Source organism: Tachypleus tridentatus, unplaced genomic scaffold, assembly GCF_004210375.1.
Source record: "Tachypleus tridentatus isolate NWPU-2018 unplaced genomic scaffold, ASM421037v1 Hic_cluster_2, whole genome shotgun sequence".
Classification (NCBI taxonomy): Eukaryota; Metazoa; Arthropoda; class Merostomata; order Xiphosura; family Limulidae; genus Tachypleus; species Tachypleus tridentatus.
Window position 1 is genome coordinate 51,698,646 of NW_027467782.1, and position 288,358 is coordinate 51,987,003.

At 32.9% G+C, this 288,358-nt stretch overlaps 8 protein-coding genes and 2 long non-coding RNA genes across 26 annotated transcripts in view; 3 read left to right on the forward strand and 7 right to left on the reverse strand.

Annotated features, from left to right (window-relative positions):
* Window positions 1–5,700: 5,700 nt before the first annotated feature.
* Window positions 5,701–109,473, reverse strand: LOC143242887 (dual 3',5'-cyclic-AMP and -GMP phosphodiesterase 11A-like). Of its 4 annotated transcripts, none has more exons than XM_076486490.1 (16): window positions 109,242–109,472; window positions 38,740–39,720; window positions 37,764–37,919; window positions 34,683–34,772; window positions 32,479–32,622; window positions 29,501–29,568; window positions 27,488–27,590; window positions 25,135–25,210; window positions 24,762–24,829; window positions 22,585–22,677; window positions 22,030–22,080; window positions 18,896–19,042; window positions 8,246–8,353; window positions 7,082–7,191; window positions 6,279–6,369; window positions 5,701–5,812 (listed from the first exon to the last, which is right to left on the reverse strand). In XM_076486490.1, the coding sequence occupies exons 2-16, from the start codon at window positions 39,631–39,633 to the stop codon at window positions 5,708–5,710; spliced, it is 2,304 nt and encodes a 767-aa protein (XP_076342605.1). In that variant the 5' UTR covers window positions 39,634–39,720; window positions 109,242–109,472; the 3' UTR covers window positions 5,701–5,707. The 4 variants fall into 4 exon arrangements, with proteins under 4 accessions (XP_076342605.1, XP_076342604.1, XP_076342606.1 ...); XM_076486489.1 differs by having other exon boundaries at window positions 38,740–39,717; window positions 109,242–109,471; XM_076486491.1 differs by lacking the exon at window positions 8,246–8,353 and having other exon boundaries at window positions 109,242–109,473.
* LOC143242320 (chymotrypsinogen B-like) lies at window positions 55,607–76,635 on the forward strand. Its single transcript, XM_076485680.1, has 9 exons — window positions 55,607–55,633; window positions 62,418–62,672; window positions 63,028–63,055; window positions 67,012–67,062; window positions 69,042–69,118; window positions 71,265–71,365; window positions 74,544–74,827; window positions 76,014–76,147; window positions 76,248–76,635. The coding sequence occupies exons 1-9, from the start codon at window positions 55,607–55,609 to the stop codon at window positions 76,482–76,484; spliced, it is 1,194 nt and encodes a 397-aa protein (XP_076341795.1). The 3' UTR covers window positions 76,485–76,635.
* A 7,286-nt stretch (window positions 109,474–116,759) lies between the features above and the next one.
* On the reverse strand, window positions 116,760–120,297 carry LOC143242800 (alpha-(1,3)-fucosyltransferase 7-like). 11 transcript variants are annotated; one of them, XM_076486302.1, is made up of 4 exons: window positions 120,124–120,297; window positions 119,672–119,813; window positions 119,381–119,441; window positions 116,760–118,256 (listed from the first exon to the last, which is right to left on the reverse strand). In XM_076486302.1, exon 4 carries the CDS (start codon window positions 118,244–118,246, stop codon window positions 116,981–116,983), a length of 1,266 nt encoding a protein of 421 aa, XP_076342417.1. In that variant the 5' UTR covers window positions 118,247–118,256; window positions 119,381–119,441; window positions 119,672–119,813; window positions 120,124–120,297; the 3' UTR covers window positions 116,760–116,980. The 11 variants fall into 11 exon arrangements, with proteins under 11 accessions (XP_076342417.1, XP_076342419.1, XP_076342412.1 ...); XM_076486304.1 differs by having other exon boundaries at window positions 119,390–119,441; window positions 120,051–120,297; XM_076486297.1 differs by having other exon boundaries at window positions 120,051–120,297.
* An 18,139-nt stretch (window positions 120,298–138,436) lies between these two features.
* LOC143242469 (coronin-2B-like) lies at window positions 138,437–165,594 on the reverse strand. 2 transcript variants are annotated; one of them, XM_076485890.1, is made up of 14 exons: window positions 165,457–165,541; window positions 164,603–164,696; window positions 152,170–152,219; window positions 149,529–149,726; window positions 149,214–149,330; window positions 148,326–148,478; window positions 147,669–147,833; window positions 147,121–147,240; window positions 146,804–146,908; window positions 145,968–146,177; window positions 143,782–143,895; window positions 141,840–142,021; window positions 140,756–140,954; window positions 138,437–139,486 (listed from the first exon to the last, which is right to left on the reverse strand). In XM_076485890.1, exons 3-14 carry the CDS (start codon window positions 152,191–152,193, stop codon window positions 139,448–139,450), a joined length of 1,626 nt encoding a protein of 541 aa, XP_076342005.1. In that variant the 5' UTR covers window positions 152,194–152,219; window positions 164,603–164,696; window positions 165,457–165,541; the 3' UTR covers window positions 138,437–139,447. The 2 variants fall into 2 exon arrangements, with proteins under 2 accessions (XP_076342005.1, XP_076342004.1); XM_076485889.1 differs by lacking the exon at window positions 152,170–152,219 and having other exon boundaries at window positions 165,457–165,594.
* A 2,788-nt stretch (window positions 165,595–168,382) lies between these two features.
* Window positions 168,383–186,582, forward strand: LOC143242386 (bifunctional purine biosynthesis protein ATIC-like). Its single transcript, XM_076485743.1, is given in 20 exon segments — window positions 168,383–168,515; window positions 169,889–170,015; window positions 172,410–172,486; window positions 173,630–173,696; window positions 173,886–173,974; window positions 174,270–174,348; window positions 174,656–174,725; window positions 178,212–178,368; window positions 178,623–178,748; window positions 179,030–179,137; window positions 180,410–180,495; window positions 181,104–181,193; window positions 181,484–181,612; window positions 182,089–182,181; window positions 182,823–182,896; window positions 183,330–183,357; window positions 183,359–183,439; window positions 184,465–184,524; window positions 184,943–185,038; window positions 186,230–186,582. Coding segments are annotated over 20 exon segments (1,779 nt in total). The 5' UTR covers window positions 168,383–168,493; the 3' UTR covers window positions 186,350–186,582.
* Window positions 186,583–196,523: 9,941 nt separating this feature from the next.
* On the forward strand, window positions 196,524–206,502 carry LOC143242387 (uncharacterized). Its single transcript, XR_013022594.1, has 2 exons — window positions 196,524–196,603; window positions 206,309–206,502. It is a non-coding gene; the product is annotated as an uncharacterized LOC143242387 (long non-coding RNA).
* A 1,820-nt stretch (window positions 206,503–208,322) lies between these two features.
* LOC143242722 (protein HEXIM1-like) lies at window positions 208,323–209,545 on the reverse strand. The gene has a single exon (XM_076486192.1). The coding sequence runs from the start codon at window positions 209,441–209,443 to the stop codon at window positions 208,580–208,582; it is 864 nt and encodes a 287-aa protein (XP_076342307.1). The 5' UTR covers window positions 209,444–209,545; the 3' UTR covers window positions 208,323–208,579.
* A 21,125-nt stretch (window positions 209,546–230,670) lies between these two features.
* Window positions 230,671–231,523, reverse strand: LOC143242391 (uncharacterized). The gene is made up of 2 exons (XR_013022595.1): window positions 231,059–231,523; window positions 230,671–230,937 (listed from the first exon to the last, which is right to left on the reverse strand). It is a non-coding gene; the product is annotated as an uncharacterized LOC143242391 (long non-coding RNA).
* A 262-nt stretch (window positions 231,524–231,785) lies between these two features.
* Window positions 231,786–274,091, reverse strand: LOC143242390 (uncharacterized). 2 transcript variants are annotated; one of them, XM_076485753.1, is made up of 10 exons: window positions 273,816–274,091; window positions 252,364–252,516; window positions 250,700–250,782; window positions 248,329–248,440; window positions 247,588–247,707; window positions 246,262–246,367; window positions 244,108–244,223; window positions 238,242–238,385; window positions 237,772–237,897; window positions 231,786–232,614 (listed from the first exon to the last, which is right to left on the reverse strand). In XM_076485753.1, exons 1-10 carry the CDS (start codon window positions 273,835–273,837, stop codon window positions 231,899–231,901), a joined length of 1,698 nt encoding a protein of 565 aa, XP_076341868.1. In that variant the 5' UTR covers window positions 273,838–274,091; the 3' UTR covers window positions 231,786–231,898. The 2 variants fall into 2 exon arrangements, with proteins under 2 accessions (XP_076341868.1, XP_076341869.1); XM_076485754.1 differs by lacking the exon at window positions 252,364–252,516.
* A 12,606-nt stretch (window positions 274,092–286,697) lies between these two features.
* LOC143242396 (chromobox protein homolog 1-like) overlaps window positions 286,698–288,358 on the reverse strand; it is a 17,880-nt gene continuing 16,219 nt past the window's right edge. For both annotated transcript variants that reach the window (XM_076485760.1, XM_076485759.1), the window contains exon 5: window positions 286,698–286,855. In XM_076485760.1, the coding sequence (XP_076341875.1) occupies window positions 286,714–286,855 (142 nt within the window). In that variant the 3' untranslated portion in view covers window positions 286,698–286,713. The remainder of the gene's footprint in view (window positions 286,856–288,358) is intronic.

A 288,358-nucleotide genomic window follows, 5' to 3' on the forward strand; every position in this document is an offset into this window, starting at 1 on the left:
CCACAAGTAACCTGTGCTATATAGGTGTATATAAGGTAGTACAATATTGTATAGTATTGTTGTTTGACAAGTAACCTGTGTTATATAGGTGTATATAAGGTAGTACAATATTGTATAGTATTGTTGTTCCACAAGTAATGTGTGTTATATAGGTGTATATAAGGTAGTACCATATTGTATAGTATTGTTGTTCTACAAGTAATTTGTGTTATATAGGTGTATATAAGGTAGTACCATATTGTATAGTATTGTTGTTTTACAAGTAATCTGTATTACATAGGTGTATATAAGGTAGTACAATATTGTATAGTATTCTTGTTACACAAGTAATCTGTGTTATATAGGTGTATATAAGGTAGTACCATATTGTGTAGTATTGTTGTTCCACAAGTAACCTGTGTTATATAGGTGTATATAAGGTAGTACCATATTGTATAGTATTGTTGTTCCACAAGTAACCTGTGCTATATAGGTGTATATAAGGTAGTACAATATTGTATAGTATTGTTGTTCCACAAGTAATGTGTGTTATATAGGTGTATATAAGGTAGTACCATATTGTATAGTATTGTTGTTCCACAAGTAATGTGTGTTATATAGGTGTATATAAGGTAGTACAATATTGTACAGTATTGTTGTTCCACAAGTAATGTGTGTTATATAGGTGTATATAAGGTAGTACAATATTGTATAGTATTGTTGTTCCACAAGTAACCTGTGCTATATAGGTGTATCTAAGGTAGTACAATATTGTATAGTATTGTTGTTCCACAAGTAATCTGTGTTATATAGGTGTATATAAGGTAGTACAATATTGTATAGTATTGTTGTTCCACAAGTAATCTGTGTTATATAAGTGTATATAAGGTAGTACAATATTGTATAGTACTGTTGTTACACAAGTAATCTGTGTTATATAGGTGTATTTAAGGTAGTACAATATTGTATAGTATTGTTGTTCCACAAGTAATCTGTGTTATATAGGTGTACATAAGGTAGTACAATATTGTATAGTATTGTTGTTCCACAAGTAACCTGTGCTATATAGGTGTATATAAGGTAGTACAATATTGTATAGTATTGTTGTTCCACAAGTAACCTGTGTTATATAGGTGTATATAAGGTAGTACAATATTGTATAGTATTGTTGTTCCACAAGTAACCTGTGCTATATAGGTGTATATAAGGTAGTACAATATTGTATAGTATTGTTGTTCCACAAGTAACCTGTGTTATATAGGTGTATATAAGGTAGTACAATATTGTATAGTATTGTTGTTCAACAAGTAACCTGTGCTATATAGGTGTATATAAGGTAGTACAATATTGTATAGTATTGTTGTTCCACAAGTAACCTGTGCTATATAGGTGTATATAAGGTAGTACAATATTGTATAGTATTGTTGTTCCACAAGTAATCTGTTATATAGGTGTATATAAGGTAGTACAATATTGTATAGTATTGTTGTTCCACAAGTAATCTGTGTTATATAGGTGTATATAAGGTAGTACAATATTGTATAGTATTGTTGTTCCACAAGTAATCTGTGTTATATAAGTGTATATAAGGTAGTACAATATTGTATAGTATTGTTGTTACACAAGTAATCTGTGTTATATAGGTGTATTTAAGGTAGTACAATATTGTATAGTATTGTTGTTCCACAAGTAACCTGTGCTATATAGGTGTATATAAGGTAGTACAATATTGTATAGTATTGTTGTTCCACAAGTAACCTGTGTTATATAGGTGTATATAAGGTAGTACAATATTGTATAGTATTGTTGTTCCAGAAGTAACCTGTGCTATATAGGTGTATATAAGGTAGTACAATATTGTATAGTATTGTTGTTCCACAAGTAACCTGTGTTATATAGGTGTATATAAGGTAGTACAATATTGTATAGTATTGTTGTTCGACAAGTAATCTGTGTTATATAAGTGTATATAAGGTAGTAACAATATTGTATAGTATTGTTGTTCCACAAGTAACCTGTGCTATATAGGTGTATATAAGGTAGTACAATATTGTATAGTATTGTTGTTTGACAAGTAACCTGTGTTATATAGGTGTATATAAGGTAGTACAATATTGTATAGTATTGTTGTTCCACAAGTAATGTGTGTTATATAGGTGTATATAAGGTAGTACCATATTGTATAGTATTGTTGTTCTACAAGTAATTTGTGTTATATAGGTGTATATAAGGTAGTACCATATTGTATAGTATTGTTGTTTTACAAGTAATCTGTATTACATAGGTGTATATAAGGTAGTACAATATTGTATAGTATTCTTGTTACACAAGTAATCTGTGTTATATAGGTGTATATAAGGTAGTACCATATTGTGTAGTATTGTTGTTCCACAAGTAACCTGTGTTATATAGGTGTATATAAGGTAGTACCATATTGTATAGTATTGTTGTTCCACAAGTAACCTGTGTTATATAGGTGTATATAAGGTAGTACAATATTGTATAGTATTGTTGTTCCACAAGTAACCTGTGTTATATAGGTGTATATAAGGTAGTACAATATTGTATAGTATTGTTGTTCCACAAGTAATGTGTGTTATATAGGTGTATATAAGGTAGTACAATATTGTATAGTATTGTTGTTCCACAAGTAATGTGTGTTATATAGGTGTATATAAGGTAGTACAATATTGTATAGTATTGTTGTTCCACAAGTAACCTGTGCTATATAGGTGTATATAAGGTAGTACAATATTGTATAGTATTGTTGTCCCAAAGTAATCTGTGTTATATAGGTGTATATAAGGTAGTACAATATTGTATAGTATTGTTGTTCCACAAGTAATCTGTGTTATATAAGTGTATATAAGGTAGTACAATATTGTATAGTACTGTTGTTACACAAGTAATCTGTGTTATATAGGTGTATTTAAGGTAGTACAATATTGTATAGTATTGTTGTTCCACAAGTAATCTGTGTTATATAGGTGTATATAAGGTAGTACAATATTGTATAGTATTGTTGTTCCACAAGTAACCTGTGCTATATAGGTGTATATAAGGTAGTACAATATTGTATAGTATTGTTGTTCCACAAGTAACCTGTGTTATATAGGTGTATATAAGGTAGTACAATATTGTATAGTATTGTTGTTCCACAAGTAACCTGTGCTATATAGGTGTATATAAGGTAGTACAATATTGTATAGTATTGTTGTTCCACAAGTAACCTGTGCTATATAGGTGTATATAAGGTAGTACAATATTGTATAGTATTGTTGTTCCACAAGTAACCTGTGTTATATAGGTGTATATAAGGTAGTACAATATTGTATAGTATTGTTGTTCAACAAGTAACCTGTGCTATATAGGTGTATATAAGGTAGTACAATATTGTATAGTATTGTTGTTCGACAAGTAATCTGTGTTATATAAGTGTATATAAGGTAGTACAATATTGTATGGTATTGTTGTTCCACAAGTAACCTGTGCTATATAGGTGTATATAAGGTAGTACAATATTGTATAGTATTGTTGTTTGACAAGTAATCTGTGCTATATAGGTGTATATAAGGTAGTACCATATTGTATAGTATTGTTGTTCCACAAGTAACCTGTGCTATATAGGTGTATATAAGGTAGTACAATATTGTATAGTATTGTTGTTCCACAAGTAATCTGTGTTATATAGGTGTATATAAGCTAGTACAATATTGTATAGTATTGTTGTTCCACAACTAATCTGTGTTATATAGGTGTATATAAGGTAGTACAATATTGTATAGTATTGTTGTTACACAAGTAATCTGTGTTATATATATGTATATAAGTTAGTACAATATTGTATAGTATTGTTGTTCCACAAGTAACCTGTGCTATATAGGTGTATATAAGGTAGTACAATATTGTATATTATTGTTGTTCCACAAGTAACCTGTGCTATATAGGTGTATATAAGGTAGTACAATATTGTATAGTATTGTTGTTCCACAAGTAATCTGTGTTATATAGGTGTATATAAGGTAGTACAATATTGTATAGTATTGTTGTTCCACAAGTAACCTGTGCTATATAGGTGTATATAAGGTAGTACAATATTGTATAGTATTGTTGTTTTACAAGTAATCTGTATTACATAGGTGTATATAAGGTAGTACAATATTGTATAGTATTCTTGTTACACAAGTAATCTGTGTTATATAGGTGTATATAAGGTAGTACCATATTGTATAGTATTGTTGTTCCACAAGTAACCTGTGTTATATAGGTGTATATAAGGTAGTACCATATTGTATAGTATTGTTGTTCCACAAGTAACCTGTGTTATATAGGTGTATATAAGGTAGTACAATATTGTATAGTATTCTTGTTCCACAACTAATCTGTGTTATATAGGTGTATATAAGGTAGTACAATATTGTATAGTATTGTTGTTACACAAGTAATCTGTGTTATATATATGTATATAAGCTAGTACAATATTGTATAGTATTGTTGTTCCACAAGTAACCTGTGTTATATAGGTGTATATAAGGTAGTACCATATTGTATAGTATTGTTGTTGCACAAGTAATCTGAGTTATATAGGTGTATATAAGGTAGTACAATATTGTATAGTATTCTTGTTCCACAACTAATCTGTGTTATATAGGTGTATATAAGGTAGTACAATATTGTATAGTATTGTTGTTACACAAGTAATCTGTGTTATATATATGTATATAAGCTAGTACAATATTGTATAGTATTGTTGTTCCACAAGTAACCTGTGCTATATAGGTGTATATAAGGTAGTACAATATTGTATAGTATTGTTGTTCCACAAGTAACCTGTGCTATATAGGTGTATATAAGGTAGTACAATATTGTATAGTATTGTTGTTCCACAAGTAATCTGTGTTATATAGGTGTATATAAGGTAGTACAATATTGTATAGTATTGTTGTTGCACAAGTAATCTGAGTTATATAGGTGTATATAAGGTAGTACAATATTGTATAGTATTCTTGTTCCACAACTAATCTGTGTTATATAGGTGTATATAAGGTAGTACAATATTGTATAGTATTGTTGTTACACAAGTAATCTGTGTTATATATATGTATATAAGGTAGTACAATATTGTATAGTGTTGTTGTTACACAAGTAACCTGTGCTATATAGGTGTATATAAGGTAGTACAATATTGTATAGTGTTGTTGTTACACAAGTAACCTGTGCTATATAGGTGTATATAAGGTAGTACAATATTGTATAGTGTTGTTGTTTCACCAACATGGTGTGTGATACATATATAAAAATAAGTGTAATATGAATTATTGTATACTGTTGAGAAATTATATTTTTACCCAAATGTGGAATATTTTCTACTTTATATGCATCACTAAATTGTATCTTGTAAGGTTTATGATGATAAGATTCAGGTTTCGATACCTATGATGGCACAGTACAGGTAGCCCACTGTGGGGTTGGCACTCAGCAACAAATACACTGTGTATGAGAGGCAGAGTTTAACTTCTTATAAACTAATTGAACTTTAACCAAAATTGTGAGATATGTGTTCATTGCAATGATGCTCTTATATCCAAGTCTTGTTCTGTCTGAAGATGGTTATACTTGTACTAGTTTCATATCTATTTGCTACATAAATTAAACAGAATCTATTAAGATATATTTATACTAAAAGACAAGGTTTCTAATCCTTTTCTCTATCACACTTGAGATTTTCTTACTGGAAGTAGGTAGAAAGATCTGTAGCCAGTATGGCATTCTTCAGAACATTCATAACTCTGCTGTAGTCATCAGAACTCAGAGATTCAAAGATGTTGTGTCCCTTTCACAAATAAAACACAAGAAGAAATAAGTTCCAATATATCCTTAAGCTTCTGATGCTTTCAGTGTAAACATTTACATGATATTTAACCAAAATATACTGTGTTCGAAAGTTGTCAGGTTGTTCCCAAAATATTCCAATGAAGGGCAGTTCGTAGCATTCGTATGATAAATACAATATAATTGATCATATACTTTTTATAGTTTACAAACAAATCATGCACTGGAAGAGATTATTTTTGTCACAGAACAATAATGTGATATAAAAAGAAAGATTCTATAGCTGTTCTTGAAGTCAGATAACAGGGATACGATATTCTATTATGACAAATATTTACCATAGCAACACTGGTTTGAAAGTAAAATAACATTTCACATAATAAATATATTATAGCAACATTTAATATTTGTTGTGATGACAAATAAGTTTGTTATTATTTGCTATAGTTAAATTAAAAAGTCCTTACTTCACTCGATAAAATCATAACAGCGTGGTTAAAGTGGTGTTGTTCCATTGTTGCTTTATTTCCATACAGGAGAGCCAAAGCTGAGCCACTTCTACATGGTGCAATAAATATAGATGGTGTAGTGAACAATGAATTAAAATATGGATGGCAAAGTGAACAATAAGTTAATATATAGATGACATAGTAAATAATAAATCAATATATAGATGGCATAGTAAACAATAAATTAAAATATATATAGTATAGTAAACAATGAATTAAAATATACACAGTATAGTGAACAATAAATTAAAATATATATAGTATAGTAAACAATGAATTAAAATATACACAGTATAGTGAACAATAAATTAAAATATATATAGTATAGTAAACAATGAATTAAAATATACACAGTATAGTGAACAATAAATTAAAATATACATAGTATAGTAAACAATAAATTAAAATATACACAGTATAGTAAACAATAAATTAAAATATGGATGGCATAGTAAACAATAAAGCAAATTATGAATGGCACAGTAAACAATAAATTAAAATATGCATAGTGTAGTAATCAATGAATTAAAATATGGATGGCATGGTAAACAATAAATTAAAATATGGATGGCATAGTAAACAATAAATTAAAATATGGATGGCAAAGTGAACAATGCATTAAAATATAGATGGTATAGTAAACAATGAATTAAAATATGGATGGCATAGTAAACAATAAATTATAATATACACGGCAAAGTCAACAATAATTTCTATGTGGTTTATTATATTCGTCAAATGAAATCTAATTGAACTCTCACTTTTCTTGGAATGCATTATTTGTTCCTCTGTGGTCCAGATCGTGACACAGACAACCAACCATCATTCCCAGTACTTCCAGTTCTGTCAGGATAGACTTGAGTCCACAGTTCTGAAATATAACATACAGACCCAGTTGAGGTAAAAGTATTGCAATCTAGTTTATACTGGAAATAAAACTATAATATTTTCTGATATTAACTGAGTAATAAATTTATACAAACTAATAGAGAGATTAATAGAAACTAAGTAATTGGTTAGTACAAACTTGTTTGTTTGTTTTGAAATTCGTGCAAAGCTACTCGAGGGCTATCTGCGCTAGCCGTAACTAATTTAGCAGTGTAAGGCTGCTAGTCATCACCACCTACCACCAACTCTTTGAGAGGTTAATAGAAATTAATTAAGTGATTAGTAAAAACTATGTGACAGGTTGATATAAACTAATTAAGTGGTTAGTACAAACTATGTGAGAGGTTAATAGAAACTAATTAAGTGGTTAGTACAAACTATATGAGAGGTTAATAGAAACTAATTAAGTGGTTAGTACAAACTATATGAGAGATTAATAGAAACTAATTAAGTGGTTAGTACAAACTATATGAGAGGTTAATAGAAACTAATTAAGTGGTTGGTACAAACTATGTGAGAGGTTAATAGAAACTAATTAAGTGGTTGGTACAAACTATGTGAGAGGTTAATAGAAACTAATTAAGTGGTTAGTACGAACTATGTGAAAGGTTAATAAAAACTAATTAAGTGGTTAGTACAAACTATATGAGAGGTTACTAGAAACTAATTAAGTGGTTAGTACGAACTATGTGAGAGGTTAAAAGAAATTAGGTAAGTAGTTGATACCAACTATTTACAATGCAATAGAATTCATAACAATGTCTCAATAAACCACACTTGGTATAGTGTAATTATTATTAGATTCCTATTATGACAATGAGTGGTCAGAATATGAAATTAGTCACTTTACTACTTCGTAATTTATTTATTTGTATTACTGTAGAAACGTAAATTAATAATAATATATATTATTTTCTATATATATCAGTTTCTATATAACTAATTACAATTTAAAGAATGCTCTGACTTATAGAGTTGGAGAACTTGCATGGTGTAAATCAGCAACTTTGGGTTTTGTAAATAAAAAAAAAACCTACCACTAAGATTGAGAAGAAAACCTGAGCGACGTTGAAGGCATGACGCCAGTTGTGGTACGGTATATTTCGGTAGTTCTTTCTCACAGTTGTAAGAAACAGACAAAGTGCCTGTAATACAGTGTGAAAACACACATACGTAATGTATCGGAACATGTTTTATCATAATAACATCCAGAGAAGATGTAAAAATAAATGTTGTGACTCAAATATTTTTGTTTACTGTTAAATCGAAATATGGTAAATTTCTCTTCATTAATGGAGGTCAAAACACAAGGTATTAAAAATGTAGAAAACATCCAACTAACACTAAAGTGTCTCCACTAACAGTTATAAACTTACATCCAACTAACATCAGACTGTCTAGTAAGAGTTATAAATTTCCATCCAACTAACATCAGAGTGTCTAGTAACAGTTAATAACTTACATCCAACTAACACCAGAGTGTCTCCAGTAACAGTTATAAACTTATATCCAACTAACACCAGAGTGTCTCCAGTAACAGTTATTAACTTACATACATCTAACATTAGAGTATCCCATACTAACAGTTATTAACTTACATCCAACTGACATTGGAGTGTTTCCTACTAACAGTTATTAACTTACATCTAACAAACATTAGAGTGTCTCCTACCAACAATTGTTAACTTACATCCAACTAACATCAGAGTGTCTAGTAACAGTTATAAACTTACATCCATCTAACATCAGAGTGTCTCCAGTAACAGTTATTAACTTACATCCAACTAATATCAGAGTGTCTTCAGTAACAGTTATAAACTTACATCCAACTAACACCAGTGTCTCCAGTAACAGTTATAAACTTACATCCAACTAACACCAGAGTGTCTCCAGTAACAGTTATAAACTTACATCCAACTAACACCAGAGTGCCTCCAGTAACAGTTATAAATTTACATCCAAATAACACCAGAGTGTCTCCAGTAACAGTTATAAACCTACATCCAACTAACACCAGAGCATCTAGTAACAGTTTATAACTTACATCCAACTAACATCAGAGTGTCTCCTAGTAACAGTTATAAACTTACATCCAACTAACATCAGAGTCTCTAGTAACAGTTATAAACTTACATCTAACTAACATCAGAGTTTCTGGTAACAGTTACAAACTTACATCCAACTAACACCAGAGTGTCTCCAGTCACAGTTATAAACTTACATCCAACTAACACCAGAGTGTCTCCAGTAACAGTTATAAACCTACATCCAACTAACACCAGAGTGTCTTCAGTAACAGTTATAAACTTACATCCAACAAACACCAGAGTATCTCCAGTAACAGTTATAAACTTACATCCAACTAACTTCAGAGTGTCTCCAGTAACAGTTATAAACTTACAACCAACTAACATCAGAGTGTCTAGTAACAGTTAATAACTTACATCCAACTAACATCAGAGTGTCTCCAGTAACAGTTATAAACTTACATCCAACTAACATCAGAGTGTCTAGTAACAGTTATTAACTTACATCCAACTAACACCAGAGTGTCTCCAGTAACAGTTATAAACTTATATCCAACTAACACCAGAGTGTCTCCAGTAACAGTTATTAACTTACATACATCTAACATTAGAGTATCCCATACTAACAGTTATTAACTTACATCCAACTGACATTGGAGTGTTTCCTACTAACAGTTATTAACTTACATCTAACAAACATTAGAGTGTCTCCTACCAACAATTGTTAACTTACATCCAACTAACATCAGAGTGTCTTCAGTAACAGTTATAAACTTACATCCAACTAACATCAGAGTGTCTCCTAGTAACAGTTATAAACTTACATCCAACTAACATCAGAGTCTCTAGTAACAGTTATAAACTTACATCTAACTAACATCAGAGTTTCTGGTAACAGTTACAAACTTACATCCAACTAACACCAGAGTGTCTCCAGTCACAGTTATAAACTTACATCCAACTAACACCAGAGTGTCTCCAGTAACAGTTATAAACCTACATCCAACTAACACCAGAGTGTCTTCAGTAACAGTTATAAACTTACATCCAACAAACACCAGAGTATCTCCAGTAACAGTTATAAACTTACATCCAACTAACTTCAGTGTCTCCAGTAACAGTTATAAACTTACAACCAACTAACATCAGAGTGTCTAGTAACAGTTAATAACTTACATCCAACTAACATCAGAGTGTCTCCAGTAACAGTTATAAACTTACATCCAACTAACATCAGAGTGTCTAGTAACAGTTATTAACTTACATCCAACTAACATCAGAGTGTCTCCAGTAACAGTTATAAACTTGCATCCAACTAACATAAGAGTGTCTCGTAACAGTTAATAACTTACATCCAACTAACATCAGAGTGTCTAGTAACAGTTATTAACTTACATCCAACTAACATCAGAGTGTCTAGTAACAGTTATAAACTTACATCCAACTAACATCAGAGTGTATCCTAGTAACAGTTATAAACTTACATCCAACTAACACCAGAGTGTCTAGTAACAGTTATAAACTTACATCCAACTAACACCAGAGTGTCTCCAGTAACAGTTATAAACTTACATCCAACTAACACCAGAGTGTCTCCAGTAACAGTTGTAAACTTACATTCAACTAACATCAGAGTGTCTCCAGTAACAGTTATAAACTTACATCCAACTAACACCAGAGTGCCTCCAGTAACAGTTATAAATTTACATCCAAATAACACCAGAGTGTCTCCAGTAACAGTTATAAACCTACATCCAACTAACACCAGAGCATCTAGTAACAGTTTATAACTTACATCCAACTAACATCAGAGTGTCTCCTAGTAACAGTTATAAACTTACATCCAACTAACATCAGAGTCTCTAGTAACAGTTATAAACTTACATCTAACTAACATCAGAGTTTCTAGTAACAGTTACAAACTTACATCCAACTAACACCAGAGTGTCTCCAGTCACAGTTATAAACTTACATCCAACTAACACCAGAGTGTCTCCAGTAACAGTTATAAACTTACATCCAACTAACACCAGAGTGTCTTCAGTAAGAGTTATAAACTTACATCCAACAAACACCAGAGTATCTCCAGTAACAGTTATAAACTTACATCCAACTAACTTCAGAGTGTCTCCAGTAACAGTTATAAACTTACATCCAACTAACATCAGAGTGTCTAGTAACAGTTAATAACTTACATCCAACTAACATCAGAGTGTCTCCAGTAACAGTTATAAACTTACATCCAACTAACATCAGAGTGTCTCCAGTAACAGTTATAAACTTACATTTAACTAACATTAGTGTCTCCAGTAACAGTTATAAACTTACATCCAACTAACATAAGAGTGTCTCGTAACAGTTAATAACTTACATCCAACTAACATCAGAGTGTATCCTAGTAACAGTTATAAACTTACATCCAACTAACACCAGAGTGTCTAGTAACAGTTATAAACTTACATCCAACTAGCACCAGAGTGTCTCCAGTAACAGTTATAAACTTACATCCAACTAACACCAGAGTGTCTCCAGTAACACTTGTAAACTTACATTCAACTAACATCAGAGTGTCTCCAGTAACAGTTATAAACTTACATCCAACTAACATCAGTGTCTCCAGTAACAGTTATAAACTTACATCCAACTAACATCAGAGTGTCTAGTAACAGTTTATAACTTACATCCAACTAACATCAGAGTGCCTAGTAACAGTTATAAACTTACATCCATCTAACATCAGAGCGTCTCCAGTAACAGTTATTAACTTACATGCAACTAACATCAGAGTGTCTCCAGTAACAGTTATAAACATACATCCAACTAACATCAGAGTGTCTCCAGTAACAGTTATAAACTTACATCCAACTAACAGCAGAGTGTCTAGTAACAGTTATAAACTTACATCCAACTAACTTCAGTGTCTCTAGTAACAGTTATAAACTTACATCCAACTAACATGAGATTGTCTCGTAACGGTTATAAACTTACATCCAACTAACATCAGAGTGTCTCCAGTAACAGTTATAAACATACATCCAACTAACAGCAGAGTGTCTAGTAACAGTTATAAACTTACATCCAACTAACTTCAGTGTCTCTAGTAACAGTTATAAACTTACATCCAACTAACATAAGAGTGTCTCGTAACAGTTAATAACTTACATCCAACTAACATCAGAGTGTCTAGTAACAGTTACTAACTTACATCCAACTAACATCAGAGTGTCTAGTAACAGTTATAAACTTACATCCAACTAACATCAGAGTGTATTCTAGTAACAGTTATAAACTTACATCCAACTAACACCAGAGTGTCTAGTAACAGTTATAAACTTACATCCAACTAACACCAGAGTGTCTCCAGTAACAGTTATAAATTTACATCCAAATAACACCAGAGTGTCTCCAGTAACAGTTATAAACCTACATCCAACTAACACCAGAGCATCTAGTAACAGTTTATAACTTACATCCAACTAACATCAGAGTGTCTCCTAGTAACAGTTATAAACTTACATCCAACTAACATCAGAGTCTCTAGTAACAGTTATAAACTTACATCTAACTAACATCAGAGTTTCTAGTAACAGTTACAAACTTACATCCAACTAACACCAGAGTGTCTCCAGTCACAGTTATAAACTTACATCCAACTAACACCAGAGTGTCTCCAGTAACAGTTATAAACCTACATCCAACTAACACCAGAGTGTCTTCAGTAACAGTTATAAACTTACATCCAACAAACACCAGAGTATCTCCAGTAACAGTTATAAACTTACATCCAACTAACTTCAGCGTGTCTCCAGTAACAGTTATAAACTTACATCCAACTAACATCAGAGTGTCTAGTAACAGTTATTAACTTACATCCAACTAACATCAGAGTGTCTCCAGTAACAGTTATAAACTTACATTTAACTAACATTAGTGTCTCCAGTAACAGTTATAAACTTACATCCAACTAACATAAGAGTGTCTCGTAACAGTTAATAACTTACATCCAACTAACATCAGAGTGTCTAGTAACAGTTATTAACTTACATCCAACTAACATCAGAGTGTATCCTAGTAACAGTTATAAACTTACATCCAACTAACACCAGAGTGTCTAGTAACAGTTATAAACTTACATCCAACTAACACCAGAGTGTCTCCAGTAACAGTTATAAACTTACATCCAACTAACACCAGAGTGTCTCCAGTAACACTTGTAAACTTACATTCAACTAACATCAGAGTGTCTCCAGTAACAGTTATAAACTTACATCCAACTAACATCAGAGTGTCTAGTAACAGTTTATAACTTACATCCAACTAACAGCAGAGTGTCTCCACTAACAGTTATAAACTTACATGCAACTAACATCAGAGTGTCTAGTAACAGTTATAAACTTACATCCATCTAACATCAGAGCGTCTCCAGTAACAGTTATTAACTTACATGCAACTAACATCAGAGTGTCTCCAGTAACAGTTATAAACTTACATTTAACTAACATTAGTGTCTCCAGTAACAGTTATATACTTACATCCAACTAACATCAGAGAGTCTCCAGTAACAGTTATAAACTTACATCCAACTAACTTCAGTGTCTCCAGTAACAGTTATAAACTTACATCCAACTAACATCAGAGTGTCTAGTAACAGTTTATAACTTACATCCAACTAACATAAGAGTGTCTCGTAACAGTTAATAACTTACATCCAACTAACACCAGAGTGTCTCCAGTCACAGTTATAAACTTACATCCAACTAACACCAGAGTGTCTCCAGTAACAGTTATAAACCTACATCCAACTAACATCAGAGTGTCTCCAGTAACAGTTATAAACTTACATCCAACTAACATCAGAGTGTCTAGTAACAGTTATAAACTTACATCCAACTAACACCAGAGTGTCTTCAGTAACAGTTATAAACTTACATCCAACAAACACCAGAGTATCTCCAGTAACAGTTATAAACTTACATCCAACTAACTTCAGAGTGTCTCCAGTAACAGTTATAAACTTACATCCAACTAACATCAGAGTGTCTCCAGTAACAGTTATAAACTTACATCCATCTAACATCAGAGCGTCTCCAGTAACAGTTATTAACTTACATGCAACTAACATCAGAGTGTCTTCAGTAACAGTTATAAACTTACATTTAACTAACATTAGTGTCTCCAGTAACAGTTATATACTTACATCCAACTAACATCAGAGTGTCTCCAGTAACAGTTATAAACTTACATCCAACTAACTTCAGTGTCTCCAGTAACAGTTATAAACTTACATCCAACTAACATAAGAGTGTCTCGCAACAGTTAATAACTTACATCCAACTAACATCAGAGTGTCTAGTAACAGTTATAAACTTACATCCAACTAACACCAGAGTGTCTCCAGTAACAGTTATAAACTTACATCCAACTAACACCAGAGTGTCTCCAGTAACACTTGTAAACTTACATTCAACTAACATCAGAGTGTCTAGTAACAGTTTATAACTTACATCCAACTAACATCAGAGTGTCTCCAGTAACAGTTATAAACTTACATCCAACTAACATCAGAGTGTCTCCAGTAACAGTTATAAACTTACATCCAACTAACATCAGAGTGTCTAGTAACAGTTTATAACTTACATCCAACTAACAGCAGAGTGTCTAGTAACAGTTATAAACTTACATCCAACTAACTTCAGTGTCTCTAGTAACAGTTATAAACTTACATCCAACTAACATAAGAGTGTCTCGTAACAGTTAATAACTTACATCCAACTAACATCAGAGTGTCTAGTAACAGTTACTAACTTACATCCAACTAACATCAGAGTGTCTAGTAACAGTTATAAACTTACATCCAACTAACATCAGAGTGTATTCTAGTAACAGTTATAAACTTACATCCAACTAACACCAGAGTGTCTAGTAACAGTTATAAACTTACATCCAACTAACACCAGAGTGTCTCCAGTAACAGTTATAAACTTACATCCAACTAACACCAGAGTGTCTCCAGTAACACTTGTAAACTTACATTCAACTAACATCAGAGTGTCTAGTAACAATTATAAACTTACATCCATCTAACATCAGAGCGTCTCCAGTAACAGTTATTAACTTACATGCAACTAACATCAGAGTCTCTCCAGTAACAGTTATAAACTTACATACAACTAACATCAGAGTGTCTCCTAGTAACAGTTGTTAACTTACATACATCTAACATTAGAGTATCCCATAGTAACAGTTATTAACTTACATCCAACTAACATTAAAGTGTCTCCTACTAACAGTTAATAACTTACATCCAACTAACATTAGAGCGTCTCCTACTAACAGTTATTAACTTACATGCAACTAACATCAGAGTGTTTCTAGTAACAGTTATTAACTTACATCCAACTAATATTAGAGTGTCTCCTAGTAACAGTTGTTAACTTACATCCAACTAACATCTGAGTGTCTCCAGTAACAGTTATAATCTTACATCCAACTAACACCAGAGTGTCTAGTAACAGTCATAAACTTACATCCAACTAACATCAGAGTGTTTCTTGTAACAGTTATTAACTTACATCCAACTAATATTAGAGTGTCTCCTAGTAACAGTTGTTAAATTACATTCAACTAACATCTGAGTGTCTCCAGTAACAGTTATAAACTTACATCCAATTAACATTATAGTGTCTCTAATAACATTTATTAACTTACATCCAACTAACAGTAGAGTGTTCCGTACTAACAGTTATTAACTTACATCCAACTAACATTAGAGTGTCTCCTACTAACAGTTATTAACTTACATCCAACTAACATTAGAGTGTCTCCTACTAACAGTTATTAACTTACATCCAACTGACATTGGAGTGTTTCCTACTAACAGTTATTAACTTACATGCATCTAACATTAGAGTGTCTCCTACTAACAGTTATTAACTTACATCCAACTAACATTAGAGTGTCTCCTACTAACAGTTATTAACTTACATCCAACTGACATTGGAGTGTTTCCTACTAACAGTTGTTAACTTACATCCAACTAACATTCGAGTGTCTCCTAGTAACAGTTGTTAACTTACATCCAACTGACATTGGAGTGTTTCCTACTAACAGTTATTAACTTACATCCAACTGACATTGGAGTGTTTCCTACTAACAGTTGTTAACTTACATCCAACTAACAGTGTCTCCTAGTAACAGTTGTTAACTTACATCCAACTAACATTAGTGTCTCCTAGTAACAGTTGTTAACTTACATCCAACTAACAGTGTCTCCTACTAACAGTTATTAGCTTAGATCCAACTAACAGTAGAGTGTCTCCTAGTAACATTTGTTAACTTACGTCAAACTGACATTACAGTGTCTTCTAACAACACTTATTAAATTACACCCAACTGTCAGTATCTTACATTACAATGTTTCTTAATAACAGTTATTAAATTACACCAAACTGTAAGTAACTGACATTACAATGTCTTCTAAGAACAGTTATTAAATTACACCAAACTGTAAGTAACTGACATTACAATGACTTCTAACAACAGTTATTACATTACACCCAACTGTAAGTACTTTACATTACAATGCTTCTTAATAACAGTTATTAAATTACACCAAACTGTAAGTAACTGACATTACAATGACTTCTAACAACAGTTATTACATTACACCCAACTGTAAGTACTTTACATTACAATGTTTCTTAATAACAGTTATTAAATTACACCAAACTGTAAGTAACTGACATTACAATGACTTCTAACAACAGTTATTACATTACACCCAACTGTAAGTATTTTACATTACAATGCTTCTTAATAACAGTTATTAAATTACACCAAACTGTAAGTAACTGACATTACAGTGTCTTCTAACAACAGTTATTACATTACACCCTACTGTCAGTATCTTACATTGCAATGTTTCTTAACAACAGTTATTAAATTACACCAAACTGTCTCTGAAATTACAATGTCTTCTAACAACAGTTATTACATTACACCAAACTGTAAGTACCTTACATCACAATGCTTCTTAATAACAGTTATTAAATTACACCAAACTGTAAGTAACTGACATTACAGTGTCTTCTAACAACAGTTATTACATTACACCCTACTGTCAGTATCTTACATTACAATGTTTCTTAATAACAGTTATTAAATTACACCAAACTGTAAGTAACTGACATTACAATGTATTCTAACAACAGTTATTACATTACACCCTACTGTCAGTATCTTACATTACAATGTTTCTTAATAACAGTTATTAAATTACACCAAACTGTAAGTAACTGACATTACAATGTCTTCTAACAACAGTTATTACATTACACCCTACTGTCAATATCTTACATTACAATGTTTCTTAATAACAGTTATTAAATTACACCAAACTGTAAGTATCTGACATTACAATGACTTCTAACAACAGTTATTACATTACACCCTACTGTCAGTATCTTATATTACAATGTTTCTTAATAACAGTTATTAAATTACAGGAAACTGTAAGTAACTGACATTACAATGTCTTCTAACAACAGTTATTAAATTACACCAAACTGTATCTGAAATTACAATGTATTCTAACAACAGTTATTACATTACACCCTACTGTCAGTATCTTACATTACAATGTTTCTTAATAACAGTTATTAAATTACACCAAACTGTAAGTATTTGACATTACAATGACTTCTAACAACAGTTATTACATTACACCCAACTGTAAGTACTTTACATTACAATGCTTCTTAATAACAGTTATTAAATTACACCAAACTGTAAGTAACTGACATTACAGTGTCTTCTAACAACAGTTATTACATTACACCCTACTGTCAGTATCTTACATTGCAATGTTTCTTAACAACAGTTATTAAATTACACCAAACTGTCTCTGAAATTACAATGTCTTCTAACAACAGTTATTACATTACACCCTACTGTCAGTATCTTATATTACAATGTTTCTTAATAACAGTTATTAAATTACACCAAACTGTACTGACATTACAATGTCTTCTAACAAGAGTTATTACATCAGACCCTACTGTCAATATCTTACATTATAATGTTTCTTAATAACAGTTATTAAATTACACCAAACTGTAAGTAACTGACATTACAGTGTCTTCTAACAACAGTTATTACATTACACCCTACTGTCAGTATCTTACATTGCAATGTTTCTTAATAACAGTTATTAAATTACACCAAACTGTAAGTAACTGACATTACACTGTTCCTTAACAACAGCTTTAAATTACACCCAACTGCACGTATCAGACATTACAATGTTCCTTAACAACAGTTATTAGATTACACACAACTGTAAGTACCTTACATTAGAATATTTCCTTGCAACAGTTATTAAATGACACCCAATTGCAAGTATTTCACTTCACATTTTTCAGAGCAGTTGTTACTAAACCACAACTCCTTTTGTCTTCTTTGCTTTCTAGATTCCACACAACATAAAACTTCATCTTTATCGAGTTTGTGTTTGTGTTTTTCTTATAACAAAGCCACATCGGGCTATCTGCTGAGCCCACTGAGGGGAATCGAACCTCTGATTTTAGCGTTATAATTCCGGAGACATACCACTGTACTAGTGAAGGGCTATCTTTATCGAACTACTAGTGTTCTGATACTCACTGTCTCGTCAATATTGAACTTTGATAAGAGATCCAAGTCCTCGAACATCTGGATAGCTGCTATCACCATCTCATCTGATGTCAAAGAGAAGTCATCAAACTTCGTACTTCTCAGTTGCCAGCTGCTCACCTGCGCCACCTGACGGTCCTGGTTAATTAGAGGCAAAGTGATATTTTCATTAGATAACACAGAACACGTTAGTAGGTTCGGTTAATGCTTAGAATCAATGCAACATTAAAATGAACTGTATATATCTTTATGGTTAACCAGTTAATCTATACCAACTTCGACTATTTTAAGGAATAAACTTAACCAATAAAACATCAGTGTTGAAACTAGATAACATGTGTTAGTGATGAGAGTTTTTACATCCATTGTAATAATACTTTCTTTGTGTTGTCTAATAATAAAACAGAAGTTTACGTTAAAGATAGACAATTATTATAATAAACTATTTTTGTCACGTGACTATCATAAACAAAATTTCAGCTATATTCACGTGGCTATTATACAAAATGATTTTTTTTTTGTTACGTGACTATCACAAACAGTTTCGGTTATATTTCGATTTTTTTATTATGTTAATGTCATAAACAATTTCGGCTTCATTCACGTGACCATTATGAGAAGTGTTTCGGTTTTCGTAACAGTTGTAAAAAATACATTCAGAATATCTGACCATACCAGAGAAAAACACGTGACAAAACGTACTGTCCCAAGTTTTAATTCGTCTGACACTGATCGTCCAAATGTTCCTCACTGGTACGAGGTTGTTTTACAAAATCATTCGCTGTTGCACAATTAGGGCATGTGTCTAAAGCACCCTCTAGTGTGCAAATATGTTATCATACACTCCCACTGTTACGAAACATTTGTTTTAATAAACTCTAAGCTGTTAAGCAGTTGACTGGATTTATAGGCACTTAGATAACTAAATGCTATGAGGCTTAGCAGGTCCTTTGCAATGCCTTAATAATGTTTCTTACGACAAATAATACCTTAATTAGTTTTGTGCTGGAGAGAACAAAGTTTATAAAACATTGGTTGAAAAAAGTTGCTCTTTCCTAAACTAAAAACATAAAATCAAGACTTTCATTCTTGATAGAAGTTAGTAACTTTCATTTTCGGTTAGGCTTAATAATTTTAGGTGTAAATCAGTGGATGGTAAACAAACAAGGCTTAACACAACCGACTCTGTGATTTTGTATTTACTTACTTCTAGGTCGTATTTATCGTTCAGCGACATACAGTTTAACTTTTAGAAAAAAATATTTGTAAACTGGAACCTGGATATTTATAAACATGAATATATAAATGCTGATATAAATAATTATTGAAACACGCAAGTGTTACAATGGTTAAGAGTAACTAGCTAATGGATTTATTAATGTTACAAAACAATATCATGGAGAATAAGTAACTACGTTTCACAACAGTTTTCACGCCACCATACAATGTACGATATTGTTCATCACGTCTTGTAGTACATCTCATATATTGTTCCTCACGCCTTGTAGTACATCTCATATATTGTTTCTCACGCCTTGTAGTACATTTAATATATTGTTTCTCACGCCTTGTAGTACATCTCATATATTGTTCCTCATGCCTTGTAGTACATCTCATATATTGTTCATCACGTCTTGTAGTACATCTCATACGTTGTTCCTTATGCCTTGTAGTACATCTCATATATTGTTCCTCACGCCTTGTAGTACATCTCATATATTGTTCCTCACGCCTTGTAGTACATCTCATATATTGTTCCTCACGCCTTGTAGTACATCTCATATATTGTTTCTCACGCCTCGTATAACATCTCATTTATTGTTTCTCACGCCTTGTAGTACATTTAATATATTGTTCCTCACGCCTTGTAGTACATCTCATATATTGTTCCTCACGCCTTGTAGTACATTTCATGCATTGTCCCTCACGCCTTGTAGTACATCTCATATATTGTTCCTCACGCCTTGTAGTACATCTCATATTTCTACCGGTTGACTTAATTACTTTTCCCACTTTTACATAAATCCGTGTATCCCTAAGAATGTTTATATCAGGGCTTTGTACAGACTAAGATATTGTTTCACCACATTTACTGTATGCTTGAAATCACCTTATTTCTGGAACGTGAATTCTCATCTGATGAACAGTGCTTCTTGAGATTAGAATCTACCTGTACCCATCAGCAGCTAGTGTGCTATCAATTTTGTTAGATCACCGATAATGTCAGACTTGTATTAATTCTCCATCATGTTTCACTATAGATGTTGTACATTGATTACGAGTGGATTAATTTATCCAATGTCCATTTCAACCTTTTGTCTCACTTACCTCTTCTCATCAGGGTTTTTCGAGCAGTTATACACAAAGTGAGACCATTTCATGCTAATAGGTAATTTGTTCTACTCCACATAACATTTACACCAGTATTTACAATGAGGTTGTAGGCAGTATCTAAACTAGACCTTTGTCTATCCTGTAAATAACACATCCTTAGATACTTCAGTTTGCTTTAGAAGAGTTCCAGTATTCCACTTTGACCACTTCTATTAATGGCAGCGCCAGCTTGAAAGTCTTAAAAAAGTTCTTACCAAAGGCACTGCCACAATATTTTCCCATGGAATATCCTTGGCCAGACAAAACTCTGATTTCTACACGCTTGTCATCGAAGATATTTCACTCTTGAGAACCATGACTGAAACAACACTACCACTACTGGGCATAGTATTCCTGCTTGTACTTTACGGTGCGAGATATCAACATGTAACTGTAACTCCGTTGGAATTAACTTTGATACGAATAAGTGATGGCTTTTATGTACCATTTGTCTCTTATACCTCTCTCCTCAGCTTTCCTATAGTTAGTTATAGAACTTTAAACAACAATAATATGGTAATAAAGACGAATTTCACCGTTTATTTGAGTGAAATGTAAAACATTTGTTCTACAACTTTAGTTATTTCTTGACATCTACATTATAACGTCTCATATACACAGAAACAAATATTACTCTCATTTTAAAGTTATTTCATATTCTGTCAATAATATTGTGACACAAGTTTACTTCAGAAACCTCAATGTGCATGTTATTACTGAATGGAAACGTAAAGAAATACGCTTAATCTTACCAAGTATTTCTTGATATCTTTGGGAGTTGCCGTAGCATGATAAGAGATAACCTGTAACAGAATACTCAAGTTAGGCTTAATAACAAACTATCTTGATATTATCGGAGGATAAAGTAGCATGATAAGAGATAACCTGTAACAGAATAATCAAGTTAGGCTTAATAACAGACTATCTTGATATTACCTGGGAATATAGTAGCATGATAAGAGATAACCTGTAACAGAATATTCAAGTTAGGCTTAATAACAAACTATCTTGATATTATCGGAGGATAAAGTAGCATGATAAGAGATAACCTGTAACAGAATAATCAAGTTAGGCTTAATAACAGACTATCTTGATATTACCTGGGAATATAGTAGCATGATAAGAGATAACCTGTAACAGAATAATCACGTTAGGCTTAATGAAAATAATTATCTTGATATCTTTGGGGAATACACCAGCACGATAAGAGATAACTTAAAATAGGTAAGCTAGGTTTTACAGAGGGTAAACGTTTAAATATTTGACAAAAACGAAATATACCACAAATAGAAATCATTAACACTCACCTCAATCGCAACTTTCTGACGAGCCATAGCTTTTTCCAGCTCACTATACATGAGGGTGTTGTTGATCCCAAGTCCACAGAATAACGTAAAAGCCTAGAAACAATGTTTTAGGTGAAATTAATCACAAAGAGAATTTAGCACAAAAATATGTGAAAGGAAACTATTCTGTAACACAATTTTATCATTCCTTGTCAGTAAGTCTCCGTTAATAGTGTCAATTGAAGCCACAGAATGTGTGGAATTAATTAATTAATTAAAATTTAAAAACATAATGTTCGACAAACTCTGAGAGACTAAATCATGGTAATCTTGGTGACAGTCGGTACTTACATGCAGAACTGATAAACTAAATCATGGTAATCTTGGTGACAGTCGGTACTTACATGCAGAACTGATGGACTAAATCATGGTAATCTTGGTGACAGTCGGTACTTACATGCAGAACTAATAAACTGAATCATGGTAATCTTGGTGACAGTCAGTACTTACATGCAGAACTGATAAACTAAATCATGGTAATCTTGGTGACGGTCGGTACTTACATGCAGAACTGATAAACTAAATCATGGTAATCTTGGTGACAGTCGGTAATTACATGCAGAACTGATTCTGAACAATTCTATTCACTAAAGTAAGTTTAAAACATCCAGGTTAATTTATTTCCCTTTTCACCACCTGAACAAGCAGAGCAAAGAAATCACTTTTACAGGGGCTACTCAAAGTTTGGGTCGTACTTGAAATATGGTTTCATCTCCAATAAAACTAATAACGTATAGCAGAGAATTCACTTTTACATGGACCTCTCGAGGTTTGACGTCGTACATAAATATAGTTTGATCTCCACTAAAACTAATAACGTAAAGCAGATAAATAACTTTTACATGGACCTCTCGAGGTTTGACGTCGTACATAAATATAGTTTTATCTTCAATAAAACTAACAACGTATAGCAGATAAATAACTTTTACATGGACCTCTCGAGGTTTGACGTCGTACATAAATATAGTTTTATCTTCAATAAAACTAACAACGTATAGCAGATAAATCACTTTTACTCGATGCGTGTTGTCGCACACGTGTGATGTTCGTTTATACTGGAGAAGAATTCATAGCTTCTAAAGTTCATTCTATGCAATACGTACTTATGGCTTTCTCTAGGACTGACACGACCTATTAACTAGGTGATTACCCTTTATGATCAGCTACTGTCAGATGAAGCCATACGAATGAAAAAATACTTCGTTAACACAAAATCACCAAGCGGCCGATCGCAGAACTAGATGGGATTAAGTTCGAATCGAAGAAGAGAAATATACACTTTTAATTGTTGAACACTAACATTAAAGTACGTTAGCTATCAGTCTATGTGAAAAACATGTAAGTTTGGTGAGATATCGGTTTAATATAGATAACACTATTAATTTTAATTTTTCTACGTCAGCCACCGGTTTAGCCACGAAAAACACAAACCTTTAAACTTCGTACGTAAGCTGTCATCTTAACTAACTTTATAATTTCATTGTATAGAATTCTAATAGAACTCGTGGTCCTTATTTCAACATGATTAAACTTACGTACGAAGATAATTTATAAACAAGAAATACGTGATGATTTTAATACAAAATAGTCCATGACTGCGCAAAACATTCGTGTAAAATAATATTGAAACAGAAACACGTGCGTTCGTTCTTCCTATTTTACGTAGAATCACTTAATGGGAAGTTTTTTTTCTAGTGACACCAAAATAAGCCTTTTTATAGCAGTTAATATATGAAAAATCGTGACTGTTATTAAAAGGCTTTGTAGAAATTCGTACAAATGATCCTGAGGGAAATAATCTTACGCCAAATAAATATCTTTAATACACAAACAGGGAAATAGGAAGATAATCCATGATATTTTAACCAGGTGATATGGTCCATCAATGTGTCAGCCAAAACTGATATAACTTTTAATACCAAATATTTCGTTATAGTCCCTGGTATTCCTCGTAAATTCTAACATACCTTTACACTTGCAAACACTGCTAGCGTGTATCCACTGTAAAACTTTATCCTGATTATTTAACATGATAATTATTATTAACATCTTTACCAATAATACACTTGCAAACACTGCTGGCGTGTATCCGCTGTAAAACTTTATCCGGGTTATTTAAAATGACAATTAATATTAACCTCAAATAGTTGTTCGTCGTTCTCGTCGAAGAGAAGACCGTCTGTTCGATTAATAATGGTGGCGACACCTGGAAAACGAAAATGTTTTTAAAATTTTGCATTTAAAAAATTATCGAATGGATTTCTATTAAACTAAAAAAGATAAAATAAGAACATAACTACAACTTTAAAACTGTCATTTGCATACATTTGATTAAGTATTAATTATTAAACTATAAAGTAATTTCTTAATATTTGAAATACTTCTAAAACTCTAAACACCATAATAGGTGAAACTTTTTAAAATAGCTATTATAATTAATATTATTATTAAGATAAATTATCGAATTAGGTGATGAACAAATTTTTGTGCTGACATTAAAATGACATTTACCAATTATTTTGTAATTTCTTTCTCTGACTGGCATACATAACAGTGACCGGATATGACGACCCGAGTCTTCCGGTATCTGAAATGAGTAAAAACTGTCACTAAAACTGTACATCTGATGACCATAAGAATCATATGCCGAACGTTTATTTATTTGCTACCAGACTTAACAATGAAAATACATTTTTAATCACTGAATATAAAATAAAAATTCAAGGTTACTGCGAAACTGCTAGACATACAATTATTTATTAGCTTTACGTTAAAAACACACACACACACTTGTTAACATTCGTTCTAACACGACTGGTTTAAATATTGTATCTAAAACAAGTCACTGTCAGCGGAAGTTAAACACCAGATGTTGTCGGACGAACATTCTTCCTCGTCGCACCAAACATGCTCGATCTTTCAGGTTATAATGTGACAGTCGATCCCACCACTCGTTGGTAAAAGGGTAGCCCAAATGTTGGCAGTGGGTGGTGATGACATAACCTCAAGTCTTGCAATACTAAATTAGGGACGACTAGGCAGACAGCTCTGGCGTAACTCAATACTAGATTAGGGACGACTAGGCAGATAGCTCTGGCGTGACTCAATACTAAATTAGGGACGACTAGGCAGATAGCTCTCACGTAACTCAATACTAAATTAGGGACGACTAGGCAGATAGCTCTGGCGTGTCTCAATACTAAATTAGGGACGACTAGACAGATTGCTCTCACGTAACTCAATACTAAATTAGGGACGACTAGGCAGATAGCTCTGGCGTGACTCAATACTAAATTAGGGACGACTAGGCAGATAGCTCTCACGTAACTCAATACTAAATTAGGGACGACTAGGCAGATAGCTCTGGCGTAACTCAATACTAAATTATGGACGACTAGGCAGATAGCTCTGGCGTGACTCAATACTAAATTAGGGACGACTAGGCAGATAGCTCTCACGTAACTCAATACTAAATTAGGGACGACTAGACAGATAGCTCTCGCGTAACTTTGAGCGAAATTGCACACTAAACTTTCCAAAAAACAATGAAAGACAAAAATTACGAAAGATGTATTGTGAAACAAAGTACCAAATACCTTTCTAAAACATAGTTTATTAGTATAACTTAATTTTACCGTATTCTAAACAATCAAAATAGCTATTTAGACAACTTGGTAGCCACGTAGCTTTTGTTCTTCGTAATGAAACTGGAAGGTATTTAAGGCTATTAAAAGAAAACAGTATATGTCAAGTTAATAATGTTCTTCTTCCCCATTTGGTTATTAAACAAATAATCAACTGTGTTTTAACATTAAATATATTATTCAAAGTATTATTCTCTGTTTGGATAAAAATGGCGTATTTTTCAAGAGGTAAGGATATTTCTGTTAATAATTTCTCAAACAATAAATACCTTAAAAACACTCCAATCAAATATACAAGTACGTGTATAGAACAGAAGACACTACAGTCGAAGATACAAGTACGTGTATAGAACAGAAGACACTTCAGTCAGAGATACAAGTACGTGTATAGAACAGAAGACACTTCAGTCGGAGATACAAGTACGTGTATAGACCAGAAGACACTTCAGTCAGAGATACAAGTACGTGTATAGACCAGAAGACACTTCAGTCAGAGATACAAGTACGTGTATAGACCAGAAGACACTTCAGTCAGAGATACAAGTACGTGTATAGACCAGAAGACACTTCAGTCGGAGATACAAGTACGTGTATAGAACAGAAGACACTTCAGTCGGAGATACAAGTACGTGTATAGACCAGAAGACACTTCAGTCGGAGATACAAGTACGTGTATAGAACAGAGGACACTTCAGTCGGAGATACAAGTACGTGTATAGAACAGAAGACACTTCAGTCGGAGATACAAGTACGTGTATAGAACAGAAGACACTTCAGTCAGAGATACAAGTACGTGTATAGAACAGAAGACACTTCAGTCAAAGATACAAGTACGTGTATAGACCAGAAGACACTTCAGTCGGAGATACAAGTACGTGTATAGAACAGAAGACACTTCAGTCCGAGATACAAGTACGTGTATAGACCAGAAGACACTTTAGTCCGAGATACAAGTACGTGTATAGAACAGAAGACACTTCAGTCAGAGATACAAGTACGTGTATAGACCAGAAGACACTTCAGTCAGAGATACAAGTACGTGCATAGAACAGACGACACTTCAGTCGGAGATACAAGTACGTGTATAGAACAGACGAAACTTTTTACTGAGTATTACTATACAGTAAATGTAATTACTGTTTTACTGTATTACTATACTCAGTAATACCAGTGGAAGAAACACTTTCAAGGCTAATATTTTAATGTTACCCTGCACTAACCTTGATGGGATCGCTAACATTCAGTACTTCTCCTGTGGAAGCAACTCGTTTAGCAAAACGAAGAAGTTCTGTGGACGTTTCTGACTGTGGTTCTGGAGTGAAACTGAAAATTAAATATTTATATTATAAAAACGAGTTCATGTTAATGTTAAAATATTACAAAAAAAACCGTATTGGTGAAAGCTTGACACTGTAACTAGTTAGTTAGAGAAAATAACGGAAATTTATTTCACCATAATGCTTTTGTCTTCACAAGATAAAAAATTCCCGAAATTACGGAACACTGGAATACACTTTCTTACATGGTACATATTGTAAATGTTTTCAGTGACAACATAATCCACAAAGGTCGTGATTACTTCTTTCCTAAAGTCGTGGAATCTAATATTGAATTTGTTAATAAACATGAGACTTAGAGAAACAGCAATAGGTTTCTTATCAAGTTTGTGACCTAAAGGAACTGAAAATAAATACCATGATTTATGAAATCAAAATAAAGTGAATTTAGTTTCTTATGAACTATGAAACCAGATAAAGTTGAATTTAGTTTTTTATAAACTTATGACAGCATGAGAAAGTGAATTTAGTTTCTTATGGAACTTATGAAACCAAAAAAAAGCGAATTTAGTTTCTTATGAACTATGAAACCAAAATAAAGTGAATTTAGTTTATTATGAAACTTATGAAACAAAAAGAAGTTGAATTTAGTTTCTTATAAACTTATAACACCAAAGAAAGTGAAGTTAGTTTTTTTTAAACTTATGACACCAAAAGAAAGTGAATTTAGTTTCTTATAAACTTATGATACCAAGAGGAATTAAATTTAGTTTCTTATGAACTATGAAACCAAAAGAAACTGAATGTAGTTTGTTTTTGAAACCAATGTAATCTAAAAGTTACACGTATTCTAACTAAATTCTCAGATTTCCCTTTGATTATCTTAAGATATTTATAGAGGTTGAGACATAACTTTGCATCATCTATAATTTATAGAGGTTGAGACACAACTTGGCATCATCTATAATTTAATAGAGGTTGAGACATAACTTGGCATCATCTATAATTTTATAGAGGTTGAGACATAACTTGGCATCATCTATAATTTATAGAGCTTGAGACATAACTTGGCATCATCTATAATTTAATAGAGGTTGAGACACAACTTGGCATCATCTATAATTTAATAGAGGTTGAGACATAACTTTGCATCATCTATAATTTAATAGAGGTTGAGACATAACTTGGCATCATCTATAATTTATAGAGGTTGAGACATAACTTGGCATCATCTATAATTTAATAGAGGTTGAGACACAACTTGGCATCATCTATAATTTAATAGAGGTTGAGACATAACTTGGCATCATCTATAATTTAATAGAGGTTGAGACATAACTTGGCATCATCTATAATTTATAGAGGTTGAGACATAACTTGGCATCATCTATAATTTAATAGAGGTTGAGACATAACTTGGCATCATTTATAATTTAATAGAGGTTGAGACACAACTTGGCATCATCTATAATTTAATAGAGGTTGAGACACAACTTGGCATCATCTATAATTTAATAGAGGTTGAGACATAACTTGGCATCATCTATAATTTAATAGAGGTTGAGACATAACTTGGCATCATCTATAATTTAATAGAGGTTGAGACATAACTTGGCATCATCTATAATTTATAGAGGTTGAGACATAACTTGGCATCATTTATAATTTATAGAGGTTGAGACATAACTTGGCATCATCTATAATTTATAGAGGTTGAGACATAACTTTGCATCATCTATAATTTGATAGAGGTTGAGACATAACTTGGCATCATCTATAATTTATAGAGGTTGAGACATAACTTGGCATCATCTTTACACTAACGAAAAGAAAAGGAAAAAGTTAAAAAATATTTCAAAGTTTTTAGGTCTTGAACATGAATTATGTTTAGTAAATTAAAGTGATGTACTCAGGTTAAAGTTAGAATATAGTGAAGGATACATATCTTTACCTTACCTTGTGTCGGGGGACATTGGAGCGAGGGGTGGAGATGATAGCTCAAATGTCTTTGAAAATTTCACATTCTGTAAAATTTTTCAGTTGTTTTAACTTAAAAAATATTAATAACATGGATGTATTAATCCTAAACAGATAGTCCTATAACAAAGTATATACAAAGTGCTGTTAGTCAAAACTAAGTATCAAATAATATTATTTTTATACACTCTGCTTTAAGAAAAGGTCGTCAGGAGTTATTAAATAAACTTGTAATTCTAGTTTAAAACTGGTTATGAAAGAGTATCTATAAAACATGTTATTCTGGTTTAAAACTGGTGATGAAAGAGTATCTATAAAACACGTTGTTCTGGTTTAAAACTGGTTATGAAAGAGTATCTATAAAACATGTTGTTCTGGTTTAAAACTGGTGATGAAAGAGTATCTATAAAACATGTTGTTCTGGTTTAGAACTGGTTATGAAAGAGTATCTATAAAACATGTTGTTCTGGTTTAAAACTGGTTAAGAAATAGTATATATAAAACATGTTATTCTTGTTATCTTATTGTTAATCGTTTTATAGCAAAGCCACATTGGGCTATCTGCCTTGTCCACCTCCGGGAATCGAATTGTAAATCCATGAACGTAGCGCTGATACATGTGGGGACTTTCTGGTTATTGAAATAAATAAGTTGACAACTGTGTTCGAGCTTCATTAACCAGATAAGAAACGTTTTTTTCTTGCTTTCTAACATTTTGTATTCAAAATGTTGAGTACATTATATTAAAGCGATTTTATATACATGTAAAACGGCTGGTATGAGTTGAGAAATTTTTTAAGTTGAGGAGCAAACAACGTTTAGACCTTCTTTGTTGTTCGCTCCTCTACATAAAATATTTTCTCAGCCCATACCAGCCGTTTCTACATATATATTTTTCTCTACAAGTGGGTTTTCTCGTCATCACGGATTAAATCAATTTTGAATACTTGAATCAACAAATAGCATGGCGATATAATGTTGTGTGGAACAAAATGTACTAGAACAATATTTTGACACTGGGGGCGTTATTAAAGTAAGCAATCGAAAAGTCAGCGTTTTGGGGGACAGTATATAAAATCTTTTTTTAGATTCAAACACTTAGATCATAAACATCTGTTCAGATCTCAAGTTTACAGTTTCCAAGACGTTGATATATCTTGTGCTTAATGGAACTGGAAAACAAATGAATATGGATTAACTTAAGGTGTCAGTTTCATACAGAAAAAGACTTGCAACAAGTCGTACCAAGCCGTAGTAAGCAAAGTGCGGCATCTTGTAAAAAGATTAGGATTTATGGACACAAACATCAGTCAGTGACAAAATCCGTCCATGTGTCTTGGTTAAGAGAATGCAACTTATATAAGAAGAATCTCCTTCCACAAGTTATACCACGATATACCGTCCCATTATCCAAGCAACTAGAAAGTGAAACGTGCTATTAAATAAGAAGACATATCGGTCAAGTCTGTATCCAACTCCTAGGGCGTTTGTTACGATCGAACTGTTAAAACGCCCGCTAGAAAGCCATTCTCCTCGTACACAACATAGATTATGGAAAGTAGCAGATAGAGGAGGGGTGCTTTGGACATGACAGCTTTATGATGGAGCTTTTCTGCGGTATAAAACTAGGCTACAGGGCTATTATTAAGAGTACAGTCATTATAAAGAAGAAGACAAAACGAGGTGACATGGACTGTAACAACTTCGTCAGATTCCAAAATCATTTCAAAATAACGTTATCATATAAGTAAGAAAACATTTTACATAGAGTAGGATATTTTGCTCATTAGATATATACAAAGATTGATTACGTTCGGTTAAAACTACTTACGAAATGATAAACGTTTTGTTTTGTTTTTAAAATTAGAAGTTTCTCACTATAAATACCACCAGTAAGGGATAATTATAATATTATTCAGTACAAATCAAATTATAAATACCCTACGATATAATATATATATATATATAAATAGAAGACAATAGAATCCAATATAAATTGGGTTACAAGTACAATATTCGCACCTAACTTTTATTATTACATTATCATTGTTAATAATCAGTTATGAAACGTGTCTTTCTAGAAGGCGGTTATATCGGTTGTCAAATGACTTGAATATTCAAAACGGTTTTAACAAGATAACGTACTCAGCCCTGTAGTTTTATAACACATTCACTTTCAGTGATTTTGGTTCAAGGACAAGGTTACCAATTGTTGTTTTTTGAAATTCAGAAGACGTTTTCTCCACAATGTAATTCTTCTAAAAACACGTTTCTTGGGAACTAATCCTATGACGTCCCAATAAAGTAAAAATATGCTTTGCTTTCGACAATATTTGATGTCAGAAAATGTGTCTCGGAAAACGACACTATAATGTAGTAACTTAAAATGTGTTTGGAAGAATGTTCTAGTTCTTCTGACGACAATAAAATTAGTTATTCCTTTACATGGTAATAGTGGTTGAATTCTGAAACAAAATAGTTAATTTACATGGTAAGATTCAATATATTCCGAACGAGTTTATTTCAATGTATTGGTTGATTTATCTAAGTATAGGTGTAATGAAAGCAATGGTTTTATATATTTCTAGTCATTACGTTATAATTAATTCAGTCATACAGAAATACAAATTATTTTGAATATCTAATAATTCTTGTTGCCTTTTATGACGTACTTTTGTGTCAGAATTATTTTATAAAAATTGTTCGCACGATTTTTATTATTATTGTGATGAATTATAATTTTTTCAGTATTAATAAAGAAAATCTTAAAGATAAAAATAATAAAGATTCGAAGTTTTCAGTCCTTATGAATGAGGTGAGAATATAATATTTTAAAATACAGTATAAAAGTTGAACACATAAATATAAGTTACTTTTCGATCTCCACACTTTTATCATCAAGCTAAATCAGGAAATAATTACTACTAATACAAATTTACTTCGTAAAAAGGCCTAACCTCGTTGTCAGAGCCCTCGACAAGAAGTAAAACAGCTGCTCGTTCGCACTTCAGCAACCGTTGCGCCCTCTGCATAATTTTAAGGATAACTTTCTCTAGTGACGTTTGTTCTTCGAATAAATCATGGACAACCTCTAGCAGCGACTGTAGATATTTTATAAATAGAAAATTACTTACTACAAACATTAAACCATGTGATAACTTAACATACGATGATGGTGTAGCCTTTCTAGTGAGTTGAGGAACAATATCAGTTATTTCTATTAATACAAATACGAGAATTCACGTTGAAAGTTACTTAATAATGTTCGTTATTCACAACATAATATTCAATTATTACATAACGTAACTTCCCAAATTTTCAAATTTAAACATTTTATGAACATATAATATAAAGCTAAGACCAAGTTTCCGATTCTATAAAAGCGTGACTCGTGAAGTTTTAAAGTTTAAGAAGTATTTCATGAATAATACAGTTTTGGAAGATTTTAGTAGAATAAATATGGAAAGTTTTTAGAATGTTTTCATCACTTGTAATTATAGTGATACTGTATACGAAATAAAGTCAAATATATACTTCGTTGAGTTTAAGAAATATCTATAGACAGAATAAAACCTTGTTTCTTGTCAAGGTTAGCAGAACATATATGTATAACATACGATCTCAGCTTATTTCTTGTTAAAGTTAGCATAACAGAAAACAAACACACCATATAATATACAATCTTACCGTGTTTCTTGTTAGGGTTAGCCTAACAGAAAACAAACACACCATATAATATACAATCTTACCGTGTTTCTTGTTAGGGTTAGCCTAACAGAAAACAAACACACCATATAATACACAATCTTACCGTGCTTCTTGTTAAGGTTAGCATAACAGAAAACAAACACACCATATAATATACAATCTTACCGTGTTTCTTGTTAGGGTTAGCATAACAGAAAACAAACACACCATATAATATACAATCTTACCGTGTTTCTTGTTAAGGTTAGCATAACAGAAAACAAACACACCATATAATATACAATCTTACCGTGTTTCTTATTAGGGTTAGCATAACAGAAAACAAACACACCATATAATATACAATCTTACCGTGCTTCTTGTTAAGGTTAGCATAACAGAAAACAAACACACCATATAATATACAATCTTACCGTGTTTCTTGTTAAGGTTAGCATAACAGAAAACAAACACACCATATAATATACAATCTTACCGTGTTTCTTGTTAAGGTTAGCATAACAGAAAACAAACACACCATATAATATACAATCTTACCGTGTTTTATTAGGGTTAGCATAACAGAAAACAAACACACCATATAATATACAATCTTACCGTGCTTCTTGTTAAGGTTAGCATAACAGAAAACAAACACACCATATAATATACAATCTTACCGTGTTTCTTGTTAGGGTTAGCATAACAGAAAACAAACACACCATATAATATACAATCTTACCGTGTTTCTTGTTAAGGTTAGCATAAAAAAAAACACACACACCATATAATAAACGATCTTACCGTGTTTCTTGTTAAGGTTAGCATAAAAGAAAACAAACACACCATATAATATACAATCTTACCGTGTTTCTTGTTAAGGTTAGCATAACAGAAAACAAACACACCATATAATATACAATCTTACCGTGTTTATTGTTTAGGTTAGCCTAACAGAAAACAAACACACCATATAATATACAATCTTACCGTGTTTCTTATTAGGGTTAGCATAACAGAAAACAAACACACCATATAATATACAATCTTACCGTGCTTCTTGTTAAGGTTAGCATAACAGAAAACAAACACACCATATAATATACAATCTTACCGTGTTTCTTGTTAGGGTTAGCATAACAGAAAACAAACACACCATATAATATACAATCTTACCGTGTTTCTTGTTAAGGTTAGCATAAAAAAAAACACACACCATATAATAAACGATCTTACCGTGTTTCTTGTTAAGGTTAGCATAAAAGAAAACAAACACACCATATAATATACAATCTTACCGTGTTTCTTGTTAAGGTTAGCATAACAGAAAACAAACACACCATATAATATACAATCTTACCGTGTTTCTTGTTAAGGTTAGCATAACAAAAAACAAACACACCATATAATATACAATCTTACCGTGTTTCTTATTAGGGTTAGCATAACAGAAAACAAGCACCCTGTTTCTTACCCTATTTCTTTCGTACTCTTTTTGAGACATTTCGAAAAGCTTGGCGTTTGTTAAAGCAATACCACAGAACTCTAGGTAGGTTTTGGCAAGCTAGAAATATGAAACATGAGACAAGTTAACTACTGTATATCACGGTTAACAAAACTCAACTGTTTTATTTCTAGAATAGTAGAATCAGAAATAGAAATTCACTAAAAAATATTCATAAACCTTTAACAAGAATTTTTACTGTGAAGACATCTAATCAGTGTTATTATTATCTTAAGGCCAGTTCATTTCAGCCAGTAGAGGTTGGTGACCAATGAGAGGATACGCCCTATCCAGGCCACGAGGTGATGAGCACAAAGAGATGTAGTGGTGTTTTAGTGGTCTTACATTTTCTTTGTCTGTTCCATAACTAAAAAAACCCACAATATCTTTATATAGAAATTTCAACCACATGTATTGATAGGCTGATAATTTATTATTGTGAATGAATTATTTAGCCTATAAACTGTATAAAATGTTAAGCACTATCAAATCACTAATTATTAATGTCATATCTAGTGTATCAAGTCCTTTATTAAAGTGGCATCCAGGCTAATAAGTCACTTATTAATATCAAATCTAGTCTATCAAGTCACTTATTAATGTCAAATCTAGTCTATCAAGTCACTTATTAATGTGGTATCCAGTCTAATAAGTGACTTATTAATGTCAAATATAGTCTATCAAGTTACTTATTAATGTGGTATTCAGTCTAATAAGTGACTTATTAATGTCAAACCCAGTGTATCAAGTCATCTATTAATGTGGCATCCAGACTAATAAGTCACTTATTAATGTCAAATCTAGTCTATCAAGTCACTTATTAATGTGGCATTCAGTCTAATAAGTCACTTATTAATGTCAAATCTAGTCTATCAAGTCACTTATTAATGTGGCATCCAGGCTAATAAGTCACTTATTAATATCAAATCTAGTCTATCAAGTCACTTATTAATGTCAAATCTAGTGTATCAAGTCGTTTATTAATGTGGTATCCAGGCTAATAAGTAACTTATTACTGTCAAATATAGTCTATCAAGTCACTTATTAATGTGGCATCCAGGCTAATAAGTCACTTATTAATGTCAAATCTAGTCTATCAAGTCGTTTATTAATGTGGTATCCAGTCTAATAAGTGACTTATTAATGTCACACCCAGTGTATCAAGTCATTCATTAATGTGGTATCCAGGCTAATAAGTCACTTATTAATGTCAAATCTAGTCTATCAAATGGTTCATTAATGTGGCATCCAGGCTAATACGTTACTTATTAATGTCAAATCTAGTCTATCAAGTCACTTATTAATTTGGCATCCAGGCTAATAAGTCACTTATTAATGTCAAATCTAGTCTATCAAATCATTCATTAATGTGGTATCCAGTCTAATAAGTGACTTATTAATGTCAAATCTAGTGTATCAAGTTACTTATTAATGTCAAATCTAGTGTATCAAGTTACTTATTAATGTGGCATCCAGTCTGTCAATTAACTTATTAAAGTGACATTCAGTCTATCAAGTAAGTTTTTGATGTGAAATCTAGTCTATCAAGTCACTTATTAATGTAAAATCCACCCTGTTAAGTCACTAATTAATCTGAGATCCAATCTAACGAGTCAAATATTAACGTGATAACAAGTCTATCAAATCACTCAATACAGTTTTCTCCTACGTATCCACCTTAAATCTGTAGGTGTATCTTATAATGTTGACTTTATATATACCCATAATATATCTGTAAGTATATGTTACTACATTGACTTTATACCCTTAATATATCTGTGGGTGTATCTTATTACGTTGACTTTATATATACCCATGTTGTATCTGTGGGTGTATCTTATTACGTTGTCTTCATACCCTTAATATATCTGTGGGCGTATCTTATTACGTTGACTTCATACCCTTAATATATCTGTAGGTGTATCTTATTACGTTGACTTTATATATACCCATGTTATATCTGTGGGTGTATCTTATTACGTTGACTTTATATATACCCATGTTATATCTGTGGGTGTATCTTACTACGTTGACTTCATACCTTTAATATATCTGTGGATGTTTTTTATTTGACTGTCTTCCAAACTGTAATCCACATGATTAAGTTAAGATCTCCATTCATGTTTCTGAACAATATTGATTCTTGGAATACAAAAGCTAAGGCACCTTTTTTTAAAATGAGAAACAAAACGTGTGTGATGGTTATGTGCAGAAGTTATTATTACATCACTTAATTAGTATTTTAAGTTTCCATAGAGACAGCGAAAAATAAACGTCCAGTGACAAAAGAAATAGTGAAATTGGAAGTTGTAGACGTTTGTACTGCTTGCTAAAGGTTTGTACTGCTTACTAATGAACTTAGCTCTGTCACCTCAACTAACAATGAAATCCTCAACAATGTGCTCAAATGAAACAGAAACTTCTGTACATAAATTGTTCTTCTTTGTATCTGTTTATAATTCTTTATTTTTGTTTAAAACAATTTTACCAAACCAGTTAAAAGTTATTATTTTTCTAAACACAAATTACACTGTTTATAATTCTTTATTTTTGTTTAAAACAATTTTAACAAATCAGTTATAAGTTATTGTTTTTCTAAACACAAATTACACTGTTTATAATTCTTTATTTTTGTTTAAAACAATTTTAACAAATCAGTTATAAGTTATTGTTTTCTAAACACAAATTACACTGTTTATAATTCTTTATTTTTGTTTAAAACAATTTTAACAAATCAGTTATAAGTTATTGTTTTCTAAACACAAATTACACTGTTTATAATTCTTTATTTTGTTTGAAACAATTTTAACAAATCAGTTATAAGTTATTGTTTTTCTAAACACAAATTACACTGTTTATAATTCTTTATTTTTGTTTAAAACAATTTTAACAAATCAGTTATAAGTTATTGTTTTTCTAAACACAAATTACACTGTTTATAATTCTTTATTTTTGTTTAAAACAATTTTAACAAATCAGTTATAAGTTATTGTTTTTCTAAACACAAATTACACAGAAAAGTTAAAACGGGATTTTTTTAATTTAGCCAACCTTTTGATCTTCCGTGGTAAACTGCTGCTTGCCACTTTTGTTTATCGCTTGAGCAACACCTATAATCTCGTCATCAGCATTCCGAACGGGCATACATAGAAACGATGCTGTCTTATGGCCATAAATTCTATCGACTTCATCATTGTACCTTGGGTCCTGTGGATTAACATTAACTTGATTGTATGATAGACACATTTATATCTTAGTAAAATATGAAACCAGTTACATGTCGTCTTCTTTAAATTACTAACGTTAAATTTAATTATATAGGAGTAAATTAAATATATTACAGTATGTTTACTAAATAATAAAGTATTAGTTTATGTTACGTATATTCTTATTACTATATAATAAAGTATTAGTTTTATTAGTATATGTAATGTATATTTACGTTACTAAATAATAAAGTATTAGTTTTATTAGTATATGTAATGTATATTTACGTTACTAAATAATAAAGTATTAGTTTATGTAACGTATATTCTTATTACTTATAATAAAGTATTAGATTTATTAGTTTATGTGATGTATATTTACGTTACTAAATAATAAAGTATTAATTTATGTAACGATTATTCTTATTACTATATAATAAAGTATTAGTTTTATTAGTTTATGTAATGTATGTTTACGTTACTAAATAATAAAGTATTAGTTTATGTCACGTATATTCTTATTACTATATAATAAAGTATTAGTTTTATTAGTTTATGTAATGTATGTTTACGTTACTAAATAATAAAGTATTAGTTTATGTAACGTATATTCTTATTACTTATAATAAAGTATTAGTTTTATTAGTTTATGTAATGTATGTTTACGTTACTAAATAATAAAGTATTAGTTTATGTAACGTATATTCTTATTACTATATAATAAAGTATTAGTTCCATTAGTTTATGTGAAGTATGTTTACATATATTGAAACTGTAAATAGACAGGTATTATATATGCATTACTTAGTTTATTACAGTACCTCATAAGCATCGATTAAGTTCACTGATTCGCCAGTAGTGGCCACGTGACCCGTAATCCCTGCTCCCAAAGGAACTTTGATTTGGTTGTTTTTTCCTGAGTTAATCATAAGACTGCCTATCCCGCTGTCCCTCCTGGAGACGAGCAGTCGCCTGTCCTTTGTCCCTTCGACGAGGAACAGTGAAGCACAGTCTGAGTCCACAAATACAGCCAAATTGGTGGTAATTTTGTGGGTTAAGCTCGTGACATTTAGGTCATGGGCTATCTCCTGAACACTCTCCAGAAAGAACTGTCTTTCGTTTAAGAATCGAAGCTCGCGTTTCGAGTCCAAACCTTTTGAGGGTAATCGCGGTATTCGAACCTTGGATTCAGTGAGGAGATTCAACATGTAAATAGATCGGGAAGGTAGAGAGAGAAACCTCCGTAAGTCCCGTAAACTGCTTCTCCGGACGTGGGTGGGACTGTCGGCGCTCTGACTTATCTTCTCGCACTTATATTGTTTGCCAATCTTCTTTGATCGAGCAAATTTTTGACGTAAATATTTTTTTGAATTTGTCCGCCTGTTGGAGGTTGTGTCTGGCCCGTCGCTGAAGTAGCCTGAAGCTCTTTCGACGGGGGACGGCTCGTCACTATTGGCCAATGTCTCCGAATTTCGCCGAGAACTGACGTATTCCCGGATAGACAAAAATCCGTGGATCATTAGCCAACGGTTTATAAACGTAATATCCATTTTTCGAAGGAAATAGTCCACTGCATTTTCTTGATGGTCATCCAACCACTCTTCCACCTGTGAGAAGGACAGGTTCGTGTCCGTTTTATCCGATATATGTCCGTCATGTAACACCTGGCCATCGTCACACGTGACCTCGACCCGCCACGATGGCATTGAGGTCATTTATTTCGCAAGTTTTTCAGTCAAGACGTACAAATAATTTTCTCAACTACGGTAAAGATGATTTGCTAGGTGGTAATCATGTTACTGCTGTAACGATAATTATAAGATAGAGAAATAAATATGTGAAACATAATACTCACACACATAACTAAAAGCTACCAGAAACGTGTTGAGAAATTCGTAATAAGTTACTCAATTAAACCTAATTAATGGACTTAATTAACAAACAAATACGTGTAAACTCCATTACTAATAAATATGTGCGGATTCCATTACTAATAACAAAGTACAAACTGAGAAGACCAAAAGAGTGCTGCTACGTAGCACAAAACTTAACCCTAATATTCGATCATATGAATAACATATTCTAGTTCGCATGGAAAAAGTGTTATGTAATTGTACGAACGTACTTAGAATCGCTAAACTCATTTTATGAATCAGTAATTACTCCAGAGGTCTAGAACTTCATTGGACATAAGAAAGTTTCTTACGTGACATGTTAAGAGCGTGCCTGAACTATGTCATTTGAGCACGTGTTTTAGTGCTTAGTTAACAGAAGTTTGTTCATAAATGTGTGTGTCATGGTTTGATATAAGAACAAACCTTCGATGGAAGATGGAAGCACATTACCATGGAAGTAAATATAACTAAACAAAAATGTTAATCTTTCAACAGTGATAATAAGTAATTTACAAAGTACAGTTAGGACAAGTTAGGGTTAGCCTTTGTTTAGGTTTCTAGTCTTATATTCATTCAACCACACACACAAATTTACAATGGCAAATAAAAACAAATTTTGGTCTACAGTTTCTTTAGGATATACATAATTTAAGAACATTGATTCACCACCTATATATATATATATGTATGCACTAGACACTTATTGAACCAGATATGTATATACATTGCACACTTGGTGAACTACCTATATGTACACATTACACACTTGGTGAACCAGATATGTTTATACATTGCACACTTGGTGAACTACCTATGTGTATACATTGCACACTTGGTGAACCACCTATATGTATACATTACACACTTGGTGAACCACCTATATGTATACATTACACACTTGGTGAACTACCTATATGTATACATTACACACTTGGTGAACCAGATATGTGTATACATTGCACACTTGGTGTACCAGATATGTTTATACATTGCACACTTGGTGAACTACCTATATGTATACATTACACACTTGGTGAACCAGATATGTGTATACATTACACACTTGGTGAACTACCTATATGTATACATTACACACTTGGTGAACCAGATATGTGTATACATTGCACACTTGGTGTACCAGATATGTTTATACATTACACACTTGGTGAACTACCTATATGTATACATTACACACTTGGTGAACCAGATATGTGTTTACATTACACACTTGGTGAACTACCTATATGTATACATTACACACTTGGTGAACCAGATATGTGTATACATTACACACTTGGTGAACTACCTATATGTATACATTACACACTTGGTGAACCAGATATGTGTATACATTGCACACTTGGTGTACCAGATATGTTTATACATTGCACACTTGGTGAACTACCTATATGTATACATTACACACTTGGTGAACTACCTATATATATACATTGCACACTTGGTGAACCAGATATGTGTATACATTACACACTTGGTGAACTACCTATATATATACATTGCACACTTGGTGAACTACCTATATATATACATTGCACACTTGGTGAACCAGATATGTGTATACATTACACACTTGGTGAACCAGATATGTGTATACATTGCACACTTGGTGTACCAGATATGTTTATACATTGCACACTTGGTGAACTACCTATATATATACATTGCACACTTGGTGAACCAGATATGTGTATACATTACACACTTGGTGAACCAGATATGTGTATACATTGCACACTTGGTGAACTACCTATATATATACATTGCACACTTGGTGAACCAGATATGTGTATACATTGCACACTTGGTGAACCAGATATGTGTATACATTACACACTTGGTGAACCAGGTATGTGTATACATTACACACTTGGTGAACTACCTATATATATACATTGCACACTTGGTGAACTACCTATATGTATATATTACACACTTGGTGAACTACCTATATGTATATATTACACACTTGGTGAACTACCTATATATATACATTGCACACTTGGTGAACTACCTATATGTATACATTACACACTTGGTGAACCAGGTATGTGTATACATTACACACTTGGTGAACTACCTATATATATACATTGCACACTTGGTGAACTACCTATATATATACATTGCACACTTGGTGAACCAGATATGTGTATACATTACACACTTGGTGAACCAGGTATGTGTATACATTACACACTTGGTGAACTACCTATATATATACATTGCACACTTGGTGAACTACCTATATGTATATATTACACACTTGGTGAACTACCTATATGTACACATTACACACTTGGTGAACTACCTATATATATACATTGCACACTTGGTGAACTACCTATATGTATATATTACACACTTGGTGAACTACCTATATGTATATATTACACACTTGGTGAACCAGGTATGTGTATGTAGTAAATCGTATTAGTCATTGAATGAAAGGTTGGGATATTCTCGTGTGTGTTCTAATGAAGCTTATTCTGTTTCTTTGTTTAGCCCCGAGCAACACAGTTGGGCTATCCGTATTGTAAACCTTGCCTCCTAGCCACTAGGACTGTGTACGGGCGATTGGTTTGTGAAAGATAAAAAAAAACAACACAAATTGAAGGTTTCTAAATGTCATCTTGACATTAAAAATAATAGTTCATTCAAGCCCCTACTTTAAAATGTTAATAAAAAGTTTTAAAAAACTTATATATATACAACAGATATATATACAACATTTTAATATTTTAACCAACATTGTCAGAATTAGTACACACACCTGTTTGATATAATAATATTTGGTAGATTATAGAACTACTTGTGATATTCTAGTTCTTGAGTCTGCCGTGTGATAATATATAAATATTATCTCATTATTTTACTGTCATAATATAGTTGTAATACTAAGTATATACATGTACTATAATATTATATATTTAATTATTTTATGAGATATAAAAATAATGATAACTACAACAAGTGTTAAACTGAAGGTAATAATGCCAGGTGTACTAGTGATTGGCAGTTCAGTTATACGTTCCACCAATTGTGTCTGTTAGTGTTTGGATTCTTTTCGTTAATGAGTGAAGCTTCCATACAATTTAACTTTCTAAAAATCTTTGTTTTTTGTAAAATAGAATCTTTAGAAAAGTCTCCTGCGTTTGTACAAAAAGTGTTCTGATTGTCTGTAAGAAACTTTAAAAGGGTTTTCTGTGTTTGGTGTACCATGTTTCTAGAAGATGTTACCTGGTTGTTCGTAAAATAAACACTTTAAAAATGAAGTGTTATAATGGATTGGTTTTGTTTATATAAGGTACTAACAATAACGGTTTTGTTTATATAAGGTACTAACAATAACGGTTTTCTTTATATAAGGTACTAACAATAACGGTTTTGTTTATATTAGGTACTAACAATAATGGTTTTGTTTATAGTAGGTAGTAACGGTTTTGTTTATATAAGGTACTAACAATAACGGTTTTGTTTATATAAGGTACTAACAATAACGGTTTTGTTTATAGTAGGTACCAACAACAACGGTTTTGTTTATATTAGGTACTAACAGTAACGGTTTTGTTTATATAAGGTACTAACAATAACGGTTTTGTTTATATTAGGTACTAACAATAATGGTTTTGTTTATATAAGGTAATAACAATAACGGTTTTGTTTATATTATGTACTAACAATAACGGTTTTGTTTATATAAGGTACTAACAATAACGGTTTTGTTTATATTAGGTACCAACAACAACGGTTTTGTTTATATTAGGTACTAACAGTAACGGTTTTGTTTATATAAGGTACTAACAATAACGGTTTTGTTTATAGTAGGTACCAACAACAACGGTTTTGTTTATATTAGGTACTAACAGTAACGGTTTTGTTTATATAAGGTACTAACAATAACGGTTTTGTTTACATTAGGTACTAACAATAATGGTTTTGTTTATATAAGGTACTAACAATAACGGTTTTGTTTATATTATGTACTAACAATAACGGTTTTGTTTATATAAGGTACTAACAATAACGGTTTTGTTTATATTAGGTACCAACAACAACGGTTTTGTTTATATTAGGTACTAACAGTAACGGTTTTGTTTATATAAGGTACTAACAATAACGGTTTTGTTTATATTAGGTACTAACAATAATGGTTTTGTTTATATAAGGTACTAACAATAACGGTTTTGTTTATATTATGTACTAACAATAACGGTTTTGTTTATATTAGGTACTAACAGTAACGATTGTGTTTATATAAGGTACTAACAATAACGGTTTTGTTTATATTAGGTACTAACAGTAACGGTTTTGTTTATATAAGGTACTAACAGTAATGGTTTTGTTTATATTAGGTACTAACAATAACGGTTTTGTTTATATTAGGTACCAACAACAACGGTTTTGTTTATATTAGGTACTAACAGTAACGGTTTTGTTTATATAAAATATTAACGATATTAGTTTTGTGTATAAAAGATATTAACGGTATTAGTTTTGTGTATATAAGATATTAACGATATTAGTTTTGTGTATATAAGATATTAACGGTATTAGTTTTGTGTATATAAAGTACGAACGATATTAGTTTTGTGTATATAAGATATTAACAGTATTAGTTTTGTGTATGTAAGATATAACGGTATTAGTTTTGTGTACATAAGATATTAACTGTATTAGTTTTGTGTATATAAAGTACGAACGATATTAGTTTTGTGTATATCAGATATTAACGGTATTAGTTTTGTGTATATAAGATATTAACGGTATTAGTTTTGTGTATGTAAGATATTAACGGTATTAGTTTTGTTTATATAAGATATTAACGGTATTAGTTTTGTGTATATAAAGTACAAACGGTATTAGTTTTGTCTATATAAGATATTAACGGTATTAGTTTTGTGTATGTAAGATATAACCGTATTAGTTTTGTGTACATAAGATATTAACTGTATTAGTTTTGTGTATATAAAGTAAGAACGATATTAGTTTTGTGTATATAAGATATCAACGGTATTAGTTTTGTGTATATAAGATATTAACGGTAATAGTTTTGTGTATGTAAGATATTAACGGTATTATTTTTGTTTATATAAGATATTAACGGTACTAGGTTTGTGTATATAAGATATTAACTGTATTAGTTTTGTGTATATAAGATATTAACGGTATTAGTTTTGTGTATATAAGATATTAACGGTATTAGTTTTGTGTATATAAGATATTAACGATATTAGTTTTGTGTATATAAGATATTAACGGTATTAGTTTTGTGTATATAATATATTAACTGTATTAGTTTTGTGTATGTAAGATATAACGGTATTAGTTTTGTGTACATAAGATATTAACTGTATTAGTTTTGTGTATATAAAGAACGAACGATATTAGTTTTGTGTATATAAGATATTAACTGTATTAGTTTTGTTTATATAAGATATTAACGGTATTAGTTTTGTGTATATAAGATATTAACGGTATTAGTTTTGTGTATATAAGATATTAACGGTATTAGTTTTGTGTATATAAGATATTAACGGTATTAGTTTTGTGTATATAAGATATAACGGTATTAGTTTTGTCTATATAAGATATTAACGGTATTAGTTTTGTGTATATAAGATATTAACGGTATTAGTTTTGTGTATATAAGATATAACGGTATTAGTTTTGTCTATATAAGATATTAACGGTATTAGTTTTGTCTATATAAGATATTAACGGTACTAGTTTTGTGTATATAAGATATTAACGGTATTATTTTTGTTTATATAAGATATTAACGGTACTAGTTTTGTGTATATAAGATATTAACGGTATTAGTTTTGTGTATATAAGATATTAACGGTATTAGTTTTGTGTATATAAGATATTAACGGTATTAGTTTTGTGTATATAAGATATTAACTGTATTAGTTTTGTGTACATAAGATATTAACTGTATTAGTTTTGTGTATATAAAGAACGAACGATATTAGTTTTGTGTATATAAGATATTAACTGTATTAGTTTTGTTTATATAAGATATTAACGGTATTAGTTTTGTGTATATAAGATATTAACGGTATTAGTTTTGTGTATATAAGATATAACGGTATTAGTTTTGTCTATATAAGATATTAACGGTATTAGTTTTGTGTATATAAGATATTAACGGTATTAGTTTTGTGTATATAAGATATAACGGTATTAGTTTTGTCTATATAAGATATTAACGGTATTAGTTTTGTGTATATAAGATATTAACGGTATTAGTTTTGTCTATATAAGATATTAACGGTACTAGTTTTGTGTATATAAGATATTAACAATATTAGTTTTGTGTATATAAGATATCAACGGTATTAGTTTTGTGTATATAAGATATTAACGGTAATAGTTTTGTGTATGTAAGATATTAACGGTATTATTTTTGTTTATATAAGATATTAACGGTACTAGTTTTGTGTATATAAGATATTAACTGTATTAGTTTTGTGTATATAAGATATTAACGGTATTAGTTTTGTGTATATAAGATATTAACGGTATTAGTTTTGTGTATATAAGATATTAACGGTATTAGTTTTGTGTATATAAGATATAACGGCATTAGTTTTGTGTACATAAGATATTAACGGTATTAGTTTTGTGTATATAAGATATTAACGGTATTAGTTTTGTGTATATAAGATATTAATGGTATTAGTTTTGTGTATATAAAGTACGAACGATATTAGTTTTGTGTATATAAGATATTAACGGTATTAGTTTTGTGTATGTAAGATATTAACGGTATTAGTTTTGTCTATATAAGATATTAACGGTATTAGTTTTGTGTATATAAGATATTAACTGTATTAGTTTTGTGTATGTAAGATATAACCGTATTAGTTTTGTGTATATAAGATATTAACTGTATTAGTTTTGTGTATGTAAGATATAACCGTATTAGTTTTGTGTACATAAGATATTAACTGTATTAGTTTTGTGTATATAAAGTACGAACGATATTAGTTTTGTGTATATAAGATATCAACGGTATTAGTTTTGTGTATATAAGATATTAACGGTAATAGTTTTGTGTATGTAAGATATTAACGGTATTATTTTTGTTTATATAAGATATTAACGGTACTAGTTTTGTGTATATAAGATATTAACTGTATTAGTTTTGTGTATATAAGATATTAACGGTATTAGTTTTGTGTATATAAGATATTAACGGTATTAGTTTTGTGTATATAAGATATTAACGATATTAGTTTTGTGTATATAAGATATTAACGGTATTAGTTTTGTGTATATAAGATATTAACTGTATTAGTTTTGTGTATGTAAGATATAACGGTATTAGTTTTGTGTACATAAGATATTAACTGTATTAGTTTTGTGTATATAAAGAACGAACGATATTAGTTTTGTGTATATAAGATATTAACTGTATTAGTTTTGTTTATATAAGATATTAACGGTAATAGTTTTGTGTATGTAAGATATTAACGGTATTATTTTTGTTTATATAAGATATTAACGGTACTAGTTTTGTGTATATAAGATATTAACGGTATTAGTTTTGTGTATATAAGATATTAACGGTATTAGTTTTGTGTATATAAGATATTAACGGTATTAGTTTTGTGTATATAAGATATTAACTGTATTAGTTTTGTGTATGTAAGATATAACGGTATTAGTTTTGTGTACATAAGATATTAACTGTATTAGTTTTGTGTATATAAAGAACGAACGATATTAGTTTTGTGTATATAAGATATTAACTGTATTAGTTTTGTTTATATAAGATATTAACGGTATTAGTTTTGTGTATATAAGATATTAACGGTATTAGTTTTGTGTATATAAGATATTAACGGTATTAGTTTTGTGTATATAAGATATAACGGTATTAGTTTTGTCTATATAAGATATTAACGGTATTAGTTTTGTCTATATAAGATATTAACGGTATTAGTTTTGTGTATATAAGATATTAACGGTATTAGTTTTGTGTATATAAGATATAACGGTATTAGTTTTGTCTATATAAGATATTAACGGTACTAGTTTTGTGTATATAAGATATTAACAATATTAGTTTTGTGTATATAAGATATCAACGGTATTAGTTTTGTGTATATAAGATATTAACGGTAATAGTTTTGTGTATGTAAGATATTAACGGTATTATTTTTGTTTATATAAGATATTAACGGTACTAGTTTTGTGTATATAAGATATTAACTGTATTAGTTTTGTGTATATAAGATATTAACGGTATTAGTTTTGTGTATATGAGATATTAACGGTATTAGTTTTGTGTATATAAGATATAACGGCATTAGTTTTGTGTACATAAGATATTAACGGTATTAGTTTTGTGTATATAAGATATTAACGGTATTAGTTTTGTGTATATAAGATATTAATGGTATTAGTTTTGTGTATATAAAGTACGAACGATATTAGTTTTGTGTATATAAGATATTAACGGTATTAGTTTTGTGTATGTAAGATATTAACGGTATTAGTTTTGTCTATATAAGATATTAACGGTATTAGTTTTGTGTATATAAGATATTAACTGTATTAGTTTTGTGTATGTAAGATATAACCGTATTAGTTTTGTGTACATAAGATATTAACTGTATTAGTTTTGTGTATATAAAGTACGAACGATATTAGTTTTGTGTATATAAAATATTAACAATATTAGTTTTGTGTATATAAGATATTAACGGTATTAGTTTTGTGTATATAAGATATTAACGGTATTAGTTTTGTGTATGTAAGATATTAACGGTATTAGTTTTGTTTATATAAGATATTAACGGTACTTGTTTTGTGTATATAAGATATTAACGGTATTAGTTTTGTGTATATAAGATATTAACGGTACTAGTTTTGTGTATATAAGATATTAACGGTATTAGTTTTGTGTATATAAGATATTAACTGTATTAGTTTTGTTTATATAAGATATTAACGGTATTAGTTTTGTGTATATAAGATATTAACGGTATTAGTTTTGTGTATATAAGATATTAACGGTATTAGTTTTGTGTATATAAGATATTAACGGTATTAGTTTTGTGTATATAAGATATAACGGTATTAGTTTTGTCTATATAAGATATTAACGGTATTAGTTTTGCCTATATAAGATATTAACGGTATTAGTTTTGTGTATATAAGATATTAACGGTATTAGTTTTGTGTATATAAGATATAACGGTATTAGTTTTGTCTATATAAGATATTAACGGTATTAATTTTGTGTATATAAGATATTAACGGTATTAGTTTTGTCTATATAAGATATTAACGGTATTAGTTTTGTGTATATAAGATATTAACGGTATTAGTTTTGTGTATATAAGATATTAACGGTATTAGTTTTGTGTATGTAAGATATTAACGGTATTAGTTTTGTTTATATAAGATATTAACGGTATTAGTTTTGTGTATATAAAGTACAAACGGTATTAGTTTTGTCTATATAAGATATTAACGGTATTAGTTTTGTGTATATAAAGTACAAACGGTATTAGTTTTGTCTATATAAGATATTAACGGTATTAGTTTTGTGTATATAAGATATTAACTGTATTAACAAGATTCTATTAGAAGAACCTGTCATAAGAATATGTAACAAGAATCTATTAGAAGAACCTGATATAAAAATTTGTTATAAGAATCTGTTATAAGAATATGTAACAAGAATCTATTAGAAGAACCTGTTATAAAAATTTGTTATAAGAATATGTTATAAGAATATGTAACAAGAATCTATTAGAAAAACCTGTTATAAAAATTTGTTATAAGAATATGTAACAAGAATCTGTTATAAGAATATGTAGCAAGAATCTGTTAGAAGAACCTGTTATAAAAATTTGTTATAAGAGTCTGTTATAAGAATATGTAACAAGAATCTGTTATAAGAATATGTAACAATAATCTGTTAGAAGAACCTGTTATAAAAATTTGTTATAAGAATCTGTTATAAGAATATGTAACAATAATCTGTCAGAAGAACCTGTTATAAAAATTTGTTATAAGAATCTGTTATAAGAATATGTAACAAGAACCTATTAGAAGAACCTGTTATAAGAATATGCAACAAGAATCTATTAGAAGAACCTGTTACAAAAATTTGTTATAAGAATCTGTTATAAGAATATATAACAAGAATGTTAGAAGAACCTGTTATAAAAATTTGTTATAAGAATCTGTTATAAGAATATGTAGCAAGAACCTATTAGAAGAACCTGTTATAAGAATATGCAACAAGAATCTATTAGAAGAACCTGTTACAAAAATTTGTTATAAGAATCTCTTATAAGAATATGTAACAAGAACCTGTTATACGAATATGTAACAAGAATCTATTAGAAGAACCTGTTATAAAAATTTGTTATAAGAATATGTAACAAGAATCTTTTATAAGAATATGTAACAATAATCTGTTAAAAGAATATGTAGCAAGAATCTGTTAGAAGAACCTGTTATAAAAATTTGTTATAAGAATCTGTTTTAAAATATATAACAAGAATCTGGTATAAGAATATGTAACAAGAATCTGTTATAAGAATATGTAGCAAGAATCTGTTAGAAGAACCTGTTACAAAAATTTGTTATAAGAATATGTAACAAGAACCTGTTATATGAATATGTAACAAGAATCTATTAGAAAAACCTGTTATAAAAATTTGTTATAAGAATATGTAACAAGAATCTGTTATAAGAATATGTAGCAAGAATCTGTTAGAAGAACCTGTTATAAAAATTTGTTATAAGAGTCTGTTATAAGAATATGTAACAAGAATCTGTTATAAGAATATGTAACAATAATCTGTTAGAAGAACCTGTTATAAAAATTTGTTATAAGAATCTGTTATAAGAATATGTAACAATAATCTGTCAGAAGAACCTGTTATAAAAATTTGTTATAATAATCTGTTATAAGAATATGTAACAAGAACCTATTAGAAGAACCTGTTATAAGAATATGCAACAAGAATCTATTAGAAGAACCTGTTACAAAAATTTGTTATAAGAATCTCTTATAAGAATATGTAACAAGAACCTGTTATACGAATATGTAACAAGAATCTATTAGAAGAACCTGTTATAAAAATTTGTTATAAGAATATGTAACAAGAATCTTTTATAAGAATATGTAACAATAATCTGTTAAAAGAATATGTAGCAAGAATCTGTTAGAAGAACCTGTTATAAAAATTTGTTATAAGAATCTGTTATAAAAATATATAACAAGAATCTGGTATAAGAATATGTAACAAGAATCTGTTATAAGAATATGTAGCAAGAATCTGTTAGAAGAACCTGTTACAAAAATTTGTTATAAGAATATGTAACAAGAACCTGTTATATGAATATGTAACAAGAACCTATTAGAAAAACCTGTTATAAAAATTTGTTATAAGAATATGTAACAAGAATCTGTTATAAGAATATGTAGCAAGAATCTGTTAGAAGAACCTGTTATAAAAATTTGTTATAAGAATATGTAACAAGAACCTGTTATATGAATATGTAACAAGAATCTATTAGAAAAACCTGTTATAAAAATTTGTTATAAGAATATGTAACAAGAATCTGTTATAAGAATATGTAGCAAGAATCTGTTAGAAGAACCTGTTACAAAAATTTGTTATAAGAATCTCTTATAAGAATATGTAACAAGAACCTGTTATACGAATATGTAACAAGAATCTATTAGAAGAACCTGTTATAAAAATTTGTTATAAGAATATGTAACAAGAATCTTTTATAAGAATATGTAACAATAATCTGTTAAAAGAATATGTAGCAAGAATCTGTTAGAAGAACCTGTTATAAAAATTTGTTATAAGAATCTGTTATAAAAATATATAACAAGAATCTGGTATAAGAATATGTAACAAGAATCTGTTATAAGAATATGTAGCAAGAATCTGTTAGAAGAACCTGTTACAAAAATTTGTTATAAGAATATGTAACAAGAACCTGTTATATGAATATGTAACAAGAACCTATTAGAAAAACCTGTTATAAAAATTTGTTATAAGAATATGTAACAAGAATCTGTTATAAGAATATGTAGCAAGAATCTGTTAGAAGAACCTGTTATAAAAATTTGTTATAAGAATATGTAACAAGAACCTGTTATATGAATATGTAACAAGAATCTATTAGAAAAACCTGTTATAAAAATTTGTTATAAGAATATGTAACAAGAATCTGTTATAAGAATATGTAGCAAGAATCTGTTATAAGAATATGTAGCAAGAATCTGTTAGAAGAACCTGTTACAAAAATTTGTTATAAGAATATGTAACAAGAACCTGTTATATGAATATGTAACAAGAACCTATTAGAAAAACCTGTTATAAAAATTTGTTATAAGAATATGTAACAAGAATCTGTTATAAGAATATGTAGCAAGAATCTGTTAGAAGAACCTGTTATAAAAATTTGTTATAAGAATATGTAACAAGAACCTGTTATATGAATATGTAACAAGAATCTATTAGAAAAACCTGTTATAAAAATTTGTTATAAGAATATGTAACAAGAATCTGTTATAAGAATATGTAGCAAGAATCTGTTAGAAGAACCTGTTATAAAAATTTGTTATAAGAGTCTGTTATAAGAATATGTAACAAGAATCTGTTATAAGAATATGTAACAATAATCTGTTAGAAGAACCTGTTATAAAAATTTGTTATAAGAATCTGTTATAAGAATATGTAACAATAATCTGTCAGAAGAACCTGTTATAAAAATTTGTTATAAGAATCTGTTATAAGAATATGTAACAATAATCTGTCAGAAGAACCTGTTATAAAAATTTGTTATAAGAATATGTAACAAGAATCTAATAGAAGAACCTGTTATAAAAATTTGTTATAAGAATCTGTTATAAGAATATGTAACAATAATCTGTTAGAAGAACCTGTTATAAAAATTTGTTATAAGAATTTGTTAAAAGAAACTGTTGTAGGACTAAAAAGAAACATAAAAGTACTCATGACAAATCAGAACACAGTAAGATATCGTTTCTTAACTTCCTGTTATGTGCTAACCGTTCCTAATTTTGAAGTGATAGAGTACAGGAAAACAACTTGTCATCTTCAAATCACGAGCTACTTTTCGCAAATTAAAAAAGGATAGACCGGCACATCATAACATTGTTACAGCTGAGAGAGCGAATGTTTTCGAACACGCAACGAGAATATGTGAAGCCCATGAGTCAGAACAAATAAAAAGAAAGTCCTCCTAGCAATGTCAGAAAAGTGAACAGATTATTTCAGGAACTGACGTTAATGAAGCCAAAAGAAGACATGAAATATTGCCTAGTGAGATGAATTTGAATGATTTTGACAATATACGAAGTAAAGAAATCTCGAGAGAAAATTGTGCTCTAGACTGAAACTGATACGTCGAGCAACAAAACCAAAACTGTGAGAACTAGTAATTTATGTCTTTTATGGTTGGAGATCAATACGTGTCACGTGTACAAAGAAACGTAAAGATTCATCTAATAGGAGTTGTCTTTTGAATATCTAACCTATACAAGTTGTAAGTGTTGCGAGTGTTGGTATAAAATAAAGACGTAGTGTGTGATGACCTAGCTTTGAACCAAGTGTAAACAATTTAACATGAAGGTAAAAATATCGATTCAATTTTAAAGTTAAGTCGTTTCTGGATTAAGTTATGTTGTAACCAAAGTTATGTTATAACCAATGTTATAAATAAAAAACAAAAAACAAATCTCTTTTAATCGATGGACACGTTAAATAAACAAAACAACAAATACTGTTCCAGTTTTGTTGTCTATGTATTTCATTCTAAACTTTCAGTACATAAACTAACAACAATATTACGTCACACTTTTGTTGATCAGGCTGGATTTCACAAAATTTCAGTTAGCTATGAAATATGAAGTTAGAGCATACTGTTGGGTCGGAGGTTATGGTACTTATCCTGTCATCTTTGACTGGCTATACGATAGTTACTATCAAAAATTGAGTAAAAGTAAAGTCGAACGTATAATAATATGTAAACCTCACTGTATGTGTTATATCCAGTGCGGGTGAGGCCTTTCTCCTAATACTGGAACTATTAAACCGGCAGCATAGTATAGTTTAAGGCGCTGTTTATATCAGCGAATCAACTGAACAACAACAACTACGGACTGTACCATGTTCAGTCTACCTGGTTACTCGTCTCATCGTTGAATATATCGCCGTCTATAATCTAAACTACAAACAATTCTGTTTCATGTGCTCCATCATGTCTCAGTGGTTAAGAACACTCGACTCTGTGTCGCGGGTTCGAATCCCAACACGCTCGTTCTTTCAACCGTGAAGAGAAATTACACTATTTGTTGGTTTAAAGTAAAAGTAGTTGGCAGTGGGTGGTGTTGAATACTGTATCTCTCTGTTAAATTAGGGACAACTAGCGCTGATAGACCACGAGTAAGTGTTGAATACTGTATCTCTCTGTTAAATTAGGGACAACTAGCGCTGATAGACCACGAGTAAGTGTTGAATACTGTATCTCTCTGTTAAATTAGGGACAACTAGCGCTGATAGACCACGAGTAACTTTGCTCGAAATTAAAAACAATAAACCAACGCACCTTCATAACTTGTAACACCGTTCAAGTCAAGTACGACAAACACACCTTCATAACTTGTAACACCATTGAAGCCTAAACAGATAGTAACGGAAAAACACATTAACACAGGACATTCATATCTATGAGCGTCAAACTACAAGGAGATTGTCCATCACGGCTAAGAAAAAAAAACATTTATATCAAACTCGAACAAGGTTTATATCAGTCAAAAAAACACTCTGAGTAATGATGCAATATTTCAATAAACAGTTATTAACTTTGTATGTTTGGTATGTAGATGTCTTATCTGTGATCTCTGCACGAATCGCTAAATCATTAAACAAGCATGTGTTTTTATTTGTTGTTTTATACTTAAACAAATCAAATGTTATCAAACTACAGAGATTTATCAACGAGATATCTTCATGCAGACCTGATTTCTGCGGATTTGCAACTCAAGAAACTGTGTTTCCATACCTATAGTGGGCAGAGCACAGATAGCCCATTATGCACTTTTGTCCTTAATAATGAAGAAACATGCATATGGTCGTGACTTTTAAGGCTTACCATACAAATTATATAGAACCTTGTTTATCTTAGATAATAATATTAAATAACAAATGATATAATAATAAATAACAAATGATATAATAATAAATAACAAATGATATAATAATAAATAACAAATGATATAATAATATTAAACAACAAATGATATAATAATATTAAATAACAAATGATATAATAATAATAAATAACAAATGATATAATAATATTAAATACCAAATGATATAATAATATTAAATAACAAATGATATAATAATAAATAACAAATGATATAATAATATTAAACAACAAATGATATAATAATATTAAACAACAAATGATATAATAATATTAAACAACAAATGATATAATAATAAATAACAAATGATATAATAATATTAAATAACAAATGATATAATAATAAATAACAAATGATATAATAATATTAAATAACAAATGATATAATAATAATAAATAACAAATGATTTTGATAATATTTATATAACTAAGTTCACATTTCTAATTAAAACCTAAATTTATTAAAGATCGAACCAAACGTTTTATCACAAACATTTGAATTCTAGATACAATAAAACTGCTTTATGTCTTTCAAAATACAGGCTCCATGTCACTTCCAACTCTCAAGCCAAAGGTATGGACAACAATTCTACAAGAAATTAATAACCAGTTGAACTAGCCACTCCGTCTGCTACAAGATGGACTGTGTTCATCTAAAAGTAACCAACACTATCTTCTTGTGTTTAGTACTCCATGAACTGGTATTTTGTCATTCACTTGGTAACATTAAACAACACGCGTTTTGTAATCCATGAACTGGTATTTTGTCATTCACTTGGTAACATTAAACAACACGCGTTTTGTAATCCATGAAGTGGTATTTTGTCATTCACTTGGTAACATTAAACAACACGTGTTTTGTAATCCATGAACTGGTATTTTATCATTCATATGGTAACATTAAACAACACGTGTTTTGTAATCCATTAACTGGTATTTTCTCCATCACTTGATAACATTAAACGACAACACTGTAAATCTGTTGTATTTCATTATTTCTCACAATTCGATTTTTTCCCAGCATAATGTGTTCCTCACAGAAATACTATTGTATATCATATTTCACAACATAATATGTTCCTCACAGAAATACTATTGTATATCATATTTCACAACATAATATGATCCTCACAGAAATACTATTGTATTTCATATTTCACAACATCATATGTTCCTCACAGAAATACTATTGTATATCATATTTCACAACATAATATGATCCTCACAGAAATACTATTGTATATCATATTTCCCAAGATAATGTGTTCCTCACAGAAATACTATTGTATATCATATTTCACAACATAATATGTTCCTCACAGAAATACTATTGTATTTCATATTTCACAACATAATATGTTCCTCACAGAAATACTATTGTATATCATATTTCACAACATAATATGTTCCTCACAGAAATACCATTGTATATCATATTTCCCAAGATAATATGTTCCTCACAGAAATACTATTGTATATCATATTTCACAACATAATATGTTCCTCACAGAAATACTATTGTATATCATATTTCACAACATAATATGTTCCTCACAGAAATACTATTGTATTTCATATTTCACAACATAATATGATCCTCACAGAAATACTATTGTATATCATATTTCACAACATAATATGTTCCTCACAGAAATACTATTGTATTTCATATTTCACAACATAATATGTTCCTCACAGAAATACTATTGTATTTCATATTTCACAACATAATATGATCCTCACAGAAATACTATTGTATATCATATTTCACAACATAATATGTTCCTCACAGAAATACTATTGTATTTCATATTTCACAACATAATATGTTCCTCACAGAAATACTATTGTATATCATATTTCCCAAGATAATATGATCCTCACAGAAATACTATTGTATATCATATTTCACAACATAATATGTTCCTCACAGAAATACTGTTGTATATCATATTTCACAACATAATATGTTCCTCACAGAAATACTATTGTATATCATATTTCACAACATAATATGTTCCTCACAGAAATACTATTGTATTTCATATTTCACAACATAATATGTTCCTCACAGAAATACTATTGTATATCATATTTCACAACATAATATGTTCCTCACAGAAATATCATTGCATATCATATTTCACAACATAATATGTTCCTCACAAGATTACTATTGTATATCATATTTCACAACATAATATGATCCTCACAGAAATACTATTGTATATCATATTTCCCAACATAATATGTTCCTCACAGAAATACTATTGTATATCATATTTCACAACATAATATGATCCTCACAGAAATACTATTGCATATCATATTTCACAACATAATATGATCCTCACAGAAATACTATTGCATATCATATTTCCCAACATAATATGTTCCTCACAGAAATACTATTGTATATCATATTTCACAACATAATATGTTCCTCACAGAAATACTATTGTATTTCATATTTCACAACATAATATGTTCCTCACAGAAATACTATTGTATATCATATTTCCCAAGATAATATGTTCCTCACAGAAATACTATTGTATATCATATTTCACAACATAATATGATCCTCACAGAAATACTATTGTATATCATATTTCACAACATAATATGTTCCTCACAGAAATATCATTGCATATCATATTTCACAACATAATATGTTCCTCACAGAAATACTATTGTATATCATATTTCCCAAGATAATATGATCCTCACAGAAATACTATTGTATATCATATTTCCCAACATAATATGTTCCTCACAGAAATACTATTGTATATCATATTTCACAACATAATATGATCCTCACAGAAATACTATTGCATATCATATTTCACAACATAATATGATCCTCACAGAAATACTATTGCATATCATATTTCCCAACATAATATGTTCCTCACAGAAATACTATTGTATTACATATTTCACAACATAATATGATCCTCACAGAAATACTATTGTATATCATATTTCACAACATAATATGTTCTTCACAGAAATACTATTGTATTTCATATTTCACAACATAATATGTTCCTCACAGAAATACTATTGTATATCATATTTCCCAAGATAATATGTTCCTCACAGAAATACTATTGTATATCATATTTCACAACATAATATGATCCTCACAGAAATACTATTGTATATCATATTTCACAACATAATATGTTCCTCACAGAAATACTATTGTATATCATATTTCACAACATAATATGTTCCTCACAGAAATATCATTGCATATCATATTTCCCAAGATAATATGTTCCTCACAGAAATACTATTGTATATCATATTTCACAACATAATATGATCCTCACAGAAATACTATTGTATATCATATTTCACAACATAATATGTTCCTCACAGAAATATCATTGCATATCATATTTCACAACATAATATGTTCCTCACAGAAATACTATTGTATATCATATTTCCCAAGATAATATGATCCTCACAGAAATACTATTGTATATCATATTTCACAACATAATATGTTCCTCACAGACATACTATTGTATATCATATTTCACAACATAATATGTTCCTCACAGAAATACTATTGCATATCATATTTCACAACATAATATGATCCTCACAGAAATACTATTGTATATCATATTTCCCAACATAATATGTTCCTCACAGAAATACTATTGTATTACATATTTCACAACATAATATGTTCCTCACAGAAATACTATTGTATATCATATTTCCCAAGATAATATGATCCTCACAGAAATACTATTGTATATCATATTTCCCAACATAATATGTTCCTCACAGAAATACTATTGTATATCATATTTCACAACATAATATGATCCTCACAGAAATACTATTGCATATCATATTTCCCAACATAATATGTTCCTCACAGAAATACTATTGTATTACATATTTCACAACATAATATGATCCTCACAGAAATACTATTGTATATCATATTTCACAACATAATATGTTCTTCACAGAAATACTATTGTATTTCATATTTCACAACATAATATGTTCCTCACAGAAATACTATTGTATATCATATTTCCCAAGATAATATGTTCCTCACAGAAATACTATTGTATATCATATTTCACAACATAATATGATCCTCACAGAAATACTATTGTATATCATATTTCACAACATAATATGTTCCTCACAGAAATACTATTGTATATCATATTTCACAACATAATATGTTCCTCACAGAAATATCATTGCATATCATATTTCCCAAGATAATATGTTCCTCACAGAAATACTATTGTATATCATATTTCACAACATAATATGATCCTCACAGAAATACTATTGTATATCATATTTCACAACATAATATGTTCCTCACAGAAATATCATTGCATATCATATTTCACAACATAATATGTTCCTCACAGAAATACTATTGTATATCATATTTCCCAAGATAATATGATCCTCACAGAAATACTATTGTATATCATATTTCACAACATAATATGTTCCTCACAGACATACTATTGTATATCATATTTCACAACATAATATGTTCCTCACAGAAATACTATTGTATTTCATATTTCAGAACATAATATGTTCCTCACAGAAATACTATTGTATATCATATTTCACAACATAATATGTTCCTCACAGAAATATCATTGCATATCATATTTCCCAACATAATATGTTCCTCACAGAAATACTATTGTATATCATATTTCCCAAGATAATATGATCCTCACAGAAATACTATTGTATATCATATTTCCCAACATAATATGTTCCTCACAGAAATACTATTGTATATCATATTTCACAACATAATATGATCCTCACAGAAATACTATTGCATATCATATTTCACAACATAATATGATCCTCACAGAAATACTATTGCATATCATATTTCCCAACATAATATGTTCCTCACAGAAATACTATTGCTTATCATATTTCACAACATAATATGTTCCTCACCGAAATACTATTGTATATCATATTTCCCAACATAATATGTTCCTCACAGAAATACTATTGTATATCATATTTCCCAACATAATATGTTCCTCACAGAAATACTATTGTATATCATATTTCCCAAGATAATATGTTCCTCACAGAAATACTATTGTATATCATATTTCCCAACATAATATGTTCCTCACAGAAATACTATTGTATATCATATTTCACAATATAACATGTTCCTCACAGAAATATCATTGCGTTTCCTCATTCCTTACCAAAATGTTGTCGTTTTTTTCATCCTAAAACGTACCATTTCGTTATATTAGCGTTTCTTAACTTCACATCTGGAGTTCTTTGAACGAGTTTGTCATAAAATAACTTGTTTTAAACCTACATAGCCTTGAGTGATTCCTGCTAGGGGTGACATGTCAGTTTAAACAGGAAGTTGTTCGGTGTTTTCTAACAAGTATAAGCTGCAATGTTTCGAAAGCTATGACCAGTCATTAACCTTTAATACCATTACAACGGTTTGTCATCACATAAGGCAAACAGTACGTGAAATTATATTATCATTAAAATATTGTCAGTATATCCTGCAAAACGTGTTGTGTTTATTGTCTTTAAATTATTGTTAATATATTCTGTACAATATGTCGGGCATATCATTATCAAAGTATAGTCAGTATATTCTAATCATGTGGGGTATATTATTGTTATGGTACTGCCAGTATATTCTAATCATGTGGAATATATTATTGTTATGGTATTGTCAGTATATTCTAATCATGTGGGGTATATTATAGTTATGGTACTGCCAGTATATTCTAATCATGTGGGGTATATTATTGTTTTGTTACTGTAGGTATATTCTAATCATGTGGGGTATATTATTGTTATGGTACTGTCAGTATATTCTAATCATGTGGGGTATATTATTGTTATGGTACTGTCAGTATATTCTTATCATGTGGGGTATATTATTGTTATGGTACTGTCAGTATATTCTGACCATGTGGGGTATATTATTGTTATGGTACTGTCAGTATATTCTAATCATGTGGGGTATATTATTGTTATGGTACTGTCAGTATATTCTAATCATGTGGGTACATTATTGTTATGATACTGTCAGTATATTCTAATCTTGTGGGGTATATTATTGTTATGGTACTGTCAGTATATTCTAATCATGTGGGGTATGTTATTGTTATGGTACTGTCAGTATATTCTGACCATGTGGGGTATATTATTGTTATGGTACTGTCAGTATATTCTAATCATGTGGGGTATATTATCGTTATGGTACTGTCAGTATATTCTAATCATGTGGGGTATATTATTGTTATGGTACTGTCAGTATATTCTAATCATGTGGGGTATATTACTGTTATGGTACTGTCAGTATATTTTAATCATGTGGGGTATATTATTGTTATGGTACTGTTACTGTCAGTATATTCTAATCATGTGGGGTATATTATTGTTATGGTACTGTCATTATGTTTTGAACCTTATTATTAATTTATATTGTCAGCTATTACTGAATCACACAGCACTACTGAACCATAGTTTCAATTGAGTAGAGAACTTGAGTACCACGAACCGAATTAAGTTACAACACTGACCGACCTGTACTTATAGCATGAGAGAACCACCACTAGTCTGTAGTTGTACTTATAGCATGAGAGAACCACCACTAGTCTGTAGTTGTACTTATAGCACAACATGAGAGAACCACCATTAGTTTGTAGTTGTACTTATAGCACAACATGAGAGAACCACCACTAGTCTGTAGTTGTACTTATAGTACAACATGAGAGAACCACCATTAGTTTGTAGTTGTACTTATAGCACAACATGAGAGAACCACCACTAGTCTGTAGTTGTACTTATAGCACAACATGAGAGAACCACCATTAGTCTGTAGTTGTACTTATAGCACAACATGAGAGAACTACCACTAGTCTGTAGTTGTACTTATAGTACAACATGAGAGAACCACCACTAGTCTGTAGTTGTACTTATAGCACAACATGAGAGAACCACCACTAGTCTGTAGTTGTACTTATAGCAAAACATGAGAGAACCACCACTAGTCTGTAGTTGTACTTATAGCACAACATGAGAGAACCACCATTAGTCTGTAGTTGTACTTATAGCACAACATGAGAGAACCACCACTAGTCTGTAGTTGTACTTATAGCACAACATAAGAAAAACATTACTAGTATTATGGTAAGGGCTATAAATTAGAATAGCAACCTAACTTGAACTATTCATCTATTTTAAACAGCACTTTATTTAAACTGTAGACACACCAGTCCATGTGGTTACTGTATCACAAAATATATCTCCTCATATGGTTTGGGTGACGAAATTAGCCACTGGAACAGACGACAGACGAGGATGAAGGTGAGCCAACAGGAGCAGACAACGTCAGACCTGTTGGTTGTGGTACCAGTGGTTCGTGGTGGACTTCAGTCTTTATGAGGAAAGTTTATCTAAAACAAGCTCTTGTGTGGAGCACAACGACTGTGATGCATCGATACATAACGACGTGGTTCATTGGGACCGTCTTTTTGTTCCGACAAAGTTACAGCAGCCAGGGAGAATTGAGTTCTAACCTACAGTTGCAGGTGTGTTTATACATACATATATAATTAGAATTACCAGATATTTATTTTATAAAACAAACCAGAACTACTGACAATAGCGAGCTCTGTAAAACCAATTAATATCCTGAACATTATAACATCAGAATATGTATATTACTAACACATATCTGCTTCACTACGTTTATCGTCAATTGTTTTATTATTACCTATAATTCATTACTAAACAGATCTCTTGATGAATACGTGATTAATATTAAAAGCGATGAACATACAGTTTATATACATACTTGCAAATAGATAAATCAATATAGTACATGAACCACTTTGCTGTTCATATCAGTTAGTTGTTTACAAATTTTGAATAACATTTTTACAGGAAACACCACAAGAAGAAATACAAAATGGTAAGAAATATTCTCTGTACCAGAAACTATTGTCACTTCATCGTTATTTCTCTGTAGCAACATGTAAACTGTTATCGTTTCTCTGTAGCAACATGTAAACTGTTATCGTTTCTCTGTATCAATGTGTAAACTGTTATCGTTTCTTTGTAGCAACATGAAAACTGTTATCGTTTCTCTTTTGCAATGTGTAAATGTTATCGTTTCTTTGTAGCAATATGCAAATTCTTATCGTTTCTTTGTAGCAACATGTAAACTGTTATAGTTTCTCTGTATCAGTGTGTAAACTGTTATCGTTTCTTTGTAGCAACATGTAAACTGTTATCGTTTCTCTGTAGGAACATGTAAACTGTTATCGTTTCTCTGTAGGAACATGTAAACTGTTATCGTTTCTTTGTAGCAACATGTAAACTGTTATCGTTTCTTTGTAACAATGTCTAAACTGCCACTCTTTCTGTTGAGTATATATTAAACTTTATTTGTAGCTAAGTGAAATTTTAAAATACAGTTCTTGAAAGAAGTCTAACATGTTATAAAGAGATTCCACATTACCTGACAACTTTTATAACACAGTAAGAACTGAGCGATAAAATATTAGTAACAAACATTTCGTACTCTCAAAACAATCTACTTAAAAAGCAACCGATTCAGTGATGTCGAGAAACCCACTTGTTGAGAAATTTATATGCAAAAACGGCTCGCTTGGGTTGAGAAAATATTTTACATAGAAGAGCGAACAACGTTTCGACCTTCTTCGGTCATCGTCAGGTTCACAAAGAAAGAGGTAACTGACCGGAAGCTGACCACATATTTGAAAGGGGTTGTGTAACTGAGTGTCGGAATGTAGAGGGCGGTGTTAGATGTTTGAATATATAATTTTATTATATTAATATAGGTATAAAGGTGTTCCATTATATTGGTTTATTTTGGGTTTAAGTTGTTGTATAAGTTGTTTATGTTTGTTTCTTTATTTAGTATTTGAGTGTTTTCTAGGGTTATGTTGTGTTTATTTGATTTGCAGTGTTCGAAAACGTGTGAAGGTGACTTTTTATGTTCTTTAAATCTGGTTTCCATTTTCTACTTGTTTCTCCAATATAGAAGTCGTGGCAGTTATCACATTGTATTTTATAAATAATGTTGGTGTGGTGTTTGTCAGTGTAGTTTTTACATAGTATAGACCTCAGTTTTGTGCCGGGTTTTTGAATAAATTTGGTATTAACTGGAATGTCGTATTTTGTTACTAATTTTTGCCAAATGTTGGTTATTTGTTTGCTGATGTCAGGAATATATGGTATACAGTAGTATATGGTTTTGTGGTTTTTTGATACGTGAGCTGTATTTACTTTAGTTGGTTGATTTTGCTTTCTGTCTAGGTGTATGCGTATAATGTTTTCTACGGTTTGTGGAGGAAACTTATTGATGTTGATGAAGTATTGTTTTATTTTGTCTAATTCATCGTTAATTTTATCTGGTGAGCATAGTTTTATGGCTGTGTTTATTTGGTTTCTTAGTATGTTGAGTTTTTGTTTTGTTTCATGTGCTGAGTCCCAAGGAATGTATAGTCCAGTATGGGTGATTTTCGGTGGATTTCTGTTTTGAATTGTGTGTCGGTTCTTGTAATTTTGAGGTCAAGAAATGATATTTGATTGCTTTCTTCCTGTTCACATGTGAAGTTAATGTTGGGATGTATAGAGTTAATGTGATTGAAAAATTAAGTATGTGTTCTGTAGATTTGAATCCCGCAACCGTGTCATCTACATATCTGTACCAGTATAGTGGTGGATGTAATGCTGTGTTAATTGCTTGTGTTTCACCTTGTGTCATAAAAATATTGGCTAGAACTGGTGATACTGGGTTGCCCATGCTTAGGCCATTTGTTTGTATATAGTTGTGGTTGTTGAACATGAAGTTTGTCTTTATCGTGGTGAATTCTATTAGGGTTGCTAACTGGTTACTGGGAATTTCTATAGTTGGGTTAGGGTCTCGGATATAGAGTTCTAAGGCTATCTTGCAGGCTTTAGTGGTTGGAACTTCTGTAAAGAGGGATATAACATCGAAACTGGCCATTAAGGCTTTATGATTAAGTTGATTTAGATTAGACTTGAAATTAAAAGAGTCTTTGATGAATGAGCTGGCTGATGTTACATATTTGGAGAATGCCCATGCTATGTATTTACCAAGATTGTAATTAAACGATTCATGTGTGGACATTATTGGTCGTAATGGACAATCTGGTTTATGAGGTTTGGGGATGCCGTATATTTGTGGTGTGCGTGAGTCGGTTTTACGTAGGTAGGAATAAAGTGTTTGTGAAATTGTATTGGCTTTTTTCATTTGTAGTAGTATTTTGTTCAGTTGCGTCTCGTGTGTCTTTGTTGGATTTGTGTGCATTGGTTTAAATTTGTTCGTGTCTGATAGGATGTTATTCATTTTTTGGATGTATTCATTCGTGTTCATTATGACTATAGCGTTACCTTTATCTGCTTTTAGAATTCTTATGTGTTTGTCTTGTTTTAGCTTTTTAATGGAATTAATGTCTCTTTTTGTAAGGTAGTTTTATAGTTTTCTGTTTTGTGAAATTATGTTGATGGTTTTGTGAGAAATTACAAATTTATATTTTCCAGAAACACCTAAAAACAACATCTTAAACGATTTTTTCAAAGAATTTTCTATCCAATATTTTTATGACACAAGTTGAAACACAAGCAATTAACACAGCATTACATCCACCACTATACTGGTACAGATATGTAGATGACACGGTTGCGGGATTCAAATCAACAGAACACATACTTAATTTTTTTCAATCACATTAACTCTATACATCCCAACATTAACTTCACATGTGAACAGGAAGAAAGCAATCAAATATAATTTCTTAACCTCAAAATTACAAGGACCGATACACAATTTAAAACAGATATCCACCAAAAAATCACCCATACTGGACTATACATTCCTTGGGACTCAGCACATGAAACAAAACAAAAACTCAACATACTAAGAAACCAAATAAACACAGCCATAAAACTATGCTCACCAGATAAAATTAACGATGAATTATACAAAATGAAAAAATACTTCATCAACATCAATAAGTTTCCTCCACAAACCGTAGAAAACATTATACGCACACACCTAGACAGAAAGCAAACTCAACCAACTAAAGTAAATACAGCTCACGAATCAAAAAACCACGAAACCATATACTGCTGTATACCATATATTCCTGACATCAGCAAACAAATAACCAACATTTGGCAAAAATTAGTAACAAAATATGACATTCCAGTTAATACCAAATTTATTCAAAAACCAGGCACAAAACTGAGGTCTATACTATGTAAAAACTAACTGACAAACACCACACCAACATTATTTATAAAATACAATGTGATAACTGCCACGACTTCTATATTGGAGAAACAAGTAGAAAAATGGAAACCAGATTCAAAGAACATAAAAAGTCACCTTCAGACGTTTTCGAACACTGCAAGTGAAATAAACACAACATAACCATAGAAAACACTCAAATACTAAATAAAGAAACAAACATAAACAAACGCAAAATTAAAGAAGCCTTACTTATACAACAACTTAAACCCAAAATAAACCAATATAAAGGAACGCCTTTATACCTGTATTGATATAATAAAATAAATAAAATTATATATTCAAACATCTAACACCGCCCTCTACATTCCGACACTCAGTTACACAACCCCTTTCAAACATGTGTTCAGCTTCCGGTCAGTTACCTCTTTCTTTGTGAACCTGACGATGACCGAAGAAGTTCGAAACGTTGTTCGCTCTTCTATGTAAAATATGTTCTCAACCCAAACGAGCTGTTTTTGCATATAAAGCAACCGATTCGTTGCATTAAGAGATATTCTTGGTAGCGTCTTAGTTCTCTGAAATATACTTTAGTAATGAATCATTTATTTTTTGTGATTTTCGAGGTTTCCGAAACTTTTCGTCTTCAGACAACATTTTACTGAACCAAGCGTGCGGTAAGTTTTAAGCCTAATGTCTCAGTATGTGACAAGTATTGTTTCGAACCTGCTAATCAATGCAAGAATTGTTCTAGTCTACTAAATGTTATAATTCACTTTGTTACACAATAAAACCAACAGATTAATTGTTAAATGTTGTAAGTCACTTTGTTACACAATAAAACCAGCATATTAATTGTTAAATGTTGTAAGTCACTTTGTCACACAATAAAGGCAACAGATTAATTGTTAAATGTTGTAAGTCACTTTGTTACACAATAAAACCAGCATATTAATTGTTAAATGTTATAAGTCACTTTGTTACACAATAAAGCCAACAGATTAATTGTTAAATGTTGTAATTCGCTTTGTTACACAGTAAGACCAACAGACTAATTGTTAAATGTTGTAATTCGCTTTGTTACACGTTAAAGCCAACAGATTAATTGTTAAATGTTGTAACTCAGTTTGTCACACAATACAACCAACAGATTAATTGTTAAGTGGTGTAATTTGCTTTGTTACACGTTAAAACGAGCATATTAATTGTTAAATGTTGTAAGTCACTTTGTCACACAATAAAGCCAATAGATTAATTGTTAAGTGGTGTAATTTGCTTTGTTACACAATAAAACGAGCATATTAATTGTTAAATGTTGTAATTCGTTTTGTTACACGTTAAAACCAACAGATTAATTGTTAAGTGGTGTAATTTGCTTTGTTACACAATAAAACGAGCATATTAATTGTTAAATGTTGTAATTCGCTTTGTTACACGTTAAAACCAACAGACTAATTGTTAAATGTTGTAAGTCACTTTGTCACACAATAAAGCCAATAGATTAATTGTTAAGTGGTGTAATTCGCTTTGTTACACAATAAAACGAGCATATTAATTGTTAAATGTTGTAATTCGCTTTGTTACACGTTAAAGCCAACAGATTAATTGTTAAGTGGTGTAATTTGCTTTGTTACACAATACAACCAGCATATTAATTGTTAAATGTTGTAATTCGCTTTGTTACACAATAAAGCCAATAGATTAATTGTTAAGTGGTGTAATTCGCTTTGTTACACAATAAAACGAGCATATTAATTGTTAAATGTTGTAATTCGCTTTGTTACACGTTAAAGCCAATAGATTAATTGTTAAGTGGTGTAATTCGCTTTGTTACACAATAAAACGAGCATATTAATTGTTAAATGTTGTAATTCGCTTTGTTACACGTTAAAGCCAACAGATTAATTGTTAAGTGGTGTAATTTGCTTTGTTACACAATAAAACCAGCATATTAATTGTTAAATGTTGTAATTCGCTTTGTTACACGTTAAAACCAACAGACTAATTGTTAAATGTTGTAAGTCACTTTGTCACACAATAAAGCCAATAGATTAATTGTTAAGTGGTGTAATTCGCTTTGTTACACAATAAAACGAGCATATTAATTGTTAAATGTTGTAATTCGCTTTGTTACACGTTAAAGCCAACAGATTAATTGTTAAGTGGTGTAATTTGCTTTGTTACACAATAAAACCAGCATATTAATTGTTAAATGTTGTAATTCGCTTTGTTACACGTTAAAACCAACAGACTAATTGTTAAATGTTGTAAGTCACTTTGTCACACAATAAAGCCAATAGATTAATTGTTAAGTGGTGTAATTCGCTTTGTTACACAATAAAACGAGCATATTAATTGTTAAATGTTGTAATTCGCTTTGTTACACGTTAAAGCCAACAGATTAATTGTTAAGTGGTGTAATTTGCTTTGTTACACAATACAACCAGCATATTAATTGTTAAATGTTGTAATTCGCTTTGTTACACGTTAAAACCAACAGACTAATTGTTAAATGTTGTAAGTCACTTTGTCACACAGTAAAGCCAATAGATTAATTAAGTGGTGTAATTCGCTTTGTTACACAGTAAAACCAACATATTAATTGTTAAATGTTGTAGTTTATGTAATAAAAACCTTTTTTTTTCTCACTTCCCAGCCTGCGGCACGTTACCTGAGCTGTCTTTCAGGATTATAAACGGTGAAGAAACGTCGGTGAACAAATACCCCTGGATGGTGCTCCTTTTTTTCACATTTTCATGAAAACATTTTTTTAAATATTAAATATTAACTTGTATAAAGTGACATACAAATATATCATCGTTAGAACCAAGTAAAGCACAAATTTAGCCAATGTGCATCCAAGTTACACAGCTGTTAAATGATTTTTAATAGACTACAAACCTAGCATGTGAGGACAAACGAGTAAAACGTGATGAATTTAAAGTGTTTAAAATATAAGAGATTATTTTAGAAACGTTACCTGTTTTTTGTTTACATATCCTAGTAAATGAACTTTAATCCTAGCTTCTCACATACATGTTTCTTACTTTCCTATCATACAACAGCAGAATTACGTCATAATATTACAATTTCTGTTTCATGATTAATTCAACTATGAATCATCTGTAAAAATTACTTAAATGCAGCATTCTTTCTTCCATAATTGAAAATTCTGCACTAATCTTAAAACTTCCGTAAACCAAGCCGTACAAGAATAAACATTAGTTCGTGTTTCACATTGTCCTGTTATATGCTTATCTTTAAAAGATGGTATTTTCATCATTAATGACACCTCATACGATACATGTACTAAAGAGGATGGTTAGATACTCGTCATGTTCAGGTATAACTAATCCTAAGTTAGTTTACTAAAAGAGGAAGGTCAGATATGTTCAGGTATAGCTAACCCTAATTTAGTATACTAAAGAGGATGGTGAGATACTCATCATGTTCAGTACAACTAACCCTACCCTACTGCACGAGAGAGGAAGGTCAAATACTTTTTCAGTTTCAGGTACAGCTAACCGTTAGTTAGTTTACTAAAGAGGATGGTTAGATACTCATCATGTTCAGGTATAACTAATCGTAAGTTAGTTTACTAAAAGAGGAAGGTCAGATATGTTCAGGTATAACTAACCCTAATTTGGTATACTGAAGAGAAAAGTCACATACTCATCGTGTTCACGATTGTACGAGAGAGAAAGGTCAAATACTTTTCAGTTTCAGACATAATTAACCCTAATTTAGTGTACTAAAGATGAAGGTCAGATACTCATCATGTTCAGGTACAGTTAATCCTAATTTAGTATACTGAGGAAGAAGGTCAGATACTTTTCAGTTTCAGGTATAGCTAACCCTAATTTAGTGTACTAAAGAGGAATATCAAACACTTTTCAGATTCAGTTATAGCCAACCTTAAGTTAGATCTGATAAGCAGATGAAGGACAATCACTAAGCAACACGTACCGCCTATTCGACTACTCTGAAACGTGTAACATATCGCAGCTCGAACCTAGTGCTCTGTGATGACAATATTTAATGGGCCTGGCATGGCCTAGCGCGTTAAGGCGTACGCTTCGTAATCTGAGGGTCGCGGGTTCGCGCCCGAGTCGCGCCAAACATGCTCGCCCTCCCAGCCGTGGGGGCGTTATAATGTGACGGTCAATCCCACTATTCGTTGGTAAAAGAGTAGCCCAAGAGTTGGCGGTGGGTGGTGATGACTAGCTGCCTTCCCTCTAGTCTTACACTGCTAAATTAGGGACGGCTAGCACAGATAGCCCTCGAGTAGCTTTGTGCGAAATTCCAAAACAAAAACAAACAAACAAGACAATATTTAAGACACTTGTGAAACAAACGATAATTTTATGAATATGTTTAATCGTTGTTAGTTATGGTTTTGACGTGCTGACGTTTCTGAATTTTATACGTGCGTCAGTCACATGTTAAGAAATTTAAACCATGAAAGTTCATGGCTGTAGTCTCGCGGCGGACAGATGGTAGTTAACCTATTGCGTAACTCTACGTGAAAATAAACTGACAAATTTGAAAAATCCTCGAATAATTTAATACTTTCTATTTTTCCATTTCTTACCTTTAATCACACTTTTCGTCCAAAAACAGTAATAAGTAAAAGTGCATTTAACAGTCACGTACCTTCTCTGATCAAAACTTCTGACATTTAACAAAAATCAATCTAATATTAAATTAACTGTAGCCTAAATATGGATAAAACGGATTTTATGTGAAAAAGACAAATAGTAAAGACTAAAATTACACATTAAAATAATTAGAACAAAACAAATACAGTAGTAGAACCAATGATCTGACCTTAAACATTAATAAATATAGAACTGATTCATCACAGTTTGGTTTGTTCTAGGTTCTTTTACGTTACGAAAGAAAAAAACACAGAAGAGGAAGTTGCGGTGGAACACTTATCAGTCCTTCCTATGTACTGACTGCTGCCCACTGTTCAACAAGGTAAGGTTTGTCAGTACTTATCGGTCCTTCCTATGTACTGACTGCTGCCCACTGTTCAACAAAGTAAGGTTTGTCAGTACTTATCAGTCCTTCCTATGTACTGACTGCTGCCCACTGTTCAACAAGGTAAGGTTTGTCAGTACTTACCAGTCCTTCCTATGTACTAACTGTTGCCCACTATTCAACAAGGTAAGGTTTGTCAGTACTTATCAGTCCTTCCTATGTACTAACTGCTGCCCACTGTTCAACAAGGTAAGGTTTGTCAGTACTTATCAGTCCTTCCTATGTACTGACTGCTGCCCACTGTTCAACAAGGTAAGGTTTGTCAGTACTTATCAGTCCTTCCTATGTACTGACTGCTGCCCACTGTTCAACAAGGTAAGGTTTGTTAGTACTTATCAGTCCTTTCTATGTACGGACTGCTGCCCACTGTTCAACAAGGTAAGGTTTGTCAGTACTTATCAGTCCTTCCTATGTACTGACTGCTGCCCACTGTTCAACAAGGTAAGGTTTGTCAGTACTTATCAGTCCTTCCTATGTACTGACTGCTGCCCACTGTTCAACAAGGTAAGGTTTGTCAGTACTTATCAGTCCTTCCTATGTACTGACTGCTGCCCACTGTTCAACAAGGTAAGGTTTGTTAGTACTTATCAGTCCTTTCTATGTACGGACTGCTGCCCACTGTTCAACAAGGTAAGGTTTGTCAGTACTTATCAGTCCTTCCTATGTACTGACTGCTGCCCACTGTTCAACAAAGTAAGATTTGTCAGTACTTATCAGTCCTTCCTATGTACTGACTGCTGCCCACTGTTCAACAAGGTAAGGTTTGTCAGTACTTATCAGTCCTTCCTATGTACTGACTGCTGCCCACTGTTCAACAAAGTAAGATTTGTCAGTACTTATCAGTCCTTCCTATGTACTGACTGCTGCCCACTGTTCAACAAAGTAAGATTTGTCAGTACTTATCAGTCCTTCCTATGTACTGACTGCTGCCCACTGTTCAAAAAGTAAGATTTGTCAGTACTTATCAGTCCTGACGCACTAGTTGATACATCCTGTTTTCTAGTGTGTCTTACTTTAAGTAGTTAAACTGAAGCACTAGTTGATACATCCTGTTTTCTAATGTGTCTTACTTTAAGTTAAATTGAAGCAGCAGTTGATACATCATCAGTGATGTCGAGAAAACCCACTTGGAGGGAAATATATATGTAAAATTGGCTCGTCTGGGTTGAGAAAATATTTTACGTAGAAGAGCGAACAACGTTTCGACCTTCTTCGGTCATCGTCAGATTCACAAAGAAAGAAAGAGAAAGCTGACCACATGTTTGGAAGGGGTTGTGTAACTGAGTGTCGGAATGTAGAGGGCGGTGTTAGATGTTTGAATATATAATTTTATTTTATTATATTTAATATAGGTATAAAGGCGTTTCTTTATATTGGTTTATTTTGGGTTTAAGTTGTTGTATAAGTAAGGCTTCTTTAATTTTGCATTTGTTTATGTTTGTTTCTTTATTTAGTATTTGGGTATTTTCCATGGTTATGTTGTGTTTATTTGATTTGCATTGTTCGAAAACGTGTGAAGGTGACTTTTTATGTTCGTTGAATGTGGTTTCAACTTTTCTACTTGTTTCTCCAATACAGAAGTCGTGGCAGTTATCGCATTGTATTTTATAAATAATGTTGGTGTTGTGTTTGTCAGTATAGTTTTTATATAGTATAAACCTCAGTTTTGTGCCTGGTTTTTGAATAAATTTGGTATTAACTGGAATGTCATATTTTGTTACTAGTTTTTGCCAAATGTTGGTTATTTGTCTGCTGATGTCAGGAATATATGGTATACAGCAGTATATGGTTTCGTGATTTTTTGATTCTGGAGATATATTTACTTTTGTTGGTTGATTTTGCTTTCTGTCTAGGTGTGTGTGTATAATGTTTTCTACGGTTTGTGGAGGAAACTTATTGATGTTGATAAAGTATTTTTTTATTTTGTCTAATTCATCGTTAATTTTATCTGGTGAGCATAGTTTTATGGCTGTGTTTATTTGGTTTCTTAGTATGTTGAGTTTTTGTTTTGTTTCATGTGCTGAGTCCCAAGGAATGTATAGTCCCGTATGGGTGATTTTTTGGTGGATTTTTGTTTTGAATTGTGTGTCGGTTCTTGTAATTTTGAGGTCAAGAAATGATATTTGATTGCTTTCTTCCTGTTCACATGTGAAGTTAATGTTGGGATGTATAGAGTTAATGTGATTGAAAAAATTAAGTGTGTGCTCTGTAGATTTGAATCCCGCAACCGTGTCATCTACATATCTGTACCAATATAGTGGTGGATGTAATGCTGTGTTAATTACTTGTGTTTCAACTTGTGTCATAAAAATATGGGCTAGAACTGGTGATACTGGGTTGCCCATGCTTAGGCCATTTGTTTGTATATAGTTGTGGTTGTTGAACATGAAGTTTGTCTTTACCGTGGTGAATTCTATGAGGGTTGCTAACTGGTTGCTGGGAACGTTTATAGTTGGGTTAGGGTCTCGGATACATCATGTCTTCTAATGTGTGTCTTCTTTTACGTTTTTAAACTGAAGCACTAGTTGATGCATCATGTGTTCTAGTGTGTGTTTCACTTTAAGTTGTTAAACTAAAGCACTAGTTGATGCATCATGTGTTCTAGTGTGTGTCTCACTTTAAGTTGTTAAACTAAAGTACTAGTTGTACTTCATGTCTTCTAGTGTATGTCTTAACTAAGTTGTTAAACTAAAGTACTAGTTGATACATCATGTTTTCTAATGTGTCTTACTTTAAGTTGTTAAACTAAAGCCCTAGTTGATACATCATATCTTCTAGTGTGTCTTACTTTGACTTGTTAAACTAAAGCACTAGTTGATACATTATGTTTTCTAATGTGTCTTACTTTAAGTTATTAAACTAAAGCCCTAGGTGATACATCCCGTCTTCTAATGTGTCTTACTTTAAGTTGTTAAACTAAAGCCCTAGGTGATACATCATATCTTCTAGTGTGTATCACTTTAAGTTGTGAAACTAAAGCACCAGTCGATACATCTTGTCTTCTAGTTAAAAACATGCATGTTGTAATCATGCGTTTCTATATTATTATTTTATTTTCATATGACGCTGCTGTAAGTTTTTAGACCAAGTACTATTAAAAGTCTACTTTCTGTAGAAATAACAGAAGAAAACCCCTTAAGCCAGGTCAAGCTGAAACGATTACTGGCGAGCACGACAAATGGGTCATAGAGACTCAGTCTAAAGTTGTGGACATTGAATACGTAATGATTCATCCTCAGTATCGACCCAAGCCTGTTTTAAATGATATTGCACTGTGGAAGCTGAAACATCCGGTGGAATTATCCGAGTATGTTGATCTAATATGTCTGCCTCCACCAGATGTTAACTTTAGTGGCATGCAGGGGACAATAGTAGGATGGGGTTGGACTAATTCCAATGGTAATGTTATCTTTTCTTCTGTTCTGTATGGTATTATATTCCGGTATGAAAAATGCACTTTTCTGTTCAAGTGGATTTGATGTGTCTAGATAAGTTGATGTTAAACAGTTTGTCAGCGTTTATAAGGAAAATACGTTTCAAATCCATTTAAACTGGTTTTAGTCTCAATTTTCAAAATAAGTACAATACACTATCGTACACGTTACTGGTAGATAACACTTTACGTGTATTATTGTTGCTTGTATTATTGTTACGTATACATAACACTTGTAGAGAAAATTATATATTTTAAAACTGATGGTATGGATAGAGAAGCACTAATAGAGGAGCGAACAACGTTTTGACCTTTTTTGGTCATCGTCAGAAGAAGGTTGAAACGTTGTTCGCTCCTCTATTAGTGCTTTCTCTACCCATACCATCAGTTTCTAAATATATAATGGATAACATTTTATTGGTGTTACGGTTAGACTTAGGTAACACTTTACTGACGTTATTGCTAGATATAGATAACATTTAACTGGTGTTATTGTTAGATATGGATAACACTTAACTGGTGTTATTGTTAGACATATATAGCACTGAACTGGTGTTATTTTTAGATACAGATAACACTTAACTGGTGTTATTGTTAGATATGGATAACACTTAATTGGTGTTATTGTAAGATATAGAAAACACTTAACTGGTGTTATTGTTAGATATAGAAAACACTTAACTGGTGTTATTGTTAGGTATAGATAACACTTAACTGGTGTTATTGTTAGATATGGATAACACTTAACTGGTGTTATTGTTAAATATGGATAACACTTAATTGGTGTTATTGTTAGATATAGAAAACACTTAACTGGTGTTATTGTTAGATATAGAAAACACTTAACTGGTGTTATTGTTAGGTATAGATAACATTTAACTGGTGTTATTGTTAGATATGGATAACACTTAACTGGTGTTATTGTTAAATATGGATAACACTTAATTGGTGTTACTGTTAGATATAGAAAACACTTAACTAGTGTTATTGTTACTTGTAGAGTTAAACATGTTTAAATATTTAATATTTTTAATTGAATACTTTTGAGTTACAAATAATCGATATATTTAGATGAAGTAACCCAATATTTCTAGTTACTTTGAAGACAATATGTAAACACAGTGTTTCCTGTAAAATGAATACTTGGAACAGGTGGTGAGTACAGCCATGTTCTGAAAGAAGCCAAAGTACCTATATGGTCACCATCAGAGTGCCAAAACAAATGGAAAAATGATGTTCACCCAACGAACGTATGTGCCGGCGGCGAAGATAAAGACGTTTGTTGGGTAAGAATGTCCGTCCCAAAAAAACTGTATTCTACCACTGTAATGTCATTTTAGGTGTAAATCTACAAATTATTATTACTATTGTTATTTTTTTACAAAGGGTGACTCAGGTGGACCTCTAGCGGTAGAAGTGGATAATCGATGGATCGTCCTTGGAGTCGTTTCTTTTGGAAGAAGTGAGTGTGCCGAAGAATCTTGGCCTTCAGTGTTTACGCGGGTTTCGTCATATCTCGACTGGATCCAGGAACATGTCAGCGACATCTGTAGTCCATTTCATAAAGTAGGTTTAACCAACAGCAAAGACATGACTGTGGCTGCGAATAGCACAATGAAGTAGACACGAACCTCTGGTTTTGTGAAATAACAAATCTACCCGAATATTGAAGAACGTAACAGACGTCTGTTTGTGTTTGTTTTGAAATGTACGAAACACGAATTGAGTGAAATGTATCAAATTTCAAAAGGAAATAAACAAAGACTATTTAACAGCAACGACTAAGGTAATAGAAAGTGATGTTTCTAACAGCTTACCCTAATCACACATGGCCGTGTTCTTACTGTATATGCTCTTAAAACATGCTCATAATAAACTTATATATCAGACCAACCGAACCTGTGTTCTAAACAAAACAAATTCAAAGGACTGACGGATCTACAACACGTGTTCCAAATAACTGATTACTCTGATATCTGTACCTCTGATGCATCCGACAGAGCTTCAGATAAAATTAGTAGGGGAAGTTTTCATATAAACAGAATGACAGAATGGACATACACTATACCATACATTGTTGACAGAGTTAAAACACACGTATTACCATGGCTACGAATGTCAGGTTACCAATAACAAAACCAAACAGAACCTTAAAACAAATATTCATACATTCTGCATATATTCCACATTAATAACTGATATTCATACATTCTGCATATATTCCACATTAATAACTGCATGAAAAATAAATGCTGAGGAAACAAAAACATAGGGGAAATTTACAGTATAAAATGTCATTTATAAAATAACTTGTATGACATGCAACGAAATTTATATTCTAGAAACATCTTGTGCGATCTGGTTGATCACCTTAACAAAGGTGCCAGTGACGTAGCAGAAACACAGAAGACCGACACCTGGATATCGTTTATAAGTAGATTGCTTCTAGCCATCCCTATTTTAGCAGTGTAAGACCAGAGGGAAGGCAGCTAGTCATCACCAACCACCGTCAACTCTTGGGCTACTCTTTTACCAACAAATAGTGGGATTGACCGTCACTTTATAACTTCCTCACGGCTAAAAGGGCGAGCATGTATGTTGTGAAGGGGATGCCAACCCGCAAATCTCAGATTACGAGTCGAATGCCTTAACCACCTGGTTATGCCGGGCCTTTACAAGTTGAAACAGCTGCGACTAACCTTCTCCATTGAAAATATGTAAAAAAATTGATTTCGAGATTTCATGGACAAATTAATCTCAACACAGAATGGACATTATGGGAGAAATTATTTAACCATCTAATTTATTTTACACTTGTTTATTTCTGTGTTTATGTTAATAGTCATTTGAAATTCAATATAATTTTGATGCTCATCTTCTAGTTTTATTGTTTTCTACTATTTTTATTTTCGTCACTTTGTTTCCTGTTTTCCAGTGTTCTTAAAAACAAACAAACTCACGATGACCAACCGTCAGTTGTTAAATTTGTTTTTTAGAACACTGGAAAACAGGAAACAAAGTAACGAAAATAATAATAGTTCTTATTTCTACAACTTCTTTAGAAACGAAACGTTGAAAATAATATACATATATTGTCGTTTCTTCATCATAAAATACACGTTTCTTTACGTAAAAGATTTGATTATAAAATCGACAACAGTTAATTCAACCCATTCAGTGATGTTGAGAAATTTATATACAAAAACGGCGTTCCTTTATATTGGTTTATACCTATACTAATATAATAAAATAAATAAAATTATATATTGAAACATCTAACACCGCCCTCTACATTCCGACACTCAGTTACACAACCCCTTTCAACCATGTGAACAGCTATCGGTCAGTTATCTCTTTCTTTGTGAACCTGACGATGACCGAAGAAGATCGAAACGTTGTTCGCTCTTCTATGTAACATATTTTCTCAACCCAAACGAGCCGTTTTTGCATATAAAATTCAACCCATTAATATAATCATTATGTTTTAATCCTTGTTTTCATAAGACATAGTCAAACCAATTCGACAAACTTATGACACACAGTGTCGAAGGGAAGTGTTTATAAGTTAAAGCACAATGTGGTCTCGGCACCATAGGCGACATATTTAAAAATCTCTGACTCCCGACTATTACGCACAGCAGTGCTGCCACCTATGTCAGACGATTACAGCATAACTTTTTCTGAGAAATGAAGAGAACGTAGTGTTCGAAGAAAATAGTCTTGGTTTTTGATGACTGAATAAAATCAGCTCGCACGACACCTCACATAGGGCAACAATAATTTGAAACTGTTAAACACTTAACAGTTTCATTGGTCTCACTGGTTTCTTGACGTACAATTCAGCAACGTAAAAATACAAACCGTTTTCCTAAATATATATTGTAATGAAGTAATAACATACAAACCTTTGTATAGGTGAACATGTTATCAATATAACAATACGCATCGTACTAATTCCTACATGTATATTATAACAAAGTAACAGTACTCACCGTACTAATTCCTACATGTATATTATAACAAAGTAACAGTACTCACCGTACTAATTCCTACACGTATATTATAACAAAGTAACAGTACTCACCGTACTAATTCCTACATGTATATTATAACAAAGTAACAGTACTCACGTTACTAATTCCTACATGTATATTATAACAAAGTAACAGTACACACCGTACTAATTCCTACATGTATATTATAACAAAGTAACAGTACACACCGTACTAATTCCTACATGTATATTATAACAAAGTAACAGTACACACCGTACTAATTCCTACATGTATATTATAACAAAGTAACGGTACACACCGTACTAATTCCTACATGTATATTATAACAAAGTAACAGTACACACCGTGCTAATTCCTACATGCATATTATAACAAAGTAACGGTACACACCGTACTAATTCCTACATGTATGTTATAACAAAGTAACGGTGCACATCGTACTAATTCCTACATGTATATTATAACAAAGTAACAGTACACACCGTACTGATTCCTACATGCATATTATAACAAAGTAACAGTACACACCGTACTAATTCCTACATGTATATTATAACAAAGTAACAGTACACACCGTACTAATTCCTACATGTATATTATAACAAAGTAACAGTACTCACCGTACTAATTCCTACATGTATATTATAACAAAGTAACAGTACACACCGTACTAATTCCTACATGTATATTATAACAAAGTAACAGTACTCACCGTACTAATTCCTACATGTATATTATAACAAAGTGACAGTACACACGTTACTGATTCCTACATGTATATTATAACAAAGTAACAGTACACACCGTACTAATTCCTACATGTATATTATAACAAAGTAACAGTACACACCGTACTAATTCCTACATGTATATTATAACAAAGTAACAGTGCACGCGTTACTGATTCCTACATGTATATTATAACAAAGTAACAGTACACACCGTACTGATTCCTACATGTATATTATAACAAAGTAACAGTACACACCGTACTGATTCCTACATGTATATTATAACAAAGTAACAGTACACACCGTACTGATTCCTACATGTATATTATAACAAAGTAACAGTACACACCGTACTGATTCCTACATGTATATTATAACAAAGTGACAGTACACACCGTACTAATTCCTACATGTATTATAACAAAGTAACAGTACACACCGTACTAATTCCTACATGTATATTATAACAAAGTAACAGTACACACCGTACTAATTCCTACATGTATATTATAACAAAGTAACAGTACACACCGTACTGATTCCTACATGTATATTATAACAAGTGACAGTACACACCGTACTAATTCCTACATGTATATTATAACAAAGTAACAGTACACACCGTACTAATTCCTACATGTATATTATAACAAAGTAACAGTACACACCGTACTAATTCCTACATGTATATTATAACAAAGTAACAGTACACACGTTACTGATTCCTACATGTATATTATAACAAAGTAACAGTACACACCGTACTAATTCCTACATGTATATTATAACAAGTAACAGTACTCACCGTACTAATTCCTACATGTATATTATAAAAAAGTAACAGTACACACCGTACTAATTCCTACATGTATATTATAACAAAGTAACAGTACTCACCGTACTAATTCCTACATGTATATTATAACAAAATAACAGTACACTCCGTACTAATTCCTACATGTATATTATAACAAAGTAACAGTACCCACCGTACTAATTCCTACATGTTTATTATAACGAAGTAACAGTACACACCGTACTAATTCCTACATGTATATTATAACAAAGTAACAGTACACACCGTACTAATTCCTACATGTATATTATAACAAAGTAACAGTACACACCGTACTGATTCCTACATGTATATTATAACAAAGTAACAGTACACACGTTACTGATTCCTACATGTATATTATAACAAAGTAACAGTACACACCGTACTAATTCCTACATGTATATTATAGCAAAGTAACAGTACTCACCGTACTAATTCCTACATGTATATTATAACAAAGTAACAGTACACAGCGTACTAATTCCTACATGTATATTATAACAAAGTAACAGTACTCACCGTACTAATTCCTACATGTATATTATAACAAAATAACAGTACACTCCGTACTAATTCCTACATGTATATTATAACAAAGTAACAGTACCCACCGTACTAATTCCTACATGTTTATTATAACGAAGTAACAGTACACACCGTACTAATTCCTACATGTATATTATAACAAAGTAACAGTACACACCGTACTAATTCCTACATGTATATTATAACAAAGTAACAGTACACACGTTACTGATTCCTACATGTATATTATAACAAAGTAACAGTACACACCGTACTAATTCCTACATGTATATTATAACAAAGTAACAGTACACACGTTACTGATTCCTACATGTATATTATAACAAAGTAACAGTACACACCGTACTAATTCCTACATGTATATTATAACAAAGTAACAGTACTCACCGTACTAATTCCTACATGTATATTATAACAAAGTAACAGTGCACACCGTACTAATTCCTACATGTATATTATAACAAAGTAACAGTGCACACCGTACTAATTCCTACATGTATATTATAACGAAGTAACAGTACACACGTTACGGATTCCTACATGTTTATTATAACGAAGTAACAGTACACACGTTACTAATTCCTAAGTGTATATTATCACAACACGCTTGTTAAATAAGACTATGTGTCACACGCATAGCCGTTCTTAAATAAACAAACAAGTAACAATTTTAAACACTACTACATTACTTAATAAAACCTTCAGAATGAAATCATATCACGCCTCAAATGATCTTTGTGAAGAAAAAATATTTATATGTATTAGATCAGTCGAAGTTCATGCGTGGTATTAGAAAGCTGTTAACGACAACAGGGCGGGGCTGAAATCTTGCGATAGTAACGCCCTCTTTTGTTGTAGTAGACCTTAGCTCTTGAGCTATAAGAAAACTGAACTGTTTTAAATATATATTACTACTTTTGACTTTCTATTATCTTAACTCATCGATTGTTACTTTGTTATAATATACATGTAGGAATTAGTACGGTGTGTACTGTTACTTTGTTATAATATACATGTAGGAATTAGTACGGTGTGTACTGTTACTTTGTTATAATATACATGTAGGAATTAGTACGGTGTGTACTGTTACTTTGTTATAATATACATGTAGGAATTAGTACGGTGTGTACTGTTACTTTGTTATAATTCGATTATCAAATCAAGTACATCATTTTGTAACCCCTACGCAGGAGAATTTTTCATACATTTGGTTTTGAAACGTTTTGGTTTTGTTTTTTCTCAATGAATCTCTTAATTTTTAGGTTAATGACAAATATATTATAACGAATGCTATGATTAGTTTAATATTAATATATTATAACCAATGCTACGATTAGTTTAATGATAAATATATTATAACCAACGCTATGATTCGTTTAATATTAATATATTATAACCAATGTTATGATTAGTTTAATATTAATATATTATAACCAATGTTATGATTAGTTTAATATTAATATATTATAACCAATGTTATGATTAGTTTAATATTAATATATTATAGCCAATGTTATGATTAGTTTAATATTAATATATTATAACCAACGCGTTGATTAGTTTAATATTAATATATTATAACCAATGTTATGATTAGTTTAATATTAAAATATTATAGCCAATGCTATGAATTTCGTGTCCACAAAATTTTATTCTTGCAAATTAACTATAGTGCACAATATCTAATGAAAGATATTTGTTTATTAAACGGATTCTGGCTGCCTCATGTCAAAACTTTTCCAAACCAATTCTTCCTCAGTGTGAGAAAGAACTGGTTGTACTTATTGACAATATTTGATATAGTTTGTGATTGGTTGATGGTATTGGAATTTTATTGTTAGATTATCTGGTTCTGGTTTATCATCAGATGATGAGCTAGTAACCATAAACTACTCGTCTCCAAATCTTAAAATCTATAGGACCTCATTGGTAGATTATCTGGTTCTGGTTTATCATCAAATGATGAGCTAGTAACCATGAGCTACTCGTCTCCAAACTGTTGTTTCTGTTTAGTGAAGGCTCGAGACTGGTTATCTAGAAAGCCTCCTCTATTTCTCCCGTTTTCCAGAACTTGTCAGTGAGTCTGTAACTCTACCAGTTGATTATATTTCGTGTTACTAAAACATGTTCGACAATGGCTATGTTTTATATTCATAAGTGTAATTTATTTCTTCTCCTAAATGTCGTAATGTCTGTTTATTGTAAATCTCTTTTATGTTCTTATGCTTGTCGTCTGTCGCATTAAAATAATAATAAATAGAACGTTTCATTTTATACTTATTGACAAGGGTTCACTACCAACTGGAGTATCCGTTTCAATACTTATTGACAAAGGTTCACTACCAACTGGAGTATCCGTTTCAATACTTATTGACAAGGGTTAACTACCAACTGGAGTATCCATTCCAATACTTATTGACAAGGGTTCACTACCAACTGGAGTATCCATTCCGATACTTATTGACAAGGGTTCACTACCAACTGGAGTATCCGTTTCAATACTTATTGACAAGGGTTCACTACCAACTGGAGTATCCGTTTCAATACTTATTGACAAGGGTTCACTACCAACTGGAGTATCCGTTCCAATACTTATTGACAAGGGTTAACTACCAACTGGAGTATCCATTCCAATACTTATTGACAAGGGTTCACTACCAACTGGAGTATCCATTCCAATACTTATTGACAAGAATTAACTACCAACTGGAGTATCCATTTCAATACTTACTGACAATGGCTCACTACCAACTAGAGTATCCGTTCCAATACGTATTGACAAGGGTTCACTACCAACTGGAGTATCCATTCCAATACTTATTGACAAGAATTAACTACCAACTGGAGTATCCGTTCCAATACTTATTGACAATGGCTCACTACCAACTGGAGTATCCGTTCCAATACTTATTGACAAGGGTTCACTACCAACTGGAGTATCCGTTCCAATACTTATTGATAAGGGTTCACTACCAACTGGAGTAACCGTTCCAATACTTATTGACAAGGGTTCACTACCAACTTGAGTATCCATTCCAATACTTATTGAGAAGGGTTCACTACCAACTGGAGTATCTGTTCCAATAGTTATTGACAAGGGTTCACTACCAACTGGAGTATCCATTCCAATACTTATTGACAAGGGTTCACTACCAACTGGAGCTTGGGTGGACATTCACAGCTCTGGTAATATCTGATTGAGATTCGCCTGCTTCCAAACGACTAATGGCGTTGTTGCATTGTGCTTCAGTCAGTCTTGGCGTAACTGTATTGCGTGTCGGTGGCTTAACACTGAGTTTTGGAAACCGAGAACCCGTCACTTTTATAGGGATTTTGCACGTGTTGCACCTGCAGAACATGCAGATCTCTCAAACAAATTTATTGGACACGCATGCGTTTTATGAAAAATCCGATGTTTGCTCCGTTTTCAAAGTGCACACCTTTTATTGTCATTTTGATCTGACAATCAGTGCCTTAACACGTGTAACATCACATACTCTGAGCTTGTAACATTATTACATATATTTCTCTTTAAAATAACAAAAATATCCCTTTTGCATTTCTTGTTTTGAAGAGTATAGATAAAGATCTATATGAACAGACAACAGACAGTACTATCATATTTATATAGATAAGTAACTACATGAACAGACAACAGACAGTACTATCATATTTATATAGATAAGTAGCTACATGGACAAACAACAGACAGTACTATTATATTTATACAGATAAGTAGCTACATGGACAAACAACAGACAGTACTATTATATTTTTACAGATAAGTAGCTACATGGACAAACAACAGACAGTACTATTATATTTATACAGATAAGTAGCTACATGGAGAAACAACAGACAGTACTATTATATTTATACAGATAAGTAGCTACATGGACAAACAACAGACAGTACTATTATATTTATACAGATAAGTAGCTACATGGACAAACAACAGACAGTACTATTATATTTATACAGATAAGTAGCTACATGGACAAACAACAGACAGTACTATCATATTTATACAGATAAGTAGCTACATGGACAGACAACAGACAGTACTATTATATTTATATACACAAAGAACTGCATGGACAGACAACAGACTGTACAATCATATTTATATAGAGTTTCGTCAGTTTGATCGTATAACCTAACTTTATGTTTTTCTTTCATTATTTTGTAATTCAATAGAGATTTTACATCCAGTATATATTTCTGTTCATTATCCTATATTATTTTAAACATGTTGTTGTAAACTACATTTTTAGTGTTTTGATTTTTATATCTGACAGAGGGCGCTTATAATGATTAAGGTGTAGTATATGTGAAACGAAAAACAACATTAGAATTTAGTAACTTCGTGCGATATGTAAAAATAAGGAAATAAAATATTTGTAACTTTACGTACGTTAGTCATTGGTTTCCTTAACAAATATTTATAAACTATATCTGACGTAATTATTGGTGTAATTTTTATATTATACAGATGCTCTAATGAACTGGATACTTTCTTAAATAACATAGTATAATAACCGCTTTTTTCTTTAATAAAATATACATTGTGTGAGACTTCATATAACTTTTCCATTGGTATAATAGTTTACTATTTGTAATATTTAATTATATTTTCTTTGCATCGCACACTGTTTGAGCCGTCAACTTCTCTGTTACTTTCTATACAATCAAGCCAATAATTTGTTTCATTGTTCACATAGAAGTGCAATCTACATTACTCAGTTATCGGTGTCTTATTTCTGAGTTTATGTAACAGACGTGCGTTTCAGTTTTCCATTTGTACATAATCTAAAAAAAATAATTAGTTTTATATTTCATTATATTGTATAATTATTTGTCTTTAATTACGTTCTATATACTATATACACTGGTATCGTTAACTTACGTCTTTGGTTAACTTCACCCAGAACTAATTTTCAGACTACGTAAGAGATAGCACACAACGTGTTAATTACATGTGACCGCTGTTCAAAGTGAATTCATTTCTGTACGCATAACGTCGTCGAATAAACCACAACCCTGTGTTAACGTCTTTACGCAAAAAAGAAACCAATAACTATCCTTCAAGTCTGGTAAGCTCTTGACACAACAGTCACTTTTGGTATAAAACCTAGATTTATTTACGATAACAACGTGATTAATGGTAGATCTGCGCAACAAACAAACGTTTAGTCGAGTTATTATGACAAATAACAGTCGTGATTTGTGGGCTCTACCATTCCTGTCACAACATCTATCACAGAACCTATAGGAATACTTTCTAAAAATTGGGTTCAGATTTGGCTATTATATCGAGACAATTAATAAAACAGGTAACAGTTATACCATTTATAGCAACTGTCCGTTGTCATGCTTACATATTAATAAAAATAGCTCTGTAGCAGCTGTCTGTTGTCATGTTTACCTGACGGTAAATACAGCTCTGTAGCAGCTGTTAGTTGTTATGTTTATATATATCGATAAATACAGCTTTGTAGCAGCAGTTATGTTTACATATATCGATAAATACAGCTCTGTAGCAGCTGTCATATTATTAAGTACACTTTTATAGAAGGTATTAGTTGTTGTGTTTACATGTAAGTATAAATTATTTAGAAATAAATAAATCTGTCTCAACGTTTACGTACAATTTCATGTATAGTAAAACGATAAAGATTTATGTATAAGTTTATTTTTAATCTCGCTCGCAGCTACACAAGGTCTACCCGTCAATTGTGGGACTGACCGTCACATTATAACGCCACAACGACTGAAAGAGCGAACTTGTTTGGCGTGAAGGATATTCGAACCCACTACCCTGCGATTACGAGTTGAGTGCTTTAACCAGCTGGCTCTATCAGGTCTCACGTGTAAGTAAGTTTATTTAATGTCTGTAATTGTGGAAAATATGACTAATAATCAGTATTTGTGTTATTGTTAATGTGTGATAAGAGGCTAATGTAATAAAGTTAATTGTGTATTGGTATTATGTTCGAATATTTATTTAGAATATGATTATCAAGTGTAAATATTTTATTTTCAACAGCATTCAAAGTGTAAAATGGAACGAATCAGAAAACAAAATACGAGTTTACAAGATACCAATTTGTCCCGCAGAAGATAATATGTCTATAGTATGTTTGTTAGTTATAGAACTTCCCCACAACGCTACACATGTTAGTCACCACTTTCAACTGACACACTAATAGACAAATGTAGATGGACTTTCCTAATCTCACCAATTAGCGCATTTATGGCCCCAAAGTGCGAATCACCTTTTTTCATAACGGGTCGTGAACCATGAACTCTCGTGTCCACATTTCGAACATGTCAATCTCTAGGTCATGCCTATAGAATAGAAAGATATAAATATTCCGTTTCATAAGACCTGCTTCTTTCATCTACCTCTCTCCATAACAACCCCTGTCTCTCGGTGGCACAGCGGCAAGTTTACAGACTAATGAAGCTAAAATCCGGAGTTCGATTCCCCCGCTCAGAACATTCAATGTGGCTTATTAAGACAAAAATATAACAACCGTGAGTTTCTTCTCCAATTCTATTAATAAAAACCATGATGTGAACAATGGACATTCTAAACCTATGATAATTCATAACTTGTCTAATCGTAACAACCAAATAAAAACAGATGAATCGGTAAACACTAGTGAAGAAACCATTGTTAAGGTCGTTCTATTTGGCTCAGAACTTTCGTCGTTGTTCACCGACCTAATACTTTTAGCCTGTAGTTTAGAATATGCTACAACATGAACCTTGTATCCTGTTTAACATCAAACCGTTGTTTTACTTTATTGATTCTGTAACATACGTGTTTCCTACATGACACCAGTTCAGGTTGCGAAATAAGGACGGAAAAATGCCACGCAATATTTACTCACAGGTTCACTGCGTCAGTCGCTGAGCCTTCTAAAAAGTTTAGATTAGGCTTAGAAGAGCTCTGCCAGTTATCTCGTGTGTATATTTGTACAAGTTTAAAAAAAAAGCAGATGGCGCTTTTAAAAGCAATTTAACGCAGCTGTTGTTTGGTCCAACTAACCCTGAAGTTTAAAAAAGATTCTCAAAAATTTTCCCTCAACCATACTTGTGTTATTATTTTGCTACAAGTGGTGCATTCATTAGCAGAGACGTCCATTATATATGTAAAAACGGCTCATTTAGGTTGAGAACATTTTTTATCTACGTAGAGGAGTGAACAACGTTTCGACCTTCTTCGGTCGTCGTCAGGTTCAAGTCCGTTAATTGACACAAAAGCACGAACACATTTACTCTCCACGTCTCGCGCGTAGCAGGGAAAGTTTATGACCGTTCTCCTAAAGTCTATCAAGTTGGTTCATTCTTCAATAGAAGATTTCTTTTAATTACAAATAAAGTAAATGAGCTCTTCTTTTTTGGTAAAAATGTAGGATCATGTTCCCATAACTATACGAAATACTAGACCCAGAGGTGTTAATATCCCTCGAGCCAAAAGATTGGAGATTTTAAATGAGCTATACATAATATGTGGCAGCCATTATGTATAGATCCATCCCTTCATACTAAACACTATCGACATTAGTGTTAGTAGGATAACTTAATTACTTACTGAGATAATTTTAGTTTCTAATAACAATGTCTTAACTCACACTAGTCTGCACTAGTTTGTTAAAAACATCACTACATTAGCTACCTAACAACTAAACAATGGTTGGTAGCGATGGTCTAGTGTTTAAACACAGTAACTCACACTAGTCAGTAGTAGTTTGTTAAAAACCATCACTATAGTAGCTACCTAACAACTAAACAATAGTTGGTAGCGACGGTCTAGTGTTTAAACACAGTAACTCACACTAGTCAGTAGTAGTTTGTTAAAACCATCACTATAGTAGCTACCTAACAACTAAACAATGGTTGGTAGCGATGGTCTAGTGTTTAAACACAGTAACTCACACTAGTCAGTAGTAGTTTGTTAAAACCATCACTACAGTAGCTACCTAACAACTAAACAATGGTTGGTAGCGATGGCCTAGTGTTTAAACACAGTAACTCACACTAGTCTGTAGTAGTTTGTTAAAATGATCACTATAGTAGCTACCTAACAACTAAACAATGGTTGGTAGCGATGGTCTAGTGTTTAAACACAGTAACTCACACTAGTCTGTAGTAGTTTGTTAAAATGATCACTATAGTAGCTACCTAAGAACTAAACAATGGTTGGTAGCGACGGTCTAGTGTTTAAACACAGTAACTCACACTAGTCAGTAGTAGTTTGTTAAAAAACATCACTATAGTAGCTACCTAACAACTAAACAATGGTTGGTAGCGATGGTCTAGTGTTTAAACACAGTAACTCACACTAGTCAGTAGTAGTTTGTTAAAACCATCACTACAGTAGCTACCTAACAACTAAACAATGGTTGGTAGCGATGGTCTGGTGTTTAAACACAGTAACTCACACTAGTCAGTGGTAGTTTGTTAAAACCATCACTACAGTAGCTACCTAACAACTAAACAATGGTTGATAGCGATGGTCTGGTGTTTAAACACAGTAACTCACACTAGTCAGTGGTAGTTTGTTAAAACCATCACTACAGTAGCTACCTAACAACTAAACAATGGTTGATAGCGATGGTCTGGTGTTTAAACACTGTAACTCACACTAGTCAGTAGTAGTTTGTTAAAATGATCACTATAGTAGCTACCTAACAACTAAACAATGGTTGGTAGCGACGGTCTAGTGTTTAAACACAGTAACTCACACTAGTCATTAGTAGTTTGTTAAAAAACATCACTACAGTTGCTACCTAACAACGGTTGGTAGCGATGGTCTTGTGTTTAAACACAGTAACTCACACTAGTCAGTAGTAGTTTGTTAAAAACATCACTACAGTAGCTACCTGACAACTAAACAATGGTTTGTAGCGATGGTCTAGTGTTTAAACACAGTAACTCACAACAGTCAATAGTAGTTTGTTAAAACCATCACTACAGTAGCTACCTAACAACTAAACAATGGTTGGTAGCGATGGTCTGGTGTTTAAACACAGTAACTCACACTAGTCAGTAGTAGTTTGTTAAAATGATCACTATAGTAGCTACCTAACAACTAAACAATGGTTGGTAGCGATGGTCTGGTGTTTAAACACAGTAACTCACACTAGTCAGTAGTAGTTTGTTAAAAACCATCACTACAGTAGCTACCTAACAACTAAACAATGGTTGGTAGTGATGGTCTTGTGTTTAAACACAGTAACTCACACTAGTCTGTAGTAGTTTGTTAAAAAACATCACTATAGTAGCTACCTAACAACTAAACAATGGTTGGTAGTGATGGTCTTGTGTTTAAACACAGTAACTCACACTAGTCTGTAGTAGTTTGTTAAAAAACATCACTATAGTAGCTACCTAACAACTAAACAATGGTTGGTAGCGATGGTCTGGTGTTTAAACACAGTAACTCACACTAGTCAGTAGTAGTTTGTTAAAAAACATCACTACAGTTGCTACCTAACAACTAAACAATGGTTGGTAGCGATGGTCTGGTGTTTAAACACAGTAACTCACACTAGTCAGTAGTAGTTTGTTAAAACCATCACTACAGTAGCTACCTAACAACTAAACAATGGTTGGTAGCGATGGTCTGGTGTTTAAACACAGTAACTCACACTAGTCAGTAGTAGTTTGTTAAAACCATCACTACAGTAGCTACCTAACAACTAAACAATGGTTGGTAGCGATGGCCTAGTGTTTAAACACAGTAACTCACACTAGTCTGTAGCAGTTTGTTAAAAACATCACTACAGTAGCTACCTAACAACTAAACAATGGTTGGTAGCGATGGTCTGGTGTTTAAACACAGTAACTCACACTAGTCAGTAGTAGTTTGTTAAAACCATCACGACAGTAGCTACCTGACAACTAAACAATGGTTGGTAGTGATGGTCTTGTGTTTAAACACAGTAACTCACACTAGTCAGTAGTAGTTTGTTAAAACCATCACTACAGTAGCTACCTAACAACTAAACAATGGTTGGTAGCGATGGTCTGGTGTTTAAACACAGTAACTCACACTAGTCAGTGGTAGTTTGTTAAAACCATCACTACAGTAGCTACCTAACAACTAAACAATGGTTGATAGCGATGGTCTGGTGTTTAAACACAGTAACTCACACTAGTCAGTGGTAGTTTGTTAAAACCATCACTACAGTAGCTACCTAACAACTAAACAATGGTTGGTAGCGACGGTCTAGTGTTTAAACACAGTAACTCACACTAGTCAGTAGTAGTTTGTTAAAAAACATCACTACAGTTGCTACCTAACAACGGTTGGTAGCGATGGTCTTGTGTTTAAACACAGTAACTCACACTAGTCAGTAGTAGTTTGTTAAAAACATCACTACAGTAGCTACCTGACAACTAAACAATGGTTTGTAGCGATGGTCTAGTGTTTAAACACAGTAACTCACAACAGTCAATAGTAGTTTGTTAAAACCATCACTACAGTAGCTACCTAACAACTAAACAATGGTTGGTAGTGATGGTCTTGTGTTTAAACACAGTAACTCACACTAGTCTGTAGTAGTTTGTTAAAACCATCACTACAGTAGCTACCTAACAACTAAACAATGGTTGGTAGTGATGGTCTTGTGTTTAAACACAGTAACTCACACTAGTCTGTAGTAGTTTGTTAAAAAACATCACTATAGTAGCTACCTAACAACTAAACAATGGTTGGTAGCGATGGTCTTGTGTTTAAACACAGTAACTCACACTAGTCTGTAGTAGTTTGTTAAAAAACATCACTATAGTAGCTACCTAACAACTAAACAATGGTTGGTAGCGATGGTCTGGTGTTTAAACACAGTAACTCACACTAGTCAGTAGTAGTTTGTTAAAAAACATCACTACAGTTGCTACCTAACAACTAAACAATGGTTGGTAGCGATGGTCTGGTGTTTAAACACAGTAACTCACACTAGTCAGTAGTAGTTTGTTAAAACCATCACAACAGTAGCTACCTGACAACTAAACAATGGTTGGTAGTGATGGTCTTGTGTTTAAACACAGTAACTCACACTAGTCAGTAGTAGTTTGTTAAAACCATCACTACAGTAGCTACCTAACAACTAAACAATGGTTGGTAGCGATGGTCTGGTGTTTAAACACAGTAACTCACACTAGTCAGTGGTAGTTTGTTAAAACCATCACTACAGTAGCTACCTAACAACTAAACAATGGTTGATAGCGATGGTCTGGTGTTTAAACACAGTAACTCACACTAGTCAGTGGTAGTTTGTTAAAACCATCACTACAGTAGCTACCTAACAACTAAACAATGGTTGGTAGCGACGGTCTAGTGTTTAAACACAGTAACTCACACTAGTCAGTAGTAGTTTGTTAAAAAACATCACTACAGTTGCTACCTAACAACGGTTGGTAGCGATGGTCTTGTGTTTAAACACAGTAACTCACACTAGTCAGTAGTAGTTTGTTAAAAACCATCACTACAGTAGCTACCTGACAACTAAACAATGGTTTGTAGCGATGGTCTAGTGTTTAAACACAGTAACTCACAACAGTCAATAGTAGTTTGTTAAAACCATCACTACAGTAGCTACCTAACAACTAAACAATGGTTGGTAGTGATGGTCTTGTGTTTAAACACAGTAACTCACACTAGTCTGTAGTAGTTTGTTAAAACCATCACTACAGTAGCTACCTAACAACTAAACAATGGTTGGTAGTGATGGTCTTGTGTTTAAACACAGTAACTCACACTAGTCTGTAGTAGTTTGTTAAAAAACATCACTATAGTAGCTACCTAACAACTAAACAATGGTTGGTAGCGATGGTCTTGTGTTTAAACACAGTAACTCACACTAGTCTGTAGTAGTTTGTTAAAAACATCACTATAGTAGCTACCTAACAACTAAACAATGGTTGGTAGCGATGGTCTGGTGTTTAAACACAGTAACTCACACTAGTCAGTAGTAGTTTGTTAAAAAACATCACTACAGTTGCTACCTAACAACTAAACAATGGTTGGTAGCGATGGTCTGGTGTTTAAACACAGTAACTCACACTAGTCAGTAGTAGTTTGTTAAAAAACATCACTACAGTTGCTACCTAACAACTAAACAATGGTTGGTAGCGATGGTCTGGTGTTTAAACACAGTAACTCACACTAGTCAGTAGTAGTTTGTTAAAACCATCACTACAGTAGCTACCTAACAACTAAACAATGGTTGGTAGCGATGGTCTGGTGTTTAAACACAGTAACTCACACTAGTCAGTAGTAGTTTGTTAAAACCATCACTACAGTAGCTACCTAACAACTAAACAATGGTTGGTAGCGATGGCCTAGTGTTTAAACACAGTAACTCACACTAGTCTGTAGCAGTTTGTTAAAAACATCACTACAGTAGCTACCTAACAACTAAACAATGGTTGGTAGCGATGGTCTGGTGTTTAAACACAGTAACTCACACTAGTCAGTAGTAGTTTGTTAAAACCATCACAACAGTAGCTACCTGACAACTAAACAATGGTTGGTAGTGATGGTCTTGTGTTTAAACACAGTAACTCACACTAGTCAGTAGTAGTTTGTTAAAACCATTATTACAGTAGCTACCTAACAACTAAACAATGGTTGATAGCGATGGTCTGGTGTTTAAACACAGTAACTCACACTAGTCAGTAGTAGTTTGTTAAAAACATCACTACAGTAGCTACCTAACAACTAAACAATGGTTGGTAGCGATGGTCTTGTGTTTTAAGACAGTAATTAACACTAGTCTGTAGTAGTTTGTTAAAATGATCACTATAGTAGCTACCTAACAACTAAACAACGTATGTATACTTTAAAATATACTGCACTTGAACTTAACTGTTTTTACTGCAAACTGATGTTTTGCGTGATTCTCAGAACAGTTTCGTTAGATGGTAACAGCACATTCAAGATCAGTGAACCACTTCATCAACAAACCTGAATATATCGTACGAACATTGTCAGATCGTGTACATTCTTGACGTATTTGTGGTCAGGTAATTGTAACGAGTTATTCATGAAGCACGTGCTTCATTCTTCTTCACAATTCATATCCTTGTCTGTTTCCTATCGCCAAAGATTGTCTCTAAATTACGTAAGCAAATTGTATCACAATGATACGGAAGGAAGAGGTATGCGTGGTATTTCATAATATTTAACAACTTCCTCTCTCTTCACACTGTTCAACAACTTCCTCTCTCTTCACACTGTTCAACAACTTCCTCTCTCTTCACACTGTTTAACAACTTTCTGTCTATTCACACTGTTTAACAACTTTCTGTCTCTTCACACTGTTCAACAACTTCCTCTCTATTCACACTGTTTAACAACTTTCTGTCTCTTCACACTGTTCAACAACTTCCTCTCTATTCACACTGTTTGACAACTTTCTGTCTCTTCACACTGTTCAACAACTTCCTCTCTATTCACACTGTTTAACAACTTTCTGTCTATTCACACTGTTTAACAACTTTCTATCTCTTCACACTGTTCAACAACTTTTCTGTCTCTTCACACTGTTCAACAATCTTCATCTCTGTTCACACTGTTTAACAACTTTCTTGTCTATTAACACTGTTTAACAATCTTTCTGTCTCTTCACACTGTTCAACAACTTCTCTCTCTTCACACTGTTCAATCGACAATCTTCTTCTATTCACACTGTTCAAACAACTTTCTGTATATTCACACTGTTTAATAACTTTCTATCTCTTCACACTGTTTAACAACTTTCTGTCTTTTCTCACTGTTCAACAATCTTCTTCTAATCACACTGTTTAACAACTTTCTGTCTTTCACACTGTTTAATAACTTTTCTGTCTCTTCACACTGTTTAACAACTCTTTTCTTTCTTGTTCGGCAATAAAATACCTTCTCTCTTTCACACTGTTCAACGCAGCTTTTCTGTCTTATTCACACTGTTTAATAACTTTCTTGTCTATTTCACACTGTTCTGAACAATCTCTCTCTCTATTCACGCTGTTTAACGACTTTTCTTCTTTCACACTGTTCGGCAACTTTCTGTCTCTCTTCACACTGTTTCAACAATCTTCTCTATTCACACTGTTTCGAACAACTTTCTGTCTCTATTCACACTGTTTAACAACTTTTCTGTCTATTCACACTGTTCAACAACTTTCTTGTCTTTTTCACACTGTTCAATAACTTTCTCTCTATTCACACTGTTTAACAACTTTCTGTCTATTCACACTGTTTAATAACTTTTCTTCTCTCTTCACACTGTTCAACAACTTTCTGTCTCTTCACACTGTTCAACAACTTCCTCTCTATTCACACTGTTTAATTACTTTCTGTCTATTCACATTGTTTAACAACTTTCTGTCTATTCACACTGTTCAACAACTTTCTGTCTCTTCACACTGTTCAACAAATTCCTCTCTATTCACACTGTTTAACAACTTTCTGTCTATTCACACTGTTTAACAACTTTCTATCTCTTCACACTGTTCAACAACTTTCTGTCTCTTCACACTGTTCAACAACTTCCTCTCTATTCACACTGTTTAACAACTTTCTGTCTATTCACACTGTTTAACAACTTTCTATCTCTTCACACTGTTCAACAACTTTCTGTCTCTTCACACTGTTCAACAACTTCCTCTCTATTCACACTGTTTAATTACTTTCTGTCTATTCACACTGTTTAACAACTTTCTATTCACATTGTTTAATTTCCACAGTGGCTTGATTGTTTCAAAGTACCAGGGTGCAGATTTTCAAAAGAACAACATGCTGAGCTGAATAAAGTTTATATTATCTAACATCCATCTAGAAATATTACTTTGCACATTCCTTCGTCAACACGTAGTATCATCAACTTTAATGACATCTGTAGGGAAATATAATGATTTTATATGGATATTTACCCAAGGACTATCTGACCTAAGCGTTCATAAATTTGAAGTGATAGAATTTAAAGATAGCTAGTGATCACCACATACGGACAATCCTGTAAAACGCACCTACCAAAGAAAAGAGAGCGATCTATTTATTTCTTCAGTAGTAACTGTACCGAGTTTTCTATTTATTTCTTCAGTAGTAGCTGTACCGAGTTTATTGACTAGCACCCTAACCGCTGAGCACGCTTCTTTGCACAGTAAGAAATTCTTACTGTTAACACCCTACTGACTATCAGTGTTAAACAGATGTATGTTCTAACCCACAAAGGTATGCACAGAAGACGCATTAATGCTGTACACTAATAAAGAATGTATCCAGGAGTACATCAGAAGTATCGTTAAACTAGTTACGTTCTGGTTCACACACATATCTAGATGTACAGCAGAAGTATCGTTAAACTAATAACGTTCTGGTTCACACACATATCTAGATGTACAGCAGAAGTATCGTTAAATTAATAACGTTCTGGTTCACAAACATATCTAGATGTACAGCTGAAGTATCTTTAAACTAGTTACGTTCTGGTTCACAAACATATCAAGATGTACAGCAGAAGTATCGTTAAACTAATAACGTTCTGGTTCACACACATATCTAGATGTACAGCAGAAGTATCGTTAAACTAATAACGTTCTGGTTCACACACATATCTAGATGTACAGCAGAAGTATCGTTAAACTAGTTACGTTCTGGTTCACACACATATCTAGATGTACATCAGAAGTATCGTTAAACTAATATCGTTCTGGTTCACACACATATCTAGGTGTACAGCTGAAGTATCGTTAAACTAGTTACGTTCTGGTTCACACACATATCTAGATGTACATCAGAAGTATCGTTAAACTAATAACGTTCTGGTTCACACACATATCCAGATGTACAGCAGAAGTGTCGTTAAACTAGTTACGTTCTGGTTCACACACATATCTAGATGTACATCAGAAGTATCGTTAAACTAGTTACGTTCTGGTTCACACACATATCTAGATGTACAGCAGAAGTGTCGTTAAACTAGTTACGTTCTGGTTCACACACATATCTAGATGTACATCAGAAGTATCGTTAAACTAGTTACGTTCTGGTTCACACACATATCTAGATGTACATCAGAAGTATCGTTAAACTAATATCGTTCTGGTTCACACACATATCTAGATGTACAGCAGAAGTATCGTTAAACTAGTTACGTTCTGGTTCACACACATATCTAGATGTACAGCAGAAGTATCGTTAAACTAGTTACGTTCTGCTTCACACACATATCCAGATGTACAGCAGAAGTATCGTTAAACTAATAACGTTCTGGTTCACACACATATCTAGATGTACATCAGAAGTATCGTTAAACTAGTTACGTTCTGGTTCACACACATATCTAGATGTACAGCAGAAGTATCGTTAAACTAATAACGTTCTGGTTCACACACATATCTAGATGTACAGCAGAAGTATCGTTAAACTAGTTACGTTCTGGTTCACACACATATCTAGATGTACAGCAGAAGTATCGTTAAACTAGTTACGTTCTGGTTCACAAACATATCTAGATGTACATCAGAAGTATCGTTAAACTAGTTACGTTCTGGTTCACACACATATCTAGATGTACATCAGAAGTACCGTTAAACTAATAACGTTCTGGTTCACACACATATCCAGATGTACAGCAGAAGTATCGTTAAACTAGTTACGTTCTGGTTCACACACATATCTAGATGTACATCAGAAGTATCGTTAAACTAGTTACGTTCTGGTTCACACACATATCTAGATGTACATCAGAAGTATCGTTAAACTAATATCGTTCTGGTTCACACACATATCTAGATGTACAGCAGAAGTATCGTTAAACTAGTTACGTTCTGCTTCACACACATATCTAGATGTACAGCAGAAGTATCGTTAAACTAGTTACGTTCTGCTTCACACACATATCCAGATGTACAGCAGAAGTATCGTTAAACTAATAACGTTCTGGTTCACACACATATCTAGATGTACATCAGAAGTATCGTTAAACTAGTTACGTTCTGGTTCACACACATATCTAGATGTACAGCAGAAGTATCGTTAAACTAATAACGTTCTGGTTCACAAACATATCTAGATGTACAGCAGAAGTATCGTTAAACTAATAATGTTCTGGTTCACACACATATCTAGATGTACAGCTGAAGTATCGTTAAGCTAGTTACGTTCTGGTTCACACACATATCTAGATGTACAGCAGAAGTATCGTTAAACTAATAACGTTCTGGTTCACACACATATCTAGATGTACAGCTGAAGTATCGTTAAACTAGTTACGTTCTGGTTCACACACATATCTAGATGTACAGCAGAAGTACCGTTAAACTAATAACGTTCTGGTTCACACACATATCTAGATGTACATCAGAAGTATCGTTAAACTAATAACGTTCTGGTTCACACACATATCTAGATGTACAGCTGAAGTATCGTTAAACTAATAACGTTCTGGTTCACAAACATATCAAGATGTACAGCAGAAGTGTTGTTAAACTAATAACGTTCTGGTTCACAAACATATCAAGATGTACAGCAGAAGTATCGTTAAACTAATAACGTTCTGGTTCACAAACATATCTAGATGTACATCAGAAGTATCGTTAAACTAGTTACGTTCTGGTTCACACACATATCTAGATGTACAGCAGAAGTATCGTTAAACTAATAACGTTCTGGTTCACACACATATCTAGATGTACATCAGAAGTATCGTTAAACAAGTTACGTTCTGGTTCACACACATATCTAGATGTACAGCAGAAGTATCGTTAAACTAATAACGTTCTGGTTCACAAACATATCTAGATGTACAGCTGAAGTATCTTTAAACTAGTTACGTTCTGGTTCACAAACATATCAAGATGTACAGCAGAAGTATCGTTAAACTAATAACGTTCTGGTTCACACACATATCTAGATGTACATCAGAAGTATCGTTAAACTAATAACGTTCTGGTTTACAAACATATCAAGATGTACAGCAGAAGTATCGTTAAACTAATAACGTTCTGGTTCACACACATATCTAGATGTACAGCAGAAGTATCGTTAAACTAGTTACGTTCTGGTTCACAAACATATCTAGATGTACAGCAGAAGTATCGTTAAACTAATAGCGTTCTGGTTCACACACATATCTAGATGCACAGCAGAAGTATCGTTAAACTAGTTACGTTCTGGTTCACACACATATCTAGATGTACATCAGAAGTATCGTTAAACTAATATCGTTCTGGTTCACACACATATCTAGGTGTACAGCTGAAGTATCGTTAAACTAGTTACGTTCTGGTTCACACACATATCTAGATGTACATCAGAAGTATCGTTAAACTAATAACGTTCTGGTTCACACACATATCCAGATGTACAGCAGAAGTGTCGTTAAACTAGTTACGTTCTGGTTCACACACATATCTAGATGTACATCAGAAGTATCGTTAAACTAGTTACGTTCTGGTTCACACACATATCTAGATGTACAGCAGAAGTGTCGTTAAACTAGTTACGTTCTGGTTCACACACATATCTAGATGTACATCAGAAGTATCGTTAAACTAGTTACGTTCTGGTTCACACACATATCTAGATGTACATCAGAAGTATCGTTAAACTAATATCGTTCTGGTTCACACACATATCTAGATGTACAGCAGAAGTATCGTTAAACTAGTTACGTTCTGGTTCACACACATATCTAGATGTACAGCAGAAGTATCGTTAAACTAGTTACGTTCTGCTTCACACACATATCCAGATGTACAGCAGAAGTATCGTTAAACTAATAACGTTCTGGTTCACACACATATCTAGATGTACATCAGAAGTATCGTTAAACTAGTTACGTTCTGGTTCACACACATATCTAGATGTACAGCAGAAGTATCGTTAAACTAATAACGTTCTGGTTCACACACATATCTAGATGTACAGCAGAAGTATCGTTAAACTAGTTACGTTCTGGTTCACACACATATCTAGATGTACAGCAGAAGTATCGTTAAACTAGTTACGTTCTGGTTCACAAACATATCTAGATGTACATCAGAAGTATCGTTAAACTAGTTACGTTCTGGTTCACACACATATCTAGATGTACAGCAGAAGTACCGTTAAACTAATAACGTTCTGGTTCACACACATATCTAGATGTACAGCTGAAGTATCGTTAAACTAATAACGTTCTGGTTCACAAACATATCAAGATGTACAGCAGAAGTGTTGTTAAACTAATAACGTTCTGGTTCACAAACATATCAAGATGTACAGCAGAAGTATCGTTAAACTAATAACGTTCTGGTTCACAAACATATCTAGATGTACATCAGAAGTATCGTTAAACTAGTTACGTTCTGGTTCACACACATATCTAGATGTACAGCAGAAGTATCGTTAAACTAATAACGTTCTGGTTCACACACATATCTAGATGTACAGCAGAAGTATCGTTAAACTAATAACGTTCTGGTTCACAAACATATCTAGATGTACAGCTGAAGTATCTTTAAACTAGTTACGTTCTGGTTCACAAACATATCAAGATGTACAGCAGAAGTATCGTTAAACTAATAACGTTCTGGTTCACACACATATCTAGATGTACATCAGAAGTATCGTTAAACTAATAACGTTCTGGTTTACAAACATATCAAGATGTACAGCAGAAGTATCGTTAAACTAATAACGTTCTGGTTCACACACATATCTAGATGTACAGCAGAAGTATCGTTAAACTAGTTACGTTCTGGTTCACAAACATATCTAGATGTACAGCAGAAGTATCGTTAAACTAATAGCGTTCTGGTTCACACACATATCTAGATGCACAGCAGAAGTATCGTTAAACTAGTTACGTTCTGGTTCACACACATATCTAGATGTACATCAGAAGTATCGTTAAACTAATATCGTTCTGGTTCACACACATATCTAGGTGTACAGCTGAAGTATCGTTAAACTAGTTACGTTCTGGTTCACACACATATCTAGATGTACATCAGAAGTATCGTTAAACTAATAACGTTCTGGTTCACACACATATCCAGATGTACAGCAGAAGTGTCGTTAAACTAGTTACGTTCTGGTTCACACACATATCTAGATGTACATCAGAAGTATCGTTAAACTAGTTACGTTCTGGTTCACACACATATCTAGATGTACAGCAGAAGTGTCGTTAAACTAGTTACGTTCTGGTTCACACACATATCTAGATGTACATCAGAAGTATCGTTAAACTAGTTACGTTCTGGTTCACACACATATCTAGATGTACATCAGAAGTATCGTTAAACTAATATCGTTCTGGTTCACACACATATCTAGATGTACAGCAGAAGTATCGTTAAACTAGTTACGTTCTGGTTCACACACATATCTAGATGTACAGCAGAAGTATCGTTAAACTAGTTACGTTCTGCTTCACACACATATCCAGATGTACAGCAGAAGTATCGTTAAACTAATAACGTTCTGGTTCACACACATATCTAGATGTACATCAGAAGTATCGTTAAACTAGTTACGTTCTGGTTCACACACATATCTAGATGTACAGCAGAAGTATCGTTAAACTAATAACGTTCTGGTTCACACACATATCTAGATGTACAGCAGAAGTATCGTTAAACTAGTTACGTTCTGGTTCACACACATATCTAGATGTACAGCAGAAGTATCGTTAAACTAGTTACGTTCTGGTTCACAAACATATCTAGATGTACATCAGAAGTATCGTTAAACTAGTTACGTTCTGGTTCACACACATATCTAGATGTACATCAGAAGTACCGTTAAACTAATAACGTTCTGGTTCACACACATATCCAGATGTACAGCAGAAGTATCGTTAAACTAGTTACGTTCTGGTTCACACACATATCTAGATGTACAGCAGAAGTATCGTTAAACTAGTTACGTTCTGGTTCACACACATATCTAGATGTACAGCAGAAGTACCGTTAAACTAATAACGTTCTGGTTCACACACATATCTAGATGTACAGCAGAAGTACCGTTAAACTAATAACGTTCTGGTTCACACACATATCTAGATGTACAGCAGAAGTATCGTTAAAATAGTTACGTTCTGGTTCACACACATATCTAGATGTACAGCAGAAGTACCGTTAAACTAATAACGCTCTGGTTCACACACATATCTAGATGTACAGCAGAAGTATCGTTAAACTAGTTACTTTCTGGTTCACACACATATCTATATGTACAGCAGAAGTACCGTTAAACTAATAACGTTCTGGTTCACACACATATCGAGATGTACATCAGAAGTACCGTTAAACTAATAACGTTCTGGTTCACACACATATCTAGATGTACAGCAGAAGTACCGTTAAACTAATAACGTTCTGGTTCACACACATATCTAGATGTACATCAGAAATCAAAGCACCATCACCTATATAAAATACAAGTCTTTCTAATTGTTACACGAACATACCTACAGTCAGACACACAACTGGTTTACCTAAAACCTTTCGATCGTACATCATTCTTTCACAGTACTGATCAAGTTTCACTTTATACCATCACCAAAAGAAACTACCCGCTTTTTAGAAATTATTACAACGTTGAGAGTTTTACAATAGACCATAAGTTACGGAAAGTAGTGTTGGTTAGTGTAATTAGTACAGAGACTTCAGTTTGACAACAATAAACCATAAGTTAACGTAGTTTTGGTTAGTGTAATTAGTACAGTGACTTCAGTTTGACAACAATAAACCATAAGTAAACGTAGTGTTGGTTAGAGTAATTAGTATAGAGACTTTAGTTTGACAACAATAAACCATAAGTTAACGTAAGTAGTGGTGGTTAGTGTAATTAGTACAGTGACTTTAGTTTGACAACAATAAACCATAAGTTAACGTAGTGTTGGTTAGAGTAATTAGTATAGAGACTTCAGTTTGACAACAATAAACCATAAGTTAACGTATTGTTGGTTAGTGTAATTAGTATAGAGACTTCAGTTTGACAACAATAAACCATAAGTTAACGTAGTGTTCGTTAGAGTAATTAGTATAGAGACTTCAGTTTGACAACAATAAACCATAAGTTAACGTAGTGTTGGTTAGTGTAATTAGTATAGTAACTTTAGTTTGACAACAATAAACCATAAGTTAACGTAGTGTTGGTTAGTGTAATTAGTACAGTGACTTTAGTTTGACAACAATAAACCATAAGTTAACGTAGTGTTGGTTAGAGTAATTAGTATAGAGACTTCAGTTTGACAACAATAAACCATAAGTTAACGTATTGTTGGTTAGTGTAATTAGTATAGAGACTTCAGTTTGACAACAATAAACCATAAGTTAACGTAGTGTTGGTTAGAGTAATTAGTATAGAGACTTCAGTTTGACAACAATAAACCATAAGTTAACGTAGTGTTGGTTAGTGTAATTAGTATAGTAACTTTAGTTTGACAACAATAAACCATAAGTTAACTTAGTGTTGGTTAGTGTAATTAGTATAGAGACTTTAGTTTGACAACAATAAACCATAAGTTAACGTAGTGTTGGTTAGTGTAATTAGTACAGAGACTTGAGTTTGACAACAATAAACCATAAGTTAACGTATTGTTGGTTAGTGTAATTAGTATAATGACTTCAGTTTGACAACAATAAACCATAAGTTAACGTAAGTAGTGGTGGTTAGTGTAATTAGTACAGAGACTTCAGTTTGACAACAATAAACCATAAGTTAACGTAGTGTTGGTTAGTGTAATTAGTACAGAGACTTGAGTTTGACAACAATAAACCATAAGTTAACGTAGTGTTGGTTAGTGTAATCAGTACAGAGACTTTAGTTTGACAACAATAAACCATAAGTTAACGTAGTGTTGGTTAGTGTAATTAGTACAGAGACTTCAGTTTGACAACAATAAACCATAAGTTAACGTAGTGTTGGTTAGTGTAATCAGTACAGAGACTTTAGTTTGACAACAATAAACCATAAGTTAACGTAGTGTTGGTTAGTGTAATTAGTACAGAGACTTCAGTTTGACAACAATAAACCATAAGTTAACGTAGTGTTGGTTAGTGTAATTAGTACAGAGACTTCAGTTTGACAACAATAAACCATAAGTTAACGTATTGTTGGTTAGTGTAATTAGTTGAGAGACTATCAACTTGTTCAATTAATCTTAGAAAATGACGAGTTGATTTGTCACAAACTTATTAATCAGTTTGAGTTATACACTAACGGATCATTTTGTTTGAACTGTTACATAATAATAAATCGGTACGGTTGATTTATTGCACATTAACGTATCAATTTACCTGGTTTGTTACACACTTGTTGGTCAATGTAGCTGGCTTGTTACATACTTGTAGCTCAATGTAGCTGGTTTGTTACACAATAACTCGTCAATTTAGCTAGTTTGTTAGATACTTGTTAAATTCGCTAGTTTGTTAAACACTTTTAGATCAATTTAGCTGGTTTGTTACACATTTATAGATCAATTTAGCTGGTTTGTTACACATTTGTAGATAAATTTAGCTGGTTTGTTACACATTTGTAGATAAATTTAGCTAGTTTGTTACACACTTGTAGATGAACTTAGCTGGTGTGTTACATACTTGTAGGTCAATATAGCTGATTTGATACACAATAACTCGTCAATTTAGCTAGTTTGTTAGATACTTGTTAAATTCGCTAGTTTGTTAAACACTTTTAGATCAATTTAGATGGTTTGTTACACAGTTATAGATAAATTTAGCTGGTTTGTTACACATTTGTAGATAAATTTAGCTAGTTTGTTACACACTTGTAGATGAACTTAGCTGGTGTGTTACACACTTGTAGATCAATATAGCTGATTTGATACACAATAACTCGTCAATTTAGCTAGTTTGTTAGATACTTGTTAAATTCGCTAGTTTGTTAGATACTTGTTAAATTCGCTAGTTTGTTAAACACTTCTAGATCAATTTAGATGGTTTGTTACACAATTATAGATATATTTAGCTGGTTTGTTACACATTTATAGATAAATTTAGCTGGTATGTTACACATTTATAGATAAATTTAGCTGGTTTGTTACACATTTATAGATAAATTTAGCTGGTTTGTTACACATTTGTAGATAAATTTAGCTGGTTTGTTACACATTTATAGATAAATTTAGCTGGTTTGTTACACATTTGTAGATAAATTTAGCTAGTTTGTTACACACTTGTAGATGAACTTAGCTGGTGTGTTACACACTTGTAGGTCAATATAGCTGATTTGATACACAATAACTCGTCAATTTAGCTAGTTTGTTAGATACTTGTTAAATTCGCTAGTTTGTTAAACACTTTTAGATCAATTTAGCTGGTTTGTTACACAGTTATAGATAAATTTAGCTGGTTTGTTACACATTTATAGATAAATTTAGATGGTTTGTTACACATTTGTAGATAAATTTAGCTAGTTTGTTACACATTTATAGATAAATTTAGCTGGTTCGTTACACATTTATAGATAAATTTAGCTGGTTTGTTACACATTTATAGATAAATTTAGCTGGTTTGTTACACATTTGTAGATAAATTTAGCTAGTTTGTTACACACTTGTAGATGAACTTAGCTGGTGTGTTACACACTTGTAGGTCAATATAGCTGATTTGATACACAATAACTCGTCAATTTAGCTAGTTTGTTAGATACTTGTTAAATTCGCTAGTTTGTTAAACACTTTTAAATCAATTTAGATGGTTTGTTACACATTTATAGATAAATTTAGATGGTTTGTTACACACTTGTAGATGAACTTAGCTGGTGTGTTACACACTTGTAGATCAATATAGCTGATTTGATACACAATAACTTCTCAATATAACTGATTTGATACACAATAACTTCTCAAATTAGCTGGTTTGTTACACAATAACTCATCAAATTAGCTGGTTTGCTACACATTTGTAGATCAATTTAGCTGATGTGTTACTCAATAACTTATCAATTTGGCTGGTTTGTTACACAATAACTCATCAAGTTAATTGATTTGTTACATAACAACACATCAATTTAGCTGGTTTGTTACACACTAACGGAACATTTTTACCTCTGATGTTTATAAGTCTTCACTCGATCAAAGAATGCGCTTACGTATTTAAATTTTTTTTCTCTTAAAACGTAAGAACATACGTAGTTACCCACAATCTCTGCATATGCTGTTGACACCTGGTTGTGACACTTGTTTTGCTTGTGTGCCTAACCACGCGTGTGGTATATTGTTAATAAAAACAAATAAGGATAGCTGAGATGAAGAGCTAGAACAGTCCTGAAGTTGACGTCTGAGATCGGTTTTAGGTGATGTCATTCACTACAGGAATACAATAACCAATTGTTACTGTTTACGTCATTGCCTTTACAATATCGTCTGTGCTTTTTTTTCACATTGTTATTTTTGGAATATCGTGAAATATTGGGTTCCATTCCCTTTAAAGTTTCATCGACAAAAACAAAATTGCTTGTCAGAGATGTGGTGTTTTTACCCATATTTATCTAAAATCTGTAGATTATAAACCAAGTATACAAATTTGTAAGGATACTGTTGTTTACTAACACCCGAACACCCAGAATCCTAAAGGATACTGTTGTTTGCTGACACCCGAACACACAGAATCCTCCAGGATACTGTTGTTTGCTGACAACCGAACACCCAGAATCCTCCAGGATACTGTTGTTTACTGACACCCGAACACCCAGAATCCTCCAGGATACTGTTGTTTACTGACACCCGAACACCCAGAATCCTCTAGAATACTGTTGTTTACTGACACCCGCACACACAAAATCCTCTAGAATACTGTTGTTTACTGACACCCGAACACACAGAATCCTCTAACATACTGTTGTTGTCTGACACCCGAACACACAGAATCCTCCAGAATACTGTTGTTTACTGACACCCAAACACACAGAACCCTCTAACATATTGTTGTTTACTGACACCCGCACACACAAAATTCTCTAGAATACTGTTGTTGTCTGACATCCGAACACACAAAATCCTCTAGAATACTGTTGTTTACTGACACCCGCACACACAAAATCCTCTAGAATACTGTTGTTTACTGACACCCGAACACACAGAATCCTCTAACATACTGTTGTTGTCTGACACCCGAACACACAGAATCCTCCAGAATACTGTTGTTTACTGACACCCGAACACACAGAACCCTCTAACATATTGTTGTTTACTGACACCCGCACACACAAAATTCTCTAGAATACTGTTGTTGTCTGACATCCGAACACACAAAATTCTCTAGAATACTGTTGTTGTCTGACACCCGAACACACAGAATCCTCTAGAATACTGTTGTTGTCTGACACCCGAACACACAGAATCCTCCAGAATACTGCTGTTTACTGACACCCGAACACACAGAACCCTCTAACATATTGTTGTTTACTGACACCCGCACACACAAAATTCTCCAGAATACTGTTATTTACTGACACCCGCACACACAGAATCCTCTAGAATACTGTTGTTGTCTGACACCCGAACACACAAAATCCTCTAGAATACTGTTGTTTACTGACACACAAACATACAGAATCCTCAAGAATACTGTTGTTTACTGACACCCGAACACACAGAATCCTCCAGAATACTGTTGTTTACTTACACAAAAACACACAGAATCCTCCAGAATACTGTTGTTTTCTGACACCCGAACACACAGAATCCTCTAGAATACTGTTGTTCACTGACACCCGAACACACAGAATATCCTCCAGGATACTGTTGTTTACTGACACACAAACACACAATATCCTTCAGGATAATTATATAATTATTAATATTCTCAAACTGTAAAAGTCACCAACAATTAATGTTTATTGATTTTTACGATATGCTCCATAAAACAAAGATTTGACTTAAGAAATAAATAGGATATACTTCCAGGCCACAGTGACCAAACATCCACGTAATGGTTCACCAATACCTGCCATAGCTGACATAAGATTAAATTATCATGTTCGGCCTGAAAACAAACAGTACTTTTTACCAAAAGTAATTTATACTAACTGAATGTTACTGTTGGAATAATAAATATATCTGCAGTATGTGTTTGCCCTCAAAGCTTAGGCTAAATTCACGCTTGAAAAACATAAGTTTATTTCTAGTTTACCTTTTTTCATCTTATTAAGTGCAACTGTTATTAATTTCCAAATATTCAGCGGCTTCTAAAAGCCAAAACTATAAAACAAAAATAAAAAAAATTCATCATATTTTAAACGGAAATATCTGGAAGTCCTAAGTTTGAAAAACCCAACAAAAAACATGTAAGACGTTTAAAAGCTACGTTAATAAAAAAGCTGTCAAATATATATACCTACTGAAATTTTAAGAGAAAACACAAGACTTTCAAATGAGATACGTGAATCTTCTGAGTCTCTGAAAAGTCCTTTAAGAGGAAACGTAGAAACACCTATGACTTTAAAAGTGTTTCCTTATAGAAAGTCCTTAAGAGACACGGTTCATATGAGGACGTTTATTAGATGTTAGAATCACATACACACAGTAAAACAATAAGTAACTTCGATCAACGTCATTCATCCTTCTGATTACTGGGTTAGAATACAATGATTCATTTATTTACGTAAATGGCATAAGGTTTAGAATAAGCTGATTCCCAAGTATTACTGTTATATTGTTAATTATCTGTTAATTAGTGAAACGTACAATTACCTGTAGTTTTACTTTGTAATAGGTTGTTATATAAACATACGTTCCTAGTGGTGTTTCAACTAGCTGTATGTTTAACTAGTTAAACGTCCCGAGTCGTATAACAAGATATGGTCTTTCATATCGTTACTTTCGTTAGAGACTTTTTTCCAAAACTAATTTAGCCAGTGACTCGTATCCTTGTTATTTCAATGTACTCGACGTTTACTTCCATTCAAACTTTTACACTCTCTTTTCGTTTAAAGAAAAACTCACCAGAGAGAGCTTCGAAAATAGAATTTGAAACTTTCCGTAAACTAAGAAAAGTACAATTAACTGAGAAACAAAGTAAGATATATATCTTTGTGTGGTGGTTAATGGTAAAGTGAAAATACACATATTACTTTGCCACTAGATTATTTATAGACTTTGTCACTGGATTATTTAGGTTTAATGTAGTACAGAGGATGTCACACAAAGCTGCTATAACTAAACAATAATCATAAATAAACACGAGTCGTAAGGTCCGTCGAGGATACACACTTCACTGACGTGTTCAGAGAACTTACCTTAGATTTCGAAGCTTGAAGAAACAGTCGAAATGGAAACTTAGTTTTCAAACTTTCCGTATGTCAACAAATTGACTTTTACCTCAAAGAGCCAAGAAAAACTGTGTGTTTCTTTGACACCAAGACGACGTCTGGCTCTTCATTTGGTAGAACGACTGAGTTGAGCTGGTTACTTGGGTTCTGTCTGCGCATGTGCTATATGATTGCTGATGTTCACCATGCAGAAAGGTGTGGTTCATACTAAGTAGTTCTGCTGACTGCTAGATAGATACATATTTTATCAGCTTTGAAAATAAGTTAAAACAGACTAGACTTCAAAATTCGATTTATAGTATTTAATTGGTGAGTAAATATAGCAGTATCGAAGTTACATTTATATTAATGAACTGGTAGGTAAAGAAGTCAGGGTTAGAAGTTGGTGAGTAATTAACATCATTTGTCCTACAAATATTGAGTTTTTCGACGGACCAAGTTTGAGATACCACTGAGTTTCAACAGGGATATAAATACTTTATAACATGGCCGTAGTTTAGAGGTTAGCGTGTCTGGCCTTCGGACACCGATCGTAAAAACACGCTTCGCACTTCCGAGCTGTGGATGCGTTAGAAAAGTGACAGTCAAATCCCACTAATAGGTGAGGCAAGACTAGCTCGAGAGCTGATGGTGAATGAAGCACATTAATAAAGATGTTTATGTATTAAACGAATCAAGTTACCTTAGTGACGAGTGTCCAGGAGAGTCAGTGAAGATACAAACAACATATGAAAAATCTTAGTAAAGAATGTTTACACTTATATGTGTAAAAACGGCTGGTTTGGGTTGAGAAAAATTTGTATGCAGAGGAGCGAACAACGTTTCGACCTTCTTCGGTCATCGTCAGGTCGAAACGTTGATCGCTTCTCTACATAAAAATTTTTCTCAACCCAAACCAGCCGTTTTTAAAATATATATATTTTTCTCTAGAAGTGGGTTTTCTCGTCATCACGGATTAATGTTTACACTTCTTTATAACTTTAACAATAACTGAGACTTAATAACAAAAATGTATTACTTTAGTTCAAGAAGTTGTCATGTTTATGTCACAATTAGCAAGTGAGAATTTCACAATAAAGGAGACGAAACGTTAATTCATTTACAGCAATAACTTCTAAGTGGCATCGTTACTTGACAACCAATAAACATGAAGTATGGTTGTAATGTGAGAATGAACAAAACTGGACTATATCACACGTTCTGGACTACATACCAAAAGAACGACATTCCAAAACTTGGTTTTCTCTACGTCAGGGAGAGTCTGTGTTATTTGTATTGAAACCAGATGTATTTCAACTTCAGCTCATAAAACATAATTAATTGTTTAGAAATATTGGTGTTACTTTAAAATGACAATCATTCAGAGAGACAGATAGATACATGAATTCATCTTCTTACTGTAATTTCGTGCCTGGCATGACCAGGTGGTTAAGACGCTCGACCTACAATCTGAGTATTTCGGTTTCGTTTCACTGTCACACCAAACATGCTCGCCCTTTCAGCAATGGGGGCGTTATAATGTGTCAGTCAATCTAACTATTCGTTAATAAAAGAGTAGTCAAGAGTTAGCGGTGGGTGGTGACGACCAACTGCCTTTTTCTAGCCTCACAGCGCTAAATTAAGAACGGACAATGCAAATAGCCCTCGGATAGACTTGCGCGAAATTAAAAACAAACTCTAATTTCAGGAAATAAACTCAGAAACAACTACTATAATGAGAAAGTAATTAGATAAGTTTTTAAACACATAAGTTAGTCGAAAAGATAAACACAGCTGAGAAAATTAATTTAACTTTTTCTTCCAAACTCAGGACGAAGAAAAGACCAGTCAACCAGTCAGGTAGACTAATAGTGGTAAACGTAACATTAACCATGTTGCATCTGTGATAGAGAATAATCAATACAATGACGTAGTTTGGTAGAGTACGAGTGGTAAACGTAACATTAGCCATGTTACATCTGTGATAGAGACTAATCAATACAATGACGTAGTTTGGTAGAGTACGAGTGGTAAACGTAACATTAACCATGTTACATCTGTGATAGAGAATAATTAATACAATGACGTAGTTTGGTAGAATACGAGTGGTAGACGTAACATCAAAAGAGTCCAAAAATAAGTATAAACCTCATTAGTTTTGACATTGTAGTTTTCAAGTTTGGAGAAGTAATATGTATTTATTTCGCACGCACAAACTGTGTGATGATAAAACATTATTGGACGACACTGAAACGTATATATGACGTCATATATAATATTACCATAGCACCACAGCCTTTACTTCAATGTTGGCGGGTCTTTTTCACCTAAATGTGCACGTGAATAAGATTTTTAAATTTGTAAATATTTTATTATTTATTAATTAGAAACATACCTTTCCTGTAACATTTAGAAGCGCTTGAGTTAGCTCCCCACCCTTCCTGTAACACTCGAGATAATTCCCCCACCATTCCTGTAACATTAGTAATACTCAATATTGTCCCCTTACGCTTTTTGTAACAATAGGTTACAAGGGCATCCCCTTCCAAGCCTAACTTAATATTTGAACTACCCCAAATAGTACTACAAGGATAGCCCTAGAACCATGTCCAGACAACAGTGTTTATTATATGTGCATATAAACGTGATTGTGCTGTTTCAAAACTTCGGCCTCAGTTTTAAACCAATCTACATATTTTAACATAATACATACGTATACAGAGTCTTAACTGGGTTTTTAACAAGTTAAAATGAACATAGCGAAGTAAGGAATATTAACATGAAGAAATGTGCTTTAAAAAAGTTTTGTTATTACATTAACTTTTTTTTTTTTACACGCGAATAAAATTTTAGGCCAGACAGCAGTCTCACTGTTCGTCCTTTTCAAGTGTTCTGGCTGTCTAGGTCCCAGTCCTTGGATAAAGAACCTTTTGTACATTGTCTGACCGAAGGCTTTCAGTAACTCGTACGAAGCTCTTCAAACACAAAACATATACACTTATGAAACCTAGAATAGCTCGTAATTATTACATTACTTTTTAAAAGCAACTCATTTACTGGTTTTTATATTTACGTGAAATTCTCAAAATGTTTTAATCTAAGATATCTCCAAGCTAAAAGTCTAGTAATTCGCTGATATAGAAAACTTTAACAAGAAACAAAATAGGAAAATGTGTTAACAAAAACTTTGTAACTAGAAAAGTTCAAAATATGTTAACGTGTTAGCCTCATTAGAATTTAGGCCCGGCATGGTCAGGTGGGTTAATGCGTGCGACTCGTAATCTGAGGGTCGCGGGTTCGAATCCCTGTCGCACCAAACATGATCGCCCTTTCAGCCATGGGGCGTTATAATGTTATAGTCAATCCCATTATTCGTTGGTAAAAGAGTAGCCCAAGAGTTAGCGGTGGGTGGTGATGACTAGCTGCCTTCCTACTAAATTAGGGACGGCTGGCGCAGATAGCCCTCGAGCAGCTTTGCGCGAAATTCAAAAAAACAAACAAACAAAACATTAGAATCTATAACAAATAAGAAACATTAACCTTAGAAAAATTCACAAATATTCACCTTTTGGGAACACAAAAATGTTTATCTTTAAAAAACCCAAATATTTGTCTTTATACAATCTAGAAAAAGAATCGAGAAACATTCGTGTTTTTAGTCATCCAGAAACCCTTAACTTTCCTTGATATACAAAGTATTTTGTATTTATACGAAATGAGCAACTCTCCTATTTATAAGAATCCATAAATGTCCATGCCTATAATGAATTCATAATTTCTTTATAAGAATCTCAAGAATATCCTTCACATATATCACAGTATAAAACTTTCATATTTGTTATTATTCTCAGAATCATTCATCAAACTCAAAATACGTTTTTCCACCATAAGCGTTCATGGCTTTTGTAGGTGCACTGTGACTAGGCCTACTTTACTTATGGCTTTTCTAGGTGCACTGTGGCTAGGCTTACTTTCTTACTGGCTTTTGTAGGTGCACTGTGACTAGGCCTACTTTACTTATGGCTTTTCTAGGTGCACTGTGGCTAGGCCTACTTTCTTACTGGCTTTTGTAGGTGCACTGTGGCTAGGCCTACTTTACTTATGGCTTTTCTAGGTGCACTGTGGCTAGGCTTACTTTCTTACTGGCTTTTGTAGGTGCACTGTGACTAGGCCTACTTTACTTATGGCTTATCTAGGTGCACTGTGGCTAGGCTTACTTTCTTACTGGCTTTTGTGCACTAGGCTTACTTATGGCTTAGGTGCACTGTGGCTTTACTTTCTTACTGGCTTTGTAGGTGCACTGTTACTAGGCCTACTTTACTTATGGCTTTTCCAGGTGCATTGTGGCTAGGCCTACTTTATTTGTTTGGTTCGTTCTTCCAACTAGCTCTGATAAACCGTGAACTTGGCCAAACTAGTCTGTTACAACGGGTGTAGCGAATCCACGAGTGTATCAGGTCTTTTCATTATCTTTTCTTTACTGAAATACGCATTTTAATTTCACAAAAACAATTTACACTCCACAAAACCTGTAGAAAGCGTGTTAAATAACACTAAATAAGACTTTAGTTGTTAATTTAACTTATACTAATTATATTAGAAAAGAAAGACTGTTGGTATTGTTGTGGAAAACAAATTTTACAGTGTTAATAAAAACCAACTTATCAGACTCCAGAAAAAAAAAAAAAAAAATTATACCAGACGTTATAGATCACACTATAATAAGGTTTGCAACGTCACATACAAATACAAACTGACTGGTTGGTTGGTTGTTTTCTTTCAGCAAAGCCACTTGGGGCTATCTGCTGAGCACATCGAGGGGAATTGAACCCCTAATTTTTAGCGTTGTAAATCCGTAGACATACCGCTGTACTAGCAAGGGACACAACCTGATCATTTGTCATGCTGTAAACCTTGACAAAGACGTAAAGCGTAACATGCAGTTTCAATAAAATCATTTCTGGGTGGAGTGAGATTAGTAGTTCATATTATAGTTTGTTCTTTATTCCTTAAATATTGTTTCAATCATCCAACTTTGTAAGGTTATTTGTATCTTTGTCGGTACGTCGCCTGAGGGTATCGTAAACGTTTAATATCGTTAAGTTGTTTGACGCACTATTTTCAAGTTATAATTAAGACTGAATTCACCCCAGAAAGTAACCGTGCGTGTGATTTATATAAGCGTCTCCTTATAAGCTAACGTTATTTTTCTTGGAATCCGATACAGTACTTCTGATCTGAATACGTCTGTAATCCCGCCCTCTTGTGATCAAACGCAGAAATCAATACTGTGACTGTGAACCGCCACCTGATTAACTTGATCGTTCATGAACTGTTTAAACACGTGCTGCTATCGAAAACACCTGAAAATAGTTTAATTTTTTTCTGTGCTTCTTAGACATGCGACGTCAGGCGGATAAAAAAGACACTACTCAAAAAATGGTTAGTGCAAGTTTCTCATAAAATTAAACTTTTTCATGTCAAAATTATACCATAATGTACTGTTATTAACTTCTGAACTAAGAAGTCTTCCATTCATAGTTCTCAAAACTTACCAGAACTTTAAATAACAGTAAAAAATGTAAGCTTTTAAGAACTAATAAAGTACATTTCATAAACAAAATTCTCTTCCATGTAAATAAGTTAAGATTTTTATAATGCGTTATATATTTACAGTATCACTAAACCACGTTCTTACAATACATGTTACATGTACAACACTATTCTGTACCACTAAACTACACACTTACAATACATGTTATATGTAACTTTTCGTTGTATCATTTTACCATCTGTCACTGGTGCTAGTTAAGCCTACTATGTTATATAAAGCTGTATAAATGAATTGTTAAGAGGTAGTGGGTGTTCGTGTTATTTACAAGTCCAGTAATTTCAAACCGAAAGATTTCTTTATTTCAAATCTTTGCTAGAATATAAAATATTTATTTTGTATTTCTTTAAAAAATTCAAAATACAATAATTACTTTTTAAACAATTACATGTTCATGTACTTCAAAATTACTCCATTGTTAAACTTAAATAATTGCTTGACTGTCATTGTAACAGAATATTATTGTTGGTAGTCGTAGTTAGTAAAAACCTTTACCATAACGAAAGCTTTGTTGTCTGGTTTATATTGATTGAAACAGAACTATGAATTTATGCTGAATTAATCAAAATATTTAGAATAAATATAGTTTAGGCAAAGTTAAACTACTACTGGACTACTTACTTCCCTAAAATATGCTTTATGGATTGAATATGCGTGTGTCATGGACATAAATTACGTTTTGTTCCACGGTGAAACAAGGGATAATAAGTTGGGTTTCACACGAACAGACAGGCAGTGTTAATAATAAATAACGTACCACAGATGTACCAGGTTCAGAAACAGATGAAATAAATTGAGTATCACACATTCAGATGGAAAAATTCGAATTAAAAACTTACCAACCACGTGGTTGCACTGTTGGAATTCAATAAACGTCACCCCTTTATTAACCAACGTGAAAGTATTGATTATAACGACGCTAATTTTGGGTTCGAATTTGAATTTCAGTCAAAATTGAAATGTTAAAGTAAACAATAAATTCTTGTATAATACAACAGTAATTCAATCAGAGATTATTAAAACAGGCGAAAGACAAACACGAACTGCAGGACGAGAGATTGATTTGAATTTTGGCTTTACAAACAATTCTTACAGTGAATTTGAAATAAACGAAAGTTAGTAGAAGTTGTGGTGCGCCATCTATTGGTAACTGTAAAATATTTACAAGTCCATTGATAAATAGAACATGATTTTACATGTTCATATCAACGTATGTTCCAGTTAATGATATAAAACTCGAAAACGTTACACTGACATATAACAGTGTAAAAGTATGACAAACACACATATATGATTGAATCTCTTCACAATTTTAAAGTACATACTAGAACAAGTACTTTTACGTCCAAAGAGTTACGCGTGTTTTGAGTGTAACAGTCAATTTCTGCTATTCTTTGATAAACGAATAACCTAAAAGTCAGCGAGGAGTGTTGTTGACTAGTTGACTTTCCATTAGGATATTAGTTGAAATTAAGAACTACTAGCGTACATAGTCCTGTAGTTTTACGCAAAATCTCCGAACAACAAACTAAAAGCACGAGATGTTGAGGCCATAAAACTAAAATATTCGAATGAACGCCTTTATTTGAAAATTTATGGTAATAGAGTTTACCCGATTGTCACCTCATTAATTGGATTAAAATCTAACAATGTAAAGATAGTATTTATCAATTACTTTTTTAAAAATATTGTTTCATTGTTAAGTTTAAATCAACACAGTGGACTACCTGTGCTGCGTCTACCACATGTATCGAAACCCGTTGTTTCGTGTAAGTCTTCAGATTTCTGAACCACTAAAAGGGGGCGTGGAAGTTTTCCTAACCACCTTTTAATGGTGTACATCAAACAAATGGTAAAATTTAATCGAATCTAATATTGTAATAATAACAAACCGGTCAATGATATTACGTTTTTAATAGAACAATGAATAAACTTTGAAGCCTTGGGTTACACTAATGTTTAAACAATGATTTCATTACAACCTTCTCTAACAAAATGGAACCCATTTGATCTTATGGTTTCAATAATGCGAGTTCCTTCTTTGATTAATAAAGTAAAAATGGTATTGTTGTGAAGAGGTAAAATAATTACAATATACGGCTACTATCTATAACCATCAGTTAACATTTTTAGAAATGGACCACTGTGGTCTGAAACAGTCTAACTTAGCACTCCAGAAGTTCTCAAGTCTATCGTACACTTTGTTTTCATTGTTTCTAGGACTATTTAGTGCTTCACAGATTCGACAGATATGTGCAGAATACGACCCAAAATACCCGTGTTCGTTAACCACCTTGTACTTCTCCTTCCAACGGAAAAAGGTGTTGTATATGTCGTCACTTCCGTTCACACGAATTAGATACTCAGCTAACAAAGACGGAGATTCGAAGTCGTCAACGTGTATAATGGAATGTGGTGGACATAGTTCCTCGTAGTCATCGCGAAGGGCACCCATGACCACAGGAACTACTTCTTTTTGAAATGCATTCCACCATAGTTTTTCAGTGATATACTCTCGACAATGACTGTTCTCAAATGCCAAATAAAACTTGTACTGTCGAAGGAGAGGACAGTCCATTCGGAAGTGGCCTGGACAAACAGATTCGCCACATTTCCCAAACGTGTCTAGAGGAATATGTTTCTTTAGCTCCCGTAAATACTGCAACCTCTTATTGTTGCCACCACAGTTACTTATCAAAATGGCGGCAAATTTGGTCTTGTCGGCTGCAAAGTTACGATTTCTGAATCCTTCTTGAGCAAGCTGTTGTTCGTCTTGTGACATGAGAATAGTTCTTCCGTAAGGCACGTAAACATCTGAATCACGTCTGTATGTCATACTCCAGTTAAAGACCCCGTTGTAATCTCTCATCTGGTATTCGTGGGTCAGAAAAAACGTATTTAACGGCGATTCGTCGGTAAAAAAGACCCACCGTTGAAGAGGCGGGTACATTCGAGGCCGCAACGGTAACTTATGGGGGCCTCCTATCCGGTGAAGATGAAAAATTACCGCATCGCTTTCCATCAAACCCCTTTCATTATTAGTTTCTATATAACAGTTCCTGACTGAACATAAAGCAAAGGGGTCAAGGTCGTCTGACCCATAACTACGAAGGAACCTTCTGAGCATTCGCTTACTTTCTTTCCAAAATAAGATGCTGTAATTACGTCTTGTCTGGATGTCCAGGTTTGTCTCACGTTTCTCTTGAAAACTGCTGCGAACTTGTAAGCTTTCACTAAATCTATCTCGAAATTTAATATTATTCGGGCTATTGTGGTTTCTCCATACGTATTTTAAGGCTACATGATACAACAGGAGACACACGGCAAAACATAAGATGTGATGAAGCAGAGTACTTCTGGGTGCTCGCAGCCATCGAGCCATTAGGCCTACTCTGTAAAACAAAACGTCATAGAGACGATTATAAATATTGAAGTCTTTATTAAGTTGAGAGAGAGATTACTTTTCTCACCTAATTACTTTGATAAAATTTAAAACTGTTTTGTGCAAGTAATTTCAACACCTATAACTCTTCATAGTTTGTAGACGACGTTTTAACATTTCATAAAAAACTGTTAAACTTGAAATTCTTTATTATTACAAAATTTTAAACTCACGTATACTGATAAATATGAGCAGTAACTTAATGTCTCAAATTATAAAATAGTTATTAAAAACGTTCAGCATATGTTAATTAATTTACTAACACTAAAATTAATATTATTTTAAAGAAACTTTCTGTGTATGCTCGCTTAACACGGCTAAATAACAGTAATGTTTACAATATATTACTTTAGAGTAGAGCCACATTAAACTAGCTGCTATGTCCCCCGCGCAGAAACGAACTGCGGATTTTAGTGTTGCAAGTCAAACTTACCGTCACCCCACTAATATTACAAGCTGGGTCACCTCCAACTTTGAATATCAATACTTGTCGAATTGGACGGCTTACTTTAATTGGTTGACACGTCATGTAGCTATTACAGTTTTCGTTTAAATGATTTGTTTGTACACCGATCCACTCCTATTATTATAACATCGCAGGGCTATTACAAGTGATAGCAGCTGCTAACAAATACCAGGGCTGCTACAAGTGACAGCAGCTTAACAGCTGTTAACATACATATAGTTTGTAACGTACAGATCAAAGCGGCCTTAACTACACTTGTATGTAACGTACAAATAAAAGCAGCCCTAACTACACTGAATTGGTAACATTTATGGAACCAGTGCGACACTAAGTGTAAGTTTACGTCAAAATACACCATGTAATTACTTTTGGAATGAAACAACTTGCACAACAAACGGTGATTTCTGAAGTATATTGTTGTTTGATATTTTGTATCGTAAAGATAAACTACTACAAGTCTTCAAATCATACATTCATACATAAGCTTAAAGTACCAGGTAGAACACAGATTCAAAACAGTAATATAGCGAGTAATTTTGAATTGGAATAATAAAAAATAAAATACAACTGAACAAAATCCTTCACCGATGTTGAAAATGTTTATTTACCAGACTGACCAGTTTCTTATCAGCTTGAAGTTCGATAGATTCTATTCTAGGGGTTGGGAACCTGTGGGAATGTTAAGAATCATGTTAAAAATTTAATCTTAATATTTGTATTTTTTATTTAGAATACACTCGCCCTGTTAACATTCTAGCTGATTCCTAAACTGCTACTGAAGGCTTAACTAAAAAAATACACGAGAGTAATCAAACCTCTAGACTTTTTTTTTTAGGTTAGACCGTTTGTTTAAACACATCTTTAAAACAGTACTCATTTTTGTTTATATTATACTCTACCTTTAAAGTTCTGTTGCATTTAAAGTAGAAAACCCTACACGTGTAGCAAGCTAACTAGCATGACCAAAACACTTAGTGGCTAGTTGGGTGTTGAAGCACAAAGACCAGTGTGTTAGCTTTGTAGTTAGAACGTTCAATATTTCTGTAAGCAAGGAAATTGAAATTAAGGCTCGCTAACTTTCAAGTAAAAAAACAAATAAATCAGGATACGATGTTGTAACTAAATTTCATTTTTATTCCACTATTTATTCATATAATAATAATGAGTTATAAAATCAATATAAATTTTGTCACAATCTAGTTGTTTTACCCTAAATTAGGTTTAAGTATTTACCGCACTTATTGCCTATGATAGTACTGAAGTAAAAAACAAACTAACCAGATAACTGAAGTTACTATTAGGTAGTAAACTAGTGACGAATTAAATCCAACGCCAGAGGACAAGACAATACCTTAGTTAAACAACGAAACGTTCAACATAATTCACGTAGCGGTACAACCACCGTTCCTAACGAACGCAGCGTCAGCCTTTTATATACTTATTACGTAAAACAGTAATTAAATATAGAATAGTTGATAAAGGAGGAATAATGATGTTTCACTGCTCAATCCAACCGGACCCACTAGTATTGTTAAAATGTATGTATTGTTCAACCTATCTTATCGTGTAACCATGGGAACAGTTTTTCATATACCTGATACCACGTGGCTGGCAGATCTTTATTTTATCATGATAATTCCATTAAAATAATAAAGTTGTGTGGTCAGTTTAAAATTTTAACTCGACTACTGGATGCAAAACATTTATTTTTTACAAATTGTTAAATTTTAAATTAAACGGAGGTATCAGTTTCTCTTTTCTATGTCTTTTTGAGCCTATTAATAACCCATACACAGGTATGTTATGTTTGTTTCGCAAGATGGCAGAAAATAGCTGTTATATGTTCAATCATAACAAACTCTCATTTATCTAAAGGTGACGTTCATGTTTTTTTTTTTACACTTGATTTTAGTACGGCTAGTAAGTACGATAGATTATAATTTAAAAATTACTTCTCCAATCCCTTGATATTATTGGAGAAAATACGAGGCAGGTATATAAATTACATCTATACCCAAATAACGTTAAATTAGCGAAAAATAAATAAGCAGAAACACCTGCATTAGCAGAACAGTCCCATAAATGATGTAATATTTCCATAACGTGTTACAATGTCATTACGTAGAATTCATATCTAGAAGTATGGGGAAACTTTTACTAACGGAATAACACTGGGACAGCTCTAACCTTTAACGATAATGTTGTGACACGTAAGACTCTTCGATTTCATTTCTCATAGGAATTTTCTTATCTTACTTGTATTTTCATGTATAAACTTATGTGACTGAACCAAGTAATGTCGTTTGACAGTACAGTCGATGCTGTGAACAACAAGCTGTTCCACATGTTAAGATTTAATTATATGGTTGATAAAAACTGTCTTGTTTTCAGTCGTTTGATTTTCACTTTAGAAAAACCGTTGGCCTTAAAAAGTTACTTAAGAATTACAGTGGCATGGAAAACTTTAAATTCGTTTTAAAATAATATTTCGGAAAAAAATAATAAAAATTACTCAAATATGATTTATGGTTCTTTAATTTTATAATTGTACCATTAAATAGAAATAAAATTGCATCCCCCCCAATAATCAATATTATTGCCCTCTAGTGGTTATATCTAACTTGTTAGGAACTCAAAAATATGATAACCAAGCGTTTTCTAAAAGTAGATCTTTCTCCCAAGGACAAAATAAGAAGAAATAAAAAGTGAGATACATTTATATGCAAAAACGGCTCGTTTGGGTTGAGAAAATATTTTACGTAGAAGAGCGAACAACATTTCGACCTTCTTCGGTCATCGTCAGGTTCACAAAGAAAGAGGTAACTGACCGGAAGCTGACAACATGTTTGAAAGGGGTTGTGTAACTGAGTGTCGGAATGTAGAGGGCGGTGTTAGATGTTTGAATATATAATTTTATTTATTTTATTATATTAATATAGGTATAAAGGCGTTCCTTTATATTGGTTTATTTTGCGTTTAAGTTGTTGTATAAGTAAGGCTTCTTTAATTTTGCGTTTGTTTATGTTTGTTTCTTTATTTAGTATTTGAGTGTTTTCTATGGCTATGTTGTGTTTATTTGACTTGCAGTGTTCGAAAACGTGTGAAAGTGACTTTTTATGTTCTTTGAATCTGTTTTCCATTTTTCAACTTGTTTCTCCAATATAGAAGTCGTGGCAGTTATCACATTGTATTTTGTAAACAATGTTGGTGTGGTGTTTGTCAGTGTAGTTTTTTACATAGTATAGACCTCAGTTTTGTGCCTGGTTTTTGAATATATTTGGTATTAACTGGAATATCATATTTTGTTACTAATTTTTGCCAAATGTTGGTTATTTGTTTGCTGAGGTCAGGAATATATGGTATACAGCAGTATATGGTTTCGTGATTTTTTGATTCGTGAGATATATTTACTTTAGTTGGTTGATTTTGCTTTCTGTCTAGGTGTGTGCGTATAATGTTTTCTACGGTTTGTGGGGGAACTTATTGATGTTGTTGAAGTATTGTTTTATTTTGTCTAATTCATCGTTAATTTTATCTGGTGAGCATAGTTTTATGGCTGTGTTTATTTGGTTTCTTAGTATGTTGAGTTTTTGTTTTGTTTCATGTGCTGAGTCCCAAGGAATGTATAGTCCAGTATGGGTGATTTTCGGTGGATTTCTGTTTTGAATTGTGTGTCATTTCTTGTAATTTTGAGGTTAAGAAATGATATTTGATTGCTTTCTTCCTGTTCACATGTGAAGTTAATGTTGGGATGTATAGAGTTAATGTGATTGAAAAAATTAAGTATGTGTTCTGTAGATCTGAATCCCGCAACCGTGTCATCTACATATCTGTACCAGTTTAGTGGTGGATGTAATGCTGTGTTAATTGCTTGTGTTTCACCTTGTGTCATAAAAATATTGGCTAGAACTGGTGATACTGGGTTGCCCATGCTTAGGCCATTTGTTTGTATATAGTTTTGGTTGTTGAACATGAAGTTTGTCTTTATCGTGGTGAATTCTATTAGGGTTGCTAACTGGTTACTGGGAATTTCTATAGTTGGGTTAGGGTCTCGGATATAGAGTTCTAAGGCTATCTTGCAGGCTTCAGTGGTTGGAACTTCTGTAAAGAGGGATATAACATCGAAACTGGCCATTAAGGCTTTATGATTAAGATGATTTAGATTAGACTTGAAATTAAAAGAGTCTTTGATGAATGAGCTGGCTGATGTTACATATTTGGAGAATGCCCATGCTATGTATTTACCAAGATTGTAATTAAATGATTCATATGTGGACATTATTGGTCGTAATGGACAATCTGGGTTATGAGGTTTGGGGATGCCGTATATTTGTGGTGTGCGTGAGTCGATTTTACGTAGGTAGGAATAAAGTGTTTGTGAAATTGTGTTGGCTTTTTTCATTTGTACTAGTAATTTGTTCAGTTGCGTCTCGTGTGTCTTTGTTGGATTTGTGTGTATTGGTTTAACACTCCTACGAAAAGACGTTTCTAGTCCTGATTTCTCCAAGCCCGTTCCCCTGGATGTGGTTTCGCTAGATAGTAGATAGGGACAGTGGGAATCTCGTTAATCCATTCATTAATGGATTTAAATGGCAATTTCATTTAAATACAAAATTATTAGCCTAATATTAATAACCTATCAAGTTGCTCTGGGGCCTATTAGGCCCCACTTTTCGTAGGAGTTTACATGTATATGCAAAAACGGCTCGTTTGGATTGAGAAAATATTTTACATAGAAGAGCGAACAACGTTTCGACCTTCTTCGGTCATCGTCAGGTTCACAAAGAAAGAGGTAACTGACCGGAAGCTGACAACATGTTTGAAAGGGGTTGTGTAACTGAGTGTCGGAATGTAGAGGGCGGTGTTAGATGTTTGAATATATAATTTTATTTATTTTATTATATTAATATAGGTATAAAGGCGTTCCTTTATATTGGTTTATTTTGCGTTTAAGTTGTTGTATAAGTAAGGCTTCTTTAATTTTGCGTTTGTTTATGTTTGTTTCTTTATTTAGTATTTGAGTGTTTTCTATGGCTATGTTGTGTTTATTTGACTTGCAGTGTTCGAAAACGTGTGAAAGTGACTTTTTATGTTCTTTGAATCTGTTTTCCATTTTTCAACTTGTTTCTCCAATATAGAAGTCGTGGCAGTTATCACATTGTATTTTGTAAACAATGTTGGTGTGGTGTTTGTCAGTGTAGTTTTTACATAGTATAGACCTCAGTTTTGTGCCTGGTTTTTGAATATATTTGGTATTAACTGGAATATCATATTTTGTTACTAATTTTTGCCAAATGTTGGTTATTTGTTTGCTGAGGTCAGGAATATATGGTATACAGCAGTATATGGTTTCGTGATTTTTTGATTCGTGAGATATATTTACTTTAGTTGGTTGATTTTGCTTTCTGTCTAGGTGTGTGCGTATAATGTTTTCTACGGTTTGTGGGGGAACTTATTGATGTTGTTGAAGTATTGTTTTATTTTGTCTAATTCATCGTTAATTTTATCTGGTGAGCATAGTTTTATGGCTGTGTTTATTTGGTTTCTTAGTATGTTGAGTTTTTTTGTTTTGTTTCATGTGCTGAGTCCCAAGGAATGTATAGTCCAGTATGGGTGATTTTCGGTGGATTTCTGTTTTGAATTGTGTGTCATTTCTTGTAATTTTGAGGTTAAGAAATGATATTTGATTGCTTTCTTCCTGTTCACATGTGAAGTTAATGTTGGGATGTATAGAGTTAATGTGATTGAAAAAATTAAGTATGTGTTCTGTAGATCTGAATCCCGCAACCGTGTCATCTACATATCTGTACCAGTTTAGTGGTGGATGTAATGCTGTGTTAATTGCTTGTGTTTCACCTTGTGTCATAAAAATATTGGCTAGAACTGGTGATACTGGGTTGCCCATGCTTAGGCCATTTGTTTGTATATAGTTTTGGTTGTTGAACATGAAGTTTGTCTTTATCGTGGTGAATTCTATTAGGGTTGCTAACTGGTTACTGGGAATTTCTATAGTTGGGTTAGGGTCTCGGATATAGAGTTCTAAGGCTATCTTGCAGGCTTCAGTGGTTGGAACTTCTGTAAAGAGGGATATAACATCGAAACTGGCCATTAAGGCTTTATGATTAAGATGATTTAGATTAGACTTGAAATTAAAAGAGTCTTTGATGAATGAGCTGGCTGATGTTACATATTTGGAGAATGCCCATGCTATGTATTTACCAAGATTGTAATTAAACGATTCATATGTGGACATTATTGGTCGTAATGGACAATCTGGTTTATGAGGTTTGGGGATGCCGTATATTTGTGGTGTGCGTGAGTCGGTTTTACGTAGGTAGGAATAAAGTGTTTGTGAAATTGTGTTGGCTTTTTTCATTTGTACTAGTAATTTGTTCAGTTGCGTCTCGTGTGTCTTTGTTGGATTTGTGTGTATTGGTTTAACACTCCTACGAAAAGACGTTTCTAGTCCTGATTTCTCCAAGCCCGTTCCCCTGGATGTGGTTTCGCTAGATAGTAGATAGGGACAGTGGGAATCTCGTTAATCCATTCATTAATGGATTTAAATGGCAATTTCATTTAAATACAAAATTATTAGCCTAATATTAATAACCTATCAAGTTGCTCTGGGGCCTATTAGGCCCCACTTTTCGTAGGAGTTTACATGTATATGCAAAAACGGCTCGTTTGGATTGAGAAAATATTTTACATAGAAGAGCGAACAACGTTTCGACCTTCTTCGGTCATCGTCAGGTTCACAAAGAAAGAGGTAACTGACCGGAAGCTGACAACATGTTTGAAAGGGGTTGTGTAACTGAGTGTCGGAATGTAGAGGGCGGTGTTAGATGTTTGAATATATAATTTTATTTATTTTATTATATTAATATAGGTATAAAGGCGTTCCTTTATATTGGTTTATTTTGCGTTTAAGTTGTTGTATAAGTAAGGCTTCTTTAATTTTGCGTTTGTTTATGTTTGTTTCTTTATTTAGTATTTGAGTGTTTTCTATGGCTATGTTGTGTTTATTTGACTTGCAGTGTTCGAAAACGTGTGAAAGTGACTTTTTATGTTCTTTGAATCTGTTTTCCATTTTTCAACTTGTTTCTCCAATATAGAAGTCGTGGCAGTTATCACATTGTATTTTGTAAACAATGTTGGTGTGGTGTTTGTCAGTGTAGTTTTTACATAGTATAGACCTCAGTTTTGTGCCTGGTTTTTGAATATATTTGGTATTAACTGGAATATCATATTTTGTTACTAATTTTTGCCAAATGTTGGTTATTTGTTTGCTGAGGTCAGGAATATATGGTATACAGCAGTATATGGTTTCGTGATTTTTTGATTCGTGAGATATATTTACTTTAGTTGGTTGATTTTGCTTTCTGTCTAGGTGTGTGCGTATAATGTTTTCTACGGTTTGTGGGGGAACTTATTGATGTTGTTGAAGTATTGTTTTATTTTGTCTAATTCATCGTTAATTTTATCTGGTGAGCATAGTTTTATGGCTGTGTTTATTTGGTTTCTTAGTATGTTGAGTTTTTGTTTTGTTTCATGTGCTGAGTCCCAAGGAATGTATAGTCCAGTATGGGTGATTTTCGGTGGATTTCTGTTTTGAATTGTGTGTCATTTCTTGTAATTTTGAGGTTAAGAAATGATATTTGATTGCTTTCTTCCTGTTCACATGTGAAGTTAATGTTGGGATGTATAGAGTTAATGTGATTGAAAAAATTAAGTATGTGTTCTGTAGATCTGAATCCCGCAACCGTGTCATCTACATATCTGTACCAGTTTAGTGGTGGATGTAATGCTGTGTTAATTGCTTGTGTTTCACCTTGTGTCATAAAAATATTGGCTAGAACTGGTGATACTGGGTTGCCCATGCTTAGGCCATTTGTTTGTATATAGTTTTGGTTGTTGAACATGAAGTTTGTCTTTATCGTGGTGAATTCTATTAGGGTTGCTAACTGGTTACTGGGAATTTTTATGGTTGGGTTAGGGTCTCGGATATAGATTTCTTAGGCTATCTTTCAGGCTTCAGTGGTTGGAACTTCTGTAAAGAGGGATATAACATCGAAACTGGCCATTAAGGCTTTATGATTAAGATGATTTAGATTAGACTTGAAATTAAAAGAGTCTTTGATGAATGAGCTGGCTGATGTTACATATTTGGAGAATGCCCATGCTATGTATTTACCAAGATTGTAATTAAATGATTCATATGTGGACATTATTGGTCGTAATGGACAATCTGGGTTATGAGGTTTGGGGATGCCGTATATTTGTGGTGTGCGTGAGTCGATTTTACGTAGGTAGGAATAAAGTGTTTGTGAAATTGTGTTGGCTTTTTTCATTTGTAGTAGTAATTTGTTCAGTTGCGTCTCGTGTGTCTTTGTTGGATTTGTGTGTATTGGTTTAAATTTGTTCGTGTCTGATAAGATGTTATTCATTTTTTGGATGTATTCATTCATGTTCATTATGACTATAGCGTTACCTTTATCTGGTTTTAGAATTTTTATGTTTTGTCTTGTTTTAGGTTTTTAATGGAATTAATGTCTCTTTTGTAAGGTTGTATTTTAGTTTTCTGTTTTGTGATAAATTACAAATTTATATTTTCCAGAAACACCTAAACACAACATCTTAAACGATTTTTTCAAAGAATTTTCTCACAAAACCATCAACATAATTTCACAAAACAGAAAACTATAAAACAACCTTACAAAAAGAGACATTAATTCCATTAAAACCTAAAACAAGACAAAAACATAAAAATTCTAAAAGCAGATAAAGGTAACGCTATAGTCATAATGAACACGAATGAACACATCCAAAAAATGAATAACATCCTATCAGACACGAACAAATTTAACACTCCTACGAAAATAATCAGTGATGTCGAGAAACCCACTTCTTGAGAAATTTATATGCAAAAACGGCTCGTTTGGGTTGAGAAAATATTTTACATAGAAGAGCGAACAACGTTTCGACCTTCTTCGGTCATCGTCAGGTTCACAAAGAAAGAGGTAACTGACCGGAAGCTGACCACATGTTTGAAAGGGATTGTGTAACTGTGTGTCGAAATGTAGAGGGCGGTATTAGATGTTTGAATATATAATTTTATTTATTTTGTTATATTAATATAGGTATAAAGGCATTCCTTTATATTGGTAACCAATATAAAGTTACACAACCCTTTGGAACATGTTGTCAGCTTCCGGTCAGTTACCTCTTTCTTTGTGAACCTGACGATGACCGAAGAAGGTCGAAACGTTGTTCGCTCTTCTATGTAAAATATTTTCTCAATCCAAACGAGCCGTTTTTGCATATACATGTAAACTCCTACGAAAAGTGGGGCCTAATAGGCCCCAGAGCAACTTGATAGGTTATTAATATTAGGCTAATAATTTTGTATTTAAATGAAATTGCCATTTAAATCCATTAATGAATGGATTAACGAGATTCCCACTGTCCCTATCTACTATCTAGCGAAACCACATCCAGGGGAACGGGCTTGGAGAAATCAGGACTAGAAACGTCTTTTCGTAGGAGTGTTAAACCAATACACACAAATCCAACAAAGACACACGAGACGCAACTGAACAAATTACTAGTACAAATGAAAAAAGCCAACACAATTTCACAAACACTTTATTCCTACCTACGTAAAATCGACTCACGCACACCACAAATATACGGCATCCCCAAACCTCATAACCCAGATTGTCCATTACGACCAATAATGTCCACATATGAATCATTTAATTACAATCTTGGTAAATACATAGCATGGGCATTCTCCAAATATGTAACATCAGCCAGCTCATTCATCAAAGACTCTTTTAATTTCAAGTCTAATCTAAATCATCTTAATCATAAAGCCTTAATGGCCAGTTTCGATGTTATATCCCTCTTTACAGAAGTTCCAACCACTGAAGCCTGAAAGATAGCCTAAGAAATCTATATCCGAGACCCTAACCCAACCATAAAAATTCCCAGTAACCAGTTAGCAACCCTAATAGAATTCACCACGATAAAGACAAACTTCATGTTCAACAACCAAAACTATATACAAACAAATGGCCTAAGCATGGGCAACCCAGTATCACCAGTTCTAGCCAATATTTTTATGACACAAGTTGAAACACAAGCAATTAACACAGCATTACATCCACCACTATACTGGTACAGATATGTAGATGACACAGTTGCGGAATTCAGATCTACAGAACACATACTTAATTTTTTCAATCACATTAACTCTATACATCCCAACATTAACTTCACATGTGAACAGGAAGAAAGCAATCAAATATCATTTCTTAACCTAAAAATTACAAGAACCGACACATAATTCAAAACAGAAATCCACCGAAAAATCACCCATACTGGACTATACATTCCTTGGGACTCAGCACATGAAACAAAACAAAAACTCAACACACTAAGAAACCATATAAACACAGCCACAAAACTATGCTCACCAGATAAAATTAACGATGAATTAGACAAAATAAAACAATACTTCATCAACATCAATAAGTTTCCCCCACAAACCGTAGAAAACATTATAAGCACACACTTAGACAGAAAGCAAAATCAACCAACTAAAGTAAATATACCTCACGAATCAAAAAATCACGAAACCATATACTGCTGTATACCATATATTCCTGACATCAGCAAACAAATAACCAACATTTGGCAAAAACTAGTAACAAAATATGACATTCCAGTTAATACCAAATTTATTTAAAAACCAGGCACAAAACTGAGGTCTATACTATGTAAAAACTACACTGACAAACACAACACCAACATTATTTATAAAATACAATGTGATAACTGCCACGACTTCTATATTGGAGAAACAAGTAAAAAATGGAAACCAGATTCAAAGAACATAAAAAGTCACCTTCACACGTTTTCGAACACTGCAAGTCAAATAAACACAACATAACCATAGAAAACACTCAAATACTAAATAAAGAAACAAACATAAACAAACGCAAAATTAAAGAAGCCTTACTTATAGAACAACTTAAACCCAAAATAAACCAATATAAAGGAACGCCTTTATACCTATATTAATATAATAAAATAAATAAAATTATATATTCAAACATCTAACACCGCCCTCTACATTCCGACACTCAGTTACACAACCCCTTTCAAACATGTGGTCAGCTTCTGGTCAGTTACCTCTTTCTTTGTGAACCTGACGATGACCGAAGAAGTTCGAAACGTTGTTCGCTCTTCTATGTAAAATATGTTCTCAACCCAAACGAGCCCATTTTACATATAAATTTCTCAACAAGTGGGTTTCTCGTCATCACAGATTAAAGTGAGATAAAGTAAATCTTATACGACGTTATGCATATTACCATAGAATTCCGGAAGTGTTTTAAGTAGCTTTCAATGTATTGTTAGAAGGGTTTTGTACTTCCGGCGCAATACTACCGGAAAACCGCAAAAGCGAAACGTTAGTTGAAATAAAAATGTATTCTTTTATATTTATCTGGAGTCTAAGGGTTGTCGTTTTTTTCTTAACTTATCAAAATTGTAAGTCCCTTCAACATGCACTACAAATGTTGAAAGAAAAAAAACACAAAAAACTATCACTTAGTTATTTGATTTATCTTTAACGTGCGTGTGAGAACAGATTTAAATTTTTGTGCGTGTTTCATCTAGAAAGGCTTCAGACAAAATGTCGAGTTTTAATTACATTTTTTTTTCTTATTATATTGTTTTATTGTAAGGTTTAAATCTTCAAGTTTGTTGTATAAGGTTTAACAAACTGATATAAATGTAATGGATTTTGCTTCATAAGATAACTTACATTTTTTCTTAGTAATATATTTGATTATACACTAGGTATTGTGTACAAACGGTACTGTTTTATTAGTTGTAATACCACTTGAGTTTTAATATTTTAATTAAATAAATGAAATATCGTGTGGGAGTTTGTTCCCAAAGTTGCAATATGACACACATTTCATGATTCAAGCTATCTTTATTTCTTAGACTGATACAATTAATTATATATATGGTTTAATCTTTGGTGACTATCACTAAAACTGCAACATGCAAACATATACAGTTGACTGACATGTTCCATTGGTGAGATTTCATCTGTCAGCACAATGACAGTATTTGCCTAAATTCTATTCAAACACAGCTGTATATTATCACTGTCTTTCATATTAATTGAATAAAACTCAAAATACACATTTTAGAAAGTATGCAACCTAGGATAAATAAATATAAACAGTATGTAAATAAGAAACCAGTTTTTTAAGACCTCTGAAAACATGAACAAAACATGTCTACAACTGAATGTTGATACGAAGGATAACTTATTGTTAAGCACAAAGCTGTACAATGGCTGTCTGTATACTACAAGTCCTCATGCTAGTATCCACTTCATCTGGATAAACATTTCAGTAATTTATCCCATAATCACTTTAATTTCACTATTTAGCCTAAACAGGGTTGTTCTTTCAATATAAAGAAATAATTTTATCAGTAAGATATCCCACTGATAGCATTATTAATCACAACTGGACATGTTGGTAATAATCTCATATCACAAGTTTGTAATAACATAGTGACAAAAATGAGATATAATTGTTTATTTGATCATTTACATGTTTTAATTTAAAATTAGATGTTTACATTCAGCAGTAAACCACTTATAAAATGTTCAGTCATTTATAGTATCTCAAAGAGAAATCCTCTTTCCCAATACAGGCCTTCTTACTTCTATCAGCCCTGATCTAAACAAGAGTTCCCATCAGACATGACTGTTATTAACAGTCGGATATATATCTCTTATAACTGTTTAAAAAAACCATAGAAAAGACACTACATTCTTTGTATACACAGCCATAATGCCAAGTTTTAACATTCTCATGGCACAGTTTCCATAAATACTTAACTTTCCTTCTCAGGAAATATTAAACCTCCTTAAACAAATATGCATGTTTTAACCAAAAACACCTACATGAAATTATCTAACAGGTAAATATTACAGGTATTATTAAAAGTAGAACATCTTGAAGATACACAAGGTTGGTCCTCATGGTTTAATAACCCAAGAGCCTCTTTCAGTTAAAAATATTTTCATTGACTCCCAAACCTATTGATGTTATTTGTTTCTGGGGGAGGGGAGAATTCTATGTTTACAAAAATTTGTATTCCAAAATTTAATTTTATGAAAAACATTTTTGATTTTGTTAATCATATCTTTCTAAAACTTTTGACATCACTTGCAGACCACACTTCGAGAGCCACTGCTCTAATTAAATTCAGACCACCTACAATACAAAATGAACAACTTTAAAGGCACCCTGTTCTATTACTTTGGCTTACCAAAAGATGCTGTAGGAAAATTACTCCCAAATAGAGTAATTTAGACAAATAATACAATTACTTGCTAAGAGTGATATACAGATTTCTTGACTTTGAAAGACATGTTTCAAGAAACATATTTTATTTCAGAAATAGAACCTGTCCTCTGTTCTTGAGTGCCAGTTCTTTAAGTTCAGTGGTTTCCAATGTCATTGCTTATCTGCAATTGCCGTTTCGATGGCAGAATATCATTGCACTCTGTCTTTAGCCAATGCTAGTGGAATATATTCTACCTTATAATGTTCACAGTTGTTTTCTTTCTTCTCAAATTTATTTGGGACATAAAATTCCCTTCCAATAAGTATGACACAATTACATTCCAACAGGTTAATATTCAAACTCATTACAGCTCCTCTCAACTGTACCTAGTAGAAAGATGTTATTTTAGAGGTCAAAAAACAATCTTCAATTACAATTTCCTAAGACAATTCAAAACGTGTAGAGTTATATAAAGGTGTATAAAATGTGTAAGGTTTACAAAACTCTGGTATTCAAAAGTTCAAAATATTTGGAAGAATAGCTGTTATAGAACAACTTAAAAAATACAGAGTTTGTGGTTTAGTTTCAAGTTAACACCACTAGGTGTTGGTTATTAGATACTTTAATTGCGAGAAACACTGCTAGGTGTTCCTTACAAGATACTTTAATTGCTAGAAACACTGCTAGGTGTTGGTTATTAGATACTTTAATTGTTAGAAACACTGCTAGGTGTTGGTTATCTAGATACTTTAATTGTTAGAAACACTGCTAGGTGTTGGTTATTAGATACTTTAATTGTTAGATACACTGCTAGGTGTTGGTTACTAGATACTTTAATTGTGAGAAACACTGCTAGGTGTTGGTTACTAGATACTTTAATTGTGAGAAACACTGCTAGGTGTCGGTTATTAGATATTTAATTGTGAGAAACTGCTAGGTGTTAATTACTAGATCCTGTAATTGTGAGAAACACTGCTAGGTGTTGGTTATAAGATACTTTAATTGTGAGAAACACTGCTAGGTGTTGGTTATCTAGATACTTTAATTGTTAGAAACACTGCTAGGTGTTGGTTATTAGATACTTTAATTGTTAGAAACACTGCTAGGTGTTGGTTATCTAGATACTTTAATTGTTAGATACACTGCTAGGTGTTGGTTATTTAGATACTTTAATTGTGAGAAACACCGCTAGGTGTTGGTTATCTAGATATTTTAATTGTGAGAAACACTACTAGGTGTTGGTTATCTAGATACTTTAATTGTGAGAAACACTGCTAGGTGTTGGTTACTAGATACTTTAATTGTGAGAAACGCTGCTAGGTGTTGGTTATTAGATACTTTAATTGTGAGAAACACTGCTAGGTGTTGGTTATAAGATACTTTAATTCTGAGAAACACTGCTAGGTGTTGGTTATCTAGATACTTTAATTGTTAGAAACACTGCTAGGTGTTGGTTATTAGATACTTTAATTGTTAGATACACTGCTAGGTGTTGGTTACTAGATACTTTAATTGTGAAAAACACTGCTAGGTGTTGGTTACTAGATACTTTAATTGTGAGAAACACTGCTAGGTGTCGGTTATTAGATATTTAATTGTGAGAAACACTGCTAGGTGTTAATTACTAGATCCTGTAATTGTGAGAAATACTGCTAGGTGTTGGTTATCTAGATACTTTAATTGTTAGAAACACTGCTAGGTGTTGGTTATCTAGATACTTTAATTGTTAGATACACTGCTAGGTGTTGATTATCTAGATACTTTAATTCTGAGAAACACTACTAGGTGTTGGTTATCTAGATACTTTAATTGTGAGAAACACTGCTAGGTTTTGGTTACTAGATACTTTAATTGTGAGAAACACTGCTAGGTGTTGGTTATTAGATACTTTAATTGTGAGAAACACTGCTAGGTGTTGGTTACTAGATACTTTAATTGTGAGAAACACTGCTAGGTGTTGGTTACTAGATACTTTAATTCTGAGAAACACTGCTAGGTGTTGGTTATAAGATACTCTAATTCTGAGAAACACTGCTAGGTGTTGGTTTTCTAGATACTTTAATTGTTAGAAACACTGCTAGGTGTTGGTTATCTAGATACTTTAATTGTTAGAAACACTGCTAGGTGTTGGTTATTAGATACTTTAATTGTGAGAAACACTGCTAGATGTTGGTTATTAGATACTTTAATTGTTAGAAACACTGCTAGGTGTTGGTTACTAGATACTTTAATTGTGAGAAACACTGCTAGGTGTTGGTTATCTAGATACTTTAATTGTGAGAAACACTGCTAGGTATTGGTTACTAGATACTTTAATTGTTAGAAACACTGCTAGATGTTGGTTATTAGATACTTTAATTGTGAGAAACACTGCTAGGTGTTGGTTATTAGATAATTTAATTGTTTGAAACACTGCTAGGTGTTGGTTATTAGATACTTTAATTGTGAGAAACACTGCTAGGTGTTGGTTATTAGATACTTTAATTGTTAGAAACACTGCTAGGTGTTGGTTACTAGATACTTTAATTGTGAGAAACACTGCTAGGTGTTGGTTATTAGATACTTTAATTGTGAGAAACACTGCTAGGTGTTGGTTATTAGATATTTAATTGTGAGAAACACTGCTAGGTGTTAATTACTAGATCCTGTAATTGTGAGAAATACTGCTAGGTGTTGGTTATTTAGATACTTTAATTGTGAGAAACACCGCTAGGTGTTGGTTATCTAGATATTTTAATTGTGAGAAACACTACTAGGTGTTGGTTATCTAGATACTTTAATTGTGAGAAACACTGCTAGGTGTTGGTTACTAGATACTTTAATTGTGAGAAACGCTGCTAGGTGTTGGTTATTAGATACTTTAATTGTGAAAACACTGCTAGGTGTTGGTTATAAGATACTCTAATTCTGAGAAACACTGCTAGGTGTTGGTTTTCTAGATACTTTAATTGTTAGAAACACTGCTAGGTGTTGGTTATCTAGATACTTTAATTGTGAGAAACACTGCTAGGTGTTGGTTATTAGATACTTTAATTGTGAGAAACACTGCTAGGTGTTGGTTATTAGATACTTTAATTGTTAGAAACACTGCTAGGTGTTGGTTACTAGATACTTTAATTGTGAGAAACACTGCTAGGTGTTGGTTATTAGATACTTTAATTGTGAGAAACACTGCTAGGTGTTGGTTATTAGATATTTAATTGTGAGAAACACTGCTAGGTGTTAATTACTAGATCCTGTAATTGTGAGAAATACTGCTAGGTGTTGGTTATTTAGATACTTTAATTGTGAGAAACACCGCTAGGTGTTGGTTATCTAGATATTTTAATTGTGAGGAACACTACTAGGTGTTGGTTATCTAGATACTTTAATTGTGAGAAACACTGCTAGGTGTTGGTTACTAGATACTTTAATTGTGAGAAACGCTGCTAGGTGTTGGTTATTAGATACTTTAATTGTGAGAAACACTGCTAGGTGTTGGTTATAAGATACTCTAATTCTGAGAAACACTGCTAGGTGTTGGTTTTCTAGATACTTTAATTGTTAGAAACACTGCTAGGTGTTGGTTATCTAGATACTTTAATTGTGAGAAACACTGCTAGGTGTTGGTTGTCTAGATACTTTAATTGTGAGAAACACTGCTAGGTGTTGGTTATTAGATACTTTAATTGTGAGAAACACTGCTAGGTGTTGGTTATTAGATACTTTAATTGTGAGAAACACTGCTAGTTGTTGGTTATCTAGATACTTTAATTGTGAGAAACACTGCTAGTTGTTGGTTATTAGATACTTTAATTGTTAGAAACACTGCTAGGTGTTGGTTATCTAGATACTTTAATTGTGAGAAACACTGCTCAGTAAGTAATGATGAGACCTAGTTTGGTACTTAACCTAAGAGAGGTTTCTACAAGAAGTAATTAAAGAAGTGCTTAACTGAATTTAAACATGTATTATAGAAGATACACTGATGACGTTTACAATATTTGTGGAATTTTCTGACCAATTATATCAACATGATAATACTAAATAAAGAAAGAAAATAAATATTTTCTTTTTCACATCTGTATATGGAACAAGATATGTGAAATCATTATACTGTATTATAATAAACCTATATTTATAGCTATATTTGATAGTTTTGTATCTTTGGTTTGGAAAGAAAACTGAGCTAAAAATCTGTGTTAACTGTGTCTGTATGTTGAATAAATTACACAATAACTTTATAAAAATGCCTTACCAGTAACTTGGTGTGTAAAAGTAATGAACAGCACCTTTAAAATAATGAATTGTGTATTTTACTGAAAGAACGTATTGGTGAACAGTTACACTGTATACAAAGTAACACTGACAAGAAAATACTTAGAAATTTGTCATATCTAGAAAGTAATTATATCTTTAAAACAGACTAAGAATTATGCTTCCCTTTAGGAAACATAACTTGATTTTGCAGACATCCTCTGTAGTATGGCTTTACATACATATTGGTTCCACCTCCAGGGGGCTTCAGTAAATATATCGGGAGCATTGGAGGTAAAAACTATATCCAATTAGTATCAGAAAATGGAAGTTGCAGTGCAGAAATATTCACCCATCCAAAGAGCAGTTCAAAACTGTTTACATTTCACCAACTAAAGTGATTTATGTATTTTGGAAACAATCGTCAATTCACTCAGCCAACACTCCACAACAGAGAACACCCTCTACTAAAGAAACTTAAACTTTACCTCACATAGAATTGAACATGTTATCTCACTTTTAAGTCAAAGAAACACAACAATGTGTGTATTATTAAACACACACACATTGGCTCCTCACATTACTAAAAAAATATCCTTGACATGTAGAGAAGGTCATGTGAAAACATATAAAGCATTTATCTCACTTTTATCAAAAGCATGCACTAAGCCAGTAGAATATACTTATCTTTACAACTGTACAACCTAAAAGGGTATTTGATCTGGAATATTACATATGATGAAAGATATATAATGTTATTAAAGTGTAAAGTGTAATGTTATTACAGTGTCAGTTCTGTAATTATACACAACTGTCGTTACTACTACAGTAGATACCTTGTATCAAACTACTTAAAGGATTCAGTGTCAGTTCTGTAATTATACACAACTGTCGTTACTACTACAGTAGATATATTGTATCAAACTACTTAAAGGATTCAGTGTCAGTTCTGTAATTATACACAGCTGTCGTTACTACTACAGTAGATATTTTGTATCAAACTACTTAAAGGATTCAGTGTCAGTTCTGTAATTATACAACAGCTGTCGTTACTACTACAGTAGATATATTGTATCAAACATAAAATACAGATGTAGTTGTGTCACTTGCTGCCTTTAGTGCACTCATAAGAAATTAAACAGTATTCTCTTGTTAATAATACTATTTTAACAAACACTGCTGCCATCTGGTTAATCCTTTTAACTTATCAACAATAAGGTGAAATAATACACTTATCACAGTTCATTCTGCTGTACTAACACTTGGTGAGAAAAGTAGAAAAGACATAAATGTGTTTTTATAACGTGGACTTTCATTGACTGAAATTCTAAGTTAGATACACATTAAATAACCAAGTTATTGTTAAGGGCAGCTTAAACTACAGGTAGTTTTGCAGCAGTGCCCAATCATATGTTTGAACTCTAGGTAGTGTGTTTGTATGTGAATTAAGTTTTACTTTAGATGTTTTGCCATCATGGTATTATCTCATAATATACTAAGAGATAACTTCCAAGAAAGATCACGAATAGAGAATATACTGAAATAAAGAAAGTCCAAGACATGTATCTGAGGATCTGGTAAAAGTGTTAATACCCATACCAGCTGTCCCAAGATAGATCTTTACTTCATGTGGGTTTCACATTATCATGAAAGTCCAACACAGAACCCTGACAGATAGTATACTGAAAGAGACAAAGTCCAACACAGAACACTGACGGACAGTATACTGAAAGAGACAAAGTCCAACACAGAACACTGACGGACAGTATACTGAAAGAGACAAAGTCCAACACAGAACACTGACCAGTATACTGAAAGAGACAAAGTCCAACACTGAACACTGACGGACAGTATACTGAAAGAGACAAAGTCCAACACAAAACACTGACGGACAGTATACTGAAAGAGACCAAGTCCAACACAGAACACTAAGGAATGATTTCTATTACTTTTCATATCAGCTGCTGGTGTAAAGTCAGTTAATCAGTAATTGATTATTTGCTAAATAAGCAGTTTTACTTGTTTCATTGAATGTTCTTTCAAACTCGTTTATAGATTTTAGTTACTCCCTGTGCATTTTCTTTATTATTAGAACCTCTCATTACAAAACTAGATTTATCACCTTATCACCTTCAATAGCATAGACTACTTGCTTTATTATCCAATCACAAATTGTGTTATTATGAGATGTCATATAGTTAAGAATGGGATACACAAAACCAAAACTAACTTTCACCTCAACATAAGGTACACTCAAAAAGTTTTTGGATATTATGTTAATTAATGACCTCTTATAAAATATTAGCAAAGTTACATTCTGTAAGAAATATCTCATAAAACTGATTTGAAAACAAACATTTGTTGGGATGAACTTTGCTATACCAAACCTACTACTGATCATATTTTATTGTAGTAACTTACAGTAAGTTTGTTCTAGTTTTATTACTCATGACATTAAAATGGATTATCGTAAGGACACATAAAACTTACACCAATTCCCAGTGATTAATGGTAATATAGTACTATTGAAACTCTGTAGTTAGGACATCATATTCTTATTAAATCACAAACTGAGTAAAATCAGTTCTTCAAAAGTAGATTGTACAAATTTCTGCTTAACCATAAATACAATCTAAAAGTGTCATACACTTGTTAAAAAAACAGGTAAAATGTACATACAGTTTGTACCTTATACTCTTATAAAAAAACAAGTAGAAATCTATGAATTTCATAAAACAAAACTTAAGAACTGAACACTGTGACAGGGCACTATCACATTATTTTGACTTTTTTTTAAATTCAAAACTGTCAGAAAAATTATAGAATATAAAACTGTACCATATCTTAAGCAGAAATATCAAAGATATGTTTTGAAGTTAAAATGAACTCAGTTTTACTGGCAAAAGTGGAATTAAGTATTGACTGAAGAAGAGATATGGTGGCAGAATGTACTTAACTCATCACCTCACATTTCACCATGATTCATAGCCACCTTCTCCAGCTGGACTTCTAATCTTCGTATCTGGACATCTTTAGCTGCCAGTTCCCTTTTCAAAGACTTAATTTCCTCCGTCGCGATGTTTATATGCCTTCTTTAGCTGTTCCAGATTATCAAACATTAGGTTATCTGTGTGTCTTTCTTTGTAATGTATCCCATAGACAGATTTAAATGTTAAAATATTATAATCTCAACAAATTAAATATTCTACCAGTTACAGAAAAGGTTCAATTCTTCTGACACCATTTATTTATAATTTTACACCATAATGTGTGAAACATTTATAAAACTCTAAATAACATAAAATCCAGTTTAACAGGAGATATTTTCTACTTTATGTTTTGTACTGACTTCTATTTGAAGAGAAAACAGCAGAAGTTATTATGTCCTGTTGTTGTATGCGGTAAGTATGTGTTCATTAGAAAAATACTGTTTACAAACTCATAACATTAAGAGACTATAAAAGAAGCCCATAATTTAACGATATTTTGTTTAGATAGATAAAGTATTAAAAAAATTATGGAAAGAACTGTTATACATGCAGTGAAGGTTATGGAAAGAACTGTTATACATGCAGTGAAGGTACAGATGGATTCCAAAGTGGATCTTAGAATTATAAAAAATAACACCATTAAATAAAAAGTACAATAATTTCTAAATCAGCATCATCCAGGAAACAAGCTAAAGTAAAAACTGTTTTATAAAAACCAAAATGATACAAATAAATTTTGTAATAAATAGAAATAATTGATGGATAGGCCATATATACTAATTTCACCATTTCAATACAGTATTAATATTAAATACATTTTTCCTACTGTAGATCATTTCCACAGTTTTGTTTAAATTAGTACACATCCCGAAACCATTCTTGTTTGTGTAAAACAGTTTTTCACCTCAGTTAACTAATTATTTACTTCAGATTATTTTATGACCTCTACAAGAATTTGACTTTCTTAGCAATAAAATATTATATGTTGCCAATTTTATCTCGTGACTTCTGTACCCCATTTGTTCCCAAACGTTCTTTAATAACAGACCCCATACACAGTTTTCAAATATTTCAGATAATCACCTGGTGGAAAAAAACCAACACACTGGTGGTGGTTAGAGAGTTAACTCCAAGAACAATGAATCAATATTTTGTTACAGTATAATATTTTTGCTTAGATTTAAAACTATTCACAGCTCTAAAGAGATGACCGTTAGGACCCTAGTTTAGGAAGTGCTGGTGTTTCAATTTAAGTTTATGTTCTTTGTAATATATTTCCTCAACCATAATGGTATCACTGTTATAATCAATAGGAATATTTCAAACTTATTAGGAAAATTTAAAATCAATCTCTCATCAGATACGTAACATCCTTACCACTGCTAATGTTTGTGGTCCATTAGGTTCAATCTCAAGGTCACTGTCACTGTCACTGTCATTCAGAGTAACATATGTGGCCACTGGATACTGACCACTGGATACAATATCACACACTGTCACTCCATTATTTGTCTCTTGACCTTCAAGCCATGGTATTTGGTTTTCAGCAGACTCCAACACCTGGTTCTGATTAGTCCTGAAAGATATTAATCATACAAAAGTCAAAAGATCAGATTAATAATGTTACAAAAATTCATGTTTAATAGATTAACCACTAATCATGGCTACTGCTGGTAAAGAAGGTCATGAATAATAGTGACGAAAGGTCATGATTAAGAGTTACAAAAGGTCGTGATTAAGAGTTGTGAAAGGTCACGATTAACAGTTATGAAAGATCATGATTAACAGGTATGAAAGGTCACAATTAACAGGTATGAAAGGTCACAATTAACAGTTATGAAAGGTCACGATTAACAGTTATGAAAGGTCATGATTAACAGTTATGAAAGGTCATGATTAACAGTTATGAAAGGTTGTGATTAATAGTTATGAAAGGTCGTGATTAATAGTTATGAAACGTCATAGCTAAATCTGTTATGCTACTTGTGTATAAGTTAATTTGAATACTTCAACTGATAATATAAGCTTTCTATTTGTCTAATCAATACAAGTATGCATTAGATCTTTAGTGTAAATTGAACATACAGAATTTGTACTGAGACCATATTTTTAGACACCTATTATTACATATGATGAGATAAATGAGGAAAAACACTTAGGTGAAGTTGGAGAAAAGATTATTTGCAGTTACTGAGAAGAGAAAGAAGAAAAGATTTATTACAGCTCTTAAATTTGACAGGATTAATTATTCCAGCAGATAAATTAAAAAACAAAATGTTCAGGTTTTTATTATAACATTACTTTCAAATAGAGTAAACTGATTTTGGATTTCTTCATTTAGAGAAAGACAAACCAATAAACACTGTGTATAAATACAGATTATTTTCATCACAATAACTTTCAAAACACCAGTTATTTAATAATGTGTTCATTATACAATATAATTGTAAAAGCTGCATACATATCCAAAAATGCATTGTTGTTAATAACATTGATGTTCATGTTAGACATTTCTCGATAATCAACACGATTCTCTTTAGAAATGAAACGAAACTTTTTTTCGTTGTTTCGGTCAGCTGTCAACAAATACTGCTTCTCCAGGTTGTACAAGACTGGCTTATTTGTTTGTGCTCCAGCCCCAGTCTATGAAAACACAAAAACATCTGCTTCACACAACAACTTCTTACACACTATGCAAACCTGTTACAACCTTTCTCAGGTTGTACATCTTACATTAACAATGTCAATCTAATATAATGTTTAACAGAATGTACATCTTAGATTAACAATGTCAATCTAGTACAATGTTTAACAGACTGTACATCTTATATTATCAATGTCAATCTAGTACAATGTTTAACAGACTGTACATCTTATATTATCAATGTCAATCTAGTATAATGTTTCACAGACTGTACATCTTACATTATCAATGTCAATCTAGTATAATGTTTAACAGACTGTACATCTTAGATTATCAATGTCAATCTAGTATAATGTTTAACAGACTGTACATCTTAGATTATCAATGTCAATCTAGTATAATGTTTAACAGACTGTACATCATATATTAACAATGTCAATCTAGTATAATGTTTAGCAGACTGTACATCTTATATTAACAATGTCAATCTAGTATAATGTTTAACAGACTGTACATCTTAGATTATCAGTGTCAATCTAGTATAATGTTTAACAGACTGTACATCTTAGATTAACAATGTCAATCTGGTACAATGTTTAACAAACTGTACATCTTAGATTAAGAATGTCAATCTAGTATAATGTTTAACAGAATGTACATCTTATATTAACAATGTCAATCTAGTATAATGTTTAACAGACTGTACATCTTATATTATCAATGTCAATCTAGTATGTTTAACAGACTGTACATCTTATATTAACAATGTCAATCTAGTACAATGTTTAACAGACTGTACATCTTATATTATCAATGTCAATCTAGTACAATGCTTAACAGACTGTACATCTTACATTATCAATGTCAATCTATTACAATGTTTAACAGACTGTACATCTTATATTATCAATGTCAATCTAGTACAATGTTTAACAGACTGTACATCTTATATTAACAATGTCAATCTAGTACAATGTTTAACAGAATGTACATCTTATATTAAGAATAACAACTTATAACAAATACAATTAACCTATTAACTACTAAAAGACTGTGAGATTAACAAACTATATCAGTTAATTACAATGGCTCCCCAATGATTCATTTGTCACAATTTTCTATAAACTAATGAACTTCTAATACAATATATGTAAGGCCTGAAAATGAGTTTCTATTTAACACATGTCAATCTAATTTGTATTTTAATCAGAGTGATTTTTCAATACTATTTTTGTCACTAATACTTTTCTCAAAACAAGAACCTTTATTTTTGCCCAAAAGGTCTTAATTTCCAAATTGTACAAAATACAACTGCTTGCTATTTGAGAAGCTATATTTTGAACTAAGTTGTGAACAGAATCTAATAAAAAACGTTTAAGAAATTACCATATATCATAGATAAAGGAAAAACATTTTTCATATAAATGTTATACAAGGTGTATGAGAAAACAAGTGTTGTGGTCACAAATCTTTAATGTGTGGTATAAAAATATGCAGGTCATTGACCATCGAACTCAGTTTATAGAAAAAATGTATTGGTCAATGACATTCAAAATCAATTTATAGTAATGAAAGGTTACAGTCACTGTCCTAAATCAATCTATAATTCAACAAATGGGCTAGTCATTGACCTTCAGAGTCGATCTATAATAAATTATATGTAACAGTTATGGGCCTTCAGAGTCAATCTATAATGAAATAAATGTAACAGTTACTGACCATCAAAGTCAATGTATAAATACAAAGATGTGCCACTGACCTTTAAAGTCATGAGAATAGGGTTATGATTTTTACCGTCAAGCCATTCTTCTGCTGTTAAGGCCGGAGTGGGTGCTGCCGTGTCAGGGTAGAGATCATCTTGAAATTGTTCAGACTTCCAAGAAATTTTAAATTGAATCAAACAAAGTTAGTAATATTTGTAGAAGTGTAAACTGTATGTTACAATATACATGTAAAATTGGCTCGTTTGGGTTGAGAAAATATTTTACGTACAAGAGCAAACAACATTTTGACCTTCTTCGATCATCGTCAGATTCACAAAGAAAGAAAGAGGTAACTGACCAGAAGCTGACCATATGTTTGGAAGGGGTTGTGTAACTGAGTGTCGGAATTTAGAGGGTGGTGTTAGATGTTTGAATATATAATTTTATATTATTTATTTTATTACATTTAATATAGGTATAAAGGTGTTCCTTTGTAAAACTATGCTCACCAGATAAAATTAACAATGAATTACACAAAATAAAACAATACTTCATCAACACCAATAAGTTTCCTCCACAAACTGTAGAAAACATTATACGCACATACCTAGACAGAAAGCAAAATCAACCAACAAAAGTTTATATATCTCACGAATCAAAAAATCACAAAACCATATACTGCTGCATACCATATATTCCCGACATCAGCAGACAAATAACCAACATTTGCCAAAACTAGTAACAAAATATGAAATTCCAATTAATATCAAATTTATTCAAAAACCAGGCACAAAACTGAGGTCTATACTATGTAAAAACTACACTGACAAACACCACACCAACATTGTTTACAAAATACAATGTGATAACTGCCACGACTTCTATATTGGAGAAACAAGTAGAAAAATGTAAACCAGATTCAAAGAACATATAAAGTCACCTTCACACTTTTTTGAATACTACAAGTCAAATAAACACAACATAACCATAGAAAACACTCAAATACTAAATAAAGAAACAAACATAAACTTATGCAAAATTAAAGAAGCCTTACTTATACAACAACTTAAACCCAAAATAAACTGATACAAAGGAACACCTTTATACCTATATTAATATAATAAAATAAATAATATAAAATTATATATTCAAACATCTAACATTCCAACACTCAGTTACACAACCCCTTCCAAACATGTGGTCAGCTTCTGGTCAGTTACCTCTTTCTTTCTTTGTGAACCTGACAATGACCGAAGAAGGTCGAAATGTTGTTCGCTCTTCTACGTAAAATATTTTCTCAACCCAAACGAGCCAATTTTACATATATATTTCTCTACAAGTGGGTTTTCTTGTATGATATGATGTCAGTAAATACAACATTCACTATTTAATATTAAATTATCATCAACGTCAGTAAATACAACATTCACTATTTAATATTAAATTATCATCAACGTCAGTAAATACAACATTCACTATTTAATATTAAATTATCATCAACGTCAGTAAATACAACATTCACTATTTAATATTAAATAATCACCAATGTCAGTAAATACAACATTCATTATTTAATATTAAATAATCACCAATGTCAGTAAATACAACATTCATTATTTAATATTAAATAATCACCAATGTCAGTAAATACAACATTCATTATTTAATATTAAATAATCACCAATGTCAGTAAATACAACATTCATTATTTAATATTAAATAGTCACCGATGTCAATAAATACAACATTCATTATTTAATATTAAATAGTCACCAATGTCAATAAATACAACATTCACTATTTAATATTAAATAATCACCAATGTCAGTAAATACATCATTCATTATTTGATATTAAATAATCACCAATGTCAGTAAATACAACATTCATTATTTAATATTAAATAATCACCAATGTCAGTAAATACAACATTCACTCTTTAATATTAAATAATCACCAATATCAGTAAATACATCATTCATTATTTAATATTAAAGTAACTACCATAATTTATTACAAAAGTTTGAATATAAAGTAATGTAATTTGGCTTCACTGCATGTCCTTGGATTTCTCAGTTTTAATTTAATAGTGCATTCAGTTGCAAGCCATAGAAAACAAAACACATTGAAAACATATATTTACAAGTTACCTATTGCAAGAGCAGTAACGTAATTGATGATTCAGCTTTATTCTGTTTTCATGAAACTTAAACATAACAACATTAGTTTTTCAAAAACAAACCTTTCTTGGAACAATCATGGAAACTGGTTCACATAATCCTTTTGTTGCATGTAACTTATAAAATCTGAACACTTCACAACGCATCACATCGAGTCCTCTCTTGGGCATGAAGCCAAGGCCTCGCTGAGGAGAACCACTTAGGAATTGATGGAGGTAATGACACCAGGGAGCTTCGTCTACAAGTTCATAATAACGAATATTCCCATCACCCTGCCCATCAAAATAAATGTATCAGTGATGCATGAAAACAGGATTACAGTGTCCACAAGTCACACCTTTCAAACTTCAATGTAAAACATTAATTTCTATATATATCTAACATAAGCTTTATCTTGGCCTTCTAGTATCACTCATACACCATCAGCCAGCTCAGCTTGTACTACAGCAGCACTTTCTAAACATTATCATCCACATTCCGTTCATTAAATATGGTTTCTTGTGTGGCCCTGTCTTCTTTAAAATGATAGAAAACATGAGTTTAGTGACAAGACGTAATATATATGAATACACATTATAACCTTATATGTCTTGTAGTAATTAGTTATCTTTTATGATAAAACTATATTAAAATGTTTTATCTTGTATTATCAACTCTAACCTAGTCACTTGCAAGGTGATATGTATCCCAATTCATGGGGGTTCCCCACACTTTAGGAAAGGCTGTATTACATAATACCAAGTTAAGTACCAAGTACTACTGTAATTATTCAGTTTGTTTGTTTTTCCTCTTCAAACTTTACTACAAACAAATACTTAAAATTTATACGTATTTCGTGCTGCAATGGGAAATGAAATATAAGAAACTAATTTAATTAAAAGTTAATAAACATTCTCACCTTTCCTGCAAGATAAACAATCTTTGTGTCATGATCATAGTAGGGGAACAAGACTCCAGATGAAGAATCGATGTTTTCTATTCTCAACGGACTACTCAAGTTGAACTGGAACGTTTGATTACTTCATTAGTTAATACATAATACTTCTAATTAAAATATTTTTGAAAGCTTTAACATAACCTAAGTATTTTTAAATAATTCATATACCAACAATTTAGTTATCTTTGGTTCACATAGTATTTAAACACCAGTTTTACTTATTTTTCAAAACCTCAAAAAATTACATCAGCATTTCAATGTAAAAAGACAAGTTCCACCTGTGACCACACAGCCCACTGTCGATCACTAAACTTGGAAAATCCACTTGTAAAAACACGTCCAGTATCACCTAAGAACACAGCTTTGAATGCTTTGGACCCCTGGTGGCAAGGACCTTCCTAAAAGAATGACAAAACAAAAACTTTCACTCACTATTAAACAATTAATTATCTCTCTTATAACAACGATAATGTTGATCAGTTTTGTGGGAAAATGAAACATTAAAGGTTAGTTCACTCAATGTTTCCTTTAAGCTGTGAGGGTATCAACTCTGTCTTTACATGTAACATACATCAACTCATAACACCAAAAATATCAACACTGTCTTTACATGGAACATACATCAACTCATAACACCAAAAATATCAACACTGTCTTTACATGTAACATACATCAACTCATAACACCAAAAATATCAACACTGTCTTTACATGTAACATACATCAACTCATAACACCAAAAATATCAACTCTGTCTTTACATGGAACATACATCAAGCCATAATGCCAAAAAACAAACTCTTAATTATGAGCAAGAAGAAACAAACCTTAAGGACAATCCCCTGTCGAGGGTCCACAATTCTCAACCTCTTGTCCTTACATGTGGTTGCCAGCAAGCTGCCATCATGGTTAAAAGACATAGAATATATTGAATCAGGATGGCAATCAATGGTTCTTACGACATCTCCTTTACTTACTTGCCAAACAAGAATCTGTTCAAAACAGAATCACATAGTTTATCTAAATGTTTTTCATCTTCTTTATCCAAAATAAGAAATGACTGGAACTTTTTTCTGTTATTCACACAGCATATGTATGCATGAATCATACACCTGTGTTACAGTTTTAAAGTCCCAAGTTTTGTCACTAAAACTAGAATCTTCTAGTATAATTGTTAGACAAGAGGACTCATTAGTTATACTGTTTAAGACATGTTTATGTGAAATACCCATATTACAAGTCACCAGGTGAAAATGATTTTACTTCTATTAAAACAAACCTTTAATGCACTGTGAGCTCAGAGTAAAAACTTCATTACTACTAGTTAGTCATCAAATGATTTATACCGACCACGTAAAGAATTTATTCATTACTTAACTATAAAAGGAAATGTTTACTTCATAAGATAGTGATATGGCATTTCTAGCTTTTCCGTTTTTCACATCTTTTTTTCTAACTTGTTAAAAAATCTTTATTGTCCTTACCAAATTATCAAATCCAGCACTCAAGAGAATATTTTCAGCCGTTGGATGCCACTCAATATATCCCACCCTCCGACGATGGTGTTGTAGATCCATGATTGGTTTTGTCATGTTTGAACGCATCAGGCCTTCATCGGGAATATACCATAGTTTGAGCTACAAAATTAAGAGATTTCTGTTTTTCATTAGTTTTTACAGCCAACACCAACAATGAGAAGTCTATGAAGTGAACAAAATAAATGGCACTAAAGAGGTAAGTTTTTACATCAACTGTAACATCACTTATACACGCTTGTTTGCATAAACTTTTCTACACTGTTATATTACCATACAGGTGTAATTATTATACAAACTGCAAGAAAAGTGATTCATCTTCAGTGTCTGAAGATGTAGCTCATGATAAACACTGGGAGATATGTTTCAGTTACTTCCACGATGTATCCCAGTTTAACGTGCGTGTGTGTTAAACAGAAAAGGTTTTTAAGTTAACCTAAGAAAAGTACCCGTCCCCAATGACAAGAAAAGTTCAATTAATCTATAAATTTAAATTATTTCATGGACTTTAAAAGGGTGAATTGTGTTGTATTCTTCATTTTACTTGGAGCCAAAGCTTTTAGCTACTTATCCTGCCCACTGCAAAAAGCAATTGTTGAGCAACTAAAGAAGAACATACAGAAAATCTACATTTGTATTCTTAAAGTCATTTGAAATGAACATGATAGTTTGATCACTTCCTGACAATTTAGTATAGAATATTTGTTCCCATTAAAGGTGTATGATGAATTGTACCTGCATGAAAAGTTATTGAAGTGGGAGACAGTTCAATACTCAGACAATACTTCACAATACATATATAAAGAGATACATCTGTAAACTAGACAGAACATTTACCGTGCAGTCATCAGAGCAAGACGCAATCACATTGTCATTAAAAGGATTCCATTTGATGTCTAATACTGGTCCTCTGTGTCCTGTTACCTTCCCAGCATTGACCTCTATACGTCCAGTCTTCAACAATACAAAGATTTTTATGCAAACAGTTAATACATATAATCAGGAAAATTATTTGTTAAACAAAAACGAGTATTTCAGTTTGAAGCTGTAGCTAAATTTCATAAAATCTGTTATTGTTATTATTATTATTAATTGCTTATAAGTTCATTAAATAAAAAGTTTTAAGGAACTGTACGTAGAGAAACTCCACACCTTTCCAATAGGGATAACAAGAAATGAACCACCTCCAGCTGATTCTGTTACTATAGCAACAAATTTAGGGTTGACTGCACAAAAGTGACTGTCATGTGCATTTTTTGTGATCTTAATACACTCATAACAACTGTCCTTTCTCGCTGGACTTCCAAAGACGTGTCGAAACTTGCTGCTACGCACTCCTCGAAATGTCATCTGGAATTTGTCAACAAATAAAAGTAACCACGTTAAGAACTTCAGCTACCTCTAATTTTAGAATCAATAACTGTCAGTACACTGTTATTAACTGTGCACTACAAAACTATACATGTACACTGCATGTTACTTGCCAAACTTCCCACACACTAAGTATCTATCAATTGTATTTGGTAAACCTTTCATACAAAGCTTAGTGGTATTAACCACTTAACTCATCTGGAACATATACATATATATGAAATGTGTTGTAATTTGGTTTTATTAAAGAACAACAAAACAAGCATACCATAATGATCCATACCTGCTACTTGAAATATACTTTAAAATACACATCAAGGGAAAGAGCACAGATGTAATATTATAAGAAGTTTTGATGTGATAATTAGTGGATGATTATATATGGTTATTAGTGGCTGAATATATGGTTATAAGTGACTGACGATATATGGTTATAAGTGACTGACGATATATGGTTATAAGTGACTGATGATATATGGTTATTAGTGGATGAATATATGGTTATAAGTGACTGATGATATATGGTTATAATTAACTGATGATAAATGGTTATAAGTAACTGATGATATATGGTTATAATTAACTGATGATATATGGTTATAAGTAACTGATGATATATGGTTATAATTAACTGATGATATATGGTTATAAGTAACTGATGATATATGGTTATTAATGATATACAGTTATTAGTGGCTAATGATATACAGTTATTAATGATATATGCTAATTAATGGCTGATAATACAATTTTATACATATAGTTTGTTCCAAGTCAAAATATAAAAACACTACTCTAACTCTCCTACTATTCTTTTCCTTTAATATATTTATGTGAGACTGGCATATGAAGGTTATGACTGATAGACAGTGTATCCCCACTACAATGTGGGTCTTCAGTCACCTCCAGAACCTAAGATACATTTTACATTCCACATCATAACTTGTACCCTGGGACCCTTTGAATTAGTGCAGTGTTTTGTTTTAATTTGTTTTTGGTTACAACAAACTAATGTAATTAGTGAGAGATTTCAATTTGCTGTTTTTAATGTAATCCTTCCTTTCGATTTTGTTTCAATTTATTAACTCTTGAATATTAATATTATCTTTAAATATACATATTTATATATCGTGTATTAGTGGCTGGTAACACGTGTAAATATATATATATATGTTACAAGCTGATAATAAAGAACAATTACTACATCATTACTACTTTATTAATGCAACACAACAAAACTAGTAGAACTAGTATTACTATATATACTATATATATATATATATATTTTCTTATATTCAAATCTTATCAACACTAGTTGACGTGACACAAGAAAATGGTATGAAGTTATACATACATCTTGTACGACTGTATGAAGTTATACATACATCTTGTATGACTGTATGAAGTTATACATACATCTTATATGTCTGTATGAAGTTACACACATCTTGTATGACTGTATGAAGTTATACATACATCTTGTATGACTGTATGAAGTTATACATACATCTTGTATGTCTGGTATGAAGTTATGCATACATCTTGTATGTCTGTATGAAGTTACACACATCTTGTATGACTGTATGAAGTTATACATACATCTTGTATGACTGTATGAAGTTATACATACATCTTGTATGTCTGGTATGAAGTTATGCATACATCTTTTATGACTGTATGAAGTTATACATACATCTTGTATGTCTGTATGAAGTTACACAGATCTTGTATGTCTGTATGAAGTTATACACATCTTGTATGTCTGGTATGAAGTTATACACACATCTTGTATGTCTATATGTAGTTACACACATCTTGTATGTCTGTATGAAGTTATACATACATCTTGTATGTCTGGTATGAAGTTATACACACATCTTGTATGTCTATATATAGTTACACACATCTTGTATGTCTGTATGAAGTTATACATACATCTTGTATGTCTGTAGAAGTTATACATACATCTTGTATAAATCTGTGGTGTTCAGTAATAAACTTAAGCCTTCAACACCAAACATGTACATCTTACAAATTGTATGTTTGGTAAGAAATGTAAATCCTCAACATTACAGAACTACTTCAACATTCCTAGTTACAAACCAAAATATTATTTATTCTCTTATATCCAGCAGGTCAAACATTTTGCCTCATTTATACAACTAAGTTAGTGACCTAACTTGTTAATCGGTCCAATGCTGTTAATGCATCCGACAAACCAATGTTCTAATGTTGTTCACAAAATGATCTACTCTTGGTCACATATTCAACGACCTAAACAGAAACTGTCCTTATGTGGTTTTTGTTGACCAACACAGCAAATGTTCTAACACAATTCAAGGTGCAAGAGGTAGCACATTCAGAAAATGTTAGTTTATTTTACAATAAATGTATATTTAGATATATTTTTAAAAATCTCTACCTGAATCCCACTTTTCTCTCCCATCTTCAATTGAAATCAACCAATCAAAGCTGTTAAAACAAAACAAAATAGAAGCATCCATATAAGCAAACAATAAACATGCAGTGGTTTCAGTAGCATGCAGGTATGTTTTAAGTTTTGCTAGCTTACTGTTTAATATTGAAAATATGGTTCACATTCCAGGGCCAAACAGTACATTTAGTAAGATAAAATAAAAACATTCATCAAAAAATTTTAAAGCATAAGATTTCAAAACTGAAACTAACAATGAACAGAACAAACATAGTTTTAAGGATGTTTCTCAGCTTAAACTAAACTCAATTGAAATGGTTACGATAAATTTCACTAGAAAATTATTTCCTTTCTTTCTCCAACATTGAAACTGAATTTAACTTCACCTTATAAAACAAAAACATCTTCTATGCTATATTAGTTAATAGGTCCTTTGTTGAGTAGAAGCTGGACATTTTGTTTTGACAGGTCAAAGAACAGTATTTATAAATTTATTATAAGTGGAAAAAACAGTGAAGTGTGATACTACAAGAACAAGGGGGCCCTGCATGGCTAGGTGGGTTTAGGTGTTCGACTCATAACCTGACGATTGAGGGTTCGAACCCCTGTTACACCAAACATGCTTACCCTTTCAGCTGTGAGGGCATTATAATGTGACAGTAAATTCCACAATTCATTGTTAAAAGAGTAGCCTAAGAGTTGGTGCTGGGTGATGATGACTAGCTGTTTTTCATCTGGTCTTATGCTGCTAAATTAGGGACGGCTAGTGCAGATAGCCCTTGTGTAGCTTTGTGGTCTTATGCTGCTAAATTAGGGACGGCTAGTGCAGATAGCCCTTGTGTAGCTTTGTGTAGGGATGGCTAGTGCAGATAGCCCTTGTGTAGCTTTGTGTAGGGACGGCTAGTGCAGATAGCCCTTGTGTAGCTTTGTGTAGGGATGGCTAGTGCAGATAGCCCTTGTGTAGCTTTGTGTAGGGATGGCTAGTGCAGATAGCCCTTGTGTAGCTTTGTGGTCTTATGCTGCTAAATTAGGGACGGCTAGTGCAGATAGCCCTTGTGTAGCTTTGGGCAAATTATAAAACAAACTAAACCAAACAAGAACAGGGTTTTATTATTTAATTTTGTAATACATATTAGAACGTTAAACAATCTTGTCTCTAGAAATAAATGAAATTGTAGTGTCAAATTTAGTTGTTAACTATTAGTCCAATGTTATCATTCAGTCATTACTATATAATTTACATTACACAAGGAAATGTTAACCATTAGTCCAATATTATCATTCAGTCATTACTATATAATTTACATTACACAAGGAAATGTTAACCATTAGTCCAATGTTATCATTCAGTCATTACTATATAATTTACATTACACAAGGAAATGTTAACCATTAGTCCAATGTTATCATTCAGTCATTACTATATAATTTACATTACACAAGGAAATGTTAACCATTAGTCCAATGTTATCATTCAGTCATTACTATGTAATTTACATTACACAAGGAAATGTTAACCATTAGTCCAATGTTATCATTCAGTCATTACTATATAAATTATGTTACACAATAAAATGTTAACCATTAGTCCAATGTCATCATTCAGTCATTACTATATAATTTATGTTACACAATAAAATGTTAACCATTAGTCCAATGTCATCATTCAGTCATTACTATATAATTTGTTACACAATAAAATGTTAACCATTAGTCCAATGTCATCATTCATTCATTACTATATAATTTACATTATACAAGGAAATGTTAACCATTAGTCCAATGTCATCATTCAGTCATTACTATATAATTTGTTACACAATAAAATGTTAATCATTAGTCCAATGTCATCATTCATTCATTACTATATAATTTACATTACACAAGGAAATGTTAACCATTAGTCCAATGTCATCATTCAGTCATTACTATATAACATACACTACAAATGATATCTCATGACAAATCAGAATTACTTATTAAGAGACTGATATTTCACCCCAAATTACCAACAAAACAAGTAACATAACTCATTTTTTACAAGAACACACTACAGTAATATTGAGAGATATTATTACATCAATAGTCAATAGTGAATTGAAAACAACTTATTTTGATACCTGTTGCTTTAAAGGTTTTATACACTGAATTATCAGACTTAACTTATACATTTAGATTCTTTCTTTCATGAAGTCTTAGCTCTGCAGAAATTCTTTAGATAGGTAATAAATGACTGAAGCTATTGAAAACAAACCTGAGATTATACTAGGTTAGTTAATTAACCTGATACTTGCAACATGAATGCAGTATTGTAGGCTTTAGATAATAAAAGCTTATATGAAACACATAAAACAGTTTACGTTTCCAACTTCTGAATTATATAACAAAAGCAAAAACTAGCCAGGAAACATAAATCTAATAAGACCTTTATTTAAAAAATGTCAGTTATAAAAACAATGAGCATCATAGAAGTGGTTGGTTTTTAAATGCATGTACAATAGTCCAGTTCATTTAAAGGCAAGCTGGTTTAAAACTAACTGGTCTTATATGAGGGAAATAAAACATGTTTCAATATGCCAACAAGTTCATACAATATTCACAACCTATCTCTGTTTCTGATATCCACTGTGGATATCAAGTCCTCAGATTTGCCACTGAACCAACATGGTACAAGGGGCAGAACTTGTATATCCAAATATTACAAATACCAGCTGCTACAGAAACATGTTGATTTATATTAAGTTTTATTAGCTTTGAAAATATGGTTCACACAGGATAATGGAATAAAAATCCAATACTAACCAGTCAATTTTGAGAAATGATTTTAACAGAACTACACCTAGATAAAATATCTAATGTTTTATCACAATTTATAAAAACTGTAGTAATAAATTTACAAGCTGTTCTAACAATGAAGTGATGCTGTAAAAAGCAACATAGTGAGACAAGTTAAGAGAATTTCTAAATGACTACACGTCACTGACATCTCCTTCACTGGCTATCGTCTAATTCTAATTTTAGTTTAATAACAAGTGATAATAACTCTTACATCTTTCACCCACATATCGTACTTTAACCACAGTTCACCAGTCATATGTTTATTGAACATATGTACACTTGACAATATAACAAAATGCACCTGATTGGTTGCTCTACATATATGACGACATGTCACCTTGCCAACCACGACAACAAGGCTAAACATTCGTATTGTTACTGAAACCACTTTGATATTACGCGTATTAAAAGCGCGCATGTCTCCCATGCATTATTTTAACGTCTGCTCTGCAGTTTAAAAATAACCGCTATTTTAAAACCCTATCTACACCAGCTTACTACAACAGTTCTGCCTAAGAACTTAAAAAAAACAAACAACTGAACACCTGGTGGTTCAATAAAAACTTTATATTTCGAGGTGGTGTTAAGCCTATATATTTTCTTGTCCTTGCGTTTAAACGGTATTTAAGACCGTAATTGTTGTGAGTATTTCTTTTCTGCTGGCAGTTGTTTTAGCTTTTTTACATACATCCACTTCTTTAATGGCTCAGTTTCGAGTGCTAGAATCGCAGTTTCCATCTTATTTTACAATATTATTACCATTACAGTAATAATCACGTGATACTTGTTCTCTTGAACAAGACAGTGCATAAACCAAAGTTTCTAATGGAACGATATTGCCAAGACATTTTATAAAGATCGCTTTTCGTTAAACAAAGATAAACACAATGAAGTCAATAAAAACGGGAAATTTAGGAATGATGGAGTTAACTTTCAAAGGCACTTCCAGGATCTCGTGATAAAAAGTCACTAATTTTTCGAAGATTTCCAGTAATGAGAAATGTGTTTAGAAAATTTCATGACTTTCCAGTATTTTTATGGCTTCTGAAGTTATCTTCGTTCACACCAAATCGTTTACTCAAACGACGACCTCGTGGCTCCAGCCAGGCTTTTCTCCTGTCTCGTTGCTATGGGAACACTTTAAAACCATGAGGCACTTCCATGACCTGTTTCAAGAGACTGAAACGTTTAGTTCAAACTACTTACCAAACAACGCTAGGCCTTGTACGTGATACCACTCACATAGGAAGATATAAACATACATGACTTGAACTATCTATAAACACTTCATGACTTCATCTATCTGTAGACACTTACCATGACTTCATCTATCTGTACACTTCACTCATAACTTCATCTATCTATACACTTCACTCATGACTTCATATATTTATGTATTCACCATGACTTCATCTGTCTAAACACTTCACTTCATATGACTTCATCTATCTGTACACTTCACTCATGACTTCATCTCTCTGTATACTTCACCATGACTTCATATATTTATGTACCTCACCATGACTTCATATATTTCTATACTTACCATGACTTCATCTGTCTAAACACTTCACTTCATTTGACTTCATTATTTATAGACACTTCATGACTTCATCTATCTGTGTTACTATATTTTTATTTCTCAAAGTTGGTATAGGTTTGTTTTGTTTTGAATTTCGCACAAAGCTACACGAGGACTATCTGCGCTAGCCGTCCTTAATTTTGCAGTGTAAGACTAGATGGAAGGCAGATAGTCATCACCACCTATCGCCAACTCCTAGGCTACTATTTTATCAACAAATAATGTGACTGACCGTCACATTATAACACCCCCACGACTGAAAGGGCGAGCATGTTTAGTGTGACGGGAATTCGAACCCGTGATCCTCAGATTACGAGTCAAGTGCCTTAATCACCTGGCCATGCCGGGCCAGAACAACATGTTTATATAATTCCAAGTTTATATCAACGAAAACACAACTTACCCGTTTTACAGTTACGTCCTAGATTTATGTAGCAGGCGATTAAGGTGGATAATAAGATGTTTATCTATCGTTCAGGAATTCTTTGTCAATGAAACGGATGTTACTTGCAGGGAGGGATCCCTTAAAATATCGTTGGTTCCCAAAGCTAATCCCACTGATAACTTTGGCCCCACTATATATCTTTTGTTCTCACCCCCAATTAAGATAACCTGTAGCTAGGACTGTATAACACCCAAACTATGACTTAAACCTGACATCAAGTGTAGCCGGGACTGTACATCATCCAAACGATAACTTAAACCTAACATTAAGTACAATCGGGACTGTATAACACCCAAACCATGATTTAACCCTTATATTAAGAAGTGATTTCATTGTCTTCTCAGATTTTAAGTTGATATAAAAACTTACATATAATATTTTACGTATTATATTTTCAACTGAGGGTTCATCATAGGAGAAAGGATTGATTATTCCCATTAAAACAAATACAAGATAATGTAAATTGATAATGGTAAGTATCGGAGTTTCACTTTACCAATATCTGTGTTGAATGTAATAAAATTTACATTACAATGTCACACACATCATTTTCAGCTGGTAAGACAAACTTGTGTTCTGTTTCTTGTATTTCCTTCAGCTCACAAACCACATTTTTAAGTACCAGAATTTAAACCGATCTTTTAGTATCGTACACATTTATAATAAACACAAATATTCTTTAAATATCCATATTTAAACTGGACATTTGTTTATGAAATCATTAGAACTCACTGTTGTAAAGGAAGTATTTTATTAACATATTATGTCATCCAGGGGCTAGGCAAAGACAGCAGTGCAACACATAAAAAATGACTCTACCTGGTGTTGACTTTATCAGTCTGAAAATCTATGAGATACTAGTATGGGTATCACTTGTAAAAAAAATATATATTTTAAAATATTTTTTTTCCCAACTGAGATATTTTATTTTTGTTATTGTCTTCTTCCAAACTGCTGAAACGTATAAAACATGAGATACAAGAAGTCAACGTGTTCTTAAGTGGAAAGATGGATTAATCAACCCTTTCACAAAACTATTTATAAAAGTATGTAGAAGAGACAATGCACCACGACACAGATGATGTTTTAACTGTCGTCACGAGCCAGGAGAAGGAAAAACACAAGATCAACTTCAAACAGAAAACCACAAACTGGTGATATGTAACAATAACTATACGTAGAATTCATTATATTTATTTTGTGTCTAGTTGATATAAACTACAAGAGGAGTGCCACTATCCACTACAATGTACATCACGCTACAGTATCTATGACACTTAAGCTAAAAATGACACAACTTATCAGATGACTTGTCGACTACACAGGTTTTAACAAGCAAGGCCATTTGGAAGGAGAGCCACCATACAGGGGTTAGAGGTTACCAAGTCCGTGTGTAGCTATCGAATTACACTTTATTCCAAAATGAATCTTCTAAAACGTTAAAAATAATGACCAATACATTAAATATGTTATGTATCTTAACTTGTTTTCAGCTTTAAAATAATGTACTTGGAGTTATGTAAAAGTCGCAAATAAAGAGCTCTGTTTTCATACGTGATAAAATACATAAATATATTTATATGCAAAAACGGCTCGTTTGGGTTGAGAAAATATTTTACATAGAAGAGCGAACAACGTTTCGACCTTCTTCGGTCATCGTCATCCATTTGTTTGTTTGTTTGTTTTGGAATTTCGCACAAAGCTACTCGAGGGCTATCTGTGCTAGCCGTCCCTAATTTAGCAGTGTAAGACTAGAGGGAAGGCAGCTAGTCATCACCACCCACCGCCAACTCTTGGGCTACTCTTTTACCAACGAAAAGTGGGATTGACCGTAACATTATAACGCCCCCACGGCTGGGAGGGCGAGCATGTTTGGCACGACTCGGGCGCGAACCCGCGACCCTCAAATTACGAAGCGCACGCCTTAACGCGCTAGGCCATGCCAGGCCCTAAATCGTCATCCAAACAAGCCGTTTTTTGCATATACATTTCTCAACAAGTGGGTTTCTCGACATCACTGACATAAATATATTGTACAGGATTCACGAAGGATGACCATCAGCAGTAAAGGTTTTGTTATATTTTACAGGATCCACGAAAGATGACCATCAGCAGCAGTGGTTTTGTTATATTTTACAGGATTCACGAAGGATGACCATCAGCAGTAAAGGTTTTGTTACATTTTACAGGATTCACGAAAGATGACCATCAGCAGCAGTGGTTTTGTTCACGAGACATTATTGAACGTATAACGCAGTGAGCAACCCAATCACTAAACACACCCTAAACAACCCAATCACTAAACACACCCTGAACAACCCAATCACTAAACACACCCTGAACAACCTACATTAGTAAACTACACTCTGAACAACCCACATGACAAAACACACCCTGAACAACCTACATTAGTAAACTACACTCTGAACAACCCACATGACAAAACACGCCCTCAACAACCCACATTACAAAACACACACTGAACAACCCACAGTACAAAACACGCCATGAACAACCCACATGACAAAACACACACTGAACAACCCACATTACAAAACACGCCCTCAACAACCCACATTACAAAACACACACTGAACAACGCACATTACAAAACACACACTCAACAACCGACATTAGTAAACTACACTCTGAACAACCCACATTACAAAACACACACTCAACAACCTACATTAGTCAACTACACTCTGAACAACCCACATGACAAAACACACACTGAACAACCCACATGACAAAACACACACTGAACAACGCACATTACAAAACACACACTCAACAACCCACATTACAAAACACACACTGAACAACCCACATTACAAAACACTCACTGAACAACCCACATTACAAAACACGCCCTCAACAAACCCACATTACAAAACACACACTAAACAACCCACATTACAAAACACGCCCTCAACAAACCCACATTACAAAACACACACTCAACAACCCACATGACAAAACACACCCTGAACAACCCACATTACAAAACACACACTGAACAACGCACATTACAAAACACACACTCAACAACCGACATTAGTAAACTACACTCTGAACAACCCACATTACAAAACACACACTCAACAACCTACATTAGTCAACTACACTCTGAACAACCCACATGACAAAACACACACTGAACAACCCACATGACAAAACACACACTGAACAACGCACATTACAAAACACACACTGAACAACCTACATTAGTAAACTACACTCTGAACAACCCACATTACAAAACACACCCTGAACAACCCACATTACAAAACACACACTGAACAACCGACATTAGTCAACTACACTCTGAACAACCCACATGACAAAACACGCCCTGAACAACCCACATTACAAAACACACACTGAACAACCCACAGTACAAAACACGCCCTGAACAACCCACATAACAAAACACACACTGAACAACCCACATTACAAAACACGCCCTCAACAACCCACATTACAAAACACACACTCAACAACCCACATTACAAAACACACATTGAACAACCCACATTACAAAACACACACTGAACAACCCACATTACAAAACACGCCCTCAACAAACCCACATTACAAAACACACACTCAACAACCCACATTACAAAACACACACTGAACAACCCACATTAGAAAACACGCCCTCAACAACCCACATTAGTCAACTACGCCCTCAGTAACATTTGACGTTGACAAACACAACATTATGTTCTATTAGAAGAACACATTTAAGTTTCTTATTCCACGTTTAGTTTGATAGTTTTCGATCTTGAGACTTAAAAATACGATAATACATTTTTGTCACAATACAAGGTACAGACATCCGTAAAATATCTATATGTATTTCTAGTGTGTACGGAAAGCACACATTCAGATTACATGAAATGATTACAAAAACAAGTCTCCCCTCTTCTTACAAAAGTAACCTTTGTGCCCCCAATTATAAAAAAGCTTTTTACTACTCCCCGCGACTATAGTATTAGTCCACCTTCCACGATTACAAGTGCAAATAACTGTTGTTTTTTAAACCCCTCGGCTCCTATACAAAATTAACTACGATATCCTGACGTGGTTTGACGCAGTGTTTTACCCGGAAATGTTCATAAAAAGAACAATTGTCAACCGTGAATTATGAAAGGTAACATAAATACTATGTTCTATGTATTCGTCAGGTTCATACACTACTAATGCAGATACATACATGTCTTACCCTTGTCGACAACTTGTTGTAGTGCGACAACAGTATCAACCGCGTCAATATTTGCATTAAACAATAACGTGCCAGTTGAAGTACTGTTTATGTCGTTCACCTCATATTCTTGGCACCAGTAGCTTTTCACGTTCTGATTCATCATGTGTCTCATCATGTTACCAGAATACCGAACAGTACTAACAATCGAAGGAAAACTGGTGTTACAGACGCTACGAATTACACAAAATATGTAAACAAGTTATAGACTTAATAAACGTAAACTACAAACGTAATTAAAAGTAGAAAAGTTAATCCTCGCCTGTATATACAGTGGAAATACATTTCTAAAAGTGCTTATCTGTTTCTAAAGCATAAACAATATACTTTCACGTGCAATACGCAAACCAAGTTGTTGCACAAAATACAGTTCAGCTACCTATTATCTTCAAACAAACAGTCCAGCTACCAATTATCTTCAAACAAACTGTTATATATTCAAGTTAAAGTTCACACCAGTACACTTTATTCAACATACGATTCACACTAGTACAGTTAATTCAAGATAAAATTCACTCTGGTACACTTTATTCAAGATAAAATTCACTCTGGTACACTTTCCTATGACAAACTACATGTGGCTTGTTGAATACATTCAAGAAAACCCGGCATGATATTCTGTGAAAAATTAATATTATTTGCCACGTGTCAAAACACGTAAACGCACGAGATCACACATGTTGAAGTTACGTCCAGTAGTAAGATGTTACTGAAGTTCCTGCTAAAACTGTATAAAGAGCATAACTAAACTGTTTAACTTAATATACGAAAGGTCACGTAAACCCGACCTAACGAAACGTCTTCTAAATGGCTCATTCAGTGTTTCGCATAACACATTTTAAAATGAAAACGCTATAACTGAAAAGTAATCAAACATCGTTAAACTAGATTCGTCCTTTGAAACGTTTCCACTAAGCACAGGTTCAGAGATATAATTATTTTCGACACTTGATAATTAGGTTTGCATCACAGACCAATACTTTTTGCCCAAAGCAAAGACTCAGATCTGACAACGTTTCCACAAATAGTATTTTATATCACAGATTTATACAGTGTGTCAATTACTATCTTTAATCTTGAGTTTTATATGTTTCACTACAAAAACCGAATGCTTCAACCTTATAACTAAAATATCACCTGTACAGTTAGTCTTCGCACACCAGGAAATAAAAACCATGAACCTCAGTCTAAGAGATTTATAATACAATACAATATATGTAAGCTAATGTCAAAACATTTTAGACATCTGTAGCTCTCTAAGAAAGCCTTTTATAAAGTTAACGTCTACAGTAGAAAATAAACCAAACACATTAAATCTCCGTCAGTAACAATAAGTTTAATTATTTATTTAACAGATTTGTTCGACATTAAATAGACTAAAAATTCTCTGCTCTAGTTACCACAGAATTCATCTTAAAATTCATCAGAAAACTGATTAAAAACGTTGTGGGGTTTCTGATCATGAACATTTCTGAAACACCAACTATGTGGTCCTTCTAAAGATTAGTAACAACAAACATTTCCTTTCAGTTCATAGTTACTGTAACGTGTGGCGTCATAAGCGTCCATCTGGCACTTGCTTCACAGAATTGTGTGTTTCTGTATGTGTGTGTGTCACTCATGATGCAGATATATAGAACACGGATGAAATATTTACTAAAATTCACCTTTGTTGACCAACGTTTCATATTAGAGTACCTATTTCAGTAACGTGTACTTCTGAGTGGCCTGGGCTAAGCCTGAAACTCCTGAACGTAGTTTTCTTACCTTTTTATCAAATACACTGTGAAAACTTCGTCTTCTGGTTTATTATTAACAATAATTCATGTTCTGTCCTTAAATTTCTAACACGTCTTACATTTATCATATTATTAATTTTGTTTCTAGTATTTCTCCCAAGTGATAATTTGATGGTAATATTTGATAGTTAATTCAATATTATGTGTTTCAAGCTAATGATCTGTTAGATGTTAAATATTTCATGCCAAAAAGGTTACATTTAGTCAAAAAACAACTATATAAGCAAATTAAAACTAATAACTTTGTCAAAAACAACCAAAACGTTATAAACAAGGTAAAACTTACAACATTCTGATGAATTATTCTAAATAACAAAATGAAACAATGACCTTTGACTTAAACATACATTACCACAACAATATTATTCCTATAAAGATATTAAAGGTCATTGTACACAACTAAAACACTTCAAAGGATAATTATATAAATGTATACACGTGACTACAACATCTTTCCTTAAGGGAAAGAAACTCATTTTAATTACCATCACTATTTCACAACACTCACTAAGTTCAAACAGAAACCACTTATCTTTCACATTTCTTATCCATTCATCTGCATACACCAATGAAATATTATCTTTCACATTTCTTATCCATTCATCTGCATACACCAATGAAATATTATCTTTCACATTTCTTATCCATTCATCTGTATACACCAATGAAATATTATCTTTCACATTTCTTATCCATTCATCTGTATACACCAATGAAATATTATCTTTCACATTTCTTATCCATTCATCTGCATACACCAATGAAATATTATCTTTCACATTTCTTATCCATTCATCTGTATACACCAATGAAATATCACACTGTTACAAATATAAACCACAGTTTATCAGACTGTTACTTTAAACCACAGTTTATCAGACTGTTACGTTTTTAAACCACAGTTTATCAGACTGTTACTTATATAAACAACAGTTTATCAGACTGTTACTTATATAAACCACAGTTTATCAGACTGTTACTTATATAAACCACAGTTTATCAGAATGTTATTTATACAAACTACGGACTGCATAGCATTGATTTCTAATATGAAATTGACTTTCACTTCAGCATGACATTAAGATAAGGTCACAGGATGTTGTGTTCTAATAGTTCATGACACCAAAATATCACATTTATTTTTCTGTTAAAGTGGAATATTATCAGTCTTAAAAACAAATAATTTCATTCACAAACTTTAGTTTAATCCAAACCAAATGATTTTTCTACAGCAAATTATCCTAATTTTGTTTTCCTAAATTTAGTAGTTCCTGACTCAACAGCTGAAATATATTCAAATACAATAATAAGCATATACACTTATAGAATATATTGGTTAAAAGTCCTATTACATGAATTGCAAAGTATATTTCACCAAATAAACTATTCTAGCTTTACCAAAGTCAACACATTTATTCTTCAATTAAACCTTTCTACATAAGACCAAAGAATGAAGCATGTTTCACCTTCAGAGAATTTATACTTACCTTACAGAGAGGTCTGGTAACGGATGTTGTGTCGATCATTTGAGAGGGTAATGTGACGCCAAGACCAAAATGAGTGGCCAATAATGGTGATGGTCTAATGATAATTTTAAATAACCCAGATATGAGAATATAACAGTGTTAATAAAACAATACGCTGGTCAAAAGTAATCTAACAATCTAGTCATAGGAAAAGTACATTTTGAACGTATATATTGTAATCTCGATAGCATGTAAACAATCAAGAATGAAAAACACAAATACTCTAATCGTTATTTTCACTACACATAAAATTATATTCAAATATTACATAAAATCAATAATTATCTCACAAATTTTCAACGAGCTCGTAAGTTTTGTCAGAGTAAAGTATTATTACTATAGCCTAGAGCCTACATTGTATAACGTTATGAATTAAAAAGCTTTGTCACACTTGAATAGTGGGCTATTCTGGTGTTGCACGAAATATGTATATTAACATTCATGTTTCTATCAAACCAAACTTTCTCTAACGTCTCTTGTTACTTACTAATACTACTTAAATTGGAATTAATTTTATATAAGTCATTTTAATTTTAAATTGTTCTACAACGACAAACTACCATGCGATTTAACAATGCTAACATAAACAATGTAACTTTTGTAATATTCGCTATATCATGAATATTTATTTATTATATGTATTACTACTACCACCACCAGAGCGGTATATTTTAGTTTTATACGTTTAGTTTCAAATTTTACTAGCTTTAGTTTTATCAAATTTGGAATAATATTACATTTTCCCGATTTTGAAAACAAATACCCTTCTCTAATAACAGTAATAAATTGTTCACGACATTTATAACGATACTTACAAAACCATGCGTTGGCTTTTTACTTTACTTGTGGAAATTGAAAACACCAGCTACAAAACCTTCGGACTCAGAAGCAATGTGACTAGTGACCAGCGTCAAATTGTAGCTTGTTGGTCCCCTAGCAATCGTTGTGATCAAAACCAATGATGTCATGAGTTTCAACGTCTGCTGACAGAACTCAGTTCGGGTGTGTCTTGATCATTAGTGAAAGCGCCACCTTCTAGGGATTAAGAACAATTAAGAAAGATATTACAAATATTTTAATAATTTGTTGTGCCCATGATAAAGTGAGCTTAATACAGTTGTTAAAATACAAATATTTAGGTTATTTCTATATTTTAGTAATGATATCGTTATTTTGTACATTGATCTGAAAATTATCTTTAGAAATGATCGTACTGAGTCTATCCTGGAAACTCGATAGGATAGTCTTATGATTTCTTTGTGCTATTCTGAAAATAATTGAATACAGGCCAGGCTCAAATACCGTCAGCGATTATTAAGGTCGTCAACACTTTACAGGAGTTTAAAAGATGTATCGACATCATACTGAAAATAAAGGTTAGGTTTAAAATTTTACTTCTGTCAAGAACGAGTGTGCAAGGACAGCTTTGGCCGATTAGACAGCTTCTTGCTGACCATTATGTTACGTTAAATTGTTTCTTAAAAATTAAATGTATGTTGTTTGTTGGCAAGTACAAAATTACATAATGAGATATTTCTGCATTGTCACTGCGGATACCGAAATCAGACAATTAGCGTGATCAGTCCTCAGGCTTAGCGCTGAACCATCGAGTACAAAATTAAAACAACAACTATAATACTATGGGAACTTGACGTTGAGTTGTATTTAAAACGTAATCAGTATACGTTTTACAGTATTTTTAAATATAATAAACTCAATAAAGTATATATTGTGACTGCCTATTGAGAGTTAAAATTTCTTCAAAGTTCTAGCTTTGAAACACGCTACACATCCAGGCCAGTATTTTTGGTAGTTCACGTAGATACATACCCTGTGGTAGACAAAGCACACGTCTCATTATGTATAGCTGCGTTAAAATAAACAAGCATGTATCAATACTAAAGGTTAATCCAACAAATAACATAATTTGATTCTATATATGATTTTTACTAGGAGAATGTAACTTCACAAAACACAAATTGATAATTATTCGAATGTATTGATTTTATTGATTGTCGATTTTATCGGGCGTAATCCCAATAGTACCTCACAAAGTTTGCCTAGCTTAAAAGGTTTAGGTTAGTCTTAATTAAACGCATATATTAAAGTAACAGCACGAAATAATTTTTTTGGTTATGTACATATATAAACATAATAGAAATAACAAAAATACATATTATTATATGTATTACACTTTTAAACCAAAACTGTTAAAGAATATAAAATAAATTTACTTAGAAAACACATAAAAATTAGTTTTACTTCACTATCATCGATAGTAAACGTTGTATAATCTTCCCTATTAATGTATAGTAACTATTGAAAGCCCAATCAACGGCTTTCACAGAGTAGCTTTGATGAACTTAACATCTGAAATAACATATCACGACACTGATTGCTATTTAGCTACTGAGTCGGATGGCAGAATTATACAAAAAGTAAGACAAAATTTAATATTTATGTAAATGATAATACCAGATTAGATTAATAACAAAATCGTGTAATAAATTGCAAAAAATATTGTTGAACGAAATATTTTCAATTCAGTTGTTTGCCAGCGGAAGCCACTAATAATAAGGGTGTAATTATCAAACCTTTGTTGTAAAACTGCATTATCTGACAAAGCGCGCTATCTTGAAACGTCATCCTTCTTTAAATAAATGTCCCACGCTGAAACAGAGGTAAGTCTACGGATTAACAACTCTAAAATCAGGAGTTCGATTCCCCTCGGTAGACTCAGCAAATAGCACAGTGTGCCTTTGCTAAGAGAAAAACAAAGAAACTTTGAACAAAAATATTTGTTAAAAAACTTGGTGATCTCTTCAATCAATTATTTAATTTTAATTATCAGGAAATTTTGTCTAGTATCGAAAGACAATAATATTTTATTTATAAATACAAGTAAGCAGTTACTGTGATGTTCGGTGAGTTTATGAGTTAAGTGTCAGAAATGTTGTTCATAATTCAGTCCTAGAAGTGAAATTTATCGCGTGTATTCAGTTATTCAAACGATTATTGAGAAAATTGTTTTAATAAGTATATTTAAAACAATGTTGATGCACTTCGACCTGTAGCTACAAGTGAAAATAGGCTGTATGAAAGATTAAGGAAGAAACAAATTAATTGGATTGGATTTCGCATTTTTAACACACAATTCAAAAGAACCTATCCAACGGAAAAACGCTTGAAAACAATATTGATACTACAATGAAACTAAGTGCAACAAATAGACAAACTTAACATACTATAAGTCGTGCTTATACACAATTAATTCACTATGAAGGCCACTTACAGTCTTCATACACATGATCAGTTAAAAAAGACGGGATTAATAAATGCAGTTAAACCGAAAAACTAGCCGGAATGTAGTAATGAATGACGTAATATATATCAAAACGTTATCTTGACACCTGAAAAACAACATAACTCAATAAAACACAACTTACAGTATTTAAAATTCCCTACTATTGTAAAGTCTTCTTAAAATGTGGACAACCTTTATTTTTCACATATAAATAATTTTTCTTTAAAGATTGACTCAAGCTTTTTTTTTTGTAATTATGAGCTATTTCTCAATCAGTAACAAGGAGAAAAATCCAACTAATGCCATATCATTTTTTGGAGGTAAAGCTTTGAATTCTTATGTTTCCAGTAAAGAATAACACTTTTTAATGAGTTAGTCTATAATATCATTTAGTTATTGTTGGTTATATATATATATATATAAACATAACTTGTGCTGCCACCTTTCGCTAGAATTTCCCGGGCTTTTGTCAAAGTCTTAAGAGGCATGTGATTTAATCTCGCATGAAGTTTTCTGGGATCGTAGTGGTGAATTTCTGTATTTGAAAAATGGCATTCACTGGTGAGCTGGGTATGTTGTGACTCTTGTTAATTATTTATAATTGTAGTACTTTTAATTGTACTAAGTTTTATTGCATAAAAAAACAACAATGCGCACCTTTAAAACGCACCTAATATTTGAAATTAAATCGACTCGAACTTTTCTCTAATTCAATTTAGGAAAATGACAACAACAGAAAAAGCCATAAATATACAGCATGATTCCCGAATTCCGTTTGCCCTTTCGTGCTATCTAGTCTGTGACAAACTGTTGCTGATTTGTAAGAAGAATGTTATTTATAAATAAGGTTAAGCACACAAACTTTGTTATTATGTTTAAAAAATGGGGTTTGCCTTTGGACATCCATATTTATAACACAAATGCTAGTTCACTGGTTTTAAAATGTTGCAATTTGTGTGTATATTTTTTCGTTTAAAATTTCTCGTTTCTTCTGCACTGTGGACCATAAAGGAAAGGACATTTCTCGAAGTATGACAGTTCAGTTTTGTTCACTACGTGTCTCATAGGTATGCTGCACTACCTTCTGATAGTAATAGTGGGTTGGAAATGTAATTTGATCTTTAATATTTTAGTGTTCGTCATTCATATAAATGAAAGTCGGCAACTGGATCAGAAAGCTACCAAAAATTAAACCTAGTACTTAATAGTCTCAAGTTTAGTAATAATTGCGTAATAACAATAGTGATGTGGGATTTTCTGTAGAGCAGTCACTTGGCTCCTGCTGGCTGAAAGTTAGGAGAATATCACACTGCAGTGTGTGTGTGTGTTTAATAAAGAAACTTAAACAAAACCAATCTTGCAACATTAAAGTAAAACAAGCTTTAAACACAAGAATAAAAAACCCCTAAGTGAAAGAAAGAAGTGTTGTAATATGGCAACCACATTACACCTGAATGTTAAACATAAGCAGAATCTAGAGAGTGAAATCATGAAATGTTAAAATAATCTCTCAAGTCTGCATAACAAAGGTTAAAAACAGTTCTATTTACAACTGTAGACCAGTTTTCCTACAGATTAGTAACTGTACACTTGACCTTTGTACATTGATTTAAGTGTAAGGAAAGAAAGCCTCTGTTCTAGAATGTCATTAGTTTTATTTCCTGCAAGAGAATGAGATAAATAACAAATTAGAGAACCAGTTTCTGGGCACAGACAGATAAAAATCTAGATATTTACTTTATAGAGACTGTATTAAAATTAAACACACTGAAAATACAGAAATTTCAAAAAGTGTATATGTTAAATATAGAAGTCATCTTGTATAAGGTAAACTTTGTAAAACCTGCTTCTTATTGTTTGATATACTAATTTTATAGTTCTATCAAAGATGTAATTTATCAAACTTGTGGAATTCAGCTAATACTAAGTCATTACTCACACAGCTATTCTGAGTGTATATGATAAAACCGGGATTGCAGAACTGAGTAAGAAACTCCATGATATTGGCCTTCAACTAGTGGCATCTGGTGGAACTGGTAAAGCTATACAAGAATCTGGTCTTCCTGTTAAGTATGCATTTATGTTATTACACAGTGTTTGCTATATGTTTGTTTTTGCTTATATAAATAACGGTGTTATGAAGTAGAATGTATATAGTAAAGTAATTGTTTTTGTAATTTCCTGTAATAACTGTCATATTTTATTGGAATTAAACATACTGTTCTGGTACTTGGACTAATTTATGATCCTATCTCCTGCATAGTATATCATATAAGTGTAATATATGACTTCAGTGTTCCAGATTGAATCACTGGCTGATTTTGAGAAGATCCCCTTATAATGAAAGGTGCTACATGTGATAGAGTAGAGAAGATAACGTTATGGTCAGAGGTGTTACACGTGATAGAGTAGAGAAGATAACGTTATGGTCAGAGGTGTTACACGTGATAGAGTAGAGAAGATAACATTATGATGAGAGGTGTTACATGTGATAGAGTAGAGAAGATAACATGTTATGGTGAGAGGTGTAACACGTGATAGAGTATAGAAGGTAACGTTATGGTGAGAGGTGTAACACGTAATAAAGTATAGAAGGTAACGTTGTGGTGAGAGGTGTAACACGTAATAAAGTATAGAAGGTAACGTTATGGTGAGAGGTGTTACACGTGATAGAGTGGAGAAAATAACATATTATGGTGAGAGGGGACTACACGGGATAGAGTGGAGAAGATAATATATTATGATGACTACACGTGATAGAGTGGAGAAGATAACATGTTATGATGACTCCACTCTACACGTGATAGAGTGGAGAAGATAACATGTTATGATGACTTCACTCTACATGTGATAGAGTGGAGAAGATAACATGTTATGACGACTTCACTCTACATGTGATAGAGTGGAGAAGATAACATGTTATGATGACTTCACTCTACATGTGATAGAGTGGAGAAGATAACATGTTATGATGACTTCACTCTACATGTGATAGAGTGGAGAAGATTACATGTTATGATGACTACACTCTACACGTGATTGAGTGAAGAAGATAACATGTTATGATGACTTCACTCTACACGTGATAGAGTGGAGAAGATAACATGTTATGATGACTTCACTCTACATGTGATAGAGTGGAGAAGATTACATGTTATGATGACTACACTCTACACGTGATTGAGTGAAGAAGATAACTTGTTATGATGACTACACTCTACATGTGATAGAGTGGAGAAGATAACATGTTATGATGACTTCACTCTACATGTGATAGAGTGGAGAAGATAACATGTTATGATGACTTCACTCTACATGTGATAGAGTGGAGAAGATAACATGTTATGATGACTTCACTCTACATGTGATAGAGTGGAGAAGATAACATGTTATGATGACTTCACTCTACATGTGATAGAGTGGAGAAGATAACATGTTATGATGACTTCACTCTACATGTGATAGAGTGGAGAAGATAACATGTTATGATGACTTCACTCTACATGTGATAGAGTGGAGAAGATTACATGTTATGATGACTACACTCTACACGTGATTGAGTGAAGAAGATAACATGTTATGATGACTTCACTCTACATGTGATAGAGTGGAGAAGATTACATGTTATGATGACTACACTCTACACGTGATTGAGTGAAGAAGATAACTTCACTCTACACATGATAGAGAAGATATGATGATAAGGGGCAACATGTTGTACAGAAGAGAACATCAAAAATAATAAGCTGATAATAATTAGTGTTTCTCATTTCTACCATATTCTGTTGTTTTGACTATTCCAGTAATCCAAATATTACCATTATGTTTTATTACTGCTGGTTAACTCAGATTAATGAACAAGTTGAAGTTAGTGTTTATGATTATTAATATTGTTGGTAATTTCCAACTGTTCAAGACTAATGATGATAACCAAATGTAACCATTTAATGAGATGAAAGGCTCCCAGGTGTACATTTAATGAAATGAAAGGCTCCCAGGTGCACATTTAATGAGACGAAAGGCTCCCGGGTGCACACTTAATGAGACGAAAGGCTCCCGGGTGCACACTTAATGAGACGAAAGGCTCCCGGGTGCACACTTAATGAGACGAAAGGCTCCCGGGTGCACACTTAGTGAGACGAAAGGCTCCCGGGTGCACCATTTTTTTTTAACATCTTCTGGTGTTGAAAAAGTTTGAAGGCTTGAGGTTCATTTGGTGCTACCATTTTATTTAGGCCTGAATTTCACAGGTAAAAAAATTGTTGCATCTATATCTGCTTCTGGAAGCATTTCAGTGATCAATTAGGGCCAAAGGTATATGAACTTTATGACCTTAGTAAACATAAAGCAGTTATTTAACCAAGTTTGGTCGACTGTAGTTGTAATGAGTCTAACAGGGCTGTGTTAATTAAAACCTGATGATGAACCTCGGACTGCATCACTAATGGATCATCTTTGTTTCAGGGATGTTTCTGAAATGACGGGAGCTCCTGAGATGCTTGGAGGTCGAGTCAAAACACTTCATCCTGCTGTTCATGGTGGTATGAAAAATATAAAATTTCATTATGCCTTTTAGGATGTTTAGAGATGATAATTTTAAAATGTTTACCTCAAAAATAAGTTTGCCTTGAAAGTAAAGTTCTTTGGTTTTAAATTGTAGAAGGTTTAAAGTCTCAAATTTAATTATTATTATGGTACACTTCAGAAGGAAGATGCTTTTCCTTAAGAATTTTGACTATTTTTACATAATTAAATTGTTATAGTTTTTATTATGTTAGACTAGTTGTACACTCGTACAAAATGTGGTTCCTTTCTGTTTTTTGAGAAACTTCAAAACACGAGAATTGTTTCATTAAGTTACATTTTATTCAGATGCTTTCATTAATTAGTCCATGTCATCAGTATTCGTGCTTTATTTCATTAATTAGTTCATGCCATTAATATTCGTGCTTTATTTCATTAATTAGTCCATGCCATCAATATTTGTTTTATTTCATTAATTAGTCCATGCCATCAATATTTGTTTTATTTCATTAATTAGTCCATGCCATCAATATTTGTGCTTTATTTCATTAATTAGTCCATGCCATCAATATTTGTGCTTTATTTCATTAATTAGTCCATGCCATCAATATTTGTGCTTTATTTCATTAATTAGTCCACGTCATCAATATTCGTGCTTTATTTCATTAATTAGTCCATGCCATCAATATTTGTGCTTTATTTCATTAATTAGTCCATGCCATCAATATTTGTGCTTTATTTCATTAATTAGTCCACGTCATCAATATTCGTGCTTTATTTCATTAATTAGTCCATGCCATCAATATTCGTGCTCTATTTCATTAATTAGTCCATGCCATCAATATTCGTGCTCTATTTCATTAATTAGTCCATGCCATCAATATTCGTGCTTCATATTCACTAGCTACAGTTTGAAAGCGTAATTCAGCTAAAGTTAGATTGTTTTGATTCACTAATAAAATGATTTAATAAAGTTATGAACACTTAGAAACCATCATATCTCACTAGATCCAACTAATAAAACAAAGTGTTAACTTATAAGTGTTAAACTTTCTAACATTTATCGTGAAGACAGATTAATATGACACTTGAGTAAGTCTACAACAACTAAAGACAATACTTATTCAGTTTGCATGTATTGAGAGGAATGTTTCTGGCAGGTATTCTAGCCAGGAGAACAGATGACGATAAAGGTGACATGGATCGTCAGAACTATAAATATGTTAGGTAAGCTGCCTCGAAACCTTGTGCTCAGATGGTACCGTGTGTAAAATATTTTAATTATAACCTGTTTTTGTGAAAATGTTATTAGTTCAGATGATTGCTAGAAGATAATTAGATAAGATCATAATAAACAGTTTTTTCATATGTGAATTTCTCGCTGGGAACATAAAACTAAGGTTTGTCTTTTTCTAGTGTTGTAGTTTGTAACCTCTACCCATTTGTCAAGACCATCTCTCAACCAGATGTAACAGTTGCAGAAGCTGTGGAAGATATTGATATTGGTAGTGATGTCAGACATATTTTTAATAATTTATGTCTTTCTTCATGTTTAACAAACTAACACTTCTTAAGTGTTCTCTATGGGTTATCTTTACAAGAAACAGTATTTTGTGTCCCGAGTTCCTTCAGTAAAACATTATTAAATACTCCTACTCTAGAAGCTTAAAAATAAAAAATAAAAATTAGTTGCATGGTGTTATGTAGTTGTTACCTTCCTAAGGGTTGTTACATAACTGATACCTTTCCACAAATATTAATAGTTTGTTAGCTGGGTGTTACTTAGTTGTTTTCTTTTAGGCGGGGTTACTCTGATTCGAGCGGCTGCCAAGAACCACGAAAGAGTTACAGTTCTTTGTGACCCTGAAGATTACAGGCTGTAAGTCAAAGTTGGAGTTATTTAGTTGTATAACAAAATATAAAATGTTGGAGAATACTGACGAATTGTGTATCAATAATAATCCAAGATGTGGCTAATTTGATAAGTGTGGTGCACTATATAATACCAGTTACAATTGTAACATAATTTGGTCTGAAGTATATTGTTTATATTTTATCTGATGAAGTGTGATATCCTATGTGGTACCAGTTAGAATTGTAACATAATTAATTCCAGAGTTTCTAATACTTTCTTTACAATTTCATTCTTTACTGGGCTTCATACTAATAGAACTGTTAATCCACAGATTGACAAAAGAATTGTTATTAGCTGATCACCTGACAGCACTGATGACCAGGCAACAGCTAGCCGTTAAGGTAGGTTCTGTTTATCAGTACTGAATGAAACGTTCAGCAAATCTTCCCAAGTTACCCAAGTTTTGTATTTAGGAAAAATACTAAAGTGTCAGATAAGTATCCTAGAATTAAAACCAAGGGTAGAGTTTAAAGTTATATCTTAGATTTTTGTTGTTGTTTTTTTCTTTTAGTAGGCTTAAGAAAAGTTTTAGTGTACAAGGGGGTCTTAAAAATGTCTGTTTGCTAGTGACATTAAACCTACATGTTTCTCTGACATCATGAATTAAAACTTAGAAACTCAGGTAGCCATTTTTGTTGCCTTGTGGGAAAAATTTTAAAATCTAAAAAATGTTTAGTTTTTTATTTTTGGAATATTGATTGTGCAAATTGTCATTTAATCTACTAAACTTACAGACCAGTTAAGTACATTTTGTAAGAAATACAGAGGATGTTATAACTTCATTTGAAGTTGGTAGATGGTAGCACCTTTAGAAGTGTACTTAAGATGAACAAACTTGGCTGGAAGTTACTGCAGTAAGCTTTAAAATTAAAGGAATAGTTCCAGCCTATATCCAAACATATTGGAGAAGTTGTAAAACTACATTTAAGGTATCTTATTTGCATTAAAAAAATGTTTTAACCTGTTAACATAAAAATAGTAGACAAATACACAATACTATAGTAATTGAAAATGAAGTTTAGATTGACTTATGAAATAAGAAATTCCAATACTTTTCATGCTTTCTTCAACCCAACCTGTGAAAGATTTACAAATAGTTAATCTTATCCTGATGAAAAGCCATCTATTCTTCACAAGGGCCACACCCTCTTCTGTTCCCATTGGTCTGGATCCTTGAACAAGAAGGAATCCATTTGATGCCAGTTAGAAAAACTGTAGGCTCTATACCATGATGAAGTCCTCCAGAGGTTCATCCTCTGTTTTACTTGACCATGGTGAAGTCCTCCAGAGGTTCATCCTCTGTTTGTTTCCAAGTACTTGACCATGGTGAAGTCCTCCAGAGGTTCATCCTCTGTTTGTTTCCAAGTACTTGACCATGGTGAAGTCCTCCAGAGGTTCATCCTCTGTTTGTTTCCAAGTACTTGACCATGGTGAAGTCCTCCAGAGGTTCATCCTCTGTTTGTTTCCAAGTACTTGACCATGGTTAAGTCCTCCAGAGGTTCAACCTCTGTTTGTTTCCAAGTACTTGACCATGGTGAAGTCCTCCAGGGGTTCAACCTCTGTTTGTTTCCAAGTGCTTCACCATGGTGAAGTCCTCCAGGGGTTCAACCTCTGTTTGTTTCCAAGTGCTTCACCATGGTGAAGTCCTCAAGAGGTTCAACCTCTGTTTGTTTCCAAGTGCTTCACCATGGTGAAGTCCTCAAGAGGTTCAACCTCTGTTTGTTTCCAAGTGCTTCACCATGGTGAAGTCCTCCAGAGGTTCAACCTCTGTTTGTTTCCAAGTGCTTCACCATGGTGAAGTCTTCTAGGGGTTCAACCTCTGTTTGTTTCCAAGTACTTGACCATGGTGAAGTCCTCCAGAGGTTCAACCTCTGTTTGTTTCCAAGTGCTTCACCATGGTGAAGTCCTCCAGGGGTTCCTCCTTTGTTTGTTTCCAAGTACTTGACCATGGTGAAGTCCTCCAGGGGTTCAACCTCTGTTTGTTTCCAAGTACTTGACCATGGTGAAGTCCTCCAGAGGTTCATCCTCTGTTTGTTTCCAAGTACTTGACCATGGTGAAGTCCTCCAGAGGTTCATCCTCTGTTTGTTTCCAAGTGCTTCACCATGGTGAAGTCCTCCAGGGGTTCAACCTCTGTTTGTTTCCAAGTGCTTCACCATGGTGAAGTCCTCCAGAGGTTCAACCTCTGTTTGTTTCCAAGTGCTTCACCATGGTGAAGTCCTCCAGAGGTTCAACCTCTGTTTGTTTCCAAGTGCTTCACCATGGTGAAGTCCTCCAGGGGTTCAACCTCTGTTTGTTTCCAAGTACTTGACCATGGTGAAGTCCTCCAGGGGTTCAACCTCTGTTTGTTTCCAAGTGCTTCACCATGGTGAAGTCCTCAAGAGGTTCAACCTCTGTTTGTTTCCAAGTGCTTCACCATGGTGAAGTCCTCAAGAGGTTCAACCTCTGTTTGTTTCCAAGTGCTTCACCATGGTGAAGTCCTCAAGAGGTTCAACCTCTGTTTGTTTCCAAGTGCTTCACCATGGTGAAGTCCTCAAGAGGTTCAACCTCTGTTTGTTTCCAAGTGCTTCACCATGGTGAAGTCCTCCAGGGGTTCAACCTCTGTTTGTTTCCAAGTGCTTCACCATGGTGAAGTCCTCCAGGGGTTCAACCTCTGTTTGTTTCCAAGTACTTGACCATGGTGAAGTCCTCCAGGGGTTCAACCTCTGTTTGTTTCCAAGTACTTGACCATGGTGAAGTCCTCCAGGGGTTCAACCTCTGTTTGTTTCCAAGTGCTTGACCATGGTGAAGTCCTCCAGAGGTTCATCCTTTGTTTGTTTCCAAGTGCTTGACCATGGTAAAGTCCTCCAGAGGTTCAACCTCTGTTTGTTTCCAAGTGCTTGACCATGGTGAAGTCCTCCAGAGGTTCAACCTCTGTTTGTTTCCAAGTGCTTCACCATGGTGAAGTCCTCCAGAGGTTCAACCTCTGTTTGTTTCCAAGTGCTTCACCATGGTGAAGTCCTCCAGGGGTTCAACCTCTGTTTGTTTCCAAGTGCTTCACCATGGTGAAGTCCTCCAGGGGTTCCTTTTGTTTGTTTTCAAGTACTTGACTATTGAAGTCCTCCAGAGGTTCATCCTTTGTTTGTTTCCAAGTACTTGACCATTGTGAGGTCCTTCAGAGTTTCATTCTTTGTTTTTAAGTACTTTTCCAAGTAACTTTTGCTATTGACCTGACACAGTTTATTGTTCCTGGATTGATCAGCTGAACTTCTTGAAGTGACATTCTTCCAAGAAATATTTTTACCAACTTTAAGAGTTCCCTCTTTAATGAAAGCTTTAATTTTGTCATGAATGTCTAAAACAGCAGAAACTGTAGTGTTGTCATTCATCACAGTCTGGAATGTTTCCTTGTCCTGGAATCCCCCACTTCTCCCAAAAGCACTGAAAAACAAGGTAACTAACCCAGTAGATGTCCCCATGCAACTTTGGAAGATGTAATACTTGCAAGAGAAGTATAGCTTGTGAACACTTTTCATTTGTTGCTGTGGACCTCTATTAGGGTAAGCCTGTGAACGTGTTTCTTGTGTCACTGTTAAACTCTTCTTGAGTAAGTTTACGAATACATTTCTTTGGTTGCTGTAAAGCTCTTTTAGGATAAGCTTGTGAACACAGTTCTTGTCACCGTAAACCTTTTTAGTTTTTAGTAAGCTGAACCAGTCAGTTACAGATACCATTTACTCTTGCAAATCGCCACTCTTCGATTAAACGTGGACAAGGATTTCAGTGTATAGTCACCAGCTAACAGTGACAGTTTGGAAATGTATAACAGCATATAATTAATCATTTTCAGGCATTCAACCACACAGCCCAATATGACATGGCCATTTCTGATTATTTCCGTCGAGAGTTTAGTCAAGGACGTTCCCAGTTACCCTTGAGATATGGCATTAACCCGCATCAAACTCCTGCACAGATATTCACCTACAGTGAAAAACTGCCAGTTACTGGTATGAGAAGATTTTATATAATATTGGACACACTATACTTCGTGTTAAGTTTACAGATCGTAACTTGTACACTGTTGTTTAATATTCTTTAACAAATTTGTGTTCTTACTGAGATGGTCTAAGAAAAATGAAAAATGGCTTCATGTTGTTATAAAATAATAATAATAATACCAAATATTTACATTTACACACTGGTATTGTAATGATCAACATCATCTATATTAAAAGGAAATTGGTGTTTGTTTGATTTCTAGTTTTGAATGGGTCTCCTGGATTCATCAACCTTTGTGATGCACTTAATGCCTGGCAGCTTGTGCAAGAACTAGAAGAAGGTCTGAGTCTCCCAGCTGCTGCTTCTTTCAAACATGTGAGCCCAGCAGGTGAGTAATGATGGGTGCCTGGCAGGTGAGTCTATCGGGTATCGACGGGTGCCTGACAGGTGAGTCTACCGGGTGAGCAAAATTTGGTAAAATCTTTTGTGTTGAGCGTCATTTTTCCCCACAAGTGTTTATATTCTGATCAAATATAATGATAAGAGAAAGTTTATTGATATGCTATTGTAATCATTTGTGTGGTTAGTTTTATTCCATTTTTTCTCTTGAAATATTTTGTGTAACTCGGAAGAGTTTGATACATATTTTGAAAACTCAAACTTTTATAGGTGCTGCTGTCGGTGTTCCTCTCTCTCCAGAGCAAGCTAAACTGTGTATGGTAGATGACCTCTTTGATGATTTGACACCACTGGCAACAGCCTATGCTCGAGCAAGAGGTAAGGTATCGCCTTTTATAATAAACAACAGAGACACTCTTAAAGTTTGCCCATCCTAAATTTATTTGTATGAAACTAGTGTACCATCATATCTGGCTAGTTGCAAAGTTACACACATTCAAGTTGCATGCACCAATAAACATGGATGAAAGCTAATGTTCTTGAAAGTAAAAATGTTAAAATGGAGAAGAAAAATTGCAAATATAGGATAGACTCTGACTTGCCCTGTCTTGTTCAGACTTGCCCTGTCTTTGTTCAGACTTGCCCTGTCTTTGTTCAGACTTGCCCTGTCTTTGTTCTGACTTGCCCTGTCTTTGTTCTGACTTGCCCTGTCTTTGTTCAGTCTTGTTCAGACTTGCCCTGTCTTTGTTCAGTCTTGTTCAGACTTGCCCTGTCTTTGTTCTGACTTGTTCAGACTTGCCCTGTCTTGTTCTGTCTTTGTTCTGACTTGCCCTGTCTTGTTCTGTCTTTGTTCTGACTTGCCCTGTCTTGTTCTGACATGCCCTATCTTGTTCTGTCTTTGTTCTGACTTGCCCTATCTTGTTTTGACTTTGTTCAGACTTGTTCTATCTTCTTACCTTCTTCCTTGTGCACCTTTTGTGTTTGATCTGTGTAAAAAAACGTTTAACTGAGAACTTAAAAACTACTCGCTTTACAATGTATTTTAAAGAATTATAATTTGTGACAATACCTTGTCTTAATACTTAAAAACTACCAGCTTTACAATGTATTTTAAAGGATTATAATTTGTGACTATAACTTGTCTTAATACTTAAAAACTACTAGCTTTACAATGTATTTTAAAGGATTATAATTTGTGACTATAACTTGTCTTAATACTTAAAAACTACTAGCTTTACAATGTATTTTAAAGGATTATAATTTGTGACAATAACTTGTCTTAATACTTAAAAACTACTAGCTTTACAATGTATTTTAAAGGATTATAATTTGTGACAATAACTTGTCTTAATACTTAAAAACTACTAGCTTTACAATGTATTTTAAAGGATTATAATTTGTGACAATACCTTGTCTTAATACTGAAAAACTACCAGTTTTACACTGTATTTTAAAGGATTATAATTTGTGACAATACCTTGTCTTAATACTTAAACTACCAGCTTTACAATGTATTTTAAAGAATTATAATTTGTGACAATACCTTGTCTTGATACTGAAAAACTGGTAGCTTTACAATGTATTTTAAAGGATTATAATTTGTGACAATACCTTGTCTTAATATAAACGTTTCAAAGTTATTTTTTACAGGAGCAGACAGAATGTCATCTTTTGGAGATTTCATAGCTCTGTCAGCTACATGTGATGTTGTAACAGCTAAAATCATATCTCGAGAGGTATTGTGAATGTTATAAAAAATTTTAATTGGAAAATAAATCTTTTACCAGCTTTTGGTGTTTTTGTTTTAGGAGAAACATATAGTTGTATAACAGAACTTCACAAAATTAAATTTTGTAAGTTAACAGTTTTAATAAGCTTAAATTAAATCACTGTTAAAATAAAAAACAGATTGAAATGTAATATTTATACTTCTAGCTGAAAAAAATGACCATTTGTAAACAGATTATAAATATGAAAATGCATCAGTAATGGATGATACTTGGTTTCATGTATTGTTTTGTAGTGTCATTACAACTTTCATGCAACACCAACAATGAAATAAACTAAATTCGTTTCTGAATGCTTCACAATGAAGAAAAGTTTCTATTTTGAAACTCCCAGTGTTACATGAAAGAACCTTTTATACAAATATTATAACATTATTATTATTATTATGACACTATTATTATTATAACATTGTTATGTTTTATTTTAATTATAAGATAATGTTTTATTATACACCATTTAATATTCTTTAACAAATTTATGTTCTCACTAAAATGGTCTAAGAAAAATGAAAAGTGCAGACACTTTAACACAAAAATAATATGTTAAATTATTAAAGGTTTCAGATGGAATAATTGCTCCAGACTATGACAAAGCTGCTTTAGAAATTCTGAAGAAAAAAAAAGGTGGAAAATATTGTATTCTAAAGGTACAATGTATATTTATTGTATTCTAAAGGTACAATGTATAATTCTTGTTTTAATGTGAAGCTATTAAGTGAAGCATGTTGGGTAATAATTTATTAAATTTGACAGTGTATGTAGTCAGTCAGTAGATGTAAAATTAAAAACTGGATTAAAATTGAATTTCTTGTGGTTTTTCTCATGAATTGTTGTCCTTTCAACTGTTCAAAAGTAATTAAGATTTATTCAGGTACATTTAAGTTATGAAAGTTAATTACCTTACACAATTTTTAATTAATTAATTTTTCTTTTCTAGATGGATATTAATTACAAGCCATCGCCAAGAGAGCTTCGTGTTCTCTTTGGTTTATACATGGAGCAAAAACGAAATGATGCTGTTATCAACAAGGAACTATTTTCTAATATTGTCTCCACCAACAAAGATGTAAGTTTTCAAGTGATATTAGGATATTGCCTGTGGTGACATCTAGTGTAAAGACTGTCTTGATGTATGAGAAAGTTTTGTTAATTGTAAAATAAATACAAATTACTCCCAAATATTTCAATTTTTTTTATTGTAGATTTTGTTACCACACATGTAGTGTTATGGGTAATTCATAATACAGTTTAAATTCTTTCCACTTTAAGTTTATCTTCAAATGAGTTGACTTGTCTGTTAATAAACTTGTTTTAAAAGGATAAAACGGGAAATTTCATACTAAACTTGCAGGTGTGTGTTGAAACTGAAAGTAACGGAAAAATAGTGTTAGACTTTTTTCTTATATACTGTTTATTACACTTGACTTTATTATGATCAAGGGTTTGGAAAATGGCAGAAGTAATGTTTGATCTAATTCAAATTTTATCTTGTGGATCGTTTTAAGTTTATTACACATTTGTAACTTAGAACTGATCTTTCAGCTTCCAGAATCAGGTCTTCGTGACTTAATGGTAGCCACCATAGCTGTGAAATACACCCAATCTAATTCTGTTTGTTTTGCTAAGGATGGGCAGGTATGAAAAAATATATTTTCTTTATTGTTCAGTAGAAGAGAAAATACCTAATTGTTATAAATATAATTATCTTTGTTTGTATCTGAATTAAATCCTTGAGCTAAAATAGTTCCTTACCTGCTTTTGTCACTTTCGGACAAACGTTACTGTTACAATCTGCTTATCTGTTTAAAGAAAGTTAGTTTTAAATTATTTGACTAATGATAAAACTTGTGGAAACAGATGGGGACCTCTGGATAATAGGCCGGGTGTCATACCTCTTAGTTGCCCAAGTATATGAGCTGTCAGTGTTCACTCCAAACTAGGATCATAACCAGTGCTGCAGTGTCTAGTCGTTTTTCAGAATCTGAATAAATTACGTGTTTGTCAAAGTTTAGATGTTACAAACTTTATAAAGTTTTTGTTTGACCCAACCCACCAATCCCATACAAGAACCTGATACTTATTGTATTTTTCACTTGTTGAAATTTTTCACAAAGAATGTTTTAAAATATTTAAAATAATTACAAAAGTTTTAAGTAATGTGCATATGATTAAAGATTTAATGTGTTAAACGTTCACTTTTTGTTAAGTAATGACATTAAACAAATCTTGGTGGACTTCACCTTTGTTTGTAAACATTTCTTGATTGCTGTTTTCAGGTAATTGGTATTGGAGCAGGACAACAGTCTAGGATTCATTGCACTCGGCTAGCTGGTGAAAAAACAACCAATTGGTGATTGTTTCTATTCAAACTACATGTTAAACTCAAGTTCTTACTTGTTTACTGGCATTCTGTTAGTTGAAATTAATTTCTGTGTGTATATAACATGTTTTAATAAAAATAACATTAAATCAATGATTAATGTACTGTCAGGTTAATGTGTTATAGATTAATGTTACTTACTGAGTAGTATATTTGGTAAATATGAATGTATTATATTTAACAAATGTCACAATCAAGTAATTAAATGTTTGACTTAAAAGATTTAAATAGTAAAGCCATCACTTTGGTTAAAATAATCGTTTCAGAGTTTCTGTTCAATGAAAGGACATTAAAAGATGAGATGTTTGTTAGGCTTAATAATAACCAATAATTTTGATTTATTGTTCCAGTTAAGTCAAGTATACTGATTTTGAAGTGTCTATAAATATGTTTAATCATGTAGGTGGCTACGTCAGCACCCTAAAGTTCTGAGGATGGTTTTTTAAAAGTGGTGTGAAACGTGCCGATATTTCTAACATAATTGATGTATTTGTCAATGGAACTGTTGGGAAGGTAAGTAGTTTTTTATGTTCTGATGTTTTACAAGGAGCTTCTAATATGCATTATTCTTTTGTAGAATGTTGTTTGGTATCAGACTTCATTCTGATGCTTTGTTTTCAACATATGTAGTTCATGCATTTTACACGTCTGAGTTATGTCCACAGATTAAACGTTTATGAAACACCTTAAATCTATTGTGTTACACGATTATTATCCTTTGGATTTGATTTCAACACATCTTTTTTAAAGTAATTAAATGACTTATTATGAGTTTAAACATTTTAGACAACCCTTTCAAAACTTTGTCAACACTTCTTTAATAAATTTTCTTTGAATATATTTAATGTTGTTAGTTTCATTATAGAAACAATATTTAGACATTTATTGTACAATTCAGTTAAATGTTATTTTGTTGAGAAACATTAGTTTTTAGCTGTCTTCTTGGTAATGTACTGCTGACTCTATGCTTAAATCTGTAAAGCACTGTAGTGATCTGTCTTGGATGTCGCATCTCTGTAAAGTTACACTGTCTGTTAGTTTTTGATTGGTTATAAGACTGTTTCAAGTAAGACTGTGGAAAGTTTTGCCTTGTATGTGGTACAATAATGTTACATTATACAATGAAACTTAAATCTTTGACAGAATTTATAACCAACATCTAGTTGTCATGTGTATGTGAGGTACACTCTCTCTCTCTCTCTCTCTCTGTTGTTGTACCTTTAACATAAACTATTCTGCTTTGTTAGCACAATATTATTTGAGACTAATCTAAATTTTCTTAGCTAGCTGAACCTTGTGAGATATTGGTGGAATTGTACCTAAGAGTATAATTAACAACAAGGATATCCAACTGATGAAATAATGCATTTTTATCTTTATATGTAAGAACTTAAAATATATGTATTGTCATTAACTACACTTCTTATCAATGTCGATTTTCAATTTTGCTTTAAGAAGATGATTTGGTCTGATTAGAAGCCACACCATTTATTCCTGTGAGGTTTAACTTTTTATAAAGTGAAAACATTTTCTTTTAGGATATGCCAGAAGATATTTGGCAGAGTTTGTTGGAAAATCCACCCACACTTTTAACCCAAGTAAGTTTTTACTCTAAAATTGGCTTGTTCTAGTTAGAGGGAAGATTTCTTTGTTTTATTTCATGTTTCATGTCTGTACAAAATGGGAAGTTTTAATGTGTTGGAAAGTGCCACATGAAATTTTTGTAATTTTTGTTTTTCTAAACTGTTAAGTTCTGCTGTAAGACAGGTTATATAACAACAACCATCATGAGTGAGACAAGCAGTAACATAAACCTTGTCTACCCTTAAATATGTTCTTCCGTAATACTGGTTTTCTGGCCATTAATGTCATTTGTTGTTTCAATTATATATTAATGTATTTAGAGAACAGTTGTTCTTCAGAATGACTAATCAAGTAGCTGTATGTACCATTATTCTAATAAATACCACAAGATTAAACAGGTTAGAAAAATCTTTGGAATGAAACTTTTTTCAGGCAGAAAGAGATGAGTGGATTGGTCAGTTGTCAGAAGTGGCCTTGAGTTCTGACGCTTTCTTTCCTTTCCGGGACAACATAGATCGTGCTTGGCAGGTGAGTCAATCAATTATTGCAGCATTCAGCTGCTTTCCTTCAATCTTTCATTAAACCATTTGTAGGATTTAAAATATTTGAGTGTTTCTAACATTTTACTACCAACAGTTGTTCTCTTGTGAGACCTGTTCTTAAATAAAACTACAGACTTTCCTACACTTACAATTTCTATTTATGATCACTTTGGGCTACCATACAAGTTAGGTTTGTCACTAGGTTTACATATACTGACAATAACATTTACAACTTCACTCTTAGCTCTAATGTTGGTTAAGCAGCTTCAACATGTGTACTTTTCACACAAGTGGTTAAGTTTGAATCGTTTTCCCATAGTACAGTTGAACTGAATCTAGGGGTCCATGGTTTATACTTTGTAGCTGTAAGTGCATTATATGAGTGACAATCAAATCCCACTAGTTGATTAAATTAGCCCAACAGTTAGCGGTAGGTGATGTTGACTAGCTGCTTTTCCTGTACTCTATCAGTTCAAACCTGGTCAGTTTGTATGATTAACGTTCAAACTTGTGTAAAAATAAAATTTAGGACATAATAACATTGCCTGTTGTTCAACTAATTTAAACTTAGAGAATGACATACTGCTTTTTTATATTGTCTATCAGAATTATGGAAAAATAAAAACATTAAGTGAGAGGAAATAATTACACTGTGGAGAGTTCTCCATGCATAATACAACAGTAAAATCGTTAAGAACATTGAAACATCTTTGTTCGGGAACGTTTTAAAGAAAGTGAGGGATTCTTTGACTTGTAATAATTTGTTGGAACTTAAAGGAGGGGTACTAGGATCGACAAATCGTGCGTGACATTATATCTGATACTGTAAACAGAAACAGTCCATATCACTGAGGAAACCTGATAAGTTTCTTAAAGGAGGGGTACTAGGACGACAAATCGTACGTGACCTTATATCTGATACTGTAAACAGAAACAGTCCATATCACTGAGGAAACCTGATAAGTTTCTTAAAGGAGGGGTACTAGGACGACAAATCGTACGTGACATTATATCTGATACTGTAAACAGAAACAGTCCATATCACTGAGGAAACCTGATAAGTTTCTTTATATTAAAGTTGAATATGTTAGTGTATGTGATATGATTTAGAATACTGCATTCTAGAATTGTTCCATCCATTGGAACTGTATTTATAGAGCTAATTTCTCTGTTTCAGTGTGGAGTCAGGTATGTAGCCAGTCCAAGTGGTTCTACAAATGATGAAGCTGTCATCCGAGCCTGTAATGAATACGGCATCACAATGATCCACACGAAACTTCGACTTTTCCACCATTAAGATACTAAGTCGTTGAAGTGTCAACCATACAAAATGAACCACAATCTCTTGTGAATGAAAGTTACGTTTGGTTCCCAGAAATATAGTATGCTAAATGTTGGGCTGTTCTCACTTACCTTTGTACTCACGTTATTTTAGTAGTAACAAATTATCTAAAAATTACTTTGAATATTTTTGTATACTGGGTAGAAATTTTGAATTTACTATAAATAATAGACATTGTTTTTCTGAAAGTATTGATGAATTGTAAGAAACCTGTTAACACTGCCACATTTATTTATACACATGTTTTAATATTTCTTCATTGTGGTTTGTTATTCCAAATCTCTTATGGTTAATTTTCAAGGTTACAGTGTGTCCATAGCATTACACCATAAGTTACAAGTCTCTGAACCAATACTGATGAACAATCTCATACTGCACCTAAACTGATAATGGAATCTTTTGGGTATATCTGTGGATTTACAGTGCTAGAAAGCAGGTTCTGACACATGACAGGCAGAGAACAGATAGCCCATTGTAAGTAGCTTTGTGCTTAACTTCAAACAGAAACCTTCCATATTTTATAAAGTTCTCAGAATTTGTTTGTATTAACTAAGATGATTTTGTTAAACTTGTTATAATGTTATTTACTTACACAAAAGTAAAGCATATTTTAAAACACAAATATCTGATTAAAGTGTTTTCAACACTGTTAATAGTAACAGTTCTCTTCTGCTTGTTAACTTTACATGGTAAGTGTTTTCACAATATTAATAGTAACAATTCTCTTCTGCTATGAGAAGAATTGACTTGTTGTGAATGAACTGGCCTGACTTGTTAACTTCACATAAGTGTTTGTAACACACATTTAGCCTAGTTCTGTACAATTGTACTTGTTGTGAATGAACTGGCCTGACTTGTTAACTTCACATAAGTGTTTGTAACACACATTTAGCCTAGTTCTGTACAATTGTACTTGTTGTGAATGAACTGGCCTGACTTGTTAACTTCACATAAGTGTTTGTAACACACATTTAGCCTAGTTCTGTACAATTGTACTTGTTGTGAATGAACCGGCCTGACTTGTTAACTTCACATAAGTGTTTGTAACACACATTTGGCCTAGTTCTGTACAATTGTACTTGTTGTGAATGAACCGGCCTGACTTGTTAACTTCACATAAGTATTTGTAACACACATTTGGCCGAGTTCTGTACAATTGTACTTGTTGTGAATGAACCGGCCTGACTTGTTAACTTCACATGGTAAGTATTTGTAATACACATTTGGCCTAGTTCTGTACAATTAGAGTAATGCAAAAAAGATTGGATTATTTCTAAATGTGACAGAAAAAATCATTTCTATCATAATTAATTTAATGTACAACTTTCAATTCTACTTTGAATATTTTTTTGTTTTATTTTATTTCGGTGATTTCTAAAGAATAACTAACATTTAAAAGCACTTTAAACAAGGTCTAATTAGATCAACTAAACTATACATTGTGTTTGTAGTCCTGTAAATACAGAGTAAGAATTAGGACTAAGATCAACTAAACTATACATTGTGTTTGTAGTCCTGTAAATACAGAGTAAGAATTAGGACTAAGATCAACTAAACTGTACATTGTGTTTGTAGTCCTGTAAATACAGAGTAAGAATTAGGACTAAGATCAACTAAACTGTACATTGTGTTTGTAGTCCTGTAAATACAGAGTAAGAATTAGGACTAAGATCAACTAAACTGTACATTGTGTTTTTTTAGTCCTGTAAATACAGAGTAAGAATTAGGACTAAGATCAACTAAACTGTACATTGTGTTTGTAGTCCTGTAAATACAGAGTAAGAATTAGGACTAAGATCAACTAAACTACATTGTGTTTGTAGTCCTGTAAATACAGAGTAAGAATTAGGACTAAGATCAACTAAACTGTACATTGTGTTTGTAGTCCTGTAAATACAGAGTAAGAATTAGGACTAAGATCAACTAAACTGTACATTGTGTTTGTAGTCCTGTAAATACAGAGTAAGAATTAGGACTTAGATCAACTAAACTGTACATTGTGTTTGTAGTCCTGTAAATACAGAGTAAGAATTAGGACTAAGATCAACTAAACTGTACATTTTGTTTGTAGTCCTGTAAATACAGAGTAAGAATTAGGACTTAGATCAACTAAACTGTACATTGTGTTTGTAGTCCTGTAAATACAGAGTAAGAATTAGGACTAAGATCAACTAAACTGTACATTGTGTTTGTAGTCCTGTAAATACAGAGTAAGAATTAGGACTTAGATCAACTAAACTGTACATTGTGTTTGTAGTCCTGTAAATACAGAGTAAGAATTGGGACTAATGTTTGGAAACTTTGATTTCAGGATTTTTTCTAAAAATTAAATTGTATTAGTACTCAGAATCTTTTATTTTCAATTGACAAATTACATCATAGGACAATTTTTATCACCATTTTTACTGACCTTGTAAGAATGGTCAGCAAATGTAGGTCAGATGTTGTGGTTATTTGGATACTTATCTCAGAGCTTTCATCTTTTCGTTCAATCTCACCAACATTTTTCTATAAAAATATTGAATGTAAAACAGTTAATGTGTTTAGTTTTAATACACAATAAATGCTCCTTATGAGATGCCAATTATTTCAAATGACTGAGCATAATGATTGTAGACAGAGCCCGTACAGATATCGTACAACCACTGGATACAGTTTTGAGTTATCCATATCTGTGGATCCATCTGTGGCTAAACTGTTAGTAAGTATGCTTGAAATCATTTTGCCATCTTCACAACCCAACATTTGTATAATGGCTGTAGTTTTAGTTCTAGCACAGCCATATTCTTTTACTATATCAGAGTCTGGGAACATTTTTCTGAATAGATGTCCTGCATGATTGGCTACAGCTAGGGGTAAATTATGAGCAATGACGAATTGCGTGAACATCACTTCTGCATTTATGGTTTCATATTCTGAATTCTTATTCATAAATGTCGTTATCTGCATTGTTTTTGTCTTCGTCTCAGTCTTTTGTTGGTGAGATGCTGATTTTGTATGTCAATCATTTATCCCATCATGCACCACAGAAAAATCGATGTGGCAAACTGTACAAAATGCACGACTGTCACTGACTTTTGATGCAATGACCGGATATTTTGCACTATACTCTTTCCTAAATTTTTGATTCACAGTTGTAGTCCTTTTAGATTTGCCAGAAACAAGACAATCTGGTGAACGAGGCCTCTTTTTTTTCCATCTTGTGAACAATCGCATTGGTGTTTCTATGCTGCTTAGAAAACGAGAAATACCCATCTACATGAGCGCTGATTGGCTGACAAGCACTGATGACGTAACTATGGATTTATCCACGTACCAAGTATGGAGAAGCTCTACACTCAAACTATTGGTAGACATCGGATATACAAATATTTTTTATTATTTCAAGCACAAACATGATTATCGCAAGTAACCATTTGGACTGTCTTTTATTTATTATCAAAATTTATTTGTATCTCACTCAAAATTTTCTTTTCACCCCTCTCAAGCCCTGGGGGAACAATTTATCACTTTATTGTATAAACCTATATAACATATAATAATTTGGGAGTTTCAACAAGTCGTAATATTTGCCTGTATGAGTATATGGTCGTAATGTATACACCAAAATCATAATGGTTGGCATCTCTGCAATGGTGTATTTAATTATGTAAAAAAGTTCTGATAGTATGTGCCTTAAACATCCACTACAAACAGAATGAATGTGTTTTATCATCACCAAATCTACTGATAATTTGTTCTAGTAATTTCATTGTAATACTACTTGACAACCATTAAATATTATTAATTTTCTAAGTATTCACCACTGTAGTTAAAACTGTCCTTAACTCTTGTTGTACCTGATTTCGACAGTCTGGTATCTTCAGAATTTTCCTGCAAACCTCTTGGCCTCGTGCTGTTGCCTGATGTAATGGATTCTTTTCCTTCAGACTGACTTTAATAAAATAATTTCTTGCTTTGACTTCCACTCTCAAAGAAATCGATAAATCTCTACCAATATGCAAATTTAGCATTTCCATTAAACAAACCCATGCCTAATCTGAAAACAACAACTTTATTTTTGCCACAAAGTCTTGGAGTTAAATTATGTGCGAAGTTTATAACCTAAAGTTATAAAGATGGGTTTTCTTTCTAGGTTCAATTTTCATAGATCAAAATGTTTACAGTTTTTCTCTACTGTAACTTGAATTTAGTTTTATCACAGAGATAGCCATAAAAGTAGAATAGAATAAAGGCTTACAAAGATAAACTAACGTACAATTTAAAATTGTAGCTTTGAAGACTTGACAAATGGTGAAACATGAGCTACATGTACAAACTTGAAAAAATTCAAAGATTTCACTAAAAGAAAATTCTGTGACTATATCATCTCAACAACATCCATGATTACAACATTAAAAATTCTGTTTTAACAATTAATTATGTTTCTGATGTGTTATTTTAGATTAACAGAAATATGAATAAAAATGATACCAACTTCAAAGTAACTTACTTTCAGGAATATTCTGTAGAAATAACACCTCGAGGTGTGGAGGTATTCTCTCCACAACTCTAAAATGGAAAACTTCTAAAATTTGGAACTTATAACTGGTTAACAGCTGGGGTGTTTTTAACTAATGACGTCCTGAGCTCTGCTACCAACCATCATCAGTTATCAGATGTAAGAGATACTCAGCTGATTGTAGAAAATGTGAAGTTAGAACCCATTCAAATAATCTACTTACTAAAGCGTCTCAAAAGCAATAAGATATTGTAACAAAGATATAGATGGGAATTAACTGAATGTTATGTAAATATATTGTTCAGAAGGTCCACAACACGTCCAAACATTTGATCTGAATGTTTCTGAAACAAATCATCCTTAACACTGACTTTATATGTTTTGCAGTTACCAACGAATAACAACACCATTCATTTCCTACACTAAAATATTTTGTTTAGCTTGTTTTTTTTTGGAATTTCGCACAAAGCTACTCGAGGGCTATCTGTGCTAGCCGTCCATAATTTAGCAGTGTAAGACTAGAGGGAAGGCAACTAGTCATCACCACCCACCGCCAACTCTTGGGCTACTCTTTTACCAACGAATAGTTGGATTGACCGTCACATTATAACGCCCCCACGGCTGGGAGGGCGAGCATGTTTGGTGCGACTCGGGCGCGAACCCGCGACCCTCAGATTACGAAGCGCACGCCTTAACGCGCTAGGCCATGCCAGGCCCATTTTGTTTAGCCTAAACGAGTCTGACATTCAGATATGTGGCTGAAAATAGTGTCTTGAAGACACTTGGAGTATGTAGCACTTGATGCTTCAGAACTGACAGCAACGTTCTCTGCGCAACACTTAGGATATGCGAGGATCTAATCATGTAAGTGTGACCTGTCAGAATGAAGTTACGTAACCCTGACATGTGCAGACACACAACATAGAAAATTGTAACTGAAGTTTGGATCTAGAAAGACTTGGCACTCTTGACTAAAGGCCTCCGTTACTTGTTGATACATCAGTTGTTTATTTTAAAACTTTTAGGCTATAAAGTAGTAACTTGTGACTTTTAGAAGTTTAAAAGCAGTAAATTATTTTCAACTTTACTGTAAATCCAAGAGCTTCGATGCTTTATCCCTAATAGAACAACTTCTACTCTAGCCTAAATAAAAGAACATTTACGTGCGTCTGTTATAGTAAAGCCACAACGGTGTCATCTGCTGTGTCCACAGAGGGGTATAGAACCCCTGATTTTAGCAGTGTAAATCCATGGACTTATCGCTGTCCCAGAGGTGGACAGTAATTAATATAGTCAACGTAGCAGCAGTAACATTCTGGTTAGTTTTAAAGTTGAATCCAGTTAATTTTTCTTCATAACAGGGTTGTAATTACTGTATAACATTACTATCTACAGAGATACTAGTATACGAAATAATTTATAAATATTCATATATGTATATCTTAAATGATGCTTTTAAACAAGTGTCATGACAAATTTATTTTTATAAAAAATAATTAAATTGTAGTTTTTCTATATTTTTCATTATAACTAGAGACACGTGGAATTGGTAGTTCGTTATTTGTTAGAAGTTTCTGTTATCGGTGTTTTTTTGTTGTTTTGGGGGACTATGACAAATTTACTGTGCTCATTCCCCTAACCCGGGCATTCGGGAAGCTCGGATAATTATGGCTACTTGTCCTACGCTAACACGTCACGTTCTCACGTGAATAAAACACCAGAAACAGGACTGAAGAAGACTTTATGTCGAGTCTGAGGGCAGGACTGATATAAATGTAACGTGAGCTTCGTGAAAGAAAGTAGAACATTCATATAATTGTCTCAAGTGGAAAATCTGAACATGATCGTTTCCATAGCTTAATATCTATAGTGACTTTCAGGCTTACACCAAACGAATATTTATGTCAAAGTTAATTCGATTAAATGGTTTGGAAAAGAAGCCAGCATACGTGTATTTGATAAGAGTAGGTTTAAACAAAATAGTCTCAGAGCAGGGACCTGATTTGTGTGTTTTGTAACAGTAATATTTCTTTATATTTTGCCAGCATATTAAGTCTCTGATTTATTACCGGCGTAATAATTCGACTTGAAATACTTTCGATGTACCGATACACTCTTTTATAAAAGCTAGCCTGAAAGTCTCTGAAAATTTATACATATTTCAATTGTTGTCTATATTCCTGTGACGTCTTTTAAGTTGTTCTTTATACTCCTGTGACGTCTTTTAAGTTGTTCTTTATACTCCTGTGACGTCTTTCAAATTGTTTATACTCCTGTGACGTCTTTCAAATTGTTGTTTATACTCCTGTGACCTCTTTTAAATTGTTGTTTATATTCCTACGACGTCTTTTAAGTTGTTCTTTATACTCCTGTGACGTCTTTTAAATTGTTGTTTATACTCCTGTGACCTCTTTTAAATTGTTGTTTATATTCCTACGACGTCTTTTAAGTTGTTCTTTATACTCCTGTGACGTCTTTCAAATTGTTGTTTATACTCCTGTGACCTCTTTTAAATTGTTGTTTATATTCCTACGACGTCTTTTAAGTTGTTCTTTATACTCCTGTGACCTCTTTTAAATTGTTGTTTATATTCCTACGACGTCTTTTAAGTTGTTCTTTATATTCCTGTGACGTCTTTTAAGTTGTTCTTTATACTCCTGTGACGTCTTTTAAGTTGTTCTTTATACTCCTGTGACGTCTTTCAAATTGTTGTTTATACTCCTGTGACGTCTTTGAAATTGTTGTTTATACTCCTGTGACCTCTTTTAAATTGTTGTTTATATTCCTACGACGTCTTTTAAGTTGTTCTTTATACTCCTGTGACGTCTTTTAAATTGTTGTTTATACTCCTGTGACCTCTTTTAAATTGTTGTTTATATTCCTGTGACGTCTTTTAAGTTGTTGTTTATAGTTCTGTGGCGACTTTCGAATTGCTGTTTATGATCCTGGGACGTCTTTTGAATTGTTTTCATATGTCGTAGATAAAATATTTAAAAGTGCTTTAATATTTCTGTCAACGTTTCGTATAAGAAACACGCACACAAGCGTTTCGTATTGGTGGAGCACATTGGTTCTGTTTTACATTGAACATCTGTTTAATTGTTTTATGTTGTTTTTTAATTTCGCACAAAACTGCACGATGGCTATCTGTTCTAGCCGTACCTAATTTATCAGTGTAAGACTAGAGGGAAGGCAGCTAGTCATCACCACCCACCCCCAACTCTTGGGCTACTCTTTTACCAACGAAAAGTGGGATTGACCGTCACATTATAACGCCTTCACGGCTGAAAGGGCGAGCATGTTGGTTTGACAGGGATTCGAACCCGTGTCCATCGGATTACGAGTCGAGTGTCTTAACCACCTCGCCATGCCGGGGCCCATCTGATTAAACTGCTTGTATTTATAGTTTAGTATATTTTCTAAGGTTTTGTGTTACAGTTAATACAGTCTTTATGATATTTCGTGTTTAGATAGCTTAGAACCCAAAACTCATTTTACCGTCTCTTATCTTAACAATCTTCTTTCAGAATTATTTAAATCATTTAAAATTATTTAATTATGTTCTCATATGGAATAACCATGAATACTCGTTTTTTTGTCCAATTACTCGAGAAATGCAATGGGTGAACGGGAAATCTTATTTTGGTGAGCCTGTATCCAGTTTCCAGATGGAGATCATGTTCGATTATATTGAGTATTTATCTTTGAGGCACGTGAATGGACTTTTGTTACGTGACCTCTGTGACCGTCAATTTTGTAGCAAAGAACCCTCCATTTTATTAACCACGGTTGGAGTACGACTTGTTGCAAGTCTCTTTCTAGATAGTCTTTGTGTCATAAGTTGATCCATATTTCTCTTCTTTACACACAGTTAAATACATGGGATGTCTTCTTGGAAATCTAAATCCTCTATCTGAACACACCTTTATGATCTAGGTGTATAATTACTTTGTATCATAAAGAACTATTACAGAACCTCCAACATTCATCGTGGTTGGCACGTGAATTGCAGATCTTTTACTTGTTTGTTTTATAATTCTGTATCTTGAGAGAATTTTTAAACAAAGAAACTTGTTTCGTGACGTCATTCTTGGAAGTTTTGACGGAGATTTAACTTTTGTTTAGCTTTAAGTAAAGCTAGTTCCTCAAAAATGTCCTAAGTTGTATCATAAAGAAAAATTGAAACAGTTAATAGTGTGCTACTTTTCCACATTAAACAACAAATCATTAACTACTTTTTCTGTCGTTGTATTATTAATAATCTCTTTCCTCTTATTTCAGAGTTAAAAACAACTGCAGCCAGTTTGTATTTCTACACCATCAAGTTTGTTGTATTAAACACAAAGGGCAAGATGGGCTCTGTCCGCTACAGGTATCGAAATCAGGTTTCTAGCGGCATAAGTCCGCATATATACCACTGTGCCACTAGGGGGCACATCAAGTTTGTTTTATCCATGACCGCCTTTCAAATAAATAATACGAAAGTCCTGATTTTTGCAAACTTTGTTCATTCCTCCTTTTCGACTGATTTCTTCATTTCTAGTGTTTTATTTTTTTAAAGAGTTGTAGAACTAACTAAGGTGGGTTTAGATCCGTGCGACATCATAAAATAGTCCCTGTACTGTAAGCTGTAGGTGCGTTATAATCCCTCAAACTTTGAATGCCAAGTGATATGGTGCTGGTTAACGGATATCTGCCCTCTCGTCAGATATCCAGAATTAGGGATGACAGAAGATAGGTTTTGCCATAGATAGAAAAATAAACAATACGAATAAAAACAAATACACTATTATAAGTGCAGTAATATTGCTATGATTAATACGCAGTCTTACGTCATTCCTAACGATTTTCTATCTTTTAAGTATGGTAATTAACATTTAATAGCTAAGACTATAGATAATTCCTACGTTGAGTGTACCGTCACTTGAAACGGAACGGCTATTATTAGTTCCAAGTTAACTTGGTCATCATTACGACCTTCCAACATTCATATGCATAAACTAAGTGATAAACAAGAGAAATTATGTTTTCGTATTTTATTGTTTACAAATATGACAGTTATTAAACATTATAACAAATTGGTTTGTGTTAAAAAACTAAATTAATAATAACATAACCGATTTTTGTACTTCAGAACAGCTCATATAGGTATTAATTAAATAAAGCAGAAAACAACGTTTCGACCTGAAGATGACCTAAGAAGGTGGAAACGTTGTTGTCTGCTTTATTTTGATAAAAGTTTTAATATTCATACCAGCCGTATTGATATACATTTGAAACGACTTTCATTATTCAAACTGTCTTGTGTATAGTATGTCTGTATAATTTTACACTCAAGTCTTATAGTTCGTATGCTCATCAGCAGATGCCGCTATGCAACAGTTAAATTTGGTTTTGTAGCTGTACCGCTACAATAGAGTAACTACATCGCTAGTAGGTGAGAACTCCCCTAGGGGCTGTCAATGCTTCGTAGCGGGAGGTAGGTTCCCCTTGGGGGCGTTTTACTTTGTCATGGAAGATGGATGTTCCCATAAGACGTTTTATAAAATTATTTTCTTACTTAATGTTCACGTGTAAAAACAAAATGAGAAATAAAAGTAAATATGTGTGTATTTTCATATCAGGCTATCTGCTGAGTCTACCGAGGAGAATCGAATCCCTAATGTTAGCGTTGTAAATCCGTATACCGTGTACTAGCGAGGACGAAAGTAGGTGTAAGACCCAGCTTTTCTAAACAATTATTTACTATTTTAAAATTATCTATAGTAATATCCAGAACCGAAGTAAATAAAACAGATTATTCAACATTCAAACGTAAAACAATAAATCTTTAGTAAAATATTAGAAAAATACAAAACTTCTTTAAACTGCCACTTTTAAATATCTTAACAATAGAATATTTCGAGAGTAAAGTATTAAATACACGTAAGAATGTGAAGGTAATGTAAAGGTAAGAATGTGAAGGTAGTAAAGGTATCCCTCATGTGTTTTTGATTTGGAAATTCTATCAAATGTCAACATTGTGATATTCTAAAATTATGGATTTCAAACATGAATAACATACATTTAACTAAACTATGGTGTTTATTTTGTGAAATAAAAAAGTGAAAATTAAAAGTGTTAAACTTTATTTCTAACATAATATCTAAAGCTAAAGTTGTTCACAATTGACAATTAATAACATGCAGAGATAATAAACACGTCTGTCTCATGAACTTCAGTTGTCATGATTACATGCAGCAGTTGTTCTTATGGTTAGTAGCGTGGATAATCAGTGTAGTATGATTATTAATTTGTCAATAATTCCAGTTTGATATATAACTCGTATAATAAAACACAGAGTGAAGTAACCTAAATTAAACATGAAGTTTACATGAAACCCACAGACACTTGTAAATATCTCGACTAACACATAACTTGTATGATACAGAAGTTTACATGCAACCCACAGACACTTGTAAATATCTCGACTAACACATAACTTGTATGATACAGAAGTTTACATGAAACCCACAGACACTTGTAAATATCTCGACTAACACATAACTTGTATGATACAGAAGTTTACATGAAACCCACAGACACTTGTAAATATCTCGACTAACACATAACTTGTATGATACAGAAGTTCACATGAAACACACAGGCACTTGTAAATATCTCGACTAACACATAACTTGTATGATACAGAAGTTTACATGCAACCCACAGACACTTGTAAATATCTCGACTAACACATAACTTGTATGATACAGAAGTTTAGATGCAACCCACAGACACTTGTAAATATCTCGACTAACACATAACTTGTATGATACAGAAGTTTACATGCAACCCACAGACACTTGTAAATATCTCGACTAACACATAACTTGTATGATACAGAAGTTTACATGAAACCCACAGACACTTGTAAATATCTCGACTAACACATAACTTGTATAATACAGAAGTTTACATGAAACCCACAGACACTTGTAAATATCTCGACTAACACATAACTTGTATGATACAGAAGTTTACATGAAACACACAGGCACTTGTAAATATCTCGACTAACACATAACTTGTATGATACAGAAGTTTACATGCAACCCACAGACACTTGTAAATATCTCGACTAACACATAACTTGTATGATACAGAAGCTTAGATGCAACCCACAGACACTTGTAAATATCTCGACTAACACATAACTTGTATGATACAGAAGTTTACATGCAACCCACAGACACTTGTAAATATCTCGACTAACACATAACTTGTATGATACAGAAGTTTAGATGCAACCCACAGACACTTGTAAATATCTCGACTAACACATAACTTGTATGATACAGAAGTTTACATGAAACCCACAGACACTTGTAAATATCTCGACTAACACATAACTTGTATGATACAGAAGTTTACATGAAACCCACAGGCACTTGTAAATATCTCGACTAACACATAACTTGTATAATACAGAAGTTTACATGAAACACACAGGCACTTGTAAATATCTCGACTAACACATAACTTGTATGATACAGAAGTTTACATGCAACCCACAGACACTTGTAAATATCTCGACTAACACATAACTTGTATGATACAGAAGTTTAGATGCAACCCACAGACACTTGTAAATATCTCGACTAACACATAACTTGTATGATACAGAAGTTTACATGAAACCCACAGACACTTGTAAATATCTCGACTAACAGATAACTTGTATGATACAGAAGACAGGCCTAAGAATAAGAAGTATTATAGTCACACAGGTCAATGGTTGTTCTGAAAATGTGCAGACAGCACACATTCTAAACTGTTGTTTGTTATTAAGCACAAAGCTACACAAACAGCTACCTATGATCTGTCCACCATGAGTATGGAAACTCGGGTTCCAGCTTTTTAAAACCACAGACATGCCGCAGTACCAATGGGGGACTTTCCTAATGGTATTCAGAAAACAAAACACAATCAGTACACACCAAATCAAGTAAAGACCCAGTGGAGGAAAGACACCATTTGCAACATTTGTTTGAATTTAGTATAAAGCAACTAGAGAACTGAGCTAATTTTGAAGTGGCATGCTAAATGAACAACAGCTATTCAACACCAACTCTTGAACAGAAATATTTTAGTTTTATCACTATCTTTATACCATACTCACAGTCCCAACGTTCAGAGCAATTTTTTTTTCGTCAACGGGTATCAGCCATGGAACTTCAGAGCCACAGTCTGGGTTCCACGTAATACGTACTACTAACTGGGTACCCTACCTTCACTGAAACACAAAAACACCAAATATGGGTGCCCTACATCCACCTAACACAAAACAACATAACCCAGGTATCCTACATCCACTGAAGCACAAACTAACAAAACTAAGTTACTTTACATCCACCTAACACAAAATAACAAAACTAGGTTACTCTACATCTACTTAACACAAACTATCAAAACTAGGTTACTCTACATCCACCTAACACAAAATAACAAAACTGGGTATCTGGGTATCCTGCATCCACCTAACACAAAACAAAAACGTGGGTATCCTACATCCACCTAACACAAAATAACAAAACCTGGGTATCCTGCATCCACCTAACACAAAATAACAAAACCTGGGTATCCTGCATCCACCTAACACAAAATAACTTAACCCGGATACCTTTCGATAGGTTCTTCAAAACATTACTTTATTTAAGTCCTCCTAGGATATAAGAGCCTTGAAAAGTTGATACCGCACCAGGATGTCTGTCAATAGGACCCACGATCAAATCTCAAACACAATCGGGGCTTGTCACAGCTCTGTTCTTCCACGCAGTGTTGACTGTACTCCTTGAAAGGTTTGAAGGCCTTTGAGAAAAAGATTACTGTAGTAAGATACACGTTTTCCAAGTTGTCCCCGGTCGCAGCAGCACAAGAGGTCAACAAGCCTGGAACTTCGTGGACCGCAAAGGCTGGCCATGACGTCTTTGTTATAGCATCTCCTTCGTGGTCACTCAGCCAAAGCTGATTTCTTTTGCCGGCAGTTCGTTTCTGCTTCACCTGGGGTTAGAAGACCCGTCGGGCAACCTCATCTGGTGTTGTCCGCCCGTCGAAGTGGTTTGCCAAGGTGTGGCAGACGCTATCGCTTGCGAACAACTACTTGGAGCCAATGGCGTTTGCTGGGGACCCGTCATTGGTACTATCCATGACAAAAGCGTATAGCACTTAAATAACGAAGGTGATATACAGTATTAACATCATCATTTTATTAGTAGTATATTACTGAGACAATTAGCTGGATATAAAACGTGGTATCCTTAGTTAGAGAAACAAGCATCTTTATACTGACCATAAACTTCAAATTTTCATTGAAACAATCAACAACACCTGATGACAAGTAGTTATGTTTTCACATATTTCAACCTCAGTTTTAAGAATTTTAAAACAACCATTAGAGCCTGTATATTAGTTTAGTCAATTTCACAAATCTAAATCATTCTGATTTAAAATGATTTGTTTCTAATTTACTCGGAAGGTAGGTCAACGAGTAATTGTATTATTAAATATTTCATCTCCCCACAACATAAATGTTTAGTATTTTATTATTAAATATTTCATCCCCTTCATCTCCCCCACAACATAAATGTTTAGTATTTTATTATTAAATATTTCACCTCCTCACAACATAAATGTTTAGTAATTTATTATTAAATATTTCATCTCCCCAAAACATAAATGTTTAGTAATTATATTATTCAAGTTTTCATCCACTTCACCTCCCCACAACATAAATGTTTAGTAATTATATTATTCAAGTTTTCATCCACTTCACCTCCCCACAACATAAATGTTTAGTAATTATGTCATTAAAGATTTCATCCCCTTTATCTCCCCACAATATAAATGTTTAGTAATTTATTATTAAATATTTCAACCCATTCATCTCCCTCACAACATAAATACGTATTATTTATATTATTGATCATTTTATCCCATTCATCTCACCAACAACGTAACTTTTTTGTAACTATATTATTAAATATTTCATCCCCTTCATCTCGCCACAACATAAATGTTTAGTAATTATATTACTAAATATTTAATCCGCTTCATCTCCTCCACAACATAAATGTTTAGTAATTATATTACTAAATATTTAATCCCCTTCATCTCCCCCACAACATAAATGTTTAGTAATTATATTACTAAATATTTAATCCCCTTCATCTCCTCCACAACATAAATGTTTAGTAATTATATTACTAAATATTTAATCCCCTTCATCTCCTCCACAACATAAATGTTTAGTAATTATATTACTAAATATTTAATCCCCTTCATCTCCTCCACAACATAAATGATTAGTAATTATATTACTAAATATTTAATCCCCTTCATCTCCTCCACAACATAAATGTTTAGTAATTATATTACAAAATATTTAATCCCCTTCATCTCCCCCACAATAAAATGTTGAGTAATTATATTAGTAAAAATTTCATCCCCTTCATCTGCCTCACAACATAAATGTGTATTAATTATATTATTAAATATTTCATCCTCTTCATCTCCCCCACATGATAAATGTTTAGTAATTATATTATTAAACATTTCATCTCCCCCACAAGATAAATGTTTAGTAATTATATTATTCAACATTTCATCCCCTTCATCTCCCTCCGAATGTAAATGTTCAGTACTTCTATAAGATAAATAGATCCAGCAACATCAAGAGACTACCTGTATAGATGTATTATAGATCGCTTGAATTATTGTAATATGAATTGGTGAAAGTATGATTGGAACATAAAACAGTAAATTATAAATGAACACAAGTAGGTTTCACTGAAAACAAAATGTGGAAAAATTTACTGTCAACAAATCTTTTGAATTCCGTGTAACTTGTCTTCAAGGTTTTGTACACTTAATCCCCCTAACATCTAAACTTTGAAACTCACTATATCACTTATTACAACAACTTAGTTCTTAGTTTGAACAGGAAAAACTGGTTAGCTGTGACGTACCTTGAAAACTAAAAGTTCTTTTGAGAAATTCTGAGGTGTTGAAGTTTTATAAAGTTGTTGTTTATACAGTTCTGATGTTTCTACTTCGATATTATATGTTTGAAGTTAATGTTTGGTTACCAAATAACAAATATTCAAACATAATCTAGTGTAACAAGCAAAATTAACATTATGTTAATTAAACATGTTATAAATACTGAAATACATGAATACTTTGTAAATTGTCCAAAACACAACTAGAGAATAATGCAGTTTCATGTCAAAGATACCTTTAACACCTATCGAATAAGTTTGTTAATACGAGATGCAACCTTTGCTTACAAAAACACCTTAAGGTTTCCCATAATAATCTATTAGTAATGGTAGTAACAATTATCACTCAGTGTGATAATGGTAACTCAGTGTAACAAGTCTTTAAAACTGTTATAAAACTGTCCATACATTAACAGTTGTTTATAAAACTAGTTCACTAGTTCTTAAAAGAGTATTCAAATGTTTCCTTATATGATAATATTTGTTACATTTCATCAGGTCAGTATAGTATTCTTACACGTATTGTAACATTGTATCTGATGTTTACATTCGTGTCATGACTTTTAAAACCATTATCATTTGTTGTCAAGTTACACAGAGTTCCTTTGGCAAAAAGCCAGTACAAGCCAACTTTGGTAAGCTCGTGTAGGACAGTGCTGGGTGCCAAAAGACAAGAATTCCCTAAAATAATTATTTTTAGAAACAATATCTCAAGCCCTCATTGTTCAAGATCTAAAATCGTTAAGATATGCGGAATATCTCACATGTATTACCAGTCTAGCCTCGTTCAGTGAAAACACATGAACTAACCCTGCGTTCAGAAGGTTGCCATGACAATACTCCAGACATGTTACTCGAAATATTACTGCATAACTTAAAACAATATCTGGAAACTAGTGAATGTTTTTCACAGTAATGTGATGATAATATAGTCAGTGTTCTAATTTTACAATACTGCAGTATTAAACTCAAAGTAGTGTTTAACGTAAAACCAATTCAGTGTATTGTCTTAAACTGAACGAAGTGTTTAACTTTACAATCAGATCAGTATTGTCTCAAATTGAGCGTAGTTTTAACATTACAACCAGTTCAGTGTATTGTCTTAAAGTGAATGTAGTGTTTAACTTTACAATCAATTCAGTGTATTGTCTTAAACTGAATGTAGTGTTTAACTATACAATCAATTCAGTGTATTGTCTTAAACTGAACGTAGTGTTTAACTTTACAATCAATTCAGTGTATTGTCTCAAACTGAACGTAGTGTTTAACTTTACAATCAATTCAGTGTATTGTCTTAAACTGAACGTAGTGTTTAACTTTACAATCAATTCAGTGTATTGTCTCAAACTGAATGTAGTGTTTAACTATACAATCAATTCAGTGTATTGTCTTAAACTGAACGTAGTGTTTAACTTTACAATCAATTCAGTGTATTGTCTCAAACTGAATGTAGTGTTTAACTATACAATCAATTCAGTGTATTGTCTTAAATTGAATGTAGTGTTTAACTTTACAATCAATTCAGTGTATTGTCTTAAACTGAACGTAGTATTTAACTGTACAATCAATTCAGTGTATTGTCTTAAACTGAACGTAGTGTTTAACTTTACAATCAATTCAGTGTATTGTCTTAAACTGAACGTAGTGTTTAACTTTACAATCAATTCAGTGTATTGTCTCAAACTGAACGTAGTGTTTAACTTTACAATCAATTCAGTGTATTGTCTTACACTGAACTTAGTGTTTAACTTTACAATCAATTCAGTGTATTGTCTTAAACTGAATGTAGTGTTTAACTTTACAATCAATTGAGTGTATTGTCTTAAACTGAACGTAGTGTTTAACTTTACAATCAATTCAGTGCATTGTCTTAAATTGAACGTAGTGTTTAACTGTACAATCACTTTAATGATTGTCTTAAACTGAACGTAGTGTTTAACTTTACAATCAATTCAGTGCATTGTCTTAAATTGAACGTAGTGTTTAACTTTGCAATCAATTCAGTGTATTGTCTTAAACTGAACTTAGTGTTTAACTTTACAATCAATTCAGTGTATTGTCTTACACTGAACTTAGTGTTTAACTGTACAATCAATTCAGTGTATTGTCTCAAACTGAACGTAGTGTTTAACTGTACAATCAATTCAGTGTATTGTCTTAAACTGAATGTACTGTTTAACTTTACAACTTGTTCAATATGTGGTCTTAAACTGAATGTCGTATTTAACATAAAACTAGTTTATTATATCGTCTTAAAATGATCAAAATCAGCATTAACATTTTAATTAAGTAATCTACATTAATGAAATCATTTTGTTTGTTTAAGATCAAAGCCGAATTGGGCTATCTGCTGTATCCACTGTACAAAGTAAGACTGAGCTCCAAATTTCATGGTTCATAGAGTCTCCGTTTTCCCATCAAGAAACAACACGATGAAACACTGTCTGAAAATCATGATAGTAAAATCCTATGAAGTAGGTTTGTTGTCGTATCGTTAGTACATATCGCACAAAAACCTTTGAAACCTGTTCAGTGATTACAACATAAACAGCTGCAATGAGAGGGCGCTAGAACAGTAGAAAACAACATCTTGTTGTAAAATTCATCTGAGATTTGAAAAGGTCGTTATGATAAAATAAACGTGACGTTGCCTATTGACCACCAGAGGGTCTCAGAATGAAAACCATCGTTTTACAGATTAAGTAAGTCACAGTCTGCCCGACTTCAAAGAAAACAGAACTCATCTCTTGAGTGTAGGATAGTGCAGTCTCGAAACTAGACTTCTCGTTGTTTGTTCTGAAGTCAAAAACGTTAAAATAAATAAAATATTCTCTGACTGGTAACAAGAAATAAGTAAACAAGACTGAGTCTAAGTACTGTACAGAAAAATAAAGACAGTGTACCTCACCCCGAAAAAAGACAGAAACTTCTAATGATATGTTATCGTTGTAGATGTACTGAAATCAAATTTAATCGAACATTTTCAATGTGTAACTTTTCAAGACACTTCATATACCTGTATAAGGTAGCCTTAGCAGGTATTTTAAATCAGTGAGTGCGAGTTTCTTATTACATCGTAAAATATGCTGCAGTAGTACACTAAAGAAATACAATGGTTAAAACTATGTAAATGCTCGTGTATATACAGTGGTTAAAATGATAGGTGCTCGTGTATACACAGTGGTTATTATATGTTCACTAGCAATAACAGCGAAAGAATTTGAAGTAAGTTACAAAATCAGACACATAATTGAAAGGTATCGTTGGTTTTATGATATAAAGTGTTTCATTTAACCAGTTGTTGTTTTTTACTGCCACTGTTGTAAGTATAGTTTACTGAACTTAATAATTATACGTATATGGTAATCGCATATTCCATAACTATTTGGATTTTCTAATTTAGTAGCATGTAACTACAGAAGTGAACAGTGGCCAAATCTTAAACACCTAAATACGTGGTTGCCGACGAACACAGCCGACCATTCGACAATAGAATACCGTCACTATATGGCTGGATGAACATACCACGATCTCTAAGAGGAAGGGATATTCGTTTGATCAGAATGTTTAAATTAAAAATGGGTCTAGAACCAACGAAGAATTGTTTGTTTGTTTGTTTTGGAATTTCTCACAAAGCTACTCGAGGGCTATCTGTGCTAGCCGTCCCTAATTTAGCAGTGTAAGACTAGAGGGAAGGCAGCTAGTCATCTCCACCCACCGCCAACTCTTGGGCTACTCTTTTACTAACGAATAGGGGGATTGACCGTCACATTATACACCCCCACGGCTGGGAGTGCGAGCATGTTTAGCGCGACGCGGGCGCGAACCTCGGATTACGAGTCGCACGCCTTACGCGCTCGGCCATGCCAGGCCTTCCAACGAAGAAGACAGATCTTGAAATAAAAAAAAAACTCTTGAACTATATTCTCAATGAAAATCCTGACAGCAGACCTTTTATTACACTAATGGTTCCCAAATCCCGCCTCAAGAAAAACTAGGGCAACACTATTATTTGTAAAGCAAAGGCTATGGTTATGAAAAAGAACCTTCCAGCCCCAAAGTGACGTATTTCCTGGTGCAGTTAACAAAATAATATACGAACATTTGAAGTTAATGATGGCACACATACCAAAAATTAACAAGTTTCCATCTAGAACTCAGTAGTTACTGTTGTTTTGAGAAAAAAAATGTAAAAACATTAAAAAGTGCAATACCGTGTTAACACTTACACCCCTCTAATCTTATATGTTAACAGAGGGGTGTATGTGTTAACATGTAACACTTACACCCCTCTGTCTTCCATGTTAACACAATCACCCGTCTGGTCTTCTAATCGATTTCTGTATCTTTTGTCTATTTTAAACGCAACTTTAGAACTCGACGTATTCGCACGTACAGGATTTGTAGAAAATTCGCCTTTTGCATCGAACGATGGTGTATAATCATGACCAACAGATGAGGTAACGACCGATGATGGAGGGAAAAGTAGGGAAGCTCGAACGTGATTTTCATAAGGTGTGATTAAGTCTCACTAATCAAGCAACAAATAAACCATCTTTGAAGTCTCAGATTTCAGTTTTCTTTCTTGAGCCATTTCGCTTTTAGTTTGTTGGTTTAAAACAACCGAAACAACAAAGTAGCTTCGTTTAATTAATTACAAAGTTTTCACCCATAATCTACGTTTTGAAGGTTAAAACTGTAAGAATGGTTTGGAATTTTCAACAAGTGTCGTTAGAAGTAACCCTTAGTGTGTGTGTCCTAGCGATTCTTAAACGTGAAACAATGGCGCCAAACGTTACGTGAACACGAATTGACTAAACTTCTAAGTCGTTTAATTTCAAACATTGCTATATATGTTTCTAACTGTTAATAATAACAGTAAGTTGAAAATATTTTTTATAATATAATGTTTTTCGAGGTATGCAGCTTTTATCGATATGTGAAATAAAATAGAGTACGTTATATATTTCTCACACAACTTTTCAACATTCTTATCAGACTAGACTAGGCTTCAGACAAACAGTTTTCTTTACCGATATATCGATTCACAATAAAGTTTGTAAGTATACGTATGTGAAAATGGACAGTATCTTTAGCCTCCAAAAAATAATTCACACGGAAAAATACTAGTCCAACATTTTGTCCAAAAATAAATTATTAAAAAATCTCAATTTCCAATGAATATCTTCTGTTTTAATAGTTTCTATTGTTATTGTTTAGAATAAGTTTACTAAGTTTTTTTTTCAGAGTAAAACTTATAACTAAATATATTCGATGTATGTCGCTTTTAGAGAAATAACATGTATAGTCTCACGCGGTTTACCGTTTTTGAAAGCCTAAGTCGTTCGTAAGTTCACAAAATCTAGCTATTTGAGCTAAATTTTTACGGTTTCAGAAAAATGTTTCGTTAAATTACTAAATATATTACCGAAATTTTATATCATTACAATTTTAACTGTTGAGCGCTGCTGCCAAAATGACAAACTTACATTGAGACTGTGTAATTCTTTAACAGTTGAAAGTGTTCGTCCGTAGTTTTAGTTACTATTTTAGGAATATTATAAATTTCAAACTGTCATAACACAGTTAGTGTTTTCTAAATCATTTACACTTAACAATAAGTAAATACAATTTGAAAGAACGGAACACTAACGTAAGTTAAATTACAACTAGAACCTATTATGCTAGGCCTTGTATTACATGCAGAGCTTTGTACTCTCATCTGGAGAGACGCGTTCGAAACACACGAGTAACACTAAGTCCTCTCTTTAGCGGAAGACAGAACAATGTTGACTGGCTATCTTCTTTCTGGTCAACACATCAAAACCAGCCTTTGCTTTAGGAACTTTGCCATATTTAAACTACAAAAACACATATTACTGCGATGTTTCATCACGTAAATAAAAAAAAAAAAGCAATATTAAACCAAATATAGTTTAGGAACACCAAATCATACATTTGAATTTGATTAACAAGGTATATATTCATTTCTTATTTTTTTTACATGGTATGCTTGAGATACGTATGTTTAATTTATACTCTAGAATACCTGTATCTTTGTGGTATTTTCCTCCCGAAAAATTCCAGCTTGTTTTTCTAATTATGAGGCCTAAAATAAATGCCAGAGAAACAAAATCTATCTTAATTGATTTAGTCTAACTTTTGTCTGATGAACTAGTGGAAGCCTTTGATAATAGCTTAAATTAAGTTTTTAGAGTTTATATAATCTATGCTTTGTAATATTTATTATTAGACCTACTAAATAATATTTTCATATATGTATTTCTGTCAGTCAGTATGAATAAATTATCCAATTTGTTTTCTGCTTCACGAATCGATAAAGTCAAATTTGTATATGACTTTAAGGATTGGTAAACTTGCTAGTAACTACATTAATGAAATAAACTTTAATTAGTATCTGGTATTTACAAATTAACGGTGGAAGTTCATTCCTTCTACAATACACTGTAAACAATAGATGTATGTTTTAAAGTCTTAATAAAGCCTTCAGAGAATAAACTCTCATCAATTTGTCTTTTGTAATAAACAGTATAACATGAAATAAAAATATAACAATGAAATAACTTTTTGTACATCTGTACAACAATGAGATGACGACAAATGGTTATGAGTTTGACAGTTTTGTCACGAGGATGACGAAGCATCACTAACCATACTTCTCAGTTTCTCATTTTCTTTCTTCAAATGTTGGTTTTCCTCCATTAACTTTACAATCTCCTGTTCAAAAACTCTAGTTTTTTCCCACTGCTCTGCAGCCAGGGTCTGCACTTCCCTGTCTGTAACGGATTTTTTTGATGGCACACAATCTTTAGCGTGTCGTAGTTTCACTTCCAGCTCTTCAACTCTGTCTTCTAACTGTATGTATTCTTGAACAAGATCGGTTTTCGTCATGGAACTTAATCGTTCCGCGTGAACGTCTTCGTACGTCTCGCTAAACTGTTGTTGAAGGAAATCCTCTTCGTCTTCCGGAGAGCTGTAAAATTCGTCCGAAAACTCACCACTGGTTTCCCGTTGTATGTGGCGATGTCCGTCGTTGATGTGTTCATAATCAGGTTCTTGGACATTATGGTCGTCCATGAGGAACTGTGTTGTATTGTACGGCGCTACAGCCTGTCCCTGAGCAAACATTACTTCACGAACTCGGTTCGCTCTCATGGTTTCCCGTTCATCTAGTTCTCGTCTTTCCTGCCAGGATAACTTGTAATAAGGCTTCCACTTCCGTTTTCTGTGTCGATACTTACCTCTTCGACTCTTTTTCTTGTGTTGTAGTCCATCTTCACCCTTTTCTCCTTCCAAATCATTTCCATCACTCTGGCTACTAGTACTATGTCGGTCGTAGTCGTTATGAACATAGCCACTAGGTGGCTCTTGTGATGCGATGACTACTGACCTTGACGGGGAGTCTAATCTATCGTCTTCTTCGGATCCAAGCATCTCTACATGAAATGTCTCACGGCGGCAAATTACACCGACTTCTGCCATTTTCATCAAATATGACTCAAATTAGTAAATATAATATATATTATACTACAGATTCAAAGTAAACAACTTACACTTACTCTCCATCTATCACACGAGTTATGACAAAATACCTTCTGATTCTACTGTTTATCGTAGACTATTAGTGCAGTATTCCTCGGCTGCTAAAAATAGATCGACAACAATATTTTAATCATTGACTTTAAATTCATCTAGATATGCTATATTTTACTTATTTCCACTCTTTAATATATTAATAAACATATATATCAAGATTCTTTATAATAAGGTTTATTACAAGAATACTAATTTACTGAACGAATGGCGGATTGATACAAATCTTTCCCAGCTGGGAGGTCGACCAGTAGTTTTTATTGCCATCTATCGGACACAACGTAGACTGCATTAAACGAACAAATTATATATATAAAATAAACATTTTAGACAAACATTCTAGTTCAGTTTTTATACCTGAATGGATTTTACAACTTCACGAGAAAATAAAGTTTACATTTTTAACATTTCAAGATTAATTTGATTATTAGTAGTGTATATAAAGTATAAATTACAAATTCATTTCTAAATATTCTTGACGAATCTAAAAATTTGTGCAAAGTAGTTAGTTTTATTAAACTACCTAAAAATGAAAACTAAAGTTATTTTTCTTGATGTTGAGAGCTACCTTGACACAGAAAAATTACGATTACGGAAAGAGAACGTTTTCAAAGTCCATAAAAGTATAGCTTCTCCATTTGAACTTCTATCATATTTGTGACTTTTTATCACACTGCTACAATTATAATCACGTGAACAAGGTATAGGTAGAACCACGTAAATAAGACATAAGTCGTGCCTGGTGAAGTAGCTGCACGTGAACATTGTGTAGGTAGAACCACGTAATCAGGTATTAGTATTGAACAAAGTGAGGAGACAACCGCAATTCAAATTTTGTAAACAGAATATAAGATAACCGTATAAAGAAACCATATGTATAACATCTGACCACGACTTAGATATCTGTTATCAAATGAACGTTATATATGTGTAACATGTGATGAGGACATAGATGTTATAAAATGAACGTGATATATGTGTATCATATGACCAGGACATAGATATAACCAAATGAAAGTGATGTATGTGTAACATGTGACGAGGACACAGATGTTATCAAATGAACATGATGTATGTGTAACATGTAAAAATATATATGTATAATCACGTGACCAAGACTTAGATGTAACCAAATGAACGTGATATATGTGTAACTGTAACATGTGACGAGGACACAGATGTTATCAAATGAACATGATGTATGTGTGACATGTAAAAATGTATATGTATAATCACGTGACCAAGACTTAGGTGTAACCAAATGAACGTGATGTATGTGTAACATGTGACGAGGACATAGATGTTATCAAATAACATGATATATGTGTAACATGTAAAATATATATGTATAATCTCGTGACAAAGATTTAGGGGTAACCAAATGAAGGTGATATATGTGTAACATGTGACTAGGACATAGATGTTATCAAGTGAACATGATATATTTGTAACATGTAACCATTATATATGTATGTGATACGTAGTTAGATGTAACCACAAGTACATGTATATTTGGAAAACACTTTTACAGTATTTACATTTTTGGTGTCGGTTAGGAATACTGTGGTATAAAAGTGTTATTTGTAAAACTTATCCTGTGGACGTTCCACGTTTTACATATTTTAAGGTTAAAGAGAGTATGTGCAGTATGTATTTACCTTTAATGTTATGGCGGGTTCGAATCCCCGTCGCACCAAACACACTCGCTCTTTCAGCCGTGGGGGCGTTATAACGGTCAATCCCACTATTCGTTCATAAAAGACTAGCCAAAGAGTTGGCGGTGGATGGTGATGCTCAGCTGCCTTCGCTCTAGTGTTACACTGCTAAATTAGGGACGGCTAGTGCAGATAGCCCTCGAGTAGCTTTGTGCGAAATGCAAAGGATTTTAATGTTATGGAAGAAAAACCCAGTGATTTCTGTAAGTATAATGTTTATTACACTTTATGTATGTCCAGAGAAGTAAGTTCTATGTTTTATTCTGCTGATATTAAAACCTAACAAACATTTGAAAATATAGTAGATTAAGACGCCTTCCTTTTGAAGCGGAAAATCACATCATAAATTTTTATGTATTTATTTTAGTCATTTCAACAAAAGTAGGAAGATGTTACTTGCATAACAAAGACATCGAATAATACTTCAAGTAACAATCGTTTTTCATGTTATTTCTTTAAAGCTATTATCCACGAGCGTTAATCACCTCTGTGTGGTAAATTTTTTTGTCTGAGTTTCAACTCGAAGACGTATATCTTACCTAATTACCCAAAAGAAAACAGCACGAGCTTCACGAGTCTTTGATAAAGTGCATTAACCTCATTGCTACAATGCATTAAACAGATAACGCGAGTTGTCTAACGATATAATTATAGTATTTTCTGTATTTTAAATTTATACACGGTCTGTGAAAGGATAGGGAGATAACCGTTGTTAAATCACTAAATAATATAATGGACTAAATTGGAGGTTTAATTCATGCAATGGGCTACGTTAGTGAAGCCAAACGAAATGTTTTTTCCTTCAAACATTCACATTTAAACTGAAGTATTGTGAAATGAAACTATTTTCCCCTTCAAAATCTCAGGACCAGCCACACCCAAACCTGTTATATAATCTACATTACAAAACAACGAACTATGAAGACGCGTAAAACCAATAAATTTACTTCAAACGCTAAAATAACGGACTTCAAATGTCATAGATATCATTGAAAGTTATTATAACCAACCTACACCTTGTACTGAACCCACCAAAGACATACGTGACCATGAAACTGCGCATGCGCATTGGGTATATTTAACCTTGCCCTGGCAGTCGAATGTGCGTCGGGAAGTGTTCCTGGGACGAAACCAGTACCACAACATACGTTCGTACAACAGAAAAGGAAAAACTGGTTCAAGCATCTCGTTATCTTTATTAGTTACGGTTTACTTCCGCAAGTAACTCAGAATACACTACTTCAACAAACAACAAATGAACTATATAAACAATATAAATGTTGAATCCTTTCTCTGGTGTTTCACTTATAAGAGAAGGGTTATCTTCGATAAGCCTAGATGTGTTTTAAGAGTTCTCGTGTCTCAATTTTATTTTCAAAATAACAAATGATTTGATGAAACTTGTGTACATGCAATGACGTTTATTGTGTTAGAAAAGCACGTAGGTACAAGTGGTCTCAATAACAAGCCTATATAACCCGAGTCCTTTCGAAAGGTGGACCGTTCATCACCAGGTGTAAACTGGCATTTTTACCTTGAAGAAGGTGGATCACCTTTCGAAACTTCTCGAGTTATTATTGGTTCTTTCATCAGTTTGTATGTAATGACGATTATATTTCTAACATTCTTATCTTGAACATTCTTCCAAACATCTTCTCACGTGCAAAATTTGGACTTAACAAGTTCTTAACAAAGGTTTACCAGGTTTTAACAGTGGTTAAGAATCTCTCCCCTGGTGGTGTATTTGGTAACTTCTTGTATTGTACACTAAAGTTTAAAAGGTTTTAACAGTGGTTAAGAATCTCTACCCTGGTGGTGTATTTAGTAACTTATTGTGTTTTACACTAAAGTTTACCAGGTTTTAACAGTGGTTAACAATCTCTACCCTGGTGGTGTATTTAGTAACTTATTGTGTTTTACACTAAAGTTTACCAGGTTTTAACAGTGGTTAAGAATCTCTACCCTGGTGGTGTATTTAGTAACTTGTTGTATTATACACTAATGTTTACCAGGTTTTAACAGTGGTTAAGAATCTCCACCCTGGTGGTGTATTTAGTAACTTGTTGTGTTTTACACTAAAGTTTACCAGGTTTTAACAGTTGTTAAGAATCTCTACCCTAGTGGTGTATTTAGTAATTTGTATTGTACACGTTTTTTTTTGTCACTTTGTTTGATGAACTACATAACGATTAATTTTCGTTTGTTTTTTTTTGAAAAACCAACTCTTTGAATTTAGTTAAAACATTTTTATTTGGAAGTTTTGACAGTAATTTTCTTGTAGAGTTTGTCTTGAAAGATGTATTTTGTGTGTATAAAATATTTACTAAAATGTTTGTTTACTCACACTCAACCACCCTCTTATTGTCGAATGACGTGTAATGAGCATGCGCTGACACCACTAGAAATTTTGGAAACCCTCCCCCTTGCTAAGAAACTGATCCCTGTCACTATTCATAGTTGATCGTTCCTAATATTCTGTTACTTATGTTTATAAAAGTCAATGACAGAAACAGAAATCGCCGAATCGCCTGTCTCTACTTATTATGTTGAAACGGTAGCTTGGTTTTGATAAGCCACTTAGGACTGATGACGTCATATGTGTTCAGCTTGCTGATTCGTTGTTAAGACAGAAACGGTAAATAAAATAACAATAACCAAATGAAAGTATAAAACACATGAAAACATAAGTTAAAAAAATACAAATATTAATTGGGGATGAATGTGCAATTTCTTTAATGGACTCCCCACATTACAGGTGTTCTGGGGCGATTGTGACACCATTGTTCGTGTATATAAATTATGTTAATATACTAAACATTATTAGGGAATAGTTTTAGCCCTCGAGATCCTAGCAATTAAGGTTGAAAATGTGTAATTGGTATTTATACATAGCTATCAGTGAAATAAGACCAAAGTATGCCAAAATCCTATCGAGTGAAAATCAAGGCAATCACGTAACAATATAATAGAAATCTACAAAACATACATAAGACCAATTATAGAATACGCATGTCTAGCCTGTTTAAACATAATATAATAATAATTACAAAAAATACTTAGCTTATAAAGTACCCCGAAGTACTTCATCTACATTTATGCAAACTTAGAGACAGTATCCGATAGACTCTGGCATAAATTCGAAAAATACATGTACAGTTTACGATGTTTTATTAAATTTAACATTATGTTTCATTTTTTCGTTAAAAGTTTACAACTGAAATGACTTTGGTAATGGAATGATGCTAGTTAAATGACGGAACAAGGTTTTGGCCTGCTTCTGAAAATGAAACGTTTTGTATCTTAACGACGTACGCTTTATTCCAATTTTAAACACAATGTACACTGAGAAGAAAAACGACTGAACTTTTGTTATTAAGACACTGGTTTTAGTGTCACTCTCTGCTATAAAGTACATCGAGTGCACCAATGTAGCCTCAGGAACTTTACTTTTTATCTCTATGTGTCATTTCTTCAGACATATACTTACTTCGCATGCAGACAGTTTTTGTATCAAAGTTCAAATTCTACTCATGGGTCTAAGAAGGAACACAAAGTAGCCATCCTGTTCATTAACTCATCATCAGTTGATTTGACGCTGTACTTAAAGTACTTTGTTTCAGCTTCTACTGTCCAGGGGAATTGAATGTCTGGTTTAACTTATAAAAATGGTTTGGTTTTTGAATTTCGCGAAAAGTTACACAAGGGATATCTGCGCTAGCCGTACCTAATTTAGCAGTGTAAGACTAAAGGGAAAGCAGCTAGTCGTCACCACCCACCGCCAACTCTTGGGTTACTCTTTTACCAACGAATAGTGGGATTGATCGTAACATTATAACGTCCCCACGGCTGAAAGGGCGAGCATGTTTAGGGTAACAGGGATTCAAACCTTAACCACCTGGCCATGCCAGGGCCTCTTACAGAAATGAAACTAACTTTTATTTTGATCTTTAAAATATTGGACTGGACTTTTGAAGTGTTTTTTTTATAATTACAAATAAATAGATTTCACAGACTTACTTAATTGACAAATAAAAGTTTAAAGTTTACACTTCGAGAACGAATGCTTCTATGAACAACCGGGCCCGGCATGGCCAAGCGTGTTAAGTCGTGCGACTCGTAATCTGAGGGTCGCGGGTTCGCATCCCGGTCGCACCAAACATGCTCGCCCTTTCAGCCGTGGGGCGCTATAATGTGACGATCAATCCCACTATTCGTTAGCAAAAGAGTAGCCCAAGAGTTAGCGGTGGGTGGTGATGACTAGCTGCCTTCCCTCTAGTCTTACACTGCTAAATTAGGGACGGCTAGCACAGATAGCCCTAGAGTAGCTTTGTGCGAAATTCCAAAACAAACAAACAAACTATGAACAACCGAGATCATGAAAAAAGTGTAGAACAAAAGATGAAATATGGTTTCTAATATTAGAAATGAGCGGTAAATATTTCCTACTATAAAGGTTTGGTAATACTACTGTCTTTATTGAGCAAACAAAAGCAGCTATCTCAGTACTTGCTCATCGAAAATAAATAATTTTACCACCACTCTAAATACTGTACCCACGCTCCAAAGTGCGGAGCGCGTTTTTATGGCAACGAAATGCGAGCATGTACATTCACAATTTCGGCACGCTGAAGATTTCACTAAGCCTGGACCCATAGCACGGAGAGCCAAACGAGTCTGGGCTGGTTATGTGTTGTCGCTATAGCAGATAAATACGGTGTTGTCTTTTACTATGTTATTAATTCTGATACCCCTCGTTAACAATGTACGTGTAGTAAAAAGAACACATCGACTGTTACAAAGTCTCAAGTCGGTATTCTCATATGGCCTCGTTCTCGTTTTACCGGTCTGTCGCAAGCTCGCAAAATTGCCAAAAGTATCCAATCAGTGATTCGTCTGTACAAAGGCTTTTTTAAACGTGTGCTCGTTACGTGCTAATAAGAAAATTCACGTAAAGTGACTAGAAAGCTCGCGACCTCTGGGAACAAAATAGCACAAATAAATAAATATATATAATAGTCTGTTTTAATTAACACAGGGGAATATATATGTTCTGCCCACCACGGGTATGGAATCCGATTTTTGGTTATAAGCATTCAGAATTGTCGTTGAGCCCCTAAAATTATACATGACCTTTAACCTTAAAATAAAAGCAACAAGGGAAAATATTATTATATTAATGGTACCTCTCTCGTTCTTCCCCGGTATGGCCAGGTAGTGAGGGCACTCGACTCGTAGTCTGAAAGTCGCGTGTTCGGATCTCCGTCACACCAAACATGCTCGCCCTTTCAGTCATGGAGGCGTTATAATGTGATGTTCAATCCTACTGTTCGTTGGTAAAAGAGTTGCCCAAGAGTTGGCGGTGGGCGGTGATATCAGATTTCCCTCTAACCTTGCACTACTAAATTAGGAATGGCTAGCGCCGATAGCTCTCGCATAATTCAAAAGAAACAAACAATTTTTATTCTTTACGTAATTTAAATTACAAGTTTGGTAGTTTTATGCGTAGAATTGTTTCAGAGTAAACTAATTAAAATCACAAATACAGAATATATTCTGTGACATCAAGAGAAGGAAGCTTGCGAACACTACTACAAGTACATCGTGCACAGACGAGACAATTATTAGTAAATTATTTTCTTTTAATACTACGTAGATTTATGTACCGACTATCTGCGAGTCGACTAAAGCTTGTACTTTACCAAAATAAACAGCATGATTTCCTATATTTAAACCAATCCCATTGACTTGTAACCAGTCGACAGTTGTCTACTTTTAATGTTAAGTTACTAATTTTGTAGTATGTTAAAAATAATTACATTCCAAACGGTTACTGCACTAGAATATCAAAGTAAATATATTAACAAACTAGAGTAAACTAGTAAAATAAAATATTATTTATACATTATACAGTGGCTATTGACCTTAAACTCAGCTTGTTATATGAACTATTGACCTTGAACATAGTATGCTATATGGACGTTTGACCTTAAACACAATATGTTCCACGAATTATTGACCTTGAACACAACTTGTTATATGGACTATTGACATTGACACAAAGTAAGTTATATGAACTATTGACCTTAAACACAGTAAGTTATATGAACTATTGACCTTGACACACAGTAAGTTATATGAACTATTGACCTTGAACACAACTTGTTATATGAACTATTGACCTTAAACACAGTAAGTTATATGAACTATTGACCTTAAACACAGTAAGTTATATGAACTATTGACCTTGACACACAGTAAGTTATATGAACTATTGACCTTGAACACAGTAAGTTATATGAATTATTGACCTTGAACACAACTTGTTCTATGGACTACTGACCTTGACACACAGTGTGCTGTATGGACTATTGACCTTGGACACAGTTTTGTATATACTTTACACGTTGTTATATGGCTTATTGGGCTTATAAATAAAGCTTACGGGAAATAATCCAGACTTTTGTATTTTTGTAAATTTTACATTCAAATATATATGTTTGTAATCTGGACAGTCATGGTAGAAATATTAGGTCGTGATTTCTTTCTCAAGTATATAATTTTAAACAAGTATTAGTGTTACAGGCAGCCTACTGGTCGTGATGACAGGTATCGGTGTATTGGACATACGGTGGGATTTTCTAACAGGTATGGTGTATTGGACATACGGTGGGATTTTCTAACAGGTATCGGTGTATTGGACATACGGTGGGATTTTCTAACAGGTATCTGTGTATTGGACATACAGTGGGATTTTCTAACAGGTATCTGTGTATTGGACATACAGTGGAATTTTCTAACAGGTATCGGTGTATTGGACATACAGTGGGATTTTCTAACAGGTATCGGTGTATTGGACATACAGTGGGATTTTCTAACAGGTATCTGTGTATTGGACATACAGTGGGATTTTCTAACAGGTATCGGTGTATTGGACATACAGTGGGATTTTCTAACAGGTATCGGTGTATTGGACATACAGTGGGATTTTCTAACGAAGCTTTAGATACCGAGAGAAACAAGCAACCTATTTCAACAGTGCAGATCACGTGATCAATGTTTACACTGTAGTGGAGGCCGGAAGCATGAAGCTAGCAAGCACGCGATCCCCTTGACAATAGGGTGAGGTTCCGTAGTTCTTACCTTCTACGATGTACCTTAAGCCTTAAACTACGAAAGGAACAGACGACATCAGAAGACGTAACAAAATTTATAAACATACAATTATGTAGGGACTAAAAACCTAGACTATGGTGGAGAACACACACATTTTATTCAAACTGTTCAAGCTATTTGGTCGTTCAACATAATTCTCTTCTAGTGAAATATGGAACTCTGCACGTATGAATATGAACGACTTGAATATATACAATGTAAACATTACGTCTCTGCGAATAATGGCGATTGTTTGTTTTCTTACGAGTGGATATATTAATAAACGACAATAATATAAGAGTACTTGTTAACATTTCTTGTACATAAATATTTGTGATTCGTACATCACTTAACAAAAATAAACAGCGATTGCAGTAAAACTGTTAGTTTAGAATTTGAGAAAACATACCACAGACTAATGTCCAACACTTTTCTCATGCTTATGTTATTATTGAGTTCAAATTAAAAGGCTTAACAATCAGTATAATTGAAATTAAAACATATTATACACATTAACAATATACTATATACCTTAACAATATAGTACACACATAAACAACAAAGGGAACACGTAAACAATATAGTACACACATAAACAACAAAGGGAATACTTAAACAATATAGTACACACATTAACAACAAAGGGAACACGTAAACAATATAGTACACACATTAACGATATACTGTAGACATTGTTCGTTGTTCAAGACAACTTCTGTTTCGACTTACTTTTGAAAAGAACAATCAGTGATGTTTATAAATGCAATGTTTGTGGACCTTGTTGGTAAAAACATTAAGTATTCTTTGTAAATGTAATCTTTATAGATACTGTTGGTAAAGGCAATCAATGTTATTTGTAAATGTTATGCTTGTAGATCCTGTTGTTAAAGACAATCAGTGATGTATATATTTGTAATATTTATTGATCCTGTTGGTAAAGACAATCAGTGTTGTTTGTAAATATAATGTTTGTAGATCCTGTTGGTAAAGAAAATAAGTGTTGTTTGTAAATGTAATGTTTATAAATGTTGATAAAGACAATCAGTGTTGTTTGTAAATATAATGTTTGTAGATCCTGTTGATAAAGACAATCAGTGTTCTTTGTAAATGTAATGTTTATAAATGTTGATAAAGACAATCAGTGATGTTTGTAAATGTAATGTTTGTGTACCTTGTTGGTAAAAACAATAAGTATTCTTTGTAAATGTTACGCTTGTAGATCCTGTTCGTAAAGACAATCAGTGTTGTTTGTAAATGCTATGCTTGTAGATCCTGTTGGTAAAGACAATCAGTGATGTATATATTTGTAATATTTATTGATCCTGTTGGTAAAGAACAATCAGTGATGTTTGTAAATATAATGTTTGTAGATCCTGTTGCTAAAGGCAATCGATGCTGTTTGTAAAGTACTGTTTGTAAATCCTGTTGCTAAAGGCAATCGATGCTGTTTGTAAAGTACTGTTTGTAAATCCTGTTCGTAAAGACAATCAATGTTGTTTGTAAATATAATGTTTGTAGATTCTTTTGATAAAGGCAAGCAGTATTGTATGTAAATGCTATGTTTGTTGATAAAGACAATCTGTATTGTTTATAAAGGTAATGTTTATACATCTATTGATAAAGACTATTAGTATTTATTCTGAGTGTGATGAATTAATTAATATCTGTAGGAAAGTGTTTTTGTGTTGTTTGTGGATTTCTTATTAATGCTTGAAAGATACAGAAAATGCAAAAGAAAACAATAATTAAGTACAGTGTTAGCTTTTACTGTGTTTAGTTCTTTAGTGTTGCAATAAACAAAGTCTTAAGAGTATTCTATTTCTTGGAATGTGTGAGCTTCATCCATAAGTATTGAAATGTATTAATAGTTTTAGGGTTAATTAATTATTTTAACACTTATGTATTTAATGACAGTCTAGTTTCATTCTTGGGGTAGAATGTTCTTTATTATCTTCAAGTTTACCAACAATATATTAAAAGTTTGAGTAATAGGTAGCAGCGTATACATCAGCAATGCCATCTGCGATTTAACAGGGGGAAGACATAAGTCAGTGGTATATTCATGATATGTCTCTTGTCTACTTTGGTAGTTGGGATGGTAGTGAATTTGGACTTGTAGTGTCAATCCATGTTACCAGTAGAAAGAAGAGAAAGTAATTTATGTCACACGAATGAATATGGATTTCAAAGTATTGGACAAACAGCTACTAATAGCTACAAGTAGATCATGAGCCACGTGAGACGATAAAACCAACATGTCAAAGAATAAACATCATCCAATAAAATAGTAAGTACAAAAACAGTGGGGAACAAACTACACATACCAAATATTTGTGGTAGTGAATAACGTTTAAAATAAACATAATAAAAGACTGTAACTCCAAGTAAAGAAAATGTCAAAATAAACAGCAAACAGTCTGTAATAAAACTCTGTAACTCCAAGTAAAGAAAGTGTCAAAATAAACAGACTGTAATAAAACTTTGTAATTCCAAGTAAAGTCAACAGTGATATTAACAGCAAACAGGCTGTAATTATCTCTGTAACTCCAACTATAGTAAATGTTAAAATTGACAGCCAATAGTCTCTATTACTGTTAGTAAATCCTTGTAATATAAATGTGTTAATTTTAATTTACTTGGCTGTTTGTTGTGAAACACAAATCTACACATGGATCGAACCTTAAATTTGACATTATCACAACGAACGTTGTTTGTTTGTTTTGAATTTCGCGCAAAGCTACAAGAGGGCTATCTGCGCTAGCTTTCCTTCATTTAGTAGTGTAGGACTAGAGGGAAGGCAGCTAGTCATCACCACCCACCGCCAACTCTTGGGCTACTCTTTTACCAATGAATAGTGGGATTGAACGTCACATTATAATGTCCCCACGGCTGAAAAGGCGATCATGTTTAGTACGACGGGGATTCGAACCCGCGAACCTCAGATTACGAGTCGAACCCCTTAACCCACCTGGCCTCAAAACAAACATTACAATAATGTAAGAAGGAGACTTTCCCCAAAATAATCGATTTAAATAGCAATTGAGGAAGTAAGTACCTATCTCCAGAACATATAACTTTAAACACACTCAAATAGATGATGAATTTAAAAAAAAATAGATTCATGGATATTCTGCAGTAGTTTAGTCTTGTCACAAATCTGGGTATTTCACCTTCATGATAATGAAAGCAGTTTTTTGTTCAGCACACTTTCTGTTGCATGCAAACAACCCTCAGAAATAACTTGTAGAGTGAACCACGAACCTAAAATACAGGTTACTAAACCAATAAGTCTACAACGTGTTGAATTGAACTTTGTACAAAGAAAACAAACTAGAAGGTACTTTGGGTCGCAGCCTAAAATTGGGTCATCAAAATGTGCGAAACGGACGTGATCAGATATTGTAAAATTCATGAGGGATAACTTATTTATATAATAAGTATTTAATAATACATGTGTTCTTGTTTTTATTGGTTCCTGAGGAATAAATTATTTATGTAATAAGTATTTAATAATACATGTGTTCTTGATTTTATCGATTCCTGAGGGATAACTTATTTATGTAATAAGTATTTAATAATACATGTGTTCTTGTTTTTATTGGTTTCTGAGGGGTAACTTATTTATGTAGTAGTTTTTGTTTGTTTTGGAATTTCGCACAAAGCTACTCGAGGGCTATCTGTGCTAGCCGTCCCTAATTTAGCAGTGTAAGATTAGAGGGAAGGCAACTAGTCATCACCACCCACCGCCAACTCTTGGGCTACTCTTTTACCAACGAATAGTGGGATTGACCGTCACATTATACACCCCCACGGCTGGGAGGGCGAGCATGTTTAGCGCGACGCGGGCGCGAACCCGCGACCCTCGGATTACGAGTCGCACGCCTTACGCGCTCGGCCATGCCAGGCCTATTTATGTAGTAAGTACTTAACAATACATGTGTTCTTGTTTTTATTGGTTCCTGAGGGATAACGTATTTATGTAATAAGTATTTAATAATACATGTGTTCTTGTTTGTATTGGTTCCTGAGGGATAACTTATTTATGTAATAAGTATTTAATAATACATGAGTTCTTGTTTTTATTGGTTTCTGAGGGATAACTTATTTATGTAATAAGTATTTAATAATACATGTGTTCTTGTTTTTATTGGTTCCTGAGGGATAACTTATTTATGTAATAAGTATTTAATAATACATGTGTTCTTGTTTTTATTGGTTCCTGAGGGATAACTTATTTATGTAATAAGTATTTAATAATACATGAGTTCTTGTTTTTATTGGTTTCTGAGAGAAAACTTATTTATGTAGTAAGTACTTAACAATACATGTGTTCTTGTTTTTATTGGTTCCTGAGGGATAACTTATTTATGTAATAAGTATTTAATAATACGTGTTCTTGTTTTTATTGGTTTCTGAGGGATAACTTATTTATGTAATAAGTATTTAATAATACATGTGTTCTTGTTTTTATTAGTTCCTGAGGGATAACTTATTTATGTAGTAAGTACTTAACAATACATGTGTTCTTGTTTTTATTGGTTCCTGAGGGATAACTTATTTATGTAATAAGTTTTTAATAATACGTGTTCTTGTTTTTATTAGTTCCTGAGGGATAACTTATTTATGTAGTAAGTACTTAACAATACATGTGTTCTTGTTTTTAATCAGTGATGACGAGAAACCCACTTGTTGAGAAATTTATATGCAAAAACGGCTCGTTTGGGCTGAGAAAACACTTTACATAGAAGAGCGAACAACGTTTCGACCTTCTTCGGTCATCGTCAGGTTCACAAAGAAAGAGGTAACTGACCGGAAGCTGACCACATGTTTGAATGGGGTTGTGTAACTGTGTGTCGAAATGTAGAGGGCGGTATTAGATGTTTGAATATATAATTTTATTTATTATATTAATATAGGTATAAAGGCGTTCCTTTATATTGGTTTATTTTGGGTTTAAGTTGTTGTATAAGTAAGGCTTCTTTAATTTTACGTTTGTTTCTTTATTTAGTATTTGAGTGTTTTCTATGGTTATGTTGTGTTTATTTGACTTGCAGTGTTCGAAAACGTGTGAAGGTGACTTTTTATGTTCTTTGAATCTGGTTTCCATTTTTCTACTTGTTTCTCCAATATAGAAGTCGTGGCAGTTATCACATTGTATTTTATAAATAATGTTGGTGTGGTGTTTGTCAGTATAGTTTTTACATAGTATAGACCTCAGTTTTGTGCCGGGTTTTTGAATAAATTTGGTATTAATTGGAATGTCATATTTTGTTACTAATTTTTGCCAAATGTTGGTTATTTGTTTGCTGATGTCGGGAATATATGGTATACAGCAGTATATGGTTTCATGGTTTTGATTCGTGAGCTGTATTTACTTTAGTTGGTTGATTTTGCTTTCTGTCTAGGTGTGTGCGTATAATGTTTTCTACGGTTTGTGGAGGAAACTTATTGATGTTGGTGAAGTATTGTTTTATTTTGTCTAATTCATCGTTAATTTTATCTGGTGAGCATATTTTTATGGCTGTGTTTATTTGGTTTCTTAGTATGTTGAGTTTTTGTTTTGTTTCATGTGCTGAGTCCCAAGGAATGTATAGTCCAGTATGGGTGATTTTTCGGTGGATTTCTGTTTGAAATTGTGTATCAGTTCTTGTAATTTTGAGGTTAAGAAATGATATTTGATTGTTTTCTTCCTGTTCACATGTGAAGTTAATGTTGGGATGTATAGAGTTAATGTGATTGAAAAATTAAGTATGTGTTCTGTAGATTTGAATCCGCAACCGTGTCATCTACATATCTATACCAGTATAGTGGTGGATGTAATGCTGTGTTAATTGCTTGTGTTTCAACTTGTGTCATAAAAATATTGGCTAGAACTGGTGATACTGGGTTGCCCATGCTTAGGCCGTTTGTTTGTATATAGTTTTGGTTGTTGAACATGAAGTTTGTCTTTATCGTGGTGAATTCTATGAGGGTTGCTAACTGGTTACTGGGAATTTCTATAGTTGGGTTAGGGTCTCGGATATAGAGTTCTAAGGCTATCTTGCAGGCTTCAGTGGTTGGAACTTCTGTAAAGAGGGATATAACATCGAAACTGGCCATTAAGGCTTTATGATTAAGTTGATTTAGATTAGACTTGAAATTAAAAGAGTCTTTGATAAATGAGCTGGCTGATGTTACATATTTGGAGAATGCCCATGCTATGTATTTACCAAGGTTGTAATTAAACGATTCATATGTGGACATTATTGGTCGTAATGGACAATCTGGTTTATGAGGTTTGGGGATGCCGTATATTTGTGGTGTGCGTGAGTCGGTTTTACGTAGGTAGGAATAAAGTGTTTGTGAAATTGTGTTGGCTTTTTTCATTTGTAGTAGTAATTTGTTCAGTTGCGTCTCGTGTGTCTTTGTTGGATTTGTGTGTATAGGTTTAAATTTGTTCGTGTCTGATAGGATGTTATTCATTTTTGGATGTATTCATTCGTGTTCATTATGACTATAGCGTTACCTTTATCTGCTTTTAGAATTTTTATGTTTTGTCTTGTTTTAGGTTTTTTATGCAATTAATGTCTATTTTGTAAGGTTGTTTTCAGTTTTCTGTTTTGTGAAATTATGTTGATGGTTTTGTGAGAAAATTCTTTGAAAAAATCGTTTAAGATGTTGTTTTTAGGTGTTTCTGGAAAATATAAATTTGTAATTTTACCTGGGAAGGTTGGCTCTTGGATGTCAATAAAATTATCTAAGTTGTCTTCTTTCTGTTGGTTGTTTTTGGTTGTTTCCTTGTTTTTGTTCTCTGTAGAAAGTATCACAAGTCTCCTGGCTAGGTCTTCTAAACATGTTTTGATTTCTATGGTTGGAATGTGCCTAGGTGCTATAGCGAAGTTGAGTCCTTTGTTAAGTAGATGTATCTCGTCTGTGTTTAATTGACGGTCGGATCTGTTAATTATGAGGTTAGTCAACGGTTTGTCGTTTTGGTGTCTTTTCTGTTGTTTGCATCTTAGTTTGGCAAAAATTAGTAACAAAATATGACATTCCAATTAATACCAAATTTATTCAAAAACCCGGCACAAAACTGAGGTCTATACTATGTAAAAACTATACTGACAAACACCACACCAACATTATTTATAAAATACAATGTGATAACTGCCACGACTTCTATATTGGAGAAACAAGTAGAAAAATGGAAACCAGATTCAAAGAACATAAAAAGTCACCTTCACACGTTTTCGAACACTGCAAGTCAAATAAACACAACATAACCATAGAAAACACTCAAATACTAAATAAAGAAACAAACATAAACAAACGTAAAATTAAAGAAGCCTTACTTATACAACAACTTAAACCCAAAATAAACCAATATAAAGGAACGCCTTTATACCTATATTAATATAATAAATAAAATTATATATTCAAACATCTAATACCGCCCTCTACATTTCGACACACAGTTACACAACCCCTTTCAAACATGTGGTCAGCTTCCGGTCAGTTACCTCTTTCTTTGTGAACCTGACGATGACCGAAGAAGGTCGAAACGTTGTTCGCTCTTCTATGTAAAGTGTTTTCTCAGCCCAAACGAGCCGTTTTTGCATATAAATGTTCTTGTTTTTATTGGTTCCTGAGGGATAACTTATTTATGTAATAAGTATTTAATAATACATGTGTTCTTGTTTTTATTAGTTCCTGAGGGATAACTTATTTATGTAGTAAGTACTTAACAATACATGTGTTCTTGTTTTTATTGGTTCCTGAGGGATAACTTATTTATGTAGTAAGTAAATAATAATACGTGTTCTTGTTTTTATTGGTTCCTGAGGCTAAAAGTGTCGAGAACTTCTGAACTAAAAGTCACTTTCTTATTAGAAAACAAACAACATATCGGTAAAGGTGGTGCCCCCTCTAAAGACATGTGCAGACTTTGGCAAGTTTCCAAAACCATTTTTGCACGCTCATAAGTTGTTTGATGATGGATATTTACGCAAAATTTCGCACGCAGTCACTAATTTTAAATTTACAGACAAAAATGAAGGCACCTAATCAACAACACCTATCTCACCAAACCAAACAGTGTGATTTGAACATTACCAATGTGCCAAGCCCATAACAGGACGTGAACAAGGTTATCTCTCTCGGTGTTTGGGTAAGATATGTTCATTCCCTGGAGGGTCAGGTTCTCTATGACCTCTTTTTCCTCACTACTTTTGGTCTTGCCGTATTGGTATTTGTAATTGTAGAACTGAATATTATTCTGATCCTTTTCAGGGCAATGTATTATGGTACATATATAGTTATTATTTTACTCTTATCAGCAGAATGTCAGGTTTGTTGGTGGCACTTTTTGTTTCTTTATTTAAATTAAATTTTATTACTTTTATTTATTTTTTATGTTTAAAATATAATTTAACTGGGAGAGATATTTAGAACTAACTTCATCATGTATGAGGTACCTATCTAGTTCGCATAGTAATTTATTTTTATCCAATTCTTATTAAAGTACATTATTGTAATATGTAGGAGTCTATCTGGTATGTTCGAGTATTTGTGAATGAATTGAGATGATATTGTTCTTGGAACTCTGTATGCAGTTGTGAGGAGTGTGTTTTGGATTGTTTGTAATTATTTTATTGCTTACAGTTATCCATGCTGGAGCTGCATAATCTGTTACTGTTCTAATATATGAACAAGAGACTCTCATATTCACGTAGGTTTAATTTGAATTTCGCGCAAATCTACACGACTGCTATCTGCGCTAGATGTTCATAATCTAGCAGCGTAAGACCACAAGGAAGACATCGAATCATCATCACCCACCGCCAACTCTTGGTATAATCTTTACTAACGAATAGTGGGATTAACCGTGACTTATATATCGCCTCCACGGCTGAAAGGACGAGCATGTTTGATGTGACGGTGATTCGAACCCGTGACCTTCACTTTGCGAATCGAGCGCCCCAACCACCTGGCTCGTAATATAAACGAACACAGGACAGTGAATTTAGAAGCTGGGTATAGCTGTAAATTGTGAACCTTATGTCCATCCGCACATAATTACAACGAATGTCCTTATTTGGTGGGTAATTCAACACTGAAAGATAACAAATGGAACTTACTGTTTTAAATATGAAACTCTGTTGTCAGTTTATTCTGTACGTTCTAGCTTTTACAAAACTATATTATAGGACTACACCTCATGGTAAAACTACAATGAAAATACGCGCATAGAAATCTAAATCAGAACTGTCGTGAGCAGAACCGAATCTCGTCAACAAACATGTCCGTCCTCTCATCCGTGAAGGCGCAATAATGTGATGGTCATTGCAACTTTCCGGCGGAAAAAAGTACCCCAAGAATGGATGTGAGGTTCTGTTAATTAGCTGTCTTGTCTACAGTCTACCGTATCGAAATTAGAGCACACAACCTTCGGGTAGATCTTTGCGAAAATCGACAAACAAACGTGTCTCCTGTCGCATACAAGTGCGCAATACGACTGCGCAAGCCCAACTGCTCATGACATGGAAACAACAGCTCAATACATTAGCTGTTGTTCCTTTCCATCAACACAACTTGACTTAAAGAAGATATTACTGGTAGGTGTTTAATTTTCTAACCTGAACGCTTTCCGAGGACAATAATGGACGAAACTAGACATAAACAGCCGAAATATATACTCTCTACATGAACATAAACATCTCCACATACAAAAACACGAACTTTTTACGGATTCCAAATGTTTCGTTTGCAACAATTCTTTCCGAAGCGCCCCTAGTGACATAGTAGCGAACATGGGTGTCAAAAACACTGTCAATTAAAACTCGATACCTTAGGTGGATACATTGGAGAAAGTCCAGACTCTAGCATTAGGTTTAGAAACAATAGTAGTGTACGACTTTACATATGTGTTATACACCTATACAATCAGTTTGAAAAGAAACATCTATCGTATGTATATAACCTGTCATTGTAATAATAACAATGTTGCTGACCCCTTGTTCATATGAGGAACAAACTAAACAAAAATATAATCTGTCATTGTAAGTAATAACCACGTTGCTGACCCCTTGTTCATGTGAGGAACAAAGTAAACAGAAATATAACCTGTCATTGTAATAATAACAATGTTACTGACCCTTGTTCATGTGAGCTACAAACTAAACAAAAATATAATCTGTCATTGTAAGCAATAACCACGTTGCTGACCCCTTGTTCATGTGAGGAACAAAGTAAACAGAAATATAACCTGTCATTGTAATAATAACAATGTTACTGACCCCTTGTTCATGTAAGGAACAAACTAAACAAAAATATAATCTGTCATTGTAAGTAATAACCACGTTGCTGACCCCTTGTTCATGTGAGGAACAAAGTAAACAGAAATATAACCTGTCATTGTAATAATAACAATGTTACTGACCCCTTGTTCATGTGAGGAACAAACTAAACAAAAATATAATCTGTCATTGTAAGCAATAACCACGTTGCTGACCCCTTGTTCATGTGAGGAACAAAGTAAACAGAAATATAACCTGTCATTGTAATAATAACAATGTTACTGACCCCTTGTTCATGTGAAGAACAAACTAAACAAAAATATAATCTGTCATTGTAAGTAATAACCACGTTGCTGACCCCTTGTTCATGTGAGGAACAAAGTAAACAGAAATATAACCTGTCATTGTAATAATAACAATGTTACTGACCCCTTGTTCATGTAAGGAACAAACTAAACAAAAATATAATCTGTCATTGTAAGTAATAACCACGTTGCTGACCCCTTGTTCATGTGAGGAACAAAGTAAACAGAAATATAACCTGTCATTGTAATAATAACAATGTTACTGACCCCTTGTTCATGTGAGGAACAAACTAAACAAAAATATAATCTGTCATTGTAAACAATAACCACGTTGCTGACCCCTTGTTCATGTGAGGAACAAAGTAAACAGAAATATAATCTGTCATTGTAATAATAACAATGTTGCTGACCCCTTGTTCATTGTAATAATAACATATATTTGTCCTTCATGTTTTCTGTACAAATATAGTTAAGTCATGTTTACAATAGTAAATTATATGTTTTTTGAACACACACATAAACATATGAATTGTGAAAGCCCCTGTACATTTTCTTGAAGATAAAAAATAATAAAAAACTCAATTTAAAATAATTAATTTTATTAACTTTGATACAATGTAGACAAAGTGTAATTAATATTAGAAGAATGATACAAACTATACAGGATGAAGAGACACTATTCTCAGCCAGTTATAAATCTTCTGAATACAAATTATACAGGATGAAGAGACACTATTCTCAGCCAGTTATAAATCTTCTGAATACAAACTATACAGGATGAAGAGACACTATTCTCAGCCAGTTATAAATCTTCTAAATACAAACTACACTGGATGAAGAGACACTATTCTCAGCCAGTTATAAATCTTCTAAATACAAACTATACAGGATGAAGAGACACTATTCTCAGCCAGTTATAAATCTTCTGAATACAAACTATACTGGATGAAGAGACACTATTCTCAGCCAGTTATAAATCTTCTGAATACAAACTACACTGGATGAAGAGACACTATTCTCAGCCAGTTATAAATCTTCTGAATACAAACTACACTGGATGAAGAGACACTATTCTCAGCCAGTTATAAATCTTCTGAATACAAACTATACTGGATGAAGAGACACTATTCTCAGCCAGTTATAAATCTTCTAAATACAAACTATACTGGATGAAGAGACACTATTCTCAGCCAGTTATAAATCTTCTAAATACAAACTATACTGGATGAAGAGACACTATTCTCAGCCAGTTATAAATCTTCTGAATACAAACTATACTGGATGAAGAGACACTATTCTCAGCCAGTTATAAATCTTCTAAATACAAACTATACAGGATGAAGAGACACTATTCTCAGCCAGTTATAAATCTTCTAAATACAAACTATACTGGATAAAGAGACACTATTCTCAGCCAGTTATAAATCTTCTAAATACAAACTACACTGGATGAAGAGACACTATTCTCAGCCAGTTATAAATCTTTTGAATACAAACTATACAGGATGAAGAGACACCATTTTCAGCCAGTTATAAATCTTCTAAGTTTAATCATATAAAGTAACTTCATTCATTAAATCAACATTTTACAAAACACTCTGAAAACTGTTAAAAATTATGTTAGAAAATTTTCATTGTTGATTACCTGCTTCCTGTATAACGAATCTAAGATAGTTTCATTCATTACCTGCTTCTTGTATATCTGAGTTAGTTTTATTCATTACCTGCTTCTTGTATATCCGAGTTAGTTTCATTCATTACTTGCTTCTTGTATATCTAAGATAGTTTCATTCATTACCTGCTTCTTGTATATCTGAGTTAGTTTCATTCATTACCTGCTTCTTGTATATCCGAGTTAGTTTCATTCATTACCTGCTTCTTGTATATCTGAGTTAGTTTTATTCATTACCTGCTTCTTGTATATCTGAGTTAGTTTTATTCATTACCTGCTTCCTGTATAATGAATCTAAGATAGTTTTATTCATTACCTGCATCCTGTATATCTGAGTTAGTTTTATTCATTACCTGCTTCCTGTATAACAAATCTAAGATAGTTTCATTCATTACCTGCTTCTTGTATATCTGAGTTAGTTTCATTCATTACCTGCTTCTTGTATATCTGAGTTAGTTTCATTCATTACCTGCTTCTTGTATATCTGAGTTAGTTTCATTCATTACCTGCTTCTTGTATATCTGAGTTAGTTTCATTCATTACCTGCTTCTTGTATATCTGAGTAAGTTTCATTCATTACCTGCTTCTTGTATATCTGAGTAAGTTTTATTCATTACCTGCATCCTGTATAACAAATCTAAGTTTGTTTTAACTCGTAAAATTTGTTTATTGCAGGTAAATATATGTCTTGATCTGACACAAACCAAAAGTCTTCAGTTACAAAAGAGATCAACTAAAAACTATTACAACTTATTGTGAAAACATTTTTTTATGGAATGTTCCTGATTTCTGTCTGAGTTTGGAGTTGATGTTTTTAAGTTTATATTGAAATAACTTTCAAGTATAAAGTATTCAGAAACTGTCTTTGAAATCACTGTATATTCTGAGTAACTAACTACAGGATATTTTAGCAACTTGAAGATGTCAGTATTAGATGTCACTATAGAATGAGCTTACAGTTTGTAACTATGGAATCTATTGATAGATAGTAAAACAAGCAACAACAAACAAACATTCTTACATTTGTTGATATGAATCAATCACTTTCAATAATCAATGAAAGTAAAGTAAAAATGAAAGCACATACATTACTTGAAAAATAATAATAAGTTTTTTCAGGTAATAATTTGTGACATAAACTGGTGGTTTAAATCAATAAATTTAAATAATATATTCACTGATTGACATTAAGTTAAACAGAAAAGAGTAATATATAGCAGGAAACATTCAGTTTCCTAATCCAAGGAATTAATAATGGCCTTCATAAATGCTGTTGCTACCAGGGCAGCATACGGTTGCCAGACTTTACCTACTGTTCCATCTCTGTAGTCCGAGATGCCTCTAATGAAAATGTAGTTGTCTTGACGATTTCCACACAAAGACTCGGCTACTGCATCAAACTCGGAATCATATGCTTTGATCCCATGTTGATGAGCAAATCTAAGCCTTTCTGACATCCTTCCAGAGCTAACAACACCAAAGTGAACAACTGGTGAAACTGATGCATGTGGGTCTTCTGTTCCTGTTGGTGGTTGAGGGTGAGAGACTTCTATCACATTATCTCCTCCGACAGACATGAAAAGTTTATCAGACTCTGACGGTGGTCTCGAAAAGTCCATTTCTTGATCTAACAACAGTTGCTGTGCTTCTCCAATGTAGTTTTGCCACTGCAGATCATTCGAGCTTTGCTGTTGCCACACGAGCCGAGCGTACCTCTGCAACTGGTACTTGGGTGAAGACCAGGTTCTCACTTTGTAACCACCAGGAGAACTTGAACCCTGTTCGTCTACAGACTTCTTATTTTCACAATATACATAAATATAATTATGATCTTCTGTCGGTGCTGACACAACCACATCTCCTAATCGTACATGGTTCTTATAGTCTGTGTAATTAGGCACTCCACCACCAACTCCAACAAGAAAAACATACTCAACATTTTGAAAGGTACCTAAAAGTTTCATAATATCATATAAATGTAAAGAAATTATTTTTTACACATGTCAGTACACAGGACTTCAACACACTTTTATTCACACATACAGTACTGTAACAAGATCCAATATGTACTCTTGGTTTACACATGCAGGATTTCAACACACTTTTATTCACACATACAGAACTGTAACAAGATCCAATATATACTCTTGGTTTACACATGCTAGTAGAGAGGATTTCAACACACTTTTATTCACACATACAGTACTGTAACAAGATTTAATATGTACTCTTGGTTTACACATGTTAGTACACAGGACCTCAACACACTTTTATTCACACATACAGTACTGTAACAAGATCCAATATGTACTCTTGGTTTACACATGTTAGTACAAAGGACTTCAACACACTTTTATTCACACATACAGTACTGTAACAAGATACAATATGTACTCTTGGTTTACACATGTCAGTACAGAGGATTTCAACACACTTTTATTCACACATACAGTACTGTAACAAGATCCAATATGTACTCTTGGTTTACACATGTTAGTACAGAGGATTTCAACACACTTTTATTCACACATACAGTACTATAACAAGATCCAATATGTACTCTTGGTTTACACATGCAGGATTTCAACACACTTTTATTCACACATACAGTACTGTAACAAGATCCAATATGTACTCTTGGTTTACACATGCTAGTACAGAGGATTTCAACACACTTTTATTCACACATACAGTACTGTAACAAGATCCAATATGTACTCTTGGTTTTACATGCAGGATTTCAACACACTTTTATTCACACATACAGTACTGTAACAAGATCCAATATGTACTCTTGGTTTACACATGCTAGTACAGAGGATTTCAACACACTTTTATTCACACATACAGTACTGTAACAAGATTTAATATGTACTCTTGGTTTACACATGTTAGTACACAGGACTTGAACACACTTTTATTCACACATACAGTACTGTAACAAGATTTAATATGTACTCTTGGTTTACACATGTTAGTACACAGGACCTCAACACACTTTTATTCACACATACAGTACTGTAACAAGATCCAATATGTACTCTTGGTTTACACATGTTAGTACAAAGGACTTCAACACACTTTTATTCACACATACAGTACTGTAACAAGATACAATATGTACTCTTGGTTTACACATGTCAGTACAGAGGATTTCAACACACTTTTATTCACACATACAGTACTGTAACAAGATCCAATATGTGCTCTTGGTTTACACATGTTAGTACAGAGGATTTCAACACACTTTTATTCACACATACAGTACTATAACAAGATCCAATATGTACTCTTGGTTTACACATGCAGGATTTCAACACACTTTTATTCACACATACAGTACTGTAACAAGATCCAATATGTACTCTTGGTTTACACATGCTAGTACAGAGGATTTCAACACACTTTTATTCACACATACAGTACTGTAACAAGATCCAATATGTACTCTTGGTTTACACATGCAGGATTTCAACACACTTTTATTCACACATACAGTACTGTAACAAGATCCAATATGTACTCTTGGTTTACACATGCTAGTACAGAGGATTTCAACACACTTTTATTCACACATACAGTACTGTAACAAGATCCAATATGTACTCTTGGTTTACACATGCTAGTACAGAGGATTTCAACACACTTTTATTCACACATACAGTACTGTAACAAGATCCAATATGTACTCTTGGTTTACACATGCAGGATTTCAACACACTTTTATTCACACATACAGTACTGTAACAAGATCCAATATGTACTCTTGGTTTACACATGTTAGTACAGAGGATATCAACACACTTTTATTCACACATACAGTACTGTAACAAGATCCAATATGTACTCTTGGTTTACACATGCAGGATTTCAACACACTTTTATTCACACATACAGTACTATAACAAGATCCAATATGTACTCTTGGTTTACACATGCAGGATTTCAACACACTTTTATTCACACATACAGTACTGTAACAAGATTTAATATGTACTCTTGGTTTACACATGTTAGTACACAGGACTTGAACACACTTTTATTCACACATACAGTACTGTAACAAGATCCAATATGTACTCTTGGTTTACACATGTTAGTACAGAGGATTTCAACACACTTTTATTCACACATACAGTACTGTAACAAGACCCAATATGTACTCTTGGTTTACACATGCAGGATTTCAACACACTTTTATTCACACATACAGTACTATAACAAGATCCAATATGTACTCTTGGTTTACACATGCAGGATTTCAACACACTTTATTCACACATACAGTACTGTAACAAGATTTAATATGTACTCTTGGTTTACACATGTTAGTACACAGGACTTGAACACACTTTTATTCACACATACAGTACTGTAACAAGATCCAATATGTACTCTTGGTTTACACATGCTAGTACAGAGGATTTCAACACACTTTTATTCACACATACAGTACTGTAACAAGATCCAATATGTACTCTTGGTTTACACATGCAGGATTTCAACACACTTTTATTCACACATACAGTACTGTAACAAGATCCAATATGTACTCTTGGTTTACACATGCTAGTACAGAGGATTTCAACACACTTTTATTCACACATACAGTACTGTAACAAGATCCAATATGTACTCTTGGTTTACACATGCAGGATTTCAACACACCTTTATTCACACATACAGTACTGTAACAAGATCCAATATGTACTCTTGGTTTTCACATGTTAGTACAGAGGATATCAACACACTTTTATTCACACATACAGTACTGTAACAAGATACAATATGTACTCTTGGTTTACACATGTTAGTACAGAGGATTTCAACACACTTTTATTCACACATACAGTACTGTAACAAGATCCAATATGTACTCTTGGTTTACACATGCAGGATTTCAACACACTTTTATTCACACATACAGTACTATAACAAGATCCAATATGTACTCTTGGTTTACACATGCAGGATTTCAACACACTTTTATTCACACATACAGTACTGTAACAAGATTTAATATGTACTCTTGGTTTACACATGTTAGTACACAGGACTTGAACACACTTTTATTCACACATACAGTACTGTAACAAGATCCAATATGTACTCTTGGTTTACATGTTAGCACAGAGGATTTCAACACACTTTTATTCACACATACAGTACTGTAACAAGATCCAATATGTACTCTTGGTTTACACATGTTAGTACAGAGGATTTCAACACACTTTTATTCACACATACAGTACTGTAACAAGATCCAATATGTACTCTTGGTTTACACATGTTAGTACAGAGGATTTCAACACACTTTTATTCACACATACAGTACTGTAACAAGATCCAATATGTACTCTTGGTTTACACATGCTAGTACAGAGGATTTCAACACACTTTTATTCACACATACAGTACTGTAACAAGATCCAATATGTACTCTTGGTTTACACATGCAGGATTTCAACACACTTTTATTCACACATACAGAACTGTAACAAGATCAAATATGTACTCTTGGTTTACACATGCTAGTAGAGAGGATTTCAACACACTTTTATTCACACATACAGTACTGTAACAAGATCCAATATGTACTCTTGGTTTACACATGCAGGATTTCAACACACTTTTATTCACACATACAGTACTGTAACAAGATCCAATATGTACTCTTGGTTTACACATGCTAGTACAGAGAATTTCAACACACTTTTATTCACACATACAGTACTGTAACAAGATCCAATATGTACTCTTGGTTTACACATGTTAGTACACAGGACTTCAACACAATTTTATTCACACATACAGTACTGTAACAAGATCCAATATGTACTCTTGGTTTACACATGTTAGTACAGAGGATTTCAACACACTTTTATTCACACATACAGTACTGTAACAAGATCCAATATGTACTCTTGGTTTACACATGTTAGTACAGAGGACTTCAACACACTTTTATTCACACATACAGTACTGTAACAAGATTTAATATGTACTCTTGGTTTACACATGTTAGTACACAGGACTTGAACACACTTTTATTCACACATACAGTACTGTAACAAGATCCAATATGTACTCTTGGTTTACACATGTTAGCACAGAGGATTTCAACACACTTTTATTCACACATACAGTACTGTAACAAGATCCAATATGTACTCTTGGTTTACACATGTTAGTACAGAGGATTTCAACACACTTTTATTCACACATACAGTACTGTAACAAGATCCAATATGTACTCTTGGTTTACACATGTTAGTACAGAGGATTTCAACACACTTTTATTCACACATACAGTACTGTAACAAGATCCAATATGTACTCTTGGTTTACACATGCTAGTACAGAGGATTTCAACACACTTTTATTCACACATACAGTACTGTAACAAGATCCAATATGTACTCTTGGTTTACACATGCTAGTACAGAGGATTTCAACACACTTTTATTCACACATACAGTACTGTAACAAGATCAATATGTACTCTTGGTTTACACATGCAGGATTTCAACACACTTTTATTCACACATACAGAACTGTAACAAGATCAAATATGTACTCTTGGTTTACACATGCTAGTAGAGAGGATTTCAACACACTTTTATTCACACATACAGTACTGTAACAAGACCCAATATGTACTCTTGGTTTACACATGCAGGATTTCAACACACTTTTATTCACACATACAGTACTGTAACAAGATCCAATATGTACTCTTGGTTTACACATGCTAGTACAGAGAATTTCAACACACTTTTATTCACACATACAGTACTGTAACAAGATCCAATATGTACTCTTGGTTTACACATGTTAGTACAGAGGATTTCAACACACTTTTATTCACACATACAGTACTGTAACAAGATCCAATATGTACTCTTGGTTTACACATGTTAGTACAGAGGACTTCAACACACTTTTATTCACACATACAGTACTGTAACAAGATCCAATATGTACTCTTGGTTTACACATGTTAGTACACAGGACCTCAACACAATTTTATTCACACATACAGTACTGTAACAAGATCCAATATGTACTCTTAGTTTACAAATGCAGGATTTCAACAATATAACCTTACCTAATAGTCGAGTAGTGGTATTACCAGCTGCGATCATAGCTGAACGATCGTGACCAACGCAAGGTAACTTAGTAGCTACGACTCGATGTGACCCAATGTCACCAAGTGTATAGACGTGGGATTCACCTGACAAAATTAAAAGTACATTTACAATTATAGATATGTGGTTCATAATGAATCTATTTACTGGAAAATATAAGTATGTGTTGATTAACCTATGAGTTAAGATACAGCTCTGTGTTCCAATAAAGGTCACTTTGTGTTTTACTTTACTGTATGTTAACAATATGGTCACAATAGCTGAAATGTTTTTTCTCCAATAAAAACTTTAAACAATATTAAATATTAAACAATAATACGGTTTCATTTACTGTTTCATCAGGTCAACCAAATCTTTTATAAAGGTACAGTAAGTTTAACAGGATTGTATATTACCCATCATTTGTTTAAAGTTATGATTTCTACCTTACCTTCTGTTTTATACCTGAAATACACTTCCTTGTTCTCTATCATCGAATCAACAGCCACCTTCTCGCAGTACTTGGATGTAATAATTGCAATGGTTGGCTGCTGGAAACTGACAACCTTTGGCATCTGACGAACCATTTTGACATCTAAAGGTGAAGAGAAATAATTATGGTATAACTGGAATGATAAAAAGGAAAAGACAATAATTATATTGAGATATAATAATGAGAACTATAAGGAGCTGGAACAGTATCACACTTACAACATTCTATTAGAGTTATCAGAAAAAAGAACAGTTTCACACTTACAACAATTTATCAGATTTATTAGAAAGCGTAATACACTTACAGCATTATATTTATTAGAGAAAAGAACAGAAAATACTAAAATTAGTCTGTCAGCTTCATTATAAGAAAGACAGAAATACAATTACAAGTGTCAGGTTCACTAAAATGAATAAGTAAAATCATTAAACGCAGTATGAAAGTTGTGAGAAGTATCAATGGAAGAATATTAATTACAACCCACCTAATGTATACAGATGAAGGGAAATATACAATATAATAATTAAGTAGGGATAACTACATTTTATATTCATACAAGGGTTAAAACAACTGAACTATAAGAATCTATTAACACATTATAGTTACAGGCCATCAAATGTAAAAGAATGAAGAAGACAAAATATCAATATGGCCACAGAACTGAAAGAATGAACATGAAAGATATTGTCTTCCCATTATAAGGACAAAGATGAAAGATATTATCTTCCCATTATAATAATAAAGATGAAAGGTACTGTTTTCCCATTATAAAAATGAAGATGAAACATATTGTCTTCCCATTATAAGAATGAAGATGCAAGATACTGTCTTCCTATTATAAGGATGAAGATGAAATATACTGTCTTCCTATTATAAGGATGAAGATGAAAGATACTGTCTTCCTATTATAAGAACAAAGATGAAAGATATTGTCTTCCTATTATAAGAACAAAGATGAAAGATATTGTCTTCCTATTATAAGAATGAAGATGAAAGATATTGTCTTCCTCTTATAAGGACGAAGATGAAAGATATTATCTTCCCATTATAATAATAAAGATGAAAGGTACTGTTTTCCCATTATAAGAATGAAGATGAAACATATTGTCTTCCCATTATAAGAATGAAGATGCAAGATACTGTCTTCCTATTATAAGGATGAAGATGAAATATACTGTCTTCCTATTATAAGGATGAAGATGAAAGATACTGTCTTCCTATTATAAGAACAAAGATGAAAGATATTGTCTTCCTATTATAAGAATGAAGATGAAGAGGTATTGTTTTCCCATTATAAGGATGAAGATAAAAGATATTGTCTTCCCATTATAAGAATGATGATGAAATATACTGTCTTCCCATTATAAGGATGAAGATAAAAGATATTGTCTTCCTATTATAATAATAAAGATCAGAGATTCTGTCTTCCTATTATAAGGATGAAGATAAAAGATATTGTCTTCCCATTATAAGAATGAAGATGAAAGATATTGTCTTCCTATTATAATAATAAAGATCAAAGATATTGTCTTCCTATTATAAGAATGAGGATGACATAAGACATCTTCCCATTATAAGAATGAGGATGACATAAGACATCTTCCCATTATGAGAATGAAGATGAAAGATATTGTTACTGATTATGTAACAAAATTGAAAGAATGAATGAAATTTTAAATTCAGTCAATCAGAATTAAAATAATGAAAGAATCCTTTGACTGAAATCTACCACAACTGCAAGTATATATTAAGAAAATATATATTACATTACACTAAAATTATGAGTAAACAATTGTCAACATGGTGACTTTTGAACAATGTACAGTTTAAAGAAAGAAATTAAAAACTGTCTTTTATAGAATTCTTTTGTACCTTTGTCATGGAAAAGACAGACTTTACAAAATATACTGAAGTAAGAAGTTTTAAACAAGTAACTTTAACACAATTTAAACATAAAATAGTCATGAACAGTTTCAAACAAGTAACTTTAACACAATTTAAACATAAAATAGTCAAGAAAAGAACTAACTTTTACTGACACTTATAAATGTAAAAAGACAATTTTAAAGAACTTTAATAAGATTAAAATGAGAAAGAAATACAAAAACATTTAATTAAATTTACATTTCATAATTTATGTAACAACCAAAAGATGTTTATGATAATAAATAGTTTTTCTATTTAAGTTCCCTAGAAACAGAGGGTTAAAGCTATTTTCAAATGTGGCTCCATGTTGATGATAGTGACTTCTGGTCTGTGTTTTCCCTCACACCATGCATGTTCTGTTACTTCAGACTTGTTGATCTCATTTTAGATGGTTGACAAAGGTTGACCTGTTTCTCCCTTGTATGATCTACCACAGCTGCATGAAATGTCATATACACAGTTGTTCCTTAGATGTTGGTGGTCTGCCTTTGGTCATTCTCCTTTGGAGTTTTGTATTACTTTTGTAGATGGTCCTGATGTTGTTTTGTCCACAGATTATCTATAGCTTCTCTAATAGTCTTCTGGTATATGAAAGTGACACAGTTTCTATCTGTGCTGTGCCTGTTATTCAGTATGTCCTCTGTGTTTCTGTTCTATGAAACCCTTTAGGTACTCATTTGTCTGGAAATTCTCTGTTAACTCGTACATTTATTGTTTTCTTATAATATTATCAGTGTGATGGTACTCTCATGATTCTGTAACATCTCATTGTGCCTTTCTTAACAGTATCTGGACAGTGTGACTTGAACTTAAGATAGTGATGTTAGATTGCACCTCTTTCCACTTGAACACCTAGGAATGGTAGTACATTGTAGTTTTTGCATTCCATAGTGAACTGGATTAATGGTTGAAGACTGCTGATACTGTTCAGGAATGATGTACCATCTTCTTGATGTTACCACAGAACAAACGTGCCATTCCCTCCGTTGGTAATACCTTCTATTTAGATGGAAGGATGTAGCAGTTAAAGTGAACAAGAGCAGCTTCATGATGTTATTGGTTGTTATTTCTAGTAGTGTCATTCATTTGTTAACCAGTTGTATACCAGATGTTATGGGCACATCATTAATCAAGGAGACGAAGTGGGTAGAGTTCTTCAAGTACAAAGAGGACTTCCCACTCGGGAAGTTGATCACCTCGACCAGAAATTGGAGCTACGATGGAAAGTAAGGTGGACTAAAGAAGCACCACACATAACAATGACTAGTAACCATATCGGTGAGTAAAGCATACATGTAAGCCTCATATGATTCCCAGTATTTTGAAAAAAAAAATAGAAGAAAGAATACTTGAGTTAAAAAAATAGAAATACTTCCAAAATGTCCTCCTGATAGCCAAGTGGTTACTGTATTTGGATCAAAGGTTCAAGGGTTTGAATGCTAATAAGTTTACAAAAAAGCTTTTGGATAGTAATGTATACAAAAATGAATAATATAGATCCAGATGATGGCCAGAGAATTCACTGATCGAAATATTGTGAAAATAATTATCATCAAGAAGGGAATAATACTGCTATTAATGATACCATAAGTAATACTAATTTCTTATCTTCATTATCCTATAAAACTATAGAGCTAGAAAGGTAATAAAGAAATAAATAAGGAATATAACAATTGTTTTGTTTTGAAGTTTTTGCAAAGCTACTTGAGGACTCTCTGCATTAACCATCTCTAAGTTAGCAATAAGAAACTAGAAGGAAGGCAGCTAGTCAACACAAACCTATCACCTACTTTTGGGCTGCTCTTTTACTAACAAATAGTGAGATTGTCCATTAGACTATAATGCTCCAACAGCTGAAAGAGCGAGCATGTTTTGTGTGAGGGTGATTCATACCTACGACCCTCAAATTACAAGTTGAATTCCCTAACCACCTGGCATGTCAGGCTGATATGAACATAAAATGTATTCTACAAAATTACTTGTAAATCTAAAACCAGTAACACCACAATTACATATATCTTTATAATTATTTGTCACATGTGTAATGTTCAATGTTAAAAACTCAAGATTATTTTATACAAAATTCTAAAAGTAAGACAGTTTCCAGTCTCAAAACCGTCATTTTAGTACAACCTGGAAATTTAATTGGTATTAACACACATGAATCTATTAAATAAGGATGATAGATCCGATGGATATATTGTCACCAGATGGCATGAAATTCTTTAATATACAAATTGGTCTTCTGGTAATTGTATAAACAAAATTACATTTTATGAAACATTACAATCCTCATGACCAAGAACTAATATAAACATTATAATCCTCATGACTATGGACTAATATAAACACTACGATCCTCATGACCACGGACTAATATAAACACTACAATCCTCATGACCACGGACTAATATAAACATTACAATCCTCATGCCCACGGACTAATATAAACATTACAATCCTCATGCCCACGGACTAATATAAACATTACAATCCTCATGCCCACGGACTAATATAAATATTACAATCCTCATGACCATGGACTAATATAAACATTACAATCCTCATGACCACGGACTAATATAAACATTATAATCCTCATGACCATGGACTAATATAAACATTACAATCCTCATGACCACGGACTAATATAAACATTACAATCCTCATGACCATGGACTAATATAAACATTACAATCCTCATGACCACGGACTAATATAAACATTACAAACCTCATGACCACGGACTAATATAAACATTACAATCCTCATGACCATGGACTAATGGAAACATTACAATCCTCATGACCACGGAATAATATAAACATTACAATCCTCATGACCACGGACTAATATAAACATTACAATCCTCATGACCACAGACTAATATAAACATTACAATCCTCATGACCATGGACTAATATAAACATTATAATCCTCATGACTATGGACTAATATAAACATTATAATCCTCATGACCACGGACTAATATAAACATTACAATCCTCATGATCACGGACTAATATAATCAAAACATGCATATGAAATTGTTTTCCAATCTCATTTGGTTTTTACTAATTTTAATCTTGCATAGCATGTTATTGGTCATTTATTATATGTTTGAGACTGGAAAATGTCTTATTTTGAGAACTGTGTATGAAATAATTGTGACTTTTTTAAATTATAATTTTAACCATATTTTGTAACACCCTTTTCAGAAATAATGAAACAACTGTAATATGTTAATGAGCTTGAAAAGTACTTGTAATGATTATTGTTACAAATGTTAACAAATGGCTCAAGATTTTATGAAGATTATTTTAGTGACATCCTAACATAGTGGGAAACTAAAAATCAAAACAGAAGATACCTTACAATGTAATGTTGCTAAAGAGGGGAGGCTATCTTAAGTACATTGTATTAACTGTTGTGACAAACAACACAGCAAACATTGTATTAACTGTTATGACAAACAACACAGCGAACATTGTATTAACTGTTATGACTACCCATGTTCTTAGTTTACAAACAACACAGCAAACATTGTATTAACTGTTATGGCTACCCATGTTCTTAGTTTACAAACAACACAGCGAACATTGTATTAACTGTTATGGCTACCCATGTTCTTAGTTTACAAACAACACAGTGAACATTGTATTAACTGTTATGGCTACCCATGTTTTTAGTTTACAAACAACACAGCGAACATTGTATTAACTGTTATGGCTACCCATGTTCTTAGTTTACAAACAACACATTAATTGTGAATTTCCAACAGTTTTGTCAAATATGCAATACCATCAGTCACATCATATATGAAATGTACTGGTATAAAGACAGTAGATAAAACTGTTAATACAAACAATAATAATGTGTAACTATAAAGTATCTTTACCTTTATCATTCTGAGTAATTCTGGTATAGTTCTTATCACCAAGACACCTAATCAATGACCTAGAAAGGAGCTGCTCAATGGAACTATGGACTTCTTCTTCATTTCCTCTGGACTGTCTACATTGAACAATCATAAGTAATCTTTCAGGTAACAGTTCCATCTGAACTACAAATATGTTAGTTCACACATTAATCTTACTAGCTGGGGTACCTGCACCCTGGACAGAAATTATGTCAATTCATGATTAATAAAAGGTTATCTTAGAACATTGAAATTTGTTTCCTTTATAAATTATTTTTAAAAAATGCTCATAAAAACAGTAAAACGAAATATGAAACCAAAGATTTGAATGTATCTCCTCATTGATCCAAGAAACCTTTATGCCAAATTTGGTGAAGATCCATTAACAAGGGCAAAGAAGTGGTAAAAAGAAACCTTGAAAAATACTCATAAAAACTGCAATATGCCAAATTGAAAATTTGTGTGTATTTTCCCATGGACCTATTGAACTTCTCTACTAATTTTGGTGAAGATCCATCAACACCCTGTAAAATATAGTGCCAGTGCATTAGATCTGCATGTGATGTATTCATGACGTTATATCTGTACCCTGAGAATGGAGAAAAATAAAGTTCTCTGTGAGAAAAAAATGGAGGTGAAACAGGAAAATCTCGACACCTACCACAAATCTACATGGACATAGAATAAATATTTCTTAAAATTGGTGCTTACACAGTGCATAAAAGAAAAGTTATTCCAGTATCATATAAGCAAGAGTTCTACCATAGTATGATGATGAGTGTGGTTCACATACATAAACCATGCAATAGATGAACCTACACACATTAATCTTATGGTGAGTATGGTTCACACACACATGAACTTTGTAACAGATAAGGTTCATACAAACTGTGCAGTGAATGATGTAAAAATGATGTAAATGATGTAAATCTAGAAGTAATGTAATTTTGACACAAGGTACAGGCTGCTGTTCTTAATGTAAAAAAACTATATGAAATAAAAGAGTCTCCCATATACTAAAAACATTGGTCATACAATAGATCCATGGAATGTGTCTTTATGATTATATGAATTTTTACAGAAAGTGTTTTTATAACAATGTGAAACTTCCACAGAAAGTGTCTTTACAATCATATGAAACTTCTATGGAAAGCATATTTATGACCAAACTATACACCCATGGAAAGTGTCTTCACGATTACATGAAATGTTGACAGAAATTGGCTTTACAATTGCATCAGACTTCCACAGAAAATGTTTTTATTATTACATGAAACTTCCACAGAAAGTGTCTTTAGTATCACATGAAACTTCACAAGATTAATTTTAAATGGCTAAAACATCAACAAATAAACACAATATTAATGTGAGATCTTGTTAATAAACAGTTCTTATATTTATACATCCATTCAGTACTACACTTGTTCAAATTTAACTCCACACAATCAGAGTAAACATCTTCAAAACACAACATCTCATCTTATACAGACAGAAAGACTGTTATAAACACAAAATTTAAACCAAAGATAACAACACTGCTGATTAAAGATATGAGCACAGTTATGTGTTACATAATAACACAATGGGTTACAAGATTGTTAAACACAAAATTCAACCAAACATAATAACACAAGAAGATCCAAAATGTGTTTATTTATCAAATGAACTTTAGGTTCTAATAAATGAAATATACTAACAAGTGTTATGATGCATGTTTTCAAACAATTTCTTCCCAAACATTTCATATTTTCACTAAAATTTAAAACTCCAGTTTCTTTATTCAGAAACAAAACTATGTGGAAATACTATCTTTCACCAATAATTCCATTTTATCAACTTGGATGAGTAATTTAGAAAGAACTGTTGGACAACCATGAGAACTAACTTAGAAACAATTATTGGTTAAACACCAGGGCTATCTTAGCAACAACAGTTGGTCAACAGAATACAATAAAAATAATGAGAACAGAACTAAAGTTTTAAATATTAAAACTAACCTAACTAAATCTTCAACAGACACAGGATTTGGATATGCTGATTCTATCAGCTCTAAAATATATACATAACAGTTGGTCAACAGAATACAATAAAAATAATGAGAACAGAACTAAACTTTTAAATATTAAAACTAACCTAACTAAATCTTCAACAGACACAGGATTTGGATATGCTGATTCTATCAGCTCTAAAATACTCTCTTCCTCTAGCTTTCCATTGTTGGCACCTTCATCCAAATGACCTGTTTGAAATTAAGAAATAAAACTTTATAAATATAAATGAATCCTGTTGAGAACATACAACTAGCACAATATATATGTTAAATACTATTATAAGCTTATTCAAACTGTATGTGTTTAGTGCACAGATCTGTTTTAACAGATACCAGTACTAAAACACTCAAAACCACTATGGATTTAATAACTCACATGGAAGTAAGATTTCTCATAACTGTTAAATAGATTAGACGTGACTATACATTATAGCACAGTGTGTGCTCAGGTGGCTTATTAACTATGTTACATATGATAATTATATTACAGCACAGTGGACTCCATGTGGTTATTTTTATCACAGAAGTGTTTGTGAGCATATGTTATGTATCCAAAAAGCTGTGTACATTAGGATCACATAACATACGTATTAAAAGACAAACATAACGTTATAACATTTGTCTGTTGGTGCTCGAATGTAGCTTTACCATTATTATATACAGTCTTAAGAATTATAAGAATCATCTTCGTAATGTATGACATAAACAACTGCTAATAAAAAAGTTTTTTTACCTCATTTTATCTCTTTAAACAAATTATATGTAATAAACCAAGAGGGTTGCCACCATAAAATATTATCACTGTCCTTTATCAAACTGTATGACACGTAGTTTTAATCTGTTCAAACTCTACCACTTGTAAAGGTTCCCTCCCAAGCCCTTAAATGTATCACGTTAATCTGTGGTATTTATTATGTGTTGTTAAACGCTACGTACGCGCCAGTAAAATAAATCACTTGAGGGTGTAAAGATGTGGAAAATGATGGAGTATAACTCCAAGGTGTGCAACAATGAACATTTGTAAATGGTTGGTTCATTGTTAAACCACAAAATGAATCTAGTGTACACCTGACTTTCAATAGTTATAGATAACTACATGTTATAATCTATAACACAAACTACTGGCAATCCTTGTAGTTTTACTGTCACAAATAAGAAATTTTGTGTAGAAAGAACTTGAGAGTTATTGTTATAATTCTAAGAAACTACAAGTTTAGTACCTAGCAGATAATAAAGCCATGACCATAGCAACAGTTCAAACAATACAAATATTATTTAAATAATCTATATTATTTGATGTACAGATTTAACATTACTCCTTTAGAAGCCACTAAAGCTGTAAAGAAAAAACCTGACTTAAGGTGAATTTTCACAACATGTAAAGATCGTATTATGTAAAAAACACTCACCTGATCCATTTGGAAAGTCAGTCGTATCTTCTAGTTGTCTTAACTCTACCTCGATCTTTCTTATGGTAACATATTTTAACTGCATAAGTTTCATGATTTTCTTTATGAATCCCACATAATCTGAAAAAGGCATCATTGACTTGTAGTCTCACTGCTGATTATTCTTTGAAATAACAAATCTCTTCATGTAAGACGCACCTCAAAGTTTATTGTAAACTGTGTGCCTAACAGGTTTTACCAGATGTACAAATAAAGATAATTCTACTTATTCTGACCTTTAAATGGCTACATGAGAATGAATTTGATCTCAACCCATGTTTCAATTTGTAATTCTAAAAACATATGAACGAAAGTAAACAATAACGTCATAATACATAAACCACACGATATCTGCAACGTCCACTACCAAGAAGGCCTTTAGCCTAATCCTATGACTTAGTTCAACCATCTTTAACACAAAATTTATGTTACTTCATAAATTTAAATATTTTCTAATATTTATCAAAATATATATTTAGTATTAAATATCTACCAACATGTAGAACCTTTGAATGCATTTGTTTAATAGCCGTTATTCAGACTCTTACAAAATAAAATTATTCTAAAACGTTAGCTGACTATTAAAAAATTAGAAAGAAAATGGTCTGGAACATAATTAAGCATATTTTTTTTATAAAATATCATTTTATATTTACATTTTAACAATGTAATTCAAAAGAATGCAGACAGACACTGAAGTACCTTTTGGGAATTCACACGGACTAACTAAATCTCGAAAAAAATCCTGTGCATCTCGCATTTTGTCAGTATCCAAAACATTGGTTTTAAACCACAATTTAAGCTGTCGGCTTTCCTGAAGGAAAACAAACAGTATTTCTTATATTCAACCACATAAATCAAGACATTTTTAAAACTGTCTAAATAAGAGTGAAACGTGGTCAAAATATTGTTCTAGTTTCTTATGGTCACTTATCAACAGATATCATGGTTCCTTAAAAACATAAATGTGGAAACATTTCAAGAACAAGTTACTTAACATCAAACTACACCCTACCATTCATTACTTGGTAAATTATTAAATATATCTCAGAATATACTTTATACCATTACTTGCTGAATAATTACTTTGTTATTAGAAGTTATGTTCTTGTGAAACCTTTTGATAATCAAATCTTTAAACCTGTGTTCATGTACAAACCCTCATATGTATTTAATAAACATCAGTATAACATAGGACAACAAAAAATATTGTTACTATCAACAGTTAAGATGACAACAGAAGATACTGTTACTATCAATAGGTAAAGGGACAACAAAATATACTATTAGTATCAACAGCTAAGAGACAACAAAAGATAGTTACTACCAACAGCTAAGGGAAAACAAAATATACTGTTACTACCAACAGCTAAGGGAAAACAAAATATACTGTTACTATCAACAGTTAAGAGGACAACAGAAGATACTGTTACTATCAATAGGTAAAGGGACAACAAAATATACTATTAGTATCAACAGCTAAGAGACAACAAAAGATAGTTACTACCAACAGCTAAGGGAAAACAAAATATACTGTTACTACCAACAGCTAAGGGAAAACAAAATATACTGTTACTACCAACAGCTAAGGGAAAACAAAATATACTGTTACTATCAACAGCTAAGAGGACAACAATAGATACTGATACTATCAATAGCTAGGTGGACAACAATAGATACTGATACTAACAACAGCTAAGGGAACAACAATAGATACTGATACGATCAACTGCTAAGGGGGCAACAATAGATACTGATATAATCAACAGCTAAGGGGGCAACGATGCTGGTACTATCAACAGCTAAGGGGGCAACAATAGATACTGATACTATCAACTGCTAAGGGGGCAACAATAGATACTGATACTATCAACTGCTAAGGGGACAACAATAGATACTGATACTATCAACAGCTAAGGGGGCAACAATAGATACTGATACTATCAACTGCTAAGGGAACAACAATAGATACTGATACGATCAACTGCTAAGGGGGCAACAATAGATACTGATATAATCAACAGCTAAGGGGACAACGATGCTGGTACTATCAACAGCTAAGGGGGCAACAATAGATACTGATACTATCAACTGCTAGGTGGACAACAATAGATACTGATACTATCAACTGCTAAGGGGACAACAATAGATACTGATACTAACAACAGCTAAGAGGGCAACAATAGATACTGGTACTATCAACAGCTAAGGGGGCAACGATGCTGGTACTATCAACAGCTAAGGGGGCAACAATAGATACTGATACTATCAACTGCTAGGTGGACAACAATAGATACTGATACTATCAACTGCTAAGGGGACAACAATAGATACTGATACTAACAACAGCTAAGAGGGCAACAATAGATACTGGTACTATCAACAGCTAAGGGGACAACAATAGATACTGATATAATCAACAGCTAAGGGGGCAACAATAGATACTGGTACTATCAACAGCTAAGGGGACAACAATAGATACTGATACTATCAACAGCTAAGGGGGCAACAATAGATACTGATACTATCAACTGCTAAGGGGGCAACAATAGATACTGATACTATCAACAGCTAAGGGGACAACAATAGATACTGATACTATCAACAGCTAAGGGGCAACAATAGATACAGATACTATCAACAGCTAAGGGAACAACAATAGATACTGACACTATCAACAGCTAGGTGGACAACAATAGATACTGATACTAACAACAGCTCAGGAAATCAGCCAATTTTCTGAAATTTCAACTCATTCATCATGAATAAGCTTGCTTCTCACCACCATTACATTAAATAACATTTTTCACATTATAAAATGCCTGACATGTACTTAATTAATGATTAATAGTCATAGAAAGGCATTTTAAAAGTAAAGAGTACATGTTTATGTATATTGTTCCAATGAGCTGCTTCTTACTAAGCCTTATTTATGCCCCGGTTCTGAAAGTAGAAATATGGTGAATGCTTATCTCTCTTAACAAACCAATTTCTGTTCACCAAAGCATTTCTCATTAATTGAAATGAACTCATTAACTGATACATAAAAGAAAACTATCAATCATTTTATTACCTTCGTACGACAGTTTTTCGTTGCATTCGTTAGGAAAACTTTGAACTGCAAGGTAAGCTCTGGCGGTTTCCTCTCATCTGTTTCTGAAACAACAATTTGTTAAATTTTCCCTAAGTCTCTGGTATTAAGTGTTAATTGTTTCCAAGTATGCACACAGTCACTGAGTATAATAAATATACTTTCACCAATATTTTTCAAAAATAAACAGATTCATCCTTTAATATCTATTGTTTAGTTACACAGAAACAACAGAACACAAATATACATATTAGGCTTCTTCCGCTAGTACAGCGGGAAGTTTACGGATTTACAACGCTAAAATGAAGGGTTCGATTCCTGTCAGTGTGATCCGCAGATTGTCCGATGTGGCTTTGTTATAAGAAATCCACACATGTATATATTATACTAATTCGAGTCTCAAGACAAAAAGTATTTCCAAATTTTGGTGAAAATAAATAATATATTCACATCTGTTTGCTGGTAAATAACAAACAGGCTTCCAAATTGCACAAATAATACATTCAAAATAAAAATGTAAACCATTATTGGAATGTTATGAGTTACGTGACCCAGATTAAAGACCTTTTAATAAACCAATTTAAAACAAGTTACTTTAGTGCAACACATACCAACTGGATAACTTACGTTTCATTTAACATCTACAGATAGATAAAATGTATCATAACTAATTACTTAAATAACTTATAGGAAGGATCTGTCAATTATCTGTTATTTATTTACAGATAAACGAGAAAATAATTGATTGGACTTCGCATTTATTTTTAGTTTCTGTAGTTTTTTTTTAACGTATGCTCGTTTAGGCATCATTTCATAAGTAATAAAGTTCGTCCTTTAGATAGATACATTCACTACTTTAATTCTTTGCACATACGAAGGACTCGTAAATTGTTTTCTTGGACCAGTAGTACACGAAGTCCTGAATTTCTGACCGATGCATCAAGATTTTTAAAATTTTACAGTTAAGGTCACAAGGTTAAGGGTTTTTGACATCATAACACGTTATTTCGAAAACATGTTTTATGTTTGATAATGCTAAAGCAAAATTAATAGTATTCCAGGTGGTAAGGGCGCTCAACTCTCACTCTGAGAGTCACGGTTTTAAACGTGCTTGCCCTTTCTGCAGTGGGATTTTATAATGTGCAATAAGTCATACTATTTGTTGGTAAAATAATAGCCCAAGAGTTGGCGGTGGGTGGTGATGACTATTGCCTTCCCTCTAATGTTTGACTACTAAATTAGAAACAGCTGGCGCAGATTCTAAGCAATGGTATTCCACTCGCACTGTAGTGTGACTCGTGACGTAAATAAACAAACAAAAAAGCACCTCGAATGAATTCTTTAAACGTTGAACTTTAGTTCCGAAAGTTGCTCAAATAGTGCAGACACTATAAGCAAGCAAATGTATCCTAAAATTCGATAATAAAATATATATTCATCCGGTTGTTAGATACATAGTAAAATCAAAATGTTTTCAGAAAATCATACCTCACAACAAGTCCAAAGAACTTATATTTTGTGACGATGGCATGACTGTATATACATAATTCGTTTAATTATGAATAACTTATTACGAAATAAGCTTCAAGGAAACAAAAATTTTTTTGAAAATGAGTGAAAATTAAATGCAGTTGTTGGTGATTTACCTAAAGCTTCTTTCTTATTTATGACGATACCCTTGTGATCGCCACCAGCTACGTGAACAACATTGTTGTCGTCTACTGTAATTGGTGTCGTTCGTTCCAGTTTGAGTCGTGTATATCCCTGACTCTTCTTAGTTGGTGTGAGGACAATTTTTTCTGAAACACGATATAAAAGGAAACAAAGAAAAAATTACGTCACAAATACTGTTACACACTTTATGTCGTAATTTGTGAGTTTATTTATTTTACCGTATAATATTATTAATATGACTACAATTTAGAATTCATACATGAAATAAATACATCCTGTTGTGTGTGGTGTTACACGACTCAATGTTGCTTGTTCAAACGCAACGTAAACGCCTGTGTGTTGTGTTACTGTTGGTGAATTTTTTACGTGTTTGCCTCGTTTGTTTGTAAACGTGAATTCACCATAATAAATGCTATAGTAGTGTCATCTATCAACATATTATTGTACTTCTTGCAATACTTCTAGTACAGATTGCCGCTGCTGCATTGAGAAAATTAAAACTACTTTAGTTTTAAATCACTAATTATTAAAACATTTGTGGAGGCCCATTGGATTAAACATCTGAAGTTCTTTATCGATTTTGAATAAGAGCATTTTAAAATATATTCTGTTGAAGTATACAAGAGTTAAGCCTAAGACAAGTAACGTTCAATATTTCATTTTTAAAAAAACTGATTCAAAATCTAAGTGAGTCAAGAATTTTACAGCAGCGCTTTCTGCTGAAAAGATACATAACTTAAGAAATATTAGTAAGGTGAAACTCAAACTATTTGTTTCAACTTTTTGTTTTCTATCTATTGGAATTATCATATGTCGAAAAGTTTGAAGTTTGAAGGGGGAAAAAGTTATTTATTTTACACCATTTAAAACTTTTAAATTCAGGTAAGATAATTATACAGGATAAAGCTGTGTCCTGAGTGTAGAATTTACCTGTTCTATCAGTTGTAACAACTGAAAAGTCCACAACTCATGATCGGTCTGAAAACTACGACGTTCGAAAATTTTGTATAATTTGTAATAATGAATATTTAGTAACTTTTATATCAATGTTTCTCCACTGAGATGTTCTTAGTGGCCTATTCAAATTATCTGATGTAATATCAGCAGGCTCTCTTTTCGAAGCTTCATTTAATTGAAATTTATTCTTGACTAACTAAACCATCAAGTCTTAATGGCCAGTTTTGACGTAATCTCCCTCTTCACAGAAGTTCTATCCAGTGAAGCTTGCGAGATCGCTTTAGAACTTTATATCCAAGACCCCAACCCATTGATACACATCTCCAGCAACCAATTAGCAACCCTGATAGATTTCACTATCACCAAAACTAACTTTATGTTCAATAACCAAAACTACCTACAAATAAATGGTCTAAGTATAGGGGATCCAGTGTTACCAGTTCTAGCCAACATTTTTATGACACAGATTGAATCACAATCTATCATCTCATCCTTACATCCACCACTATACTGTTACAGGTATGTTGATTATACAATTGTTGGATTCACATCTATAGAACACACACTTAGTTTTTTAATCACGTTAACTCGATGCACCCCAACATTAAGTTCACCTGTGAACATAAGAAAACTACCTGTGATATTGAACAAAATTCCAAAGAAACATTACCCATACTGGACTATACATTCCCCGGGACTCAGCACATGAAACAAAACCAAAACTGAACATATTAAGAAACCAAATAAACACAGCCACAAAACTTTGTTCACCTGATAAAATTAACAAAATAAAACAACACTTCATCAACATCAACAAATTTTCCTCCAAAAACCGTTGAAAAAATTATACACACACACCTAGACCAACAACAAATAAACAACAATAAATCCCTAGATACAACAAACTCCAAAACCTTATACTGCTGTATGTTCCTGACATCAGCGAAAAAATAACTAACATTTGGAAAAACTTAAAACACGACATTTCAGTAAACACCAAATTTATTCAGAAACCAGGTACAAAACGACAGTTCATACTTTCTGAAAACTACACTGACAAACACAACACCAACGTTATTTATAAAATACAATGCAACAACTGTCAGAACTTTAATACTGGATAAACTACCGTGTTTCTCCGAAAATAAGACAGGGCTTATATTAATTTTCACTCCAAAATATGACACTAGGGCTTATTTTCGGGGAATGTCTTATTTTGATATATTAAAAATATGAAGTTACAAAGTAAAAATTATAAGACCTCTAAATAAACAGAAATTACGAAAAACATTCAGAAACTCATTAACAGGAATTTATTCAAAAACAATCATATCATCATCCTCTGGAATGTCTTGCAAATCATCTGTTTTTAAAATTCCTGCTGAGTTTTCACTTAACTCAATTTATTGTAGAATTTTCGCACCTACTCTCTCATGTTGAGCAATAGAGGTTTCATGGAATGAGAATTTCTTATCCAAGTAGCCTGCTCGTAACGCGTTGGCAATACAGTTGTCTGTAATTTTGTTCCATGAGTTTGTCACCCAAGTCACAATCTCTTGTAACCCGGCTTCACAAAGTTTCCACGCTCATTTCTCACCATTCTATTTTCAATGTAATCAAAATAAACTATTATTAAACTAACTGATTAATACTTAAACAAACTAATTAACTAACTATTAAACTAATTAATAAATTAATGTTTTTTTTATTTCTTTCCTCTTCCTGCCACTCTTAACTAGGGCTTATTTTAAGGGTAGGGCTTATATTAAAACTATCCCCAAAAATCACACTAGGTCTTATTTTATGGGTAGGTCTTATTCTCGGAGAAACACGGTAGTAGCAAAACGGAAACCAGGTTCAAAGAACACAAAAAACACCTTCACACATTTTTGAGCATTGCAAATCAAATAAACAGAAGAAAACCAGAGAAAACACCCAGATACTAAATAGGGAAAGGGATATAAACAAACGCAAGATCAAAGAAGCCATACTTATACAGCAACTAAAACCAAAATTGAACCTCCAAACTGACAGGTATTTCGGTTTGAATACCTCTGTCCCCTCTGGTTGGGAACAGAGACAACCAGGAGAGACTAAGAAAATAGCTTTCTCTTCTCCCCACTCTAGAATTGGTGTTTTGATGATGCAACCCGAAAAAAAAAAAAAACGGCGAAAAAGAGCCGATGACCGGTACCCCATCACGATTGTGAATAGCGTACACCAAATCACAAACTCAACGACCAATACTGGACTTAGGGTCTGTCAGGGCGACTGGGATCTATAAATCCGATGACACATTTTTGATGTGGGGGAAACAGGAGAACCCCATGAAAACCTATTTCCACTAGTTGGTGCCAATGAAGCCAGCTAGTGCCTGTTGAGTCAGCACGAAGAAGAAAGGGCTCGCACATAGATCTAAGTGGACTGGGAAAGTGATAAGTGGGGTTTTTCCCCCTGTCCCAACTTAGGGATTTGGTCGACAATATAAAAGGCCGTTCAGCACGGAAGTGAAACCTATGGTAAGAACAACCGTTTCGTATAATGCAGTCGACACTATACTTCGAAGTTGTTACTGTCTTGAGAAAGTGAGTAGACAGATTGGTGTGTTTAGAGTTGTTACTGTCTTGAGAAAGTGAGTAGACAGATTGGTGTGTTTAGAGTTGTTACTGTCTTGAGAAAGTGAGTAGGCAGATTGGTGTGTTTAGAGTTGTTACTGTCTTGAAAAAGTGAGTAGACAGATTGGTGTGTTTAGAGTTGTTACTGTCTTGAGAAAGTAAATAGACAGATTGGTGTGTTTAGAGTTGTTACTGTCTTGAGAAAGTGAGTAGGCAGGTTGGTGTGTTTAGAGTTGTTACTGTCTTGAGAAAGCGAGTAGACAGATTGATATGTTTAGAGTTGTTACTGTCTTGAGAAAGTGAGTAGACAGATTGGTGTGTTTAGAGTTGTTACTGTCTTGAGAAACCGAGTAGACAGATTGGTGTGTTTAGAGTTGTTACTGTCTTGAGAAACCGAGTAGACAGATTGGTGTGTTTAGAGTTATTACTATCTTGAGAAAGCGAGTAGACATTTTGGTGTGTTTAGAGTTGTTACTGTCTTGAGAGTGAGTGAGTAGACAGATTGGTGTGTTTAGAGTTGTTACTGTCTTGAGAAAGTGAGTAGACAGATTGGTGTGTTTAGAGTTGTTACTGTCTTGAGAAAGTAAATAGACAGATTGGTGTGTTTAGAGTTATTACTGTCTTGAGAAACCGAGTAGACAGATTGGTGTGTTTAGAGTTATTACTATCTTGAGAAAGCGAGTAGACATTTTGGTGTGTTTAGAGTTGTTACTGTCTTGAGAAAGTGAGTAGACAGATTGGTGTGTTTAGAGTTGTTACTGTCTTGAGAAAGTAAATAGACAGATTGGTGTGTTTAGAGTTGTTACTGTCTTGAGAAAGTGAGTAGACAAATTGGTGTGTTTAGAGTTGTTACTGTCTTGAGAAAGTGAGTAGACAGATTGGTGTGTTTAGAGTTGTTACTGTCTTGAGAAAGTGAGTAGACAGATTGGTGTGTTTAGAGTTGTTACTGTCTTGAGAAAGTAAATAGACAGATTGGTGTGTTTAGAGTTGTTACTGTCTTGAGAAAGTGAGTAGACAGATTGGTGTGTTTAGAGTTGTTACTGTCTTGAGAAAGTGAGTAGGCAGATTGGTGTGTTTAGAGTTGTTACTGTCTTGAGAAAGTGAGTAGACAGATTGGTGTGTTTAGAGTTGTTACTGTCTTGAGAAAGTAAATAGACAGATTGGTGTGTTTAGAGTTGTTACTGTCTTGAGAAAGTGAGTAGACAGATTGGTGTGTTTAGAGTTGTTACTGTCTTGAGAAAGTGAGTAAGCAGATTGGTGTGTTTAGAGTTGTTACTGTCTTGAGAAAGTGAGTAGACAGATTGGTGTGTTTAGAGTTGTTACTGTCTTGAAAAAGTAAATAGACAGATTGGTGTGTTTAGAGTTGTTACTGTCTTGAGAAAGTAAATAGACAGATTGGTGTGTTTAGAGTTGTTACTGTCTTGAGAAAGTGAGTAGACAGATTGGTGTGTTTAAGAGTTGTTACTGTCTTGAGAAAGTAAATAGACAGATTGGTGTGTTTAGAGTTGTTACTGTCTTGAGAAAGTGAGTAGACAGATTGGTGTGTTTAGAGTTGTTACTGTCTTGAGAAAGTAAATAGACAGATTGGTGTGTTTAGAGTTGTTACTGTCTTGAGAAAGTGAGTAGACAGATTGGTGTGTTTAGAGTTGTTACTGTCTTGAGAAAGTGAGTAGACAGATTGGTGTGTTTAGAGTTGTTACTGTCTTGAGAAAGTGAGTAGACAGATTGGTGTGTTTAGAGTTGTTACTGTCTTGAGAAAGTGAGTAGACAGATTGGTGTGTTTAGAGTTGTTACTGTCTTGAGAAAGTGAGTAGACAGATTGGTGTGTTTAGAGTTGTTACTGTCTTGAGAAAGTAAATAGACAGATTGGTGTGTTTAGAGTTGTTACTGTCTTGAGAAAGTGAGTAGACAGATTGGTGTGTTTAGAGTTGTTACTGTCTTGAGAAAGTGAGTAGAGACAGATTGGTGTGTTTAGAGTTGTTACTATCTTGAGAAAGTGAGTAGACAGATTGGTGTGTTTAGAGTTGTTACTGTCTTGAGAAAGTGAGTAGACAGATTGGTGTGTTTAGAGTTGTTACTGTCTTGAGAAAGTGAGTAGACAGATTGGTGTGTTTAGAGTTGTTACTGTCTTGAGAAAGTAAATAGACAGATTGGTGTGTTTAGAGTTGTTACTGTCTTGAGAAAGTAAATAGACAGATTGGTGTGTTTAGAGTTGTTACTGTCTTGAGAAAGTGAATAGGCAGGTTGGTGTGTTTAGAGTTGTTACTGTCTTGAGAAAGTGAGTAGACAGATTGGTGTGTTTAGAGTTGTTACTGTCTTGAGAAAGTGAGTAGACAGATTGGTGTGTTTAGAGTTATTACTGTCTTGAGAAACCGAGTAGACAGATTGGTGTGTTTAGAGTTATTACTATCTTGAGAAAGCGAGTAGACATTTTGGTGTGTTTAGAGTTGTTACTGTCTGGAGAAAGTAAATAGACAGATTGGTGTGTTTAGAGTTGGTACTGTCTTGAGAAAGTGAGTAGACAGATTGGTGTGTTTAGAGTTGTTACTGTTTTGAAAGAGTGAGTAGACAGATTGGTGTGTTTAGAGTTGTTACTGTCTTGAAAAGTGAGTAGACAGATTGGTGTGTTTAGAGTTGTTACTGTCTTGAGAAAGTAAATAGACAGATTGGTGTGTTTAGAGTTGTTACTGTCTTGAGAAAGTGAGTAGACAGATTGGTGTGTTTAGAGTTGTTACTGTCTTGAGAAAGTGAGTAGGCAGATTGGTGTGTTTAGAGTTGTTACTGTCTTGAGAAAGTGAGTAGACAGATTGGTGTGTTTAGAGTTGTTACTGTCTTGAGAAAGTGAGTAAGCAGATTGGTGTGTTTAGAGTTGTTACTGTCTTGAGAAAGTGAGTAGACAGATTGGTGTGTTTAGAGTTGTTACTGTCTTGAGAAAGTGAGTAGACAGATTGGTGTGTTTAGAGTTGTTACTGTCTTGAGAAAGTAAATAGACAGATTGGTGTGTTTAGAGTTGTTACTGTCTTGAGAAAGTAAATAGACAGATTGGTGTGTTTAGAGTTGTTACTGTCTTGAGAAAGTAAATAGACAGATTGGTGTGTTTAGAGTTGTTACTGTCTTGAGAAAGTGAGTAGACAGATTGGTGTGTTTAGAGTTGTTACTGTCTTGAGAAAATGAGTAGACAGATTGGTGTGTTTAGAAAAATGCGATGTACGGCGAATATCTTGATCTGTATTTGGCACTCGATGGCATGTTGTATTTTTCGGGTTGGATGGTTGGGTCGACGCCTCTTAGAAACACGGAGAAAAGGCTAACAGGGCTATTAGAGGAAGAACAACTGACATTAAATTAATTATTCCGTGGTTGTCAAAAATATGATTGGTCTGCTGGTGTAGAGGGCTGGATTAGAACTCCGCCCCGGCGAAGGGTTTAGGTCCGGGAAGGGTAGATGGTAGCATCCGGCTTGTCTTGAGCAATAAACGCGACGATTTGGATTGAGGTAAGTTTCGACGGTAATCCGTGGGCGATTACCGGCGAGGTGACAGGTGAGGTCAGCAGAGAGAACAACATTGTAGCAGCAGTGGTTTGGCAAGTCCTAGCTAGCTCAACGTTCAAACAGGAAATGAATGAAAAACCAAAAATGAACTGATTTAAAAGAACACCTTTGTACCTATAATAAATAATAACCAAACGTCTAGCTGCAACGCTCCCTACATGTTCGTATCCTTTTTCCACTCTTGTTCCTAAGACACGTACCGGGTAACGGTCAGTTGAAACTTCTCTGTATTAACCTCAAGATAACCTAGAAAGGTCCAAAACGTTGTTCTGTACTTTATTTTAATAAAAGTTTTAATACCCATACCAACCATCTTGAGAATACACATCTGGTAATTAATAAATAAATATTCAGTGGTACTTAGTGAATTTTATGTCAGTATTTTTATTATGAGATGTCCTTACTAATTTAGTTATAGTATCTGGTAATTAATAAATAAAGGTCCAGCTAGTGGTGATATTTGATAACATTTATGTCAGTATTTCTCTTGTGAGATGTCCTTACTGGCTTAGTTATAGTATCTGGTAATTAAAAAATAAAGATTCAGCTAGTGGTGATATTTGGTAACATTTATGTCAGTATTTCTCTTGTGAGATATCCTTACTGGCTTAGTTATAGAGTCTGGTAATTAATAAATAAAGGTTCAGCTAGTGGTGATATTTGGTAACATTTATGTCAGTATTTCTCTTGTGAGATGACCTTACTGGCTTAGTTATAGTATTTGGTAATTAATAAATAAAGGTTCAGCAAGTGGTGATATTTGTTAACATTTATGTTTGTATTTCTCTTGTGAGATGTCCTTACTGATTTAGTTATAGTATATCGTAATTAATAAATAAAGATTCAGCTAGTGGTGATAATTGGTAACATTTATGTAAGTATTTCTCTTGTGAGATGCCCTTTCTGGTTTAGTTATAGTATCTGGTAATTAATAAATAAAGGTTCAACTAGTGGTGATATTTGGTAACATTTATGTCAGTATTTCTCTTGTGAGATGCCCTTTCTGGTTTAGTTATAGTATCTGGTAATTAATAAATAAAGGTTCAACTAGTGGTGATATTTGGTAACATTTATGTCAGTATTTCTCTTGTGAGATGTTCTTACTGGCTTAGTTATAGAGTCTGGTAATTAATAAATAAAGGTTCAGCTAGTGGTGATATTTGGTAACATTTATGTCAGTATTTCTCTTGTGAGATGTTCTTACTGGCTTAGTTATAGTATCTGGTAATTAATAAATAAAGGTTCAGCTAGTGGTGATATTTGGTAACATTTATGTCAGTATTTCTCTTGTGAGATGGCCTTACTGGCTTAGTTATAGTATCTAGTAATTAATAAATAAAGGTTCAACTAGTGGTGATATTTGTTAAGATTTATGTTAACCGGGTGAGCTAAATAATCTATTGATAAGTGGCCTGAAGCTGTAAGAAGTAAAACGACCAAGTTTTACAAACAGCATGCCTGTTGTAATGTTTACAACTTAAGTGTGATGTTAACAGTGATGACATGTTGTAACTTATACTCCTGATGCGTTACAAAAACAAATAAGGTGTATATTCTTAAAGTTATGTCAACATCGCTGAACAGAAGTTCAGTTGTTTTTGTAAAAATGTTCACCTTGATAGGTGAAAGTAAATACTTAAAGTTATTTATTACATAAACGTTTTCAAGGATTTTGTCTGTCACGTGACAGTATAAAGTAGCGAAGTTATATCTTAACGTTATCTACCATAGTTTGATTTAAGAGAAGACCAGACCCATATAATGATACACCAATGTTGGTGTTCAAGAGAGGTTGTAAAAATGTGGTGTGAAATTATTATCATTATAAACCTACTTTAACGTTGAAAGCAACTGTTTCCCTTGTTAAGACTGTTAATATCTGTCATAGAAATAACTGGCTGTAGAAGTACAAAAACCAGAAATTATGCAGTGAATGAAACGACATGTAGGCTCGTCTTACCTGAAGGTTTCAGAACTATAAGTAAAGTTTAAGTTTCGTTAGTTGTCTTAACGACACATCCAGTCGTGTAGATATGAAAGCGTTTTGTTTCTCTGTATGATCATTACAAAATAAAAGGAAGGAGATTTTTAATAAATAAAAGTACTCTGGTTTCTCTCAGTGACTGCAGATATTATATCCTATTTAGTTATACATAAATTATAGTCACGAAGAAAATAATATATTGTGTAAACTCTAAATCATTATATAGTTAAGAAGGAAGAATCTAGCAAATGTTACAGTTACAGAGGAAATGTGATATATAAATGTTACAGTTACGAGTGAAGAAACATACAAAATAAGTGTTGTGTTAACAAAGGAAACATGCAAAATAAGTGTTGTGTTAACAAAGGAAACATACAAAATAAGTGTTATATTAACAAAGGAAACATACAAAATAAGTGTTGTGTTAACAAAGGAAACATACAAAATAAGTGTTGTGTTAACAAAGGAAACATTCAATATAAGTGTTGTGTTAACAAAGGAACCATACAAAATAAGTGTTATATTAACAAAGGAAACATACAATATAAGTGTTGTGTTAACAAAGGTAACATACAAAATAAATGTTGTGTTAACAAAGGAAACATACAATATAAGTGTTATATTAACAAAGGAAACATACAATATAAGTGGTAGGAACGCCTACTGCCAAGTTTTGACCAGCTAACCTGTTACCAAATGGTTGGACTAAACCGTCAATCGTTTTGCACACACAAAGTGCTATTTATTGACAATTGTCCACGAACCATGGATTCTAGTGTTTCTAAGCAAGCTAAACGCTAGACAACACTTGGTTTTGTTTTAAAATGTTTTATCTACTTTTCTGTCATTGACATTTTATATTAACTAATTTTACGAAGGTCATGACCTTATGTGACATCTATATCTCAAGGTAGGTCCACATCTCAGAACATAAATAATTGTCTCAATTGGTGAACAGTCATAATGAATAAACTGTACATTTTATCCGCAAAACAGAAACAAATCATGAGTGACAGAAAAACGAAAGAATTTTAAAAAAGAAGTTTTTTGTTCATCTTACTATCCTTCAAGAACTTGTAATTTTTTATTTAAAAATATTGTAAGTACAAATATTTGAAATAAAATATATCTACAGTCGTAGAAGGTTGTTTTATTTAGAGGTGGGACTCACCTATCGCTTTATATATATATATATTCGATACAGTGTTTTAAGGTAATTACATAATTGAATGATGAAAATATAATATTTTTACTTCTATGTGTTTATAGTGTGTTCTCTTATAGATGAGGTTTATACATGCCACAAATAGCAGGCTTTCAACTGATATAATTTAATTGAGGGCGTAGAAACAAAGGTTACGCCCTTTTTAATCAGAGCGTGAAATATACTTAGTTTATAAACTGACGAGCGACCTCTATCGCAGCACCATAGAAATAATCTCAGAGCTGATAATTATCAAGGCACACGGCAGTGTTTCGTGCGACCAAAACAACGTGCAAGACGTATTGCGTGTTTCTACTTTCTTTAGTTCTGACTTAGTAATCCAAGCTATCAAATATTAGCAGTTGATTTACTATATTTTACATACCAAATTTCGTTAATTTTATAAACTTATCCTAATTAAAGAGCGTTTAGCGTCATGTGATGTTAACTTAAATAATCAGCATATATCGTGTGTCGACTGCGTGTGGTGATGACAACAAACTGTTAATCTAAATTCCACGGTGTTATTAAAAGAAGCTATTAACACTGTTTTAGGGTTAGAAAAAAGTGGCCTCGCTAACTATTGAATAAATATTTCTGTAAGATTTTCATCAATGCTACAAACGCAGGTACCAGTGTGGCCACCTATTTTAATTGTAATTCCTTCAAATCGCACGCTCAAACATTTTTAGTCGCACCTGTTTTCACACCTAACGTATTTTTATTAAGTAAATGTAAGCTGCTGTTTTAGAAACTAACGGAATAAACGAGGTGTAAGTGTATGCTATTTTATTAAGGATTTGTGTTTGTCAGTTAGTCTGAAATGCGTTTCAATTATTAACATAAATTATCATATTTCTGTAACTTATTTACAAGTCTTGTGTTATACATTTATAAGTGACTTTGAAAGAATTAATCTAAGTATATAAAGTAATATTAAAAACTTTGTATATTTCACTTATTTATTACAAAAATGAGGTAAACTTATTGTTGTTAGAATACATTAAATAATTTAACAAGGTTATTGTAGACTGTGTGTTTTATCTAACTTTGTGTCTCTTAACTCTAACATTACAGCGTGTTGGCGTTTGTTCCGTTTTTTTTAAATCAACAAACTGAATGTCTGAGATAACGTAACAATGATGACTGGTTTTATTTCATTCAAACTCAACGAGTATCGAATTACACAATAAATACCAGGATATTCTTCTAGCATGTCACAAGGTAGAAATCATGTGTATAACTGTCATAGAAGAAATTGACTTGTAGCCAAGTTATATTGGTGGTTATTATTACAGATGAAGAGTACGTGCTTGTGGCTTGTATGCTGTTAAAAAAAGCAGGTTAACTAAGCATGTTACTGTTCCTTATGAGACTACTCTGTCTGTTAAACGTGTTCATACATTTCGGAACATGTATATTGAAGTGACAAACATATGTGAATAACTTATGTCAATATACTTTTGAATGTTAGGCTAGCTAGCGAGTTTGACCAATGCCGGCCAGCCCAATAAAACCTTGTTATGTCATAAAGCATCTTTAGGGTGTATCTTCATTTAATCATAAAACATAGTTTGATATATTAAGAACTATTTAAAAATGAACTGAGTAGTAATTAATATTTATTTGTTACTGTAAGATTTATTAACATTTTTTACACTTCTACTGTTATGGTTCTGCCATCTTTATGAGATTGTTGTTGACCTAGTTTAGAGTTTTCCTTTCAATAAGTTCTTTAAAACTTTAAAAAAAAAGGAACAAATAAAAGGGGTCAGGCGAGGATGTTTGACCCGAGACTCGTGCTGACAATTGATGGTATGCTGAAATGCATTGAATGAGAAAGTTGACTGATTATCTACAAATGATTTATACTGGAGTGTAAGACATCTCAAAATAAGCAAATCAGTCAAAGAGACTGCATACTCTCGATTCGCCACTCCGTTTCGAGATTCACGTGTTTCTATGAGCTAACGTCAAATTTCAGCTTTGAAAACTCACAAAATCCTTTTCAGATCCAGAATGGTCAATAATCCGTATCATGTTTTATCTTAACCTTCATGTAGCCATTAAATTTGGTACACTTTACAGTTATCAACCCAAAATCATGAAAATGCCCTGACTCAAAAATGCCACAAACTGATCCAGTATACAGACCTGAATTTTGATCTGAATCAAATTTAAGGAGTACAATCCCATGCTGTTTTCCCATCTGGCTCACATCGGTCTATGGAGATCTATCCCATCCTGTTTTCCCATCTGGTTCACATCGGTCTATGGAGATCTATCCCATGCTGTTTTCCCATCTGGTTCACATCGGTCTATGGAGATCTATCCCATGCTGTTTTCCCATCTGGTTCACATCGGTCTATGGAGATCTATCCCATGCTGTTTTCCCATCTAGTTCACATCGGTCTATGGAGATCTATCCCATGTTGTTTTCCCATCTGGTTCACATCGGTCTATGGAGATCTATCCCATGTTTTTTCCCATCTGGTTCACATCGGTCTATGGAGATCTATCCCACATTGTCTTCTATATTTGGTTGACATTGGTCTATGGAGATCTAGAACATGTTGTCTTCCTATCTTATTTACATCGATTTATGCTGTCTATTAGTTTTCAAAATACGCACGTGGAAGCACAGACAGACAGACACACAATACCCTCGATCCCAGAGGATAAACTATTCATTTATTGAAGTTCTAGTACATTATCATCACTTGACAGACAAAAATAACAAAATAAATTGAATAATAGTGCCACTGATCGATTTTAATAAATCACAAAAATAACTGAAGCAGTGACAACTGTCACCTTATTGGTTAAACAACAAACGACATGACTTTCTTAATGTAACAATTAATTCAACAACGTGACTTTCTTAATGTAACAATTCATTCAACAACGTGACTTTCTTAATGTAACAATTCATTCAACGACGTGACTTTCTCAATGTAACAGTTCATTCAACAACGTGACTTTCTCAATGTAACAGTTCATTCAACAACGTGACTTTCTCAATGTAACAGTTCTTTCAACAACGTGACTTTCTCAATGTAACAGTTCATTCAACAACGTGACTTTCTCAGTGTAACAGTTCATTCAACGACGTAACTTTCTCAATGTAACAATTCATTCAATGACGTGACTTTCTCAATGTAACAGTTCATTCAACGACGTGACTTTCTCAATGTAACGGTTCATTCAACAACGTGACTTTCTCAATGTAACAGTTCATTCAACGACGTGACTTTCTCAATGTAACAGTTCATTCAACAACGTGACTTTCTCAATGTAACGGTTCTTTCAACAACGTGACTTTCTCAATGTAACAGTTCATTCAACAACGTGACTTTCTCAATGTAACAGTTCATTCAACGACGTAACTTTCTCAATGTAACAATTCATTCAACGACGTGACTTTCTCAATGTAACAGTTCATTCAACGACGTGACTTTCTCAATGTAACGGTTCATTCAACAACGTGACTTTCTCAATGTAACAGTTCATTCAACAACGTGACTTTCTCAATGTAACAGTTCATTCAACAACGTGACTTTCTCAATGTAACAGTTCATTCAACAACGTGCTGCCCCCCAAGAAGTTCAGTTGTAAATCATTCAGGTTATGACGCTAAAAACCAAGTTTCTGTACACGTAGTGGGCACAGCATAAATAACAACACATTTCCCAATTTTTTTTCTCTTCCTTTTCAATCCTTTATAAGCCTCATCTGGTTTGTTCCAACGACACTTTAAGTGAACAAGTGTTGTCTTATTTCAGTTGTGTGTTAGGGTAACAGCTTACAGATGTGTTGTTTCGGTTTCAGTGAGCTACGCTAAGAGCTCAACAATACTTGGTATTATTGTTATGATGACACATTGTGATGTCTCAACTATACTTGGTATCATTATTATGATGACACATTGTGATGTCTCAACTATACTTGGTATTATTATTATGATGACACACTTTAGTGTCTCAACTATATTTTATTTTCCTCGGTTTTTGGTAAGTCTCCAGGTCGTCTCTATTACAACATTAACTTGTTTCGTAGCTTACGTTCACCAACAATATCATATTATTCACCCACACACATAGAAAGGAGTCATTCCTCAGTAACAAATCTCTGTGAATAGGAGGAAGACAACGAGCTATCCACGACCTCCACCCTAAGCCCCAACAACTTTTATTGTTGTTTAAACTTGTACAACACTAGTGCTGGTCAACCACTGATCCATACAAGGCTGTTTTAAACTTCCTACTGATATTCTTATTTGAGTGAACCAATTCCACTCCTAGGTGGGCAACTTTTAGAAAGAGGTTCAGTGTCATAGAGGGTATTTTCCCCACCCCTGAGTAAGTCTTGGATCTGCTCGTTATAGAAGACAACTGCTCAGAAGTAATTGGTTTGGGTTTGTTGTTACTCCACGGTCTGAAGTTATAATTCCTGCCTTCCAAACAAAAATGTTCTCCACCCACAAATTACGGTAATTACTGCATATACGAAAATAGAATGAACTTTACCATTGTAATCACAATATTTCAACTTCCCATGTCAACATCTAACCAGTTGTAGCTCCTTATTATGTAGTCTATCAGCGTCATTAAACGTTATTCTTAAAATATTTGTTCTTGTTTGTTTGTTTTTTCTCTGTGAATATTTATACTCAATATATAGATATAACACCCAAATATTTCTCTGTCACGCTATGTTTCACCTGAACGGTCAATCGTAAAAAAAATAATAATAAAAATAAACCGCTTGTTTTCTAGACTATATTACAGGAAAATTATTATTTTTTTTACAATTCTTAGACCCCTAGTGGCACAGCGGTAAGTCTGCGGACTGACACCGCTAGAAACGGGGTTTCGATACCCGTGGTGGGTACAGCACAGATAGCTTATTGTATAACTTTGTGCTTAATTCCAAACAAAGAAATACAATCCCTGAAACTTCAATCGATCGGTAAGTTTTCGTATGTGCTGAACGGTCAATCTGAGAAAACTTACTACGAAGAAAAATGTTTCCTTTTTGTGCTGGAATTTCACGGGGTTCCAAATCCGGAAACTGACTGAAAACAATATTTCGAATGAATCGACAGAATGTATAAGGTGTTTGAGAACACGCTTATTGTTCTTCAGTTTTCTTATATTCACACACACATATTAATCTTGGTATTATAGGCATGTATGATTTTATTGTAACGTGTTGAATAAATTAATTGTAATGGTATTGATTATCTCCCCTTTGATACTTCTTGTAGAAATGACAAATGTCAAAGAGTTCAGCTGTTCAGCAGTTTTTTCTCAAGCTCAGTAAAATGACAAAAACGGTGATATCCAGCGGGAAAAAAAAATCCACGTTGCTAATTAATAAACCTGAGGACCCTGTTGTGTTGGATACACACTTTGTATCCAAACTTCAACCAACAATGCACTGTAACAGTCTCTTTTGTTTAAAAAGAAACGCAATACAATTTTCCTTACTAAAATGACACATGAAATGACAAAAAACGGTTGTAAACGGCCCACTAGACAATCATATTGCATACACACTCTAATTCAAGGGAATGAATTGGCTGCACATTGTATATTTATCTTCATCACTATTTTTAGGAAAATTATCATTGAATTGTTTTAACGAGAATCTACTAGTAATATATAAAACACGGTTTCCTTTTTTCAAAAAACAAAAAAACATTTAATATGGTTTATCCTGTTGTGCAAAAAACGAATCATTTTAGCAACCACCCACAAGCACAACATAATCCCACTTAAAATTTTAAATAACTTTGGTCGATTTCAGTAGGAGATCTGTGAATCATTGAGAAAATCTTCTTTGTAATAAAAGTTTGATTAACGATTTCATTTATTAATGGATAATATAGGCTATGCACAGTGTCATATGTATGATAACAGAGACACTGGTCTCTATACTGAACTAAACTGACTAATGAGATCAGTGAACTGATGAGACACGTGCAATTCACGTTCTGTGGTCATCGTTGAACATGTGGCAACATGAACAAATCATTTCTATGCCACTATTTTCGCTTGTTCGTGTAGGAAACGTGTTACATTTTCCAAAAGAACCCTGGTATTGCCCGAAAGGCCTCGTCAGCACTGGCTACAGAAGATATAACGTAGTGTACATTCTTTTCACTTTCACTAAACAGTTCTCATTAATAATATATTATCTGTCAAAATTAATGTTAGTTGTTCCATCCCTTTACTCTGTTGAAAGAATTCTTTCCGAAAACAAAAATGCTTAGAAAGAATCATATTGCCTATACAATTCCTTGCTATTATTATTTCTGCTATAACATTTAAATGCACTTCTTCAATAACAGTTTGTAATGTTAATCCTTTGGTTTCAAAAACAGAAGCCCGGAAAGATATTTTTTGGTAATTTAAATAAAAACTCACTATGTGGTGCTGCAGTGCGTCAGGACGAACTTGTGTGATAATCGATATGCAATAACAGCTCCACGTGATTATAATTTGAAACTTGTTGTTATGTAATATGTGAGGATCGTAACGATGTGAAATTCAGACACAAACATTAGTTAAATACGTTTGTTGAATGTATTTGTTTCACGTCTTTAAACCTGCAGTCTACGAATTACATTTATTTTCTGCTTTAACCGATCTGAAGTTGTAAGCCTCGTTTTCGCAAGCTCCTATTTTTAATAAACGTTTGACTTTGGCGAGTGAGAAACAACTATGTCGTGAAACATGAAGTTGTGTCTCTGTTCGAAGAGGCCCAGTATGGTCAGGTGGGTTAAGGCGTTCCACTTGTAATCTCAGGGTCGCGGGTTCGAATCCTCAGCGCACCAAACATGCTTTAGGCCTGGCATGGCCTAGCGCGTTAAGGCGTGCGCTTCGTAATCTGAGGGTCGCGGGTTCGCGCCCGAGTCGCGCCAAACATGCTCGCCCTCCCAGCCGTGGGGGCGTTATAATGTGACGGTCAATCCCACTATTCGTTGGTAAAAGAGTAGCCCAAGAGTTGGCGGTGGGTGGTGATGACTAGCTGCCTTCCCTCTAGTCTTACACTGCTAAATTAAGGACGGCTAGCACAGATAGCCCTCGAGTAGCTTTGTGCGAAATTCCAAAAACCAAACCAAACCAAACCTGTTCGAAGACTACTCTGATGTTTGTATATTTTATGTAACATCCAAGATTATGAAATTTCGGTTCACGTCTCAGTCGTGGTTTATGTAAAACTGACAACTCACAACTATGTTAGGGACAATCCTCACAGATGGTAGTTTGTAAAAATATCTGTCGTTAACTTACGTAGAACAACAGTAATTTTAAATAAACTCGTTTTTCTATGTTAATTTTCTTTCATTTTGTATATTTTTCACAAGAAATATCGGATTAAGATATTAAAAAACACTCACGCATAAAAGCGGTTTCAACAGAAAAAAATCCAACCTCGGAGAATCTTGTAAGGAAGTATACAATCTCTGATGCTGTTTGCTTAAACTAAAACCTGATGCGGTTCTTATATTTTTAAAACGAAGATTTCTGAGAGTGATGTTGACATCTTTAATGTACGTGTCTAACGAAATCTTCGAAGCGCTAGTCATGACAGAAATGGCATATTTATCGCAGACGGGCGTATTTACAAGTCCAAAGATCACTGGTGTTTAACAGTCAGTCTGGCGTTGTTAGCAGAACCTATTTATCCTGTCGGATGTTTTAATTTCTGTTTCAAACAAATTTGTTTGGAGGGTAAAAAACGATGTGGATATCCAGTTTTGTCGTGATAAATTACAAGATACAATTACTGTAGAATAAAATCCATCTTTATCATGTGTGGAAAGATTGTGTAAAATGATTTATATATTTATATGTGGATGTGTTTACTGGAAACAATTCTGAAATACCTTTCTTAAAAAGTTACAACATTACAGATATGGGATAACATTCTACAGGGCATATCGTATCTAAATTTCATTGTTTTGCCTTACAAAATCAAGTTAATTTACTTATATGAGTAAGAAAATAACAGTATTCCCACAATGGCATTAGTTCTACAACTCTTTACAACTAAAAGTCTCAGAAAAATACAAATAAAAGGACACAATGCCACTTTTTTCAAAAGTTGAAAAAATCTAGACACATTATCAATTCATAACGCGATTGGTGTCGTTATTAAAGGTCTAACAATTCTCTTCAGTGTTTCGTTATTAAAGGTCTAACAATTATCCACAGTGCTTCTTTATTAAAAGTCTGACAATTCTCCACAGTGTTTCTTTATTAACGGTCTAACTGTATTCTTCAGTGTTTCGTTATTAACAGTCTAACAATTCTCTACAGTGTTTCGTTATTAACGGTCTAACAGTATTCTTCAGTGTTTCGTTATTAACGGTCTAACAGTATTCTTCAGTGCTTCTTTATTAAAAGTCTGACAATTCTCCACAGTGTTTCCTTATTAACGGTCTAACTGTATTCTTCAGTGTTTCGTTATTAACGGTATAACAATTCTCTACAGTGTTTCGTTATTAACAGTCTAACAATTCTCTTCAGTGTTTCGTTATTAAAGGTCTAACAATTATCCACAGTGCTTCTTTATTAAAAGTCTGACAATTCTCCACAGTGTTTCTTTATTAACGGTCTAACTGTATTCCTCAGTATTTCGTTATTAACGGTCTAACAATTCTCTACAGTGTTTCGTTATTAACGGTCTAACAGTATTCTTCAGTGTTTCGTTATTAACGGTCTAAGAGTATTCTTCAGTGTTTCGTTATTAACGGTCTAACAATTCTCTACAGTGTTTCGTTATTAACGGTATAACAGTATTCTTCAGTGCTTCTTTATTAAAAGTCTGACAATTCTCCACAGTGTTTCTTTATTAAAAGTCTGACAATTCTCCACAGTGTTTCTTTATTAACGGTCTAACTGTATTCTTCAGTGTTTCGTTATTAACGGTCTAACAATTCTCTACAGTGTTTCGTTATTAACGGTCTAACAGTATTCTTCAGTGTTTCGTTATTAACGGTCTAACAATTCTCTACAGTGTTTCGTTATTAACGGTCTAACAGTATTCTTCAGTGTTTCGTTATTAACGGTCTAACAATTCTCTACAGTGTTTCGTTATTAAGGGTCTAACAATTCTCTACAGTGTTTCGTTATTAACGGTCTAACAGTATTCTTCAGTGTTTCGTTATTAACGGTCTAACAGTATTCTTCAGTGCTTCTTTATTAAAAGTCTGACAATTCTCCACAGTGTTTCCTTATTAACGGTCTAACTGTATTCTTCAGTGTTTCGTTATTAACGGTCTAACAATTCTCCACAGTGTTTCTTTATTAAAGGTCTAACAATTCTCCACAGAGTTTCGTTATTAACGGTATAACAATTCTCTACAGTGTTTCGTTATTAAAGGTCTGACAATTCTCTACAGAGTTTCGTTATTAAAGGTCTGACAATTCTCTACAGAGTTTCGTTATTAACGATCTAACAATTCTCTACAGTGTTTCGTTATTAACGGTCTAACAGTATTCTTCAGTGCTTCTTTATTAAAAGTCTGAGAATTCTCCACAGTGTTTCCTTATTAGCGGTCTAACTGTATTCTTCAGTGTTTCGTTATTAACGGTCTAACAATTCTCTACAGTGTTTCGTTATTAACGGTCTAACAATTCTCTTCAGTGTTTCGTTATTAAAGGTCTAACAATTATCCACAGTGCTTCTTTATTAAAAGTCTGACAATTCTCCACAGTGTTTCTTTATTAACGGTCTAACTGTATTCTTCAGTGTTTCGTTATTAACGGTCTAACAATTCTCTACAGTGTTTCGTTATTAACGGTCTAACAATTCTCTACAGTGTTTCGTTATTAACGGTCTAACAGTATTCTTCAGTGTTTCGTTATTAACGGTCTAACAGTATTCTTCAGTGCTTCTTTATTAAAAGTCTGACAATTCTCCACAGTGTTTCCTTATTAGCGGTCTAACTGTATTCTTCAGTGTTTCGTTATTAACGGTCTAACAATTCTCTACAGTGTTTCGTTATTAACGGTCTAACAATTCTCTTCAGTGTTTCGTTATTAAAGGTCTAACAATTATCCACAGTGCTTCTTTATTAAAAGTCTGACAATTCTCCACAGTGTTTCTTTATTAACGGTCTAACAGTATTCTTCAGTGTTTCGTTATTAACGGTCTAACAGTATTCTACAGTGTTTCGTTATTAACGGTCTAACTGTATTCTTTAGTGTTTCGTTATTAATGGTCTAACAATTCTCCACAGTGTTTCTTTATTAAAGGTCTAGCCATTCTCCACAGTGTTTCGTTATTAAAGGTCTAACAATTCTCCACAGTGTTTCGTTATTAACGGTATAACAATTCTCTACAGTGTTTCGTTATTAAAAGTCTAACAATTCTCTACAGAGTTTCGTTATTAACGGTATAACAATTCTCTACAGTGTTTCTTTGTTAAAGGTCTAACAATTCTCCACAGTGTTTCTTTATTAAAGGTCTGACAATTCTCCACAGTGTTTCTTTATTAAAGGTCTGACAATTCTCTACAGTGTTTCGTTATTAAAAGTCTAACAATTCTCTACAGAGTTTCGTTATTAACACTATAACAATTCTCCACAGTGTTTTGTTATTAAAGGTCTTACAATTCTCTACAGTGTTTCTTTGTTAAAGGTCTAACAGTTCTCTATATTGCTCAAAGATTTCTTATTACAGACAATTGTCTTGTGACACCTAAATGTTCTATATAGTCTTCAGAGGTTTCTTATTAACGCTACTTTTCTTTGAATGTCGACTAATACTGTATAAACAGTGTCCACGCTTTTTTGTTATACATAACGATACTGTGTGAGCAATGTTTACGTTTTTACTATAACGTTTATCATAATACCTGACTATACTGTGAAATCTGTGGCAAAGCTCAAGGTGGATTCTCCATTATTATCAATATATATTTTGATATGTGCGTGCATATTTTGATCATTTAGCGTCTGAGAAAGATGTAAACCTAACCGTATCGTGTATCGGCTATTTATTCAGGGGCATCCGATCATATATTTATGGTGATGGAACCTTAGCTTGTGTCAAAAGCTCTAAAAGTAACTCTTGAAAGGGTTAAATATATGACTTACCTTGAAGATTGGTTTCATCCATTTCAAACTTTTCCCCGGAAATAAATTTTTAAAAAGTCTAAAGTTTCGTTTAGGTTTCAATTTATATCCACAGTTGGTCGTTTTAGTTGTTTGTTTTACTTTCCTAATTCTATCAATTTCCACCGACGTATATTCAGGAGTAAGTTTCATTTATTATAAAATAACATTTATCACTACGTTTGTAACCACAGTAACATGACGAATGATCGGAACATTTCCGTCAAACGTATTACCGCTTCGCATGCTCTCTGGTTGATAACAGTTCGTACAAAACACAGTCAACCCTCTATATAGCCTATAACGGTCTCCTAGATGTCGCCACTATTCATATCTCATACCCACGTGCTCGGACTAGTACGAAACTTTTCAGTTCCCACCTTTGTTAATCATTGAATTACAAAGGTAATACTTGTACACAGATCAGAGCTTATGATGTTCAAATTTATGATCAGAAGCGCCCTCATTAAAAGTTTCTCATAGCTAATGTCAATCAAAAACTCATAACATCAGTTAAAAAACAAACAGAAAGCAGAGTGAAAACTACTGTAAATTTCAGACTATTGAGGAAACTTGTGATACAATGTTGAAAACAGTCTACTATTTATTCTGGAACAAAAGTGAAAATCTCTGTAAAATGAGTGAGTGGGTTTTTAATGACCGCGACTTATATCTTATCCTTCATGAAAATAGTGTCGCAGAAACTAACAAGAAATCAAAATGAATGAGAAGAGAAAAATAGAGACGATAACCTTAACACTATTTATATCTCACGAAGATTCAGTACGATAACCTTAACACTATTTATATCTCACGAAGATTCAGTACGATAACCTTAACACTATTTATATCTCACGAAGATTCAGTACGATAACCTTAACACTATTTATATCTCACGGAGATTCAGTACGATAACCTTAACACTATTTATATCTCACGAAGATTCAGTACGATAACCTTAACACTATATATATCTCACGAAGATTCAGTATGATAACCTTAACACTATTTATATCTCACGGAGATTCAGTACGATAACCTTAACACTATTTATATCTCACGAAGATTCAGTACGATAACCTTAACACTATTTATATCTCACGAAGATTCAGTACGATAACCTTAACACTATTTATATCTCACGGAGATTCAGTACGATAACCTTAACACTATTTATATCTCACGAAGATTCAGTACGATAACCTTAACACTATTTATATCTCACGAAGATTCAGTACGATAACCTTAACACTATTTATATCTCACGAAGATTCAGTACGATAACCTTAACACTATTTATATCTCACGGAGATTCAGTACGATAACCTTAACACTATTTATATCTCACGGAGATTCAGTACGATAACCTTAACACTATTTATATCTCACGAAGATTCAGTACGATAACCTTAACACTATTTATATCTCACGAAGATTCAGTACGATAACCTTAACACTATTTATATCTAACGAAGATTCAGTACGATAACCTTAACACTATTTATATCTCACGAAGATTCAGTACGATAACCTTAACACTATTTATATCTCACGAAGATTCAGTACGATAACCTTAACACTATTTATATCTCACGGAGATTCAGTACGATAACCTTAACACTATTTATATCTCACGAAGATTCAGTACGATAACCTTAATACTATATCTCACGAAGATTCAGTACGATAACCTTAACACTATTTATATCTCACGAAGATTCAGTACGATAACCTTAACACTATTTATATCTCACGGAGATTCAGTACGATAACCTTAACACTATTTATATCTCACGAAGATTCAGTACGATAACCTTAACACTATTTATATCTCACGAAGATTCAGTACGATAACCTTAACACTATTTATATCTCACGGAGATTCAGTTTAGGGCGTAACCATAGAATTGAAGTTATGATTTTATAGAATAAAGGAACTTGTTATAATCCAACCGTCAGCCATCTTTATTAATACCACTAAACCACTTCAACATTGTGGGTATAACATTCTTATCATGAACATGTCAAGAACTTTCTAATCGGCAATTTTAGAAAAGCAAAGTGCATATTTCAAATATTAGCTCCTTCGTCATAGCTCATTCATTTCTGCAAGAGTTCTCACTTTTCTGTTTGTCTATCTTCTGCAGAGATTGGCCCGGCATGGCCAGGTGGGTTTCGGAGCTCGACTAGTAATTAGAGGGTCACGTGTTCGAATCCTCGTCGCACCAAACATGTTAGCCCTTTTAGCGGTGGGGCGTTATAATGTTTCGATCAATCCCACTATTCGTTGGCAAAAGAGTAGCCCAAGAGTTGTTGGTGGGTGGTGATGATTAGCTGCCTTCCCTCTAGTCTTACATTGCCACATTAGGGACGGCTAGCGCAAACAGCTCTTGCGTAGCTTTGCGCAAAATTTGAAAAACAAACAAACAATCTGCAGAAAGTTCTCTTTTCCATCTGTGCAGAACCGTTCATTGGAACCAACTGAATTCTACATCCGTGCCGCCACCTAGTGGTTCGGAAGTAAATCAGGCAGCTAATTTAAAAATTGAATTTCAATATTTGTGGTAGAGATAACACAAACAGCTGACTGTGCAGCCTCGTGCCCAACAACAAACACCCTGCGCCTTCTGATTTGGGAGCGACCAATTTCAGTCTGGTCTATTCGTTGTGATGGGTAACACTTTTCCATAACAAATTACAGCGACTTATCCTCTCTCAGTCTGTAACGGAAATTATGTAAAGCACTTTATTACTGGGTTAGTGAGAGATTGTTGTAACTTGGATATAAATAAAATTTGATGTTTTAACCCTCCAACAGCGGGGATGTTGTAGCTCATCAGAGACGTAAAAAGTGGGAAAACATTTCTTAAACATAATGTTTTATCATTTTTATTGTGAATTTTGAGCAAAATATGAAAGCAAATGAATAAAACCCAAATACATATTTATTATAAGTTAAAATGGTTTTACGATATGAAAAATCACATGACAATCTCAAATGCACAGCGCTACTCTATACTCGTTAGATCATCTTTCACACATGTCTTTGTCCACTGTTTACTAGCTCATAAGGACGGGATACTTTCTAAAAGATGCCGAGAAAATTATTCTTTTCCAACAAGTCTGTTAGGGACAGTAAGGTTATGTTTTCCTGGGAAAGGTCTTGTCACCCTTCCAATTATTTGTAAATTACAGTGTAACTAAACTGCCTCAAAAATTCAAAGTTCAGATATCAGTTGGTTGAACAGAGCTTTTTGTACTACTTCACAATCAATGTCATGTTACTTTTGTCAACTAGTCACACAGTATAATTCAAAGCTCAGGTATAAGTTAGTTGAATAGAACTTTTTGTACTACTTCACAATCAATGTCATGTCACTTTTGTCAACTAGTCACACAGTATAATTCAAAGTTCAGATATCAGTTAGTTGAATAGAACTTTTTGTACTACTTCACAATCAATGTCATGTCACTTTTGTCAACTAGTCACACAGTATAATTCAAAGTTCAGATATCAGTTAGTTGAATAGAGCTTTTTGTACTACTTCACAATCAATGTCATGTCACTTTTGTCAACTAGTCACACAGTATAATTCAAAGTTCAGATATCAGTTAGTTGAATAGAGCTTTTTGTACTACTTCACAATCAATGTCATGTCACTTTTGTCAACTAGTCACACAGTATAATTCAAAGTTCAGATATCAGTTAGTTGAATAGAACTTTTTGTACTACTTCACAATCAATGTCATGTCACTTTTGTCAACTAGTCACACAGTATAATTCAAAGATCAGATATCAGTTAGTTGAATAGAGCTTTTTGTACTACTTCACAATCAATGTCATGTCACTTTTGTCAACTAGTCACACAGTATAATTCAAAGTTCAGATATCAGTTAGTTGAATAGAACTTTTTGTACTACTTCACAATCAATGTCATGTCACTTTTGTCAACTAGTCACACAGTATAATTCAAAGTTCAGATATCAGTTAGTTGAATAGAACTTTTTGTACTACTTCACAATCAATGTCATGTCACTTTTGTCAACTAGTCACACAGTATAATTCAAAGTTCAGATATCAGTTAGTTGAATAGAACTTTTTGTACTACTTCACAATCAATGTCATGCCACTTTTGTCAATTAGTCACACAGTATAATTCAAAGTTCAGATATCAGTTAGTTGAATAGAACTTTTTGTACTACTTCACAATCAATGTCATGTCACTTTTGTCAACTAGTCACACAGTATAATTCAAAGTTCAGATATCAGTTGGTTGAACAGAGCTTTTTGTACTACTTCACAATCAATGTCATGTCACTTTTGTCAACTAGTCACACAGTATAATTCAAAGTTCAGGTATAAGTTAGTTGAATAGAACTTTTTGTACTACTTCACAATCAATGTCATGTCACTTTTGTCAACTAGTCACACAGTATAATTCAAAGTTCAGATATCAGTTAGTTGAATAGAGCTTTTTGTACTACTTCACAATCAATGTCATGTCACTTTTGTCAACTAGTCACACAGTATAATTCAAAGTTCAGATATCAGTTAGTTGAATAGAACTTTTGTACTACTTCACAATCAATGTCATGTCACTTTGTCAACTAGTCACACAGTATAATTCAAAGTTCTGATATCAGTTAGTTGAATAGAGCTTTTTGTACTACTTCACAATCAATGTCATGTCACTTTTGTCAACTAGTCACACAGTATAATTCAAAGTTCAGATATCAGTTGGTTGAACAGAGCTTTTTGTACTACTTCACAATCAATGTCATGTCACTTTTGTCAACTAGTCACACAGTATAATTCAAAGTTCAGATATCAGTTAGTTGAATAGAACTTTTTGTACTACTTCACAATCAATGTCATGTCATTTTTGTCAACTAGTCACACAGTATAATTCAAAGATCAGATATCAGTTAGTTGAATAGAGCTTTTTGTACTACTTCACAATCAATGTCATGTCACTTTTGTCAACTAGTCACACAGTATAATTCAAAGTTCAGATATCAGTTAGTTGAATAGAACTTTTTGTACTACTTCACAATCAATGTCATGTCACTTTTGTCAACTAGTCACATAGTATAATTCAAAGTTCAGATATCAGTTAGTTGAATAGAACTTTTTGTACTACTTCACAATCAATTTCATGTCACTTTTGTCAACTAGTCACATAGTATAATTCAAAGTTCAGATATCAGTTTGTTGAATAGAGCTTTTTGTATCACTTCACAATCAATGTCATGTCACTTTTGTCAACTAGTCACACAGTATAACCATATCAACTTTGGTCATTTAGTAACCATGCTTTCCACCGTACTCCACCTGTACATAATGTACTAAGTAAAGTAAAATGGATGTTTTTTTTTTCCATTGTAGTGTTAAAATATTTCCTTCCTTCGTAGTCTGTTTTTAGGCATGTTCTTCTGAATAGTTATAACTGTTCCACAAAATCAGTCTTATTTTCAAAGAGAAAATAGCATATTCCAGACGTATATAATAATTATCTGTATGTAATATATGACCTTTTTCAAGGCAGTCTTTCTTCAATTGCTTGACAACTGACTCTAAAAATTCTAATCAAGGATCTACATCAATTGCAGAACAGATAATTACTTCTACTACATTTTTTGTCACGTAATACAAAGATCTTAATTCCAAATCTATGGCACTTGCTTGAAAACAATCAGAGATTCATCCATAATTACATAAACGGATAAAAAGATTCCACAGCTCTATTTTGGAAACACTTCACGAACTTTCCACAAACAATCATTTGCACTCGGTTCTTCGTTATTGCTAAAGTAAATTGACCCTAAATCGATCTTGAATAATGTATTATGGAAAACCTGGTGTTCAATAATCGCTTAACATGATTTATACATATTGTACAAACATCACAAGAGCAAAGAGTGTATATTTCCTCAACAGTTTTATCTTCACATTTCTTGCTTCATGAAGTAAAAAGAGGTTTACTTTCACTTTCTTTGTAATTCAAGGATTTACAAAACACATATCTGATTCTCACACAATAGGACACATTATACTTTGATAAAATGTAGGAATTACAAAACACTTAATACCTGTTTGTTTCTTCTTCATTGGAATAATTATCACGTGCTAATACCTTAATTTTGTCTTCTGATGGATCGACTCGTAACCTGAGGGTCGTGGGTTCAAATCCCCATCACACCAAACATGCTGACCCTTTCAGTCGTGGAGGCGATATAATGCTATGGTCAATCCCATTATTCATTAGTAAAAAAGTAGCCCAATAGTTGTCGGTGGGTGGTAATGACTAGGTGCCTTCACTCTAGTCTTACACTGCTAAATTAGGGATGGCTAGCACAGATAGCCCTCAAGTAGCTTTGTGCAAAATTGAAAACAAAAACAAACTTTTTCTCTTCCATGACTTATACTAAAAAAATGAATTAGGCGCAATGCTTTGAGTGAGTACGGTGCGAGAGGTTGCTAATTGATGTTTTTAGCCTGCGTCATCAAATGATGATGGCCGTCATTTAAGAGTTAACTATCAACAATCTTACTGCATAAGAATTATAATTTTATCAAGGCATTCTGAAACACGATGTTCAAACGAACTAATGTTTTTGTACTATTGTAGTTTTCACATTATTCTCTATTACGAGTATGGTCCCATCTCACAACTGACGTACATATTATTTGTCAACGTTTTACACAAGTTAATAATATAACTTATGGCTAATGTACAGATTTTATAAGAGTTAAAAACCTTTATTTTTGTGACGATTTTTAATTGAAGGTGTTTCTCTAAGTCATGTAGACTGGATTCCTATACTTCTGCCCCTATGCCAGGCAGGTAGAGGTTTGATCCTTGACCCCTACAAAAGATCTTCTTTGAAGACAATTAGGTTGTTGTATTAAATCGCCTTGATATACTTCAGTGAAGTTCACTTTGAATGAGATAATTGTTTTATATTGGGCTGCAAGTGAGTTCACTAATTCCACTCATTTCTTTTTCTGATAAACTGGATCATTAGTAACAGAAATGGTGTAACACCCTAGTCTTCACCTCCCAACTATAAGTAACTTGGACCCAGTGCAAATGACTTACTTCACACACTGATGTGTGGCTTGTATCAGACACGTACTTTTTGTTACCTCATAGCCGATAGATTACTTCCATTTGCTGTACAGCTCTGACAAAAGCCCATTTGTTCCTCCCAAAGCTTGTCAACCTATTCTTTCAACTTTTCCATATGATTCTATTTTAAACCATCATCAGACAGTAGTTTTTACATTCTGCTGTTTCCCTCTTCCCAAACCTTATGATGTAGAATGTAGAGCCTTCTGTGGCTATATCGATGTCTGTTTTAATAGCTTCTATTTACTTCCATAATGGCTTCCTTCATTTCTAGCTTAAGATTGTTCACAATTTTCCTGAAATTATTTCTGTTGGTGGAACGTCTGGAACTGTTTATAGATATAGTTCAGTAAGAAATTATCTGAATTGTTCTACCAATTGCTGTTGTTGGTTCTGGCATCTTTAATGTTATTTGGTTAACGTGTGTGCTGATACTTCCTGGTTCGTTGATAGACTGTCAACGTTTCCATTTCCCATTCCTGATATTCTTTACCACTTCTTGGTTGGCCTTATTATAATTCTTGTTCAAGTCTATTAGCCACAGAAGCTGTTTAATACAATGTTCATATCTCTTCTATTTCATGTTTTCTTTACGACATCTTAAGGTATCCATCCTTTATAATACAAAATTTATTCCCCTACACAAGTTATATTCTATATCTTTTACCTTCCACTACCTGGTTTCAATACCACGACGCTCTCCCTCATTGAGGGAGTGTGGCATGTCTTTACTTTTGTAACAGATTTTGAGAAACTATGAAACAACACACTAAGCCATGCTAAAGTAAAATTTTCAATTTATGAAAGATGTAACATGTGCCACTGAGCAAAGTAACTTACAACTAATTGTATATATTTAATTAGTTGTGCCTACGTTCAACAAATTATAAGTTGTTAATATGGTTCTTTGACATCCACATTTCAAAATGCCACACAAAACTAAACTGTATTCACACAGTCGCTTTCAAATTTTGAAATAACTAACTAGAAAGATGGCAGCTAGTCAATAGCATTTATGGCCCACTCTTGTCTGGTCAGTTTACAGTATCTACCACATCCTTTCATATCACACCCACACAAATACCCCCACTCTGATTAAAAAACAATGTTGAGAGCTTGATACCTACACAAGGTTTGAAGTTAGAATATTTATGTAACCCTAATTATCTGTTGAGATACAAATAATATAACTAAGAACTGCAACAGCAGAAATCCCCATACAAATAATATAACTAACAACTGCAACAGTAGAAATCCCCATACAAATAATATAACTAAGAACTGCAACAGAAGAAATCCCCATACAAATAATATAACTAAGAACTGCAACAGCAGAAGTCCCTATATAAATAAGCAAGAACAACTGCAACAGTAGAAATCCCCATACAAATAATATAACTAAGAACAACTGCAACAGCAGAAATCCCCATGCAAATAACTAAGAAAAACTGCAACAGCAGAAGTCCCTATATAAATAATATAAGCAAGAACAACTGCAACAGTAGAAATCCCCATACAAATAATATAACAACTGCAACAGTAGAAATCCCACATGTATAAAATGTGGTCGTAACAAAGACTGTGTGTGTAAGACCCAAAAATATTTAATGTTATTGATGTACTGTCACATTGACAACACAGGTGTTTTAGTTAACAGCAAAATATACTCAACATCTAATAATTTTAAGTATTTTACTCTAAACTTACAAATCAAATTGTGATACTAGCTACCACCATAATGGTACAAATATTTATATCACGTTAGATCTTGACTTTTAAAATAAAGAAAATCATCAGTTTATAATGATTTCTTCTGTTTTCACTGACTGTAGTTTACCTCTTACAACACATTTTCGACTTGTAACTTGTGTATCTTTCATTAGCTTTAAGTACCAAGCACTAAAGGTGGTTTTTAAATCACCTTAAACTATCCTTAGATAACAAGTTTAATACTTAAGTAAATTTTCTATAGCTTATTCACCACCATGATCTATATATGGTGTATTATTGTTAATAAAACCAGTATAGTTTCCCCACATCATAGTTTTAACAAAACTATCCATCACTGTTATCTATAGATGGTGTATTATTGTTAATAAAGCCAGTGTAGTGTTTCTAACATCATAGTTTTAACAAACTATCCACTACTGTTATCTATAGATGGTGTATTATTGTTAATAAAACCTGTGTAGTGTTTCCACACATCATAGTTTTTACAAACTATCCACCACTGTTATCTATAGATGGTGTATTATTGTTAATAAAACCAGTGTAGTGTTTCTCACATCATAGTTTTTACAAACTATCCACCACTGTTATCTATAGATGGTGTATTATTGTTAATAAAACCAGTATAGTTTTCTAACATCATAGTTTTAACAAACTATCCATCACTGTTATCTATAGATGGTGTATTATTGTTAATAAAGCCAGTGTAGTGTTTCTAACATCATAGTTTTAACAAACTATCCACCACTGTTATCTATAGATGGTGTATTATTGTTAATAAAACCAGTGTAGTGTTTCCCACACATAGTTTTTACAAACTATCCACCACTGTTATCTATAGATGGTGTATTATTGTTAATAAAACCAGTGTAGTGTTTCTAACATCATAGTTTTTACAAACTATCCACCACTGTTATCTACAGATGGTGTATTATTGTTAATAAAGCCAGTGTTTCTAACATCATAGTTTTTACAAACTATCCACCACTGTTATCTATAGATGGTGTATTATTGTTAATAAAACCAGTGTAGTGTTTCTAACATCATAGTTTTACAAACTATCCACCACTGTTATCTATAGATGGTGTATTATTGTTAATAAAACCAGTGTAGTGTTTCTAACATCATAGTTTTTACAAACTATCCACCACTGTTATCTATAGATGGTGTATTATTGTTAATAAAACCAGTGTAGTGTTTCTAACATCATAGTTCTTACAAACTATCCACCACTGTTATCTACAGATGGTGTATTATTGTTAATAAAGCCAGTGTAGTGTTTCTAACATCATAGTTTTTACAAACTATCCACCACTGTTATCTATAGATGGTGTATTATTGTTAATAAAGCCAGTGTAGTGTTTCTAACATCATAGTTTTACAAACTATCCACCACTGTTATCTATAGATGGTGTATTATTGTTAATAAAGCCAGTGTAGTGTTTCTCACATCATAGTTTTACAAACTATCCACCACTGTTATCTATAGATGGTGTATTATTGTTAATAAAGCCAGTGTAGTGTTTCTAACATCATAGTTTTACAAACTATCCACCACTGTTATCTATAGATGGTGTATTATTGTTAATAAAGCCAGTGTAGTGTTTCTAACATCATAGTTTTTACAAACTATCCACCACTGTTATCTATAGATGGTGTATTATTGTTAATAAAACCAGTGTAGTGTTTCTAACATCATAGTTTTAACAAACTATCCACCACTGTTATCTATAGATGGTGTGTTATTATTAATAAAACCAGTGTAGTGTTTCTCACATCATAGTTTTTACAAACTATCCACCACTGTTATCTATAGATGGTGTATTATTGTTAATAAAACCAGTGTAGTGTTTCTAACATCATAGTTTTAACAAACTATCCACCACTGTTATCTATAGATGGTGTATTATTGTTAATAAAACCAGTGTAGTGTTTCTAACATCATAGTTTTACAAACTATCCACCACTGTTATCTATAGATGGTGTATTATTGTTAATAAAACCAGTGTAGTGTTTCTCACATCATAGTTTTTACAAACTATCCACCACTGTTATCTATAGATGGTGTATTATTGTTAATAAAGCCAGTGTAGTGTTTCTAACATCATAGTTCTTACAAACTATCCACCACTGTTATCTACAGATGGTGTATTATTGTTAATAAAGCCAGTGTAGTGTTTCTAACATCATAGTTTTTACAAACTATCCACCACTGTTATCTATAGATGGTGTATTATTGTTAATAAAGCCAGTGTAGTGTTTCTAACATCATAGTTTTACAAACTATCCACCACTGTTATCTACAGATGGTGTATTATTGTTAATAAAACCAGTGTAGTTCTAACATCATAGTTTTTACAAACTATCCACCACTGTTATCTATAGATGGTGTATTATTGTTAATAAAACCAGTGTAGTGTTTCTAACATCATAGTTTTTACAAACTATCCACCACTGTTATCTATAGATGGTGTATTATTGTTAATAAAGCCAGTGTAGTGTTTCTAACATCATAGTTTTTACAAACTATCCACCACTGTTATCTATAGATGGTGTATTATTGTTAATAAAACCAGTGTAGTGTTTCTAACATCATAGTTTTAGCAAACTATCCACCACTGTTATCTATAGATGGTGTGTTATTATTAATAAAACCAGTGTAGTGTTTCTCACATCATAGTTTTACAAACTATCCACCACTGTTATCTATAGATGGTGTATTATTGTTAATAAAGCCAGTGTAGTGTTTCTAACATCATAGTTCTTACAAACTATCCACCACTGTTATCTACAGATGGTGTATTATTGTTAATAAAGCCAGTGTAGTGTTTCTAACATCATAGTTTTTACAAACTATCCACCACTGTTATCTATAGATGGTGTATTATTGTTAATAAAACCAGTGTAGTGTTTCTAACATCATAGTTTTAACAAACTATCCACTACTGTTATCTATAGATGGTGTATTATTGTTAATAAAACCAGTGTAGTGTTTCTCACATCATAGTTTTTACATATCCAGTTTTTACAAACTATCCACTACTGTTATCTATAGATGGTGTATTATTGTTAATAAAACCTGTGTAATGTTTCCAGTCACATCATAGTTTTACAAACTATCCACCACTGTTATCTTCAGATGGTGTATTATTGTTAATAGAACCTGTGTAGTGTTTCCCACATCATAGTTTCTACAAACTATCCACTAGATGGTTTATTATCCTTGATGAAATTAATGATCTTTGATATTAACCCAAGAAGGTAATTTTGTATAAATCATTCACAACTGTCATAAAAATGTGTTGTTTCTCTATATAATCCTAAGATATTATATTAAGGCAGGATTCACAAAATTTGTATTGCTCTCTTTTAAAGATGAGTATCTGAAATGACCAAATCATTGTGAATGGTCTAATACTGATTACCAATTGAATTTATGAGAAACAAAAGATGAGTTTGGAACAGCTCTCAAATGGTATATTACACTGATGGTGATTTATTAACTGAAATGTGGATTAACACAGTAGTTTAAATGTCGCTAAAGAACAGCACTAGGTGGCACTGGTATACCAGAACTTGCAAGGATACACAGCATGTAATACAGTAAATCTATTTTCTAACATACAGGTTTTCATTAGCCTGAATGGTAACACATTAAACAGGAACAAAATATTAAAACAAAAATATAAATTAGCTGCTTTGTTCTTTCTGAGATATGGGGTTAAATATTTATATTGTAAAAACATTCTGTACTAGTAGAATTCTTTGTATTAAATGGATAAAAACTTGGAACATTTTGGGGTGTCACAGAGTTTACAAGATGCCGACAAACATACATGAATGAAGATAAAACAACTTGAAAATTATGGCTCTTTTGGGTATTAATGCTCAAAAAGTAAAAAAAGCAGAGAAATCTAATGTAATGAACAAGCTTCGATATGCAAACACTACAAAAAACCTCTGTTTTTGAGGTGCACCTATATTACTGATGAAGAGTTATATGGAATATGGGCTTCGTTTTACTACTTCTCTCCTTTCTCTTCCTCGTCATGACTGGAGCTTGTATGCCATGTCAACCTTTCTTCATAGAACTGAATAACCACTTGTGGACATTTGACATTCGCTAGTCGGGCAGGGACAAGGTCTGCTTCATCACTACCTTTCCTATAGTCATAGAAAATCACACACTTATGATCTACAAAACAAAGTTCTGTGTCGGGACAAATCTACTCATCACTAGAAAACCTTAAAAGAAAACTACTCATCACTATGAAACCTTAAAAGAAACCTACTCATCACTTTGAAACCTTAAAACAAAACTACTCATCACTATGAAACCTTAAAACAAACCTACTCATCACTATGAAACCTTAAAACAAACCTACTCATCACTTTGAAACCTTAAAACAAATTTACTCATCACTTTGAAACCTTAAAACAAACCTACTCATCACTATGAAACCTTAAAACAAACCTACTCATCACTATGAAACCTTAAAACAAACCTACTCATCACTATGAAACCTTAAAACAAACCTACTCATCACTATGAAACCTTAAAACAAACCTACTCATCACTATGAAACCTTAAAACAAACCTACTCATCACTATGAAACCTTAAAACAAACCTACTCATCACTTCATGAAACCTTAAAACAAACCTACTCATCACTTTGAAACCTTATTAGAAACCTACTCATCACTATGAAACCTTAAAACAAAACTACTCAGCACAATGAAACCTTATAACAAACCTACTCATCACTTTGAAACCTTAAAACAAAACTACTCATCACTATGAAACCTTAAAACAAACCTACTCATCACTTTGAAACCTTAAAACAAAACTACTCATCACTATGAAACCTTAAAACAAACCTACTCATCACTATGAAACCTTAAAACAAAACTACTGATCACTATGAAACCTTAAAACAAACCTACTCATCACTTTGAAACCTTACTCATCACTATGAAACCTTAAAACAAAACTACTCCAGCACAATGAAACCTTATAACAAACCTACTCATCACTATGAAACCTTAAAACAAAACTACTCAGCACAATGAAACCTTAAAACAAACCTACTCATCACTTTGAAACCTTAAAACAAAACTACTCAGCACTTTGAAACCTTAAAACACACCTACTCATCACTATGAAACCTTAAAACAAAACTACTCAGCACAATGAAACCTTATAACAAACCTACTCATCACTATGAAACCTTAAAACAAAACTACTCAGCACAATGAAAACCTTAAAACAAACCTACTCATCACTTTGAAACCTTAAAACAAAACTACTCAGCACTTTGAAACCTTATAACAAAACTACTCATCACTAGAAAACCTTAAAACAAACCTACTCAGCACTATGAAACCTTAAACACACCCTACTCATCACTATGAAACCTTAAAACACACCTACTCATCACTTTGAAACCTTAAAAGAAACCTACTCATCACTTTGAAACCTTATAACAAAACTACTCATCACTATGAAACCTTAAAACAAAACTACTCAGCACAATGAAACCTTATAACAAACCTACTCATCACTATGAAACCTTAAAACAAAACTACTCAGCACAATGAAAACCTTAAAACAAACCTACTCATCACTTTGAAACCTTAAAACAAAACTAGTCATCACTATGAAACCT

Bases quoted from the DNA above. Each gene is read 5' to 3' on its own strand.
- LOC143242887 (XM_076486490.1), bottom strand. From the start codon at position 39,633: ATGACCTCAATGCCATCGTGGCGGGTCGAGGTCACGTGTGACGATGGC. The intron at 27,591-29,500 runs GTAAGGTAAAGA...TTTAATTTTCAG, and splicing joins CCAATGTCCCCCGACACAAG to TTTCACTCCAGAACCACAGT. The intron at 5,813-6,278 runs GTAAGGACTTTT...TATTTGTGAAAG, and splicing joins TTATGATTTTATCGAGTGAA to GGACACAACATCTTTGAATC.
- LOC143242320 (XM_076485680.1), top strand. From the start codon at position 55,607: ATGTCACTTCCAACTCTCAAGCCAAAG. The intron at 63,056-67,011 runs GTAAGAAATATT...GTGATTTTCGAG, and splicing joins ACAAGAAGAAATACAAAATG to GTTTCCGAAACTTTTCGTCT. The intron at 71,366-74,543 runs GTAAGGTTTGTC...TACTTTCTGTAG, and splicing joins GCTGCCCACTGTTCAACAAG to AAATAACAGAAGAAAACCCC.
- LOC143242800 (XM_076486306.1), bottom strand. From the start codon at position 118,246: ATGGCTCGATGGCTGCGAGCACCCAGAAGTACTCTGCTTCATCACATC.
- LOC143242469 (XM_076485889.1), bottom strand. The intron at 148,479-149,213 runs GTAAATGTTCTG...TTAATTTTGTAG, and splicing joins CTTGCTCTGATGACTGCACG to CTCAAACTATGGTATATTCC. The intron at 140,955-141,839 runs GTATGCAGCTTT...AATATCTTTCAG, and splicing joins AACAATGCATTTTTGGATAT to GACTAATCAGAACCAGGTGT.
- LOC143242722 (XM_076486192.1), bottom strand. From the start codon at position 209,443: ATGAAAATGGCAGAAGTCGGTGTAATTTGCCGCCGTGAGACATTTCAT.
- LOC143242390 (XM_076485753.1), bottom strand. From the start codon at position 273,837: ATGGATGAAACCAATCTTCAAG. The intron at 248,441-250,699 runs GTAATAAAATGA...GTTTTCCTTCAG, and splicing joins CGAAAAACTGTCGTACGAAG to GAAAGCCGACAGCTTAAATT. The intron at 244,224-246,261 runs GTTAGTTTTAAT...TGTTCAATGTAG, and splicing joins TCTGTTGAAGATTTAGTTAG to ACAGTCCAGAGGAAATGAAG.